Here is a 288358-nt window from a genome sequence, read left to right as displayed (position 1 = left end):
CATTGCTTTCAAGTTAGAGCATTGTCAATTCCTTGTACCAAACATCAGGAACGGATTTCCTCCTATATACAGTTAAAATTTTGTCATCTTGATTTACAGTTATTTTTCAAATATTAATAAGATATTTGAAAACCTTCTTTTGTCATTAAGTATGTTGAACTTTATGTCATCTGCAAACCAATATGTATTTTGTTAATGTATTTATCAAGCCTGTTTATATAGTAGACTTGACTGGACAGATAACCAGAGATCTCTCTCTATGGTGTCTATTCCAGGAATCAATATCCATTGGGTCTGATTGTTCAACCAGTATAAATCCAACTTAACTGTATTTTCATCCAAACTGCATTCCTTCATCTTGCTTATAACAATAACATGAAAAATATTATCCAATACCAGGCTAGAATTAGGTAAGTGATGTCCATGATGTACTCCATATTTCCAGGCTAATGGCCCATATTGATTTATGGTTAATCAGATAAAGTGTTTTTAAATGACAGGAAATACATTACAATTATCACCATTGCTATAAAATCAGAGAAGAATGCTTATGAAATATTCAACTCCCTATATAAAATGCGTTTTATGATAGAAATTATGTTTTAATTGTTACAGACTATAATCCAAATTCAGTGAAAATCCTGTTATTATAATTTTAACCATGTTTAGAAATTATAGGTGTAGGAGGTAATAACAATTTTCACTTTGTGACATTTTCATAATGATACTAAAAATATTTTCAAAAAGTTAACAGCATTAAAAAGATGTGAAAATTCATGCAATTATGAAAAAACCATGCTACTAAAATGATTAAATATTTTACTGAATAAAAATGTTGTATAGGTTTAAATTAAATATAACAGATCTCTTATCTTTCAGGATTTGGACTCATTTTGTTTGGATTAATCTATCCCTCTCTTGGTCATTCATTCATTCATTCTTACAACTAGCAAACAAATTATATTTGCAAATAGCGTCCTTGCACTTAGGAGGTCTCATAATGTATTAGAACGATTTCTGTCTCTATTAAGTCATAGGAATATCCCATAATTCAGTAAGGGAGAGAAGTATATAAATTATTTAAAGGAGATTGTGATAAATTCTATATATATATAATTCAGACTGAACAGAGAAAGATGAGTTTTGGCCAAGATAATCAGCAATATTTCATGGAATAGGTAGAATGTAAGCAGGGCCTGGAAGTTTAGAGATACTTCAGTATTTCAAGGTGTGATGGATGGGGTCTAAGGCTGAGGATAGGGTATTCCCATTCCAGTCCATTTTAATTTTGATTGTGTTTATTTAAGCCCTTAAAGTAGCAGAGGAGAAATGTGAACCTTTTCGTTGTCAAGAATAAAACAATGTCTTAGTGAAGTACAGGGAACACCAAGACAATATCTTTTTGAACCTCTAGTTAAGTCCAAGATACTGTACTGTAAACTGGGTTTACAAAACAAAATAAGAAGTAATCCTTGCCCTGTAAGAATTTATAGTATAGTGGTAACTAAGGGCAATCCGGAAAGATGCCAAATGAGAGTAATACATATTCCCATACCTTCACCCAGAGTAGATATTATCCATCATTTTAATCTTAGCCAATCTGATATGGCCCTCTAGGGATAGCTAGGTAGGTCATTCCCATAAAGTCAACAAGTAGCCAAATTGGAAAACAGAGCAACATACCATGTGAAAATATGTTGCCACAAATTAAAACAGACCCAAAGAGTATAAGGTTTGATTTGTTTCTAGTTTGAATTGAAACTCTACTACGAAATGGCAATGAATGTTGTGGAAAGTTCATTTAAGATGGTGAAGGATCATGAACTACGGTAATTTGCTGCATGGTTGAAAAAGAATTCATTTTATTACTCTGTGGTTTTTCCATAAAATGTGGAGTTTCCTCAGACTCTCATTTTTTGGAAGAAAAATTAAAAAATTTCCCCTTTCTCCCTGGTTACTTTGTCAAACAAACAAATGGAAAACAATGTTTTCCCTCTTCTCTACCTGGTTACCTGTCAGGTAGGTTCCAGTCTGAAAAGAGAAACCACTCTAGATATTTTAAATAGGGGACATTTTCTGCAGGACTTTATGAAAGTCACTGACAAACTGAGGATCCAAAGTGGAGGCATAAGGCAATGCAGACATCAGCAGAAGCAGTGCTTCTGAAGGGATAAAGGGAGAGGGCAGCATTACCGAAGACGAGGAGATTCAGGTGCAAGTTGGAACTATACTAAGTCAGCCCGGTAGGACATGGGGCCACATAGAAATCTTGCTAGTGAGAGGGTTTCAGAGGAGTTACTCCTGTTGGAGACACAACCCAAAGCAGAGAGTAAGAGGAGATAAGACCCTGGCTTTTCCCCTCCTCCCAACCTTTAGTCTTCCAAAGCTGCCTCCCTATACTTAAGCTTACCTTGAAGACAAAGGGAAAGGTAAATGTAGTTCCTTGTGATGCAGAAAAGGAGAGAGACAGGTGGGGAGGGATCTGAGAGCAAAACCCCAGCATAGGACTCAGAGATAACCAATGATAACATCATTTCAGATATCTTGTTTGCATAAAATAAAATACTCGCACTAAATGAATTATATATAAACATATTTGAATTCTACAAGGTTATTTCACAATTTACATACCATAATACAATTTTCTTTTCTTCACACATATTATGAACATCATTCTAAGTTGTCACATGCAGATAAGTATTTTTTTACAACCACTTAATATTTCATTGTATAGATGCGCCGTAATGTATTTGACCAGTTCCTCTTGAGGGCAGTTTTGATTATTTTTAATTTCTTATGATTTCAAATAATACCAGATTGGTGGTATTTGTACTTGCAAAATTGCTCAATTCTGCAATTATTGTATAGGACAGTTTTGTAAAAGTGGATTTCTTGATGAAGTATGTGTACTCTTAAATTTTTGATAGACCTTTCCACATACCCTTCCTAATTTTGGTAGTAATTTGCATTCATATTAAGATTGTATGAAAGAGCTTGTTAACTAACCATTTCCTCTAATATTTCGTATTATCAATCTTTGTCAGTCTGGTATACATATGTGTATGTATGATGTCTGAGTCTGTATGTGTTAGTGTCTATGCTTATGGCTATATCTATATATCTGTGTTTATGTGTGTGAATGTCTAAATCTGTATCTGTAAATGTCTGTGACTATGTCTATGCCTATATATCTACATAAATACAGTGAATCTTCATTATTCATGGATTCTGTATATGCAAATTCTTTTACTTCCTAAATTTATTTGTGACCCCAAAATCAATACTTGTGGTGTTTTTATGGACATGCACAGAATGGTGAAAAATTTGAGTCACCCTATACATATATTCTCAACTGAGGTCAAACAAGGTGATGTCTTGTTTACTTGTTTCAGCTATCACAGTGTAAATAAGTGTCCTTTTCATGGTTTCTTAATGCCATGTTTGTTTGTGTGTTTTGCATTTTTGTGCTTTTCCTTGGTGAGTTTGCTGCTTAAACTGGCCTCCAAGGAAACAGCTAAAGTAGTGTCTAACGTTCTAAAGTGCAAGAAAGTTTTGATATATCTTATGAAAAAAATTTGTGTGTTAGATAAGCATTATTTAGGTATAAATTATAATGTTGGCCAATGTTAATAAATCAGCAAAATATACTCAGTAGGTTGTCTTTAGACAGAAACACACATAAATCAGGGTTATTTATTGATTGGTTGATGAAAAACCAGAGGTTTGCAAGAACTTAGCCATATGTTTCCCCTAAGAGGAATCTTTCAGTATTTAATAATTTGATGTTTGTGGAGATTTTATAGACTGTAACTACTGAAAATAATGAGAATCAATTATATCTATATCTATGACTCTATCTATATTCTTGTGTCCTTGATTTAATAAATATTTATCAAGTGCTTCCTATGAATTAGACCTTGGAAATAAAATGTTGAGCAAAGACACTCAAATCAAACAACAAAATTAAAAAATAGGTAAATTGGACTACGCCAAAAATAAACTTTTATGTTTCAAAGGCTATTATCAACACAGTGATAAGAAGACCCACAGAAAAGGAGAAAATAATTGAAAATCATATATCTAATAATAGATTAATATCCAGTATATATAAAGAATTCCTATCTGACAACAATAACAAATCCAATCAAGAAATGTACAAATGAAAAAAAAAAAAAAGAAATGTGCAAATGACTTGAATAGACATTTCTCCAAAGAAGGTATACAAATGGCCAATCAGCATATGAAAAGCTGTTCCACATCATTAATCATTAGGGAAATGGAAATCAAAACCACAATTACATCCCATTTCATACCCTTCAGGATGGCTTTTATTAAAAAAAAATGACAAGTTCTGTGAAGATGTGCAGAAATTGGAACATGTGCATTGCTGGTAGGAGTATAAAATGGTGGAGCCTCTGTGGCAAACAGTATGGCAGTTCTTTAAAAAAATTAGACATAGGGGACACCTGGATAGCTCAGTCGGTTAAGCGTCTAACTCTTGGTTTCGTCTCAGGTCATGAACTCACTGTTGGTGAGTTTGAGCCCTGCATAGGCTCTGTGCTGACAGTGCATAGCCTGCTTGGAATTCTCTCTCACCCCCTCTCTCTCTGCCCCACCCCCTGCTCACTCTCTCTGTCTCTTTCAAAATAAATAAATAAACTTAAAAAAATTTTAAACATTAAGCATAGAATAACTATATGATACAGCAACTGTACTTCTGGGTATATATCCAAAAGAGTTGAGAGCAGGCACTCAAATAGCTATTTGTACACTCATGTTTGTATTAGCCTTATCCACAGCAGCCAAAAGGTAGAAGCAACCCCACGTGTCCACTGTCAGATGAATGGATAAGCAAAATGTGGTGTATACATGCAATAAACTATTACTCAATCTGAAAAAAGGAAAGAAATTCAGCACATGTTGCAACATAGACGAACCTTGGAGACATTATGCTAAGTGAAATCAATCATTCACTAAAAGACAAATATTGTATGATTGTACTTACTTGAGGTACCTAGTGTAGTCAAATTCATAGAGACAGAAAGAAGAATGATGAGTGAAGGGCTGAGGGTAGGGGGATTGGCAAGTTACTGTTTAATGGGTATAGAGTTTCACTTGGGAAATATGAAAAAGTTCTGGGGATAGATGGTGGAGATGGTTGCACGACAATGTGAATGTACTTAATGCCAGCGAACTATAAATTTAAAAATGGCTAAATGGTAAATTTTATGTATATTTATCCACAATAAAAAATGTTGTGCTAAATGAGTACTGTAGGATTTTGTAGTTCTGATGATTAAAGTCCAGTACTAAAAATGGACTAATAAAATAACAGAGATAAACATATAACATATATAATTACAAATTGCAATGATTTCTATACTGGAAATGTATGAGATAGCACGAGGACATCAAACATGGGGAATTCACTTTGTGTGGGGGTGTCAGAAAAGGCTAATTTTTGGTGAGCCTTACTTTTGAAAACTGCATCTCATATGTGTATTAGTTATTTTCACATGAAAATTATTTTTTCTTCATTTTTGTTTTGGTCCAGTTTTAAATATTACTTGGTAGGAACTACTTGAATTTTTTATAAAAATGTTTATTTATTTTGAAGAGAGAGAGACCACAAGTGGGGTAGGGACAGAGAGAGAGGGGAATGGAGGACCCAAAGCAGGCTCTGCACTGACAGCAGAGAGCTGCATGTGGTGCGCAAACTTGCAAACCGCAAGATCATGACCTGAGACAAAGTTGGACACTTAACCGACTGTTAGGATTACAATGAATGTACAGATTAGCGTAGGGAATATTGATGGGGTGAGAGTGATATTTCACATCATTGAATTTTTGCTATTCAAAAACAGAACAAATCTCTATTTTCTTCTAACTTCTTTTTAGGTTCTTTGGTATAGTTTTGTAGTTTTCTTCATAGAAGTTCTACACATTTCTTACTAAATGTATTCTCAGATATTTTACTTTACTTTGGTGGTGTTAATGGAACAATTTTTTTTTCCTATTTTATCATCTATTGCTCACAGAAAAGAATGGTATTGAATTCTGCTGAGTTATTTGTAGTTCCAGTTTTACTAAGTTGTCATGTTTTTTTCTTTTCTTTTTTCTAGTTGATCTTCTTGGACTTTACAGATAGGAAATAATAGCATCTTAAAATCATGAATTTATATATATAACCAATATTTTACCATTACTTCATTCTTTTATTTGACTACTTTGGCTAGTAATTCTGAAACAATGCTTAAATAACAGAGATGAAGCATATTTGTCTTATTTCTGATATTAATGACAAAGTGTCTTTTTAGATTAAGAATGTTTTTGAGTTATGCATATAGCTTTATCATGCAAAGGAACCATCCTATTCCTAATTAGTAAGTATTTTTAAAAATCAGGAATTGATATTTAATTTTATCATAAAACTTTTTCATATCTACTGATCTGATCATGTGGCTTTTCTTCTTCAACCTACATATATGGTGTCTAAAATGAATATTTTTGCTAACTGAATCATTCTTACTTTTCTGGAATAAGCTATCATGCCATACTAGGTTTTTAGACTGGTGGAGTCTATTTGTTAAAGTTTTATCTATAATTATGAGTCAATTTTTAGCACTATTTTCGTGGGATCGTTTTTTATGGTACTGTATTTGTCAGCGATGGTATTCAGATTTTAGATTAGTGCCTGAAGGTAATAGATGTATTCTGAAACTACAGGACAATTCTAGGTTTTTGTTTAGTGACCTCAATGCCAATGATTAGTGTTGATATATAACATGTGCATGATTGCATTGATGTATCACATTAGATTAACAAGGTAATTTCCAAGGTACTTGCACATAGAATTTTTAAATTTGCATTTTACATTTATCACCATCATTGTTATCTTCAGCATCATAGCTCTCATGGAATTTAGTACAATATTGTGCTAAACACTTGACATATAAGGCTCCTGAGTCTTATAACAGATCTTTTCATTTCCATTTCAAAGCTGAGGAAATTGAGGTTTATTAAATTTAAGTAAATTGCTTAAAATAACACATTTAATTTCATTAGCCTAGGTTTCTCTGAAAGTACAGACTGAGGCAAGTTTCTCGCATGCATGTGTTAGGTGATTCCCAGGCTTAGTTGGAGGGAGGAGCAAAATAGGAAAGGATGAGAAGAATGAAAAGCCAATAGAAGTGTGTTTTATCAAGGTCACTGCTCTGGGCAACCAGAACTCCATTCTACCAGGATCCAAGAGACATACAGAATGCTGCCCCAGTTGTGTACCTGAAGGGTGGCAGGTGGGAGTATTTATCTACTAGTTTCCATCCACTACTGGTTGACTGTTGCCTCTAGGAGCCTTGACCATGCACTTGTGGCCTGGACTTGCAGTTAGATTGAGTGGATTCCTGCAGCATTAGACAACTTCTGGAAATGATACACAACAGGGGGGAGACTGAACTTGTTCACAACAGCTATGGCTAAAATTAGTTGTGAGTCTAGGAATGTAATGTGAGAAAACAAAAGCAACTGAGAGTTAATAATTTATCCACTTTATATGTAAGTCGTTTGAGTTCAGAGTCCAGGACTCAGTTTCCTTGAATACTCAGAGTTTTGTCAGTAGTGGAAAGATGAATTCCATAAACCATTTTTGCAAATGGCAGAAAGCTGGCCCAAGAAAGACCAATGTATTTAGGACTATGAATCTCAAGGGGGTTGGTCCCAGATTCCTAAAGAGCAAGAGCTCACCCACGTGCCATATAGCATCCTGACATGGCGCTGAATATGCTAGTAGAAGAATCCCCATATTATAAGCAAAGTTACATGAGAGATGTGGAGATTACCAGCCACTTATTAACAGAATGGGACTAGAGTCCATTCTCTTGTTGCCTTTGAAATTATTTTTCCAACGGATGTATTTCTTTCAGGTGCTGTTTTTATTCAGTTTCCGTCTCTCCATGCCTAGCTGAGTCAGAGATATTTTTGTTCCCTATGGCCTGATTACTTGATCCAGCCTATTTCATTCACACCTTGATAACTTCATTAGGCCTCAGGCTACTCATCTTTAAGAAGAGGGAATCTGTTTTTTTCCCAATTTTTGTCTAGCCCAATACAATTTGCTCTTTTGTTTACATGTGCTATACATATTTTGCATGCCCTGACAACAGGAACTTTGTACTTTTGAAGCAACAAATTAAGCACATGTTAGTTATTTGCCATAATTGGTACCTTGTTTTCTCAGGGAGATCACAGTTTTCGAAGTAAATTTTGAGTTGTCAAATCTGGAAATACAGATTTACAGAGTTTGTAGAAAGACATTTTAGAGATTTGTGAAAGTGAAAAATCTTAGTTTTGGGGCAAACTAAACTTTTGTCATATTCATTTTAGCTGAGAAAATCAAAATAAGCACTAATATAAAAATATATAAAGAATGTTTGGTATAACTTTTTAACTTGAAGATATAAAGCAGAAGACAATAGACATTTGAGTATGTGTATCTATATATGTATCATATAAGTAATATATATGAATTAACTATATAAAACTTAAGTTTATAAATCATATATACTTCTTACTTTTTCCATTTGTAGTTCAAAAAATATGAGTGCCATTCAGTCTAAGCAACTGAGGAGGGTAAACACAGATTATGCCCAGAACATAGATATTGTAAAATTTATATTAAATCAGAGTTACCTGGTTTACTTGAATAAAAATCTTTGAAACAAAATTAGTTATGAAATAATTTGATGTCTCAGTCTCTCACCTTGTAACAATAGCGGTACCTTCTCCTACTCCTTCTCTCTGAGGAGTGTTTTGCTGATAAAGTAGATAATTATCTCTGAAAAAGCTTTGAGTACATCAACAGAAGGATGTTATTAACATGCAATGTAGTGTTATTATGCTATTAGATCATGGACAAAAAAATGGTCACTTCCTAACACCTCCTGTGGATTTGACACACAAGAAAGTCTGTAGTTTTATGAACAGAAGTCCAAGCAAAGCCTTGATTCTCAAAAAATAGCTCCTTAGAACTGTCAGTCGGAAATTACTTCCTTTTGGTTGCTTAATTGCAAGACTATTGCTAAAGTGAGCCCTGGGATCTCTTTCACTCAGTGATACATTGCCTTTTCCTCTAGGAAGATATGGTTTATACCAATGTATTTTTGTTAAATGCCTAGGAGTACTGTGCCTAGTCCTATATGCTTGGATAACATAAGACCTGCGAAAAATGGTTTTTAACTGTGCAGAACTTATGGACTCATTGAGGGATTCTCTTCTTTCAATTGGAAAAAAAATAGGTGTATAACGTGAAAGAGAAACTGGGATCAACTGTGGTATAGATAAGGATACAAGAGAATCATATACTTGGGATAGTTCACAATCTGCATCAAACCTTGCTAGAATTAACCGACACTAAAATGTGGTTTTGATGAGTTAGCATGAATCAAGTCACCAGATGTTATTATTGCTGCATGAACCTAATACAGTGAGTTTTTGAAAATGCAAACCTGATGACCTAACACTGGAGCAGAGAGAGAATATCCAGCAAATGAGAGTCAGCCTAATCAAGGTGACATTTGTGTCTATGACAGTGCAAGGGTAACAATTTCCCTCTTCCCTTATCTATGGAGGACAATGGTAATCAATCATGAAGACTAAAATATAACTTCAAAATCCTCCTAAACACAGTGATCTAGAGCAGTGAACATTGTATAAATGGTCAGATAGTGCATATTTTATGATGGTGGGCAACACGGTGCCTATTCCAACTACTCTGCAGCTGGAGTACAATTTGTAGCACAAAAGCAGACGCACACACTATGTAAACAAATGAACATGGCTGTGTTCCACTAAAATATTATTTACAAAACCAAGTGTCTAATCTGTAGGCCATAGTTTGATGACCTCTGGTCTACAGAGCCATTATGGTTCAATCAGAGTTGGCACCTACGAATTAACCTGCTTATTACCCTTGATTTTGAGGCTGCTTTAATATGCCTGGCCTTTTTTATGAGCAATTTACCCCCACAACTCAAGCAAAATGCACCCTCCACTTTCCATTTTCAGTTGAACACCTTGTTAATTTTGTTACTTCTGTCAAAGACTTTTTTTTTCCATTCTGGGCCTCAGTTTCTCATTTGACAAAGGAATCTAAGGACAATACAGGGTTGCTGCAAGGATCAGATGAGAAAATGTGGACGAAAGCATTTGAAACCTATGAGACACTGGAGTATTTGAATAATATATATTGTACTTCTTAAGTGAACGTATCTCATAAAAATGACTTTGAAAACCATTTTTTACCAGATAAAATTCACAATACATCTTGTGAAAATCCACTTTTCTGTCCTTCCTTTGTTTAAAATGTTTTTTATTGCATCGAAAAAGCAAGGAATCTATCTAAAATTGCGCAGGCAGCATTTTTGACCTCTTAATTACAGCTTTTTGGTATTTCTTCCCCTAGGATTCTTGATCCAAAGCGAGTTTGCGTTGGGGGGGGAAAAACAGTGTGCCAAAAAAAAAATCCCCAGGTAGAATCCATGCATTTGAGATCTAAAAAGATTATTAAGTTAGGCAAAACAGTGTCTTACCAATGAGGCAAGTAGCTATGTTTTCTCTAGACTGCAATCCAGGTTAGTAAAATAGAAACACAACCCAAGTGCATACAAAATGCATTAAGAAAATTTGGTAAGAAAGCCAAAAAGAAAAAAAAAAGATAGGAGGAATGACCTGATTTATTGAGAGAATGCATATATACTTCGGAATGTCAAAGTATTCATTAATCATTAGTTTCCAATCTTTTGTTGATATGAATAATGAACAAAGTAAACAATTCATTGAAGATACTTGATATGGTTAGTAAATGAGATCCTCTCAAATGATAATACTTTTTTCTGGATGATGAAAGGACAACCTTTTATATAGCATTTTAAATTAAATTCTTTGAGGGGCACCTGGATGGCTCAGTCAGTTAAGCTTTGGACTCTTTATCTTGGCTCAGGTCATGATCTCACAGTTTTATCAGTTCAAGCCCCACATTGGGTTATGTGCTGGCAGCATGGAGCCTGCTTAGGATTCTGTTTCTCCCTCTTTCTGCCCCTCCCCCCTCAAATTTATAAATAAACATTAAAAAATTAATTAAATTCTTTGAGTGGAAAATATTTCAATGAAGATCAACTTCCCCTTAATGAACACTACTCCTTTAATGAATACAATTTGAGATTTTATTAATCAGTTGCAAATATGTGATTTATTTGCTTGAATCTCTGTAGGCCATAAGAGACATATAGAAACTATATTCTTGTGGCGCCTGGTTGGCTCAGTTGGTTAAGTGACCAACTATTGATTTCAGCTCAGGTCATGATCTAATGGTTCATGGGATCGATGCCCGTGTTGGGCTCTGTGCTAACAGTGCAGAGCCTGCTTGGGATTCTCTCTCTCTCCCTTTCTCTCTGCCCCTCTTCCTAAAAATAAATAAATAAACATTAAAAAAAGAAACTATATTCTTGAATGCCTAACTGATTTACTTAACTTTATAAGTGTCTTTTAAAAAAACAGTTGAGGGGCACCTGGGTGGCTCATTTGGTTGAATGTCTGACTTCGGTTCAGGTCATGATCTCCTAGTTCATGGGTTCAAGCTCCTTACTGGGTTCTGTGCGGACAGCTCAGAGCCTGGAGCTTGCTTTGGATTCTGTGTCTCCCTCTCTCTCTGCCCCTGCCCCACTCGTGCTTTGTCTCTCCTCTCTCAAAAATAAACATTAATTAAAAAAAAAGAGAGAAAGAAAGCAGTTTAATCCCTATACTCTTTGGAGAGTATAATTGCATTATTGAACCAAATTATAAAATATTTTCCTTCAAAGTTATTTTTTCTTACTTAAAAATGATATTGTCTTGTCTTTATTCTTTCAAATTTTTAGTAATATTTGAATATTGTCATTACAACAGCAATATCTCTTTGCTTCCTTTTTGGTTTTAACTCAGTTTCTGTTTTGTATTGATTGTTTTGGGGAATATATACTGAGGCTTCTTTGCACAGTATCGTGTCTTTTCTAAGGGGAAAACTTATCATGAGCAAAACTAAAGATACTGTCACGTACAACTGAAAAGTTGTGTTCTTGCAAATAAGAAGAAACAATTAGATTTTGTGTCTTCAGCTTTTCTTGGAGCCTGGTCTTTGAAGTTTTCTCTTCTGACTTCTGATTTCATCATAGTTTTGGTGGATAAAAGGTTCTAAACTTTTGAAATTCTGTTGAGCTTATCTTTAGTCTCTAGAGTGAGTTTTGCAGTGCTCTAAATTATGGTGGAAAGACCTGAACACAGGTTAGGTCTCTAATTTTAGACATGGGAAGATTCCTGAATGTCTCAGAACCTCAATTTTATTATCTTTTGAATAACAGCACTACCAACCTTTTCTACCACATAAAGTTGTTATGTATGTGAAAATACTTTGCAAGCTGTGAAACCGTACATATTTGCAGTATTTTAATTATTAATAAAGTAAAGCTGTGGGAATCGACAAAAATAACTTACACATAAAGGTATTTTCTATTCTTTAAAAGAGTCTATTTAACTCTGATAATGAAAGAGATAATTTAGTCAGTATGCAGTATATAGAAGAGAACAAACTATTTGACTAGTTGAGAATAAGGCAAGCAGATTCATTTCTGTAGATCACCTACTTTGCTGCCGTGCCCTGTGCTTTCTAAAGTGTTCTGCTGTGGTTCAGTTTTGTAGAGGCGATGCAGTATTTGCAAGAATAGGGGACCAAGAAGAGGCAAAAGCACAATGGGATGAGTTATGGAAAGATGAGGACCTTGAGAGAAAACTTTGAAGAAAGCCCGGTCTATTTCAGCCCATCACTGAAATCTTCACAGTGTATGAGTCTGTGTTCGTACTCTTATCCAGTGAACTGTGGTTGGCTGCCTGTTTTATAAATGCAATTTGTTGGAGCATGGCCATGCCCATTCATTTCCATTTTGTCTTTGGTTGCTTTTGCACTCTAAGGGCACAGTGGAGTTGTTGCAACAGAAGCCATTTGACCCACAAAGCCTAAAATATTTACTCCCTGAACCTTTACAGAAAAGTTTGTCAAGCCCTATTCTAAGACAAACTAGCTTAAGAGTGTGTAAGTGCTAGGCTGGGCATGTAGGAAGCAATCCACATCATTGTTGAATGAATGAATGTCTTAACCTAGGTTTGTTTGTTTGGTTTTTTTTTTTTTTTTTTGGTTTGTTTTTAACCACTTCCTCCCCCCAGCTCCAGAAATGTGTGTGTGTGTGTGTGTGTGTGTGTGTGTGTGTGTGTGTGTGTGAGACAGAGAGAGACAGACAGACCGAAAGAGAGAGAGAGAACTCAAGATGGGTGGCTGGTAGTTAGCAATGTTACACAGGCCAATAGTCTTTTGTAAGAAGAGATGAAATTATAAAGTCAACATTCTAAAAAGCCATTTGTTTGAGTTATTAGTCAGAGAATGATCCTTTTATTAGCTGTTGAACAAACTCCATGCCTCCTTATGAGTGAACTTTGTATATATATAGTAATATTTGTTCTGAGACTTGATTTCACTGTTATACTACATGGCATGGAAATAGTAGAGAAGGTAATAAATAGCTATCAAAGTTAAAGAGAGCTCCCCAATGTTTGCTGAATGATCAAATTGATTTTGGTCTGCTTTTTACATCTGAGAAAGAGCTGAGAATTATGAGTAACTGTCCAATCATTAAGATTAGATACACAGGAAAGAAATAAAGGACTAGCTTTTAGAGTGGAAGGAAAGACATGAAAATAAGTTAATCACAACTCAGGTAAATTACCGTGGTAGGCCTGGTACAGTAATCCCAGTGCTGTGTCCCCCTGGTGGAAAAAAGAGTAGTACAGCTCTCCTGTTCACCTGATCACAGATAGATATTTTGTCTAGTGAATAGTTTCACTGTGTCATTTTGGGTTCTAATAATCTATTTCACCTCTTTAGAATCCACAGGATAGCAATGATTTGAGAAAAGGACTCTATTATTAGAGGATCTTAAGGTTGGAGACTGGAAAAGACTTAGTTAGCTTAATAAGGTTCAGGAGCTCTACTGGCAGAAGGTTAACTGCTGTGAAACAGCTTTTATGTCGTAATTTTTATTATTACTTCACATTTTAATTTTTAAATTTTGAAATAATTTCAAACTATTTAAAAGTGGTAAAAGTAATGCAAATAATTTATAACCATAGTTAATCTTTTTTTTCCTATCTTTCCACTAACTGTTAATAGTTTGCCACTCATGCTTTTTCTCTCTGTTTCAATAGGTGGGTAGATATATGATGTCATATATAGAGAGAGAGTGAGAGGGAAAAGTCAGATAAATTTTTCATCTATATCTACCTTTCCGTTTAAGTTTTCTCTGAACTGCTTGTAATTTATAGGCATCATTTCTCATTTCCCCTAAACATTTCACATTTCATTGTACAGTTTTTATGAACAAAAATGTCATCTTATATAATTACAGAAAAATTATCAAAACCAGGATACTTAACATACATACTGTAGTATCATCTAAACTGCATGTGTATTCAAATTACTCTTTTGTTCCAAAAATGTTTTTGACAGCAACTTTTTTTTCCTGTGCAGGATCCAATCCAGGATTAGATTTATATTCAGTTTTCATATTTCTTTGGCTCCTTTACTTTTCACAGTTCCTAAGGCTTTCTTTATCTTACATGACATTGACATTTTGCAAAGTTAAGACCAGTTATTTTATTGAACATCCTTCAATTTTGGATTATCTAAAATGTCCTCCTGATTACATTCAGGTTATGTATTTTTGGCAGGAATACTACATTTCAGATGCTGTGTTTTTATTAGTACGTTGTACAGGAGCCATGTGATGTTGATTTATCTAATTATTGGTGATGTTCATTTTGATTGTGTGGATATGCTGATTCCTATCAGGTTTCTCCATGGTACGGTTGTTATTTTCTCACTTGTAATAAAAATATCAAGGAGATGCTTTGAAGACGTATGAGTATCCTATTCCCTCTTAAATTTTCATGCATTAGTTTTAGCATTCAATGATATTTTTACTTAAATCAATTAAAATTGTTATTAATAAAAAACATTGACTTTTACTCTATCACTCTTTCTATTTTTATTAGTGGATATTCTACAGTAAGGAGGCACTGTGTCTTTCTCTCTTTCTCTCTCTCTCTTTGCTATCATTATGGACCCATAACTTCTTATTTTATTTAATGAGTTAAAATCCATGAATGTTGTTGTTACCATCTTTATTATTATTAATACCAGATTTGGCCATTGGAAGTTTATTCAAGCTAGCTGCTGTTTCCTTTTGATTTGTTCTTATCTTTCTTTGAGAATTTCTGCACTTTCTGAACTAGAAAAATGTTCTAGATGTGTTTTTCTTTGACAGCCTTGGAATAAGATATGTCTTCAAGGAGCCCTCCTCTATAAAATGTTTTGATTATAATTTAGTTATGTAGATTTATTCCTTCTAAAATTTCTCTTTCCTACTCTGACCACTGCCTTGTTCTTGTTAATCCCTCATTCCATTTCTCTATAGTCAAGATTACTACTTTGTTTACACTTACACATGGTCTTGAGAGACGAGAAAGAAAAACTCACTATTGTATATAACTTCTTTAGCATTTGATTTGCCTGCCATGTTAGGTGTGTTATTGGTGTGTTTTCTTTTCTTTTTTTCTTCAGATTTCAGATTATTCCAGGGCCAATAAAATTGCATTCACTTCAGCAATTATATAGAAGGTGAAGAGTGTAGAGAAAAGAACATGCAACTAGAATTCAGGAAATCTATTTCATAACATCGACTGATGTAAATCTTTGGCAAGTTAGTATGATTCTCTGATCCTCAGTTTTTTCAACTTTCAAATGGTAGTGACTTTTCTTTCTGTTGTCTCAGAGAAGTACTATACATAGGGAATTAATAATTTGAGACTGTGAAATGTTATCTCTTTGCCTTGCATTTATTTTTTGCCCCTTAAGAAATGAAAGTATTTTATAATAGAAAATAAATAAAAATATTACATCAGTATATTGTTACATGAGGACAAGTTAAGTGCTAAGATATTTGTAGGTGTTAAAGCAAACTCAAAGCAAGATTGATGAATTGTTATTTTTTCATAAATTTATATTTTTTAATTAAATGGACAAATTATTGTTGTCAGGTTTTTATTTCCTTCAACAAGCATATTGTAAACTATTTTGCCATACTGCTGACATTTCATTGATTCAGATATGAGGAAGGTTTAGTGATTGGATTCTACCTTTCATGTAATAGGGGCTTATAACTGTGAAACATATTGGATGAAAGAAGAAATTATATCATGATGAAGGTATCACCATATTTTTCACCCAAGTAAGGGCTTATTTATAACATTAAGTCCCAATAATTTGAAACCCATGGTTGAGAGACTGAATACATAAAAGAACACTGGCCAGACCATACAAATAAATAAATAAAATAGATCTCTGACACACAACCTATGGAGCAACCAATCCAAGAAGCCAAACCATAACCCCTTCAGCAGTCGGTCCCAAATAGTCAAGACTTGCTCAATAACTGCCAGATGCCCTTATTTTTCTTCCTACTTACAACTTAGGACCAAGCAGAGAATGCCAAATATGCTTCTTCACCTATCATATAATATTCCCTACTTACAGTTAGCCCACCTGCAGCTTCCCCTTGTCCACATCCTCCAGTCAGAGCACATCTGAAGCCTCGCATTTTTTCCACTGTAAGCTTTCACACTTCCTTGCCTGACTTTGAGTGTCTTCCAAATGCAAGTGATGGTGGCTGAGTCCCAGCTATAGCAAGCACTAAGTAAATAATGTTTGCTTGTTCTCATCTGAGTGGTCTTTGTTTATTTCCACATGACTATCTCTTTTTTTTGACAGATCTTTTGATGACCTCTTACATGACCTACGTTAAAAATGTCTACAAGAAATTTGAGTTCATAATTATATTGTCAGGTTCTTTTTATCTAAGTCTTTTATTGTATTCACTAATGAAAGGTTTGCCAAGCACTTGCCCTGTTTAAAAATATAATTAAGAGTAAATAGGAAGATAATTCACATTTCTGCTCATTTAAAATCTACACTGTGTTTTACTACAAACACAAAATATTTCTCTTTAAATGGTTGTACAGGGATGAAGGTCAGAATATGTGGATATAATCAAACATAAAGCCACCTTTCTTTTCTGCAACCTTGAAAATTAACTATGTCCTAAAATCATATGGTGCACCTTAACTCAACTTAGTTGGTGTATTCTGAAAGATGAAGTCTTTCAAGATGAATTCTGAAAGATTAAAGTGATAAGTCCTCTGATGAGGAGTCGTCTCTGGAGTCAGATATTGGCTCACATAGGTAGTTTTCTTTTATGGATACTTAGATGTGTCTGAATGCAGGTGATCATGGCAATGATGGACAGTTACTACTCCTTGGCTGATGGAATCTGGCTGCTAGAAAACAAGACAAAATAAAACAAAACATCCCATGGTTCACACTTTTTTATCAAATCACTAAACATTTCCACCAAATCTTTCTGTAAAGAGTTGTCAGCAATAGGGGCGCCTGGGTGGCGCAGTCGGTTAAGCGTCCGACTTCAGCCAGGTCACGATCTCGCGGTCCGGGAGTTCGAGCCCCGCGTCAGGCTCTGGGCTGATGGCTCGGAGCCTGGAGCCTGTTTCCGATTCTGTGTCTCCCTCTCTCTCTGCCCCTCCCCCGTTCATGCTCTGTCTCTCTCTGTCCGAAAAATAAATAAACGTTGAAAAAAAAAATTAAAAAAAAAAAAAAGAGTTGTCAGCAATTATGAAGTTTCCATGAGATTTATTTTCTTGTTCACTTTCCCATGGTAACTAACCCATTACCATGCCTTATCTACTTCATCCATTCAAATGCTACCATCTTTTAAAATACAACTAAATTCCCATTTGCTTAATGAAATATGACAAAATCCCATTTGGGCTCAGTGATAGCTTTCTCTTTTCAAAATCTATAGCACTTACAACCTATGCTAAATAGCATTCATATAATTCATTATAGGGGCAGGTACTTCTTGAGGGCGAAGGCAATGTTTTGGTTTGTCTTTGGATGTCTCATGGAATATTTTATCACTGTCTCCTTGCATGTGTGTTGGTTTGGATGGAATTTTGTTGGGTTTATTTCCCTACATTAAACTCTGGCTTATACTTCACTATGCCTCACAGTGCTTAGGGTGATTATTAATGAAGGGAAGTATTCACTAAAAAGGTCTTTTGCCTAATTATTAATTAATGCCTCACTTTCTTAATCACAGCCTAGGAAGTAAGAAAATTTGATAGGTAAAAGTTATCACAAAGTGGCATTTGTAATAATTATGTACATTGATTTTTAAGTACGTATTTTAATTCTGAGGCCCAGTTCCTGGTATTTATTCCTCATATTCCATGGTGGAACAAAGGAGAAGGAATCAAGTCAAATGAGCTAAGTACCTATCTTCTACCTCTAAGGATATCGTCTTACAGGTTGTTCCCTTGGTTCTGCTCCTTTTAAATACTATTGTTCTCAGCTGTTTCCTAGAGACATCATTAGTGACTTCTAGATTTTTAAGTATAGTTGTGTTTGCATGGAAAATTACTGTTGAAGGTCATGCGTGAGTTTATCAATTTGTTTCCTTATTCTTTGTTTTCCTAAGCGGGGAGTAATTGTTTATTTACAATTTTCACCATGATTTTTTTGTCTCAGTGTGAGAGATTTATAAACATTTTTTTGGTTGGGAGAAACCAAGGAATCAGCACTTATTGAATGCCCAATACATGCCAGTTACTGTTTTCTTATCTCATGGAATTCTTGTGAAAGTCTTGTGTGGTGTGGTTTAACATCTGCTTTTTAAAGTTGAGAAAATTGACACTCAGAGAAAGGTTAAAATATGTGAAATTCAGTGTTTTCTTTCATTAATTAGCTTGGTTACATTGCACACATCTTTTAATTAAGAAGATAATCCATTGCTATAAGTATGTTTATGTCTCAATAACTGTGTGTACATGAAGATTTAGAAATAAATGTACTATGCGGAATTTCCTTTTTATGAGCTTAATGTTCAATTCAAACAAACAGCCGTTTCTTCTAAATCTCCCAGGCTTCATGAAAAATCAAAAAACTATTTCCCTGCTTTTCCTTGAGGGCACTAGTTACCCCTTCTTCAGCGATAACTAACTCAATTTAAACAGCTCCACACAGTTTGTTGTCCCACACACACAAGCACACACATTATCACACCTTACAAAATCAGGCATTTAAATAACATGACAGGTTATAACTTCGCTAACATACTAAACACAATCTCTCACCAAGTCTCTTTAACAGGTCACCAAAAAGAATTTTAGCATTAAGTGGCCACTGCCCACTCACTCAAGAGATATACTGCTTACACATGCTAGACAGGGAAAAAACATGTATTTTTGTGGAGATTTGGGTGACAAAAGAAGAATAAAATGAAAAGCCCTCAGACTCTAATTTTTAAATAGTTTCATTATTAAGTGTTGCTATTTCAGTATTCTTTATTGTAATTACGTGCTGCTATTTACGTATTCTTTATTGTATACATTATCTCTCTTTTTTAAGTTTATTAATTTATTTTGAGAGAGAGAGAGAGAGAGAGAGAGAGAGAGAGAGAGAGAGAGAACAAGTGGGGGAGAAGCAGAGAGACTCAAACCCACAAGCTATGAGATCATGACCCAAGCTGAAATCAAGAGTCGGACTCTTAACCGACTGAGGCACCCAGGTGCCCCCACTATTTTTGTTTTCTCTTGTCTCAAAGTCAAGGTCTGCTTATTAATTTTTTTGCTTTTCATGAAGGGAAGTACATGAACTGTGGAACAAAGCATCACTGAAGGAGAATCCATAGCGCCTTTCCTTTAGGAGGTGTTAACCATTATGGGGAAATCAAGCTTACTATGTAGAAGCTTTGCAAAGTGAAGCATTGAATAAAAACTCATTGCTACAGAAATCCAGAAGTGGGAAAACATAATGTGAAGCAGAAGGTGAGGAAGAGACTTAATAGAAAGCCTTAGAAGTGAAGTATCATGTACAGGTATGATCATGCACTCTTCAACCAGGGAGACCTATGCATAGCTGACTCCTGAGTCTGTTGTATATTAGTTGTGCTGCTGTGGTCTAGTTCCTCAGGTCACATAATGTTCACTCTGTTCATGTAAAATGAGAATTCTAACAGTATTTATGACCTCTTGTTGAAAAGATGAAATAAGTTAGTGTGTTAGAAATGCTTGGGGTGCCTGTGTGGCTCAGTCGGTTAAGCGTTGGACTTTGGCTCAGGCCATGATCTCATGGTTCATGGGTTTGAGTCCCACATTGGGCTCTGTGCTGACCGTTTGGAGCCTGGAGCCTGCTTCGGATTCAGTGCCTCCCTCTCTCTCTCTGCTCTTCCCCTGCTCACACAGTGTCTCTCTCAAAAATAAATAAACATTAACAAAAATTAAAAAAAAGAAATGCTTTATTTATGGCACATAGTAAACTTTCAGTAGGGGTTATCTATTATTATTATTGTGAATGTTGAGGGAATAGTACTTGAAATTAATTTTGAAGTTGTTATTAGACTTATACTAGATTACATTAGATTTTGTGGGAAGAAAAGAACAGGCAATCATGGTTCCAAAATAGTTGAAGTCGGTGTTAGGGAACACCTAGGGTGAAAGGTAATTTAACATAATAACATCTCTTGATAAGGGTTTTTGTAGTTCATAAAATAATTTCATTGACATCATGGTATTGCAGTCTTTCAAAAATGTTGTGAATGAACTATTGCCTCGAGTTTTAGAATCTGGGATACTGTATCTCAACGAAGCTTAGTCCTGTGTCCAGAGCAAGAATGAGAATCCATACCAATGCCTGGCACTTTCAACCAAATTACAGTTTGCTTAGTGAACGGTCTGGAGTTTAGCGTTTGGAGACAAGAATGAATAAGCCCATGATTGTTTGATTTTCAAGGATGAAGTGTTTACATTTGCTTTAAGAAGCACTATAGAGTTAAACTAAGTGGAAAAGTGATGTAAGGAAGCTGGATGAAAACTACGGTCATGTTTGCAAGGATGAGAATTGTGACCGACTATAGGAACAGAGTCCTTCCTGCTGCGCGTTCTTTGCTGCAGGATCTCTAGAGCAGGAGCCCAGAAATGTTTGTTGAGTGAAAGGGCATTTGATGTCAGGGAAATGGGTAGTGGGCCCTTAAAGTAATCTGATATGAAGTGGATAGGAGGGTACTGCTGGGAACAAAAACGGAATCCAGTTGAAAATTGCGAAGATGAATAGGAGAAGAGACACTGAGAAGGCAGGGGTTATTAGATGATAAATATTAACTGAGTACTTCTTAGAGTTATGTTTGCATTTTCCAAATAGTAAGCGGAGTGCCTTTTTATTTATTTATTTATTTATTTATTTATTTATTTATTTATTTGTTTAGCTTAAAAGGGACTAGATCATTGAGTTGAGAAATATATGTTCTGGAATGTGTTTATGTTTATGTGTTTTTTTCCTTGTCTCTGACTCTTTAGGGAGTGGAAGTGTGTGGAAGAGGTGAATCTCAAGCTGAATATCCTCGGGTAAAGTGTGGGAATCCTCCCTTCTACATCACTAGCAACTCAGTGGGTGCTCAGGAACGCATTTGTCCCCACTTTCCATCACCTTCCATTTGTGGTCATGGCCTAAATGGGTAAGGCACGTGGGCAACGAGCCCAGAGTCAGGTAAGCAGATTAAGAGTCACAGGAAGAGAAGAAAATCCCTATGCTTCCTACTCAAACAGAGACCAGGTGAGCCTGAAGGTTTATTGGCTTAACTGGTGGTCACTTACTCAACTCCCGTGTGACCCTTAGATGCTAGTGTGAATGGCATCCATTTGACAGGAGGCCTAGTGGTCAGCCAGCTCTGGCTCTGGCCTTGGGTCTCTCAAATCCAGTGTCGTCTGTAGGGCCCGTGTAATCCTTCTGAAATCCTTTCTCTTCCCATCCTCTCTTTCCTTCCAACCTGCTCCTGCAAGGACACCTTGAAAAATTTCTCTAATCTGGGAGGAAATTCTGACTCTCATTCATCATGATTTTTATTATTTTAGGTCATTTATAATAGTCTGAATTAAATGTATTCTCTAGGAGTTCTCATTTAAAATTTTCTGAAAGGAGAATGCCTTTACGTGGAAAAAAATGTCAGACTTATGATTATATAGGGGATATTATAATGTTTCCCACAAATGTTGGGGAAATATATAATCATAGGGGCTACAGCGCTTTATTATGAGAAATATAATTAAAATTATCTAGTGCAATCGTTGCCCTTTTTCTGTGTGGAAAGGGGTTGCTGATTTGAAAATAAAATAGACATCAAGCATTTCCCCATGCTTGCTTTATATAACACTGAGGTTTTAAATAATACATCACTTTATTTAAAATCTATTTACATGGTAATTGCCACTGTATAATGTATGAAAGATCATTTCACTGAGTTTAAATCTGGTTTGCAATGTGGGCTTGACATATATTTTATTATTTAAAAAAAGCCTCTTAAATTACCCTTTGTGTATTTCTAAAATACAAGTAGCTATTTTTAGAAAAATAATCATGAACTCTAGCTGTTGCTAACCTGTTTTGTGATCCTTTGCTTTCTAGCTTCAGTTGCCTCTCTGAAATGCCATTTTGCTTCTTTAAAAAGGTGGGCAGCAACAGAAGATTTAAATACCACCTAAGAGAATGTTATTTTTTAAATCCTATTTCAAATTTCTTACATGATAAAGCAGACTTTTAAAAGTCCCCTTTTATATATTTTATTATAAATACCAAAAAAAAAAAAAAACCAACACATTTGCTGTCGAGAATTTTTTAAAGCATCATTAATTAATTCCTCATTAGTAGGCCCTGGGCACCCCCAGAAGGATAGACAACTGATGGCTACTCAGCAGTTTAATGCATTTATCTGTCTCCCCACACTGCTTTCTGTCTGTCTTCTTCTCCTCTCCCTTGCTCCTTTAGAAATGTCAGCACTCTTTAAAGTATAGGGTTCTTTTTGTCTGTTGCTATCACTGGCGTTGTCAAAGGTCCTATGAACTTCTTAAAGACCTGGCACGTAGTAAGGACTAAATCAATATCTGTTCAGTAATTTCACCCCTATGATTGGCAGTCAGGGAGAGAAGATTATGCTCTCATTGCATTCAGAGTAAATTTGAAAATGTATCTGTTGTGGGGAGGACCCAGAGGTTAACTCAACTCAACTAATGATGATGTCACTTTTTGTGATGGGGTTTCCAGATTGCCTTATTTTACTCTGGAAGATGCAGTCCATGGACGTCTTCTAATTCCTTTCTGTCCTCACATCTTAGGTCATCTCATCTGAACTCCTGCCTTTAAATGCCATCTATATACAGACGATTCCTAAATTTATGTATCTTCCCAAAGCACTTTCTAAACTTTGCTCTCTCCTCTGCCCAATAGTTTTCCCAGCAGCTTCACACGGATATCTAAAAGGTATCATGATGAAATTCATGGCACAGTAAAAAAGATATTAATATAAAGGCTATAATCTTTTTTTTTAAATTGAGACATAGTTGACATAAAAGATCATATTAGTTTCAGGTATACAGTGTAATGACTTGATGTTTGTATATATTGTGACATGATTACCAAAATAAGTCTAGTTAATATCAGTCACCATGTGTAGTTACAAATTTTTTTCTTGTGATGGGAACATTTAGGATTTACTCTCTAAGCAGCTTTCAAGTGTGCATTACAGTATTATTACCTACAGCCAACATGCTGTATATTACATCTCCATGGCTTACTTATTTTATAAGTGGAACTTTGTATCTTTTAACCACTTTTACCCATTCACCCACTCCCACCCCTTGCTTCTGGCAACCATCAGTCTGTTCTTTGTATCTATGAGCTTGCTTTTTTTTTTATTCCACACATAAGTGAGATCATAAGTCTTTCTCTTTCTGACTTACTTTGCTTAGCATAATGCCCTCAAGGTCCATCCATGTTGTTGCAGTAGCAGGATTTAATACATTTTTTGATATGTATTTATTTATTTTGAGAGAAAGAGAGCATGAGCTGGGGAGAGGCAGAGAGAGAGGAGAGAGAGTCTAAAGCAGGCTCCATGTTGTCAGTGCAGGGCCCATTTTGGGACTCAATCTCATGAAGATCATGACCTGAGCCAAGATCAACAATGGGACGCTTAATGGACTGAGTGTTAAACCAGGTGCCTCTCATATTTTTTATGGCTGAATAATATTCCATTGTGTGTGTGTGTGGTGAGGGGAGGGTGGGTGAGTGTGTGTATTACAATTTCTTTATTCATCCATCAATAAACATAGGTTATTTCCATATCTCAGCTATTATAAATAATACTGCAATGAGCATAGGGTCGCAGATATTTTTGTCAAGTCAGTGTTTTAATTTTCTTTTAATAAATACCCAGGAGTGGAATTGCAGAGTCACATGGTAGTACTATTTTCAAGTTTTTAAGGAAACTCTGCTGTTTTCCATAGTGGCTGCACCAATTTACTTTCCCATAATAGTGCATAAGGGTTTCCTTTTCTCCACATCTTCACCAACAGTTATTATTTCTTGTCTTTTGATAATAGCCATTCTGATAGGTATGAGGTGATATCTTATTGTGGTTTTGATTTGCATAAAAAAATTTATATTGGGCCACATAACTGAAAGTATAGACGTTGAGTGGATTTAGTACAGAAAACAGCAGAGCTCTAGGACTGTTTGTGTGCATGTGTGCATGCGTGCGTGTGTGTGTGTGTGTGTGGTTTTAAACTGTGCCTTTTAGTATAGGTGAGTTTTTGCTTGGTTTAGCTTACTTCATGATGGCAGAATAGCTGCTAGCAGTCACTAAGGTAAGGTAGTTCCATGTTCATACCTATCAGATGAGAAAAAGAGAGACAGAGAGAGACAGATTGACTGAGAAATGTTCCTTCCAGGAACATCTGGGCAAGGATTTTCTCATATGTCATTGGCCCACACTAGCTGAGACCAGTCCACATTTGCATTTTGCTCAGGTGTCAACCCCCTCCTATGTAGCCAATGTCCTACTGGGTAAGCCAACTCCAACCTCATCATGTCCTCCTACGTAATCCACATCTCACTAGGTGAGACAACTCCAACTCCATTTCTAGATGTGGGTTCATATTTGTTTGAGCCTATTGGGAAACATCCTTTTCTCTTCCAGTAAGTTGGTTATGAAATCCAGGCTAAGTCGGTTGGCATGTGACATCATCCTAGAAACTAGGGATATAGTTCATCATTACAAAAGGAAGAACATATTCCCTACTTTGTCTGAAGTACACAATGCATGGAAGTGAATGCCTCCAAGTTAATAAGAAGTCATGTTACCAGATTAGCTGTTGGAAGCCATTTTGTAATCCAGAAACAAGCTGTCCAGTGAACAAAGCCGGCCCCATCAGGAATACACTGCTAGAAGACTTGCTGGGAAATTATGTCAGAATTAGGCATTGATCCAGGTTTTCTGGGGCCTATAGATTTAACATTTTATGGGGGAGTGGGGTCTCATTAAGAAAATTAATTTAATAATATGTGTACAAAATTAGGTGAAGGGCTGTAAAAGGGGTCCATGCCAGTGATTTCCTCTAAAGCTTAAGCTTTTTTAACTTCTCAATGAGTCCACCTCTCATGGTTACATTACTGAAAGTGTTACCTTCTTCCTTACCAACTCTGGACGCCTAGCTAATTGAGTAAATAAATTCTGTATTGTTGATTACAGATAAAATATCCTAACAGATGTAGGGATATGCATGAGACTACAGTGTTCAGAAATAACTCTTATACACATTGTTTATTATTATTGGTATATAGTAGTATACTATTATTCTTAATTTTCTAAGAAATTCATAATTATAAATTTCAGTATCTTGGAAGTAATTGCCTTTTAGTAGTAATACCTCACAGTATTTAAAAGTAGTTTAACTGAGTACCAATATAATATATTGGACAAGTGAAAGTTGGTCTACTTGAAGTCTTATTCTTGCAGTTTTGAATTCCCATGCTCTCTCCCTTTGATGTTTTAGGGAAATTCTTTGTTACCCCAAATAGTCTTTGAGCACAAATTGCTAACAACCAACCTTGTCCAATGCTTTCATTGTACAGACAAGGAACCAGAAGTTTACAGATGTGAGTAGATTTGTCTCATAACTATTCAGCAGCAGATCAATGATAAAATCAAACTTTGTAACTCTTCAATTATCCTTTCACGATTCACCATTGCCTCTTTGATGTAGTTAATTTCCTATGGACTTTTTTTTCATACAGAGACCAGATGTTGAATTTTTCACAAAGAATCATTTGGAAGTGAGTGATCTAGGGCTATCCAGGAGGTTCTGTCATCCTTAGTTGTTATATCCAAGTACGCTCTGGCCATTGCCGTCTTCCTGACAATGGGATTGTGGAGAATAAATCTAGAAGCAATTTCACTTTTTATCCCATTATTTATTCTTTCAATATTTAACAATTCCATGCAATAATTCCTTACAGCTTATTTTTTTATTGTGGCAAGAATGCTTAGCATGGTATCTACCCTCTTAATAAATTTTTAGGTGTAAAATACACTATTGTTAACTCTAGGCACAATGTTGTACAGCAGATCTCTGGTAACTCATTCATCTTGTATAATTGAAACTTTAAACCCATTGAACAACTCCCCTTTATCTTCTCAGACCATGGCCCCTGGCTACCATCATTCTACTCTCTGCTTTTATGACTTTGGTTTTTTTAGATATCGCATATAAGTGGAATCATGCAGTATTTGTCCTTCTTGCTTATTTCACTTAGCACAGCATCTTTCTAGTTCATCTATATTCTCTCCTATGGCAGGATTTTCTTCTTTTTTTAAAGGTTGAATAATATTCTACTATCTATGTATCTATTTATCTGACTATACTATGTATATACATTTATACATATAGAATTGAATATATATATTCTTTTGGGCATATATACTCAGAAGTACGATTGCTGGATCATATGGCATTTCTATTTTTAATTTTTTTGAAATCAGGAAAACGATTGATTGGCTTTATTATCACAATCAATCCAACACAAAGGCTGTAAATGACTTTCTTTTGTGTGTTGTTTGAATGAGAATCCAAAAGTGTGCACCTTGTGATTAGTGGCTATTTCTAGGTTCTTTCACCTTCTCTCTTTTTCCATGCATTTTATTTTCTAAAAGAGAATTTGAAATGTCCTTTTTCCCCTTTCAACTTTATTGAGATGTAATTGGCATACACCATTATAAAAGATTAAGGTGTACAGCATAGTGACTTGACTTCCATATGTTGTGAAATGGTTATCTGTATTTGATTTTTTAATGAATCTCCATACTGTCTTCTATACAGGCTGCATCACTTTACATTCCCACCAACAGTATACAAAGGTTCCAGTTTCTCCACAACCTCGCCAACACTTACCTTTTTTTTTTAATAATAGCAGTACTAATAACAGATGTAATGTGATGTCTTGTTGTAGTTATAATTTTAAATTTCTTTTCTTAAATGAAAGCTTATTTCCATTACATTAAAAATCTTTTCTTCCCCATTTATAAAAAGCTCAAATTGAAAAAAAAAAAGCTCAGTGTGACATGTTCTAGAATGGTGTTTGTTACTGTTTGTAAAATAATAACGGCAAAAACTAAATAAAAAATTCATTAGTACTCAATATAATAATTTTCCTCAGGGTAGGATGATGATACTGTGGGCTCTCTCTGTATCTATAATCTAGATTCAACATAGGTTATATTAAATCTGAACTACAGCAAGTAATGCTTTTTCAAAGGTTATGTCGGTCATATCCAAGAACTAAAATGAAATATACAACTAAATAAACAAGGTAGCTTGTTTGTTATGTTCCATCTTTATTTTTGTGTTTTGGAGTCAGATTTTGTATTTCTGAATTAATTCCTAAATTTGCTTTCTGGTTTGATATCCAGCATTCAGTGAATAAAGAAGATGCGTGATGGGATGGTCTATAAGAATGCTCGAAGTATACCTTTTTATAGATGAGTAATTTGAGGCAAAAAGAAGCAAAATGACTTACTTGCCTGCCATAAAACAATGACTCAGGTTCATAGCAGGAATAGACTAGGAGTTCTGGATTTAAGGCTGCTCAATTTTACTCCAAGAAATTATTCTTTTCTCAGTTCTTTCTTTAGTAATGTGCAATATACATTGACAGTTGAAAGAATTTATTTTTGATTTTATTCCTCTTCCGTATGTATTTCACTGCCTAATTATCATGTAAAGATTGCTCTTCAAGATTTTACCAACCTTCACTTGTCTTACAGCTGCTGATTTCCTAAGTTTGCTTTGACATGTGAGAAGTTTTCTCTGCATTTTTGCTGCTGTAATCACTTTTCTTTGTCAATCTTATGATCCTATATATAAATGAACATAAATATGGGCCATAAATGCAGATTGAGGGCTTTACATCCCCTCTGTTTTGTTATTCATTCCTGTGTTTAAAAAGAATGAATTTTTTTCCTATTTCATAAATTTCTATTTACATTTGTGGGGATATTGACAATGACAGTTATACGTTTAGGAGCACAAAATGATGTTTAGCAGTTCTATCCTTGTCATTTTCAAAGTGTTTTAAAACTTCTGTTTTTGGGGACATGAATATACATTATTGTGACTCAATGGAAACAATACTGTCACATTAAGAAAACTGCCAAGTAGGAAACAAAAACTCTAAAGGTATCACCATCACAATAATTGTTTCTAAAAAAAAAAAAAAAACTTTAAAAAAATTATCCAAAATTAGGCCATTTTAATTTTGTGGGTAAAAGGCAAAATACATAACTCGGGTCAAAAGCCTACAAAATCCCAAGTATAGGAAATGACAGCAATGTTGCTTAACAGTAACTGTTTCACAATCTTCATGTGATGATCAAAGGATGTAAAATTTCAAAGGATTTGGTATGTACAGAGCACATAACATATTGTAGCTCCCCAATAAATAATGCTTATTTATCCCTTTCCCTTTTTTCGTCTTGTTCAGGAAGGTTGTAGAGAAACTTTCTTTTGCTCTTATAAAAGAGATATATGTTCATTGTGTAAACTTTGAAATACAGAAAAGCTTAAGAAAATATGAAAATCCATACACTCATACCAACTAAAGATAAAAACTTATAATAATTTTGTGCCTCCTTTCTGTCTTCTATGCTTCCATAAATATTTTCTATTTTCACAATATTAAGATCATTTTTTTCAGTTCTAATTTGCACGATGTAAATTTTTAAAGGATCAAGAACTGATGTCAAACCTCGCAAGAGAAATATTAGGTGAAAGGAGACAATAAAAGAGTTCAAGAAAAGACTTGAGCTTAGAATTTCACTTCTACTAACATATCATATAAATATGAAAATGTAAAAAAGAATCTTAGGAATAAAATGCTCATAACACTTACTCAGACACAGGATTTCAAAGTGCTGCTGAAGGAAGCATTTCCATGAAAAAAGAAATGACCAGTGTGATTGGAAGTGAGTAACTTGGTTTGGCTTATTGCTATTTGCAAGAATAATTTTAAATTTTTAAAAAATGTTTATTTATTTTGAGGGAGAGAATGACAGAGTGCAAGCGGGGGAGGGGCAGACAGGGAGATACAGAATCTGAAGAAGGCTCCAGGCTCCCAGCCCTACGCAGAGCTCGAACTCAGGAACCACGAGATCATGACCTGAGCCGAAGTCGGAGGCTTAACCGACTGAGCCTCCCAGGCGCCCCTGCAAGGATAATTTTTAAACTGTATTTCTCAAACACCTAGAAATGAAATTCTAACCCAGCAGTTCTCAACTATTTTGACCACAGTACTCATTTACATTCTTAAAAAATGCTAAGCATGCCAAAGATTTTTTGTTTATGTGGGTTATGTCCATCAATATTTAACATGTTAAAAATGGAAACAAAAATGTAAACTATTTAATTATTAAAATGAACAATAATAAATTCATTGCACATTAACATAAATGGCAGATCTTTTATGAAAAAATTCTAAAACAAAACTAATTTGGGATTGGCATTGTTTTATGTTTTTGCAAATCTCTTTAACGTGTACATTTTTAGGAAACAGCTAGATTCTCATCTGTGCTTCTGCATTTAGTCTGTTGTGATACAACAGACGTGAGTTCTGTAAAAATCCACTGTGTACTCATGAAAGAAGCAGAGTGGAAAAAGCAAATGAATACTTAGTGTTATTGTGAAAATAATTTTGATCTTGCGGATGTTTTCAAAGTGTATTGGGAAGCCCCAAAAAGACTGTAGGAAGGGTGCTAAGGTAGGAGGAGAGCAGAGGGAGGAGAGAGTATGCTTAGCTACTTATTTTATCTAGAAGAGGGAAACCCTAGATATGAAGCAACTTCGGAAATGGATGGGCAGGGCACCTGGGTGGCTCAGTTGGTTAAGCATCCAACTCTTGATTTTGGCTCAGGTCCTGATCTCATGGTTCCTGAGATCCAGCCCTGCGTCAGGCTCTGTCCTACAGTGTGGAGCCTGCTTGGGATTCCCCCCTCCCTCTCTCTCTCCCCGTCTTGGCTCATGCTCTCTCTCTTTCTAAAAATAAATAAATAAACTTTAAGAAAAAAAAAACAGTGAGCAACAAAAGGCCAATTGACAAACATCATTATTAAGCTTGAACTGATACACACACACACACACACACACACATATACACACTATACACACACACACACACACAATTTTACAGCCTTTAAATGTGTCATCTTTTAGAGAAACTGCATAACCCCTTTAGTAAAGAAATATATATATCGATTTATTTAAATATATGTATCAGAAAACAAAAGAATTTTAATGAATGAGCTAAGCATTTAACTCAAGAAGCTAGAAAATAAAAATTAAAAAAAGAAATGAAATAAAAAATTAAGGCAGAAGTGAATGAATTTCAGAAACAAAAAGCAGTGAAAATGAGAGCAAAAACCAAAAGGCTGGCTCTCTGAAAAGATTAAGAAGATAGACAAGTCTTAAATGATATCAATAAAAATAAGCAAATATGTAAATAAGCACATATAGAATAAAACTGGAAAATAACTGAAGCTATATAAGACATTGAAATCATTGAAAAATGTTATAAACAATCATAAGCAAATATATTTGAAGATCTGATGAAATGTGGAAAATAGGCATGGAGCAGAAGTCAATAAAAAATGGAAATATTTATCTACTTCTGCCCTTATGTTCACTTATGATCCCTTTTCCCTAAAACCTCCAATCTAGATGAATTTACTTGTGAGTTCTAGCAAAATTTCAGGAATTACATAATCTTATTTCATATAATACAAAGAAAGAAAAAACACTGCTCAATTCAAAGAAAAAACAGGGTACAAAAAACCGTTATTGGCTGATTTTAATTATGAACACATTTGGAAAAATCCTACACGATATTGGCATTTGAATCTAACAATGGTTCAAAAACGTATGTCATAAATAAGTAGAGATTGTATTGTATTCAGTCAGAAGAACTCGCTTAGGTATTAAACACCTTTTGAACTAAAGGGGGAAAATGGCATGAAATTTTCGATATATGGAGGCAAAGCATTTGATAAATCCAATACATTTTTATAAAAAAAGAAAATGAGAACGTGAAGGTTATTGCTTAACTAGATAATAGCTAATGGGTAGTAACCCCTCAAATCAACAGCAACTATTACATTTAATGAATTATGGTAAGATGCATCCCCTCTATTGTTGTCATTAAGTCAGGGATGCCACTTATATATGACCTCTTGCCAACTGAGTAAGACCAAAAATACATTTATAAAGATTTGAAAGAGATAAGTTTGTCACGTTTTTCAAATAATATGGGTAAAGCATTCCTGTAAAACACCAACATCCACCTATAAAATATAATCAAAACTAGGATACATGAGCAATAGGATTCAAAATGTAACTATCAATTAATCTAACAAAGAATTCACAGCACATTTATAGAGAAAATATTAGACCTCTCCTAAATAGAATATAAGAGCAGGTATGAATAAACAGAAAAATATACTAGGTTAATGAATGATAAAGCAACATCGTAAAAGCCGAATGAATATTTACATTTTATGGAATGCCGTTCAAACTTCAAGTAGAAAATTTGGGGGGATATGACAAATTGATTCTAATCCTTTGTGCACTTATAAAAGTTCATGGAAAGTTTGGTAATTTTGAAAAAAGAATAGCAGGGAAATGAGATTTACCTTTCCAGAAATTAAATCATATTATAAAGATAAATAATTACCAGATTACTGGAACAACCCTACGTGATCATAACATATTATTCTTTTTACACACTCATTTTTTAAATGTTATTCTTTTCTTCAGAGTTGTAGCATTTGTGTTCTATATTTTTGCACCATCTTTAAAAGATACTGCTATCAAACTTATATGGGTCAAATAAATTAAATTTGAGATTTCCCTCCCTAAATACTGGATTTTTTAAAAGTAATCTCTACGCCCAATGTGGGGCCTTAACTCATGACCCAGAGAACAAAAGTCACAGGCTCTACCTACCGAGCCAGCCAGGTGTCCCAAATATCAGAATATCTTTAAAAACTTTGAAATGATCTATTCTTCAGAAGTTTAGAATCAGGTGTAAAATCAACTTGCCTGAATGTCCTTTTTAATGATAGATTTTAAGTCATATTTCCAATTATGTTGGTAGCAATAAGTTTATTTAGATGTTTGACCTTAAATTTTGTTAGGTATCCTGTAATTCCCCTAGATTTTCAAATTTGGTGACATAGAATTACATGTGTAATAAAGTTATAATTGTTGAAATCACTTATCTCTGTTAGTTATTTCACAATTGTCATTTCTAATTTTACATATAATGGCTTTGTATTTTTTCTGACTCAGACTTGTAAGACTTTTAAAAATCTTTGCAAATAATCTGCTTTTTTGAATCTCTTTATTCATAACTTTTGAGTTTTTAAATTAATTTAAGCTCTTAACTACATTTTACCCATATTAATTCATTTTTTCTCGTTTCTTGTGTTTCCTCTTGCCTTTAATTTTCTCCATGAGTATTAATAGTTCATTCAAAAATTCTTTCTTCAATAATAGCGAAAGCATTTAAGGATATAAATAGTTGTAATCTATATATCTGTATCTTTATCTAATCTCCTGTACAACTTTTGATGTCTCCCATTTATTTTCATAAGGAGTGTTTTCCTTTTGTTTGCCTTTTAGATAGCTTTTTAATTTCAGTTTTTGCTTTCCTTTAAAAAAACTGAGTAAATATTTCAGTTACCTTATGATTTATTTCTAATTTTATTAGATCAGAGTGATCATTTATACTATAAGGCATTCTATGTAAGTCTCAAATATTTTGGTAGAATTTATTCATTTACATATTCAACAAATAATATGAAGAAATGACACTTAAAGTAAGATTTGGGGCACCTGGGTGGCTCAGTTAAACTTCCGACTCTTGATTTTGGTTCAGGTCATAATCTCATGTTTCCTGAGATCAAGCCCTGCGTCAGGCTTTGTGCTGGTAGCGCGGAGCCTCCTTAGGATTCTTTCCCTCTTTCTATGCCCCTCTGGTGCTCAAGCACATGTTCTCTCTCACTCCCTCCCTCCCCCTAAAAGTAAATAAATAAACTTAAAAATAAAAGACTATTTGAGGGCAGGATTGTGGAAGGGAGACCCAGGTGAGTGCAGAGGAAGAGCATTTCACTTAAACGTTATCAATATCACAAAAGTGGAAACTACGAAGGAACACCACATGTTCAGGACCCAGAGGTAAAGAGGAATTTTTGAAGCATAAAGTGAGAGAGCAGAAGAGTTAGGCAAGGTGAGACCACCTAGAAAATAATGATTTTTGGAAAATAACTTCCCTAAATTTTTCATTGTCTTAGCGGCTCACATTGTGTGGACAATCTGGAAGACGTGCTAAGGTGCTTAGAGTGGGGTCTTCAAAGACCTCTTCTCCTGCAGCCTAGGAGGGTGCATTAGTTTCCCAGGCCTGCCATAACAGAGTACCACACACTGGCTTAGAATACCATAAATTGAGTTTCTCACAGTTCTGGAGACTACAAGTCTGAAATCCAGGTGTTGACAGGGCCATGCTTCCTCTGAACCTGCAGAGGGTAATCCTTGCTTGCCTCTCCCTACCTCCTGCTGGCTGCTTGCAGTCCTTGGCATTCTTTGGCTTGCAAAACTCCAGTCTCTGCCTTTGTTGTCACATGGGATTCTCCCTGTGTATCTATCTGTCTTCACATAGCTGTCTTTTTTAAATTTTATTTTTGTTTCAGTATAATTAACAGTGTTATACTTGTTTCAGGTTTACAATATAGCGATTCAAGAATTTTATACACTACTCAGTGCTCATCACAATAAATGTGCTCTTCATTATCTTTACCAGTTTCACACATCACCTCCCCACTTCCCCTCTGGCAACTACCAGTTTTCTATATTTAAAGAGTCTGGTTTTGCGTTTGTCTCTTTTTTCTTTGTTCGTTTGTCTTGTTTTTTAAATTCTACATATAAGTGAAACAACATGGTATTTGTCTTTCTCTGGCTGGCTAATTCACTTAGCATTATACCCTCTAGATCCATCCATGTTGTTGCAAATGGAAAGATTTCATTCTTTTTCATGGCTTAGTAATATTCCATTATATAGATTGATTCCATTATATAGATAGATAGATAGATAGATAGATAGATAGATATAGATACATATATGACTCTATTTTATATATATATATATATATAAACATCTTCTTTATCCGTTTATCTATTGATGGACATTTGGGTTATTTCCACAGTGCTTTATTCTTTAAAGGACATCAATCATATTGGATTAGGGCCCTGCCCTACTCCATTGTGACCTCATCTTAACTAATTATATCAATGACCCTATTTCCAAATAAGGTCACATTCTGTGATATTGGAAGTTAGGACTTCAACATATCTTTTTGTAGGAAGACACAATTCAACTCATGACAAAGGCACAATTCAATTTTTTAGGTACTTGTAAGCAAATACACTGATTTTATTATAGGTACTATTGCATCTTTGGGCCATTAACTCAATTTTAATGAATACCTACAATAACAATCTAGCCCACTATGCATCCACAGGCACATCAACCCAGCCTTTGTGTTTGCCATGTTCCTTTAGAAATTCCTGACCTGGGATCCTAAGAAAAAAATCATTTGGTATCATGTCCTTGATATGTTTCACTTTCATGCTTGGATTTTGAGAATAGGACTTCAGAGTTACAAAAAAAAGATCATGTTTTTGAGCTCAGAATCCTATCTAGTGATTGATTGTCCACCATAGAAGTTGTTTCTGAACTTTTTGATTGTGCATACTTTTGTTCATATTGAATTTGTTCATGGCTCCCCAGTTAACATAGTGGAGATTTTAGGATTCAGTCATTAAAGAAATAACTCAAGGCCATCCAGGAGTCCACAGTCTAAATGTTGGAAACCACTATTTTATTTTATTCTATTTTTTTATTAAATATAATTTTTTGTCAAATTGGTTTCCATACAACAGATTCCCATACCAACAGGTGCCCTCCTCAATGCCCATCACCCACTTTCCCCTCTACCCCCCACCCTCCATCAACCTTCAGTTTGTTCTCAGTATTTAAGAGTCTCTTATGGTTTGCCTCCCTCTCTCTCTGTAACTTTTTTCCCCCTTCCCTTCCCCCATGGTCTTCTGTTAAGTTTCTCAGGATCCACATATGAGTGAATACATATGGTATCTGTCTTTCTCTGCCTGACTTATTTCACTTAGCATAATACCCTCCAGTTCCATCCACGTTGCTACAAATGGCCAGATTTCATTCTTTCTCATCGCCACATAGTATTCCATTGTATATATAAACCACATCTTCTTTATCTATTCGTCAGTTGATGGACATTTAGGCTCTTTTCATAATTCGGCTATTGTTGAAAGTGCTGCTATAAACATTGCGGTTCATGTGCCTCTATGCATCTGCACTCCTGTATCCCTTAAGTAAATTGCTAGCAGTGCTATTGCTGGGTCATAGGGTAGATCTATTTTTAATTTTTTTGAGGAACCTCCACACTATTTTCCAGAGCGGCTGCACCAGTTTGCATTCCCTCTAACAATGCAAGAGGGTTCCTGTTTCTCCACAACCTCGCCAGCATCTATAGTCTCCTGATTTGTTCATTTTAGCCACTCTAACAAGCGTGGAAACCACTATTTTAGAATAACCTTCAAAACTCTCTGAATAGCTTTATCTGTCTAAAAAGTCGTCTCATTGGCAGTAGATGCATGCCCAAGTATCAAAAAGTAGGGTTGTTGAAATTCACTGTCATTGCAATTCCTAGTGAAACATCTCTTCTCTAGACTCTTTCAGATTTTTATTTCTTTTTATTCCCTTCCCTTGCAGAAGCTTTTCCCCCATATTGTTTTTTTTATGTTTATGTTTGAGAGAGACAGAGAAAGTGCAGGCAAGGAGCAAAGAGAGAGGGAGACAGAGGATCTGAAGTGGGCTCCTTGCTGACAGCAGAGAGCCCAACGTGGGACTCAAACTCAAGAGCCATGAGATCATGACCTGAGCTGAAGTAGGATGTCCAACTGACTGAGCCACCCAGGCGTCCCTCCCTGTGAGTTGTGTGTTTTCTCCTTCATATACTTGCATTTTGTTTCCACGACTTATCTGCTAACTGACTTCTCCAATAAGGTCACAGAAATGACTCTTGTAAACCTGTCCAATAGATACTAGCATGGCCTGAAATATTCCATTCTGCTTTCTTTTTTGAAACTAAACTTAATATCTGAACCTTCCTACATGCAATGCATGGGAACTTCTCTTTTGGTAACACACATTTTGGATTAGTTCCCTGGATTTTCAAATTATCTACTCTGAGAAATGTACCTTTGTTAAAGTAGTGATGAGTCGTGTTCTTGATTCCAAGGGGCAATAGGTGGATAAAACCAAGTTCTCCTGGGTAAGGTGATCAATTAGTTAGTTGACAAGTAATTTATGCCTCAGATGAGGTAAAATAGGAGATATCTCTGGAGGCAGAATGTGTCTTTTGGCATCTTTCCATCTAGTCTACTAACATGTAAAACCTCCTATGTATTGACATTGTGATATTTAATATGGATTTTCAAGTATACATTTACTAAATAGTACATGGACAAAATGGAGTTAGATGGGTGAGGAACTTGATGACTTATTTAGAATCAGATGATTGACACATTCCCCTGTAAATATTTTTATATAAATTATAATTTTGTAAGCTATAAGTGTTTTTATTTTTTAAGTTTTAATTTAAATTCCATTTAGTTAACATACAGTGCAATATTAGTTTCAGGTGTAGAATTCAGTGATTCAGCACTTTCATACACCACCCAGGGCTCATCACAAGCGCGCTCCTTAATCCCCATCATCTATTTCACCCATCACCTCAAACAGTTCCCTTCTAGTAGCCATCAGTTTGTTCTCTATAGTGAAGAGTCTGTTTCTTGGTTTGCTTCTCTCTTTTTTCACCCGATGATTATTTGTTTTGTTTCTTAAATTTCACATATGAGTGAACTCATATGACATTTGTCTTTCTCTGGCTTATTTCACTTAGCATAATATTCTCTAGCTCCATCTATGTTGTTGCAAATGGCAAGATTTCGTTCATTTTTATGACTGAGTAATATTCCATTGTGGGAAAATATATATATATATATATATATATATATATATATATATATATATATCAGACTATCTTTATCCATTCATCTGTTGATGGACATTTGGGCTCTTATATTATAAAATTTTTAATTATTATTATTTTTAAAGAGCTGTTTTTTCTTCTCAAAACAGTGCTTTAAAAAGTAACCCACCTATAAAGTTATTCTAATATATGAATTCTTCTAAAGTAACATTTAGTTGTTAACCATTGGACAGTTAATACCCAAATCTGTGTGAACCAGTCTCTTCCGAATTGTCATCAGTGTAGTACATTAGAATCTGGTGCTTTAAAAGTTTTTGAAAACAACTTTGATATAAAAGAATCACTTCATACATGTACAAGTATGGATAATTCACATTTCATGGATCATTAGAAATACAGAACTAATGTTTAGGTAGATCTGCATGGTTTTTAGTGAGATGACAAGTCCTTGAAATGATATTAAGTCTGCAATATTATTCAAATTCATTTTGGGATTTCCTCTTGGCAGAAATTACCAGATGACGGCAAATCTAAGAAAACAGTATGGGAACAGAAAATTCATACATTAACCTATCTTTATTTGGGTTTTTCTTAGACAACCATTGTGATTCAAGTAAATGAGCAGTCAAGACTACTGGGCCATTCCACATTATTACACCAAGAGTACAATGAGGAGAGCAGAGATCCATTAGTCTCAATGCTGACATGTGGTGACAATCTATAAGCCTAGGTTTTGAAAGATTAGTGTCACAACAAAGAAATTTTATTCTGTTTCACTTCACTTTTTCAAGTTCAATAAAAATATAGAATGATGATTTGGAAAGAACCTATAGGGTTTTTACAAGGTAATAAAAAAGACATTTGTTCTTGAAATCCCCATCTGATTTTTCAGAATGTACTCAAACTAAATGATGAGGATATGATGAAGAATATGGTGTCTTTTGAAAACTCATTTGTGAAAATGTGAGCCCCCTTCAGTGTGACTGCTTCTCTATTCATTTGAGTTTTTGTTGCCTTATGCTGTTCATATCCTTTTCTAAGCTGGTAAAATATGGTTGCTGTGGATGAAGTAATAATAACAGAAATTTACACTATTTTAAAAAATTAGTTATAAAGTAATTTAAAGATTATATTTGTCTTGATATTATGAAAAAGAAAAGCTGTAAGGTATTCTCTTCCAATGAGATCATTATGGATTTGTTGAACATGTAGTTAATTTGTATTAAAAATGAATTGATTTCATAACTTTCAGATGAAAATATTACCTTAAAATACTTCATTTTGACAACCAGAAGTTGGATTTATTTTGATATGGTGCCTTTACTTTCTAAATTTTTTGAGAGAGAGAAAGAGAAAGCAGAGGAGGGGAAGAGGGAAAAGGAGGGAGAGAATTTTAAGCAGGCTCCATGGTCCGCGCAGAGCCTGATGAGAGGCTCAGTCTCACAACTGTGAGATCATGATCTGAGCCGAAATCAAGAGTCAGACACTTAACCAACTGAACCATCCAGGCGTCCCTATTTTGGATCTCTATTTGGGGTAATCTGCCATATTCCACTTCTGAGTAATTGAAAGTCTTGATTTAGAAATGGGTATATAGTCTGGTTTACTCCCAAAGAATTGCACCCAAAGAAAAAGTATGGGAACTGTCTGTACTCACTGAAATATGCTCTATTTATGCCAATCACCATTAATTTAACAATTATTTACTGAGTGCATGCTCTGTGCCAGGTTCTTTTCTACATTCTGTGTAATCAGTACTGACCAAGACAGGTAAGATCCCTGACTTCATGGAATTTAAATTCTAGAAGGGCCTGGGTTGTGGTGGTGAGTGTGGTTTGGGAAGACATAAAATAAAAATTAATAAACATAAAATTACTTAAAGAATTAATCAAGAAAAGGAGATAAGTGTTTTGAAGGCAAAAAAACAAGGTGATTGACTAGATACCCTATTTTCTATAGGATAGAGAATTATAATGATAGTTAACATTTGTTGGACATTTACATTGTACCATGTAGCTCTCTGTTGACTGTTTACATAAAGTAGGCTATTTCAGCAATATTTCATTGGGTTGTTTTGTCCCTACCTCGCCATTCCCCTTGCTCAACTGGATGTCACCTTTCTTTATTCCCCTGCTGCTACCATCTTTGATTGTACCTGGATGTACAATAGAAAAAGAGCAAGCAGAAGGATTTTCTTTCTAGGTGCAATATGTAGAACTTGGCATGTGTGTATATATAAGTACATTATATATATATATATGTATATATATAATGTATATATATAATGTGTGTATATATATAATGTGTGTGTGTGTGTGTGTGTATATATATATATATATATATATATAATACTGACTAAAAAAAATCAAATTACCCTGACATACATTTTTTTACTCTGTGCCAAAAATGTTTTCAGAGAAAATCTCATTTACATACTCAGACTTTGTTTTGTCACTCATTTGTATAAGTGTACTTTCTTACAGCATGGGCCCCTGTGTTTTGGAAGACTGTACAAAAAGACTGTTTTTCCCTTTTCTGTTACTTTGACCTCTGCCCCATCTTTCTAATGCTTACTAACTTATGAATCTGGCTTCCTCAGTGCAGTTTTGTTTTGTGTGTCCAATGAATTACAAACTTTACTAAAAAATACAAAACAAAACAAAAGAAACAATGAAGATGGGGTTTGAACCTATGTAAGTTGAACAGAGGCAGTGTTACCACTATTCTATATTTGATACAATTACATGTTCCCTCACAGATAGATGAGGTATAGAGTATGGAAGGGGATAAACTATAGACAGAGGGAACAAAGACCTTAAGTCAAGAAGGATAATGATGTGTTTGCAGAATGTAAAGTAATTTGGACTGGATTACAGTGAGTAATTGAAAATATCATATGACAATTACTTTGAGAAGCACATTGGGATAGATCATATAGGGCATTATGAATCCTGGTAGGAGGTTTGTATTTTATTGTAAGAGCAATGCAAGTAAATTAAAGGACATTAAAATAAAGGAGATAAATGATTTGACTTACATTAACAAAGTCTATTTACTGTATGGAGAATGAAGGGGAGTGGGGTATGGAAGTAAGAACAGTTGAAAAGTTATTGTGGTAGTGAAGGAATCAAATCAAGGCTGCTTGAATTAGGGAAGTGGTAGTGAAAATGGAGAGAAAGGGATCATTCAAGATATATTTTGGATAGGAGCTCAATAATTATTGACAGGTTGCTTGTGTAAGAATGAAGAAAACAGGACATCAAATTCCATTTTGAATATATTGCTTTTGAGATGTATGATGTTTGAACGGAGATATCATATAGGTAGATGGAGTCTAAGGCTTGGGGAAAGAGGTCTGAGCTGGTGATATCTGTTTGGAATCAGCAGCATACAGTTAGTACTTAAAGCTATGGGCCTCAGTATTTTCTAGAGCAGTGTTCCACAATCCTGATTGTACCTTGGAATCATCTGGGAAACTTTTAAAAAATACAGACACCATGTTCTGCCTGAGGCCAATTAAATTAGAATCTTTGGAGGGGTATCCCCTGTATCATATTTTTAAAGAGCTTTATAAGTGAATTGAGAGGACAGTCAGGCTTGAAAAACACTGGTCTAGGAAGAGAGAATAGATAGGACTGTACTATCTGAACAACTCCATGATGTGGAGGTGGAGAAGAGGTGAAAACAGAAAAGGAGGCTAAAGAGTAAACAATGAGATAAAGCTAGACTGTAGAATCCACAGAGTGAAGTGTTTTGAGAAGAATAGACCTATTTCAAGAAAGTCAGCAGAGTCCAGGGATACAAAGATGAGGACCTTTGAGGAAAGCAGTATGGAAGCTGTTAGAAGCCTTGACAAATGTAGTTTTGATGAGCTGGTGAGATGGGTGATGATCAAGTGGAAGCATCCAAAACCACAGAGCATGTGAAAAGTTTTTATGTGAAGAACAGAGGAAAAGCCATTGGAGGAGGATGTAGGGAAGGAAATCCTTTCTTTTTCCTTAGAGAGATTGACCTTGAGAAGACAGAAGAGATGCCACTCAGTGCTCAAATGCAAGTGATGGCTTTTGATGGGAGGAGGGATATTACTACCTTGTAAAAAGAGTGGAGACACTGAGATATTGGTCAACTCACAGGATGAAAGAGTTACTGTCTGATTGCTTCTCTTTCATTCATGAAGTAAGAGGCAACTTGAGCAGCTAAAAGTGGGATGGCATGTGAGAGTAGGGGTTTGAAGAGAGAGAAGGAGCTGTAAACTGGCCACTTCGGAAAGTGAGAAAATACACTTCCTTTCAGTGCCCTTTCTCAGGTTGTTGTTATGAATTTTAAGTGGGAATGGTCAGCAAGGCTGTGTAGATTTTATTTTTCCCAGAAATATTAAGCTGCTTGGGTGAAAATAGTTGAATGTTTGAGACTTGCCAAGTGGGAGTAATTATAGGAGTGAGGGAGTGTAAGGGAGTTGGGAGTATTTTTTTAAGGAAGTGATTATAATAACGAACTGTAGAAAATGTTCTGCGTAAGGAGCAATGTTTGGATGGGACTTGGCTTTCCTTTTATTCTTTCTGAAGTAGCAATTACATTTTATCCTGGTTGGAGTACAGAAAAGGTCATATTAAGGTTTATTACAAAATACTTTCTCATTTCTTGGAATGGGGTTGAAAAGGAAGAAACCAGCACTAGACTGTGTCCATGATTCGTAAGGATAAGAGACAGATTATACCCTCTGTGAAGAGCGGCTACTCAAGATCTAAGGAAATCTAAGGAAGAATGTACCCAGGGGTAGCTGATCCAGAAGTGAAGGCCAGAAGCGCCCCAGCATGTCATAATCATGTGATGTGTAATTCTTTCACTTTTTCTGAGCTCTCTTTCTGCTGTAGAGGAAGAAATTTTTTTTTTCCTCTACCCATATTAGGTTCATTGGCTGTGGCTTGAAAGTTAGATTGAAAAGAGACAGATTAACAAGACAAGAACAAACAAAAGTTTTTTAAAGCTCACATCACAGATACACATGGGAATACTCAGTGATGAGTAACTCAAAGGGCTTGCTAGAACTTGAGTTTATATAACAGCTCAGCAAAGAACAATAATTTTGTATTGAGGTGACAAGACAAATGAAAATGACTTTGAGCTTCCAAGAGTGGCAAATTGTAGCAAGGCAAATATATGAGAAAACTCTTGGTAAGATACGGGCTAATTTACACAAGGTTTGTGATGCCCATCCCTCAGTGGTGTCTCTGGGATGACAATGGTCTAGAGTTGTCTCTGATAATTAACTTCTGTCCTTCCTGATAGAGAGAGGAGAAGGAACACATTTACAAATTTATGTCCTGCTTTTAGGCATATATGAGGAAAGCAGGGAGGTTTTCTTAAATGTGCTTCTTCTCAGGTGTCTTTAGCTCAAGATCATCAATATGCCAAAGTGGCGTAATTTGGAATGGCATATTCTGCCACCCTTCACTGCCAAGTTTCCATCAACTGCTGTCCCTGACAGTAATAAGTTCAAGAGACATATTGGTGCTTACTTTTAGGAAAGAAAAAAGGGCCCCAAATAACCCAAGATATATTAAGATATGAGCTTTTACAGCATTGGAGCAACTTTTGATCCTATTAATTATTGAGATTTTGGTAGTTCTGCAGAGAAAACAAATGAATTTTGATTTTAAAATTTGATAGATATCAATTTTATTTCAAATTATATCATGGTATCCTATTTTAATGTATGAAATCATTACGGTGCCACCACTTATGTGTTTTGTTATAAATACCATGTGAAATTTTCATATAACTGTATCACATGGGTGAGAATATGGGGTGGCCCCACCACGTCACCTGTAATCTTGCTGTTTCTTTCCCAACCGATGAGCCACAGAGGTCTCTTCTCTCCTGTGTGTCTAGGAGCCTTTCTCCCCGGGACCCATGAAAGTGTGATAATTGAATAAATGGATAAATATGAAAAGCCAGTCCTACCAGTGTTTATGACCCTAGAAGAATTTTACTGCACAGTGAGCACGGGAGAATTATGAGCCAAAACCCTGGAAGTCTGTAATGGTGAAGTCTGAGTTGGGTTTCATGGCAGCAGTACAGAAATTGAACAGGTAAGTGATGTTTTCAGAGACAAATGATAACCGTGAAGCGCTTATTCCTCAAATGGCCTAACTCTAGATGACTTAATAGTAGCAACCGTATTGAAACCCTTAAAGTGCATTACCTATTCTTCTCATTCGATCCTTGCAAGAACTGTGTAAACGGGTTGAACATGTACAGTTATCTTTAACGATGGCAAGGCCCAGAGATGTCAAGGGGATTGGGTAGAGTCAAACCATCCAGAGTGTATTAAATAAAAGGAAGAGGAAGACAAGTGACAATGGCAGAAATTCTGAGCACAACACCGACATCCCTGAAGTTGATTCGTTTCAGCTGCAGATGAACACTCTATGATGTTATAAATGACACTATAAATTGCAGACCAGCTCGGGCTTCCATGAGACCCAGTTAGCAGAAACTGTCAGCTGACAATTCAGGAACATAACTGTGAATGAGAAAGATACCCTTGCCTACTTAATCTCCCCTAGTAAAGAGTAACGGGAGTAGAATGGACCAGAAATTGAAAGGCCACAAGCAGCTTGAGTGAAGGTAAAGCACATTTTAAAGTAATAAAGTATTATGCTTAATGGGCAGGTGATATCTGCAACAGTTAATCCCATAAAAAAACTGTTAAAAATTTTACCAGTAGGTTCGAGAGCTCAGACTTCAGCCCAATGCTTTATTTGACAATCTGTACGCCTTCCACTATGCTACTGCCAAGTGTTGAGCTTTCCCTGAGCCCTGCACTCCAAGAAAACACTGACAGTTAAGATGTCCCTCACTCTTCTGTGTTCTGGGAAAGAGCTTAGTACAAAGAACCACCCTTCTGCATACGACCTAGATAAGACTCCCAGGTGCCCCCCTTGTTTACCTCTGGCAAGACCAGACACAGAGGATCGAAATTTCCATTCTTCATGTCCTAAATGATTAGCTGAACTGTTTGAAATTGCTGACAGATGGATAAATGCCTGCTAACTTGACATGAGCAAACTTCTTAGGCTTTTCTCCTTTGCCCAGACCACTGAACTTTGGCCTGTCCTTAAGCTTCAGCAAACACTGAATGCATAAGCCACTCACCTAGTGATTCCTCCCAGAGAATATACTGACCTCAAAGAAAAATATTTCCTGCTTAACTGCCCTATCATTCCACCTGCTTATCCCAAGTCCCCATGCTCAGTTCTTTCTAGACTCGTTCACTCCTCCCAGTAAAAGAAAAGCCATGTGCCTGACCTTTGAGGTGCTTACTGACCATGGAGTCAGTGTTCTCCCTATTGCAATAATTCCCCTCCTCCTTTTGCAATCATCTTTTTCTTTGAATAAAGTCTCTCTTTACCTACATCTCTACTTGTTTGTTATTTAACACCACATTGGTTTTCTGTTCTTAATTCAATTACTTCTTATAAATAGCATTTCTGGGGGTGCCTGGAGGGCTCAGTCAGTTAACCTGCGGATTCTTGATTTCAACTCAGGTCATGATCTCATGGTTTGTGAGTTCGAGCATCGTGTGGGGCTCTGCACTCTCCCTGTCTCTCTGCCCTCCCCAGCTCACACGTGCATTGTCTCTCTCTCTCTCAAAGTAAATGAATAAACTTGAAAAAAATCTTTAAAAAAAGATACTCTCTTTCCCTCTCCATCTGCCCTTCTCCTGCTTGCATGCACTCTTTCTCCCTGTCTCTCTTTGTCTCTCCAAAAAAAAAAAAAAAAACACACACATTTATGATCACACCTTTCCTTCCCTTACATCTACATTTTTGCACCACTACATGAAGTGAAGAGTATAATAAAGGATATAATCTGGGTTGACATGAAGAAGGATATTCTATGTATCAGGACAGGAACCAGATATATAGAATAAAAATGTTTTTCTTAGAAAAGCTAGTACACACATTTTAGTACCATGTTGCAGCCAAGTTTATATCTCCATATTGAACATTATGGAGCTATCTTGGCCTTGTCTTACTCAGACCCTGATATCTTAGGTAAGCCTTTAATTTACTTTTAGCCTAAACTTTAACCTAACATAATCTTACTTAAGTTAACCTGAATCTCTTGATGAAGATTTATTGTTTTTTAAGTGCGTTCTTTGTTTCTCTCTTACCACGGCATCGAGAATACTAAAGATCTGACATTATTTGGTTCAGTGAAATACTGGTTGGGAGACCTGACAATGAATTGAGGAATATGTTCCATCCTAAAGAAATACTACTCCTTAGCATGTTTCTGCACAAGCAGTATGATACATGCAGAGCTAGCTTATAAGTACATACAACCGTGATAAGATTTGAGGCATGAAAAAAATTATACAAGGTTCTTCAGAGTCTGAAATCCTATTTAGTAATTTTGTTAAGTTCTGAAATTTGTGTTAATAGATTTTAATTTGAGACACGACTTCACATGTCTGTCCAGACAAGGCCTGGATACATTTATTGGGCAAAAGTTCGATGAAATAACTTGCATAGAAAAATCCTAGGACTTTTATAAAATATTTCTCCAGGCCACTCCACAAAGTAGAGAACTGATTTACTGTAAAGAATATATTTAAAAGAAATCTTTCTCGAAATGTTGAAAAGTATGCTTATCTTCCCTGGAAAATTTAAAGTTATAGTTTTTTTGTAAAAAGTCACCATTCAGGGGTGCCTGCGTGGCTCAGTCGGTTAAGCGTCTGACTTCGGCTCAGGTCATGATCTCACGGTTCATGAGTTTGAGCCCTGCGTTGGGCTCTGTGCTGACAGCTCAGAGCCTGGAGCCTGCTTTGGATTCTGTGTCTCCCCCTCTCTTGGTCCCTCCCATGCTCATGCTCTGTCTCTCTCTGTCTCTCAATAAAAAATAAACGTTAAAAAAATTATTAAAAAAAAACCTTGGAAAAGTCACCATTCAGGTAGCCGCTTACATAATGCTGTGTAATATTATATACATTAACATCACGTTTTCTTAAAATTTCAAATTGGTAGCAGCATTTTTAAATTGTGATAAAATACACATAACATAAATGTTACTATCTTTACCATTTTTAAGTGTAAACCTCAATAGTGTTAAGTATATTCCATATTATCATGTAACCATTCTCCAGACCTTTTTCCTCTTGCAAAACTGAAATGATATATCCATTAAGCAACAGCTCTTCATTTCTCCCTCCCCCTAGCTCCTGACAGCCATTATCCGACTTTTGGTTTCTGTGAGTTTGACTACTCTAGATAATTCATATAAGTAGAATCACAGTATTCGTCTTTTTGTGACTGGCTTCTTTCACTTAGCTTAATGTCCTCAAAGTTCATCCATGTGGTAGCCTGTATATGAATTTCCTTCCTTTTAAAGGATGAATAATATTCCATTGTATGTATATAGCATGTTTTGTTTATCCATCCGTCTGTCTATGGACATTTGGGTTGCTTCCATCTCTTGGCTATTGTGAATAATCCTATCGTGTAGATGGTATTATTTTCAACCAGACATGGTACGTTTCCCCAGGGCAATTGGTAACGTGTAGGAAGTTTTGGGATGTGACAATGACTTGAGCGCTACTGGCATTTACTACCCAACTGCCAAGGATGCTAAATATCATGCAATATTTAGATCACAGGTGATTCCTATTAAAGAACTGTCCTTCTCACAATGCCAATAGCACCCCCATTGAGAAATTCTAAATAACTCAAGTTTGTTAACATATTGGACTCAATTCTCCCAAGAATTTAATGAATTTCAAAGCCAGTATGTAGATGGCTTTCACTTAACATTCCTGGTAGGACCCTTACCTATATACCTGGATCTAAGCTTCTACTCCTTGTGGAGGAAAACTCTGTAGCAGAATGTTTTAGGGCCAGGCTTGAGTGCTTCTGTGTCTATATGATTTCTGTTACACTAGTAGCAGATAATATGTGAGGAAAGGGAGAGCCATTAGAATACTTCCTGATTGGGTAAAATAACTTCTGCTCTATCCCTACCCAAAAATACTGCAGCTTCAGACATGTGCAGGATCTGAAATAGTGCAAAAACATTAAAAAAAACAATAGTACTTGGGTATAGGACTGGGCAGTGGTGTATTTGTGCTGTTCATATGCCACTCTATTTTGATGTAGTATTTTAAAAAAATAATTTATCAGCAGGAACATTTTTTCAAATAAGAACTCTTATGTGTAAATCTTATGACACTTATATCCGTAGTTGTCTTTTTTAGTTTATTGGTTTATTTTTGAGAGAGAGAGAGAGAGAGAGAGAGAGAGAGAGAGAGATTGAGAGAGGAGAGGAGACAGAGTGTGAGCCGGGTAGGGGCAGAGAGAAAGGGAAAGAGAATTCCAAGCAGGCTCCATCCTGTCAGCATGGAGCCTGATGCAGGGCTTGAGCTCACAAACAGGGAGATTATGACTCAATATGAAATCAAGAGTTGCGTGCTTAACCAGCTGAGTTACCCAGGTGCTCCTCTTTAGTTTTCTTTATAGTTAAATTCCATATATGTAAATTTATAAACAAAAGAGTTTAGTTCTACCTGTTTTTAGAACTACTAAAATAAAATAATGTTCAGTGTATTAAGTCATGCTTCCTTCACTCAATATTATTTTCCTAAGATTAATCCTTCTTTTTTTAGATTTGTCAAGGAATTTTCATAATCTCTGAAAGCAGCCCTCCTTTTTATGATAGGTTTAATAAGTAGCACAGGGGATTAGGACCCAGTAGTGAATATATAATTCTTCTTTTTCACTCTAACTCCAATAAGTGGAGCATGATATATAAATCCAGTAAGGAAATTATCAAAAGCAAACAGGATTAGGAAGTTGCTGTAGAAAAAATATTGTTTCCATAGAAAACTATACATCTAGGCTCTTGGATTCTAGCTTTGTTCCTTACCTTTGAGCCATTTTACAACTTTTTGAGCTGTAGATAACTGACACACATGTAAATTTGTGTCATTAAACCTCTCTGATAGAGGTTTAATGAACAGCCCTTCCTTACCACACACACACACACACACACACACACTCATGCTCACACACACTTTCACTCTTCTACTCCTGGAAAAAGTTGCTTTGCCTCATTTTGCAAATTCTATTACACCGTACGGATTTGTGCTTTTTGGCTTTTCTTTTGAGCTACATAGGACATCTGCCTGATTCCCTCATGTGAATAAGAGAAATCTTTACCACATGTTCATTTTTATATCTGTATGAGAGTCATGATTTTACCTTTTTCTGAACAGTAGCTTTTAACGTTATCAAGCAAATACAAAGAATTAACTTTAATATTATGAGGAGAGGATAATTTTATAAAGCACTCTCACCTTTGACAAAACTTGAGAAAATCCTCATCCTTGTTAAGGACTACCACTGCAGGGAAGATCATACATTTCTAAGGAACAGAGACTTAGCAGGTGTTCAAATCTCATGCTTTGTAGAGCTGTATCTTCCATTTGAATAGAATAAATGGAACACTGTTAACAACCACATTCGTGAATTGTTGAATGCTAACAGACTTTTCTTAGCAAAGCTATAACTCAACCAATTAACGTAGATAAAATACTGTCCTATAACTTCCTAGTAAGGTTCTCCTTCATCATCCTGAGCCAGAACTGCCTCACAGTATTATTCAATAGGTTTAATGGTGTATTAGGAAAGGTGTTCCATGACATGCTTTTATAATCTTTACGTATAGACCTATGATATCCAATGACAGGAAAAAGACATACATATACAACTCCAACATTTCAATATGACAAAAAAGAATGGAATTCTAAGTCTTCTGACCTTAGAAAGACTCAGCATGTTGTGCTGAAGTCACTTCAGTGAAGGGAGGCTTTACAAAGTTGTTAATTAATCTAGGGCTGGCACCCTTTGGGAAGAATACCAAAAAATTGGAACAAAAAGGAGGTGCAGCTTACCTCACAGCAGGAAAGAAGGGACCTTTTAATTGGATTAAATCACATCACCACAAAATTTATGGATCCTGGCCACTATGACAAAGAGGTGAGAAAATTTTAAATTAATTCATTAAGCTGGTTGGGAGGGGTAAAACTCATCATTCACTCAGAAATTTCAAAGACAAAGGTTATGAATGCAAAGACATAAGTAGGAGCCATGAAAATAAAAGTTCTGGAAGTTTTGTGACCTCCCCTATGTTGTCCACTGCATCCTGAAGCCATATGTTTATGTTGGTAAGAATCTCTGAGAACAGTTGTAGGGAAAAATTTCTAATAGAAGTACACAAAAAAATACCAGTCTATTGTATATTTTTCCTAAAAAAGCAATTTTAATATGGGAACAAAATATGTATTATTCATATGCATTAAAAAAAGATAGTCTGCAGGTGAGTCTTACATTTCAGTCATCACTCAAAATATTGAAAAGATTTTTGAAAGAAAAACCATGGGGCTTTACTATGAATGTTTTTAATCATATGAAACTTATAAAAAGCATTCATATTACAGATGATATATATTGTAAATTCCTAATATATCTATCCAGAGGATGTCTCAGGAAATTGTGAAGATGATAAATTGTTGTTAAACTGATTTTTCTGCAATTAAAAAAAATCACAAATTGAATTAATTAATTTATGTAGAGTCAATGTAAGGAGTTGTAACTTAAAAAAAGATTTTCATAAATCTAACTCTTTGAAGAGTTGAAAAATAAGAGTTTTGATTATGTATATACTTATTTCTTCAAGGACTGACAATGAATGTTTTGGATTTCCTTGACCCTCTACTTGCTTACCTTTCAACATCCAACCTTAATATACCTTATAAAAGAAATTTGTCAAATAAACAGTGTTTAAAATAAAATTAATTCAGTTAATTTTAATGATTCCATATGGGTAGAAAACATGTGGTCCCTCCAGCATTTTCTTTTCCTATACTGAATGATGTCCCATAATAGGAACCAGAGTAAATTGTAAATTTTGAAAAGACTGAAACCTGGGTTCTTAGGGCAGAATTTAAACTTAGGTGATCTGTAGTGTCCATGGAGTGGACAAAAATGTTCTTCTTCTTTGGTAGTAAGCAAATTATAAAGTAATTTGGTTGAAAAAGGTATTTGTGAGAGGAAAATGGCGGCAGAGTAGGAGGACTCTAGACTAGTCTCATCCCTTGGACGCAACTAGATAACTATCAAATCATTCTGAATACCTCGGAAATCAACCTGAGGACTGACTGAACAAACTCCACAACTATAGGGAGAGAAGGGGCCACATCAAAGAAGGCACGAAGTGCAGAGACATGGTTTTGGGGAGAAGTGGATCTCAGGCGCTGTGTAGGGGAGAGAGCCATGGTCGCAGAGAAAGGTAAGGGAGAGAGGAGCACACAGGGGAACAGAAAGGGAGAACATTTCCCAAAGTTGTGGGCTTGGAAAATGAGTGGGGCTGAATCTCTGGAGTTCTTGCTACCAGAAAGGCTTGAAGACAGAAGTTTGAAAGGTCTGCAAGCTTGGCTGGGATAGGGCCGTGAGGGCGTAGCCCTACTCCTAGAGAAAAGGCAGGCAAACAACCCTGGGGGTAGATGGTGTGGCAACAGCTATCTGAGGAACACCCAGGGCACACAGGGGAAAGAATATTCTCTCAAAGTACATCCTTGAAAGGTAGCATTTATGGAGATGCTTCTCCAGGGACAAAGGAGCCAGCTGGTGCCATTTCCCTCCCCTACACCTCAGCATAAATGCTGAGCCACCTGCATAGGGCAGCCGGGCCCTGACACTGAATGCCTAGCCTGCTTGTACCAAGTCCTACACCTCTGGCTCTGGTAGTACTTCCCTGATTTGTAAAGCTTGCCTCAGTGTCAGCGTGGCAGGCCTCTTCCCCAGAAGATCAGCAGAAACCCCTGCCCACACATCTCCTGACCAGAGTTTTCTGCAGAACCTCAGTTCTGGTTGAAGTAGTATCAGGTCTCATTTCACAAGCAGACCAGATAATACCTAGTTAAAACTCACCGCATTCTGGCCAAGGACCAAACACTGCCCACCTCAGACAAGGAGAACCTCTGCAGATGACTGGACTGATAAAATAGCCAAAATACAACAGCGAAGTGAAAGCAGAACGTACTGGAGACACTACCTGAAGCTCCAGGCTATGGCACTACATGACCTCTTTGTAAGGTCATTGGTTTCAGGAGCAGGAGACCTAACTGTCTTTTCATTCACAGAGAAGAAGACAGACTTAGACAAATTGCAGAATAGCCAGAGCAACTTTGAAAAAGAAAGGGAAAGCTGAAGGCATCACCATTCTGGACTTCAAGTTATATTACAAAGCTGTAGTGATCAAAACAGTATGGTATTGCCACAAAAACAGACACATAGATAATTGGAACAGAATAGAAAATGCAGGAATGAACTCATCACTATATGGCCAATTAGTCCTCGAGAAAAAAGGAAAGAATATCCAATGTGAAAAAGACAGTCTCTTCAATAAATGGTGTTGGGAAAATTGGACAGCAAATGCAAAAAGAAAGAAACTGGATCATTTTCTTACACCATACACAAAAATAATGAACGAACGACCTAAATGTGAGACCTGAAACCTTAAAAATGCTAGGAGAGAACACAGGCAGTAACTTCTTTGATATCAGCAATAGCAACTTCTTTCTAGATATGTCTCCTGAGGCAAGGGAAACAAAAGCAAAACTAAACTATGGGGACTACATCAAAATAAAAAGCTTCTGCACAGCAAAAGAAATAATTGATAAAACTGAAAGGCAACCTACAGAATGGGAGATTTTTGCCAATGACATATCTGATAAATGGTTAGTATCCAAAATACATAATGAAATTATAAAACTCAACACCCCCCAAAATAAATAATCCAATTTAAAAATGGGCAGAAGGCATGACTGACATTTCTTCAAAGATGACATCCAGATGGTAAACAGGCACATGAAAACATGCTCAGCAACACTGATCATCAGGGAAATGCAAATCAAAACTACGATGAGATATCACCTTCCACTAGTCAGAATGGCTAAAATCAACAACATGAGAAACAACAGGTGTTGACAAGGATGTGGAGAAAGGGGAATCCTCTTGCACTGTTGGTGTAGCCACTGTGGAAACTAGTATGAGTTTTCTTAAAAATTATAAATAGAACTACCTTAATATCTAGCAATTGCACTACTAGGTATTTACCCAAAGAATACAAAGATACTAATTCAAAGGGATACATGCACCTTGATGTTTATAGCATCATTACCTACAATAGCCAAATTATGGAAAGAGCCCAAAGGTCCAATGATTGATGAATGGATGAGGAAGATGTGGTATATAAATATACAATGGAATATTACCTAGCCATAAAGTAGTATGAAATCTGGCCATTTGCAATGACATGGATGGAGCTTGAGAGTATTATGCTAAGTGAAATAAGTCAGTCAGAGAAAGACAAATACCATAAGAATACATACATATGTGGAATTTAAGAAACAAAACAAACGAGCAAAGGAAAAAAGAGAGAGAGAAAGGCAAACCAAGAAACAGACTCAACTATAGAGAACAAACTGATGGTTACCAGAAGGGAGGTGGGTGGGGGTATGGGTTAAATAGGTGATGGGGATTAAGGAGTGCACTTGTCCTGATGAGCATTGGGTGTGGTATGGAGGTGTTGAATCACTATATTGTACCCCTGAAATTAATACTACCCTGTATGTTAACTAACTGGAATTTAAATAAAAACTTTAAAAAAATAGAAAAAGATATTTGCTTGTAGTTTAGTATAATATTAGTATTGTTCAAGGAAGAAGAAAGTACATATACATCTCTGACGTGCCAACTAATTTTTTTACTTTCTGTGGAATAACTCCCTGATATTATATACTTGGATTTTCTTTGCTATAAAATCAAAATAGGAGTTTTCTAGCATTATATTTACATGCATGAATTAAAGTATTGTTTTTTTTATTAACAAGAAAATAACCAACCATGTAACTTGCAGAATTGTAAATCTGAAAATTGGTCAAAGTAGATCAGAATTTGTGATTGGAGAAATGAGAAGAAATTGAAAAGTTTAGCCCATAGGTAAGGTAATAGTATTTATTAAATTTATACCATGTACACAGTATTATATTAAGGGAGCACCTTCCCCTTCTGACAGAATAACATATGAACATTTAATGATAATTATAAATCAAATTCCAAGTCCAAAGTATTTTATACTTATATGACAATTTTAATAGATTAAAGACATTTAATGTCACAATGCTGAACTTCAAAAGCATGGGTGGTTGAAAAATATCCTCACCCTTTTGTTTTCTGAAAAACCTCTAAACTCAAAGGACCACTCTGTCTTGAATATCTGAGATAAGATCTACTTTTACCCTTTCTTAGTGATTCGGATAAGACCCATCCATCTCCTTTCTTCCTCATGGCTTCTCTAAGACTCACTAATGACTTCTTTACTTGCCTCCCCATAAACTCCAGGTTTCCTTTAAGATGTTCCTCAATAACAAATGTGCTCCCTATTGCAATACCCTGAATAAAATAATCTCCTTAATTGTCCACTACATTTTATCTTTCCTAGTTTGAGACCATGGAATTGGACTTTGCCTCTAGATCCTCATTTACTCCACCCAAATAAAAGGTCATCTTAGAGCCTTTCTAGTCATCCCTGGCTAGAGATCTGCCACCCAGTGATGAGTGTGACTTGTATCCTAGGGCTTCAGACTCTTGTCCACTGTAAGTATTTGATTTTTTATTTCTTTTGTTCCTTTTGTTCTGATTTGATTTCTGCTGCCAGCTTCCTTTGGTTTCATGGTCTGACAATTTGATATCTATGGAAACTAACTAATTTATAGAGATCTTTGTTGGGTGAAAGATGGCAGAAATCTGGTCTGTTAGTCTTTTCCGTTTGTCTATTTGCCTATTTTAGGTCCAAATCAGTGAAGAATTTCATGTTCACCAGGAAGTAGATACCTAGACTGGTAAGGATTTATGTGTTTATGCTTAACCTATGACTGAAATTTTAGAATTGAAGCTATATGCTTTCTCTTTGTTTGTATCTTTCTATATGTTTGTATGTCTGTAAGTCATAGAATTTACCCTTAATCGTGTGACTGTGTAATATATTCCTACCTCCACATGGTATTAATAAATAAATAAGTAAATAAAACTATAAAACCTTTTAAAGGAGCTCTATTCTGATTGGCTTCTAAAGATTAAAAGGAAACAATTTATGGAAATAGAATATTCTTAAAAGTCTCAGAATATGAGTTGATTTAAATTTCACAACTTTCAGTTTGTTTGATTTAAAATGTATTCTTATAGAAATATGTTAAGAAATCAAATTTACCTACTTTAGTTAAGTCTTTGGTAAATGACCCTAGCTTGATATCTTTGGTTTAATAAAAATTTTTACCTTTTCTAACTTATGAATGTTAGATATAGGGATATATTTATCTTCTCTAATTTATGAGTGGTAAGTATAGGGATATACTTATAAACTATTACTATACTTGTGTATATTCTTCCTATAATTATACCTGTTTACTAATTGAATAGGTTAGTATTTCTTGTACTAAATGTTTAAGATTATGAAAAATATAAATTTGTATTTAACCAAGTCATATCACTATTTGGCAAGCTTTGTTTGTATTATGTTAGCTTGAACATAATTTCCAAGATCTCTAGGTAATTTAAAGTCCTGTAGTAATACAACAAAAAGTCTTGTACTGATACTAAATTGGGTTAATTAATGGATACTAAATGTATAATTAGTTCATTCCTAGGTAAAATAGAATACTTAAATATTGATTAGTAAACATAACTTTATATACTTTTGTTATTATGTATATATACTACTGAGGGGTTATAGATACTTGAATCTGCAAATGAACACATTCATTGTCCCCACCTTGAGAAGATATAGACATAAATATAGAATATGTATGGATATAGACATCTGTAGGAGATTTTAAGAAAGGGAATTTTATCTCGTGTTCAAAGCTGGCCAAGATTTAATGGGTTTTTAAGATAATATATTTTAAAAAAAGAGGTTTGGTGTTAAATATTATACTGATAGAAAACTGGAGTTTGGTTTCTTTCTATTAAAATGAAAAAAAATTCTTAGATTATTGATTTCCTCTTACTCAAAGATTGTAAAATATTATTCCTTTTAAATATTTTTTTAAATTGAGGTATAAATGACATACAACATTGTATTAGTTTCAGGTGTACAACATAATGATTTGATGTTTGTATATATTGTGAAATGATTACCCAGTAACCCTAGTTATAGTTAACATCTGTCACAATACATAGTTACAATTTTTTTTCTTGTGGTAGGGACTTCATCTTAGCAACTTTCAAATATGCAATAAGGTGTTATTAACTACAGTTACCCTGCTGCACCTTATGTCCCCATGAAGTTAATTATTTTATAACTGGAAGCTTATACATTTTGAACCCTTCACCCATGACTCCTATCGCCCACCCCCAATCTCTATCAATAACCAATCTGTTCTCTGTACCTATGAGCTTGGTGTTTTACCTGCTATGTTATCTATTTAGCAAAGATTCTGTGTCTTTTTGTTTTCTGCTGGTTTATTTATGTATTTTTTATGAATATATTTTATTGTCAAATTGGCTTACATCCCACCAAGTGCCCCCCTCAATATGCATCACCCATTTTCCCTCTCTCCTATCCCCCCCCATCCACTCTTAGTTTGTTCTCTGTATTTAATAGTCTCATGTGGTTTGCCTCCTTCCCTCTCTGTTTGTATCTATTTTTTTCCCTTCTTTCCCCCCATGGTCTTCTGTTCAGTTTCTCAAGATCCACATATGAGTGAAAACATATGATATCTGTCCTTCTCTGACTGACTTATTTCACTCAGCATAATACTTCCCAGTTCACTCCACATTGCTGCAAATGACATGATTTCATTCTTTCTCATTGCCAAGTAGTATCCATTGAATATATTATTCACATCTTCTTTATCCATTCATCATCAGTTGATGGACATTTAGGCTCTTTCCATAATCTGGCTATTGTTGAAAGCGCTGCTATAAACATTGGGGTACACGTACCCCTATGCATCAGCACTCCTGTATCCCTTAGCTAAATTCCCAGTAGTGCTATTGCTGAGTCATAGGGTAGCTCTATTTTTAATTTTTTGAGGAGCCTCCACACTATTTTCCAGACTGACTGCACCAGTTTGCATTCCCACCAACAATGCAAGACGTTTCCTGTTTGTCCACATCCTCTCCAGCATCTATAGTCTCCCGATTTGTTCATTTTAGCCACTCTGACAGGTGTGAGGTGGTATCTCAGTGTGGCTTTGATTTTTATTTCCCTGATGATGAGTGATGTTGAGTATCTTTTCATGGGTCTGTTGGCCATCTGGATGTCTTCTTTGGAAAAGTGTCTCTTCATGCCTTCTGCCCATTTCTTCACTGGATTATTTGTTTTTCAGCTGTTGAGTTTGTGAAGTTCTTTATAGAAGTTGGATACTAACCCTTTATCTGATATGTCATTTGCAAAATGTTTTCCCATTCTGTCGGTTGCCTTTTAGTTTTGTTGATTGTTTCCTTTGCAGTGCAGAAGACTTTCATCTTGATGAGGTGCCAATAGTTCATTTTTGCTTTTAATTCCCTTGCCTTTGGAGATGTGTCACGTAAGAAATTGCTGTGGCTGAGGTCAAAAAGGTTGTTGCCTGCTTTCTCCTCTGGGGTTTGGATAGTTTCCTGTCTCACATTGAGGTCTTTCATCCATTTTGAGTTTATTTTTGTGTATGGTGTAAGAAGGTGGTCTAGTTTCATTCTTCTGCATGTTGCTTTCCAGTTCTCCCAGCACCATTTGCGGAAGAGACTGTCTTTTTTCCAGTGGATGCTCTTTCCTGCTTTGTCAAAGATTAGTTGGCCATACATTTGTGAGTCCAATTCTGGGTTCTCTATTCTATTCCATTGGTCTATGTGTCTGTTTTTATGCCAATACCATACTGTCTTGATTACAGCTTTGTAGTAGAGGCTAAAATCTGGGATTGTGATGCCTCCCACTTTGGTTTTCTTCTTCAATATTACTTTGGCTATTTGGGGTCTTTTGTGGTTCCATACACATTTTAGGACTGTTTGTTCTAGCTTTGAGAAGAATGCTGGTGCAATTTTGATTGGGATTGCATTGAATGTATAGATTGCTTTGGGTAGTATTGACATTTTAGCAATATTTATTCTTCCAATCCGTAAGCATGGAATGCTTTTCCATTTATTTGGTCTTCTTCAATTTCCTTCATAAGCTTTCTATAGTTTTCAGCATACAGGAAAGATTCAGTGTCTTAACAGAATAACCATTTATGGTTTGTGTTGACTTTATCAAATCCTTACTTATTTAGGAAAACAACGGTTTCTCACTTAGGAAAAAGCTAAGGGTCTTTATCTCCTATGTTTACTTTTAAAAAATATATTATTGTACCTTCAGCTGAAATAGGTATCCATGTATTTTTTTTGTAGTAACCTATGATCCTATCTTAATCAAGTGTTCACATCTCCTGACACCATTTGATATTTTGTCTTCCCTAAATAAAATCCTAATTGATATCTTTTACTCATACCATTGTCTTCCTATAGGTCCTTAGAAAATCACAAAGGATTTGTTCTTTCACATTGCAAAAAGGTACTCAAAATAATTAGGTTTATTTGATTTGATTGTATGATTATTGATTTATTTGATTGATAAGTTTCATGGGAAGCATTGTCAAATCAGAAGAGTTGCTTAGCCTTTTCTAGGTTAAATATATATGGGTAAAACATTATAAACATACTTTAGACAGTGTATACAGTATGAGAAATTTCTAGAGAATTCTAAGGAATTGGCAATGCCCCACCCGTCCTTAATATTTATCAGAGTCCCGGTATTGCTTTGATTGATATTAGACAACAACAGGACATATATGGAAATATTGGTTATACCATCAAGGCCTTGTGGGGACTGTGATATTCAAGAATGGTACTCATATAATTAAGTGTTACCAGATGCTTTTGATGAACTAAAGGTTCACTTTATGGACACAACATTTACAAAGTCCTAGTGGGGAAAACTGGTTTGGTGCCTGGCTTATAGGCTTCAGGTGAGTGAGGGGTGGGGGGGGGGCACTTCCAGGCGGACACAGAAAACTTAGGATATTTTGGGGACTTCAAGAAGAAAGGAATTTGCTCAAATCTATATTACTGCAGATGGAATTGTATGGTGAGTTCTTGGCTTGACTTCTCTACCTCAGGGGCTCTTAAAAGTCCAATCAGAGGGGCGCCTGGGTGGCGCAGTCGGTTAAGCGTCCGACTTCAGCCAGGTCACGATCTCGCGGTCCGTGAGTTCGAGCCCCGCGTCGGGCTCTGGGCTGATGGCTCAGAGCCTGGAGCCTGTTTCCGATTCTGTGTCTCCCTCTCTCTCTGCCCCTCCCCCGTTCAAGCTCTGTCTCTCTCTGTCCCAAAAATAAATAAACGTTGAAAAAAAAAAAAAAGTCCAATCAGAGTTTCCTTATGAAAATTTCCAGGAAAAGAAAATAAATAAGAAGCCTATATAGTCAATTACTAATTTCGCTTCACCTATGTAAATAATTAGTTTAATGAGACCAGTCTTATTCTGTGATCAAGAATTATCTTTCTTTGATATTATTTTTGATGAAAAAGGTAGAGATTATACAGAGGAATTTTGATTTTCAATGGAAAACTATGCAGTGTCTTTAGTATAATCTTCTGGTTATCAGATTTTAATAATATTCATTGTCTTTGAGCTATTTTGCACCATTTTGTAAATTATGGGTAATGGATAGATACCCAACTCTGTTGCCTGGTGAAGATTGCATGGACTTCTCCTACTCTGCAAAACCCAGTTTTGGTATCTAGCTGAAAATTGGAATGGATTCTGTTATCTTGCTCAAATTGTCAAACCTTATCAGATTTTTAATTTTTCACACTTCCTCCAATATCTGGTTATAATTCTTCTCCAAACTAATATTTCTGATTTTTGTCCCCACCACCTGATTTGGAGTCACTAAGAATTAAAATCTCCCCATCCAGGTTATCACTGGAACTCTAGGTTGCCTTGTAGCTGACTTTTTCCTCCAAGATCTGAAGAAGACTTGCCAGCAGAAGGTCAGTGAATTGCTGTAAACTTTGAAAATCTCTTCACCATAACAGATTATGCATGGGCTGGAATTCTCCCTAGGAAAACCACTATCTGAACCACTGAGGAATTCTAGCAAGATGCTTGTTCATGCATGTACTTATATGAGTAGTAACCAGGATGGTGGGCAACCTCACTAAGAGCATTGACATCCTAGTTGAGAGTTTCAAGAAATTCAGTGCTACATAACTGAAAGATTTTCTGCCAGCCTCTTGGAATCTGCTACTCTGAGTTCAGTCTCTGCATCTTTACTTAAATGCAACCATTTGTGTATTTCTTCTTTTTTATTTAGGCAATCTTCTTTTAAGATGCCTGTTCTCCAGTGCTCTGAAACAACTGACCTTTGCCACTAACTCTCAGGTGTTACAGGAAAAATGTCAATAAAATCCTGAGGAATGTATTATGTTAAACACTGACTTGCCCCACTCAGGTTTATGAATGCCTCTGAGTTATTCAACAGCAATGATACTCACCCATCACAAACAAAAAAGAGGACTAGCAATGTTAACATATATCTGAGCCCTATGATCCTGGGAAGCAGTGAATATTGAAAAATCTTCCACACTTTTGTGTTCTGAGAGTATGCTAACCACGAAGGACTCCCCTGCTCTCCCATATTCTGAGATAAGACCACCTCTACCCTTTCTCGTTGACGCAGTTAAGAGTCATTCCTCTCCATCCTTTCTATGACTCTCATAAAACTTACTAATGACTCTCTTGTTTACCTGCATCTCTAAAACCCCAGACTTCCTTTTTTTCTTTGTGATGTTTCTTACTAATGAACATGCTCCCTCTTGTAATAGGCTGATTAGAATAAGTTGTTTAATTGTCCAGTGCATTCTATCTTTCACAAATGTCAAGATCCAATAAAGTGACACATCCTATTTCATAGGCAAGAGCAAAGACTCTTAGGTAGAAAATAACACCTTTACTCTCATGATTCATGACATTTACCAGAAAAAATTAATATCACTCTATACTAATCCAATTAATCTTACACTATAAATATTGTGAAATAATTCACTAAAAAGGAGATAAGTTATTTTAAAATTTTGGCTCAAAGGACTTTAGCTGTCATTTAATCGTCCCCATAGGCAAAAAGAAAGTGACCATTGCCATGGAGAGCTGAAAATATGCGAGTCACCATAGAGAAATAACCCCTGTGTGTACAGGAATGTTTGTGTAGTGTTTGCTGTCTTCTCTAACTAGTTTTGCCGTTTTGTTTATTCTGAAAGCAGTCCTACAAGGGTCTTTTGAGTAAAATATTTTGCTAAAGGCTTGGGAAAATTGGAGGGAGAGTAAAACAGGAAGTGGAAGACAATTTAAATTTAAAATATGTAATAAAATCATTGTCACAAAATGTCTCTGTGAACCCCACTCTGGAAAGCCCCTCATTGGTTGTACTTCTCTTGTTGTCCAATGTTCCTTGCCCTAGGATAACTCTGCTTCCTCCTTCTTCTGCTTCTAGATCACTCACTTAATTTTTACAAGTTGTGAAATGTTATAAACACAGTGTTAAAAGTGTTAAAGTGTTAAAAGTGTTAAAATAGTGTTAAAAGATGATTTGCAGAAATAGTAAAAGCATGACTCTTATACAGATATATAAGTGGACACAGGTTAAATAATTTATTGTATTTATATGCTATGAGTGAACCAGAAAGATGTTATAACCAGTTCATTAGTTCATGGCATAGATTGTATTGATGATTTCATGGCTGTATACTTATCTTCAAACTCATCATGTTTTATACATTAAATATTTGCAGCTTTTTGTATGTCATTATGCTTCAATAAAATGGGTAAAAAAGGAAAACTCAAAGTATCACACATTTATACAGAGTAAAGTAGAGATTGATTTTAAATGGAGAGAGGGTTGTGGTTTTTATTTTTGGCTGTGGGAGAGGAAATCAATTAAATCTCTACCAGTTTAATAGACTGCCAAAATTTAATGTGACAAAGTTGAACTTTATTTGACCATTGTACCTGTAAGTTATCTACGGATTATAAAGAGGTGCAAAATAGCTCAGACAGTGAACAGAGCTATAATCTGATAACTCAGAAATGTAGTGTAGAACATGTATAGTTTTCCACTGAGATGTATGTAATTTTCCCTACAATAGAGATGTGTATGACCTATAAAAAAGGATAAAGATGTTTTAATTATTTCAGATCTCCTTTTTAAAAGAAATAAATTACAATACACACAGCTAAAGTGCTAAACCCCTCCTTTCTTGCCCCTTTCTGTCGAAAACTTACCACTGCCCTAAAGTCATTATAATATTTTGTCCTAAACATTTTTTTGTTCTTTTACTACAAATGTAAGTGCCCACAAAAGTACATCCTTTTTTGTTCTACATTTAGTAATTTAGAAAATTATATCATTATATTTATTTTCATGAGCAAATTTTTGACTTGACCATATATTTTTGAGATAAGAATGTGAAGTATAATCAAAATTCCAATTTTAAACCATCATTGTATTTCTCATATAAAACAGTTGTTAAAAACTTTTGTTTATTTTAAAATATATAGCTGAACTTGATTTTCTCATTTTTTGGTATATTTTCATAAGCAAGATTTGTCTGTATTTTTTTCTTTCTCATATTGCCATAGCTGATTTTTGTATGAAGGTTATATTCACTTGATAAAATTATTTGGGTGGTTTATCTATTTTCCATTCTTTGGAACTGTGTTTCTAAAATAAGAATGAACTGATCCCTGAAAATTTGCTAGGCTGCCATGTGAAAACTTCTGGACTGGTTCAGGTTTTTAAATTTTTCTTATCGAATGGATTTTAATGCATTACGTTTTTTTCCAGGAAATTGTTCACTTTATCACATTTTGACATAAAGATGTGCATGATATTCTCTATTTTGATTATTATTTTTACTGGTGTAAAAAACACAAAACATAAAGCATACCATCGTAATTTGTTTTAACTGTACATTTAAGTAGTGTTAACTATACTCATATTGTCATACAGCCAATCCCCAGAACTTTAAAATTAAACTTTAAAATTAAAGCTCAATGTCATTAAAAAATAATTCCGCATTCACCCTCTCCCCTAGCCTCTGGCAACCACCCTTGTACTTTTGTCTCTATGAATTGTACTAATCAATACAGCTCAAGTAAACGGAATTATAAAATGTTTGTTTTTTGTGACTGGCTTATTTAATAGAATAATGTCTTCAAGGTTCATTTGTGTTGTAGTATATATCAGAAGTTCCTACCTTTTTAATGCTGAATAATATTCCGTTGCATATATATACCACATTTTGCTTATTCATTTACCTGCCAAGAGACACTTGGGTTGCTCCCATCACTTGATTTCTATGAATAATGCTGCTGTGAGCTTGGGTGTATAAATACCTGTTCAAGTTCCTGCTTTCTAATCTTTTGGATATATCTCCACAGGTGGAAATGCTAGATCATATGGCAATTCCATTTTGGGGTTTTTGACAAACTACCATACAGTTTTCCATAGAGGGTGCATCATCTGACATTCCTACCAACTGCGCAGAAAGATTCCAATTTGTCCATATCTTTACTAACACTTGGGCATTGTTTTCTTTGTTTATTTTGTGTTTTTTTTTTCCTGATTCTAGTCTTCCCAATGGATGTAAGCTATTATCTCATTGTAGTTTTGGTTTGCATTTCCCTAATAATTAGTGATGTTGAGCATCTTTTCATGAACTTGCTGGCCATTTGTAAATCATATTTGGAAAAATGTCTATTCAAGCCCTTTACCCATTTTTTTTTAACTTGGCTGTTTTTTTGAGGTCGAGATGAGAGTGTATTATTTGTATGTTTTGCATTTTAACCCCTTATCAGATATATGATTTGCAAATATTTTTACCTAAAACTTTTTGCCATAAGTACTGCACTCATGTGTTCTTTTTACTTTTAATATTGAATATGCACCATCTCTCCCTCCCTCCCTCATCCTCTCTCTCTCTCTCTCCCTCTCTCTCTCTCGCGCACACACACACATACACACACACACACACACACACACACACACGCACACACCACACCCTTCTCCCAAATGGAACAAACTTTTCAGAGTTTTTTCTATTTTTAGTCTATTTTGATACATAACATTTTTGACTGATTTTTTTATTGGTTTTCTCTTTCATTAATGATTATTTTATTTACTTCTTTCTGTTTCTGTTTGTTTTTTCCTTTTTTGAACTCTTGACTTGGTTGCTCTGTTTATTTGACATTTCTTCTTCTCTAATATATATGTTTAATTTTTAAAATGTCCTTCCATGTGCTTTCTAGCTTCATTCTTCAAGTATTGATATACAGATTTGGTGATAGGTATTTCATTCATTCAGGTCTATAAATCCATATTATTCATATAACTGTGGACTAATTTTTGCTTTTTCTGCTCAGGACTATGGTTTTCTTTTTTAAGCATCAATATCTTCAATCAATACTAGAAGACTGTCAGCCATTTTCCCTTCTAACATTGCCTAATGCACATTCTCTCTACTCTTCTTTCCTTCAGGAACATGTACTAAAAATATATTGTACTTCCATTTTATCCCCAATTGCTCTTAAACTTTCTTACCTGTTTTCCATCTCTATTTCTCTATATGGTGTTTGGAGCAATTATTTCTCACACCTATTATTCAGATCACCACTTTTCAGCTGGGTCTAACTTACTTTTGAACACAAATACGTGCATTTAATTGATCATATTTTTATATGAAAAGTTGTAAATTTAAGTTTTATTTTTCCAAGTCAACACTGACCCAAGGAACAGGTTTTGATTTTTTAGAGGAGATACTTTGTAACACCCAGTAGACAGCCAAAGTTTCCTTGCTGGCTAGTGATTTTTTTTTCCAAAAAGTACTTTAATCAAGGATGCAAATTTTGGGGTGTCCTTAATATTTCCTGGGGCCTAGCTTCCAACTTCCTGTCTCATACAGGTCATCTCCCATCTGAGGTAAGAAACAAAGACCTTTGTTTTTGTATCCAACCACACTCTTTCAGAGTAGAAGTAGCAATAACAGCTGAACCAATTAGCAATTTCCTTTCTCTCTTTATTTCTGACAATTCCAATGTGGAATTGCTCTGTCTTATGAGATCAGCTATGCATTAACTTTTTTGTTGTTATAGCCAGGATTCCCAGGTGATTTTAGGATTTTGTTTTTGCTATTGTTTTTATTCAACTTTCGTTGTTATCTTTTCACAATGGACTTAACGATCTCCCTCTCTAACTGCCAAAGGACTAGCTCTAAATTTCTGCTCCTTGTTTATGCAGATCAATTTGTTATATTTCCTATCTTCCAAATGAATCTTTTCTATAAGCCTTAATGAAGGTAATCTTCCAAAGCAAAGACCAGAACATCTAACTGCAATTCTCGTATTTTTAGAGCTTCCAGCTTAAATCATAACCATTCTTTTTTTTAAAAAACTTGTAATGTTTATTTATTTTTGAGAGAGAAAGAGAGACAGAGCATGAGCAGGGGAGGGACAGAGACAGAGAGAGACACAGAATCCGAAGCAGGCTCCAGGCTCAGAGCTGTCAGCACAGAGCCCGATGTGGGGCTCGAACCCACGAGCTGTTGAGATCATGACCTGAGCTGAAGTCGGACGCCTAACCGACTGAGCCACCCAGGTGCCCCAACTATTCTTTTTTAAAAATTTATTATTTTTTTAAATTTACATCAAAATTAGTTAGCATATAGTGCAACAATGATTTCAGGAGTAGATTCCTTAATGCCCCTTACCCATTTAGCCCACCCCCCCGTCCCACAACCCCTCCAGTATTCCTCTGTTTGTTCTCCATCTGTAAGAGTCTCTTATGTTTTGTGCCCCTCCCTTTTTTATATAATTTTTGTTTCCCTTCCCTTATGTTCATCTGTTTTGTTTCTTAAAGTCCTCTTATGAGTGAAGTCATATGATATTTGTCTTTCTCTGACTGACTAATTTCGCTTAGCATAATACCCTCCAGTTCCATCCACGTAGTTGCAAATGGCAAGATTTCATTATTTTTGATTGCTGAGTAATACTCCATTGTATATATATATACACCACATTTTCTTTATCCATTCATCCATCGATAGACATTTGGGCTCTTTCCATACTTTGGCTATTGTGGATAGTGGGGCTATAAACATGGGGTGCATGGGTCCCTTCGAAACAGCATACCTGTATCCCGTGGATAAATGCCTAGTAGTGCAATTGCTGGGTTGTACAGTAGTTCTATTTTTAGTTTCTTGAGAAAACTCCATACTGTTTTCCAGAGTGGCTGCACCAGTTTGCATTCCCACCAGCAGTGCAAAAGAGATCGTCTTTCTACACAGTCTCGCCAACATCTATTGTTGCCTGAGTTGTTCATGTTAGCCATTCTGACAGGTGTGAGGTGATACCTCAGTGTGGTTTTGATTTGTATTTCCCAGATGATGAGTGATGTTGAACATTTTTTCATGTGTCAGTTGGCCATCTGGATGTCTTCTTTGGAGAAGTGTCTATTCATGTCTTTTGCCCATTTCTTCACTGGATTATTTGTTTTTTGGGTGTTGAGTTTGAGCAGTTCTTTCTAGATTTTGGATACTAACCCTTTATCTGATATTTCATTTGCAAATATCTTCTCCCATTCTGTCGGTTGCCTTTTGGTTTTGCTGATTGTTTCCTTCGCTGGGCAGAAGCTTTTTATTTTGATGAGGTCCCGGTAGTTCATTTTTGCTTTTGTTTCCTTTGCCTCTGGAGACGTGTTGAGTAAGAAGTTGCTGCGGCCAAGATCAAAGAGGTTTTTGCCTGATTTCTCCTCAAGGATTTTGATGGCTTCCTGTCTTACATTGAGATCTTTCATCCATTTTGAGTTTATTTTTGTGTATGGTGCAAGAAAGTGGTCCAGGTTCATTCTTCTGCATGTCGCTGTCCAGTTTTCCCAGCACCACTTGCTGAAGAGACTGTCTTTATTCCATTGGATATTCCTTCCTGCTTTGTCAAAGATTAGTTGGCCATACGTTTGTGGGTCCATTTCTGGGTTCCCTATCTGTTCCATTGATCTGAGTGTCTGTTTTTGTGCCAGTGCCATACTGTCTTGATGATTACTGCTTTGTAATACAGCTTGAAGTATGGGATTGTGATGCCTCCTGCTTTGGTTTTCTTTTTCAAGATCGCTGTGGCTATTCAGGGTCTTTTCTGGTTCCATAACCATTCTTTTAGTTGACTTTTATTTTCTCTAGTATATGTTAGATTAAGCCAAGAATATGATCTAGTATATATAATAGCTATTTCAATCTTGGTGTGCACTTAGAAGAGTAAACTATCAGTAGTAGAGACAGTCCAACTGTATGCTGCATTAGGGAGATCCTCCTGGAACATTATCAAATGGAACATTTTATGAAAGGAAGGGGTGAAGATACTTAACTCCAGAAGAGAAACCTTATAGGCACATGCCAAATGTTTTCAAATGTTTTATGAGCTGCTGTATGGAACATTAATTAACTGACTCTAGCTTGTTATAGAGTGCAGTAGAAGTTCCAATAGGCACACTTATAAAGATGTAGATTTTTGCTAAGTAGAATAAGAACTGTCACAAATAAAATGGCTTGTCTTTGGCAGGAATCAGTTTTGTAAGAACTTTAGCAGACATAGCTGACTGTCTCGGGGCTGTAAGGAGATTTTCATAAGTGGAGGAAGTTTGAACTACAATGTTTTTCATGTTTCTTTCAAATCAAAGATTATTTTCTTCTACGAAGCTCACACATCTTGAAGCTTTCCTATTATTGCATTTAGTATTATGAATTGGTGAGAGATTTATTAATGATTAAAATAGACAGGTAACTATAGATTTTTGAGGAAATAGAAGTTGAGGGCTCAAGAGTAGAAATAGAGGAGCCAATCATTCTAATATTACTTAATGTCTGCCACTGCCCTGTTCTTTATTACTCATTCTCATCTTTGGTTAGATGGATATACTTGAAACCTTGCAACATAAAATTTATAAATATATGTGCCTGTTATGTAATGAAAATGTTTGGGAAGTTAGCTTCAAACTTCTTTGGTTCTTTCTGTGCCCAAATTAAAACTTTTGTTTCTGAAAGTCCCTTCCCTTTGCAACAGCAGCAGGTTTTTTCCTCATCATTATGGTAGGTCTTTGTTTATTGCTGGTCTTATTTTCAAAGCTACGCTCAAGTTTCAGCCTTGCAACTCACTTATTACCAAGTATTAGGGGGTGAATTTTATACCGTCCCCCCAACAAATTCATATGTTGAAGTCCCAGCACTTCAAAATGTGACCTTATTTGGATGTAGGACAAGGTAACTAGTTGGGATAAGATCATATTGGACTAGGGTGGGTTCCTAATCCAATATGACTCCTGTCATTATAAGAAGGAGAAATTTGGACATACATGTCCACAGAGAAAATTTTATAGGAACATAAAAGCAGAGGTTGAGATGATGTGTCAAGGAATGCCAAAGATTGCTAGCATTCTTTGGTGACCTTAGACTTTTAGCTTCCAGAACTGTGAGACAATAAATTTATGGTGTTTAAGCCACCTAGTTTGTGGTACTTTGTTATGGTAGGCCCTAACAAATGAATACACCAAAAGATGTGAAGAATCCTGCCTCTACCACAAAATAAATCAGTGGCCTGGGGCACCTGGGTGGCTCAGTTGGTTGAGTGTCTGACTTTGGTTCACGTCATGATCTCGTGGTTCATGAGTTTGAGCCATGTATCAGGCTCTGTGCTCACAGCTCAGAGCCTGGAAACTGCTTCGGATTCTGTGTCTCCCTCTCTGTCCTTCCCCACTCATACTCTCTCACTCTCAAAAATAAATGAATAAACATTAAAAAAAAATAATCAGTGGCCTTTAGTTTGGAATTTAACAGAGGATACATTCTCCCCTTATAATGATTTTGTAAATTCCAAAATAGCTTAAAGTCTTTAAAAATACACTGAAGTCAGGTATTTGGTAACAATCGTGCATGAATATTTTATTAACAAATATTTCAAATAAGGGTGCATTTAGTATGCACATATTTAAATTGTTTTCATTTAACCATGCATTTGCAGTTTGTGTTCCTTGCCAGTGACACATACCCAGTCAGAAAAGCTTTTAACTTTTCAGTTACAAATGAAATGTTTTTCAGCAAAGCAGCAGTTTTTCCTCATTATCAGAAAGACTCTTCATATTTACTTCTCAAAGTAAAAAATTCAGAGAAATTGTAAAGTAACCCAAACTTAGAGGTTTGTTGCCTGAACAAAAATTAGGCCAAAGTGAAAGTAAATTAAGCTGAGTGCAATCTTATAATAATACTACATATGATTAATAGGATAATTAAAACAATTTATGCCATGGATAAAAATTTGAAAGTTTGCTTAAAAATATCAGAAAAGCTTTTAGTTACTGATAGTTTATTAGGCTAAAATCCAGTAACATTAAAAAATGACTAAAGATGCCTTTGACTTCTAGTTAAATTAAGCTATGGTAGAACCCTCACTAACCCTGAAATTTGAGAATGTTCCTTATCATTGCCTTGAGAGATTTCTATTGTGTAAATCTTACCTGTAGATGTTATATTTGAAAGTTGAGGGACCAGTATCAAGGAGTAAGGGAGATTTTAATTAAGCAATGTGGATAATATACTTTGGAGGCAGAAAGATCTGGGATCACATCCCAATTTAGGCACTTAGAAGCTGCAGACAAGTTTTACTTAAATTTCCCAGTCTCGGCCTCAGGTAGGCAAGGAACCACTTTGAAAGACCTTAATAATTATGAAAATTAAAGGAAATATGCCCAGCAGAGTTTCCAATTCATAGTAGGAGGTAAGTAGTAGTTAGTGTTATTATGAAGTTGACTTTTCTTCCAACTAAATCTGATGTTATATTCTTCCTTTCCCCCATCTTGATGTAATTGAACTTGGTATTCGTGTCTCTTCCCATATGTGAACTTTCTACTGCTAATTTAAAAGAGGAAAAGGAAGGGCCCTTGGGTTTCTCAGTTGGTTAAGCATCCGACTTCGTCGTTGGAGCCCTGCATGGGGCTCTGTGCTGACACCTCAGAGCCTGGAGCCTGCTTTGGATTCTGTGTCTTCCTCTCTCCTTGCCCCATCCCCGCTCATACTCTGTCTCTGTCTCTCTCAAAAATAAATAAACATTAAAAAAACTTTTTAAGAGGAAAACGAACTGTCATAGCTTTAAGGAAAAGGTAGTGTGAAACCTGAATAATGGTCTTAGAATACATCCTGTTCTAATCTCCAGAGTCTGAATAAGTTGTCTTATATGGCTAAAGTGACTTTACAGATCTGTTTACATGAAGTACTTTTTGCTGAGAGATGATACTGGAATATCCAGCTGGGCCTGATGTACTCATGTAAGTACTTACCAGAAGGACACAGGAAGGGTTAGATTCAGAGGACAAGATGGTGTAATGCCAGAAGCAGAGATTGGAGTGATGTGCTTTGAAGATGGAGAAAGGGGCCACAAGCCAATGAATATAGGCAGCCACCAGAAGCTGGGAGAGACAAGGAAATAGATTCTCTCCTAAAACCTCCACAAGAGATCAGTCCTGCCAACACCTTGACTTTAGCTCAGGAAGACTAATTTAAGAATTCTGACCTACAAAACTATAAGAGAATAAAGTTGTGTATCTTAAAACCACCGAGTTTATAGTAGTTTTTTGCAGTGGCAACAAGAAACTAATGCAGGTAGAGATGAAGTCTTATGAGGTCTGTATCTGTTAGTTTATGTAATAAAGCACCCTAAATCACAGCAACTTAAAATAACAAGCATTTATTTAGCCTATAAGATTGCAAGCTGTAGGGCTCTGGTGATCTGGTCTGGGATTGGCTGATCTCAGAGGGCTTGTTCATACGTGTCAGGTCACATTGCCAGATATGCTGTGTGCTGGCTGGTCTAAGGAGGCCTTAGCTGGGGAGGGAAGACTCATCTCTGTTTGCTCTCCAGAAGAGCTAGCTTAAGCTTGTTCAAATAGTGGGTTGGCCAGATTTCCAAGAGAGAAAACAGGAAGGCTGCTTGATCTCCTGAGGCTTAAGCTCACAAGTGACACAGTATCATGTACACCACATGCTATTGACCAAGGCAGGTCACAAGGCAAGCCCATGTTTTAGTAGTTAGGGAAATAGACTTCACTTTTTAGTGGGAGATGCTGTTGTCATATGGTAAACGGTGTGGATACAGAGAGGTGAAGAATTGGAGTTATTTTTGTAATCAGTGCACACTCTTGGAAAAACATTTATCTTGAGTTTCACCTGATTTGTCAGCTCCTACATTTGGCCATCCCCTAAACCATCTCCTAATTTCCTCTCTCTGTAGAATACCCATATGCTGATAAGTTTTTCATAACCCACTGTTGGCTATTAGTTTTTGAAAATCTCTAATGAATCAATTCACTTGAATTCATAGCTATTTACCTAGTGAAAATTTGCTCCCCTCCAACCCTCACTTATATTGACTTTTTAATGGCAAAATGTCTAACAATTTTGACAAATTGCTTTTTCAATATTTGATTCCAGGTTTAACAAGCCTCAGCCATGTGGAATTACTAACGGGGTGTTATCTCAACTCTTTTCTGAACTCTTTCTAACACAGCTTAGCTGAGGACAAAAGACACCATATGCTGCAGGCTGCTTTTTCGACATAAGATTTTTCCTTTCTGTTTCTTTATCCAGGTGTTACTTGTTTTTAAAGCAACAATTGTATGGGCACATATGCGTATGCGTATTAGAGTCAAAGAAGTTATTGGGCCTGTGTCATGCAAGCTCCAGAGTCCAGATGGGTTGGTGTGGCAGCTGTGACTCGATCAACTGTGAAGGTGTTTCTCCCAGGAAGCCTTGACAACAGAAATACCAACTCCCTAAGAGCCTTCTGGGTTAGTTCTTATTTATTTTTTTTGTTGTTCTTCTTAAAATCTCATCAAATGCAGAGAACAAATGATGAAGCTCACTAATGTCCCTGCAATTGCTGAAATCTACTTCCTTGAAATGTCTGTATTCTAGTAAAACTAAATCTGTTGAATCCAGCTTGGAATTATTTAAAATCTTTCAAGAAAAGGGAAAAACAGAGAGGCAAATTGAGAAACAGACTCTTAACTATAAGAACAAACTGACGGCTACCAGAGGGGAGGTGGGTGCCTGGATGGGTGAATTAGGTGATGAGGATTAAGGGGTGCACTTGTGATGAGCATCAGGTGACGCATGGAAGTGTTGAATCACTATATTGTACACCTGAAATTAATATTACACTATGTGTTAACTAACTGGAATTTAAATAAAAATTTAAGGGGCACCTGGATGGCTCAGTCGTTTAGGCATTCAACTCTTGATTTCAGCTCGTGTCATGATCTCCCGGTTCTTGAGATCCAGCCTTACATTCGGCTCTGTGCAGAGCCTGCTTGAGATTCTCCCCCACCACCCTCTCTCTCTTTCTCTCTCTGCCCCTCCCCCACTCACACACATGCTGTCTCTCAAAATAAACTTAAAAAATAAACAAAAATGAATAAAAATTTAAAAATAAGTAAAATCTTCTTTAGTCTCATTGCCACTTAGTTAACTTCATTATCAATTAAACATGTATTTTTTAAATTAACATATAGTAAAATTAACATTATGGTACATAGTTCTACTAATTTTAACTCATGTATAGATTTGTGTACCTCCCACTGTAATCAGAAAACAAACGGCTCCATCTGTGCATGAATGTTTACAGCAGCTCTATGCACAATATGCAAAAACTAGAAGCAACCCAAATGCCCTTAAATGGGTAAATGGATAAACAAATTGTGGTACATCCATGTAATGGAATACTACCCTGTAATGAAAAGGATGTACCTACTGCTACAACAACTCGAATGAATCTTACAATCATTATGATGAGTAAAAGAGTCTAGTTTCAAAAGGTTGCATGTTGTAAGATTCTATCTATATATCATTATTATGCTTTGCTTGAACATTCCAATTCTTTGTTCTTTGGTTCAAGTTCAATCCTGCTCCAGTTTCCAAAATAGCTTCTGGCCTATGTGAAGCAAATGGTCTTTTTGTTTGTTTGTTTGTTTGTTTAATTTTTGTAATTTTTATTTATTTCTGAGAGAGAGAGAGAGTGAGTGAGCACCAGCAGGGAAGGGGCAGAGAGAGAGGAGGACACAGAATCCGAGGCAAGCTCCAAGCCCTGAACTGTCAGCACAGAGCCTGACACAGGGCTCAAACTCATAAGCTGTGAGATCATGACCTGAGCTGAAGTCGGATGCTTAACTGACTGAGCCACCAAAGCACCCCAAAGCAAATGGTCTTTAAAAATAAAAACAAAGATCATACCAGAAAATTGCTTAAACCATTTCAATGATTCTACAAGTTCTTACATATGACTTTTTTTTTGCTTCTAATTTTTATTTAAATTCTAGTTAGTTAACACATAGTGTAATATTGGTTTCAGGAGTAGAATTTAGTAATTCATCACTTACATAAAACACCAGTGCTCATCACAACAAGTGCCCTCCTTAATCCCTGTCACCTATTTAACCCATCCCCCATCCACCTCCCCTCCAGCAACCTTCAGTTTGTTCTGTATAGCTAATAGTCTCTTATGATTTGCCTCACTTTCTCTTTTTTCTCCTATATTCATTTGTTTTGTTTCCAAATTCCATAGTGAGTGAAATCATAGGGTACTTGTCTTTCTCTGAATGATTTATTTCGCTTAGCATAATACACTCTAGCTCCATCCACGTCATTGCAAGATTTTATTCCTTTTTTATGGCTGAGTAATATTCCATCTATCTATCTATCTATCTATCTATCTGCCACAGCCTCTTTATCCATCCATCAGTTGATGGAAATTTGGGCTCTTTTCATAATTTGGCTATTATTGATAATGCTGCTATAAACATTAGGGTACATGTACCCCTTCAAATCAGAATTTTGTATCCTTTGGGTAAATACCTAGTATTGCTATTGCTGGGCCACATCCAGCATCCCACATCCTTGTCAAAACCTGTTGTTTCTCATGTTGTTAATGTTAGCCATTCCGACAGGTAAGGTGATATCTCATTGTAGTTTTCACTTGTATTTCCCTGGTGATGAGCAATGTTGAGCATCTTTGTATGTGTCTGTTAGCTATCTGGATGTTTTCTTTGGATAAATATCTATTCATGTCTTTTGCCCATTTCTTAACTGGATTATTTGTTTTTTTGGGTGTTGAGTTTGATACTTTCTTCATTGATTTTGGATACTAACCCTTTATCAGATATGTCATTTGCAGAAGTCTTTTCCCATTCCATAGCATGATTTTTACTTCTATTGATTGTTACCTTTGTTGTGTAGAGGCTTTTTATCTTGATGAAGTCCTAATAGGTCATTTTTGCTTTTTTTTTCCCCTTGCCTCCAGAGACATGTTTAGTAAGAAGTTGCTTTGGCCAATGTAAAAGAGGATGCTGCCTGTGTTCTCCTCTAGGATTTTTGATGGTTTCCTGTCTCACATTTTAGGTCTTTAATCCATTTTGAATTTATTTTTGTGTATGGTATAGAAAGTGGTACAATTTCATTCTTCTGCATGTTGCATTTTCCCGGCATCGTTTTTTGAAGAGACATTTTTTCCATTTCATATTCATTCTTTTTTGTCAAAAATTAGTTAACCATATGGCTGTGGGTCCATTTCTGGGTTTTCTATTCCATTCCACTGATCTATGTGCCTGTTTTTTGTGCTAGTACCATACTCTCTTGCTGACAGCTTTGTAATATAGCTTGAAGTCTTGTGTTGTGATGCCTCCTGATTTGCTTTTCTTTTTCAAGGTTGCTTTGGCTATTTAGGGTCTTTTGTGGTTCCATACACATTTTAGGATTCTTTGTGTTAGCTAGTGAAATTGCTGGTGGTATGTCTTGCATAAAGTTCTTTAGGATGTAGGTCTTGCCTGCTTCTCCAGATTAATCCCCTACTTCATCCGTCTGATGACCAGTGTTCTAATAGTCATCATCTATTATTATTGTTCCTTGCGTGCATCATCCTCTCCAGTTCTTCTGTGTCTTTTCCCTCTTATGTGGAAACCCCCACATCTCTCCATCCACCTCATTGTCTTTTTTAGCCCTTAATGGTCTATGTCAAGCATTCAAGAAACATCTCTTCTGAAACAAATACTCTGATTTCTTTCATGGAGATCATGGGGAGCCTCAAATTTCTCAGTTTGTGCCTGTGATTATAGAGGTGGTTAAAAACAAAGCCTGCTTGTGAATCCATTAACATGATCTAGAAAGGGTAGGATTGGCAGGTGCAAAGCCTCTTTAAGGCAAAGTGAATTTCAGCTTCTTCATTTAAAGCTTCTAGAGATCACAGTTTAGGTCCCTGCCCACATTTACAAATGGAATACACTGAGGAGGCATAAACACTTACTGAAACCCTTGTAGGAGCACATTTTGCCTGCCAGCAACTCTTTGCCAAGCAAACATTTTGAAAACACTTGGACGATCCTGGCTGCCCCAGTGTTTTCATAAATATTTCCATCCGGCAGTCACAGAAGCCTTGCAGAAGAGAGTGGTCAACAGGAAAACTTGAAATGGAAGAGGTTCAGTGAGCAGCTGCTGAGTTGTGAAAATGTATGCAAAAGCATATGGCTGTCTTTGGGGCCTTAAGGCAACATTTTAATTTTTAAAATTTTTTTACCCTGCAAAGATCAAAACATATGATTCCATTTCAGTAGGTTTTCTTGTAAACAAACTCTTCACTTTCTCAAAGAGTGCATGAATGTTTAACATGACATAAATATTTTTTTATCTAAAAATGTGCCTTATTGTGAAGCAACGATTTTAATATAATGTAACCTATTGGTCATCATGGATTTTTGATTGTCTCTTTGGCATTCTTGGTTTCTTCTGCGTCCACCCTTATTTGGGAATATGTAACGTTTAGTTTTCAACCATTTAAGCTGAATTGCAGAAGCATATCCAGGTGAAAAGTGTTCAGAATTTGATGCTGGTGCAGAATGCTGCAATTTGCTTACTTGATTGTAAATGCTGAGCTTTCAAAGCTTCTATATAGTCAGCTATGTTTTACACTTAATTCAAGTATTGAATTATATCTACAAATACTTCCACTGTTAAGTTCCCAAATCCGTAGGTCATTCTTCTTATGTATTGGAATGGTGTTGGTTTAGCCACTAAGGATAAATCCTCTGCAGTGTGTCTCTTTATGTAGGCAAGAAATTCCCCATGGTGATCCTTTTCTTCATGCTGGGAAAGGTCAGTTTTTCTGACTTGGGCAAGAAATCTCCAGGCATAAAGTAGATTTAAATTATGATAGCTTTTTCCTCGTTTCGTTAGGTGACCCACTTGAAAAACTTGGTATATATAAGGGTCCAGCTTCCACTTCGAGTTTAGCACTGCCCTTTGACTACTAGTCCCTTGGAATATTTCACCCCAGAAGTATTCCATTGGCCAAATAAATGTAGGGGATTTTGTAACTGTACCATACTTAAAATCTCATTAACATGTTAAAGCTCTAATTGCCAGTGCATAAAGATAGCACTTTTTCATTTGTTTAACCCAATATTTCCCAACTTTTTTGACAGTGGAATCAATTTTTTACACACAGCATTTATTGTTTTATGCAAAGCTTCCTGGGAAATGTGGTTTTAAAACTTTGATGGAATTTTTAATAACATGAAGTCTTCATCCTTTTCCATAATGCTAACTTAGGGGCAGTTGCTCGTTGTCCCAAATTTTTTAAAAATGAGCAAAGCAACCAAAAAAATTGCTAATGCTTATTCTTTTATGTATAATGCACATAATCATATTTAAGTCTTGTAAGCCATTGGAAACATTTTTACAGCAGGCTGGGGTGGGAAATGTCTCCTAAGTTAGTTTACCTTCTTCAGACACAGATGGGAAAACAGTAGACTTGACGAGGTCAGACAGTCAGTGAGCAACAAAGGTGGAATAGGAATTGAAATGTCTGCATTTCCAATCCATCACCTTTTCATTCACATGATAAACACCCAATTTAAATGTTTAGAAATCATAGTGATACTTAGTAACTGAGCTCCATTCCTGAAACTTTCCCAGCACAATCTGTAACTGTATCTTAAATCTCTGAACAAGGATATACTAACATCTTTTCCGTTTTACCATCATAGTTCATTTCAAGAAATGCTTATTAATTACCTACTTAGTACAAAAATATGTATTTTCTTCTCTGTAGAGATGTCTTAAGCTTTACGAAACTTAGGCATGTATTTATTCTAACATGTTTTTAAGTAAAAAATGATTAAACAATTCATAATAATTTCTGGTTGAAATTGGATTTTTGTACATTCAAATATATAGCTTGATAAGTGATTTTTTTAAATGAAGAAGATACCCTAAAAGACATCAGGAAGTTCACTTACAAGGGCTTTTTCAAGATTAACACTTCCAGCCTTATGCCCCAGACACATTTCTCCCCACTGGTTGAAGACCACAACTTTTACTACCTATGTTTCAAAGTGATTGAGGTAATTGATTAGACGCCAGTAAAAACTGGAAATTGTGTCTTCTTTCCTTCCCTCATGTGAGGCTGTGTTTCTTGGTGTGTCAGCTCTGAAATTTTCCTTAAAACTATTATCCAAAAGTCTGAATTGGAGAAGAGTGAGTTAGAAGCAGGACCGGGAGACTTAAGCCCACTTAGCCCTCACACTTCAGTCTCTTTGGTCAAAGACTTGATAGGGCCTTGCAGAATATTGCCACAATCTAAGTCTTAAATGTATAGAACCAAAACTTCTCAGAGCTAAAAGTTCTTTAAATATCTTCTGGTCTAAGGACCATTTTGCCAAATGATATCATCACAAGTTGAACACACTTTTGAGACCAGTCCTGCTCCAAGTGTACCGTGGGTTTGGACCACTTGGGAATTTTGCTAAAATGCAGTTTCTGGTTTAGAGATCACAGGTTAGGCCAGTTCTAAAATGCTCCCAGGTGATATCAATGCTGTTGGACAACACTTTAAATAGCAAGGGCCTAGAGAACAGGCGGTCTCAATGAGGAGCATAAAAGAACGTGATTAGCTCTCGAATCTTCCAAGCTCTTAAAGTAAAGTTACTCTTGGTGATTTTTTCAGGCCTTGGTGTTTTGCAAGTCTTCTGGCTCGAGTTGCCGCATGTAAGTAGAACCACAAGAATATATCCTGTCTCATATTGTACACCCGAAACTAATACAAAACTGTATGCTAACTGGCATTTAAACAAAAACTTTAAAGACTTAAAAAAAAAAAAAGAATGTATCCTGTCTGAGCGAGGGAGATTTTCTCAATTTTCTGTGAATTGAGGGGTTGGAAAGAAAACAAAAAGCTAGTCTCCTGGGGCGGGATCTGGGCCGTTTGTTTCCCAGACCACAGGGTTGACCTTCGTCTAGGCCGGTAACTCGCCGTTTTTGATGTTGCTTTTTCTTCTGTTCAAGAAAGTAGATCTTTTCATTAAGTTAAAAGTATTTTATTTATACACAGGGAGAATAGGCAATAGGTTAACTGGTTCCTTGAAATCCCGGAAGGTTTTATATGGAAAGCTCTGTGAAGGTACATCTCAGGATAAGGTTTTGAAATTTTGGGAACATAGGGATGGAAAAAGGGGGTAAGAAGGAAACAATATCTACAAAGAAATTTTTTAAGAGGCAAAATGTACCTAGTGGGTTGACGATTAAGATAAGAATATAGGTTTTAGGTCGCATGTAAGTTTTCAGTGGAAAATGGCATATTTGCTTAGTCTTGGTGGCAGGGAATCAGAAATACTCTTGGCAATGATTTTGATATTATGAATTGCACATAAACTCCTTAAACAATTTTCTGCCGGTTTATTTTATTCTCTATCAGAAGCAGTATGCAAATAGATGGAATTTTAATTTCCTTTAATGCTCTGGGATATTGGGATAAAAAGGCATCATCAAGTATTTTTATGATTATAAGTTCACATTCGTTGCTCTATGGTAGAATAGCATTAGAATAGAATGCTCTCAATAACTCACCTCCAAAATAGTTTTTTTCCCCCCTTGGAAATTGCTTGTTTTCAGTTTGGAACTGAAAATAGGAAACATTTAAAAAGGCTCTCCAGCTTTCAAATGAAGGAGAATGTGGTTGTATGCCTTCCCTTTGGCAGATAGCGTTGTTAGAGACTGAATGACAGAGAAAACATGCAGTGGTATTATGTAAGGAGCAACTCCAATACCTCCCCCAAGCAGTTTCAAGTTCATCTTAAGCTAAGAAGTAGAGGGGTGATGGCCAGGGTGAGAGTCATTTACAAAAAAGACCCCTCCTCATGTGTATTTACATACATTCTTTGTTTTTTAGCATCCTTCATTTTTTATGCAGATGCAATTTCCAAAGCATGTTTACCAACTGAAAGCCCGGATTCTGTTTAACAATGTCAATTTAATATAACTTAGAGCAGCAGTGTTTTGTCCCCTTCCATTTATGTTGTGCAGAAAAACAGACTTCTGTGTGGTGAAAGTGTGTTCAGATGAAAGCTTTAAATTGGTGGCTAGTAGCCCAGTTAAGAGAAACTTGGCTGCCTGCTGCTTCTTAGTAATGTGTTGTGCAGGCTGTTGTTTTCTCCTGATCGCCTATTTACAGTGATTTACTCCAAATACGTGGGCGTCTTAAGTATATGGGTGTTGTCCCCCCCAAAAAAAGTCAGTTTATTTTAAAGGATAAAATGAGAGGCACTATACAATAGTTTCTGTTGATCCCCTACTAATTCTCAAATTGAAAAAACCTGTCTTAGAGGCTTAGCGGCCAGCAGAGGTATCAGTTAAGAGGGAGGGAACCAGTAACAAGAAAATGATCATGCGAAAAGGGCACACTCACTGTGGGCATAGCTCTGAAGTTGGTGATACGGGCAGAGGGAAAGAAGTAGATAAAGCGTGAGCTTTTGAGAAATTTATCCATCTAGTTCATGTATTTGAACACCACCCACACAAAATGATGAGCTCAATTGAGAAGCAAAATAAAAGTCCTACTGTACCAATTTAATATATTCTGATCCAGTGTTGCAAGACAAGGTGACACTTCTTTCTAGGGTTAAAAAAGTTGCTCAGAATGAAAAATCCCAGGGTGATTCTAATTGAGCATGATCTTCATTTTGTATAGACCCATTAATCGGCGCATTTGCGGTTAATATTAGTCAATTAAGTTTACCTAGCCATGTCATAATACAACATTAGTTATTCAATTTTATTGAGCACATCTGCAGTATGACAAGCATTGTGATAGGTCTTAGGGCTCTATGGAAAAATGCGTTTATTGACATTCAGACCTCCAAATTCAGCGGGATGAGGGACAGCCATGTTAAAATGTAACTGTAAACTGATGGGATAATTATCATATAAGAATAAACAAAATGATATGGGAGCATAGAAGATATCAGGTGTACTTGAGTGGTCAGGGCAGGGTTCTCAGAGGAAGTTACAGGAGGGAATTTTGTTCAATGTTTGCTGAGTTGCAAGTACACTATGAGTATGGGATTGGACTGATTTTGTGGTGTAAAGTCTCTGTTAAGAAACAATGTTAGCCTGCCATGACATGCATTTAGTAATTGAATGCCAGCTTTGCATGATCACTGTTGTTCCACTTGAACATGATCGCCTCTTGTTGATTTAGTTGTTGTGGAATTTTGCCATGGCTCAAGATTCTAGCTGTAGGTCGATAATACAAAAACCTAACAGTTTCCAATTCTGATCTCTTTAAAACTTTGTGTATCTTTCTAGGTTCAGTCCAGTGAGCTGACAATTCTATGTATTTGAAGGAGAAAGGGATTTAATACAGAGATTTAGGTGTTTAAAAATGGAGGAGTACTGGTGAGCAGCCTCACAGTGGACTCAACGTAGCTGAGATCCTAACATGAGGAAGACGTTTTTGGCAGGATGTCTGCTGTGTCACATCTGTCTCTCATACCTATGAGTTACTGACTTGTCACAGAGACTGTGTCAGGCCACAAACAGGCATGTCTTTATGAATGTTTTACAAATATTGACAGCAGCCGTAGTAAAAAAATGACTTCTGCGCCATTTTGATCCTTAGAGTGGGTCTCACTGGTGGAGCCTTATTCCCATTCAGAGACCTAGTTCGAAGAGAGTATGAGAACATCATTTTAGCTCTCTGCATTGTGGCATATGAAGGCATATAAAAGGGAATAAATTACAGCTATTAATCAACTGTATTTATCTCACTTTTATTCTTAAAATGTTACTAACACCTTTTTCAGAATTCTGTCACCTTTGACGATAAGTTATTTCACGATATTTAACCTAAATACTCAACAGGTTTTACTAGCAAGTGGCTTCCCTTACTCACCAGACCTATTTACTGGGAACTAACACTGTGCAAGGCAAGTTCCCAGCTGTTGAGGATGCAGCTATGTATTGAGTACACTGTAGTCCCTGTCCTCAAGGGAAGACGGGCTATAAGAAATGATCATCCTAAAATGTTTATTTCAGGTTATTGTAGGAAAAAAATAGGAGGTAAGATAAAGCATCAAAACAAAACAAGGGAGTATAATTTGGGTTTGGAGGGTCAAAACAGTTTTTTTATCCTAAAAGAGTAACCTCTGAAAGTTTTGGAGATCGTCAAGGAAGGAGAAGGGGAGGAGGGGGCAGGGAGGAAGAAGGTTGCAGGCCAAGAGAACAAAAGCAGGGGCTGGAGATGAGAAAGATCCTGGAGCCTTCATGGGATCATAAAAAGGTCTGTGGCTAAGGGAGGGTGGAAAGCCTTGCTAATACATGATGAGCTCTGTTTGTTTAACTGTGATAAAATGCACATAACATGGAAATTACTGTGTTAATTGTTTATGTGAGATAGATATATTTTTTTGTAAAATACACATACAATTTTCTCTTAACCACTTTTAAGTGTATAGTTTCGCAGTGTTAAATACACATTGGTGTGCAACCGGTGTCCAGAACTTGTTCATCTTCGATCTTCCCCAACTGAAAATTTATACCCATTTAAAAAGAACTCCGTATTTCCCTCTCCCCTATTGCCTAGCAACTACCATTTTACTTTGTTCAGGTTTTTTGTTTTTTGTTTTTTGTTTTTTTATTATTAGCTAGAAAGACTTATCAGTATGCAAGTGTATCTCTTCCAAGAATTCCCCCAGGGTGATCTCAAGAGTCCATGTTAACTCCTTTTCTGGAAACTTGCTTGTCTTAGTTGTTCTCAAAGAGCCTGGGCCATGAAGATTTTGCCCAAGTTTTGGGCAGTGAACTCCTTGATGTTCTGGCTTTAAGTGTTTCTATGAATTTGACTTTACTACATACCTCATGTAAGTGGAATCATGCAGTATTTGCCCTTTGGTAACTGGCTTATTTCACTTAGTGCAATGTTCTTAAGGTTCATCTATGTTGTACGATGTGTTATAATTTCCTTCCATTTTAAGGCTGAGTAATATTTGGTTGTATGCATATACCATATTTTGCTTACATATTCATCAGTGAACGGATACTTGGGTTGCTTTCACTTCTTGGCTATTGGGAATGCTGCTATGAACATGGGTGTAGAAATACCTTTTTGAGAGCCTGTTTTCAGTTAATTTGGTTGTATATCTAGAAGTGGAATTGTTAGACCAGATGGGAATTAGGTTTGTAATTGTACAAGGAAGCTTCCTGCTGTTTTCCATAATACCTCCACCATTTTATAGTCCTACCTGCATTGCATAAGAGTGTGAATTTCTCCATATCCTCACCCACACATTTTTGTTTTGTTTTTTGATTGCTTTTTTTTACACTAGCCATTTTAATGGATGTGACGTGGTTTTCATTGTGGCTTGATTTACATTTTCTTAATCATTATTAATGTTAAGCTTCATTTCATGTGCTTATTGGCAATTTGTATATCTTTGGAGAAATGTCTATTCAAGTCATTTGTCCATTTTGTTTTGGTTTTGAGGTATAGTTCTTCATATATTCTGGATATTCCTTATCAGGCAGATGATTACAAATACATTTTTTTATTCCTCCACTTGCCTTTTCACTATGTTGCCTGTGTCCTTTCAAAGAAAAAGTTTTAAACGGTGATATTTGTCTATTTTTTAAATTACCTGTGCTTTAGTACAATACACAAATCATTACTAAATTTACTGTCAAGAAGCTTTTCTCCTGTTTTCTCAAAAGAGTTTTATATTTTTTGGCCCTTACTTTTAAGTCTTTGGTCCATTTCAAGGTAATTTGTGTATATAATGTAAGGTCCAACTTCATTTTTTTGAATATGGATATCCATTTTTTCCCAACAACATGTTTAGAACCCCTTCCTTTCCCCATAATTGTTTTATTTAACAAAAAGTGTAAAGGTTCTTAAAATGGCCTTTTATTTCTTTGCTTTCTTAATATTTGGTTTATGTAAACATTTGAAAATTGCTTAAAGTTTTTGGTGTTGATAGTAGTTTTTTTTTTTTTTTTTTGAGAGTATTTAAAAAAAAAAATCTCCTTTCATACTTGGAGCTGTCCAACATTGTTCTTAGGGAGACTGGTCGCCCTGCGTTTAATCATATTTATTCTTAGGGTAGTCTTCTGTCCTTTATTTCCTCCTCTATGATTGCTTGTGTCTTTTCACTACCAAAACTGCTGAGATGCTTGGGTAACACTCTTGCCACCATTTTATTTGGAGCATGGCATTTGTATACATGCATTCTACTGAATGGCCATTCCTGAGGTTGCTTTTTAAGGGCTTCTCTTAAGAGCTTTCCTTACTTAGTCTTCATTCTTGTACATTTCACCATGACTCATTCTACCTTAACAATTTTCTACACCCTCTCCCCACTCTGACATCCTGATATTACATTGTTCTGAATCACTGGATTTCAATTTGAAATGATCTAGTAGTCATCTCATTATGTGCATGAGATATAAAGGAAAAAAACTATAGTACTCCTGATCAATGACTTCTGTACACCTCAGGATTTTTTTTTCTGCCTCTCTACTGTAGTCCTTAGTTCCCTGTTCTTTTCTTTGCCCCCTTTCCCCATATTTGAATTACACACATTCATTAATGGGCAGTGGGCCTTTATGCTTCAGAGACTCTAGCACAAAGTTTTGTGTAGAGTGGGTACTAATACACATGATTTAAATTATGGAATGTCTCTAAAGAACAGGATTAGATTGATGATAGAATAAAAAGGTCAAATAAAGAAACCGACTACACACTGTCTGTTGGAGCAGGAAGAAAATGAACCATAATAGCAGGCATAAGAAGTTAAAATAGACTAGGGTGACGATAAGTAAGATATTAAATAATACCCCTACAGATAAGGGAATTTTTAGATAATTATTTCGGAAGCCAGGAAAGGATCAAGTTGGAAAGTTGAAGGTTTTGGGAATGAAGAACTTAAGATAGAAAAGCACTACCACATTTTGAAAAGGCAACTTACTCTTGGTTCCTATGGCCTCCAAACTGAGTTCTCCAAGATTCTACAAGATAACTCAGCTGCAATATCCACATACTTTTTAGAGAAAGGTGAAATGAAACAAAGTGGGTAATGGGAGTGTTTTAGTACTTGGAAGTCACTGACATTACTAAGCATTATTCACAAGATTCTTACAGAAGGCAGGATTGAAACAGGAGCAAGAATAGCTCATGGAATGATACATGAGATAGAAAGGATGTTTTTGAAGATTTTTATAAACAAACACCGGTAGGGTTATATTAGCCTTTAGGCAGGAGACTGGATCAAGTGATTTAAAATCTAAAACAAAACTTACTTTAATGTTTTTCTTAGAGGCAGATTATAGAAACGCTTAATATAAAAAAATTGAACCATTAATGAGAACAACATAAAAAGATGTTTGTTACAGACTCCATTATGGAGTCCATAATTTTATCACAGACCAGTAACCCTCAGTGTCCTCCAGGTTTCCAACTCCCTTTTGAAGTAAGCAAGAAGTGACTCTACTGTCCCAGACAAAAGTGATGGGATCATGATCAATTGTGAAAGCAAAGATAACTAAAGCCTGGACCAGGAGCTAAATAGGTAGCCTACCATAAGAACTCTACCCAGTGTGGGCACGGAACACCTTCCTGGGTCTAAATACCAGGCTCAGCAGGATCGTCTCACTTAGCGAGTTGTGGTACACAAACCAAAGTGGTAACAACGACAGAAGCAGAGTACATAGGAAAAGAAAGAAATAATGGGTAAAAATTAGACAAATAGAAATAAAAAGTGAAAGTGAAGGCAAGAAAAGGAGACTCCTTGGAGAAGACAATAGGTACCTCTTTATGGAGGGGTATTGAAACAAATGATTGTCAGAACTGCTTTCCTATCCTGAGTTGTGAAGGACTGTTGTCTTCTTTATTCATGAGTCCTGAATAGGAATGTGTTGACCAGGGTTTTCCATGGCTCCTCCTCTTGCTGGGCATATACTATCATAAAATCTTATTACCTCTGTAAATTTAAGCAATTTTTATGGCTAACAGATTCTAACACGGAATCAGGATTTGCATTCTTTGAAAGTTTTTTTTCCCCCCATACAACCGTGAGCTATGAACATGTTATTTAATCAGTAAACATATTTTCAGAGTATCTTGATCGTGGCTGCATAGTAATTCTTCTCTTGGGTGTACCGTAATTTATTCAAATCATACCCTTTCCTTAGATACTTAGATTATTTTTTTTCTTGATCACGTCATACTTTATTTTTATTTATTTTTTAATTTACATCCGAGTTAACATCTATTGCAACAATGATGTCAGGAGTAGATTCCTTAATGCCCCTTAACCACTTAGCTCTTCCCCCCTCCCAAAACCCCTCCCTTAACCCTCTGTTCTCCATATTTAAGAGTCTATTATGTTTTGTCCCCCTCCCTGTTTTTGGGTGAAGGGATACTTTGATTATTTCTGATGGTGGATTTTAAATAATGCTACAATGGACATATTGTGGCTATAGGCATTTCCTTAGGATAAATTCCTTGATTTTTTTTTTTTTGTCAAAAGCTAATACCATTTTAAAGACAAATTGCTCCCTAAAAAATTGTATGAATTTATATACTTAATAGAAGTATATAAAACTACCTTTCCTTTTTATTCACATGACGGTCAATGCTGGATAGTAACAGTGCATTAAAAGATGAACCATGTATTGCTTGTTCTAGTTTCGAGAAGAATGCTGGTGCAATTTTGATTGGGATTGCATTGAATGTGGAGATAGCTTTGGGTAGTATTGACATTTTGACAATATTTATTCTTCCAATCCATGAGCAGGGAATGTCTTTCCATTTCTTTAAATCTTCATCAATTACCTTCATAAGCTTTCTATAGTTTTCAGCATACAGATCCTTTACATCTTTGGTTAGATTTATTCCTAGGTATTTTATGCTTCTTGGTGCAATTGTGAATGGGATCAGTTTCTTTATTTGTCTTTCTGTTGCTTCATTGTTAGTGTATAGGAATGCAACTGATTTCTGTACATTGATTTTGTATCCTGCAACTTTGCTGAATTCATGTATCAGTTCTAGCAGACTTTTGGTGGAGTCTATCGGATTTTCCATGTATAATATCATGTCATCTGCAAAAAGCGAAAGCTTGACTTCATCTTTGCCAATTTTGATGCCTTTGATTTCCTTTTGTTGTCTGATTGCTGATGCTAGAACTTCCAGCACTATGTTAAACAACAACGGTGAGAGTGGGCATCCCTGTCGTGTTCCTGATCTCAGGGAAAAAGCTCTCAATTTTTCCCCGTTGAGGATGATGTTAGCTGTGGGCTTTTCATAAATGGCTTTTATGATCTTTAAGTATGTTCCTTCTATCCCGACTTTCTCAAGGGTTTTTATTAAGAAAGGGTGCTGGATTTTGTCAAAGGCCTTTTCTGCATCGATTGACAGGATCATATGGTTCTTCTCTTTTTTTTTGTTAATGTGATGTATCACGTTGATTGATTTGCGAATGTTGAACCAGCCCTGCATCCCAGGAATGAATCCCACTTGATCATGGTGAATAATTCTTTTTATATGCCGTTGAATTCGATTTGCTAGTATCTTATTGAGAATTTTTGCATCCATATTCATCAGGGATATTGGCCTGTAGTTCTCTTTTTTTACTGGGTCTCTGGTTTAGGAATCAAAGTAATACTGGCTTCATAGAATGAGTCTGGAAGTTTTCCTTCCCTTTCTATTTCTTGGAATAGCTTGAGAAGGATAGGTATTATCTCTGCTTTAAACGTCTGGTAGAACTCCCCTGGGAAGCCATCTGGTCCTGGACTCTTATTTGTTGGGAGATTTTTGATAACCGATTCAATTTCTTCGCTGGTTATGGGTCTGTTCAAGCTTTCTATTTCCTCCTGATTGAGTTTTGGAAGAGTGTGGGTGTTCAGGAATTTGTCCATTTCTTCCAGGTTGTCCAATTTGTTGGCATATAATTTTTCATAGTATTCCCTGATAATTGTTTGTATCTCTGAGGGATTGGTTGTAATAATTCCATTTTCATTCCTAAAATTCATCTGGAACCACAAAAGGCCCCGAATAGCCAAAGTAATTTTGAAGAAGAAGACCAAAGCAGGAGGCATCACAATCCCAGACTTTAGCCTCTACTACAAAGCTGTCATCATCAAGACAGCATGGTATTGGCACAAAAACAGACACATAGACCAATGGAATAGAATAGAAACCCCAGAACTAGACCCACAAACGTATGGCCAACTCATCTTTGACAAAGCAGGAAAGAACATCCAATGGAAAAAAGACAGCCTCTTTAACAAATGGTGCTGGGAGAACTGGACAGCAACATGCAGAAGGTTGAAACTAGACCACTTTCTCACACCATTTACAAAAATAAACTCAAAATGGATAAAGGACCTGTATGTGAGACAGGAAACCATCAAAACCTTAGAGGAGAAAGCAGGAAAAGACCTGTCTGACCTAAGCCGTAGCAATCTCTTACTCGACACATCCCCAAAGGCAAGGTAATTCAAAGCAAAAGTGAACTACTGGGACCTTATGAAGATAAAAAGCTTCTGCATAGCAAAGGAAACAACCAACAAAACTAAAAGGCAACCAACGGAATGGGAAAAGATATTTGCAAATGACATATCGGACAAAGGGCTAGTATCCAAAATCTATAAAGAGCTCACCAAACTCCACACCCAAAAAACAAATAACCCAGTGAAGAAATGGGCAGAAGACATGAATAGACACTTCTCTAAAGAAGACATCCGGATGGCCAACAGGCACATGAAAAGATGTTCAGCGTCGCTCCTTATCAGGGAAATACAAATCAAAACCACACTCAGGTATCACCTCACGCCAGTCAGAGTGGCCAAAATGAACAAATCAGGAGACTATAGATGCTGGAGAGGATGTGGAAAACGGGAACCCTCTTGCACTGTTGGTGGGAATGCAAATTGGTGCAGCCACTCTGGAAAGCAGTGTGGAGGTTCCTCAGAAAATTAAAAATAGACCTCCCCTATGACCCAGCAATAGCACTGCTAGGTATTTATCCAAAGGATACAGGAGTACTGATGCATAGGGGCACTTGTACCCCAATGTTCATAGCAGCACTCTCAACAATAGCCAAATTATGGAAAGAGCCTAAATGTCCATCAACTGATGAATGGATAAAGAAATTGTGGTTTATATACACAATGGAATACTACGTGGCAATGAGAAAAAATGAAATATGGCCTTTTGTAGCAACGTGGATGGAACTGGAGAGTGTGATGCTAAGTGAAATAAGCCATACAGAGAAAGACAGATACCATATGGTTTCACTCTTATGTGGATCCTGAGAAACTTAACAGGAACCCATGGGGGAGGGGAAGAAAAAAAAAAAAAGAGGTTAGAGTGGGAGAGAGCCAAAGCATAAGAGACTGTTAAAAACTGAGAACAAACTGAGGGTTGATGGGGGGTGGGAGGGAGGGGAGGGTGGGTGATGGGTATTGAGGAGGGCACCTTTTGGGATGAGCACTGGGTGTTGTATGGAAACCAATTTGACAATAAATCTCATATATAAAAAAAAATAAAATAAAAATAAAATAAAACAGTAACAGGTAAAAAAAAAAAAAAGATGAACCATGTAAACGGTAAATACTGTGATTGCTTCAATTGTAATTACTTACTAAGTGGTAAACCTAACATTTTTTACATGATTGGCCATCTTTGCTTTTTTTAAATTACCTATTCCTATCTTACAATATTTCTTATACAAAGGTAATTTTTGCCATTTTGTTGGTGAGAACATTCATGTATTAAAATAGTAATGCTTTGTCCTAATGCTAAATTTTTTCTGTTAGATTATAATTCGCATTTCATTTCAAAATGTTCATGGCATACAGGCTTCTTACAAATTAATAATGAAACCTGTCACTTTATATTTTGAGATGGTTTCTTGATTGTGATTCTGTAGTGCAAGCTAACTCTTGAGGGGGTAATATTTTAATTTATTTCACTTGGTTATAAATGCCATTTAAAGATAAAAATCAGATAGCTTCAGACATTTTCACGTAATACTGTACATCTTTGTGAGTTGAATGACGTACTTGACATAAACTAGGAGCTAAATATGAGAACCAATCCTTCTTAAATTTTGGAACAAAGGATTCTCTCAGAATTGCAAATAGGTTACTAAACTCTCAAGAGTCCAGCATTGTGTTGTTTTCGAAATGGTATCGATGCTGTATTCCTTTGTAATGTGTGTAATCTAATGGATAAAGTATATATTCAGAAGGCAAATTACTTAGATAAGGTAAGTGATGGGAAGTAGGCAAAATGACTAAACTAAATCACATGGAGTCAGGCTATCAAGGAAATCTGTATATGCCCTTGATGTCGGAAAAGCCTTTTACAGTAGATCTGATAAAAGTTATTTTTTACTTGTTTTTCCTTTCACCCATTATTTCCTCTGGGAATAGCTTGAATGATGCAAGAGCCTTATTGCAGACAGGATGGCTCTGCTTACTATAATGTTGAATTTCTCTGAAGTTTTAAAAACACAGCTTCAAAAAATTCTGAAGGAAACATTTGTTGTGGGAGCTCCAGTGGAAGAATTAATCACCACGTTGTTGACAATTATTTCAAATATATTTGTATATGTTTTCCTTAGAGTTCTACATCACTCTGATGAATTTATATTTGTAACCCTGGTAAATAGGAATGCTCTAGAGTGTGCATATTGCACCTTCCAAGGTACAAAATGAATGAAAAAATTTTTTGTAGAGGAAAAGAGTAAAAATACACGCATGCACGCAGACACACAAACACACACACACACACACACACATTGATGGGTACACTATCTTCAGTTTTATATGTTCGTTCCAAGTACTGCCTTTTCACTACCTAAATTGCAAAGAAAAGTATGCAGTACTTTGCTGTGCCATAATTTTATGAGTTGATAATAAACTAGAGCATTCTATTTGCTCCTCACTTTAAAATTCCAGTCTTGTGTTTCCATCTGAACTACAGATACTGATATTTCATTATATAATCCGCATAAACTAGCATATTTCCAAAAGTGTGTGTATCAGGTGCCATACAATTCTCTTCCTGGAACAACCCACTTATCCAAATGTAGCTGGTGACAGATAAGACACATTTTGCTCTTAGTTTTCTTATTGTGCGTTTACCTGAAAATAGACTTTGAAAGCATCTTTGGAGAGTCTATTTGGGGAGCCAAGCTACTCGTATTCCCTTCATTAAATAATGTGCATCCTTTATGTGAGATGTTCCTTTCTTTCCGTTTAGTGTGTAGGTGACAACCTGTAAAATGAGCCAACTGGATATGAGTGGTCAGGGGGATGACAAATGTGGAGGTGGATTTCCCTTGCATGAGTATCTGTTTATGTCCTAATGATAAAGTTCTTGGTTTGGTATTTTCACAATTCTAAGAAGGAACTTGGATTCAAAGAGGTTAATTGGCCCAAGGATACGCCACTAGTAAGGTAGAGTGCTATTTTAAAGCAATGTCTTTCTGACTCTGAATCCCACGTATGTTGTTTCCACAAAACCATATTGGTAGGTCACTGATGCTTGAAAGGATGAGCCAGCCTCTTCATGAAGGAAGACCCGTTGAACTGGGGCTTACAGGATGAAGATTTCTGGGCCTGAGTGTGAATGAGGAAAGGGCACTTCTGGTGAAGGACGTAGTGACTATATGGCATATTTAAAGATCCACACAACACTTGCATTCTCTTGGTGAAATCTGCATCTTTAGTTCATCTAGAGCATGGTTTCTGAACCTCTGCACTATTGACATTTGGGAATGGATAATCATTTGTTGTGGGGGCCTGTCCTGTCCATTGGAGGATGTTTAGCAATACCTATGGCCTCTATCCACTGTATGCCAGTAGCATTGCCACCCCTAATCGTGACAACCAAAAATGCCCTCAGACACTTCTCAATGTTCCCTGGGAACCAAAATTCCCCAAATTGGAAACCACTCATTTAATGTGTAGAATATGATGGGGGGCAGAGATAGAGTTGAGATGGTAGAAACAGGTCATTAGGGCCACCTGAATAAGAAGTAGAATGCAAGTGGAAATGGCTAAACAAGAGAGTTACATGATTGGATTTCCATTCTGCAGTGCTGAGTAGCAGTTAGGAAACAATGGAACAGTTTAAGAATGAATTAATGAGGGCCTAAACTAAAATAGTAGCTGTAGAAAGGGAATGAATGGGTGAAATCTGAGAGAAGTCTTAACTGTTCAGAGTTGGGGATTGCCATTAGGGATTGAAAAAAGAAGTTGCTTTGGCAAAAGAACTAAGGAATCTCATTTTGAGAATGTAAATTTAGAGCAGCTGGTATTGTAATAAGGAAAAAAAACCTGGTAAATTCCTAGATATTTGGAAAGAAGTCCATAAATAATCAACGTTTATGTGGTAGTGGATCGTGTGGGAAAAGGTGAGCTCATGTACAGTGAGGGGGAGAAAGGAAGGGTCACAGGTACTGGTGATACAGGAAACACCAGTGCCAACTGTTGATGAATATTCCTTTATGATAGGTACTCGGTTTTTGGTCTTTGGTGGCATGTAGGTCTTTAGTACTTTAATAAGAACTCTTGTAATGGAGTGCAAAAGACAGAATCTAGTTGGCTTTGGGCTACTCAGAAGCCCAGGGAATCTAAAGCGTGAAGGGAGTGAAGCGGTTCAGCCTCTGAGCTCACAACAACACCTGACTATGGGAAACTCAAGCTGTCCCTGTTACTTTGGCTGTGAGATATAAATGGACTGCTACAAACAGGCATGACATATTAGGGTCTAGAGGTAATTCATCCACCACACTTTGTGTTAATAGGACCCATGGAAGGACATTTTGTCCAGGTTTGCTCACATCACCTTCAAAAGGACTCGTAGTCACTTGTTAAAAGTGATCAAAGGTGCAGAAAATAACTCCTATGGAGGAAGGCTAAGTTTTGCAGGTATTTTTAGCCTAGAAATGAGGAACCTGTAGCATGACTTAATTACTGTTTTCAAAAATATGAGCTTTGTAGGAAAAAGGTGCATGTCAGACACTTCCACGCTCACATAAGAGCAATGGGCTTAAATAAAATTAAATCTGTTCTGGAAATGGCTATCAAAGGAAATTCTCAAATGTGTATTTTTCAGAAGATAGTGCCTATTACGTATTCCATTAAAGAAATTTACCAAGTAAAATACATTTCCTTGATTTATTAATATTAACTTTCAGAATTCTGATTTACATGCATTAACATCCAAGAATCAGGTGCAGTGCTCTGATTTATATATCATGCATATAAAAGTTCTTATTAATGAATCCTAAATTTTAAAGTTGTGATTTAGTATGTTAGTTGATAAATCTTACCTTTTAAACTTCCAATTTAGTGCTGTGATTTATGGGTGCCAAGTTTTATGATGTTTATGAATCATAATGTTAAAGTTTTGATTTAATATGATAGTTACTGTAAGAAGCATTAGTACAATAAAATGTGCAATTCTTAAGGGACCAAGATAAAATTGATCAATATTCTTCTCTGCAGCCTGGTGTACATAGGCTCAGTTACAGAGCTATCCTCGGTGTGTTTTGAAAAGAATGCTAAGATAAGGCTAGGTGAGAATACAATAGAGTTTTAATAAACCATTTTGAGGAACTGTATTCCTTTTTTATTAGACCCTTCATGGTAAAAGTGAGTAGTCTGAAGCTGTTGTAGCTCTTAAAATTTATTAAGTAGGCAACAAAAGATATTCTCAACTGCTAAAACTGACTAATGTCGTCTTAATATAGATGGTCAAGGGGCTCCTGGGTGGCTCAGTCAGTGAAGCGTCCGACTTCGGCTCAGGTCATGATCTCGCGGTCCGTGAGTTCGAGCCCCGCGTCAGGCTCTGGGCTGATGGCTCAGAGCCTGGAGCCTGTTTCCGATTCTGTGTCTCCCTCTCTCTCTGACCCTCCCCCGTTCATGCTCTGTCTCTCTGTCTCAAAAATAAATAAATGTTAAAAAAAAGTTTTTTAAAAAAAATAGATGGTCAAGTGATGTTAGTACACAGACCCACATCTTTGGTTAATGTGGCTTATTGCAGCCTTGAAAATGATTGTCTGATCTCATTCAGCTTTCAGTTGAAGCATTTAGTCACAAAATGGATGTGAATGCCACGTCATAGCCTCCTAACCTGCTTCACCTTCTCAATTCTTCTCCCTCATCCTCCCCATTCTCCACACCTTCCCTGTTTAGTATGGTAGCCATTAACCATATCTGGCTATTGAGCGCTTTGCAATGTGTCGGGCTGGTCAGAAGGGAGATGTACGGTAGGTAGAAAATACATACCAGATTATGGAGAGGAGAAAAATGTAAAATACAGCAACAATTGTTATGAGTTACAACATTTTAGATAAATCAGAATGAATAAAATAAAAATAAACTTCACCTGTTTTTACCTTACTAATGTGGCTACTAAAATATTTAAAATGTAGTGTGAGCCTACATGGCTCACACTGCAGTTCTGTCAAAAGGCATGCCTCTCGTCCTTTCACTGTTTCTCAGGATGGAGGAATCTAAAAGCTACAATTCCTTCCATACAGCTCAGTCATGTTACCAATAGCATATTTAAAAGGAGGGGTGGTCAACCCAGGTTATGATTTTTTCGTGTCCTTCAAAATGACCACCTGGATTCTCATTAAAGTAAAATCTCTAAGTGGAGACCAACGTTTTTGCTGGTTAGTGTGTTTTGTTTTTCCTTCCTGGATGTCTTGTAATTTCACCTAACAATATTTATAAATTATCATTTATTGTCTACTTTGAATTGAATGCTATATGAAATGCTTTATATATCCTTTCATTGGATCCTAGGAATACTCTGAATACATTGCTTCTATTAACATGGACTCAGAAGCACAGATAAGTAATATGATAAAGATCACACATAGGCAGAGTTCACAGTCAAACTTAGAATCTGTTTTCTACAGCCCATACGTTAAACAGCCGTTGGAAACAGACATTTGGATTCTGCAGCTGTGAGCCATGAGCCAACTTGTTTATCAAAAAGGGATATGTAAAGTGGAAATGTCAGGATCTCAGCCCAAACCCCTTTATGCTTTATGTTCTTGCCTTTCTCTTGGACTAGAAATATGTGAGGAAGATCGTCCGAGGCAGTCTGAGCAAGGGGTAGGTTTGTCAGGCCGGCTATCTGGTCATGCAGAACTTCAAAATGGTGGGGTTCCAAATAAATTTAGAGGGACACAAAGTCGGCATTCTGAAGGTAGGACAGAGCGTTTGTGTTACTGTTTTTCTAACAAAAACGGCCTATGTGGCCTTGTGGGGCTTCTGCCTTAATTAGAAGAAACCACTCAGGTGATGGTAGCTTATCTAATCCTGCTGCACATGTTTGAGAAAAGGAGAACAGGAGGTTGGCGGCTTCACAATTTTAATTTGGTGGCATTCCATGTATCTTTTAAAACCATAGTTATTCTGCTTTGCTTTACTACAGATCCAAGACCAAACTCCAACTTTGCTTTGCATGTTTTGTTCTCAAGAGACAAATATCTAGAGTTCAGAGAAATTCACTGAAATATTTAATAATAACATACTTGGAATTGGAAGATGAATGGAATTTTGAAGTTACATCTGAGCCAGGATATCTCTTTCAAACTCACTGAAGGAAAAAAGTAGTGCCTAACATGGAGTGGCTGTAACAACATCAAACAAAAAAACAATAAAACCTCCACAAAACACAACAAAAAACCAACCCTACCCCAAACCCAACGAAACTAATAAGTGAAAGCTTCAATTATTAAAAACTAAAAGCTGCATGATGACCAAAAGTAAAATTTAATAACGTCATCTTGTTGAAGTAAAAATCTTTTAAAATTCAAACAAAATAGAAATCATGCACAGTATTGTTTCTTTCCTACAGATGGAAAACACAGAACGAAGTGCTAGATGGAATCCTCTGCATTAAAACACAAAATATACATTGTCAGAAAACTCGGCTCTACAGATACTTTAGGGTCTTAGTTAAATTCCTTGAGGCAATTATTTTTTTTTATTTTTTTTCCAACGTTTTTATTTATATTTGGGACAGAGAGGGACAGAGAGAGACAGAGCATGAACGGGGGAGGGGCAGAGAGAGAGGGAGACACAGAATCGGAAACCGTCTCCAGGCTCCGAGCCATCAGCCCAGAGCCTGACGCGGGGCTCGAACTCACGGACCGCGAGATCGTGACCTGGCTGAAGTCGGACGCTTAACCGACTGCGCCACCCAGGCGCCCCATCCTTGAGGCAATTATTAAATAAAAGTTTAATTGTCCTGTGCAACTATTCTTTTTGTACTAAGCTAGTTCAAAAGCACCATATAACAATGAGCTTAAGTGTTGCGGTTTTTTTTTTTTTTTTAAATACACTGTCAAGGATCATTCTAGGACCAATAATTTCACCATCAATGAAAGCTTTAATTAAAGCAGGAAAAAATAAAAATGGCACTTAACAGCATACTAAACTTCAGCTCTGTGCGCACATCCTATCAACTGACATACTTCTGAGGAAGATGCCTGGCACAAAAATATCACCTTTTGAGGGAATGTCCATGTTAATTTTAGCTTTCAGAGAGCATGATAAAGGGTGAACACATGTATTTTTTAAAATATTTATTTTGGGAGAGTTCGTGCATGTGTGCATGCAAGCAGGGGAAGGCAGAGAGAGGGGGAGAGAGAGAATTCCAAGCAGGCTCTGCATCATCAGCCTAGAGTCCGCAGCAGGGCTCGGTCTTGCAAACTGGGGGATCATGACCTAACCCAGAATCAAGAGTTAGACACCAAACAGGCTGAGCCACCCAGGAGCCCCAGAGCACGTGTTAATTTTTATTTAAAATTCAACTTTAAAAATATATTTAGTTTTGGGACACCTGGATGGCTCAGTTGGTTAAGCGACCGACTTTAGAAGCTCAGGTCATGATCTTGCAGTTTGTGAGTTTCAGCCCTGCGTCGGGCTCTGTGCTGACAGCTCAGAACCTGGAGCCTGCTTCAGATTCTGTGTCTCCCTCTCTCTCTGCCCCTCCCCTGCTCATGCTCTGCGTCTGTCTCTCAATAATAAATAAATGTTAAAAAAATTAAAAAATATATATTCAGTTTATTCCTTAGAGTATATTAGATATCTTTGATACATGCTGAATAAACTAATAAATTGAGAGCTGATAATAATAGATCAAGATACCAAAATGAGGCTAGATTTTAACGATTTACACATAGGCTGATCGCTTGGACGTTGACCATTTCAAAATCTTACCGAAGTTCATGCAGCTTCTCCAACCCTCTCATTTTCCTTTACTTAAAAGTGTCCTGGGCCCCTGGGTGCCTTAGTCCGTTAAGCAACCAAATTCGACTCAGATTATGATCTCACAGCTCCTGAGTTCGAGCCCCATTTCAGGCTCCGTGCTGACAGCTCAGAGCCAGGAGCCTACTTCCAATTCTGTGTCTCCTCCTCTATCTCCCCCCTACCCCAGCTTATGCTTAGTCCATCTGTCTGTCTGTCTCTGGCTCAAAAATAAAAACTTAAAAAAAATTTTAAAGTGTCTTTTCAAATCTGCCACTTCTCTGTCGTTCCTTGTCCTTGCGTGAAAATTGAGTAGGATATTAAGTTTCTGGAGGGTCTTGGGCAGAAAATATGTAATAGATTACGGTATTGTTGAGACAATCTTCATTCCTCTCCCTCACCCCATCATAAAATGAATATCCCTCCCCATCCCATTAATGATGGGCATACCATGTCATTACTTTGAACAGTGGAATGGGAGGCGGAGTGACAGTGTGCCAGTTTTAAGTTACAGCAGTCATGAAAGGAAGCCTGAAGAGGTATCTGAGTTTCTGTAAGCCCTATTAAACTCCCACCTCTTCATGAGAACACTCCCTGGAGAAGTTTGTTCACCCTGGGTCCCAGAATGAGAAGTAATTTGAACTTCGACCTGGAACTGGGTTATCGCAGCTAACCTATGGATCCATGGTCAGGAAATGTTTTTTGTGAAACACTGAGATTTTGGAGTTGAATATTCTACAGAACTGTAATTGATGCTTTTACAGAATATAAGGAGAGTAAGGGATGTCAGTCTAAGAACGATCCTGGAATTATCACAGTTGAACCGGCAATTGCATAAGATGGTTAGAGTTCAGACTTGGACTTGTTGCCTAAGTAATGTTTCCTCGCAAGGTTAGAAAAGCAAAAGTAGTTATTATGTGGTAAAAGATAGGAAAATGGCCTTCTTATGTCCTGTTCCTGTGATTTTGTTCAAGTATTTAAATATTTACATACCTTGATAAAACTGTCTATGATTTATCTAGTCTCAAAGCCCGTAAAAGCAAATCACAGGGGAAGCAAAATCTTCAGAGAGGGCTCTGGTAGCTTCCCTAATAGAATGGTGGATGTAGCAATGGAGTCTGTATCTTTCTGGTTGTGAAAACAAGTCCGTGCTGGAGACACAGCAGTGCCTGTAACTCATAGACAGTGTATCTGCTCTTGACTCACAACCCTCATGTTCTTCACAGAGCATTGTGCATGTTGGGTCATGTAAAAATATATTTGGACAAGTAACTCCCATGATATTACATGCCCTTGAATTTTAACTGAGGGTATTTGTTAAGTTTTAAGGAAGCCTTTATAATTTAGATTCAATTTCACAGGCCCGAGAAGTTACATGCTGGGGAGTTCTCTTGCTTCAGCAACAATCATGATTAAAAACCTGAAGTAAGGCTGTTTCTCTCTGCTTGAGTTTCCTTGTATGTAATTACTTACTTGGGACCATATTAACCAGCCTGGTCAGGATTAATTTAGGAATTTTGGTTACGGGTTTTGAAAATATGAAGCAATATAAAAATGTATTGTGAAGTCCTAATATTACAAAGTAGATGGATTTTTTCTTCTAAAAATTGCTATTACAAAATATTTAAAATAAATTTTGATTCGCTCTCCAGAAATGAATGACTACTCTTACAAGTTGAGGTCAAACCCCCAAAGAGAACCCGAGCAAAATGTTTGATACTCTTGGAAATCCTTGCAATTTAGTGACGTGTGCTAAAATTTACACATTTGCTCGACCCAAATCGCATCATGTGGTATATTTGTCATTTTATTATTTGAAATTACACAGTCCACAGCTTTGCCACAAACTGTTCTTAGCATCAGTGATACAGAGTGAGTTGAATTCGGTCTGTCTTGGTTGACCGTAACTCCGGCTAGCATCACCAGTAGAAGATGATTCATCAGCAGCATGCAAGAAGAGCTTAGAGGGAAACCAAGGAGCCCAGTGGACCTCTGCAGAAAGAGCTTGAGGAGGTAATCAATATGAGTAATTCAAATAGCATACCTCAACTGACTCTTGCCTTCTTCCTTTCTTGAAATTACCAGGGGAAAAATAGCTGATGGGCCTAGTTTTGGTCCTCATTCCACCCAAAGATCATTCAGGTATAACTGAAGATCTGGGGTCACAAAATACAAGTGAATTTCCCAGAAAGCAGGCAAGTTTTAGACAATGGGAAGTCCTTGGAAGCAGGACCAGGCAATTAGCACAGGAGGTACCCATTTCAAATGCTTCCATGCAAGTTCTATTTTGATTGGAGGCTGTTTCTTGTTTGAAGTTAAATAAAAATGTAATAGGTCAGTAATGTCAGAAACACATTTTAAATATAATTAATTGCTTGGAATAGTAAAATATGCTTTTGAATGTGAATAAGGGGCATAATTGTTTTCTCCCTCCTTCGTTCCTTTCCTTTCCCTTCCTCCTTATATTCCTTATCATTGTTCTTTTTCTATTTTAAACATAGGGCCTGGAGATGGATAGACTTCTACACATGTGCGACATAGACACACAACAGTTTTCCAAGCTCTTTTGTACTTCCATATATATATACATATACATATATATATATATATGCGTGTGTGTATATATATGTACATATATATACATATATACATATACATATATATATTAATTTTTGTTTAATTTTGAGAGAGACAGAGATAGTGTGCAAGTGGGTTGGGGCAGAGAGAGAGAGAGACAAAGAATCCGAAGTAGGCTCCAGGCTCTGAGGTGTCAGCACAGAGCCTGACGCAGGGCTTGAACTCACGAGCTGTGAGATCATGACCTGAGCCAAAGTCAGATACTCAACCGACTGAGCCACCCAGGTGCCCCACGTACTTCCCCTTTTATAATATCAACACAATTTCAGCTCTTAATAATGAGTCAGTATCTGCACACAGGTCATTTTCCTCACCCCCACTATTCTGTTTAGCCTGAAACCTGCTCTTTCCCAAATAGTCACATTGCTGGAATCTCAGTGTGCATTGTTTATTCCAAATGCCTCCATTACTATACTATTTTAAAATTTGTAAAGCTTTGGAGAGATGATTTGCTTGGCATGTATCTTCTTTTTAAGCTATCATGGAAAGTTTGGACAAATGCCTTATGCTCTCCATGAATATATTTCTAGCAAGCTGATTCATCCAAATTCTTTCCATTGACCTTAGTGGTCCATCCATGATAGTTGGGGCAATAAATGTTGGTTGCTGTTACTGATGCTGGTTTAGTATTTCTTTATCTGAACAGCATTATAAAAGACCAAATACAACTTTTGTTCTTTCCTACAGTTTTAGTCAAGGATACAGTTGGTTAGGAAGAATATGAAGTAAGTTGTGGAAGGAAACATTTCCAAAAAGCGGATCACTTTTTATTCTCTTGACACTGTTGTGGAGAGGTGATGCACTGTATATACCTATCCAAGTCCTTCTCAGTTTGGTAGAAATTTATAAAAATAACAATTGACCCTTACCCTAATTTTTATATGAAAATTTTTATTGAATTATAATTGACATAGAATATTATTTCAGATATACAACATATTGATGGGATATTTTTATAGATTAAGTGTTCACCTTAATAGATCTAGATACCATCTGTTGGCTATGCAGAATTATTACAATATTATTGACAATGTTCCCTGTATTGAATATAACATACCGTGACTTGAATATTTTATAACCAGAGGTTTGTACTTCTGAATCCTTCTTACCTATTGAGCCTGATCTCCCTACCTCCCTCCTTTCTGGCAACTAGCAGTTTGGTTCTTCTGTCTATAAGTCTGATTCTGTATGTTCATTCATTTGTTTTTTTTGGATTCCACATGTAAGTGAAATCATATAGTGTCTGTCCTTCTCAGTCTGACTTCTTTCATTTAGCCTAATACCCTTTAGGTCTACTCATGTTGTCATAAATAGCAAGATTCCATTCTTTTTTCTAGTTGTGTAATATTCCATTATATGTATATGGACCGTATCTTCTTTAACCATTCATCTGTTGATGGATGCTTGAATTGTTTCCATATCTTGGCTGTCATACATAATGTTGCAATTACATACAGGTATGTATATCTTTTTGAATTAGTGTTTTGGGGAGTTTTTTTTGATAAATATGCAGAAATGAAATTACTTGATCATGTAGTTCTAGCTTTCAATTTTTTGAAGAACATCCATATTGTTTTCTGTAGGAACTGTACCAATTTACATCCCTCCCAACAAAGCACAAGGGTTACTTGGCATCATATGTATAGTTGAATTTGGTTTGCTAATACTTTGTCAAGAAATTTTCCATTTATCTTCATCAAGGATATTGGTCTGTTTGTGTGTGTGTGTGTGTGTGTGTGTGTGTGTTTCATGTCTTTGTCTGGTTATAGTATTAGAGTAATGCTGGCACCATAGAATGAATTTGGAAGCATTAATTCCTCTTGTATTTTTTTTTTTTTGAATAGAAGGAGAACAGGTTTTAACTCTTCTTTAAATGTTTGGTAGAAATCACCTTTGAAGCTGACTGGTCCTGTACTCTTTTTTGGGAGGTTTGGTTACAGATTCCATTTCTTTACTAGTATTCATGTGTTCAGATTTTCTATTTCTTCATGATTTCTTGGAAGATGGTATGTTTCTAGGAATTGATCTATTCTAGATTGTCTAATTTGTTGGCAAATAATTGGTTTTAGTATTAACTTATGAGTATTTTTGTGGTATTGATTGTAATTTTTCCTCTTTGATATGATTTTATTTATTGGGCTCTTGCTATTTTTTTTCTTGGTGAGTCTGGCTAAGAGATTGTCTGTTTTATTTCTTTACAAAGAACCAGTGAACCAGCTCTTCGTTCCACTGATGTCTTCTATTATTTTTTAGTCTCTATTTTATTTATTTCTTCTGTGATCTTTAAGTTTCCTTCCTTCTATTAACATTGGACTTTGTTCTTTGTTTTCTAGTTCCTTTAGATGTTAAGTTAGGTTGTTTTATTTGATATTTCTCTTGTTTGTTGAGATGGGCCTGTACTGCTATGAACTTTTCTTACAACTGCATTTGCTCTCTCCCCCAAAGTTTGTACCATCGTGCTTCCATTTTCATTTGTCTCAAGTGCTTTTGATTTCCTTTTTGATTTCTTCATTGATTAATTGGTTGTTAAGTGGCATGTTGTTTAGTTTCCACATGTTTTTGTTTTTTCCAGTCTTCTTGTAATTAGTTTCTAGCTTCACACCATTGTGATCATAAAAGATGCTTAATGTGATTTTATTCTTCTTAAATTTATTGAGGCTTGTCTTGTGGCCTAACATGTGATATATCTGGAGAATGTTTCACGTGCACTTTAATAGAATGTGTATTCCACTGTTTTTGGATGGAATACTCTGTAAATGTCTTTTCAGTCCATGCAGTCCAATGTGTCATTCATAGGTGATGGACACCTCATTCACAGAAGCACTTGTGGCAACGCAGACAATGTCATTGTCAGGCTTCTACAGGAAATATGACTCAAGTACTCAGCCTCATGTTCAGCTACTCACTCTGGCAGACATGTATGCGTAAAAGGAAGTGAAAGACACTGTCCCTGTGTGGTAGTTACTTCCACTTTTCTAAAGGCCATTAGAGCATTGGCCAAATATAGGGCACCCAAGCTAAGACTTGATAAGGCAGGAGGCAAAGTTTTGCCTGAAAGAGTTGGCAAGAGGGGAATCTTGATCCCAAGAAGGTTCAGGGAATCTCACCGAATGGTATCTACATAGGAAGTGCTGAAAATTAACTGTACGACAAAGTAATAATCTATGTTACATTGCTGTCAGTCACACTTGAGCAAAATAAAAACAAAATATGAACTTTATTCTTCTTTGTCTAATACTATAACATTTGAATATATAAACACAAGAGTTTTGTAAAATCTATCTTTAATTTGGAGGATGAACAAGGAGAAAAAGGAGACTGGGGCAATTTTTAGCCTTAAAATGAACCATGTAATTTTAACGTGGAAAGGAATCAATCAGAAATCCAAAATGATTATCCTCAAAGTAATTGACAAAACCGCAGTCAGAGTGAAATTTTAACATGTCTCTTTGAGCCTTTACAGATCAGTAGACATGCTGATCAGATTTAAAAATACAATAGACAGTAAGCAACAGACTCCATATGGCAAAAGTTCATATAATGAATTTAAAAGATTGACCTGAGACATTTTCTCAGAAGTCAGAGGAAAAAGTTAACAAAATGAAGGTGATGAGTAAAAAGATGAGAGACCTGGAGGACAGATACAGGAAATTCAATATATATATAATAAGAATTCCATAAAGAGAGAACAAAGAAAACCAAAGGTAAGCAAAAAAAAAAAAATTAAAAAGTTCCACAAACATAAAGAATTGAACTTGAAATAGAAAAGGTCTTCTGAGAATAGGAAAAAGTAAACTATAGTAGCTACAGTTTCTTTAGCCCTTACTTAAGATAATGGAACTGTATTTTTTAAGCCACTAAATTTGTGGTGATTTGTTAGAGCTGTAATGGAAAACTAATACAGAAATAGAAGATAAACTGAAGAAAATGACAGTCATGGCAAAATATTTAAAGCATGGCACTAAGTTTTGAAAGACCAAGTTATAAGGAAATACAGGAAATAACATAATAAATCGTTTATATAACAGGATATTAAATTGAACTATTTAATCTCTGTGCCATTTATGCTCAGGGTGAGTCACAAAATGACCATACAGAGTTAAGAAAGAAGAAACTTAAAAATAATGAGTTATATTACTTGGAATTTCTCATCCACATGTAGTAAACAAGAAATATATCGAGTACCGAGAGGATTATTTTTTTTAAAAAAAGATGTACTTGTTATGCTTTTTAAGTGATGTGCATTATTAGAGGAACAGATAAGGGAAACCTAAGGGGGAGAGAATTTCTGAATTTACAGAGCTTTATGGGCAAGCAAGAAAACCTCTGCAGAAATAAGGTTTAGGACAATGGGAAGGATATTGAGTTGACAACTGTGGAGAAGCCCTCACAAGCTTCAAGGGAATTATTAGTAGGTAATCTCCTTAGAGGACAACTACGAAAAAATACCTTTTAGATAGAGTGAGTACTTCACACAGCCATAGAAAGCTAGTGACACATGAAGACCAGTCAAGTGAACCCTTTCTGGACCCCTAATCACTCTGTTCCCTCCTTCCTTATTACCAGAGGAGCCAGAGACAGCGTAGATATGGGGAGGGATAGCAAAAATGCCTGGAGAAATTTGGTATAAAAGAAGTGAAAACAGTGTTTTGATAACTGGGTAATTTTATAAGGGAAGAAATAACTCTCTATGTCATACTGTACACCATTTTACAAAAGAAGAAAGACTTAGTTGTACAAAATATAACAAAACAAAATTGGCAGACCTTTGAAAGAATTCTTATACAATCAGGAACCTCCTACTTTGGCCACAATGTAGAAGCCACCTACGAAAGTCTGGTAATTCAAGGACATATCATTTAAAAATCTCTGCAGCAAAAAATACCATAAGCAAAGTTAAAAGACAAAAGACTCATACGCCAAGTGAAAAGATATTTTCCCTAATAAGTGAATACCAACCATCCCCCCAAAATGGTTAATGGACAAAAACAGGGAATGCAAATAAATCTTAAATATATAGAGTGATTCTGTTTCACTCCTAAAAGTAGATGTAAATTAAAACATACTGAGATATTTTTCACCAATTGGCTTTGAACACAGCCCTGGCAAGGCTACAGGGTAATATGCACTTAGTTTGAATTGGAATTAAATTTTCTACAAGCGTCTGGCAATAACTAAGAATTATACCCTCTGGTCCAGCAGTTTCACTCTTGGGGATTTATCCTGTAGGAATGTTCACTATGTAAAAAGGCTTTATTCATCCATTGTTTAAAAAAATACTAAAATCAAAAATGAAAAAGATGAATATGTCTGTCAGTAACATAATAAGTTTATCATGGTAAATACATCAATAAAATGAAGCTGATTAAAAGAATACAAAAGCTCTTTATAAGTTGTTAGAGAAAGATACCCAAAAATAGTAAGTGAAACAAAAGTGGTGCATGGAAGTTATTTTAATAGAACAGGAAGAGGTTAATACATCTTCATATTTGCTCGCATTTGCTTTTGAATCTTTGAAAGGATACGCAAGGATTACTAATAGTGACTACTCAGGTAGGAGGAAGTTGGTTGTTACCCAGATGGGAAGGAGGGAGATTTTTCACCCTACGACTTGTTCTATAGATTACCTTTAATTTTTGACTCATGTAAAAAATTATGATTTACAAAAATGTTAAAAATAGAATAAAATAAACATTACTAAGAATAGTAAAATTTTTATAAAGAGCAGAGGATGAAATGATACAGTTAAAATAAATTGGAAAATGCTAAATTAATAGAATTTAGAACTTGAACAATGAATTCAATAAAACTTGGCCAATGCTGACCTAGAAGAAAGAACTAAAGATGAAACGTGAGATAACCAGAGTGAAAGATACATAGCTACATGAACAAAGGAGTTTGTAAATAAAAAAGGAATTGCATGGCAAATAATCCCTATACTTTTTCCTGGCAAAAATCTTATCAGTTTTATTCCCACATTCAATAAACATCTATATGTTTTCATACCATTGTGGCTCCCCTTACAAACATTATGACAGCATCCTCACTAGAAACTTCTATTCATAGAAGTTAACTGCCCTAGGAAATAGATTACAGGAAGCACAGGCTTTCTTCATGCGTTGTGAAATTGTCTCCGTTAAAGTGAATTTTTTTCTGAGCACACAGATAAACTGTGACATTGCCTTCTCCTTGTCTTCATAAAAGTCTTGAGTTTCATTTGGGAACTAGGTTTTTATGTTGTAATTACAAAGTGGAGTAGTTAAGACCTGTATACTTTTAATTAATCCAAATTAACACAGTGCAAAATAAAGTTTACTGATACAGTCCTTGAAAATTAGTATATTTATTATTTTCCAGGCTTACCTAAAAAAGTTTGAAATATATATACCATAACTATAGAAACATAAATCTTTCATTCAATTAAAAATATAATAGGGAAAATAATATGTTCTTTATACTAAGAATGGACAAAGAAGAAAAAAATCAGTCATAATTTATATACACTAGAAATACTTGAACTTACACAAGTTAGGCTGTATGTATTTCTGAAGTGTCTGCTCGTTTGTGACAAGTGATTTGATGATGTTGAATAAACACACAGAATACATGAAAGAGATAAAATTCTGTCAGTAATTAGTTGGAGCTTTGCTGTTGGGCATTATCTAATTTGTAATATGGAGTAACATTGTAGATTCTCTTTTATAAGCCAAAATTTCAAGATTTTCATGTGTTGTGGTTCTAAGGTTTAATGTCATTAGTCACCAATATTTTGCAATTTAAAAAATCCCCAAACACAGCAATGAGCAAGTGGAATTTGAAATAAAAACACAATATCCATTTGTATTACCCCCAAAAAGTGAAATATTTACATACAAATATAACACAGTATGTACAAGATCTATTTGAGGAAACTACCAAACTGATGAAAAAAAAAAAAAACAGCTAAAGAAAGAGCATGTACTCCATGTTTATGAATAAGAAGTCTCAATATTTTCACAAGTCTGTTTTTCCCAGTCAATGGAATTCCAATAAAAATCCCAAAAAGTTATTTTCTGAATATCAATAAAGTGTTTCTAAAGTTTATATGGAGAGGAGAAAGACTGAGAATAGTTAAAACAATGTTGAAAGAGAAGAGCAAAGTTGGAGGATTGACATTAACGGACTTAAAAACTTATTCTAAAGTTTCAGTAATTATCATGGTGTGGTATTGGTAAAAGAATGGAAAAACACATCAGTGGTACAGGATAGGTAGTTCAGAAATAGATTGACATAAATATAGTCACTAATCTTTGATAAAGGAGTAAAGACAATAAAATGGAACAAAGATCATCTTTTCAAAAAATGGTGCAGCAACAAATGGACATTTACATGGGAGAAAAATGAATCTAGGCACAGATCTTAGACCTTTCACAAAAAATTAAGTTAAATCACAGACCTACCAAAATGCAAAATGGAAAACTATGAAACACGTAGATAGAGCATAAGAGACAACCCAAATGACCTTGGACATGGTAATGATCTTTTAGATACAACACTAAAGACCCAATTCATGACAAAAAGAGTATGTTGGACTCTTGTAAAATTAAAAATATCTGTTCTCTGAAAGACCACATCAAGATGATAAAAAGACAAGCTACAGACTGGGAGAAAAATATTTGCAAAAGTTGTCCCTGATAAAGGACTGTTACCTTAATTATACCAGGAACTTTTAAAACTCAACAATAAGAAAACGTGATTCAAAAATGTGCTAAAGACTTTGACAGACCCCTCACCAAATATGATAAACAGATGGTAAATAAACATATGAAAGGATGCTCCACATGTTCTGTCTTGAAGGCAGTGCAACCTAAAAAAATGAGGTACTAGTGCATTCCTGTTAGAATGCCCCAGATCTGGAACACTGACAATACCAAATGCTGTTGAGGATGTGGAGGAACAGGAATTCTTACGCATTGTTGATAGAAATGGAATATAGTACAACTACTTTGGAAGAGAGGTTAGCAGTTTCTTACAAAACTAAACCTCTTACTGTATGATCCAGCAGTAATTCTGTCTCGTATTTATCCAGAGGAATTGAAAACCTGTCCACACAAAAACCTGCGTGTGGGTATTTATAGCAGCATTATTATTAATTGCTAAAACTTGGAAGCAATCAAGATATACTTCAGTGGGCAAATGTATGAATAAACTGTTGTACTTCCAGACAGTGGAATATCATTCAGCACTGTAAAGAAATGAGTTATCAAGCCATGAAAAGACATGGAGGAATCTTCAAAGTGGAAGGAAGCAATCTGACACGGTAACATGTTTTCCAACTGTGACGTTTTGGAAGAAAGCAAAACTCTGGAAACCAACAAAAAATGCATGGTTGCAGTGGGTGATAGGGTGGAGAGATGAATGGAACACATGGGATTTTGGGGGGGAATTGGAAATAGTCTGTATGATACAGTGATGAATATGTTAATATACATTTGTCCAAATCCTTATACTATAAAAAACCAAGAGTGTGCTCTAATGTAGCTTATAGACTGTGGGTGATAATGATATGTAAATGTAGGTTAATCACTTATAACACATTTTTAATCTGGGAAATGTTGATAATGAGGTTAGATATGTCTCAGGGCGGGGAGTGCATCAAAAATTTCTATCTTACCCTTCAATTTTTCTGTGATACTAATAGTGCTTTATAAAAATCAAAGTCTTTAAAAAATCATAAAATACATCAAAGTATAAGTGGAGGTAAGGTTTAGATACTCCTCTGAGTAATCTAGATATTATCCTTACTCAATTTTCACTGTTTATTCTGATTTAAATAGGTTTTGTTTTTCTTTGGAATGTTCGGACTGTAATTCTTATTTTCCATAGGCCGATCCAATTTTTCAACCTCATCTCCCGCTACATTTCACACAAATTTCTTCAGACAAAAACTCCTCCCTCCCCCCACCCCCAGATATATAATCTTATTCCAAAGTTTCTTTCCTTCCAAATACTTTATACCTAGAACACAATTTTCCACATTCATTTCTCAAAATATTACAATTCTGGCAGCACTGTCTAGTTCTGTGATGTGTTCTCAAGAGCTTAATAACGTGATTTTCTCATATATATTTTTTGACACATACACAAAGTTAAGTATATGGCCCTAGTTTCTTAATATTCTGTGTATTAGACTTGTCCCTGAAAATAATGGAAATTTACTGAGGGCAGTAGCCTTTGCAAACACAGTTTTGTTTTTCAATTTTTTTCTGTTTTGAGAGGGACAGAGTGTCAACGGGGAAGGACCGAGACAGAGGGAGACACGGAATCTGAAGCAGGCTCCAGGCCCTGAGCCGTCAGCACTGAGCCTGATGTGGGGCCTGAATCCAGGAACCCCACGGTCATGACTTGAGCCGAAGTTGGATGTTTAACCTCCTGAGCCTCCCAGGTGCCCCACAAATACACTTCTCTACTCATCACAGCCCTTAACATGCTAGTTCTCAAAGTGTGTTTGAAACCATGGCATCAGCATCACCTGATGTTGGGACTGAACCGTGTTTCCCAGAAATTCGCATCTTGAAGCCCTAATCCCCAATGTGACTGTATTTGGAGATAGAGTCTTGAGAGTGATTATCAAGATAAAAAAACATAAGGATGGGAACTAATGTGATAGAATTTATGTCCTTACAAGATGAAGAACAGACATGTGAGATCTCTTGCACACAGCAAGATGCCTGCTACCTATAAGCCCAAAGAAGAGGCATCAGAATGAAACCTACCCTGCTAGTACCTTGATTTTTGACTTGGAAGTTTTCAGACCTGCGAGAAATAAATTGCTGCTGTTTAAGCCACCGGGTCAGTGGTATTTTGTTATGGCATCCCTACCAGACCAATAAAACTGAGAACTTGATAGAAATTCAAATTCTTGGGCTCCATCCCAGACCACAAGCTCTGGAGTTGAAGCTAAGGAGTCTGTGTTGTAACAAACCCTCCAGAGGATTCTGATGCAATAAGGAGTTTGAGAACTCCTGACCTGACATTAGTATATTTGTGTGTGTTGAGGGATTAGAGGAATACACTTGATACTTTGACTAAAAAAATATATATTGCTCATAGAGGTTTTACTTTTTAAGACTTTGATATTATATATTCATAAGCCAATTTTGCAAGGCAAGTGAATCACATTTTAACAACTACACCCTAGATACCTACTTTTGAACACTCTTGAATTTTACCATTACATCCTCATTCGGACCTCTAAAACTATCTCCTTCAAACTGGGTTTCGGTTTTGTCACTGCTCATTTGTCCCTCCCATTGTTATTCTTCGTTTCTTTTCTACATTTTTATAGTGTGGAAATGGCTGCAAGAGATTAGGATAATTCATTTCCCAAATAAATAGCTTCTGGCTTTAGTCTTCACATCCAATATTTAAAAAGCTTGAAGACTTTTTAGAGACTCCATGTAACTATGAAGAAAAGGTTTCACTGGAAATCAAAATGAGTTAGTGAGAAAATCTGCACCCTATTGATAGTGGCACTTTTGTTCTGAGGGCTTGGTAATATGAGAAATTGAAGAATGCCATTAGAGTTACTGACTTGAAACATATCCAGCATTACTTTGTTAAGGCATTCTGCACTGCAGAAAAAATATATTTTTAATAGACACTTTGCCATCTTCACTGCATAAATATGATTTTAAATGTTATGGAAAAGACCCCATGTAAACATGTGCCATTATGCACACTTGAAAAGAAAGAATTTACCACTTGGCCTTCTTTAGCAATATCTTCTCTTAATTATAGAATACAAAAGTTGTATTTCAAAATTTGTCATTGTGTGAAAGGAACTCAAGTAAAATGCAGTCCTCCAAAACATTTAAAGATTTATAATTAAAGAGCTGTCTGCTGAACAATTGAGTTTATTCATGATGCAAGTCTTTCACCTTCACATGCCTTTTACTATGATAGGGGAAAAAACCTAAGAATCAAGTATTTCTATGCAATTCAGATTCCAAAATATACTAAATACTTGGACCAACTCATACTTTGAAAGCATTTGAATAACTTATTTAAAAAAAATTGTGACACAATGTTCATGAAGCCCAAAAGATTTCCAAAAGTAAAAGTTTTCTGTTTTTAAAATCCTCTTGAAACAGTTTCTAGTGCATTGTGACCTCAATTCCAATTAAGATGAATTCACTAGATTTAAGTGGGTTATGACTCCTTGTTGGCAGCCCCCCTACCTTCTTTTTCTTTGTCTCCCATAATAGCCTGGGGCTTGAAAGATAGCTGTTTTAAGTGATGATTATGAATATGATTATTAAGTAGGCTTCACACCCAAAGTGGGGCTCACTACTGGGCTTGAACCGACGACCCTGAGATCAAGACCTGAGCTGAGATCGAGAGTCAGGGGCTTAACCAACTGAGCCCCCCAGGTACCACTAAATATTACTGAATATGTTTGAATTAATAGAGATGCAAAGAAAGCGTAGAATCCCTTTAAGTTGATTGAGAAAAGCTTGTTTCCTAGATGTACATAAACTAGGATTAACTGAAGAAGTGTACATAATTAAATTGAAACAATGACTTGTAGAGGGGTTTCATTATCAAAAATCATGACATGGTTCTTTGAATTTTCAGAACAGTCAATCGTATACTCCTCACTACTGCTATCAGCGATGGATCAATTTCAAAGCTACCTACTGGTGTGTGTGCGTGCGTGTGTGTGCGTGCATGCACACGCAAGCATGCATGCGTGTATATGCCTATACCTCAAGTAGGACATTGTGTTTAATTTAGAACAGATGACTCAGACTATTCATCACTAATAATTATTTTGTCTTATGAGCTGAAAGGTAGGAGTCAATTTGAATGATTCTGCTCATGAGTTTCTCGTGGATTACAATGCATTTGATGCTATTTTCTGGATTTGACTTTTTTCTGACTGATAAATTTTTAAAAATGTGTTTGAGAGAAGACTGCCTTTTCTGACTTTGAATATGAACTCTTTCTTTTGTCTAGAAATGTTTTCATTTCGTTCTTGTAAGTCTGTATTTCTGTCTCCTGTGAACTCATTTTGGCACACCATATTTTCTCACTCATGACTCTCATTTGAAGTTTTGGACTGTTTTGTGGTAATTGAATTTAAAAATGTAAGGTTTCTGTAAATGATAGCTTTATTTTAAAAATGTTTTTGAATGTTTAAATGTAAAAAATTCCAACACGTCATCAAGATTTTACAATAATTCCTTTCTCTGTGAAACTAATCAGTTAAAAGTGGTCCCCAGGGTGGCTGTGTCAATACAGAGACATAATGGAATACAGAAACATCTTCAGATGATCTCTGCTATTCAAGTGTATTTTTCTGAAGAGATAAATGTTATGTAAAATTACAGCGGAGGATTGAGGGTGGGACAGAGACAAATGTAGTAGATTCACAATAGGCAGTTGGAAAATTGACAAAAAACATGACCATCAAAATAATTGCAATCCACTAGTCTACTTTGGGGCTGAACTTTTACAAAATTTCCCCTATCTTTCTTTCCTTGCCAACCATCAAGACTCTCTGTGGAAGGAGGCATAAAGCCACAGACCCTCCCTAAGCAACTTTTATAGGTAGCATTTTTCTCTTCACTCCCTCTAGCATTCTCCCACACCCCAAGATAACATAATATTTGGAAAAATAATTTCTTACTGGAAAAGTCAGCAAATTGTTTATCTGAAGTAAAGTAACATGATTATACTAGGAAAGATACTGTTAGTAAGGAAGGTCTCCAGATCAAGAGAAAAAATAATCCTACAATTTTCACGATTTAGTATTTACTTACTGGATTTATGCCCCCCCAAAAAGGTGTATGTGGTGGGGGAGGAGGGGTGGAATCTGAGTTCAAACAAGCTTGAAGGCACCAGGATAAAGCAGATGAAAGAGGTTCCACGACCACGGGGTTTGTCAGAGCTAAGTTACGTAGAGAAGAACCAAGAGAGGGGTAGGCCACTTCTAATAGGCTGTGGAACATTCTGTCACGTGGGGGTTATGCTTTTTGTGTGCATTTCTTTTCCCTAGAGCATCTTTTCACATACAAATTAAAAGTATGACACCTCATGAAAGCTTGGTAGTACAAAACTGCAAAAATCACTTTTAAATGTTGTAGCGTATTATGGCTTACAAAAAAGAACTTAAGCTTTGAAGTAAGACCTAGTTTTAAACTAGATTGTTTGAGATACAATCTCATGTAACTTTGGAAGAATTGTTTAGCCTCTTTGAGCTTTGTTTATGAGACAGGGTAATAAAATCACCTTGTCTACAATACTTGTACCCCATTCTCTTGTTTTCCTTGGGTTGTAGGAATATTAGATCTTTAAAAATCATGTCCCGTAAGTTTCATGTTCTTTTCCATATTTACATAATATTCTTCACTTTGTGGCCTTCTGAAGTATCATTTGTCTTCTGTTCACTTATATTTTTTCTAGACGTTCTATTCCATGGTTAAAACCACCTATTTCTCAATTTTGATTATGGTATATTTCTGTTCAAAATTTGGTATTTGATGTATTTGTATATATATTTTAGCTTCTTAGAAAAATTCTCTACATTGTCGTTTATTTTATTGAATATATTAATCATCATTATCTTAAAATCTGTGTGCTAAAACCAGTATTGGTTTTATCTTTTCCATTTGTATATGATTTTTTTCTGTTTGTATTTGGTTATTTTTGTCTTCCTGAAATGAGCTATAATTTTCCATGAAATGCCTGCCACTAATAGAATTTAATTTTCTTCTGATATATAATTAGTTCAAAGCAGATCATTATGATTTCTTAACATATTGATATGACTCAAGGCTGTAGATTTTTTGTATTGAGATATAATTGACATGCAGCATTGTTTCAAGTGAACAACATATAGTGATTTGATACTTGTATACAGTGTGAAATGATCACCACAATGTGTAGTTACCAATCATTAACAGACAAAATTAACTTTTTTTCCTGTGATGAGAACTTTTAGGATTTACTCCCCTTGGACTTTGAAGTATGCAATACAATATTACTGAATATAGTCACCATGCTGTACATCACTTCTGCATCAGTTACTTATTTAAAATTAGAAGTTTGTACATCTTCACCCCCTTCAACCATTTTACCCACCCGCCAAACTACTCTTTCACTTAGCTTGGCTCCCTCAAGGTCCATCTGTGTTCTTACAAATGGAAAGATTTCTTTTTTTTTAATATTTGAGTAGTATTCTATTGTACATCTTCATTTAAAAAAAATTTAGTTGATGTATAGTTGACATGCAATATTAGTATGAGGTGTACAACATAGTGACTTGACATATATATATGTATGTATATATACATGTATATAATGTGTATGTGTATGTATGTGTGTGTATATACACACACAGACATGCATTGCAAAACGCTCACCATAAGTGTAGTTAACATCTGCCACCATGCAATATTATTACAATATTATTACAATATTATTGACTATATTCCCTAAGCTGTACTTTTAATCCCTGTGACTTATTTATTTAATAACTGAAAGTTTGTACTTCTTCATCCCCTTTATCCTTTAATCCCCATTTTTCCCATCCCCCCCAACACTCTCCGCTGGCAAATATCAATTCTCTGTATTTGTGAGTTCCATTTTTTCAATTCCACATGTGAGATTATTCATATTTGTCTTTCTCTTAATTGACTATTTCATCTAGTATTGTATCTGCTAGGTCCATGTATGTTTTCCTGATGGCAAGATTTCATTCTTCGTTATGGCTGATATTTCAATAGCTATAATACTTCATTTCATCTTCCTCATTCGTGTATCAGAGGACACTTAGGTTGCTTCCCTTTCTTAACTAGTTTAAATAATACTGCAGTAAACATAGGGGTGCATGTATCTTTTTAAATTAGTGTTTTCATTTACTTTGGGTAAATACCCAGCAGTGGAAGTATTGGTTCATAGGGCGTTTCTATTTTTAATTTTTTGAAGAAACTTCATACTGTTTCCCACAGTGGCTGCACCAGTTTTCGTTTGTGTCAGCAGCACATCTAGGTTGCTTTTCACACAGACACCTGTTGTATCTTCTCGATAATAGCCATTCTGACTAGTGTAAGATGATACCTTACTGTGGTTTTGATTTGCATTTCCTTGATGATTAATGTTGAGCCTCTTTTCATGTGTCTGTTGGCCATCTGTCTTTGGAAAGGTGTCTATTCAGGTCCTCTATGCATTTTTTAAGCATATTTTTTTTGGCGTTGAGTTGTATGTTTTATTTACATAATTTGGATATTAACGAATGCACATCAGATACATAATTTGCAAATATTTATTACCATTCAGTAGGTTGCCTTTCCATTTTATTGATGGCTCCCTTTGCTTTGTAAAAGCTTTTTAGTTCAATGTAGCCCCATTTGCTTACTTTTGCTTTTATTACTCTTAAAGAAAATCTCCCCAAATATTCCTATGACCTTGCCAAACAGCTTACTGCATATGTTTTCTTTTAGGAGTTTTATGGTTTCAGGTCTTAAATTTAAGTCTTAATCCATTTTAATGTTTATTTATTTTGGGGACAGAGAGAGACAGAGCATGAATGGGAGGGGCAGAGAGAGAGGGAGACACAGAATCGGAAGCAGGCTCCAGGCTCTGAGCCATCAGCCCAGAGCCTGACGCGGGGCTCGAACTCACGGACCGCGAGATCGTGACCTGGCTGAAGTCGGACGCTTAACCGACTGCGCCACCCAGGCGCCCCAAGTCTTAATCCATTTTAAGTTTATTTTGCATATGATGTAGGAAAGCGATCCACTTTAATGCTTTTGCATACAGCTGTCCAGTTTTCCCAACACCATTTATTGAGGAGACATTTTCCCATTGTATACTCTTGCTTCCTTTGGCATAGATTAATTGACCATTTAAGCATGACTTTATTTCTGGACTTTGTTTTTTGTTCCATTGCTCTCTGTGTTCATTTCTGTGCCAGTACCTTAAGGTTTTTATTACCATAGCTTTGTAGTATAATTTGAAATCTGGGATTGTGATACCTCCAGCTTTGTTCTTTTTCAAGATTATTTTGACTGTTTTGGAGTCATTTGTGATTCCATACACATATTAGGATTATTTGTTAAAGTTCTGTGAAAAATGTCCATATTTTGATAGAGATTGGGTTGAATTTGTAGGTTGCTTTGGGTTGTGCATTTGTCCAAATAAAATGGGTTAGTCATTGTAACAATATTAATTCTTTCAATCCATGAGGTGGGTATATCATTTTATTTATTTGTGTAATCTTCAGTTTCTTTAGTCAATATCTCACAGTTTTCAAATTACAGTTCTTTCACCTCCTTGGTCAGATTTATTCCTAGGTAATTTATTCTTTTCGATGCAATTGTATAATGGATTGTTTCCTTAATGTATCTTTTGGATACTTCATTATTACTGTTTAGACATGTAACAGATTTCTGCATGTTAACTTTGTGTCCTGAAACTTTACTTAATTCATTTATTCAAATAGATTTATGGTGAATTCTATGTATAGTGTCATTTTATCTGCAAATAGTGACAATTTTACATTTTCCTTTCCAACTTAGAAGATGTCCTTGAAGTTTTGATTGCTGTGGCTAGGACTTCCAGTAGTATGTTGAATAAAAGTGGCAGGAATAGGCATCCTTATCTTCATGATCTTAGAGGAAAAGTTTCCAGCTTTTCACCATTGAGTATGATGTTAACTGTGTTTGTCACATAAGGCCTTTACCATGTTGAGGTTTATTCTCTCTGTACCCACTTTGTTTAGAGTTTGTAAAATGACGTTAAATTGTGTCAAATGCTTTTTCTGCATCCCTTAAGACACAGGATTTTTATACTTCATTTGGTTATTGTGGCATATTACATTGATTTACAGATAATGAATCATCCTTGCATCCCTGGAGTAAATCCCACTTAGTTCAACTTTTAATGTATTGAATTTTAATTTTAATATTTTTTGGAATATTTTACATCTATGTTCATCAGGGATATTATACTTTAATTTTCTTTTTTTGTAGTGTCTTTGATTTTGATATTAGGGTAATGCTGGCCTCATAGAATGAATTTGGAAACATTTATTCCTCTCAAATTTTTTGGAACACCTGAGAAGGATATATATCAACTCTTTAAACATTTGGTAGAATACACCTATGAATCCATTTGGTTCTTGACACTTCATAGAGGAGGTTTTTTTGTCTTTATTTATTAATTTATTCTTATTTTTGTTAATGCTTTTTAATTTGGGGGAAGGGGGCAGAGAGACGGGAAGAGAGGATCTGGCATAGGCTCTGTGCTGATGGCAGTGAGCCCAATGTGGGGCTGGAACCCATGAACCATGAGATCATGACCTGAATCAAAGTCTGATGCTCAACCAACTGAGCCACTCAGGAGCCCTGTTGGAGGTTTTTTGATTACTGACTCAGTTTTATTCCTAGTAATCAGTCTGTTTAGAATTTCTAGTTCCTCCTGATTCAGTCTTGGAAGATTGTAGTTTCTAGAAATTTATCCATTTTTCCTAGGTTGTCCAATTTGTAGGTATATAATTTTTCTTAGTAGTCTCTTATAATCCTTTGTATTTCTGCAGTATCAGTTGTAATTCCCCTCTTTTATTTCTGATTTTTGAGTCCTCTTTTTCTCTTGAGTCTATCAAAAAGTTTATCAATTTTATCTTACCAAAGAATCAGGTTATAGTTTCATTTTTCTGGGGTTTTTTTTGTCTCTATTTCATTTATTTCTACTCTGGTCTTTATTTCCTTCCTTCTGTGAACTCTGTGTTTTGTTGTCCTTTTTCTAGTTTATTGAGGTGTAAAGTTAGATTGTTAGAGACTTCTGTTTCTTGAAGTAGGTCTGATCACCATAAATTTCCCTCTTAAAATAGTTTCTGCTGTTTTGAATCACTGTGTTTCCATTTGCATTTGCCTCCAGGTAATTTTTCCTTCTCTCCTTTCTTTGTTGACTCATTGATGGTTTAGTAGCATTTGCTTAACTGCATGTATTTTTTTGCCAATTTTTTTTCATAGTTGATTTTTAGTTTCATACCTTTATGGTTGGAAATGATGGTTGATATGATTTTAATCTTTTTCAATTTACTGAGACTTGTTTTGTGGTCTAACATGTGATCTATCCTGAAAAGTGTTCCATGTGCACTTGAAAATAATTTGTTTTCTACTGTCTTTGGAATATATCTATTAAGTATAGATCTACACTTACTATTTGTATGTATTTATTAAGTCCATATGATATAATGTGTCATTCAAAGCCACTTTTTCCTTGCTGCTTTTCTCTATGGATAATCTACTCATTGATAGAAGTGGGGTATTAAAATCCACTACTATCATTGGGGTACCTGGATGCCTCAGTCAGTTGAGTGATCCTTGATTTTGGTTCAGGTCTTGATCCCATGGTCATGGGATCAAGCTCTGCTTTGGGCTCTATGCGGAGCATGGAGTGTGCTTAAGATATTCTCTCTCTCCCTCTGCCCTCTCCCCCCACTCATGTGTACTCTCTTGCTTGTTTCCTCTCTCTAAAATAATCATAATCATAATATCCCCTCCTCTCATTATATTATTGTCAATTTCTCCCTTTAGGTCTGTTAATATATGCCTTATATATTTAGGTGCTTCTTTGTTGGGTTCCTAGGTATTTGCAATCGTTAAATCCTCTTGTTGGTTTGATGCCTTTATTGTTATATAATGCTCTTCTTTGTCTCTTATTACAGTCTTTGTAATAAAGTATATTACAGTTCTATTAAAGTCTTTTAAAGTCTGTTTTTTCTGTTAAAAGTATTGCTATGCAAGCTTTATTTTTTGCTTCCATTTGCATATGATATCTTTTGCTATCTTTTCACTTTTAATCTGTCTTTAATTTTGAAGTGAATCTCTTATAGGCAGCACATAGATTTTTTATTTTAAGCATTTACTCACCTTAAGTGTTTTGATTGGAACATTTAGACAATTTACATTTAAAGTAATTATTGATAGTTATGAACTTATTGCCATTGTGTTAATTGTTTTCTGATTGTTTTGTAGTTCTCTTTGTTTTCCTCTCTTAGCTTGTGATTGATGACTTTCTTCAATGTTATACTTAGGGGTGCCTGGGTGGCTCAGTTGGTTAAGCTTCCAACTTTGGCTCACGTCATGATCTCAAGGTCCCTGGGTTTGAGCCCCACATTGGGCTCTGTGCTGACAGCTCAGAGCCTGGAGCCTGCTTCAGTTTCTGTGTGTCCCTCTCTGCCCCTCTCTTGCTTGTGCTCACTTTTTTGCTGTTTTTCTGTGTCTTGTTCTCTCCAAAATAAAAAGTTTTTTTTTTTAATGTTAGATTTTTTCTGGTTACTTTTTATGTGTTTATTATTTTTTTTGATTTGTGGTTATCATGAGATTCATATATAATATCCTAACTATATAGCTGTTGTATATTAAGTGATGGTTGCTTAAGTTTAAATATATTCTAAAACACTGTCATTTTTACTCTCCACAATGTTTATGTTCTTGTATTTGACATATTTTTTATTTTGTGAGTCCTTGAACAAATTTTTTTATATAATTGATTTTACTAGTTTTGGCTTTTAACATTCATACTTGCTTTATAAGTGATTGTTCCTAGTATCTTTACTGTATGCTTTTTCTGATTATGCCTTTCTTTTCTGCTTGTAGAAGTTCCTTTAATGTTTCTTGAACGACTCATCTAGTGGTGATGAACTCCTTTAACATTGGTTTGTCTGAGAAACACTTTCTCCTTCAATTATGAATGGTGACCTTGCCAGCCAGAGTAAGCTTGGTTTTTTAGGTTTTTTCCTCTCAGCACTTTGAATATGTCATGCCACTCCCTTTTGGCCTGTGAGGGTTCTGTTGAAAATGAGCTGATAGCTTAGTGGGATTTCCTTTGTGTGTAACTTGTTGCTTCTCCCTTGCTTTTTTTTTTGTCAATATATGTCAATATATGAATATATATGTATATATATGTCAATATATGTCAATATATGAATATATATATGTCAGTATATGAAGATTATTGTCAAATTTGTTTCCATACAACACCCAGTGCTCATCCCAAAAGGAGCCCTCCTCAATATCCATCACCCACTCTCCCCTCCCTCCCACCCCCCATCAACCCTCAGTTCTCAGTTTTTTTTCTTTTTACTTTTATTTAATTTTTTTCAATATATGAAATTTATTGTCAAATTGGTTTCCATACAACACCCAGTGCTCATCCCAAAAGGTGCCCTCCTCAATACCCATCACCCACCCTCCCCTCCCTCCCACCCCCCATCAACCCTCAGTTTGTTCTCAGTTTTTAACAGTCTCTTATGCTTTGGCTCTCTCCCACTCTAACCTCTTTTTTTTTTCTTCCCCTCCCCCATGGGTGTCTGTTAAGTTTCTTAGGATCCACATAAGAGTCAAACCATATGGTATCTGTCTTTCTCTGTATGGCTTATTTCACTTAGCATAACACTCTCCATTTCCATCCATGTTGCTACAAAGGGCCATATTTCATTGTTTCTCATTGCCACGTAGTACTCCATTGTGTATATAAACCACAATTTCTTTATCCATTCATCAGTTGATGGACATTTAGGCTCTTTCCATAATTTGGCTATTGTTGAGAGTGCTGCTATAAACATTGGGGTACAAGTGCCCCTATGCATCAGTACTCCTGTATCCCTTGGGTAAATTCCTAGCAGTGCTATTGCTGGGTCATAGGGGAGGTCTATTTTTAATTTTCTGAGGAACCTCCACACTGCTTTCCATAGTGGCTGCACCAGTTTGCATTCCCACCAACAGTGCAAGAGGGTTCCCATTTCTCCACATCCTCTCCAACATCTATAGTCTCCTGATTTGTTCATTTTGGCCACTCTGACTGGCATGAGGTGATATCTGAATGTGGTTTTGATTTGTATTTCCCTGATGAGGAGCGACGTTGAGCATCTTTTCATGTGCCTGTTGGCCATCCGGATGTCTTCTTTAGAGAAGTGTCTATTCATGTTTTCTGCCCATTTCTTCACTGGGTTATTTGTTTTTCGGGTGTGGAGTTTGGTGAGCTCTTTATAGATTTTGGATACTAGCCCTTTGTCCGATATGTCATTTGCAAATATCTTTTCCCATTCCGTTGGTTGCCTTTTAGTTTTGTTGGTTGTTTCCTTTGCTGTGCAGAAGCTTTTTATCTTCATGAGGTCCCAGTAGTTCATTTTTGCTTTTTTTTTTTTTTATGAAATTTATTGACAAATTGGTTTCCATACAACACCCAGTGCTCATCCCAAAAGGTGCCCTCCTCAATACCCATCACCCACCCTCCCCTCCCTCCCACCCCCCATCAACCCTCAGTTTGTTCTCAGTTTTTAACAGTCTCTTATGCTTTGGCTCTCTCCCACTCTAACCTCTCTTTTTTTTTTTTTTCCTTCCCCTCCCCCCTGGGTTCCTGTTAATATGGCCCTTTGTAGCAACGTGGATGGAACTGGAGAGTGTAATGCTAAGTGAAATAAGCCATACAGACAAAGACAGATACCATATGGTTTCACTCTTATGTGGATCCTGAGAAACTTAACATTTTTGCTTTTAATTCCCTTGCCTTTGGGGATGTGTCTAGTAAGAAATTGCTACAGCTGAGGTCAGAGAGGTCTTTTCCTGCTTTCTCCTCTAGGGTTTGGATGGTTTCCTGTCTCACATTCAGGTCCTTTATCCATTTTGAGTTTATTTTTGTGAATGGTGTGAGAAAGTGGTCTAGTTTCATCCTTCTGCATGTTGCTGTCCAGTTCTCCCAGCACCATTTGTTAAAGAGACTGTCTTTTTTCCATTGGATGTTCTTTCCTGCTTTGTCAAAGATGAGTTGGCCATACGTTTGTGGGTCTAGTTCTGGGGTTTCTATTCTATTCCATTGGTCTATGCGTCTGTTTTTGTGCCAATACCATGCTGTCTTGATGATGACAGCTTTGTAGTAGAGGCTAAAGTCTGGGAGTGTGATGCCTCCTGCTTTGGTCTTCTTCTTCAAAATTACTTTGGCTATTCGGGGCCTTTTGTGGTTCCATATGAATTTTAGGATTGCTTGTTCTAGTTTCGAGAAGAATGCTGGTGCAATTTTGATTGGGATTGCATTGAATGTGTAGATAGCTTTGGGTAGTATTGACATTTTGACAATATTTATTCTTCCAATCCATGAGCAGGGAATGTCTTTCCATTTCTTTAAATCTTCATCAATTACCTTCATAAGCTTTCTATAGTTTTCAGCATACAGATCTTTTACATCTTTGGTTAGATTTATTCCTAGGTATTTTATGCTTCTTGGTGCAATTGTGAATGGGATCAGTTTCTTTATTTGTCTTTCTGTTGCTTCATTATTAGTGTATAAGAATGCAACTGATTTCTGTACATTGATTTTGTATCCTGCGACTTTGCTAAATTCATGTTATCAGTTCTAGCAGACTTCTGGTGGAGTCTATCGGATTTTCCATGTATAATATCATGTCATCTGCAAAAAGTGAAAGTTTAACTCCCTTGCTGCTTTTAAGGTTCTTGCTCTATATTTAATATCTGACATTTTAATAATTATGTGTTTTGGTATGGACCTCCTTGAGCTCATCTTATTTGGGCCTCTCCTTGATTCCTAGACCTGGATTTCTCTTTTCTTCTCCAGGTTAGGGAATTTTTCAGTTATTTCCTCAAATAAGCTTTCTGCACTTTTCTGTTTCTCTTATCTTGGGACCCTTATACTGTGAATATTCGTGTGATTGATGTTGTTCCAGAGGTCTCTTCACCTATCCTGTCTTTAAATGTTTTCTCTTTTTGCTGTTCACCTTTTATGATTTCTGCTCTCTATATTCCAGATCACTGATCTGTGTTCTCTCATCTGCTGTTGATTCCTTCCAGTGTGTTTTTCATTTCAATTATTGTATTCTGCATCTCTGATTGGTATTTTAAATAATATTTTCTGTCTCTCTGTTGCAAGTTCTGACTATGTTCATCCATTATTTTCCTGGATTCAGCGAGCGTCTTTATGACCATTACTTTGAACTCTTAATCAGGTAGAGTGCTTAGCTCCATTTAATTCAGTTCTTTTTCTGAAGGTTTGTCTTGTTCTTTGATTTGTAACATACTCCTCTGTCGCCTCATTTTGTGTTACTCTTTGTGTTTGTTTTTGGTAGGTTAGCTTTGTCTCCTGGCGTTGACAATTGTGGCCTTGTTTAAGTGTCCCGTAGGGGCTAGCACAGTCCCCCTGGTCACCAGAACCAGTAACTTCTGTGTGGGCTGCATATACTCTCCTCTTTTCACTGAGGCATGACTTTTTTGAAAGGGATGACCCCCAGCCCAGATGACTGCAGTGACTGGCTGTGCCTACTGTGGGTGCACTGTGGGCGCACTGTGGGCATAGCCAGTCCTGACACATCTGGCTGAAAGGCCTAGCTGTAGCAGACATGCTAGGTTTGGCTGAGATGCCTGGCTGCAGCTTCTGTGTATGTGATGGTGGATGGGGCTGACCCCCCTCCCTACCTGGGTCACGAGTCATTTTGGTGAAGTGTTGGTTCTGACTGCATTGCCCACCACATGCGTTAGGGCAGTAGTCACTTTGGAAGGATGGATGCTGGCCCTGACTAAGTCTGCCTACCTGGGATGGTAGAGCGGGAGCCACTTTGAAGGGGTGCCTGCCAAGATGGGCAGTTTGGGAGGGATGGGGATGCGAGAGAATGCTGGGGTGGGTTGAGTAGTGCTAACAAGTTAATGGGGAGTGGCAGAACAGATTCCCATTGGCAGTGGGCCAGCTAGACTGAAGGAAGGCCACAAAATGTCACTTACCAGCATTTCCATTTCCAGAGAAAGTTCCTATAGATCCTTGCACCTCTGGCACACAGTCTAAAATTAGGCAATATCTCTTTCATGTTTAGCCCAGGTTCTTTTTCTTTTTAAATATTTTTTTGATTCTTAGAGTTTATTTATTTTGAGAGAGAGATGAAGAGGGCAAGCGGGGGAGGGTCAGAGAGAGAGAGAGAAAGGGAGAGAATCCCAAGCAGACTCCTTGCTGACAGCATGGAGTGTGATGCAGGGAGGGCTTGAACCCATGAACTGTAAGATCTTGATCTGAGTGAAAATCAGGAGCTAGATGCTTAACTGACAGAGTCAACCAGGTGCCCCTAGCCCAGATTCTTTTTAAACTGCTGCATCTAAGGGACACCTGGGTGGTTCAGTCAGTTAAGCCTCGAACTTCAGCTCAGGTCATGACCTCATAGTTGGTGAGTTCGAACTCTGCATCAGGCTCCATGTTGACAGCTCAGAGCTTGGAGCCTGCTTCAGATTCTCTCTCTCTCTCTCTCTCTCTCTCTCTCTCTCTCTCTCTGCCCCTCCCCTGCTCATTCTCATCCTCTCTGTCTCTCAAAAATAAACATTAAAAAAATTTTAAAAAGCTTTAAATGGCTGCCTCTTGGCTAGTTCTTGGAGTGAGTGATAAAGCGTATGAGCCCTTTAAGAGCAGAGTCTCCATTTCCTATAACTCTCCAGCTTTCCTAGAGTTAAACCTAGCTGGTTTTCAAAGCCACACGTTTCTGTTGAACCAAAATTGACAATTCTACTGGCGTTTGGACAAGGGGATCTGGAAGTGTCCCTTGAGTGATAGTTAGATAAATCGTTGCTCCAGACAAGTGTATATGCTCCTTTATTGGAGGTACAAGGAAGCTGTAGTGGGGCCTGGGGAGAGAACAAAGACTGTGTTCCCCAGCCTGTGTTCCCTGAGAGCACCTCTGTATTCTCTAGATATGTAGCACACCTGAAGCCTGCCCCCTTAGGATGAAGCTCCAGGACAAGTAAGTGAGCCTTTTAAATAGGAAGAGTGGGGGTGTATTTCATTCATTTGCCTGTGCAGTGCCCTGGGCATGGTAACTTGCCAAGAACTGTCTCACTGATTGTTACAATTCTGAGAGACTCACCAGTGCACCAGAACCAGGCTATAAATAGAGTCCTGGTATCGTTTATGAGATACCATACCATATGAGATACAGAGAGTCCTTTGTATCGTTTATCCATGTCCCCTGACTTTCATGGGCACCTGAAGAATGTAGAGTCAGGGCATGCCTATCAGCTTTAGCAGGGCAGTGTACGAGTGCAGGAACTGTGCACCCCTGCTGGGTTCAGTACGGCAGCTGGGGAGTCCAGGGGCAGGTGCAACTGCTGACTTGAGCAGGGCAGTGGAAGTTTGCGTGTACTTCATGCTGTGACATGAGCAGAGCAGCAGGTGATTTAATGATCTGTGTATATACTTTGGCACTAGCAAGCCAGAGAGAGAGGGCACTGATGGCACCTGCCAGTACCTCTGTCTCAGACTGAGTTTCAAGAGGCTCCTACCTTTTCAGCAGATAGTTTAAGATTGGCAAATTGATCTCCTTCAGGAATAGTTAGACACTTTTTAAAACTTCTGCTTTTGCACCAGCCCCTGGAGCAAGTGGATCTCTTGTGAGCCATTTGAGAGCAGTATCTCAGTTCCTACAGCCTTTGGATCTCCTTAGGTAAAGCCTACTGTCTTTTCAAAGCCAAATGCTTTGGGGGCTCATCTATCTTGTACAGGTCCCAAAGATGGGGGTCTGACGTGGCACATGAACCCTTCACTCCTCAGGGAGAAATTCCTGCCTTGTGAGATACCTCCATATTCAGGGTCACTGAGCTAGGGGTCAAGTTTCTGGTTGGACTGCATCTCTGCCTTTCCTACCCATCTTGATGTGGTTCTTTTATCCTTTCTTGTGGAAGAGCTGTGCAGCTAGTCTTCAGAGAGAATTGCTCTCTATGTACTTGGAGATTTGCTGTCTCCATGGGAGGAGGTAAGTCCAAGATCTTCCTATCCTGCCATTTTGGACTGCCCTCATAAAGTTATGTTTGAAGCTTAAAAAAGAAGAGCAAAGTTGGACTCACACTTCTCTTTTCTCCATTTCAAAACTCAACTACAAAGTTTCAGCAATCAGAAACTATGCCAACTGGCATTGGCATAGTGTAGTTACATAGACCTTTGGAATGTAATTGAGAGTCTAGGAATAAACCCTTACATTTATGGCCAACTGAATTTCATTGACTATATCAAGACAATTCACAGGGGAAAGAATAATAATTTGAACAAATGAGGCTGATAGAATTGAATATCCACGTGCATAAAATGAATAGACACTGTTACACCATGCATAAAAATTCATTCAAGGTGAAACAGATTTAAATTTCAGAACTAGAGTTATTAAACTTTTAGAAGAAAACATAAGAGAACAATTTTGTGACCTTCAGTTAGGCTGAGTTCTTAGTTATCCCAAAATCATGATAAAAGAAAAAAAAACTCATTAAGTAGACTTAATAAAACTCTAAACTTTGATGCTTCAAAACACACCTTTGAGACAATTAAAAGACAAGTTTCAGACTGGGAGAAAATATTTTCAAATCCTGTATATCATGAGGGATGTAAATCCAGATATCTAGTGTTGCAACTCAGTAATTAGACGAATAACCCACGTGAAAATGAACAAAAAAATGTGTATAGACATTTCACCAAAGACACAGGAGTAGCTAATAGCCAAATGAAAAGTTGTTTATCATCATTGCTTAGTGGGGAAATAAAAATTAAAACCACAATGAAATACCACTTTATACCTCTGAGAATGCCTACAGGGCAAAAGACAGACATACTCCTTGCAAGGGTGTATAAAAACTAGAACCCTCATGTATTGGTGGTTTCTACTTTTTAGAAATAAGATGAGTTTCTTTAAAATTTATTTATTGAGGGGGAGAGAGGGAGAGAGAGAGAGAGAGACACTAGGCACAAGCTAGGGAGGGGTGGATGGAGAGAATCTTAACCAAACCCTTAACTGTCTGGGCCATCTAGGCATCCCAAAAGCAATTGGATTTATTTAAAAAAAAATTAAACATAAACTTACTATGCATCTCAGCAATTGCACTCCTTGAATCTACCCAAGAAAAATGAACACATGTCTATAAAAAGACCCGTACATAGGTGTTCATAGCAACATTATTCATAATACCAAAAACTGGAAATAATCCAATTGTGCATCAAGTCTTGAGTAGAAAAAGAAAATGTATTATATTCATGTAACAAAATATTACACAGCAATCAAAAGTAAACTCCTGATATATGATACATCACATCACACTAAGTGAATGAACACAGATGCAAAGTATTACATATTGTATGATTCTCTTTGAAAATGTTTGGAAAAGAAAATTCATAGAGACAGAAACGAGATTAATGGTAACCTAGGGCCGGTCATGGGAGTAAAGATTAACCATAAATGGGGATGGGGAAAACTTTTGGAGTGGTGGAAATTTCTAACATTGGTTTATGGAGATGTTTATACAGCACTGTTAATTAACTAAAGTCACTGAATCATACCAGTTAAATGGGTGAATTTTGTAGTATGTAAGTACAACTCCCTTAAGCTATTAAAACATATTGGAAACCATTTTAGGCAGCAGTATTTTAAGTGGCCATGAATTTTTCTGTTGCCTTAAGTTCATTAGTTTGCATAGCTTTAAACAAAGGCCAAAGCACTTGAGGATTTCCTAAGAGTAGTTGGAAGGTTTTAGTTAGTTCATATTTGTATAGAATTTATATTCCTGGAAGGCAAGTCCTATTAAAGGATGATAATCATAGCCCGTATTATATCCTCAATCACTTTGGGATATAAACTCTTTTATCCATTTAATGTTCTCTCTGTAAGCCCTTGTCTGGAGAGTTCTTCTCACAACTTTTGTGAGAATTGGAACTAATGAATAGAGTTACATCTCATTCTTGCTCCTTTAAGAGATAATACCTTCTCTGAGGAAGAACAAATTGCATTACAAATGTCCTCATTAATTCTTACAACAGGCTTATTCAGAGAAAAATAAAGTATGTCCTTAAAAACAAATGCACAGTTATTTCAAAATGTTGCTTGCTTCTTAGACTTCAGGAGTTAATATTGGTATCAGCGTAGAAATGACAAGGAGTTAGTCAACTGTTTTAACTTGGCAAGTGTTACATTTGTAAATTTTTTAAAATAACATTTACTATTCATAAAATATGTAAAATTAACCAAGAAGGGAAAGATTTTAAATCTGCAGGTTATAAGTACTCTACTTCAAGAAAAGCCGTAATTAGAAATGCATTATGCTTAATATAAGTGGCCAGCCTTACTTTCTTTGACTAAAAACAAACAAGTCGCCTACTTTTTCTTATCTTCAAACATTTTTTCATTCATTATAATTTTTTCTAGCTTTATAAAAAATGATCTTAAAATAGCACTTTCAGAAGGAAAAAAAGAATATGTTGAATAGAGAGAGCCAGATTGAATAGAATCCTCTATCACATTCTTGGCTATCTGGATACTCTCATACAAACACAGATTTTTCTGTCATTTTATAAAAGTTTTACATGGCTAAAATTAGATTTTGGCTGTAAGCTTTAAATCATCATTAAGGATAGATACTCACTACATATCATTTTTAGTTTTCAGAATTGTATACTTTTAATTGGACTTACGGGGTTACAAAATACTACTCTAACTTAAATGTGTAATCATCCCAATATTTTGTATTTGACTCAAACAAGATTTGTCGCAGATAAAGAGACAGATGGTAAGTACAAAAGATGTAGTCATGCAACAAACACTCATTTAGTGCCTACTGTGTATTAGATAAAAAGAGTAAATGAGAAGGGGATTTTTAGAAATTATTTGTTGGATATAGTTGACAAACAATGTTACATTAGTTTCAAGTATACAATTTAGTGATTCAACAAGTTTATACATTATGCTGTCCTCACAAGTGTAGCTACCATCTGTCATCATGCAACGCTGTGATACTGTCATTGACTGTATTCCCTATGTTGTACCTTTTATCCCAGTAACTTATGCATTCCATAACTGGAAGCCTGTATCTCCCACTCCCTTTGCACTTTTTGTCTGCCCCCCTACCTTTCCCCTCTGGCAACCATCAGTTCTTTGTATAATTGGTTTATTTTTTGCTTTTAATTTATTTGTTTTTGGATTCCACACGAGTGAAATCATACAGTGTTTGCCTTTCTGTGACTGACTTATTTCATTTAGCATAATAACCTCTAGATCCATCAATATTGTCACAAATGGCAAGAATTCATTCCTTTCTATGGCTGCATAATATTCCATTCTGCATGTATACCACATTTCCTTTATCCATTCATCAGTCAGTGGACACACGGGTTGCTTCCACAGCTTACTATTGTAAATAGTGCTGCAGTAGACATATGGGTGCCTATATCTTTTTGAATTAGTGTTTTCATTTTCTTTTGGTAGATACACTATACAGGAATTGCTGAATCCTATGATATTTCAGTTTAAAATTTTTTTGAGGAACTTTCGTGCTGTTTCCCATAGTGGTTGTACCAATTTACCACAAAAAGTGCACAAGCGTTCCTTGTGATGAAAAGGGGATTTCAGTTGTGGGGAAAAGTCACTATTTTATATACGGTGGAAGGAACTATCTTTTTAAAGTAGTAACATTTGAGCATAGGAATTGGAGAGTATTTATGTAGTTATTTAGAGGAAGAGCATTCCGGTACTGGAAACAGCAAGTGAAAAGTCTCTGATAGGGAAGAGAGTAGATGTATGTGAATCACACGTTTTTTTTCCAAGAGATGTAGGAGAAAAACTTCTTTGGTTATATAGAGTGCTTTTAAGTAAACCCTGTAATCCTAGAAAAACAGCAGTGTTTAAAAAGTCCTTCAGTGTTTTGTATCCTGGACAATGGCTTAATGAAAAGAAACACTCTTCCTCATGTCTTAGATAAAAACTCACAGATATCCTGCCTTGTTTACCTATGATAAGGCCAGACACAGAGCCCCAAGATTTCTCATTCTTCACCTCAGAAATCATTAATTGAACACTTACCTGTTACCAGTCAGAACTGAATACCTGTTAACCAGAATGAAGTTCAGTTTCTCTACTCCCAAATCCCTGAATTCTGACCCACCCTCAACCTGAACAAGCATACAACCCCTCCTTACTTGCCCCCTCCAAGTATAGGCTGACTTCAGGATAAATCATACTCTGATCCCATCATGCCACCCTCATTCATGCTTGCACTACCTGGTTCATTCCAGGCTTATTGACTTGTCCCTGTTTTTTTATAAAGCCTTTTTCTGCCTAACTTTGGAGATACTTGAAGATCTCTGTCCTGCTTTCCCTGCTGAAGTAATGCTTTTAAATAAAGTCTTTGCTTACCAAAGTCTGTACTGAGAATATCTAGCCAAAGAGCGTTCCGGGAATGTTTGTCTTAGTCTCTTTGGTCTGCTATAACAAAAATGGTATAGACTGAGTCGCTTAAACAAAAACGTGTGTTTCTCAAAGTTCTGGAGAGTGGGAAGTTGGTGATCAAGTTGCCAGCAGATATTGTGTCTGGTGAGAGCCTCATAGTTCATAATCTTTTCTCTGTGTACTCAAGTCATGTAAAGGCTAAGAAAGCTCTTTGGGGTCTCTGCTACAAGGCGTTAATCCCATCATGAAGGCCCCACCTGCATGACCTAATCATTCCCCAAAGGCCCTGCCTCCTAATATCACCTTGGAGATCAGGATTTCTATACAAGAATGGGAGGGGCACATTTAGTCCATAACAAAGTACAGAGTGAGGTAGTAATGTGCTTGTAATATTTTAGAAATCACCAATGCGTCAATGTAGTAGGGGCAGGATGCTCTGCAAGGAGAGGAGATAGATGGATATACATACATTCCCTAATACAGAAATAAAGTCTTCTTTGGTAATCATCATTGGTATCTCGCTAGGTCCTTGGGTCCCTCCATTTTTGAGACTCATTCTGTTAAATCAATGTATTTTTATTTCGAACAACTGAATGCTTGAGTAGCTCATGGATCGCAAGACTTAGGTACATTTTAGTAGCATGTGGTCCAGGCTAATAGTTTGGGTTGCCTAGCTAGTTTGCGTTATCCTCAAATGTTCTTTGCCAACATAAAGATTTAGAACACATCCTTAAATGCTCCGGGAGGATTTTCATTTTCAACTGGTAGAAGAATACCTTATCATGTAATCTCCCTCCCAATGTCTAAGGAAATAAACAAAAGGTTTAAAAGTCACAAGTTGGGGCGCCTGGGTGGCGCAGTCGGTTAAGCGTCCGACTTCAGCCAGGTCACGATCTCGCGGTCCGTGAGTTCGAGCCCCGCGTCAGGCTCTGGGCTGATGGCTCGGAGCCTGGAGCCTGTTTCCGATTCTGTGTCTCCCTCTCTCTCTGCCCCTCCCCCGTTCATGCTCTGTCTCTCTCTGTCCCAAAAATAAATAAATGTTGGAAAAAAAATTAAAAAAAAAGTCACAAGTAGTACTCCATATAAGGTAAGGGATATGAAAGACATAATGTACTAATACAGTGATTATATTCAGGCTACTACAGTAGGGAGAACACTTATTAGAGAAGAACTTCTCAAAAAAAGTAGAAGAAAACTTTGGGTTTTATAAAGCAGGAGAGTTACTGTGGAATGTGGAGGTGGGAGTTACCTTGGAGGATGCAAGGGCGGGTTGATCCTTTGCATTTAGCCGTTTCTGGGGAGACAAAAGGTGGGAGGTTTCCTTTTTTTTAAAGTTTATTTATTTATTTTGAGAGAGATGGAGACAGCATGAATGCAGGAGGGGTAGAGGGAGAGAGAGAGAATCCCAAGCAGGATCCGTCCTGCCAGCTCAGAGCCCAACGTGGGGCTTGAACTCATGAATCATGAGATGATGACCTGAGCCTAAACCCAGAGTCAGACCCTTAATCAACTGAGCCTCCCAGGCACCCCAAGGTGGGAGGTTTCTTAATCATTATTTTTTGAGAGCTCAGGAATCAGGTGAAGTTCAGTATTGTCAAGAGCATAATCCAAGATAGTGGCCAAAGAAAGAAGAAAAGAATTCTAGGTTGGCTTTGAGGTGTACAACTTTGACTCCACTCCACTATCCCACTCCCAAGGAGCTATATATATTGGTAAATTAAAAAACATTGTGAGAATTCTTAAACACTCAAATTTGGAAATAGGAATGTGGGTGTTTTTATCTTCTGCATCTTCTGACTGTGGACTTAGGCAGAAGATCACTGGGAAGAAAGGGAACGACAGAGTTGACAGTTCTTAATGGGAATCAAATTTCCAGGATTTACCAAATTGAAAGCAACTTGAATTCTGAGGTTTGAGAACTGCAAAAGCTTGGAGTGTAACCACTGCATCCAAAATGTGCACTAAGAGACTTGACCAACTCTACTAAGGCTTTGTAGGTGCCTAAGGTGATCCTTGGCATGGCCCAATCCCCTTTTGAGTTCCTGTCTCAGAAAACTTAGGGTTGTCAAAAGAATTCGCTGTTCATTCTAGACAACAACTAAAGATAGTCCACTGACCTACTTTTCTTAGAGCATTTACTAAAAATGTCTTGGAATTGTGAATCCTTCCTTTATCTCTTTTTTTAAAATATTTAAAGAATAGTTGACAATAGTGTTTCTGTTGTTTCAGGCATAAAACATAGTCACTCCGCTTCTCTATACGTTATGCTCACCACACGTGTAGCTACCATCTGTTACCCTCCAAAGCTATTACAATGTTATTGACTATATTCTCTCTGCTGTGCTTTTTATTCCAGTAACTCCTTCATTCCATGACTGGAAGTCTGTATTTCTCACTTCCCTCACCCATTTTGCCCATCTCTTTACTTCCCTTCTCTTCTGGAAGACATCAGTTTGTTTTTTGTATCTTTAGGTCCAATTCTGCCATATAAGTGAAATGATAGAGTATTTGTCTTTTTCTCACCGACCTATTTCACTTAGCATAGTATCCTCCAGGTCTATCCATGTGGTCACACATGGCATGATCTCATCCTTTCTTATGGCTAATACCGTGTTATATATATATATATATATATATATATATATATATATATATATATATATACACACATACACATACACACACACACATACACACATACACACATACATACATACATACATATACACACACCATTTCCTTATCCATTCATTTTTAAGTAGACACTTGGGTTGCTCCTATATGTTAGCTCTTGTAAATAATGCTGCAATAGGGGCGCCTGGGTGGCGCAGTCGGTTAAGCGTCCGACTTCAGCCAGGTCACGATCTCGCGGTCCGTGAGTTCGAGCCCCGCGTCGGGCTCTGTGCTGACTGCTCAGAGCCTGGAGCCTGTTTCCGATTCTGTGTCTCCCTCTCTCTCTGCCCCTCCCCCGTTCATGCTCTGTCTCTCTCTGTCCCAAAAATAAATAAACGTTGAAAAAAAAAAAAAAAAATTTAAAAAAAAAAAAAATAATGCTGCAATAAACATAGCGATGCCTGCATCTTTTTGAATTTTTGTTTTCATTTTCTCTGGTAAAAACCCAGAAGTGGAATTACTGGATCCTATGGTGTTTATGTCTTAAATTTTCTGAGGAACCTCTGTATTGTTTCCCACAGTGTCTGAACCAGTTTGCATGCCCACCAAGTACATGAGGGTCCTTTTTTCTCCACATCTCCACCAACACTTGTTACTTCTTAACTTTTTGATTTTACAAATTGTAACAGGTATAGAGTGGTAACTCATTGTGATTTTGATGTGCATTTTCCTAACGATTAGTGATATTCACCATCTTTTCATGTATCTGTAGCCCATATGTCTGTTTTGGAAAAATGTGTCCTCAGGTCCTCTGCCCATTTTTTAATCAGATTGTTTTTATCTTGTCAAGTTATATATCTTATTTATATATTTTGAATATTAACTCCTTATCAGACATATAATTTGCAAATATCTCCTCCCATTCAGTAGGTTGCCTTTTAGTTGTGTTTATGGTTACTTCCTTGTACAAAAGCTTTTTATTTTGATATGGTTCCAATAGTTTATTTTTTTCTGGTTTCTCTTATCTTAGGAGATATACCTAGAAAAATAATGCTACAACTGATGACAGAAATTATTGCCTGCATTCTCTTCAGGGATTTCAATGGTTTCAGGTCTCACATTTAGGTTTTTAATGTGCTTGGAGTTTATTTTTGTGTGTGGTACAAGAAAGTGGCCCCATTTTCATTCTTGTGTATGTAGCTGTACAGTTTTCCCATTACCATTTTTTAAAGAGACCACCTTTTCCCCACTGTGTATTCTTGCCTTCTTTGTTATAGATTAATCATTTAAGCGTGGATTTATTTCTGGATTCTCTATTCTGTTCCATTGATCTGTATGTGTTTTTGTGCTGGTGCCATACACTGCACCAGCATTTTGTATCACTGCAGCCTTGTAGTATATCTTGAGACCTGGAATGGTGATACCTCCAGCTTCATTGTTCTCTATGTAGAGTGCTTTATCTGTTTCAGGTTTTTTGTGTTTCCATATAAATGTCAGTATTTTTTTTTTTTTAGTTCTTTGGAAAATGCTATTGGTGTTTTGATAGGTATTGCATTGAATGTTAAGATTGCTTTGGATGTTAGGAACATTTTAACAGTACTAATTCTTAAAATCCATGAGCATGGAATATCTTTCCATTTGTTTGTGTCTTCAATTTTTTTGGTCAACATTTTATAGTTTTCAGAGTAGGGGCCTTTCATATCTTTGGGTAACTTTATTCCTAGATATTTTATTATTTTTGATGTAATTAATATTCATTTGAGAGAGAGAGAGAGAGAGAGAGAGAGAGAGGGAGAGAGAGAACATGTATGCGTGAGCAGAGCAGGGGCAGAGAGAGAGGGAGAAACAGAATCCCAAGCAGGGTCCAGGCTCCAGGCTGTCATCACAGAGCCCGACACGGCTCAAACCCACAAACCGCGGGATCATGACCTGAGCTGAAGTCAGACGCTTAACTGACTGAGCCACCCAGGCGCCTCTATTTTTGGTGCAGTTATAAATGGAATAGGTTTCTTCATCCATCTTTCTTTTAGTTCGTTATTAGTGTATGGAAATGGTACTGATTTCTGGGTATTAATTTTATATCCTGCACCTTTACTGAATTCATTTATTAGTTGTAATATTTGGGGGGGGGGAGTCCTTAGGGTTTTCTACGTATAGTATTATGTCATCTCCATATAATGACAGTTTAACTTCTTTTTTTTTTTTACCAATACGGATGTCTCTTATTTCTTTGTTTTGTTTGATTGCTGTGGCTAGGACTTGGAGTACTGTGTTGGATAAAAGTGGTGAGAGTGTATATCCTTGTTTTGTTCGTGATTGTAGAGGAAAAGTTATGAGTATTTCACTGTTGAGTATGATGTTAGCTAGAAGTTTTTCAGATAACAGCTTTTATTATGTTGAGTTATGGGCCCTCTAAACCTACTTTGTTGAGAATTTTATCATGAACAGGTGGTGAATTTTGTCAAATGTTATCCTTTGTTTTGTTGATTCAGTGTATTACATTCATTGATCTGTGAATATTGAACCACCTTGCGTGTCCAGAATAAATCCCCCTTGACGGTGGTGAATGATCCTTTTCATGTATTGTTAAATGTAGTTTGCTAATATTTTGTTGAACATCTTTGTGACTGTGTTCATCAGGGATATTGGCTTTGGTTTTCTTTTACTTTTTTGTGGTTGTCTGGTTTTGGTACCAGGCTAATGCTGGCCTCATATAATGTACATGGAAGCTCTCATTCCTCTTCTTTTTTTCAAAATAGTTTCAGAATTAATTCTTTTTAAAATTTTCAGTAGAATTCATCCATGAATCCATTTGGTCATGGAGTTTAAAAAAACTTTTTTTAGTTTTTTTTTTTTTTTTTTTTTTTTTTTTTTATTTTTTATTTATTTTTTATTTTTTTTTATTTTTTTATATGAAGTTTATTGACAAATTGGTTTCCATACAACACCCAGTGCTCATCCCAAAAGGTGCCCTCCTCAATACCCATCACCCACCCGCCCCTCCCTCCCACCCCCCATCAACCCTCAGTTTGTTCTCAGTTTTTAACAGTCTCTTATGCTTTGGCTCTCTCCCACTCTAACGTCCTTTTTTTTTTTTTTTTTTTTTTCCTTCCCCTCCCCCATGGGTTCCTGTTAAGTTTCTCAGGATCCACATAAGAGTGAAACCATATGGTATCTGTCTTTCTCTGTATGGCTTATTTCACTTAGCATCACACTCTCCAGTTCCATCCACGTTGCTACAAAAGGCCATATTTCATTTTTTCTCATTGCCACGTAGTATTCCATTGTGTATATAAACCACAATTTCTTTATCCATTCATCAGTTGATGGACATTTAGGCTCTTTCCATAATTTGGCTATTGTTGAGAGTGCTGCTATGAACATTGGGGTACAAGTGCCCCTATGCATCAGTACTCCTGTATCCCTTGGGTAGATTCCTAGCAGTGCTATTGCTGGGTCATAGGGTAGGTCTATTTTTAATTTTCTGAGGAACCTCCACACTGCTTTCCAGAGCGGCTGCACCAATTTGCATTCCCACCAACAGTGCAAGAGGGTTCCCGTTTCTCCACATCCTCTCCAGCATCTATAGTCTCCTGATTTGTTCATTTTGGCCACTCTGACTGGCGTGAGGTGATACCTGAGTGTGGTTTTGATTTGTATTTCCCTGATAAGGAGCGACGCTGAACATCTTTTCATGTGCCTGTTGGCCATCTGGATGTCTTCTTTAGAGAAGTGTCTATTCATGTTTTCTGCCCATTTCTTCACTGGGTTATTTGTTTTTCGGGTGTGGAGTTTGGTGAGCTCTTTATAGATTTTAGATACTAGCCCTTTGTCCGATATGTCATTTGCAAATATCTTTTCCCATTCCGTTGGTTGCCTTTTAGTTTTGTTGGTTGTTTCCTTTGCTGTGCAGAAGCTTTTTATCTTCATAAGGTCCCAGTAATTCACTTTTGCTTTTAATTCCCTTGCCTTTGGGGATGTGTCGAGTAAGAGATTGCTACGGCTGAGGTCAGAGAGGTCTTTTCCTGCTTTCTCCTCTAAGGTTCTGATGGTTTCCTGTCTCACATTTAGGTCCTTTATCCATTTTGAGTTTATTTTTGTAAATGGTGTGAGAAAGTGGTCTAGTTTCAACCTTCTGCATGTTGCTGTCCAGTTCTCCCAGCACCATTTGTTAAAGAGGCTGTCTTTTTTCCATTGGATGTTCTTTCCTGCTTTGTCAAAGATGAGTTGGCCATATGTTTGTGGGTCTAGTTCTGGGGTTTCTATTCTATTCCATTGGTCTGTGTGTCTGTTTTTGTGCCAATACCATGCTGTCTTGATGATGACAGCTTTGTAGTAGAGGCTAAAGTCTGGGATTGTGATGCCTCCTGCTTTGGTCTTCTTCTTCAAAATTCCTTTGGCTATTCGGGGCCTTTTGTGGTTCCATATGAATTTTAGGATTGCTTGTTCTAGTTTCGAGAAGAATGCTGGTGCAATTTTGATTGGGATTGCATTGAATGTGTAGATAGCTTTGGGTAGTATTGACATTTTGACAATATTTATTTTTCCAATCCATGAGCAGGGAATGTCTTTCCATTTCTTTAAATCTTCTTCAATTGCCTTCATAAGCTTTCTATAGTTTTCAGCATACAGATCCTTTACATCTTTGGTTAGATTTATTCCTAGGTATTTTATGCTTCTTGGTGCAATTGTAAATGGGATCAGTTTCTTTATTTGTCTTTCTGTTGCTTCATTTTTAGTGTATAAGAATGCAACTGATTTCTGGACATTGATTTTGTATCCTGCAACTTTGCTGAATTCATGTATCAGTTCTAGCAGACTTTTGGTGGAGTCTATCGGATTTTCCATGTATAATATCATGTCATCTGCAAAAAGCGAAAGCTTGACTTCATCTTTGCCAATTTTGATGCCTTTGATTTCCTTTTGTTGTCTGATTGCTGATGCTAGAACTTCCAGCACTATGTTAAACAACAACGGTGAGAGTGGGCATCCCTGTCGTGTTCCTGATCTCAGGGAAAAAGCTCTCAGTTTTTCCCCGTTGAGGATGATGTTAGCTGTGGGCTTTTCATAAATGGCTTTTATGATCTTTAAGTATGTTCCTTCTATCCCGACTTTCTCAAGGGTTTTTATTAAGAAAGGGTGCTGGATTTTGTCAAAGGCCTTTTCTGCATCGATTGACAGGATCATATGGTTCTTCTCTTTTTTTTTGTTAATGTGATGTATCACGTTGATTGATTTGCGAATGTTGAACCAGCCCTGCATCCCAGGAATGAATCCCACTTGATCATGGTGAATAATTCTTTTTATATGCTGTTGAATTCGATTTGCTAGTATCTTATTGAGAATTTTTGCATCCATATTCATCAGGGATATTGGCCTGTAGTTCTCTTTTTTTACTGGGTCTCTGTCTGGTTTAGGAATCAAAGTAATACTGGCTTCATAGAATGAGTCTGGAAGTTTTCCTTCCCTTTCTATTTCTTGGAATAGCTTGAGAAGGATAGGTATTATCTCTGCTTTAAACGTCTGGTAGAACTCCCCTGGGAAGCCATCTGGTCCTGGACTCTTATTTGTTGGGAGATTTTTGATAACCGATTCAATTTCTTCGCTGGTTATGGGTCTGTTCAAGCTTTCTCTTTCCTCCTGATTGAGTTTTGGAAGAGTGTGGGTGTTTAGGAATTTGTCCATTTCTTCCAGGTTGTCCAATTTGTTGGCATATAATTTTTCATAGTATTCCCTGATAATTGTTTGTATCTCTGAGGGATTGGTTGTAATAATTCCATTTTCATTCATGATTTTATCTATTTGGGTCATCTCCCTTTTCTTTTGGAGAAGCCTGGCTAGAGGTTTGTCAATTTTGTTTATTTTTTCAAAAAACCAACTCTTGGTTTCGTTGATCTGCTCTACAGTTTTTTTAGATTCTATATTGTTTATTTCTGCTCTGATCTTTATTATTTCTCTTCTTCTGCTGGGTTTAGGCTGCCTTTGCTGTTCTGCTTCTATTTCCTTTAGGTGTGCTGTTAGATTTTGTATTTGGGATTTTTCTTGTTTCTTGAGATAGGCCTGGATTGCAATGTATTTTCCTCTCAGGACTGCCTTCGCTGCGTCCCAAAGCGTTTGGATTGTTGTATTTTCATTTTCATTTGTTTCCATATATTTTTTGATTTCTTCTCTAATTGCCTGGTTGACCCACTCATTCGTTAGTAGGGTGTTCTTTAACCTCCATGCTTTTGGAGGTTTTCCAGACTTTTTCCTGTGGTTGATTTCAAGCTTCATAGCATTGTGGTCTGAAAGTATGCATGGTATAATTTCAATTCTTGTAAACTTATGAAGGGCTGTTTTGTGACCCAGTATATGATCTATCTTGGAGAATGTTCCATGTGCACTCGAGAAGAAAGTATATTCTGTTGCTTTGGGATGCAGAGTTCTAAATATATCTGTCAAGTCCATCTGATCCAGTGTCTCATTCAGGGCCCTTGTTTCTTTATTGACTGTGTGTCTAGATGATCTATCCATTTCTGTAAGTGGGGTGTTAAAGTCCCCTGCAATTACCACATTCTTATCAATAAGGTTGCTTCTGTTTATGAGTAATTGTTTTATATATTTGGGGGCTCCGGTATTCGGCGCATAGACATTTATAATTGTTAGCTCTTCCTGATGGATAGACCCTGTAACTATTATATAATGTCCTTCTTCATCTCTTGTTACAGCCTTTAATTTAAAGTCTAGTTTGTCTGATATAAGTATGGCTACTCCAGCTTTCTTCTGGCTTCCAGTAGCATGATAAATAGTTCTCCATCCCCTCACTCTGAATCTAAAGGTGTCCTCAGGTCTAAAATGAGTCTCTTGTAGACAGCAAATAGATGGGTCTTGTTTTTTTATCCATTCTGATACCCTATGTCTTTTGGTTGGCGCATTTAATCCGTTTACATTCAGTGTTATTATAGAAAGATACGGGTTTAGAGTCATTGTGATGTCTGTATGTTTTATGCTTGTAGTGATGTCTCTGGTACTTTGTCTCACAGGGTCCCCCTTAGGATCTCTTGTAGGGCTGGTTTAGTGGTGACAAATTCCTTCAGTTTTTGTTTGTTTGGGAAGACCTTTATCTCTCCTTCTATTCTAAATGACAGACTTGCTGGATAAAGGATTCTCGGCTGCATATTTTTGCTATCTAGCACCCTGAAAATCTCGTGCCAATTCTTTCTGGCCTGCCAAGTTTCAAAAGAGAGATCAGTCACGAGTCTTATAGGTCTCCCTTTATATGTGAGGGCACGTTTACCCCTTGCTGCTTTCAGAATTTTCTCTTTATCCTTGTATTTTGCCAGTTTCACTATGATATGTCGTGCAGAAGATCGATTCAAGTTACGTCTGAAGGGAGTTCTCTGTGCCTCTTGGATTTCAATGCCTTTTTCCTTCCCCAGTTCAGGGAAGTTCTCAGCTATTATTTCTTCAAGTACCCCTTCAGCACCTTTCCCTCTCTCTTCCTCCTCTGGGATACCAATTATGCGTATATTATTTCTTTTTAGTGTATCACTTATTTCTCTAATTTTCCCCTCATACTCCTGGATTTTTTTATCTCTCTTTTTCTCAGCTTCCTCTTTTTCCATAACTTTATCTTCTAGTTCACCTATTCTCTCCTCTGCCTCTTCCATCCGAGCCGTGGTGGTTTGCATTTTGTTTTCCATTTCCTTTAAAGCGTTTTTCAGCTCCTCATGACTGTTCCTTAGTCCCCTGATGTCTGTAGCAAGAGATTCTCTGCTGTCCTGTATGCTGTTTTCCAGCCCAGCGATTAATTTTATGACTATTATTCTAAATTCACTTTCTGTTATATTATTTAAATCCTTTTTGATCAGCTCATTAGCTGTTGTTATTTCCTGGAGATTCTTCTGAGGGGAATTCTTCCGCTTGGTCATTTTGGATAGTCCCTGGTGTGGTGAGGGCCTGCAGGGCACTTCCCCTGTGCTGTGGTGTATAACTGGAGTTGGTGGGCGGGGCCGCAGTCCGACCTGATGTCTGCCCCCAGCCCACCGCTGGGGCCACAGTCAGACTGGTGTGTGCCTTCTCTTCCCCTCTCCTAGGGGCGGGATTCACTGTGGGGTGGCGTGGCCCGTCTGGGCTACTTGCACACTGCCAGGCTTGTGATGCTGGGGATCTGGCGTATTAGCTGGGGTGGGAAGGCAAGGTGCACGGCGGGAGGGGGGGCAGGCTTAGCTCGCTTCTCCTTAGGTGATCCACTTCAGGAGGGGCCCTGTGGCAGCCGGAGGGAGTCAAATCGCTGCCGGAGGTTTGGCTCCGCAGAAGCACAGAGTTGGGTGTTCGCGCGGAGCGAGCAATTTCCCTGGCCGGAGCCGGTTCCCTTTGGGATTTTGGCTGGGGGATGGGCGGGGGAGATGGCGCTGGCTAGCGCCTTTGTTCCCCGCCAAACTGAGCTCTGTCGTCCGGGGGCTCCGCAGCTCACCCTCCCTTTGTCCTCCAGCCTTCCCGCTTTCCGAGCAGAGCTGTTAACTTATGACCTCCCAGACGCTAAGTCGCGCTTGCTAAGTCGCGCTTGCTGTCTGAACACAGTCCGTCAGGCCCCTCCGCTTTTGCAAGCCGGACTCGGGGGCTCTGCTTGGCCGGCGAGCCGCCCCTCCGCCCCGGCTCCCTCCCGCCAGTCCGTGGAGCGCGCACCGCCTCGCCGCCCTTCCTACCCTCTTCCGTGGGCCTCTCGTCTGCACTTGGGTCCGGTGACTCTGTTCTGCTAATCCTCTGGCGGTTTTCTGGGTTATTTAGGCAGGTGTAGGTGGAATCTAAGTGATCAGCAGGACGCGCGGTGAGCCCAGCGTCCTCCTACGCCGCCATCTTCCAAAATCCTAGTTTTCTGATTACTGATTTGGTTTTGTTATTAGTAATAGGTTCAGATTTTATGATTTTTCCTGGTTCAGTTTTCGAAGATTGTATGTTTCTAGGAATTTATCCATTTCTTCTAGATTGTCCGTTTTGTTGGTACATAATTTTTCATAGCATTCTCTTATAATCCACTGTGTTTCTTTGGTGTCTCTTGTTAATTCTTCTGTTTTGTTTCTGACTTTAATTATTTGGGTCGTTGGTCTTTTTTCTTGATGAGTCTGGCTAAAGGTTTATCACTCTTATCTTTTTAAGGAACCAGCTCTTGGTTTTATTGCTTTTAATATAATATAATATTATATATATATATATATATGTATACACACACACACACATATATACTTATACAATATACAACTAAATTTATATTTATACAATATATATGTATATATATATTGGTTTTAATATGTAAATGTTTTAAATATGTTTATATATAGTCTCTGTGTCACTTATTTCTGCTCTGATCTTTATTATTTCCTTCCTTCTTCATACCTTGGGCTTTCGTTATTCCTCTTTTTCTGACCTGCATTTCTTTATATTTTCCTCTTAAAACTGCTTTTACTGAATCCCCCACATTGTGGATCATTGTGTTTTCAATTTAATTTGTCTCCATGTATGTTTTCATTTCCTCTTTGATTTCTTTGTTGACTCATTCATTGTTTAGTGGCAGGTAATTTAGTCTGTGTATTTGTGTGTTTTTCCAGATTTTTTCTTGAGATTAATTTCTAGTTTCATACCATTGTAGTTGGAAAAGATACATGGTATGATTTTATTCTTTTTGAATTTATAGAGAATTGTTTGGTGGCCTAAAATTTAATCTTTTCTGGAGAATGTTCTATGTCTACTTGAATGTGTATTCCACTGTTTGTGGATAGTATGTTTTTTTTTTTTTTCAACGTTTATTTATTTTTGGGACAGAGAGAGACAGAGCATGAATGGGGAAGGGGCAGAGAGAGAGGGAGACACAGAATCGGAAACAGGCTCCAGGCTCCGAGCCATCAGCCCAGAGCCCGACGCGGGGCTCGAACTCACGGACCGCGAGATCGTGACCTGGCTGAAGTCGGACGCTTAACCAACTGCGCCACCCAGGCGCCCCAATGTGGATAGTATGTTCTGAATATATCTCTCGTTCACTTGGTCTAAAGTGTCATTCAAAGCCATTGTTTCCTTATTGATTTTGTGTTTTAATGATCTATCCATTTGTGTAAATCGTATGTTCAATTCCCGTAATATTATTGTATTATTTTCAATTTCTTCCTCTTTTTTTGTTAATAATTGCTTTATGTATTTCCATGCTTCTGTGTTTGGTGTATAAATATTTACAATTGTTGTATCATCTTGTTGGATTAATCCCTTTATCATTATGTAATGCCCTTCTTTGTCTCTTACTATAGGTTTTGTTTTAATGTCTATTTTGACTCGGTATTGCTACCCTGGCTTTTTTTGGCTACCATTTGCAAGGTAAATGTTTTACCATCCCTTCACTTTCATTCTGTATGTGTCTTAATATCAGAGGTGAGTCTCTTATAGCCATTATATAGATGGGTCTTAATATTTCACAGCTTCATGTGTTTTGAAGGGATCATTTAAGCTATTAATATTTAAAATAAATAGTGATAGGTATGTAGTTACTAATCTTTTTCTCGCTTTTTTGGTACTTCTCTGCTCCTTTGTTCTTCTCTTTCTTTCTTTCTCATGAGTTCCAGAATTCTTCTTGAATTACTTTCTCTGCTTGTTTTGTGTATCTATCAAACATTTGGGTTTGTGGGTTAATATGACTTTCATAAATAACATCCTAAGTATTTAGTAGTCTTTACAAAGTTGATGATTGTTTAAATTCTAACACATTTAAAACAAACTTTTTTACTCCCTTGTCCATGTTTTATGTATATGCTTTCATCTTTTTATTTGTAATGTTTTTGTGCCTAATTATGGCCATTTTTTCCACTTACATGTTATGTCCTTGATAACATTTCTTGTAAGACTGGTTTAGTGGTGATCAATTATTTTACTTATGTCTATCTGGGAAACACTTTATCCTTCCTTCTATTCTGAAAGATACTTATTTTCTTTATTGATTCTACTTTTAATTTTTTAAGTTTTTATTTAAATTCCAGTTAATATAGTGTAATATTAGTTTCATGTGTACATTATTCAACACTTCCCTCCATGACCCAGTGCTCATCACAAGTCCCCTCCTTAATCTCTATCACCTGCTTAACCCATCCCCCCCACACACACACACCTCCCTTCTGGTAACCATCAGTTTATTCCTCCCAGACCTCACCTGGGAGGTCCTTGGAGTGCTCTGCACCTGGGTCACTCTAGCAAGCCATCTGAAGTCAAGGCAGTGTGGGCGCTTGTGTGCTTTGCTTCTGTATCACCTTGGGAAGAAAGCTAGAGCTCTAGTGAGTGCTTACCAGGGTTATCCCAGTATACGTTGCCCTGTTGCCACCTTGGTGGGATGGCTGGGGCCAGTGTGGGCTAGTGGCCTGGGGTTCACTGAGGTGTCAGGTTCATTAGGGTATTAACACCACACACTGATCTGTGCTTTCAAGGTAAAGGGAACATTGACCCTGTCCATCAGTACCTCCCACAAGGAGAGAGTTCCAGTAGTTTTCTCCTTGTTGGGCAGAGTTGCAGGGCTGGTCTTTTATATGCCAGTTCTTCTTTTCAAATGAGGCTGTTTTTTTCTGTATTCTAGGGCTTCTGGGGCTAATGTGTATAGGCTAGGGGACTTGGTGCTAGCTGAGGTAGCAGGTGGGTTAGGGCATGGAGGCTCTGCTCTCATTCATGTTATTAAGGTGTAGGGGGAGGTAGATGGTATCCACCATCCCCTCACATTGGAGAGTGTTTTATCAGCTCTTTCCCCTCCACTAGTTTGTAAGAGTTCTAGAGCTGATGTCTTCATAGGCTAGTTGAACTTTCAAAGCCAAGTCTTCTTTTCTGTGCCCCATTGTGTCTGGGGCTGGTGTGGGCTAGGGAAGCTGGGGCTCCCTGAAGGAGCAAGCTGGCTGTGACATCTGCATCCTGCTATTGTTTGGAGTTTCACGGTGAAGGGAAAGTGTAAATCCTGTCACTCTTGGGTCCCTCTGACCCAGAGAGAACTCTGGTTCATCTTCCACCATTGGTGAAGTTCTAGGGCTGGCTCCTTTGTGTACTAGTTGCTCTCTTAAATCACGGCTCTTCTTTTTTGTGTCCAAGGACAGAGGAACTTTCTCCCAGTCCCTCAGCACAATCCCTCCCCATTGCAGTGTGCAGGATCAGGGGTGGGCACTCTCTTTGTTGCTGTGTCTCTGTTTCTTTTGCTGTTCTCTTTTGTTGTTCTACCTTTTGTTGTGCAGAATCTGTTCAGTCAGTCCTCAGTTCTTCAAGAGGAAGCACTCTATAAATAGGTGTAATTTGTTGTATTCCATGGAGAAGGTCAAATCAGGGTCCTTCTGCATTGACATCTTGGACTGGAACACTTCCTCTATCTCTTTGTAATGTGTATGTGTCTTCTATAAGTCAGAAAATTTTTTTTTCTAGGACCTGAAAGCCATTTCTTTGAAATGCAACCATCAGCAAGGATAGGGCCTCTGTCTCCCAGCCTCTGCAGGAGGATAGATTCCTAACTTTGATATTCAGCCAGCTTGCAGACACAGCTGGTCTAATCACATTTACACTGACCAAGCCTTTGTAAATTTTCCCTTCCTTGACTCTACTTGAGCCATCCCTCACAACCTCTATCCCATGTCCTTCCCTTCCACCTCCCTCCCCTTACCTTTAAAATGCCCAGTGACCTCTGTGAAAATTAGAACTGAGCCCTGCTCTCTCCATTACTGTGAGAAGTTACTAAATAAGTTTTCACTGCTTGAACAAAGGTCTGGGTTTGTTTGTCTTTGACAGGCTTATTCCTCCATGTCAGTGGATTATACTACTCTCCAACTAAAAGGAGTGAACCCTAACAAGGCATTTAACACACTTTCACAGGCGTGAACCTGAGTCTAAGAAAGTTTTACAAAGATAAATCCCTATCTAAGCTGTCTCCTCCCCTTCTCTGATCTCAAGTTATGGGAGAAGGAGGTGGTGAGGGGTCAGATAACATATCTTCAAAGTGCAGCTAAGAGTGAAACACACATGTCTCTGGTAGGGTGGGAAGGAAGTTAAACAATCATCTACACAATACCTGAAAAAAACATATCTAAAGGATCCTAAAGCACCAACAATTTGAAAAGAAACAGCATGGTAATTATTGAAGAAAGAAGGAAAGAAAAGTAGGAAAGGCAGGAAGGCAGGCAGGCAACGCAAAATATAAATTGCTCAGTTTAGAATCAAACATAACCCAAGGGAGAGAAGATAATTCTCCCCATGTTCTTTGCACTATAATACAACATATGTACTCAATAAGACTAGAGCTCAAAGATGAGACAAATAATAGGAGATTAAAATGGGGATTGCAGATCATAAGAAATAACATATTGAGGACAAAACAAATACCATTCAGAACAAATAAATTTAGAATAAATAAGCTGAAGGGAACAGAATAAAAATGACAGAAAATGGAATTACTAACCTAGAGAAATAGCTGATACAATCACGGTCAATGCAGATAAAACTAAAAACAAAGGAATTAAAACCATTAGAAAAAAACTATGAGATGTGGAATGTGGATAACTAAGATTCAAAGTAAAAAATAACTTGATAGAGTATCCAAATTAACAAGGATTTAAACATATAAAAATTTCTCTGAAATCAAAAAGCAATCTAAAGTGGTTGGAAAAAGCACTATATTCCAAGAAACACTGAGACATGTCATGGTTAAATTACTGAAGTGGAAGTATTACAAAAAAATCTTTAGTCATCCAGACAGAAAAATCACTTTGAAGAAGAAAAATCCAGACTAAGCGCCAGATATTTTTGAAGGAAATTTTAACTGAAAAATAGATTGCCAGACCTGGGACCCTTGCAGTAGCAAGCAACCATTTTAATTATAAAAGAAGTGAGGGAGAATAGCCATAAGCCTTTGTCTTTTGTGTTGTGTTTAGGGTAAAATTAATTTACATTTCATTACATTATTAAAATCTAGGCTTTGAAAAAAATTGAAATTCCTGAAAGGAATGAATAAAACCTACAAAAAGGATTGAATGACATTATAATAGAATTAATACCAAACAGTTATTGGGGTCATAGAATAAAATGTAAAAGTAACAAATCTTGGTCAGATAATAGCATAGAATGTGTGGGAAAATGTGAGCACTAGTATTCTGATCTTTCAAAGCAGGGAGTTGATCATTGTTATTTTGATTGAACCATGGTTTAAAAAATAAGTAATGATTTTAGCCTCTTACTGTGTTCTACAATGTATTAAGTTTAGAGGAGTATTTTAGGGTATGATAACTCACAGAGAAGAATCATTTATTTGATGTAAAGTAGATTTTCTTTAGTATTCAATTTGCTTTTCATAAAAGTAAATAATTGTATTTAAAAATAAAAATAGGGTGGAGGGAGTTAAGATGACAGAGCAGCATGGGGACCTTGAGATTGTCTCATCCCTGAAACACATCAGCACCAAACTATTTTGAACACTTAGGAAATTGATGTGAGGATTAACACAGCAATATGCATAACTTGAGCCACAGAAATCAGCAGTTACATGGTGCAGAGAGGGGAACTGAGGGAGAGAAAAGCCGTGGAGGGTAGGAGCTATTTTTGGGGAGAGAGGACAGAGAAAGAGAAAGGAAGAGAGTGTGGCACATTGAGATCATGCCAAAAAAAAAAGCACTCCCCCAAAAGTAGCTAGAGAGAGAAAGAGTGAAAAGTCATGGGGATTGAAAAAGAAATCTGTTCCCCAAAACTATTGATGGGAAGAAAGGAGAGTATTCATTACCACTAGAATTCTGTAAACATTGGAGTACAGAGTTTGCAGTTTCAGAGCTCGGTGCCTGGTTATCCTCTTGTAAGGAGGCAGGGCGAATCCCCAGGAGAAGGCAACCTGGTCTGAGGGGTCCATGTGCCACATGGGGAGAAGCTGCTCCCCTGCTTGGAATGCATTTGGTACAGGCCATATGGCCTCCCCACAGGCAAAGGTGCCAGAGGACCCCAGGGAGCAGCCATGTTTGCTGGTATTAGGACAAAGATGCCAGAGTGTGGCAAAACCTGGTGCTGGCTCTGTGTTTGGATTTGCCCTAATCTCTGAATATATGCTGCTGTGCGGTCACACACACGTTTTCTGGGGTAGGCTGGCACCCAGCCATTGCTCAGCAAGACCCTCCCGTAGAGAGTAGGCAAGCTTTGGGCATCTCTAAAGTGTGGGGTTTTGAGACCCAACCCCATCTGAGATGAAACTCTGGAGGGAAGTGCTACCTGGCAAGCGCACAGCTTGGACATGAACAGGGTAGAGGTGGGAAGTGGACAGAAGCCTGAGACAAAGGAGGGGTACTTGATCGTGAGAGCATGAAGGTCCTGTGCCAGAGACTAGGGTGCTGGGTTAAGCCATTTCCACCTTTTCTGTGGAATGCGCATGTGATGCGCATGTGCATCAGCTACTTAGCACCCCAGTAAGCTAAGCAGCGCTGGTGGAGAATGGAGCCACTAAACCAAGTCCTGCCCAACTGCACCCTCCAAGCACATCCCCTAGAAGACTAGGACAAGTCACTCCACTTGCTTAGTGACTTAGTATAGAAGTCTTCATAGTTTCTTCATTCTAGGGGAAACTGGATGTAACTTCCTTTGGGTTCCATTTTGTTTACCGGTTTATTTGTTCATTTTCTTTGTTTCTGTTTTTGTGTAAATTGTTGTCTTTTCTTTCTTTTCTTCCTCTTTCTTGGATATACAAAGAGAAAAATTTTTTGTATTTTTTTTACTTTAATTTTTCTTTTTTAATTTTTTTTATTTCATTTTCTTCTATTTTATTATATAATTTTTAATTTTTCTTCTTTGTATTTCCTTTCCCTTTTTTTTTCTATTCTATGAAGCTTCTTTCAACAAGCAGACCAAAACACATGTAGGACATAGTTTCCTTTATTTGATTTCTTTGTTTTGTTTTGAATTTCTGAATTTGAATTTTTTATTAATCTTTTTTTCTTCATCAAAATGACAAAATGAAAGATTTCACCCCAAAAGAAAAAACAGGAAGAAATGGCAGCCAGGGGCTTAATCAACACAGATATATAAGAAAGATGTCTGAACTAGAATTTAGAATCACAATAATGAGAATACTACCTGGGATTGAAAAAGCATGGAATCCCCTTCCGTGGAGATAAATAAAATCTAGTCAAACCAAAATTAAAAATGCTATAACTGAGATGTAGTCTCAAATGGATCCCACGATGGCAAGGATGGACAAAGGGGAGCAGCAAATCAGTGATGTAGAAGATAAAATTATGGAGAAAAATGAGGCAGAAAAAGGGAAACAAAGGCAAAAGATCGCAATACAAGATTTAGAGAACTCAGTGACTTATTAAAAAGGAATAACATACGAATCATAAGAGTCCCAGAAGATGAAAAGAGAGAAAAAGGGGGAGAAGGTTTCTGTGAGAAAATTATAGCAGAAAACTTTTTTTTAATCTGGGGAATGACGTGCACATCAAAATCCAGGAAGCACAGAGAACACCCATTAGCAAAATTAGCACACAGAACGCCATTCAGCAAAAACCGACCATTGCTAAGGCATATCACAGTTAAATTCACAAAATACACAGATAAGGAAAAGATTATGAAAGCAAGAGGGGAAAAAGTCCTTAAACTATCAGGGAAGACTGATCAAGCATGCCGCAGACCTATCCACAGAAACTTGGCAGGCCCAAAAGGAGTGGCAGGATAGATTTAACGTGCAAAATTGGAAAAATATGCAGCCAAGAATTCTTTATCCAACAAGGCTGTTACTCGAAATAGGAGACATAAATTTTCCCAGACAAAAACTAAAGGAGTGCCTGACCACTAAACCAGCCCTGCAAGAAATATTAAGGGGGTCCTTTTGAGGGGAGAAAAGGCAAAACAAAACAAAAAAAGACCAAAAGCAACAAAGACTAGGAAGGACCAGAGAACGTTACCAATAATACCAACTCAATAGGCATCAGGATGACACTAAATCCATAGGTTTGAGTACTCTTGCTAAATGTCAACGTAGTAAACACTCTAATCAAAAGACATATAGTATCAGAATGGATAAGAAAACCCATCTATATGCTGCTTACAAGAGACTCATTTTAGACCTAAAGACACCTGTAGATTGAAAGTAAGGGGATGGAGAACTACCTATCATGCTAGTGGTAATCAAAAGAGAGCTGGAGGAGCCATATTTCTGTCATACAAATTAGATTTTAAAATAAAGACTGTAATGAGATGAAGAATGGAATTATATTTTAATAAAGATCTAACCACCAAAAAGATCTAACAGTTGTAAATATCTTTCCAATGTGAAAGTACCCAAATATATAAATCAATTAATCAGAAACTTAAACTCATTGATAATAATACCACAATACTGGTGACTTGAACACCCCACTTAGAGCAATGGACATACCATGTAAGCCGAAAATCAACAAGGAAACAATGGTTTTGAATGACACACTGGACTTGGATGGACTTTACTGATATATTCAGAATATTTCATCCTAAAGCAGCAGAATACACATTCTTCTGAAGTGAAGTGCATATGGAACATTCTCCAGAATAGATGAAATACTGGGTCACAAATCAGCCCTCAGCAAGTACAAGAAGATTGTGATCATGCCATGCATATTTCCAGACCACAATGCTATGAAACTCAAAATCAATTACAAGAAAAAATTGGGAAAGACCATGAATTCTTGGAGGTTAAAGAAGATCCTACTAAATAATGAATGGGTTAACCAAGAAATTAAAGAGAAAAAGTACATGGAAGCCAATGAAAATGAAAGTGTAATAGCCCAAAACCTCTGCGATGCAGCAAATGTGGCCCTAAAAGGGAAGTATATAGAAATCAGGCTTTCCTAAAGAAGGAAGAAAGGTCTGAAATACACAACCTCACCCTACACCTAAAAGAGCTGGAAAAAGAAGAGCAAATAAAGCCCAAAACTAGCAGAAAAAGGGAAATAATAAAGATTAGAACAGAAATAAATGACCTCAAAATAAAATACAGAACAAAGAAACCAGGATGTGGTTATTTGGAAGAATTAACGAACTGATTAACCCCTGGCCAGATTGATCAAAAAGATAAATCTCTGGCCAGATTGATCAAAAGGAAAGGACCCAAATAAATAAAATCATGAATAAAAGAGGAGAGATGCAAAAATTCTCAACAAGATACTAGCCAGCTGGATCCAACAACACATTAAAAGAATTAGTCACCAAGACTGGGTGGGATTTCTTCCTGGGATGCAGGAGTGGTTTAATATCCACAAATCAATCCATGTGATACATTACATTAATAAAAGAAAGATAAGAACCACATGATCCTCTCAATAGTTGCTGAAAAACCATTTGACAAAATACAGCATCATTTCTTGATAAAAACCATCAAGAAAACAGGGATAGAAGGATCATACCTCAAGAACATAAAAGCCATATATGAAAGACCCAGCTCTAATATCATCCTCAGTGGGGAAAAACTGAGAGCTTTCCCCGTAAGGTCAGAACAGGACAGGGGTGTCTGCTCTCATCACTGTTACTCAACATAGTATTGGAAGTCTCAGCCTCTGCCATCAGACAACACACAGAAATAAAAGGCATCCAAATCAGCCAGGAGGAGGTCAAACTTTCACTCTTCACAGATGGCATGATCCTCTATATGGGAAACCCAAAAGATTCCAGCAAAAACTGCTAGAACCTATTCATGAATTCAGCAAAGTTGCAGGATATAAAATGAACGCACAGAAATTGGTTGCATTTCTACACACCAATAATGAAGCAGCAGAAAGAGAAATCAAGGCATCAATCTCATTTACAATTGCACCCAAAACCATAAAACACCTAAGAATAAACCTATACAGTGAAATCTGTAGAAAGCTTATGAAATCAGTTGAAGAAGTCACTAAAAGATGGAAAAACATTCCATGCTAATGGATTGGAAGAAAAAATATTGTTAAAATGTTACCACTACCCGAAGCAATCCACATATTCAATGCAATCCCTATCAAAATAACTCCAGCATTCTTTACAGAGGTAGAACAAACAATCCTAAAATTTGCATGGAACCAGAAAAGACCCTGAATAGCCAAAGCAATCCTGAAAAAGAAAACAAAAGCAGGAGGCATCACATTTCCGGACTTCAAGCTGGATTCCAAAGCTGTAATCATCAAGATACTATGGTACTGGCACAAGAACAGACACAGATAAATGGGACAGAATAGAGAACCCAGAAATGGACCCCCAAACATATGGCCAGCTAAGTTTTGACAAAGCAGGAAAGAACATCCAATGATAAAAAAGACGGTCTCTTCATAAATGGTGCTGGGAAAACTGGACAGCGACATGCAGAAGAATGAACCTGGACCACTTTCTTACACCATACACAAAAATAAACTCAAAATGGATAAAAGACATAAATGTGAAACAGGAAGCCATCAAAATCCTAGAGGAGAAAACAGGCAACAACCCCTTTGACCTCAGTCACAGCAACTTCTTAATTGACAGGTCTCCAGAGGCAAGGGAAACAAAAGCAAGATGAACTATTGGGACCTCATCAAGATAAAAAGCTTCTGCACAGCAATGGAAACAATCAGCAAAACTAAAAGGCAGTTGACAGAATGGGAAAGGATATTTGGGAATGACCTATCAGATAAAGAGTTAGTATCCAAAATCTATGAAGAACATAACAAACTCAACATCCACAAAATAATTAATACAGTGAAGAAAGGGGCAAAGGATATGAATAGACACTTCTCCAAAGAAGACATCCAGATGGCAAACTGAAACAGGAAAACATGCTCAACATCACTCATTATCAGGGAAGTACAAATCAAAACCTCAATGAGATACCACCTCACACCTGTCAGAATGGCTAAAGTGAACAACTCAGGCAACAACAGATGTTGGCGAAAATGTGGAGAAAGAGGATCTCTTTTGCATTGTTGGTGGCAATGCAAGCTGGTGCAGCCACTCTGGAAAACAGTATGGAGGTTCCTCAAAAAAACAGAACTACCCTATGATCCAGCAATTGTACTGCTAGTTACTTATCCAAAGGATATTGGAGTGCTACTTCGAAGGGGCACATGCACCTCATTGTTTATAGCACTGCTGTCAACAATAGCCAAAGTATGGAAAGAGCCCAAATGTTCATTGACTAATGAATGGATAAAGAATATAAGGTATATATATCCAATGGGATATTACTCAGTGGTCAAAAAGAATGAAATCTTCAATTTGCAATAATATGAATGGAACTAGAGTGTATTATGCTAAGTGAAATAAGAGAAAGACAAATACCATATGATTTCACGTATATGTGGAATTCAAGAAACAAAACAGATGAACATAAGGGAATGGAAACAAAAAAAAATATGAAAACCTACTGAGACAAACCATAAGAGACTCTTAAATAGAACAAACTGAGCATTGCTGGTGGGTTGTTGGGTTGGGGGAAAGGCTAAAGGGATGAGGGGCATTAAGGAGGAAACCTGGTGGGATGAACACTGGGTGTTGTATGTAAGTGATGAGTCACTAAATTCTATTACTGAAACTATTATTACACTAGATGTTAACTAACTTGGATTTAACTTTTTAAAAAAATAAAAATAGAAAAGACATAGTATTGTGTTAATATAATTAGGATATTACTAAGCTGTTTTTATTAACTATTTTCACTGTTTTAATATTTTTAAATCTTTTTATTCTACTTTTAAGTAGTGGTGACTAGGTCAAAGTACACATGGGAATTCATGTGCAAGTGTCGAGGATCAACAAGAAATGTCAAATAAAGGAGGAAATACAACAAGTGGTGTATGAGAGATTTAAGGAAGAGGGAAGTTGATACATGAGTAATGAATATGTTTGGGGAATGGAAGAAGTGCTGGAAAAAAACCTGAAAACAAGATAAAAAAAAAATCTTACTCCTAAAGTTAGGTGTTTGATACGGAATGTATGTTCATGTGTGCACGTCCCTTCACAAAATTTAATACCTAAATAAGTTTCATACTTACCTACTCTTGAAAAATCAACTCCATTGTATTTCAAATTGAAAGCTTGCCCTCTCTTATTACCAACAGTAACAGAGGTCTTCACCGTATTCAGTAATAATGCAGGTATAATTGAGTTAAGTGTAAGTTAATGGGATGATTCTTAACAAGATTATTTGACAGCCTCCTGCCACCTAATTTGGTTAAGAAGTGCATGAGAACCTTGAAGGTAAATTAAAAAAAAAAATCCTTACAGATCTCAATGTCCTCATGATTCTCTTGTCAGTATTAATGTTTATTTATTGTTTGGTTAATAAACTCTTTTACAAACAATGAGTTGATACAAGTGATTAGGCATTTAAAAGGCAATTCTAATGGAGAAATACTCTTCAATATTTTCTTTGTGTTTGTAATTCTAAATTATACTTCAGTGAGAACACACAAATCACGTGTGCTTTCTAGAAACAGGAAAACGATATTATAGGATTATAAGTTTTGTGGTATCTATTTTTGTTCTAGCAAATAAATAGTGACTACCTCCTCTGACAGATGTTCTATTAAAGGAGGCAATGAATATGACCATCCCTGCCCTAAAAGACCATGGTATGATTATGCTCAAGTCTAAACCAAAGATGTTGTAAGCATTTTCCCAAAGTTATATAATAATGATTTACTTTTGCATAGCCCTTTGCAAAAGTAAATAACATTTACAAATAGCATCCCGTTTATTATCACCATCACCCATGGATACATAGAAACACAAAGTAAAAAAAAATAAAATGAATACTTTGTTTTACTGTAAAACCTGCTTCTATCTTCATTTTATTCCTAATCTAGTTCTTATACTTGCTTTCTCCTAATTCCCACCACCATCTCAAATACAAGTTAATCCCTATTTAGAAATGAAGTAACAAAAGATCAGTAGCTTATCTTAAATAAAGCTCAGTCTAGAAAGGAATCCTGCATGTAAATCATTCCCCCATTTTTTCCAACAGGAATATGTCTTAGGTTTGTAAAATTGTGAATATATAGTAATTTGTAGATGAAATTGCCAAGTTTCTGACATATTTACACAATTCAATTATATATTTAAATAGATGTTGTATAAATATTGATTTAGATATATTGGAGGTTTTTTCTTCATATTTTATGAAAGAAATTTATTTCAACTATTCACATACATCTTAGCCATCATTAGCAGTGGTAGACTGTTAGATTTGTGATCCCTGACATACCATGCCATTTGCCTTTATATATCATTTAGTATCATTTTCCTCTAGGCTTGGCCTTGTCACTTGCCTTGGCTAATGGAGCTTTAGCAAGTGTGATGGAGGTGAAGGCTTAATGAATACTTGAATATTTAGGCTTTTCCTGTTGGACAGCTCACTCTTTGAAGCCAAATGCCCTGCTGCAATAATGCGTGCCCCAGACTATTGAATGATAAAGCTGAGAGATTATCTTGGATGGTAGAACCACAGCCAAGCTTCCAGGTGCTTGGCAACTCCAGGAAATGCCACATGGAGCAAGAGACAAGCCATCCCCAACAAACTGGCACCAACTGCAGAATCCTGAGCAAATAACAAGAGTTGTGTTTCATCCTACTAAATTTAGAGATGGTTTGGTTTTCCATAAGTAACTGAAAGGCCATCTACAGCTTTATTACAATCGTTTTTTGAGTCATCCATTTTCCATTTCTTGCCATCTTTGCCTACTTCGGAGATTTTGAATGGTCACCAAAATTTTTATTCCTTAGCCTAAGTATCCATTCTCACAACTTTAATAGAGAGTTTCAATTTATTTATCCTATAAGTCTATGCTTGTGATCTTCACAACACAAACACTTTTGTAGGACTTTAAAAAGTGAGTTATAAAATGCTTATTTACAAACATACCCAATAATTGTTCTTGTGAGGTTATACACTAATAAATACTAAATCTGTTCACAAATATTAATGTCCTGAAGGAGTTGTGACCACGGTAGTTTCAGGCTAATTTGTCTTCTTTCATCATGACTATGTTGTATAAGAGAAAGTAATCCCAAAATACAAGAGGCTTTATAAAGTATAGTTTTACTACTCAAATAACAGTATTTCAGACTAGCAATGTCCAGCATGAGATGGGACCAGAATTTAGAGCCTCAACTCAGATCTAGTGAATAAAAATATGCATTGGAACAAGATCCCCAAGGAGATTAGTATACTTATTAAAAATTGAGAACCAAGGGCTCTAGAATAAAAATCGGCAAACTACTGGCCTACAGGTCATATTTGGTGCACTATTTTTGTAAATAAGATTTCATAGGTATACAGCCATGCCCATTAATTTACATGTTGTGTATGGCTGTTTGCACATCACAATGGTAGAGGTGAACAGTTGTGACAGAGATCACACGGGCCACAAAGTGTAAAATATTTACTGTCTAACCCTTTATAGAAAAAAAAATTGCTGCTCCCTTATCTACAGTATAAGACTATCCCATAGTTTTAAAAGGTCATTTTGAGAAAAATTTCCACGTTTTTAAATCCATTATTAGCTATGACCTTGAGCTATCATTTAATCTGAGACTTTGTTTTCCTCATGTGAGGAATGGTGACAGCATTGGCCACCAGGTGTGTGTGTGTGTGTGTGTGTGTGACATGGAGTAACAATTCGATATTTGGATACCTTGTTCAGTACTCTGTTGAATGGTCTTTATTCAGGATATAAAGATGAAAGAAAATACATAGAATCTTGTTTTAAAACACGTGGCACCCCTTACTAGTATGTAATGGTTTATGGAAGTGGAAGTCTGCAATAGGAAGTAAAATGCATTAACCTAGTGAATCTATACATACTTGATTTTGAGCTCTGTTAAAAAATAAACATGCCTAAATTGGAGAGGTATGACTCTATTAATTTGCTGCTTCAAGAGGCTGTTTGTCCTCAATTTCACACTCATAAATTGTTAGTATGATCAAATCATTCCGGGAAAAGTAAAATCGATGCCTGTATAATGTTAAAGCTGGTAATTCAATGAGAATATGTGGACCTCTCAGGATGCAGCACATTGTAGACTGAAATCAAGAAGCAAAACCTGATAAAAAGAATTTACTGCTTGGAGCTGGAGTGGGCAGCCTGGCAGAGGTTCAGAAAATGGTAACATCATTTCAGACCTACTGTTCAGCTATTAGGAATATGGTGAGAAGTAAGATAAAAGTAACCTTTGCAATGCAATGCAGTTCCGAGCTATTTCTCATAGAAAAATGGCACATGAACTTGCCTTGAATAAATAGGCAATAGGGAGGAAAATCAGATGGATCCACTGTGTGCATATGCCATTTATTTAGACACGTGAGTGAATGTATGGCATATGGATAATATAAAGGTTCTAGAAGGAAAATTAGAGACTGGTTCTTACAGTTATAAAAAGCAAATAATACTAGTAATTAAGGATGGGGATGGTCTCTACTAAGGAAACCGAAACAAAATAAACTCTAATAGAAATCCGCCTAGTCAGCAAAACGTCAGGTTGAATGCAGATTGTAGATTAGTAACAGCTTTTCAGAGTTAAATAAATTTGGAAGTCAGGACAACAGACCAGGACTAATTAAGTTGTCTAATATCAGAGTTCCTCAAACTTGAAGGAACATCAGAATCCCCTGGAGGGCTTGTTAAAATACAGGTTGCTGGGCCCCATCCCTCAGAGTTGCCAATTCAGTAAGTTTGAGACAGCGGTCAGAAAATTTCCATTTCTAACAAGTTTCTAGGAAATGCTGATGATGCTGTCTGGGGACCACACTTTGAAAACCACTGGCTTAGATCATACTGTGCTGCAAAGAACTGAGGAAGCCTGACTTCACGTCTCTCATTCTTATAAATGCTTTCAACTCTCACAGGGAGATCAGAATGGCTACAATCCTTTAAAATAAGGCTAGAAGTTGTACACAGCCTTTGGTCTAGGTACACACTAGAAGATAATTCTTTAAAATAGGATGTGGATCTTGAGCTTAGCATTTCAAATAGCTGATACAACCTTACTTGATGACAACTGTGCTACCAAAATTCACTTTAGAACAATTGGGCCAAGTATTAGCTTTGTTGAAGTGTCAAAAACAGAAAATAGTTTGAAGGTTGCTGTTTATAGAATCACCGTCGAAATACTCAGAGTTTAAGTTACCAATGCATACTTTTCTTCATAAATAACTTGGTATCAGTTTTAAATGCTTTTTGAATGCTTAGTATGAAAAAATGTTTTATTTACTTGCAAGGTGTTAGTAGTAGGTAGGTGGTGTTATTTTGCTTTAAAAGTTATGCAATTATCTGGCATGACACTGCTATTTGCATAATAAGCCACATATTTCTACCTTGTTTGCCCAATGCAGAGAATTACATGTTTATAAAATGCTGTGAAAACTTAGAAAAAACTTCTCAACCCACAACTAAAATCCTTCTTTGAAGGATCTGTCATTGTTTCATATGTTTATGAAGAAAAATGACGAGGTTAGTGACCCATAAAAAGGATGCAGATTTTTATAATCCTTTAATTAAATGTATGGTGAGTTTCTATTGCTAACTAGGATGTTGCAGTGAGGAGTCTCTACACCAAAATGAGTATCACTGAATATGACTAAAATATATAACAAAATCCAGTAAGAAAATGTCTGCCAGAAATCAAAATAAAAATTTAAAAAGCATTAAAACTACATAGATCTTACAGGAGTTTCTTATTTTTTAAGGTTTACTAGTAGAATGATAAAACATTGTAAAATACTGTGGTATTGCAAAGAATGAAGGTTGATGAAAAATGAGAATATTGAAAGCAAAATGTCAATGTGGCATTATAGAGACTGGAGCATAGATAGAAGATGGAATGGAAGTAGGCAGTGTGGTGTCCATAGTAAGCAAAGGATGCTTTCTATACACCAGGAAATTGAGGCATGTAAAGAAAAAAACAAAATTATTCTCCTCAGTAACCCTGACTAGATGCCCAAGCCACAAGTATATTTTCAGCTCTGCAAAGATGATGAAGGAATGCAGGGAAGTATGCGCAAGGAAATCTAGAAAGAGTAATTCTCTTCAGCTGTACATGATAAAAACCTTGCAGTGAATGCAAATAAATACAATAAACAAATTTATGATCTCACCTAAGGCGAAGGTCATAGACAGGGGCAGACTAAAGGCTTGCTATGCCTGGGTTCCACATCAGTGGCTCAGAGATTCTCTTGACTTGTTTCTCATAATACCCTCAGAACGCACTGATGCTGAAGTGTAGTGTAGAGATTAAGTTCATCTATAAAATAACTCTTTGGTGCCTATGTTTGGACCCTGACCCTCAGTAGATAAGTTGCTTCTCTGCAATTCATATTTTTCTTTTTAAAATGAATATAGTGTTCTTTTCAGCTTTAGGATAGGTAGTGTGTAAAGTACTTAAAACCGTTAATGTCACATGAGTCTACCACAAAGTTTAGCGAGAATGATGATGGTTATGGTGATGATGATTCCTTTGTCACTCAGAGGATTTAGATATGTTTCTATTCTGTGGGAAGCATAGATGTGAACAGAGAAATGGTATTCAATATGTGTCAACACTGGAAAGCTGCATAATTATTTCTGAAGGTTAATTAGTACCCTACCACACTGACCCCTAAGTACACATTGCTGTCTAAACACTCTCTTAGTGATGTTTGGTGCTTGGTGTCTCGGATTTAAGTACAATAGTTGCAGCTTCTCCATCTATTGTCCAAAGTAGGCACTGAAGCTCTGGGCAGTAACCAGGCAAGCATGGCAGTAACATTTCTTCTTTCATATAGAACCCATGTTCCTTTCTTTCCATTATCTCCTTGAGTTTCACCCAGTTTGACCCATATGTGGTTTGTCTGACCTTTAAAAAAATCCATTTTATCTTTGCCTAAGATAGTTTTACACTTTGTTTTCTGAGCTATCTTTACCACTGTTTTCTGTTGGGGATTCTTCCCCCGAATCTATCAATGACTTTTTCCTCCCAACACTTATTTTAAAGTTACATTTGTCTTAGATATTTTTCTTAGCCAAGCGAACGACTTTTAAACTACATGTGATGGGCAAGAGAATTTTTTCAAAGGTAGCAATAATAGTAAAAGTAACAATACTAAACTAACCATATTAATATGGTTTAAAATTCTGAATATATAAAACACATTGTAGAATTAAAGACAAATGTGTTTTGGAGTTAGCAATCTGATGCAAGGAAGAAAATACTATAGTAAAGCATATATTCTCACTAATCAACTTGAAAAATGATCAATAGATTTCCAAAAATCTTTTGAATGATTCAAATTACAGATCACAACTGTGGAAACTGGGTCAAGGGACAATGTTTAGGCTAAAGCAATTGTTTGAGTTCTTTTTATTGGAAAAATATTTCAAACTACTGAAATGTAACTAAGAACTTGAAAAATGATTCACTTAGACAAATTGTTTGCCCAGTTGACTGCCACAGTCGGATCTAAACTCTCATACGTGTAAGTTTTGGGAATGCTGGAGTTTGTAATTTTGTCACAATTAAATTTCTAACACAGAAGTAGATGTGGCACAGAATATGTGCTAAATACATATTCGTTGAAAAATTAATTAAAAAGATCACTATCTTTTAGGGTTAGAATAGAATACATCTTGATTATCTCTAAATTTATGTTATCCTATGTATTTTTATAATCAGCTAATACATCTAAAACTTAAAAATATTTTGACATATATGGAGACATATGAACAAGTTGTGACAGAATGTTGCAAATAATTCTTGTATACTCTTCAAATTCTCCAAATATTGAGAATGCATGAACTCTGTGCATTCATGTAATACATATAAATACTGAAACATTTAGAAGTGTACTCATAACCATAGTGTAATTATCAAAAAGGAAATTACCATTTATACAGTAATATTAGCTTCTCTGAAGACCTTATTTAAATTTAACCAATTGTTTCTATAATGTCCTTTATGGGTAAAAAAACAAACAAACCTGGATCATGTATTGCACAATGTTATAAGGTTTCTTTACCTATTTTAATTTAGATGTTTCAGTCTTTTGTTGTCTTTTATGATCTTGATTGTTTTCGACAAGTACAGGTCAACTATTTTATGGAAAATCCATCGATTTGAGTTTGTCTTATTTTTTCTTGTGATGAGATTCAGGTTATGCATTTTATGTTAGAAGTACAATAGGCATGATATTATCACTCCAGACTTCATATGCTGTTGATTTTCTCCATGACTTCTTTTGTTAACTTTAGTCACTTGGTTATTGCGTTAGTTTCCTCTTGCTGCTTTAACAAATTACCACAAATTCAGTGGCTTAAAACAACACAAATCTATTATGGTACAGCTCTATATGTCAGAAGTCAGACATTGACAAAAATCAAAGTGTTGGTAGGGCTGTGTTTCTGCTGCACACTCTAGCGAAGCATTCATTTCTTTGTCTTTTCAAGCTTCTAGAGGCTGGGAAACATTACTTGGCTCATGGCACCTTCTTTCATCTTCAAATCCAGCAACGCTGCATCTCTCTGACCTTTTTTCTGTGTTCATCATCTCCCTTTGACCACAGCTGGGACAGATTCTCTACTTTTAAGGATTTGTATGATGATATTGGGTGTACCTGAGTAATCCAAGATAATCTCCAATCTCTCGATCTTCAACCTTAATCTTAACTCTAAATCCCTTTTTTCATGTAAGGAACAGATACAGGTCTGGAGATTAGAATATGGATATTCTTGGTGAATGGGGCATGATTGTGCCTACTATTGTTAAGGTGGTGTCTGCCATGTTTCTTTACTGTAAAGTTACCATTTTCCCCTGTGTATTTGAACATGGTATTGCAGTATATAGTTGAGACTGTGTGAATATTTTGTTGCTCATTAAACATTCACACCCTAGGTTTAGAAGCCATTGATGATTCTTGCCTTGTATCTAAAGCATTACTTTTTTTACACATTGCATAACATTTAAGAATTCAGGGCTTCCCTTCAGACCATGTATTTTAGATAGGTTTGTTCCCAGAGCACATCCTGGGATGAAGACAAGGTGATCCCAGGAAATTCAGAGAGGGAGTAGCGAAAGGAGAAGAGCAAAAGAGGAAATCCATTGAAGGATTTATTATCAAACTGTGTAGTTTTGTGGGACAGTAGTGCTTAAATTTCCTGGGGACTATCTAAGTGCCTATATAGAACACATTTCAGAATTGTCTGACCAATGAGTGAAGATGTTTGGGTATTCATTCTCCATCTCTGTTGTCTGAAGGTATTAATTATCACTTCTGGCAGCCATGCTTCACTGTTTGGAGAAACTTCTTGGCCAGAGAGACCCAAGTATTTGAGGTAAGAAGCCCTAAGTATATATAGGAACTGTCAACGAAAGATGGAGGCAGCCTCTGGGTTGGTAGAGAGCGTGTGGGTAGAAGAATTGAGTGTCTTTTATACTTAAATTTGTTTTTACTTTTAAAAATTAAAATAAATCTTTAATAATATCATCCTTACCCTTACAGAGGCCTCATCAACTTAGTCTAACCTCACATACTGGTGATTTTTATCTTCAAGATTACTTCAGTGGCTCTCTTACAGGAGCTAGAAACATTGACCTTTAGAGATGGACAGAATCCAGAAAGTATGAAGATAATCTTGTGTTTAAAAAGGAGAAACTTGAAGTCTAGGAATTCTCACAGATGCCTGCCATGCCACAGCTGTTTAGTAGGAGTGTTACATATGAATATGTGGGCTCATAACTTTCTTATTTAATTACACACATGAACAAAAAATGCAATAAAAGAAAGCTATAAAGGCATATTTTACTAATAAGACAGGGAATGTTTTTCTGACCGTTTTCTACTCTTTAATCAGTATATTATTTCTGAGTAGCCATCAAAAATAAAAAGTTAATTTATTTTATAAAAAGCCACAGTACGATTGTCTTGAGGCTTTTTATTTTGAAGGGCCTAGAGATCTTGAAAGCATTTTCAGTTATATCATTTGGACATAACAGCAAGACATATTTCATTCCATTATGGCTTGCCTCCCTCTCTGTTTTTATCTTATTTTTCCTTCCCTTCCCCTCTGTTAATCTTTTTTTTTTTTACCTCAAATTCTACATATGAGTAAAATCATACGGCATTTTTCTTTCTCTGCCTAACTTACTTTGCTTAGGATAATGCACTCTAGTTCCATCCATGCCGTTGCAAATGGCAAGATTGCTTTGTTTTTGAGGGCTAATATTCCATTGTGTGTGAGTGTGTGTGTGTATTATAATGGAATATTACTCATCCCTCAAAAATAATACACACACACACACACATATCACATCTTCTTTATCCATTCATCAGTCAATGGACATTTGGGCTCTTTCTATAATTACTGTCTACAGTCTTCCTCCTAAAATGTAGTCTTTATGAGAGCAGGGTTTTTTTTTTAAATTTATTTGCTTATTGCTTTATCCTAAGTAACTAGGTACTCACTATTTGTTAAATCATTTGTAAAATTGAATGTTTGGATTTATGTAAAATTTATAGTTGAAAATAAGGTTTTTTCCCAATATTTCTGATGATATATACATTTTTTAGATAGTATTTTTGAGAAGCCCTTTTCCACTCTGATTGCCATTCTGCTATTTTTTTAATCTTAAATTTTAATTTTTAGGGGCACCTGCGTGGCTCAGTTGGTTAAGTGTCTGACTCTATTTCAACTCAGGTCATGATCTCAAAGTTTGTGGATTCAAACCCTGCATAGGGCTCTACACCGAGCATGAGCCTGCTTGGGATTCTTTCTGTTCATCTCTTTCTGTGTCTCCCTTGCTTGTGCTCTCTCTCTCTCAAAATAAATATTTTTAATTACCTTTTATTTTATCTTTTTTGTGGTATTATGAAAATTTTTCATTTATTATGCTGTGCACTCAAAGAATGATTTCATTTGAAGACCATATACTTCTGTTGGGAATGTTCCCTGGTTCATTTCTTAAATTTCATTCCCATTTCCCCTATTTCTTTGTCATACACTTTTTCCACAGGTATTAAACTGCTTATATTGATGCTCTAATTTTCTTACCTCTTTTTTCCTCCTCTATTCCATCCCATGATATTTTTCTTTTGGTTTTTGGGAGATGGCTTATTTTCTAGCCTGTTCCTGTCATTTAGGAATCCATGTTTGCATTCTCTTGCAAATAACAATTGTATACTAGCTTCAATAAACATTATTTTTCTTTGCCTTTTCCCTCTCTGACAAGACGTCTGGGTCCAGGCAGTCCAAAATGGAAACAAGTGCAATGATGTCATCAGGTACAGAGGCTTTTTTCATCTTTTCGGGTACAATTCTTAAGGATCTTGATCGATGTTGCAGATAGGATAAAGGAAAAGTAAACAGAAGGGTAGGGAATAAAGGTCAAGAGGATAATAACAGAGGAGTTATGTCCTCTCGAGCCATTCCCTGTATGTAAGTAGCCAAAGAAAAAATACAGGAAAAAAAGAGAATTAAAAAAAAGTGTCTAGCACAAGTTCTATTGCTTTATATTTATCAGGTTTGAAACTTCTTGAAACTCTTGTTTTCTGATAATCCTTTTGCTCAATTTCCTGTTGTCATTCAACCCATGAAATGCCACCTCTTGTGCATATAGTTATATTGAGAGAATTTTTATTTTCATTTTCTTCTTGTATCTCTTATTTTTTTGCAACTTTTTATTTTTCATTGGGCAATTTTTTATTTAAGTTTATTTATTTATTTTGAGAGAAGCTCAGGAGAGGCAGATAGCAGGAATCCCAAGCAGGTTTGAGTCTGATGAGGGGCTTGAACTCACTGGGATCATGACCTGGGCCAAAATCAAGAGTCAGATGCTTAACTGACTGAGCCACCCAGGTGCCCCAGATAGTTTGCTTTTAATCTGTGTTAGAAAATGGTCTCCAATACATGGTGATCCTTGCTCATCTCTCTCTCTCTCATTTAAGGCACTAAAAAAAACCAATTGCTATCTCAATATACATGGGAATTGTTGGTACAGGTTTTCTCTAGAGCATTTGGCAAACTTTTTCTGAGAAGGGCCAGAAAGTAATAGTTTAGGCCTCATGGGGTACATATTCTCTGTTATAAGCACTCTACTCTGCTGTTGAAATGGGAGAATAGCCATAGACAATTGCAAATGAATGAGTATGGCAGATTTCCAGTAAACGTTTATATACAAAAACAGGCTGCCAGCCAGATTTGGCCTACAGGGTACAGTTCTATGGTAATTAGAGGATGAACGGTGTCTTCCTTATGGGTAAGCATTTTCTCTGTGGATATTCAGTTTTTTCCAGGCAAGAAATCCTCTAATTTCCTGTCTGAGGGTATTTGAATCATATGTTGAGACACTGGTAGTGGTAGCTATATTTCTTAATATTTAGTCTGTAGGCAACTGCCACTTTTAGGTTATGTATCTCTCTCATCCTTCCAGAATCTAAATTCTCTGATGTTTGTTTTCTTCCTGGAAAAGCCTCTACCACCTGAAAGTTGAATGATTGGGATATTCACCTGACTGCTTTACTGCAGTCCTTCACATGAGCTGTTACCATGAAGGTCCTATGTCCTCCAGCCTTCTGCATATATACTTATCACTCAACACTGTGTGTGTGTGTGTGTGTGTGTGTGTGTGTGTGTGTGTGTGTGTGTGTCTGTCTCAAGCTTAGGTTTTAGCTTCCTCAGCTTCCCTTAATGAGGTGTAACTCTTCCATCTGCCTTTGCTCTTTCAAAGATTGGGTGACATATCTTGTCCATTGTTATCCCTTCTTCCATTCTCAATTTCTGGGCTTATAAAATTTTCATTTGTATCACTGTCATTTTAGTGGAGTTTCAGGCAGGAACCAGAGATAAATGCACTTACTCAGAAATATTTACCTAGAGGTATGTGGATTCTTTGTATAAAATAGCAGGGCTCACATAGTATTGGGAGGGAAATGGAAAAATAGAGAACACCTAAGTTGAGAGCCAGAGGGAATATTTAATTGCAGTAAATAAGAAGTATCGTAACATTTATGTTTTTGCTTGTCAGTGTATCTGTTCTTAGCCAGGATTCAATCGACAGTTTAAATTTCATCCCCAAATTTAATTATAATAAAAATGCTTCCATCAAGGCATCTTGATTAGAACACACAAAACAGATTATTATATAAGGAGATGAGAATCCAATAGAGAGTATAGCATCTACACTATGATATTTGTAGGGTGAGTTCATTCCACGGTCATGAAGAAATAGAGGAAGGACTGTGCAGAGCATATAAAAGCAAAGCCTCATTAATAATTTAATTGATTATCATTTTATTTTAAAAGTCAACACGAAAAATTACATTTGTAGAAGTTGCACTATGTTGTATGTTTTAATATTCATGAAAATAAATATCCCATTGCAAAGCATTTTTGAAACCAGAACAGAGGAGCGATAGAACTTAGGTAGACAAAGCAAAAAATAATTGCTGAAAAATGGAGACAGTTAGCTCAAGTATACCTGTTTCAAGATACTCAATAATTCCTCATTAATTATGTGACATATATTTATTAAGCATTGTATACAGTTATAAAAATACTATAGTATATTGGAAAAAGCAGTGACTGTAAGAAACCACTGTCCAGAGTTCACACACAAGGTTAAGTGTATACTATCATCTATTACATGGACAAGTTATTTAAAAGTCATTCATGTTGATGCTCACACTTTTTTAAAACAATGGGAAAATATTTATTTTATAAAAATTAGTAATGTGAACTGTGGTATGTGCCAGCAGTGTCTTGTAAGTCCTACAGGTGTGCAGTATAGTTGAGTTGGTGTGGAGGTAGGCACACTTTGGATGTTAGATCTGGACCTCCAGACCCCACTTGGCTAATGCAGTTGTTAATCTGAGGCCTGAAAGAGCAAACTTAAGTAACACCTTTTGCAGAATATTGATTGCTTTAACACAACTCGTTACTGTCCGAATGTCCTACTCGGTAGAAGTTACTAATGCTTCGTACAGTGTCTGGTACATAATGAACACTCAAGAAATATTTGCTGATTTAATTGACTTTTGTCCCTTCCTTATACTAATTTAATAACATCTGAGAAACAACCAGGAGCTCAGTTTGACCAAGTCATTCACACTCTTTGTCTATTGGTTCCTTTTGAGGCATTTGCAAACTGATTTGCAAATACAGGCTTTTATAAAGAAATGTTATTAATATTGAAAACTTGCTTTTCAATTATTTCAAAAGCACTAATGAATCTAAGTCTCAGGAAGAAACATTTTAGTTCTCTCATAATTAACTTGTATAATGTCCATTTGACTGAAGAGTCAAGTTATAGGATTCATTAAAATATATACAAGCCCTAATGACAAAACACACAAAAAAAATCAAGACCTACATTATACTAAGAATAATGCAAAGAAAGAAAAATCCTACTTTCAGGTAATTTGAGGCAGCACTTTTAACATTTAACAGATGCATTTTTTTTCTTCTACTTGTAGCTGACACTGTGGCCTCAATATTGTCTCTTTCCAGGCAACCTTGGAAGCCTCGTAAGTTTTTCCATATTTTCTGAATTCTAGTCTAAAAGTGCTCCCTCTTTTGTCTGTATGATTTCTAATACTTGTCACTTTTTGGTCTTCCAGACGAGACAGGCAAGGGCTTGATCGTGTGCGGCTCTTGTTGACCTCTCTACTTTTCACTAATTAAGTAAAAAAATTGCTTCTAAAATCACTTTCCCCAACACTTTATTCTCCTAACTCTAATCAAAATCCTTAACTGTGCAGAACATTTTCCCCATCATTGTCAGATTAGACTTAAATAGGTTCAATTGTTGGATTTCCACATACCCAACTAGATAACATCAGTTTAATCAATGGACTGTGGAATATGCTATTTGCTAATCCTGTCTCATATAAATAAGTCATTTGAGTTTTTACTGAGACAAGCCCAGCTTTATATGAATCCGTGTATTAGTATTTTTTTGCATTTGTAAGTTACGGTTGCATGTGGTTTTTCTTATGCAAGTTAATTATATTCATTCATACAACCGTTTTTCTTTACTTATTCCGATTCCAACCTCTGGCCTGAATCAGGACACACAGATAGAATTATAAAGGGAAACATTTTATTGTAACCCAGCTCTGCTGTAATTAATTATTCAAAGCTCTTTGTTTATGCAGATTTACATACTTAAGCATCTCTTCCCTCACGCTGTCTACCTCACTGACGATGCTCCAAAAACATTTTGAAACTTAGTCATTAAAACATTTTTTCCTAAACGTTCCTCCATATGAACTGATGCAGGAGTTTCTAATCTCAGGTACTTGTATCCCTGGGTGAAGATAGAGCAAAAATGGTGACCCTTGTGTTATGCTTAGTTATTTGAAAAGCCAAATCTCAAGTGAAACCTGACATTTCTTTTTCTTTTTTTTTTTTTCCCTGAATGTCTTTCCATACTGCCTGTTAACTGGTTATCTCAGCTTACTTGAAACTCTGGCTTTTCTATTTGAGTGTTAGAAAATTTAGAAAACAAGTTATTACCAAGCACTTCATTGGGAGGAAAAACTTTCAAAACATGAAGACTCGGGATTGAAGTAGGAAAAATTGAAGGTATACTGTTAAAACCTTGGGAAAATCTGACATAACCTATTTCAGGATGTGCTACAGATAAAGTCTCAGGGCTGGTTTATGACATCCAGAGATAATTGATCCTTAATGTAGTTACATAGCATACAAAATTCAGGAATGTTCTTGGACATGGCTGTAATTATTTGCTGGACCTAAGGGTAGCAGAAATGTTTACTCCTATAATGTAATGGCCACGGTGAACTTGCTGTATATTATATAACTGAGTTTGATGAGGAACTCCTGATCCAAATGAATTTATATTCCTTACATATGCAGACATAACTACATGCAGGTTTAGTTAGTTTTATAAAACTGGTCATAAAATAGGGTATTTTGACTTACATAATCTCTAAAGGGACCTTCTCACTTATATTCTCATCCTTAGGGTACATCTGCCTGGTATGGATTTTGGGTTCAGGTGACTTGGCCATTTACTCTGTGACTACACAGATTTCCTTTTGTGACAAGTAAGCCCCATCTGATTTTTTTTAAGTTTGTTTATTTATTTTGAGAGAGACAGAGACAGCATAAGTGGGGGAGAGGCAGCAAGAGAAGGAAAGAGAGAATCCCAAGCAGGTTCTGCGTTGCCAGCACAGAGCCCAATGCAGGGCTCGAGCCCATGAAGCCATGAGATCATGACCTGAGCCCAAACCAAGAGTCCCAAGTTAAATGGACTCAGTTAACCAGGTGCCCCAGCCCTCTCTGATTTACCCAATCAGTGTAAGTGCCCAATTGTTAGATCAGTAAAGGCATACTATTGACTCATGTCAATGCAATTATCAAAGAAGTGTTAGGAAAAAAAAAGTGTTAGGAATATTTGACCGCAAAACTGATACTTTATAAAATGATGTTAAAGAACCAAAACCAAAACCAAAATATCATCATAAAGAGTGAACTAGATAAAGAATAAAGTCACCTTTAGACAGTAGCTACACTTGTGGTGAGCACAGCATAATGTATAAGCTTGTGAAATCACTGTTGTGCGTCTGAAAGTAATGTAATGTGTGTTGACCATACTCAAAAATTTTAAGTAGAATAAAGTCACTTATAAACTATAAGATACTTCTTTCTTTATCTCTAATGTACATTTATTTGGCAAAATTATAGTGATAAAGTAATATAAATGATGTTAACTACAATACACTGAACCTGAGCACTCTTTTAAATTTTTCTTTGTACATAACTATAGTGAAAATTCACAGTTTAAATATTTAAATACTATTTTAACCAATGATGGTAGTATAAATTGTTTTTTCTTTTTTTGTCTTTAATTTTTCTGTTTTACAGAGGATATAACATTAAAACTCCCTTCAGCTTACAATTACATATTTTTCAGTTGACAAGTAACAGGTCTTTTATTGAAGTATTATTGACGTATAAGATTATATTATTTTCAGGTGTACAACGTAATGGTTGGATGTTTGTATACACTGCAAGATGATCTCAGGTCTAATTTTTCCTGTCACTATATAAAGTTACATAATATACAATACAACAATGTTGACTGTAATCATGCTGTACATTATCTCCAATGATTTGTTTATTTTATGACTGGAGTTTACACCTCTTGACCCCTTCTCCCATTTTGCCCATCCCCAACCCCCCTGCCTTGTGGCAATCTTTTCTCTGCATCTGTGAGTTGGTTTGTTTATCTGTCTTGTGTTTTAGATTCCACATGTGAGTGAAACCATACAATATTTATCTTTCTTAAGTATTTCACTTAGCTTAATACCCTTAGGGTTCATTTACGTTGTCACAAATGGGAAGAGTTAATTCTTTTTCATGGCTGAATAATACTGTGTGTGTGTGTGTGTGTGTGTGTGTGTGTGTGTGTGTGTTTAATCTTCTTTATCCACTCATCAATTGATGGGTACTTTGACTGTTTCCATATCTTGGGTACTGTGAATAATGCTGCAGTGAGTATGAGAGCGCATCTATCTTTTTGACATAGTGTTTTCATTTTCTTTGGACAAATACTCAAAGGGAATTACTGGATCATGCAGTACGATTTTTAATATTTTGATGAAACTTAGTGCTATTTTCTGTAGTGGCTGCACCAGTTTACATTCCTACCAACAGTGCATGAGAGTTCCCATTTTCCTCCTTGAAAATACTTGCTATTTCTTCTCTTTTTGATTTTAGCCACTCTGACAAGTGTGAGGTGATAACTCATTGTGGTTTTCATTTGCATTTCCCTGATGATGAGTGAGGCTGAGCATCTTTTTATGTGCCTGTTAGCCATCTGGATGTCTTCTTTGGAAAAATGTTTATTCAGATCCTCTACCCATTTTTAAAAATCAGATTGTTTTTGCTTTTGTTTTGTCTGATATTGAGGTGTATGATTTCTTAATATATTTTAGATATTACTCTCTTAGCAGAGGGCATTTGCAAATATTTTCTCTCATTCAGCATATTGCCTTTTTATTTTGTCTATAGCTTCCTTCAGTGTTCAGAAGCTTATTAGTGTGATTGGGCCCATATGTTAATTTTTCCTTTTGTTGTCATTTCCTCTGGAGTCAGATCCAAAAATTATACCTAAGAGTGAATGATGTCAAGTATCTTATCGCCCATGTTTTCTTCTAGGAGCTTTACGGTTTCTGGTCTTATGTTCCAGTCTTTAATCCATATTGGGTTTCTTTTTTTCTTCCAAAATTTTATTTAAATTTAAATTAGTTAACATATAGTGTAGTATTGGTTTCAGGAGTAGAATTTAGTGATTCATCACTTATGACACCCAGTGCTCATTGCCACAAGTGCCCTCCTTAATCCCCTTTACCCATTTAGCCCATCCCCCATGCAACACCCCTCCAGCAGCCCTCAGTTTGTTCTCTGTATTTAAGAGAATACCTTTTGAATGGCTCCTTCTCTATTTTTATCTTATTTTTCCTTCTCTTCCCTTCTGTTAATGTGTTTGTTTCTTAAATTCCATATATGAGTGAAATCATAGGGTATTTGTCTTTCTCTGCCTGACTTATTTCACTGAGCATAATACCCTCCACCTCCATCCACTTTGTTGGAAATTGCAAGATTTCATTCCTTTTGATGGCCAAGTAATATTCCATTTTATATCCATACTACATCTTCTTTATCCATTCATTAGTTGATGGACATTTGGGCTCTTTCCATAGTTTGGCTATTGTTGATAATGATGCTATAAACATTGGGAAACATGTACCCCCTTTAGATCTGTATTTTTGTATCTTTTGAATAAATACTTAGTGCGATTGCTGGATCTATTTTTAATTTTTTGAGGAACCTCCATACTGTTCTCCAGAGTGGCTGCACCAGCTTGCATTCCCACCAACAGTGCAAGAGGGTTCTGCTTTTTCCGCATCCTCACCAACACTTACTGTTTCTTGTGTTGTTAATGTTATCCATTTTGACAGGTATGAGTTGGTATCTCATTGTGGTTTTGATTTGTATTTCCCTGATGATGAGTGATGTCAAGCATCTTTTCATGTGTCTTTTAGCCATTTGGATGTCTTCTTTGGGAAAATGTCTCTTCATGTCTTTTGCTCATTTCTTCCCTGGATTACTTGTGTTTTGGGTGTTGCGTTTGATATGTTCTTTATAGATTTTGGATACTAACCCTTTATCTGATATGTCATTTGCAAATATCTTCTCCAATTCCATCCATTGCCTTTTAGTTTTGTTGATTGTTTCCTTTGCTATGCAGAAGCTTTTTATTCTGACGTCCCAATAGTTCATTTTTGCTTTTGTTTCCCTTGTATGGTACATTTTTATACCATATGTGAGGTATTAACCAATGAAGAATTAAAAAGCACGTGAATACAAAGATGTAATCTTAAATGTTCAAATCACTCTTGTGTAAAATACAATAAAATTGGAAACACCCCACTTGTCCATCAATAGGTAAATGGTTAAACAAATTCCACTCCATCCATACCATAAAATAATATTCACATAGAAGGGTTGATACATGGAAAAACATGGAGGACTCTCAAAAGCGTTATGTGTAGTGAAAGAAACCAGACATAAAAGCCTACCTGTTTTCTCACTCAATTCATATAAAATCTAAAAAAGGAAAAAATCAGAGTAACAGAAAGATCAGTGATTGCTGGGGGCTGAGGTGGGAGATGGAATGCAAAGGGGCTGGAGGAAATTTTAGAGGAGATGGTATGTTACATATTTACTGTGGTGGTAGTTAGATGATTGTATGCATTTGTCAACAATGTATACATTTTATCAGAACTAGACACTTGCAATGGGTGGATTTGAATATAGGAAAATAATACCTCAATAAAACTGATTAAGAAATAGCATAGTGTCATGGTGGAGGCCACAGAAGTCTGCCTCATGTAGGCACAAAGGAGTTTGTGTTCTCCAACCTGACTGTTCAAATAGGCATCCCTGAGGGCACAAGCTTATTTTATAAGCCTTGAAAGATGAATATGGTTGTTGATAATAATGTTGATAGTTAAAAAGAATGGTATTTCAGCCAAAAGATTCCTGCAAATCACTGAAAAATAAATAATGCACTTAATCTTGGATTTAGTGATTGGGTTATAACAGAAGAATGGTTAGTGTCTCTGGGTTCTTGATAGAATAAAGAAGATTTAGACTCTTCTCTTTGGGATACCCACTTGTAATAAGTAAATCTCTTTATACATGTATACTTTATCTTGTCATTAAGCAAGCTTTTAAAATAGCACATAGTAACAATCATTCCTGTTTCAGTTGCAAGTAGCAGAAATTCATTTTAAACCCCATTACAAAATGAGTTATTTATTTATTACACATAACCGAAAACTCCAAGGGTAGACCTGGTTGCAGGTGATAACTAGATTGGGATTGCTTTTCATCTCTCAGGTTTCCTTTTTTCCGTTTAAAATTTATTCCTAGGAAGGTTTCCTTGAAAGAATAAAGTTAGTATATAATTGATTGTTCGAACCAAGACAGTGTCTTATTACTAATGTTAGTGAGACTGCAAGTGTAAGCTCATACTGTCCTGGGTAACTGAGATGTCTGGAGGCCATAACAAGATGAACACCAGTAACTCGAGGCTTACCGATTTCCACTTTGAAGCCCCACTGGAAATATTTCTGACTTAATGTTCCAAAAAAACAATGTAGTTGATTCTCATTTTGGGTTACTTGAGCATTCTTGAACCAAAATCTGTGGCAGGAAAGATGTTGTACACTGGTAGGCCAGCACAGGACATTTGCTCTTTTCTAGAACTAATGTAAGGTTAAAAATTCGAGAAACACTTAAGTGGGCAGCTTTGGTTGTCTAAAGGAACAGGAATACCCTACTTTCAAAAGGAGAAGGAATGGATAATAGGTTAAGAAACAAATATGTCTGCAGTATACAATGTATATATTATTTCATTTATCACATACTGTTTTGATTATTTTTTTAGAAATGGTACTTTTTTTTTTTATCTTCATAACATGTTGAATTATTATGTCCCAATGTGAACAGAATTAAAATAGCATTTAATGTATTTGTCATCAAGCAGTTAAAAACATATGGTTGAGGTTTTGGACTACAGTGAGGAGTACATATTATATTGTTATTTCTCAAAAAAGTTTTAATTTTAGTTGTAAGTGATAAACTTTTCTGATAATGTCACACATTCTTCCTACGTTTGTCACTCTTTATATTTCATGAAATTTCTATTAACTTAGCTCTGCTTTTTTCTAATGAATCCAGTGAAATTATGGTTGTGTGCTTTCTGGAGTGTTTGATTTTCCCTGTCAATCAAGATCATAACCATGGCTTGTAATATGAGCATGTAATGGTTTACCCAAGGTATCTTAGTCATTTTATGTTATTTAAAATGGAGAGCCACAGGAAACTATTCCCTTTGCCTTCGACTGATACCACTTTTCAAATTTTCCCCCTCTTTTCATTTCAAAAATAGGGTGTTCTACAGTTTGGGATACATTCATTTAAATCTATTTTGGAGAAACATATAGATAAATGGGAAAATTAAGGGAAGTAGAACCATGAAATCAATGCTTTTGGTTTTATTCTATTTGATTTCCTTCCAACGGGTGCCAAAGCAAGTTGGTTCTGTCCAGGGCTCATCTTTTTTCTTCTCTCTGCATTCTTGTTGGGTGGTTTTAATCCACTTAGTGTGTTAAAATAATACTGATAACACTGTGGTCTCCCAATTATCTTCTTGTCTCTAGTCAAGGTTTCTTTTCTGAATTGTTAATTCATTGGTACTTAGTCATCTCCACCTAAATATCCTAATGGCATTTAACACAGTAACTCTGTATCACTGCATGGCGTGAAATACTCTTTTTCTCAGTGAAAGACCTTACCCTTTACCCCAGTATTTGTTCAAGAATCCTACAAAGCTCCCCAATACTTCGTTCTTACTTATACCCATACCAAACACTGCAAAGTACATGCCCTAATAATTCATTAAATATTTGTAACATTTTTCTAGCCCTGATGGTTTAATTTTAGCTCTGTCCATCATCATTTCTCATGCAGATTATTTCCTATTACTCCAGGTTGGTCTCCCTCCAATCCATTCTCTGTATTAACACTAGAGAGATCTTGAAAAATGCAGTATGAGCTTCCACTTTCATTTCTGATGAAATAATTGTGGGAGGCCAGTGTTGGTATTGATAACAACCAGAAAAAAAATCTGAAACATAAATAAATATCCACTTAAACAGTTAAGATCCCTGTGCAAAGGGAAGTGCAGACAGGTACTTTAGGTATTTTATAAGCTCCTTTCCCTCTTGTGGCACCTGCTATTTCTTGGCACTGGGCAAAGGGTTGAGAATTCTGTCAGAAGGCCACAATGAACAAGTAGAGCAAAACGTATACAACTTTATTTCTCAATTATGCCTCAGTAAAGGTGGGAAGAAAGAAAAACAGATGTCCCGGGGTCAGGGCTGCAACCTCCCCCTCCCATCCCCTGGAAAACAGAAGCAGAGAAGCCAACAGAGTTTGGCAACCTTCTGGGGCGTGAGAAACAAAGATTGGGTTCTGGAAGCAGGATTTATGGGGCTGAGATCCTGGTGAAAATGGAGGCACACTAGTGACTTGTAGCACTTGACAGTCTTCTTCAGGCATTTGTTCATATTGTATCAGCAGCTAAAAAAACTAAACAGAAAGGTGCATGTTGAGATGATTTATTTTTGAGTACCAAGCCACCTCAAAACTAAGTGGCTTAAAACAACAGCAATGTTTAATTTGTCCATGATGCTGCTATTGAGGCAAGGCTTGGAAGGGACAGATTGTCTCTGCCGTATTCATTGTCAGCTGGGCCGGCTTGACACTGGAGGCTGAAATAATACAAAAGCTCATTTCCTCGCCACCTAAGTGTCTGCCAGTTGATTCTGGCTATTGTCTGGAATCTCTACTGGAGCTGTGACCCAAACACTTTCTTACGGCCTTTGTAGGTGACTTTTTGGCTCCTTCACAGCATGGTGGCTGGGTTCCAAGGAAGAATATCCCCAAAGGGCCAGGTGGAAGGAAGTCATGTTGCCTTTTATGACTTAGTTACAGAAGTGATAAAGTATCACTTCCCCTGTAGAAGCAGGCTCGCCCAGATTCAAACAACATGGATTTTACCTCTTGCTGTCAGCCTTGAATTGCAAGCACATCATATGGGATAGGATACATTGGTGTGCTCATCTTTGAAAAATACTTTGTCTCACTGAAGAAGAGAAGATCAGAGTTTATATCTGTTTCACAGTGCTGAGAGGAGAGAATTGGAATTGGAATTCAGGACTGAGCAAAGGGGACTCCTTAGTGAACCCACTCACCTCTAAATTGGGATCTGTGCCAGGCTACACTCCCAAAAGTGAACATAGAGCAGCGAGAGATGGAACTTCATGAAAACTGCAACCTGTTCTTAGTATATTCAGTCTCTGGTTAGAATAGGGTGGTCTGCCTAGAAATAATATAGAAGCCACATTGAAAGCAAATATTAACATGGTAGATTCAAATTCAGCCATAGCAACAATTAAATGAATTATTAATGCTCTAAAAATTCAGAAAATTGATTTGCAACCTGATTTAAAAAAAAACAAGATAAATCTACATGGAATTTGGAAACAAACATTTTAAATTTGAAGACAAAAGCTGGTTGATATGAAAGAATTGAAAAAAGGTAATACCATGCAGTCATTAAGTAGGAAAAAGATGCCGTGGCTAGACTAATGAAGTAGACCTCCAAACAAGAACTATGATAAAAGAGATAAAAGAGTTCAGTTTATAATCATAAAAGGGCCAATTCAACAATAAGTATATATATGACAGTAGAGCTTTAAAACACATGAAGCAAACTTTCATAACAGAAAATATCTGTATGAATGCAGATTTAAAGAATATTGGTGGATGCAAAGGAATAAAGGTGGGTTCCTTATTCTCTTTAAGGAAGAATTTGTTCCCTCACTTGTTTGTTCACTCAGATTTTGCCTCAGTTGCAGAGAGCCACAGAGTATGCCTGTTAATGTGGGCAACCCACAACCAAGTGTTAATTATGGTAAGGTTCTATATTTCATGCCTGATCAAAGCGTTTGAGTCCCAGGGGACAATCCGTATGGACTGTGCACTTTCCAGGCATTGGGGTGGGATTGTCTGAAGCTTTGCTGGTACTACTCTGGTACAGAGACTCCAAAGTGGGCTCTGTGCGACAACAGAGAGCCCCATGTGGGGCTCGAACTCAGGAACCATGAGATCATCACCTGAGCCAAATCAGACGCTTAACCAACTGAGCCAACCAAGAGCCCCAGGACATACCTTTTTAAAAAGCGCATGTGGAACATGCCCTTGGACACATTCTGGGCCATACTACAAGTTTTAGTAAATTTCAAATGACTAAAATACAAGTTATATTTTATGATTGCAACGTAATCAAATACGAAATCAGTAGCAATAGGTATTTATAAAATCAAATATTTAGATGTTAAGGGCGATATTTTGTAAGTTATATATACATATATGTATAACTTAGATATGTATGCATATATATGTGTATATATAATATTATATATATATATATATATATATATATATATATATAGGAAATTTCTTGAAAATCACTTCATAAAGGAGGATATCCAAATTAAATAGCCAATAAAGTATGAAAATATGCCCAAACTTACACATTTGGGAAACACACACTAAAACTATCATGAGATATAACCAAAGACCTGTCATGTGGCTAAAATGCAAAAAACAGGAAAAAAAGGAATGCTGTGAGTATTGGCAAGTATGTGGGGTAAATAGAGCTCTCACAACATTGGTGTGAATGTGAATTAGGACAAGCCTTTTGTTAGCATATACTGAAGGTGAACATACATGTGTACAAGTATATTTAAGCATAAGTTTATATAGTAGGACTACTTAAAAGCTACAAACTGGAAAAAAATGTCCATCAATAATAGAATACAAATAGTTTGTGTAATATTTATACAGTGGAAAGCTACATAGCCATGAGAACGAACAAATCTATACAAAACATGGATCAATCCCATAAGTAATGTTGATCCAAAGAAGCTAGAAACAAGGAGTTCCACACTGTTTCATTAACTTCTATAAAATTTAAAAAATATCCCAAACTAACCCATGGTATTAGGTCAAGATAACAGTTTCCTTTGATGGGGACAGTGAGTGGGTAGGTGTAGGTGAGGTCTTTTGAATGTACTGATAAAGTTTGATTTCTCTTTCTGGGTGTTTGTTACATTGGTGTGTTTGGTTTCTAAAAATCTGAGCCTTATATTTATTATCTGTATGCTTCTCTGTTAATATGTTGTACTTGATTAAAAAGTTGCATTGAGAAAACAAGTATGTTGGTATGCCAAACTTCTCAGCAAGACAGCGGTCTCTTTATGATATGGCTCCTGTCCACATTTCTGTCCTCATCTTTAGCAAGGCCTTATTGCCTGTAACCTATGTGGAATGATTTTCAGTTTCCTCAGTGGCCATACTTTTGCACACCTCCTGGCTTGGACATACATGGTCCTTTCTTCCTAAAATTGCTTCTACTTTTGCGTGATGACTTTCTGGTCAGACTTCTAAAAGAAGTCTTCAGTGGTCTCTTTTATTATCTCATGTGTCTTCTATATTGCTATTACGATTTCTTTTGCTTTTGTCAGCAACTTAATATTACCACATGTTAGCCTTTCTGGTATTGCCTCCATCATTAACCTGGATGTAACTTATGTGAGAGCAGATTTCACCTCTCATTAAGCATGGTGTCTCAGAAAACGTTGGTATTCCGTTTAGGTTTTATTGAACACGTGACTCCTTGTATCAACTAACAATATGTGGGCTCTACAAGGGCTATGTGATCTGGAATTTGCTTCCCCCAAGATATTAGGTGTTTGTGCCCAGAGTTAACTCTGAGATGTTTAACGTGAGTGGTAAGGGTTTTATCAGTCAGGGGCCAGAGTGCAAAAGTCCACCAGTTATTTTAAAAGAAAGCACTTAAAGTAATCAATATTTTTAAATTATCAGAGAACTGAAAAAGCCAAAAGGGGACTCAGAGGGATAGTAGCTACAGAAAGTAGTTGCTATCCTTACTCCTGGGGGACAAAAGAAAGAGGTTATTATATTCAGATACAGAGGCTGGAAGGTGGGTTCCCACAGAAGAGTTTCTTCCGCCTCGCCTCGTCTAGCTGCATTTCTCCCTCCCATGTTGAGCCCTGCGATCTCCTGAGGGAACTCTTTCTTGGTAGAGCCTGACACTGAGCAGCTGGAATTGGAGCAGTGGGGTCTCCAGTCTCAGCCAGAGCTCCACAAAGCAGAATACAGACGGGTATGCTTGAGGTTGAGAGGCAACAGCTTAACAGGCAGCACGGTGGGAATTGGGAAGCGGTATCTGAACTAGAATTCAGAAGCATAACCCTTTTCATCTCTTCTAAAGGGATTAAGGGTCAGTGTTTAAACTGCTCTCTTGAGTATTATTTTAGTCTTCAGAGAGACCAAATGGCAAAGTCGAATGTTCTGTAAGTTCTGAGATGAAATTGGAGCTTCCTGGACATCCTCAGGAGCAGACCTGGGTAAGGGAGTGTATTTTGATAGTTGACATGGAGGAGATTTCACAAACATTGGCTAACCTGAGCAGAATAGAGGACCTTGTGATTCAGGGATTATAATAGTAACCATGGTGACTATAATGTTTATGAGGCAAACTGTGGGATCCAGTATGTTTCCATACATTTTCTACTGCTGTTGAAAACTATCTCCATTTGTAGATAATATTTCATTTAATAATATCTAGAAGATGTAAAGTACTTCTTTTAAATGAGTAATTAGGGTTCATTTTAGCCTATCAAGTCGAGAAGGACAAGAAAGTTGATCATACACTGGTATTTTCAGCTGTTTTGACTGGAAAATGCAATTTATACTAATCCCTTTGCATCTCGGGCCAATTTAACCAAGATTCCAATAAAAATCTGTTTCTAAGTTTTATAGAAAAATCGATCTTACCTAAAAAAGCGCAGTCTCCTTTTGCCATAATATGATAGAGTACTGAAAAACTTCAGAGTATTAAAAAATTCCATAATAAAAACAATTGTTTCAAGTGGAAAAGCAGTTTACAGTCCAAAAAGTTCGAGAGCAGCAATAATGAAATTTCCTTACCTGTAGCAAATTCAATAATGACAGTATGTTTATGTGTTGGTGTATGTGTAATATCACAACAAGAACAATATGTTTGTGTTAATTTTGGTTTTATAATAGCCGGTTTTATTTTTTAAATCTCATTAGCAGACATTGCTCCTGCAGCTGTATCAACCTTTATCAATTTCATCACCTATTTATGCAAAAGTCCACAGTTACTCAGTTTGGATTATGAAAACTGTATTTAAAGAACACATGAGGAATGAATCTGGATGGCATCTTGTGTGGAAGAACCATTGTGTATCGGTCTCTTGTGTTGCTGTGAACCTTGCCAGTGAAACACCAACTGCCCTTTGTTTCAGAGAATCTTTTCAAGGGTATTTGTAGAGCAAACAGCCTTCAGAGACAGGCATAGTGTCTCCCTGTGGAGTGAAAGGCTTGCTTACTTCTCATTACAAAGAATCCAGGTTCCTTAAACTCTGGATTCTTCTCCTGTAAGGAATCCACTGTGTGTGCGAGTATCACCTGGCTTTCTCTGTGTTGCCCTTGGAGAACTGGAGCTTTGGAGACTTGGCACAAAATTGCTGAGACTCTGGCTCCTGCTTGTATAAATTTTCAATCATTGCTGTTAAAAAATTACCTCAAGGTTAGTGGCTTAAACCAACACATATTTATTATCTTACAGTTCAGGGGTCAGAAGACCGGCACAGGTCTCCCTGGGCTAAAATCAACAGGGAATGTTCCTTCTGGACACTGCAGGGAAGAATTCATTTAATTCCCTCTTCCAGCTTCTAAAGGCTGACACTTCCATTCCTTGGATCATGGCCCCCTTCCTCCATCTTGAGAGCCAGCAAGTTAGTAGCCCTCTGGCCCTGATTCCATCCTCACATCTTTCTCTGACATAGCCAGGAAAGTTTCTCAAGGATTCATGTGATTAGACCAGGCCCACCTGAACATCCAGGAGAGCCCGCCCACCCTCCCACCCCACACCCCCCTCCCACCCCACACCCCCCACCCCCACCCCAGTCTCCCAAGGTCGCTGAGCCAGTAGTCACCTGTCTACCCGTATCCCTGAAACTGGCTGACTAACTTGTTAGCTTGCAAGTAGAGTGAAGCCTCATTCTTGAAATATGACTCTTATTTTGGAAATTGAATTCAAACATTTTAGTGAACATGCCTAAATATAACATAAACAGAGCTAAACATGAATCTCATTTTAGATACCATGGCCTCTTTAATATTTTCATGTTAGAAAGCAGGTGTCCAAACTTCTCAGGCCACAAGAACTAAATAAAACTATTAAATGAACTAGAAAACGATTCTCTAAGTCACTGGTTCTCAAGATGTAGCATGTGCTGGACTGTCCTGGGAGTTTGTCTAATAATCACATGTCTGCCACAGCTCCATCCACCTGAGATTTTATTCTGGCTTTGATTGCACCAGTCTGAATGTGTAACCAATGTCCCAAGTGGTCTTTGCTTCGAGGTCCAATTTTTTATTACCAGTTATTTTTGTTGCTTTAGTAATTAAATTTCTCTCTACTGGTATTGAAAAGTATCTGCTTTAAATGGAATTCTAGAGTCATAATAGCAGTTGGTACATTCATAATTTTTTCACTAAAGAAAGTCCTGCATTCAAAATGTTCAGGTCCTGTAACTGGTCAGCCATATTAAAATGTCTCTTTGGGGCACCTGGGTGGCTCAGTCAGTTAAGCATCTGACTTCGGCTCAGGTCATGATCTCATAGTCTGTGAGTTCGAGCCCCACGTCGGACTCTGTGCTGACAGCTCAGAGCCTGGAACCTGTTTCAGATTCCGTGTCTCCCTCTTTCTCTCTCCTCCCCCACTCATGTTCTGTCTCTGTCTTCTCAAAAATAAATAAACGTTAAAAATTTTTTTTAAATGTTTCTTCAATGACATCAATTATAGACCATTGAGGACACCACATTCAAAAGCTCCCTATGTCAGGTTGTTCTAACAGGCATGGTGTTGGTGAATAAAATAACTTCAGTTTATTTTAATTGCAAGGGTTTAAGTTACCTTTTATAGTCACAGTTGAGAAAGGATCATGAGTGTTCATTTTGAGATGATCTAAACATTGATGGACAGCGTGACTGGATACAAACTAATAGTCTACATCTGACTACTGTTTTAAACACACACACACACACATACATCTATGCTCACAGTGTACACAAACTGGAGACTCATCAAAAGAGCAAGAAATCATAGGTAAAAATTAAGAAAGACATCAAAATTTGCAAAAGTTCTTGCACAAATCGAATTGATGGAGCTTTCAGTCACCTCACCTAGGCTTATTGTTTGTTAAATTACACATGGACACTCATCACTTGGGTTTGATTGCTAATTTGTATCTGTTACAGGGAACCTGAAGATCGTTAGGGAGAAAAAAATATATTACCTTTATAACCTGTATGATGTGGAAAAAAATGGTGGCTATGTTATCAAAGCATATCTAACTCTTAAGATTACTTGGTGGGGATGTTTCAAGGAGGCCGCATTCCATTAAAATAAAAAATCTCCTCAGACTTTTTGCTCACCCAGGTAACTGAATCTTCTAGTTTGCTAATTTAACTATATTCAAAGTTCCAATTTTTAAAATCATCCATTTCATAGGAAACTGGAATCTATTTATTCTCAAACTAGAAGTCTGTTTTTTGTGTGTGTTTTTGTTCTGTCACTTCATTAAGTAATCAACACAAATTTTCAAAGCTATCTCTTTTAGTCTAAGATTAAAATAGAAATCCATTTCATTTATTATACAATGCCATTGTGCTTGCCACGTACACTTAAGTGTGTCACAAGTTGGCATATTTATTTGACATCTGACAACAAATCGTAAGCAGTAAAAACGTTTTCATTAATAAACACTGATGAGGTCCAGGGCAACCATAAATGCTTGTGAAGTTGTGCACTGTGTGACATCAGGGATGCCATTTACATCCTATTCGTATGTGTGGTGCCCCTGGAGTTGTGCAGTGCACAAGCTGCACAACTATATAAGGTGGCCCTGCCTAATAGGAAATGAAGCGTTGTGATGGGTTGCAGGAATGAATATAAGGATAATGACCTCAAGGTAGTTTTTCTTTAAGAACTTACAGTTTAGAAAGAGAGACTGACAATTAAAGGAATGTCTAATAAATCCCATGGCAAAGAAACTGTAGAGCCTTTCTGTCTATATAGCGAGCTACTCAATTAAAATGGAAGAACAAATAAAGGTGAACAGTTAAAGCTAGAACTCGCTCTGGGAACATTTCAAAGTATGGGATCATAAGCCAGGACTTTTTTTTTTTTTCTGTAGCTGCTTGGTATTAACATAAAACTTAATCTTAAATATTGTATAAATGAGATAGGTGCTCTTAATAACATCCTCCGTGCTCATGGTAAAGCCATAGTTGTTAAATAAAACATGGATTTTTGTATATGTTCTCTCAGTCTCCATCCTGGCTCTGCCTTCTGATCTCACTAATCCCACCTTGTGTGTCTTCACTGTGTAGTCACTTTTGATCTTATTCTTATCTTTCGGTCCATCCCTTAATACTTGATGCTTCTGAACGTTCTTGGTACTCTAACCTACTTCCAAACCCTGGTTTTTGAACCTCATCCCTGTAATCCACTGCTTACTTCCAGTATGAGTGTTTTTTCTTAAAACCAAGTTTCTAGGTTCAAAGAATTTTTTTTCTTATAAACGGAAGCTTCATGAGAAGAGAAATTTTGATAGATTTTGTTCAGACACATCTCCGGTGCCTAGAATAATCCTTAGCATTTGGTGCTCATTTTTTGCTTAGTGATGAGATATATGTGGGACGATAAAGAACGATTCCAAGGGCCTTTTGCTAGGACCTGCCTTCTAGCTGTTGATGATTTTTGTTTATGTGAGGTGCAGCTTGCTCATTGTACTGTGGTACTCCCTGGGCTCCCAACACAGAACTTAGGTTCACACACCAGCATCCTTGAAAGGCGGAGTCCAAGGAGATCTGACAGCTCAACAGTGCCTCCCCATGGTAATGAATCCAGCTACAACTGACCGACTCCAGTCTCAAAAACTAGAGCACCAAATTCCCTTAAATCTCATCATGGAAGGAAAACTGCTCAGGGAAGTAGCAACCAATAACTTAGGATCTTAATCCTCTGTTTCTTGCCCTTGCACTTACAAGAGAGTACATTATGCTTGAGATTCTCAGTAGGGGCAATATAATTTCCTTAGGTTTTCGTGCTTGGCTAACAAAACAAATCACAGTGCGACTCTGGTAAGATTTCTGGGAAAATGAATATGTTATTTTGGGAAAGTTTTCCTTGCTCTGTGCCATTTTCACTCCACCTGTAATATGGAATTCATAGCTGAGGTCTTGCAGCCCATTAAGCTGGTACGCTTCCTGTTCTGAACGTGAAGCCTGAGTCCAACTCAAGTGCAACAGCAACACAGTGCAGTTGGGACCTTGATCCCAAATGGAGTCCCAGGGCTTTGTACATAAAATAGTTCTAATGTTACCCAACCTGACAAAAGAAAGGACTTGGTGTGGTCTGTAGAAAACATCTACAGATGGCCATCTTTTTGATATTGGCTGCAATGCTAAATTCCTCCCTAATCCACCTCCATCCTCCCCTTCTTAACTGATGGAAAGAGTGGAGCCTCTTTGACCTCGGCCACACCAGAGTCTCAGACCTGTGTCCTGTGCCTACTTCCTTCACTTGCTGGTCCCACAAAATAGTACTTACCTGTTTGGAACCAGAACTACTGTGCATCACAGCTACCTTAAAAGCTTGCTTATGTTACCATAAAAGGCTCTGGAGTCTGGGACTCAAGCCAGTACAGCTGGAGCAAATTTGGGAAACTTGGAAACTCTTCATGTAAAAGACAGTGTCACCTTCTTTTTGGTGTCTTGTGTTTGTCATAGATTACATCCAGAAAGTAATGGCTCCTAGATAGACCTACTTTAAAAAGCATAGATTTCTGTAGGAGATCTTGTATTGGGCTATAATTCATTAACAAACTATGTCTACAACTGACTGAATGAATTTCTGTTCCAGGGATGTTTTAAGAGAATCCTAGGAGGAAGTGTAACTCCTAAAGGCTTATGGTACCTGTGTGTATCCCTGCATTTTCTGACCAGGAAAGCACTCCTAACATAGACCTCCAGATTACACTAGAAGATGAATTACCATTACATATGGTTATTTAAGTTGACTGTTATGGCCTGAATATTCTGTCCTGCCAAATTCACATGCTGAAGCCCTAACCCCCAGTGTGGCTGTATTAGGAGATGGGGCCCTAAAGAAGTAATTCAAATTAAATGAGATATAATGGTAAGGTCCTGATCTTACAGGATTAGCATCCTTATAAGAAGAGACATTAGAAAATTTCTCTCTTGCTCGCTCACGCGCGCTCGCCCGCGCTCTCGCTCTCTCGCTCTCTTGCGCTCTCTCTCTCTTTGCATGCACATACCAAGGAGAGGCCATGTGAGGAAATAGTGAAGAGGCAGCCATCTGTAAGCCGGGAAGTGCACTCTCACCGGAAACTAATCCTGCCATAATTTTGGGTTTCTAGCCTCCAGAAATGTGAGGATATTAATTTCTGTTGTTGAGGCCACCCAGACTGTGGTATTTTGTTATGGCAGCCCAAGCAGCCTACCATGACCCACATTGTAAACAACAGAACTTGGGACACGTGTTGCCATACAAATATATATACATTTATTTTTGTCTTCTGTTAATAATTTAGTAAAGCATGAACAACAGTTAAATACAAACTCTAGAAATGTAATTTTTCAAAAGTTAAGTGTATATTTAAGTTCTGATCTTTGCAATTATTTGAATTATGTGAAATTCAGATGAAGAAGTTCATGATCAAGAAGCAAATGATTGTCAAATGGGAATTTTAAGTCAACTTCAAACCAAGATTTTTATTTGAGAGCTGATAAAATTTTAAATGTGAGACAAATGTATAAAAAGGCATTTAAAAATGCTAATCAAGGAATTGGGGATATCAGACATTTCAAATTTAGGATTATGCTAATTAATAGTTTTTTTATGTAGAAATTCAGGGTGTAATTAATTAGAGACAAGTCTCTAGTAATTAGAGATGTGATTCATAATCTGAAAAATCATAGACTATGTGAAAAAAGCTTTAGATAAAGTGCATTTGATTGTAACTCCGAAATGAGATGGGTTCTTAAGTGTTATTCCAATGATTATTTTTTAAAATCTTAAATTTTAGTGACTTATGTAGTAAGTGCGCAATTAACATTTATTGAATGAATGCATAAGTCAGTAAGGATTAAAGGCACTCCCAAAATGTAGTTTTTAAAGCAGTTGGGAAATTCCTAAACCCTTCCATACACTGACAGTTTGGTATACTAAGTGGAAAGTAGTTTCTCTGTTAAAATAAGGTAATTTTTGACATTAAAGGAAAGCAGTACTGAAGATGGAAGAAAGGGTAGGCTACTTTGAGTTCTTTCTAAAGAATTAAACAAATGCACATTATCGTCTTAATGGAAGTTTAGAGTACATATGTTGTCAAAAGCTTAGTTAACTTTGGTAGATGATATTAGGCGTTGTAATGAAGAGGGAAGGAGGGGGCCAGGAAAGAAGAGATGGATAGGAAGATGGATAGACAAGTTGTTCTCATTTAAGAAAGGATTATGTTGGCCATTTCTGCATATAGTACCGCCTTTTGCCAAAGCACTGTCAAATGACCAAAGATCTAGCACATTTTGTATGACCTTAACTGTTATTGACTAAACTGCAATCCCAGATCTATTAGCAACTCTTCTTTGGGTTTAGAAATCAGTCTCTCTGTACCTCAGTTGTCTTATAAGTGATGTGAAATAGTTATATTAGCCAGAACCGCCCCACTTTTAAAAATAGAGAAATACCTTCAAGAATGTGATGGTCTGAAAAATTCAGTCCAGTAATTGTTTTGGTTGTAGTATTTCAAGTTTAACAACAACAGAAAACAATGTTTAATTTTTTAATGTTTATTTATATTTTATTATGAGTGAGAGACAGAGCACTAATTGGGGGAGGGCACAGAGGGAGACACAGAATCTGAAGCAGGCTCCAGGCTCTGAGCTGTCAACACAGCCCAACGTGGGGCTGGAACTCATGAGCCATGAGGTCATGACCTGAGGCGAAGTCAGATGCTTAACCAACTGAGCCACCCAGGCACCCCCCCCAAAAAGAAAAAACAATACTTGTAATACTTCCAGTTCACGTGTAGAAAAATAAAAACAAGTTTTCATGTGTTATAAATGTAGGAAATTAATCAATGCTTAACTGAGAAAGTCTCAAATGATAATGTGGCAGTTACCTTTTAAATCAACTTGCTGGTACTGTAAAGAACTTACTCTGTTTGAGAACAACACATGTATCTCTGTCTATATTAGGGGTGCCTTCATGGCTCAGTCTGTTAAGCCTACGACTCTTGATTTCAGCTCAGTTCACGATCTCATGGTTTGTGGGATCCAGCCCCGTGTCAGACTCTGCGCCGACAGCATGGAACCTGCTTGGTGTTCTCTGTCCCCTTCTCTCTCTGCCCCTGCTCCCGCATGAGTGTTCACTTGCTCTCTCTCTCAAAAATAAAGAAAAATATTAAAAAAATCTTTTATCAGAATTTGATGATAATGAAGGAATAATATATATTGCTAGAGTTTCACTGTATTTTTACAAAATATCTACCTATTTAGTTGCATTTTATATATGACTTGAAGCTGGAAAAGAAAATTACTAAATGTACTTACCATATTGTCAAAGTAAATGTGTAAAGCCCCACTGGTTGAGTAGTAATGAAATTTGACATTGCACTTTACATCAATTTTGAATATGAACTTCAAGTTGTGGCTTTAGGTGAGCTTAAAAGAAACCTGATAACATAAAAATGTGTTTCAAAACTTAAATAAATAATACAATCGGTAGTCAGAATAACCACCATCCCAGAGACCCCTACTTCCTAATCCCCCAGCGTCAGACTATGAATATGTTATGATACGTGGTAAAGGGGAATAAAAGTTACAGGTTATCTTAAACACATTCTCTTGCATTGTCCAGGTGGACCCAATGTAATCAGATTTGATCCTTTTTTTAAACATTGTTATTTATTTGTGGCAAATAATTTTTTTTTTTAATTTTCAAGTTAACATGCAGTCTAGTCTTGGCTTCAGGAGTAGAACCCAGTGATTTCATCCTTGTAAGTGTAAGGGGCTGGCAGAAGAGGTCTGAGGAGACATGGCCATGGAAGGGGCCAAAGGGATGCACTGAGAGGATGTGAAACCCCCTGCTGGCTAAAACACCTACTTACTTTGTGATTTCATGCCATGTATGAAACTAAATTTTGTTTGCTTTTCTCTTTTCTTGTGTGTGTGTGTGTGTGTGTGTGTGTGTGTGTGTGTGTGTGTGAGAGAGAGAGAGAGAGAGAGAGAGAGACAGACAGACAGACAGACAGACAGACAGACAATGAATGGTAGAGGGAGATAGAATCTCAGGCAGGCTCTATACCCAGCATGTAGCCCACTTCAGGGACCAATCCCATGACTGTGACACCATGACCTAAGCTGAAATCAAGAGTCAGATGTTCAGAGGACTGAGCCACCCAGGCACCCCAAAATGTTCGTGTTTTTTTTTTTATTTTTTATCTCATCATTTTGTATGATTTGCAGGTCTCATTTCTAACATTTAGCCTTGTGTTTATAAGATCCTTAATTGTTGAGGCTTAAAGTAGAAATCTGTCTTTATTGTTTTGTAGTATTCACTGAATGCATATGCTACAATTTACTTATGCACAATTTATTTAAGCATTCTACTTTTTTGTTTTTTTCTAAAAAAAGATCTTACTTTCCGTTTGGTCCACAGCTTGGGAAAGGGCTCCAGGGTGGTTACAAAGCTGCCTGGTGGCTGCTGGGAGAGGCTGAGGCACAAGCCTTGGCACCAGGGTGATGCCAGAGCGTCCCTTCAAAGGCTGCTGGGCTTCAGAGGCTCATAGTTGTGCTTGAGGATGAGCCTTTCTTTATTTTTTAAAGTTTATTTATTTATTTTGAGAGATACAGATATAGTACAAGTGTGGGTAGGGGCAGAGAGAGAAGAGAGAGAGAGACTATGAAGTAGGCTCCATGCTGTCAGCACAGGGTCCAAACTCATGAAACCGTGAGATGATGACCTGAGCTGAAACCATGAGTCAGGGGCTTAACTAACTGAGCCACCCCGACACCCAGCGGATGAGCCTTTCTAATAGATAGTCACCCAGCCCAGCCTGGAGGCCAGCCAGCCTGCAGAAGTGAGCCAGGTGGTCGCCATCTTCTTCGTGCTTTTCACCTCCTCATCTAGGAAGTGGGCAGGAAGTCACAAAGATAGGGGTCTCGGTAGAGAGAACCAAAGCATACAGATCCAAAAGGGCCTGGTTCAGGTTATTCTCCAGAACTAGGATGATTTCCACAGCCTCCAGGGTTTTACCTACTTCTCTTGGGAAGGCTTATGCACATCCTGGAAGAGGACGCTGCCAGGCTGGTTTTGCATCTTCGGGAGATGCTCTGTGCCCTCCTGCTTCTGCATAGCCAACTTGTGGAAGAAGTGGCCCACGGCCTCCAGAGCCACGTTGTCCCTGTCGAAATACAAGCCCAAAGAAAGGTAAGTGTAGGAAGACTGCAGCTGCATGTGGACTAGGCAGTTGTGGGTGGCCTCCAACTTTCATGGAATAATATGAGTGAGGGAGCTCGTGGTTGATCAGTATTGAGGAGCTAAGCTCAAAATTGGGTGTTGGCTGATCCTGGAGTCAGAGGGTGGCAGCAAAGATGGCTTTGAAGGTTGCACCTGGAAAAAGTTTTGGAGTGTGATCAGAGACTGGTAGAAGGGGCTTCCCCGAGTCTCTTCCGTCCTGCTGAAGCAAGACACAGATCCAGGGGACTGCTGGGTGCACTGCCTATGCATTCTACTTTTGGTGGACATTTGTGGTGTTTTCTGTTTGAGTGTGTTACAGTGTTTCTGTGAATATTTGTGGATGTGAATTTTTTTTCTTCAAATTTTTATTTAAATATCAGTTAACATATAGTGTAACATTAGTGTCAGGTGTAAGATTCGGTGATTCCTCACCTATATACAATTCCCAGTGTTCATCACAAGTGCTCTCTTTCACACCCATCACCCATTTAACTTATCTCCCCACTGGAGGATACGTATTTCACTGTGGATTAGGGTCTTGCATAAGGTTTGGCTATTTGCCATTATGTCCCAAAAGTTTCTCTTCTCCATTTTTTTCTCTCCTCTCATTCTGGGACATCAACTAAATGTAAGGTAGGCCTTGTCATTGTAACTCTGTGCCTTTTCTGTATTTTCCTTCCTTTTTTTTCTATTTTTGGATGAATTATGGATATTTTTCTAGTAATTAATTCTGTCTTAAGTTGTATGTATCTACCATTAAAAGTATACATTGAGTTTTTATTTCATTCATTACATTTAATGTTTTTGCAATATCTACTTAGTTCTTTTCCAAAATTACTCCAACACTTTTTAGAATTCCCTGTCCATATTTTGCAACTTGGATTTCATTTCTACTGTAAATACGGAGTTCCAATTAATTTCAGTAGCTCAAATTTCTGTGGTTTGGTTTGTGCTGTTGATTTATTAATTCAGATCATTCTCACTTATGTGATATTTTCCTGTATATGTGTATGATCTAGACATTGATTTTTATAAGAAGCTATTTGTCATCCTTGTTTCTAAAGACTACAATAAAAAAGAATAAGTAAATTTAACAAAATATAGCATATTTCTTGACTATATCTACAAAAATAAATTCCTATGGACAATTTTTTATGTGAATACATTTTATTGATTGATTTTGGGGAGTCACTTGCTATCTGGCTATATCCATACTCCTCCCCACAGAAAAAAGTCAGCCTTAAAAATATTTATTCTCATATATTCTTTTTGATCAAATAATACTTTTCATTAATAAACTTTATTTTTTAGAAAAGTTTTAGGTTCCCAGCAAAATTGAGCAAAAAGTGCAGAGAATTCCCATATACTCTCTATTCCCAAAGATGCACATCCGCCCCACACCCCATATCATCATCTCATTTGTTACAGTAGATGAACCTACACTGCTACAGCATTATCACCCTGAAGTCCCCATTTTACATCAGGGTTCATTCTTGGTATTGTACACTCTAAGAATTTTAACAAATATATAATAACACTATCCACCATCCTGGTATTCTACAGAATACTTTAATTGCCATAAAAACCCTCTGTAAACATCCATGTGCAGGTTTTCATATGAACATCAGTTTTCAAATCATTTGGGTAAATACCAAGGAGCATGATTACTGATTGCATGTTAAAAGTATGTTTAATTTTAAAGAAACTGTAAAACAATCTTTCATGGGGCGCCTGGGTGGCGCAGTCGGTTAAACGTCCGACTTCAGCCAGGTCACGATCTCGCGGTCCGTGAGTTCGAGCCCCGCGTCAGGCTCTGGGCTGATGGCTCCGAGCCTGGAGCCTGTTTCCGATTCTGTGTCTCCCTCTCTCTCTGCCCCTCCCCCGTTCATGCTGTATCTCTCTCTGTCCCAAAAATAAATAAAAAACGTTGAAAAAAAATTAAAAAAAAAAAAACAATTTTTCAAAGCAGCCATATAATTTTGCATTCCCACCAGCACTGCATGAGCTGTTGGTCCACATCCTCACCAGAGTTGGGTATTGTCGGTGATCTGGATTTCGGCCATTCTAATAGGTGTTTTGTGGTATCTTGTTTTAATTTGCATTTCCCGGATAATGTGTGATGTGGAGCGTGTCTTCATATGCTTATTTGCCATCTGTATACCTTCTTCAGGGAGGTGTCTGTTAAGATCTTTGTCCCATTTTTAATATGGGTTTTCTAAGTGTTGAGTTTTGAAAGTTCTTTCTATATTTTGGATAAATGCCATATATCAAAAGTGTTTTTTGCAAATATTTTTCTCAGTCTGGATTGTCTTCTCATTCTCTTGACGTTGTCTTTTGCAGAGCAGAACTTTGTAAGTTTAATGAAGTCCAGTTTACTAATTCATTCTTTCATGGATCATAGCTTTGGTGATAAAAATCCTCACCACACTTAGTGCTGTCTAGGTTTTCTCCTTAATTTTTGCAAACTATCTGAGGTCTTTGTTTAGATTCTTTTTTTTTTTTTTTCTGCATGTGGATATCCAACATCATTTGTTGATGTATTGCCTCATACAAAGAATTAGGAAATATTTCCTCTGCCAGTATCTTCTGGAAAAGACTCTAGAGAATAGATATAACTTCATCCTTAAATATTTCATAGAAATCACCAGTGAACCCATCTAGGCTTGATGCATTCTGTTTTTGATCCAATTCATTTAACAAATGTGGTCCTGTTCAGATTGTCTTTTCCCTCTTGTGTGAATAAAATAACTTCAATTCTATGTCTTAAGTGAATTTTGGAATATTGTTTGTTTCGAAGAAGTGATCAATTTCATTTAGATAATCAAATTTGAGGGTATAGAGTACTTGATAGTATTTCTTTAAATTTTTTTTTTTAACATTTATTCATTCATGAGAGAGAGCATGAGCAGGGTAGGGGTAGAGAGAGAGGGAGACAGAATTCAAAGCAGGCTCCAGGCTCTGAACTGGCAGCAGAGTCCAAAGTGGGGCTCAAACTCACGGACCGCGAGATCATGACCTGAGCCAAAGTTGGACACTGAACAAACTGAGGCACCCAGATGCTCCGTTATTTCTTGATTATCTTTTTAGTGTCCATGAAATCTCTGGTGAGGTCTGTATTTCATGCCTCATATTAGTAATTTGTGTTCCCCCCCTTTTATTATTAGCATGGCATAGGTATATCAATTTTATATACTTTTCAAAGAACAAGCTTTTGGTTTTATTATTTGCCTCTATTGGATTCTTTTGTTTAATTTGATTGGTTTCTTCTCTGATTCTTTTTACTGCTCTTCCTTTAAATCCAGTTAACATACAGTGTGATAGTACTTTCAAATGTACAATTTAGTGATTCAACACTTCCATACAACACCCCGTGTTCATCACAACAAGTACACTCCTTAGCCCCCATCACCTATTTCACCCATCTCCCTACCTCCCTTCTGGTAACCATCAGTTCTCTAAAATTAAGAGTCTATTTCTTGGCTTTCCGCTCTGTTTCCCCTTGTGATTGTTTTGCCTCTTAAATTCCACATATGAGTGAACTCATATGGTATCTATCTTTCTCATTTTAACTTATTTTGCTTACCATAATACGCTCTAGTTCCATCCTTGTTGTTAGAAATGGCAAGATTTCCTTCTTTTTACAGCTGAGTAATATTCCATTGTATATGTATCACAATTTCTGTATCCTTCATCAGTTGATGGACTTTTGGGTTCTTTCTATTATTTGGCTACAGTTTATAATGCTGCTATGAACATCAGAGTGCATGTATCCCTTTGAATTAGTATTTTTGTATTTTGGGGGTAACTACCTAGTAGTACAATTACTGGGTCATAGGGTAGTTTTATCTCTAACTTTCTGAGGAACATCCATAATATTTTCCAGAGTGGCTGCCCCAGTTTGCATTCCCCCCAATTAGTTCCCCTCTCTTCATCTCCCCGCTCCCTTCTTTGCCACCGGGGCTCCCTCTCCTAGAAATGGAGCACTAGTGATCCATTTCTCTCCCAAACCACATCTCTGTACTTCCTACCTTCTTCAATATGGCTTCTTGTCTCCCTTTAGTTGTGGAGTTTGTTCTGTCAGTCTTCAGGTTAATTTCTGGGGTATTGAGAATGATTTGATATTTATCTTGTGTTCAAGGGCCAAGAAGAGGCTAGGGTCCTCTTACTATGCAACATCTAAGCTCCCCTCTTATTACTGATTTTCTTCTGCTTACTGGTGTCTCATTTGCCCTTCATTTTCTAGTTTCTTAAAGAGAAGCTTAGATGATTGATTTTAGATCTTTATTCTCATCTAACCTATGCATTCCATGCTATAAATTTCCCTCTAATCACTGCTTTCACCGCATCCTACAAATTTTGGTAAGTTGTTTCTCCTTTTCCTTTAGTTTGAAATATTTTAAAATTTCTTTTGAGATTTCTTTGTCCCATATGTTATTTAGAAATGTTGTTTAAGCTCCAGTGATATTGGATTTTGCAGCTACCTTTCTGCTGTTCTAGTTTAATTCTCTTGTGATCTATGGATTGAGATTGTATGATTTCCATTCTTATACAGTTGTTGGGTTTAATGGTCCAGAATGTGGTCTGTCTTGGTGAATGTGCTATGTGAACTTTAGAAGAATTTGTATTCTGTTGTTGGACTAAGTAATGTATAGGTATCCACCACATTCTGTTGATTGATTTTGTTATTGAGTTCAAGTATATCTTAGACTTTTGCCTGCTGAATCTGTCCATTTTTTAGAAATGGCTGTTAAAATCTTCAACTCTAATAGTGGATTTGTGTGTTAATTCTTGCAGTTCTATCAGGTTTTGTTTCATGTTCTCTTGTTAATTGCATACATTTTAAGATTGTTACCTCTTATTAGAGAATTGACCCCATCGTTATGTAATGTCCCTCATAATGGGTGATAACTTTTCTTGCTCTGAAGTATGTTATGTCTGAAATTAATATATCTACTTCTGCTTTCATTTCAATAGTGTTAGCCTGATAAATTTTTCTCCATCCACTTACTTTTACACTGTATTTATGTTTATATTTAAAGTGGATTTCTGGTACACAATATAAAGTGTTTTTTTAATCCTCTCTGGCATTGTGTCTTAATTGATCCATTTGGACCATTGACATTCAAAGTATTTATTCATATAGTTGGATTAGTATCTATTTGTTACTGTTTGCTATTTGTTTCCTTTGTTGTTCCTAGTTTTGTCTTCCACCCTTCTGCCTTGTTTAGTGTTATTAAGAATATTATATAAGTCCCTTTTCTTTCCTCTCTTAGCATATCATATCAATTATACTTTTTTGGCTTTTTAAAGTTGTTACTCTAGAGTTTGCAGTATACATTTATAACTAGACTACTTTGAAGTAACAGTAGACACCTTCAGGGGTGTGTGAGTGTGTTACTGTAAGAAAATGATCCAAATTTTCTCCTCCTGTTCCTTGTAATATTGTTATCATTCATTTTGCTTTTACATAAGCATACCTAAACATACATATGTATACATTTATTCTCAATGAGTGGATTGTCAGAGTCCTACATTAGGAAGGTCCTGGGCTTTTCCTTTTGCCCTGTGATGTTAACAAAATTGCAGCTTAATTTTTCAGATATTTATTCTAGATGAGACAATGGAGCTTTGAAAGCTCCGTTAACTCTTCTGGGTTTTCACATCTGTATATTCTTCACTATCATATTGTCTCCTTGATGTTGAGAGCTATTTAAAACCTTTGTTAAGTTGTTTTCTAAGGGAGAATTGGTATCTTTTACCTAGTTTTCGATTTCAAGAGGTGAAAATCTAAACAGCATTGGTTTTAAAGTTATATTTTCACTGATCATTTCTTTGCAATAGAAAGACAATTTTATGGTCAGCCCTCACCACAGATACGTGAGACACTGTCATGGGTCAGGTTTCAGATGCTGGCCTGTATCTCTTCATGATTTACAAGGAATAAGAGTGTATCTCAGGAACCATCCTCTCGAATTGAGGCATAAAAATACTGGCCCTGAAAGAGAATCTTATGGGAAAGAAGAGAAATTTTTCATAGGAAATTAGAGCCTAAAACTTTCAAACCACTTATGTCCTGATATCTACTTGGATTTGGGTGGTATAGATGTAACTGATTTTTTTTTTTTTGAAATGAACTTGATTGCAGCAGAGAACATTGATGGTCTTAGAAGATCTCTTCCCTTGTGCATGACATAGAATATGCTCTCGTGGTTTTTTTCCAGAAATTTAGAGAAAGAAAATTAACCTGGACATTCCTCCATCAAATGGATTCTTTAATTTGATCTCTGGAGTTTTCAAGTAAAGACAATATACTTAAGCTAGTCAGTGTTTTATTTGATAGGAATTAATCCTGTTAATATGGTTTTGCAGCAAAGGTGCGGTTTATTTTAACCCTCATTCTTAAAACCTAGAAATTTCAAGAATGTTAGAAAATACCACAGGAAATTATTGAAATTGAACTCAGAAAATGTTCATTGACCTGTATAATAAGCAATCAGAAATAAACAGGATTTTAATTTCTTCTCAATGTTCAAGCATGTAATTTTTAAATGCCATTTTAAAATCTTAGCTATTTGATAGCAATTGAGTTCTAATTGCTCAAAAATGTTCCAACACAGTTAATAAAGAAATTGGTGATTGCCTGAGGTAGATAGATATAATTTAAATCTATACAAATTAGTTATCATTGATCCAGTTGACATTTAGTGCATTTTTATTTTAATTCTCCTTGTTTATTAGCCAAAGGCAGTTTGCATAAATTTACATTCATGACTCATGATGTGCACCAATTGTTTTTTTTTTAAACAAATGACATTGATTAATATTGTCTAGGAATCTTTTCTGTTTTACATTTGTATATGCACATGTACTGGTATTTTTAAGGCAAAAATAGTATCTTGACAGTTAATCTTTCCAAAGATTATAAAGAAGTTGCTCTAAAAGCCGAACTCTGTATTTCGTGTAACATATGATTTTTAAAGAAATGTTCCTATCATTTGACATAATTGAGTTTTTTTGGTGTTCAATTTTAATTTCTTTATTCAGGAAGGTGCCTTTCTGTTGTTGATTTTGTTGTTGTTTTAACATTTATTCATCTTTGAGAGACAGAGAGAGACAGAGCATGAGCTGGAAAGGGGCAGAGAGAGGGAGACACAGAATCTGAAGCAGGTTCCAGGCTCTGAGCTGTCAGCACGGAGCCCGATGTGGGGCTCGAACTCACGAACTGCGAGATACTGACCTGAGCCGAGGTCGGTGGCTGAACGGACTGAGCCACCCACGTGCCCCGGTGCCTTTCTGTTTGTAATTCATTTGTCATACACTCATCACAAGTACATCTTGAAAAGTAGTTTAAAGCAACTTTTTCAATTGATGATAATTGAAGAGATGATGGGGGCGCCTGGGTGGCACAGTCGGTTAAACGTCCGACTTCAGCCAGGTCACGATCTCGCGGTCCGTGAGTTCGAGCCCCGCGTCAGGCTCTGGGCTGATGGCTCCGAGCCTGGAGCCTGTTTCCAATTCTGTGTCTCCCTCTCTCTCTGCCCCTCCCCCGTTCATGCTCTGTCTCTCTCTGTCCCAAAAATAAATAAAAAAAAAAAAAAAAACGTTGAAAAAAAAATTAAAAAAAAAAAAAAGAGATGATGAAGCCTAGTTTCTGTAGGTTGCATAATACAGTTTTCTAACTTTCCCCCTGCATCTCGTATAAAACACTGCAGGATTGATTTATCTCTGAAACTTAGGATAACACCTAAATGATGACCTCTAGACCCACAGGTTGAGGGTGTTAAGGGACTTTTAAAGCAAATGTAAGTCCCTCCTTCCGTCTGGGTAAGAGTTCTGACCACAAGGACTACTAGGTATAGAAGAGTGAATACAAAATGGCTTTGGAGTTTGAGAGAATAGACTTATATTCCTGTTTGTTCTTGACAGCTAGATGAAGTAGCCTTGATTTCTTAATATATAGCATGGGATCACAGTTGTTTCTGAGTAGGATGTTGTGACGATTGAGATAAAATGTAATGGCCAAAATTTTTCGTCTGAATGGAAAAACAGGCATATGAACTAGTAACTATAATGAAATAAGTAAACAATAGAATTAGAATTAAAACCAATGTACCATAGGAATAACTGTTATGACAATGGTCAATTTTTATACGGGGATAATTATTTTTATTTTACTGCAAAAATCACACAATGTGAGATGAGCAAATTTTTAAGTGTTCAATGCTGTATTTTTGACTATAGGCACGATGTTGTACAGTAGATCGCTAGAGCTTATTCATCTTGCTTAAACTGAAACTTGATACCCATTGATTACAAACTCCCCATTCTTACCCATTGATTACAAACTCCCCATTCTCCTGCCTCCCAGCCACTGGAAACCTCCATTATACTCTTTGATTCTGTGAATTTGACTACTTTCATTACCTCCTATAAGTGGAATCATGCAGCATTTGTCCTTCTAGATCTTGCTTCACTTAGCATATTGCCCCCAAGTTTCATTCATATTGTAACATGTGTCAGAATTTCTTCCTTGTTAAAGCCAAATAATATTACATTGTATGTATATACCACACTTAAAAACAAAATCTATTCATCTGTTTCCGCAAGTTGGCTATTATGAGTAGTATGACAATGAATGTGGGAGTGCTAACATCTTGTGGAGATACAGGCTTCAATTATTTTGGATAAATAACCTGAAGTGGGATTGTTGTATTACATGTAATTAACTTTCAAGAAGTTGGAAAGTGAATGAGGTGAGAAATGATGTTTTACTGGTAGAACTTGGTTATTTCTGATAATCACAAGTTCAGTATAACTGTGCCCCAGTTTGAATTTTATCTGAGATAGTTGGTTTGCATGTAGGAGTCAGGAATGTTCAGGTTTGATGTTAATTTGATGGAATTTTCACTTATTCTAGTATCTTCCCTCTGTATGTTCAAGATAATGTGCAAATATTACCTACATAAAACTAACTTTTCAGCCTGATGCATGCCTTAAGGACATTCTAAGCCTTAGGGTTGCCAAGACCTTTTTGTTTTTTTGTTTGTTTGTTTTATGCGAGATAGAGACAGAGAGAGAGAGAGAACACATGCGAGAGCATGCATGCAGGGGAGGAGCAGAGAGAGGGAAAGAGAATCCCAAACAGTGGAGCCAATGTGGGGCTCGAACTCACGAACCGTGAGGTCATGACCTGAGCCCAGATAGAGAGTCACACACTTAACCAACTGAGCCCTCCTGGTGCCCCAGTTTGGCCAAGGGATTTTAACAAGTTTTTTTCTTTGTAAAAAGATTAACTAGAAATTAGAAGAAAAACAAACTCATTTGTTGAACTTGCATTTCTCCAATGACAAATGTCATAATGACCCTCTGCTAAGAATGCACATACTAGAAGAGTTCGATGGTGGTTATTTTCCCCAGTAGTTTTCTATCACTTTCTGACAAACAATATTTAAACTTTGCTGATAGCTAACATGGTTTTAAAAATATGTTTAGAGACACGATTGGGCACTGATGTTTGAAATAAAAGGGGCTAAGATGGTATCTAAAGAAACATGAAGAAGAGAATGGTATTTGAGGAAGGAGAGTAGAAGTGATACAAATTAGTTAGCACAGATCAGTTTGATGCTCAAAACATTTTACTTTATTCCTGCTTGTTGATTAGCCAATGGCCATTTCCATACAATTAGAATCATGACTCATGATGTACGATTGCTTTTAAAAATGACATTGATTAATACTGATTTGAACATATTTCTTTTTTACAATGTAATCAGCATTTTTAGGATAAAACAGTATTTTGACTGTTATTTTTATAGGTTACTTCAAAAATCTGAACTTTATATTTTACCATAGTGCCGAATACATGGATTAGTATGAATAATATAGAGGCCAGACTCTTTCTGTAATGTACTTAAAGCTATGACATAATTTAAAGAACACATCATGTAAATAATAGCCAATTCACTTGGCTACTTGATCATTTCAACGTAAGTCTCAACCATTCTGGTGTTTTTCTTTTTTTTTTTTAAATTTTTTTTACATTTATTTATTTTTGAGAAACAGAGTGAGACAAAGCATGAGCGGGGGAGGGGCAGAGAGAGAAGGAGACACAGAATCTGAAGCAGGCTGCAGGCTCTGAGCAAGCAGTCAGCACAGAGCCTGACACGGGGCTTGAACCCACGAATGGTGAGATCATGACCTGAGCCGAAGTCGGGAGCTCAACCCACAGAGCCACCCAGGCGCCCCTGTTTTTCTTTTCTTAATACTGTTTGTGTAATGGGTTTAATACTGTGGCGCTGTGGTGACAGGAGAGGAGGTTATGTATGCAAAAGCGAGGGGAGACACATGAAGCATGGGTAGCATCACCATGACTACACAGAGGGACCCAAGAGGAAAATAGTGTAGGTTTTGCAGAGACCAGCACCTTGACCTCCATGATCAACTGAGTGGCTTTGCTTGCCTCTCTTTTACTTTTGTCAAGATCCTTTTTTTCTTTACAGAAAATAAACCAGATTCCATGTCTTCTACTTAAATTTTCATCATGCTTACCCTTAATCCAAACTCGGTTTTCATTTCCACCATCCTAAATTATCTGCTCCTACCTATCCCTTTGACCTCATCCCCACTTTGCCTTCTTGCTCACTGTGCATTAGCAAAACTGGCCTCTTTTTTTGTTCCTACAAAGATCCCAGGTTCGTTACCACCTTTCAGCTTTTATGTTAATGCACACCTCTGGGGTCCTTTTCCTTGGTTGTACATGGCTTGCTTCTTCTCATTTAGAGCTGTCAGGTTCTTAGAAGAGCTTTTCATGACCATCTCTTCAGACATAGCTACCCAGTAACTGTGAAATCTTCCTGTTTAATTACATGGACAGCAAATAGGGCTAATGGATATTTTCTTGATTCTTTGTTTATTAATAGATTGGATTTTTCTTTATTCACTAAAATGTGAGCTCTGTGAGAAGAATTTTGTTTCTGTCTTGTTCATCAATGTGACCCAGAACCTTAAATGGTATTTGGTACATAGGAGATACTCACTTTATATTTATTAAATGAATGAATTAATATTGGATGTATGAAAATATTTCTTTAAAGATTCATCACTTGGATCAGCCAAATTTAGAGAATAAGCCTATTAAGCCAAAGGTTACTACAATAATCCTAGTATAAGGTGATGAGAATCTGAAACATTGGTTCTTAATCCTTTAATAAACTAATAAAAACTAATGGTATTTCTTTATAAATTCACATAGATATATACAAAATAATGCATTCTTCCTGTGGATTCAGAGATTGTCATTTCCCCATAACTCCATGGACCATTGAATAAAAACTCTAGCTCACACACTCTACTTCATGTAGTGTGTGTGGAAAGTAAAAAAAAAAAATGATGTTAAAAAAATAGCATTAAGATTTTCAGATTACAATCTTGAGGGACAATGAGAAAGAAGAATGATGGCATTAAAATACTGAATTGAGAAATGTAAGTGATGTAACAGTTTTGGGTTTTGTGACCCACTGGCGATTAGAATTAGCTGTAATTTTGGTAGAAATCTGAACTTTGAATGCAGGTTTAGGTAGTAGAAAAATAATTGACAGAATTCTGGCCTTGTTGCTATTCAAAGGAGTTGGTATGTAGAGAAATGTACATTTAAGGTATGAGAAAAGAAAGAAACACAATTGAGGGAGTAAAAAGAACTCTGAAATGCAAGATGGAACTAGGACAATATATTACCACCAAAATGTCAGACTAGGGACGGAAACACTGTAAGTGTCTTTGTCGTGTCAGAACATGGGCATGTCAAGAGTGAAGTGAATGAGCTGGTTTCACGGACCAGTAGAACTGAAGGCAGTGTCCTAGAAGGGCTAGAAGACAAAAATATTTGGAATGTTTGAGAAGCAAGATGGTTCCAAGATGTTTGTGGATAATTGAGGGAAGGAAAAAATTGAAGATCTGTGTTGAGGGGGCCCAATTTAAAGCCAAGTAGAGTGAGTTTATTTGACAAATAAACCTGACAAGAATCAGGCATAGAGAAGGGAAAACAACTGGCCCAGAGAACAGAAATATTGATAGAAGCTTGATTCTAGTAACCTTTCTACTTTGAGCTTCTTTTCTCCTTTTGGTTGGCTTTAGTAGATGTCACGTATTGAATGAAAAATCAGCAGCTGGGAAGCTCCATGATACTGAGTACAGAAATATAGGAGCTTCAAACTGGGGAAAACAGGATGGCCTTAAATAAAGTAGATTTAGTATGGTACAAGATGGAAAATGATGTATGATCCTACAAGTTCTTTATATTGATATTGCTATGTAACAAATGAGGCAACAGTCTTCTAGAAACGATGGAGTAGGTAATTAAAATTAATTTGTGCTTAACAGTTTATGGAATCAAGCCCTTGGTCAGGCTCTGCCCTGACAACACTGAGCCTGCTTGGGATTCTCTCTCTCCTTCTCTATCTGCCCCTCTCCTCCCCCCACAGCTCTCTGTCTCTCTGTCTGTCTGTCTCTCTCTCTCAAAACAAATAAACTTTAAAAAATAAACTTTACCTAACTTAAAATAACATACAGAGCAAAATTATTGAACGAACCTTCTTGAAGGCCAAAGATATCTGATTGAAGTGAAGGACAGAGACCAACAGGCATGAATTTTGGGGTCTTTGATTCCCCCTTTGGACAGCAGTAAACAATTAGAAAATCATTTTAATTAGAGAATAGGTTTTTAAAAATGTGTTTGAAAGATGATATCCAGATGGCCAATAAACATTTAGCCTGGGATTCAAACTCCTCAGTCATCAGGGAAATTCAAATTTACATATGAAATGCTGATGTACTCCAGGAATAGCTAATATTAAAATTATAGTGTAATATCTTAGCAAAGTGACAGAAAAAACAGAATTCTCATTTTTGGTCTTTGTGACTGGGAGAAATATTTTATCTTTATTACTCAGTAGTTCTACTCTAGAAACACACCTAACAAAAATGTACACACATGACTACCATTACACATGAACATGAATGTTCATACACATTATTCATCGTATCAGTAAATGGATACAGTCATCCATAGTAGAATGGATGCAACCTGAATTTCTGCATGTTTATTCAATGGAATACTATGAAGTAATGAAAAGGGGAGTTGTAGACACATGAAACATAGATGGAACACAAATATAATATTGAATTAAAGAAGGCAGATCCAGAAATACATGATATATAATTACATGAATATAAATTTTGAAGTACAGGAAAATGTAGGGATGCATTTAGATTTGATAAAGTGTAAAGAAAAATATGAATGTAATTGTTATGAAAATCAGGAGGGTGGTTACCTGTGAGCAAGGTAGAGTAACATGTGGCCCAAGAGGAAGCATCTGGGTAGCAATACTGTTCTAAATTTGGACTGGAGAGTGGTTTCATAGGCACTTGCTTTATGGCACATAATTGATCTGTGACTTTTCATGCAGTTTTTACATGTGTGTTGCATTTATGATTAAGTTTTTTTAAAGAAAAGCTAGTTGAAAATGTAGCATCACATGTAAGAAAAATTAATAAAAGTTAACCTTTTTAAAAATATTTATTTTCACAGAGAGCATGAGCACAGGAGGGGCAGAGAGAAAGGGGAGAGAGAATCCCAAGCAGACTCTGTGCTGTCAGCATAGAGCCCAGTGCAGGGCTCAATGCCACAAACCGCGAGATTACGACCTGAGCTGAAATCAAGAGTTAGATGCTTAACCACTGAGCCACCCAGGCGCCCCAAAGAGAAGTTATCTTGAGGCACCAGCATCCTTTTGTCTTATGTTTAGTGAAAGCTTGATCTATTTCCAGAACTATTGAATAGAACCCGAGAAAAAGCAGAAATCATAGGGGTTATGAATGTCTCCATTTTACAGGTGAGAAAATGAGGTTTAACAGGTTTGAATATAAGCTCAATGTCACATAACTAGGTAGAACTCAGAATCAGATCTGCTGACTAGGAGTATGGATGTTTTTTAAGTCCGTTCATATATTTTTTGTTAAATTCCCCTTTGAACTATGAATTGACTTGAGTATTAAAAAACTTTAAAGCTATAAATAAACTTCCCCATCCTTGAAAGAATATTTATAACTCAAATTCATTCCCTGTTATAAATAAATTTATGTCTTAATAATGACTTTTAAAGATATACTCTGGGGGTAATTTTTCTCTGGAACTTTTTCCCATTAGAAGTTAATACATATTATGAAATATCTTCACCTGGTAAATCTCTTCAGAATGAATGGATGTGCAAACTGTCAAATGATGCACATGCATTAAATATGGGCTTTTAATTAAGTGGATGAGTTAATATTTTTGTCCACATGAAAGGACAATATTTTACATCTAACATTCATGAATGTATTACTTCTTGCAGTAATTAGCACTGATTTATTATATGATGGGAGGGTGTGTGCATGGCATGTGTGCATACATGGCATTTATTTTATAATTAAAGGATTTTCTACAGTACACATCGAAAGGCACATGAGTTAGAGATGGTTTTATAATTGTTCACATGTGAAACCAACAGAGAAGAATGAATCTATTAATACGTCTAATTCATTCAAAAATATTTATCCAGTGTCCAGTAATGCAAGTTTAAAAGCATTGTATTAGCAGTGTTTACAAGCTAATGATGTGATATTTGCATTCTGGAAATGAAGGTTCTGTAATAGTGCCAGTCTGTGATTTCATCCTGGTTCTCTGCACAAATCCTTGTTTCTTATTATTCCAAAGTCATCTTTATTGCATGTGTATTCATCTGTTAAGTAATAATCACAAACGCCAAAGCCATGGATAGGGGTAGAAATACACATCCAGTGGTGGTATTAATACTCTTGCTTTAAAGAACTATTTTCATCTGCCAAGTTTTGATTGTTCTGAATACTTGGATGTATTACTGCCTTTCATCATGCCAGAAAATGTAGAATTCTTCATTTCTTTGTTTTCCTTGGCTTTCACAACAACCCTTGAGATTCATTGTCAATCTGACTGGCATCTTTCATATATTATGGCACCTAGAATTAAGCATAATGCTTTCAGAATAGTATGTTTATTCAGTTTAGAATTTCACCTCATTCTAAATGGAGATCTCATAATTACATTGTTCAATAGTTTGTCACACTGTTCGGAGGAATACCTTAGCAAATTAAAGGGAAGACAAAAACCTTTTTCATTATTTAATGACACATTCTCTACTAATTCATCCTCATTATGAAATAAGAGAAAATTTTTCTTGTGAGATTTGTGATCAAAATCAAATCAACAGATATTGAACATTGGCTCATGCAAAAAACTGTGAGAAATGGAGAAGTACAAGATACATTGCCTTTAAAAGATTTATAGTTCGGTTAGATAAGGAGAAACATTAAGTAATATATGACACAGTATTTAATAATTCATGTTTATCCTAACATAGTTGTGAAAGCCTCATATTTCAGTATTTTTTTAAAATGCTCATGCACTCCAAATTATAAATAAATACAGATAGAAAGAAATAGGAAGTAAGCCAAGTTTCATGTTTTCTTAGTACGTCTATTGAACTGTCAGTTACTAAAATTATACCTACTTGATTAGTACTTTGAGATATAGAAACTGCCATTTTAGGGGTGCCTGGGTGGCGCAGTCGGTTAAGCGTCCGACTTCAGCCCAGGTCACGATCTCGCGGTCTGTGAGTTCAAGCCCCGCGTCGGGCTCTGGGCTGATGGCTCAGAGCCTGGAGCCTGCTTCCGATTCTGTGTCTCCCTCTCTCTCTGCCCCTCCCCCGTTCATGCTCTGTCTCTCTCTGTCTCAAAAATAAATAAACGTTAAAAAAAATTGAAGAAACTGCCATTTTATAATTTTTGTCTCTTCTGAGGGCCTTTCTGACTTATACAAATCTTAGACAAAGATTAAAGATTGTTTTCATTTCAAAAAAGGGAAAAGAGGGGTGCTTGGGTGGCTCAGTCGCCTAACGGTTCGACTTTGGCCTAGATCCCAGTCTCCAGGTTCATGGGTTTCAGCCCCGCATCAGGCCGTCTGCTGTCAGTTTGAAGCCCCTTCAGATCCTCTGTCTCCTTCTCTCTACCCCTCTACCCCTCCCTCAAAAATAAATATTTAAAAAAAAATGTTTAGGGGCGCCTGGGTGGCGCAGTCGGTTAAGCGTCCGACTTCAGCCAGGTCACGATCTCGCGGTCCGTGAGTTCGAGCCCCGCGTCGGGCTCTGGGCTGATGGCTCAGAGCGTGGAGCCTGTTTCCGATTCTGTGTCTCCCTCTCTCTCTGCCCCTCCCCCGTTCATGCTCTGTCTCTCTCTGTCCCAAAAATAAATAAACGTTGAAAAAAAAAATTAAAAAAAAAAAATGTTTAAAGCGAAAAGGTATTTCATATGTTCTCATAAATACATGTTAAATATTTCAAAAGGCAGACTATTGAATTTGAAACAACGGCTTGTTCACATAATTTTTAATTAAAATTTAATAAAAAGTTCATCTACTTCTAAGGGGTAGAAATCATTGATTTTCTTATTGATGATATATTCAATTTGTGATAATATACTGAATTTCATGCTTTTATAAATAGGAGATACTTAAAGTATACCAATAATTTTAAAACATAAGTATTTCTGGGGCACCTTGGTGGCTCAGTCGATTAAGCGTCTGACTTCGTCTTGGGTCATGATCTCATGGTTTGTGAGTTTGAGCCCCGCATCAGGCTCTGTGCTGACAGCTCAGAGCCTGGAGCCTGCTTCGGATTCTGTGTGTCCCTCTCTCTCTGCCCCTCCCCCCAACTCGAACTCTGTCTCTTTCTCAAAAAGTAAACAGTAAAAAATATTTTTAAAAACATAAGTACTTCTACTAGAATATTTATAAGTCCTTATTAAATGTACTTACATAAATATGTATTTATGAACAAAAATGACTACTCATCTTTCAAACTCTAGAAAGCAAGAAACTTGAAGTAAGCAATTATTGAAAACATAATTTCTAGAGCTCACATTCATGAATACTTTGAAATTAGACAATGTAAAACAAAACAATTCACAAATTAAGGTCCTAATTGGTTACAAATGACATTTCCTTCTGGGTAAAACATTTGATTCCATCATTTCCATGATAGAGAAATGAACGAGTTTTAATGTGCATTAAAGTCTGAAAGTAGGTCTCAAGAAAACAGAGAAGTCACGTCTCTAATTTGGCTTGAAATGTATTAGAATTTTTAGTTTTTCTCATATTAGTGTGTGAGAAATACATTTTTTTTTCAAATCGGCAAATATCTAAAGTAAATTTCTTTGATTTTAAACAAGAAAAACATCAGAGTAAAGCAAAACAAAAAACAAGAATGTACTTTTCTCTTGAACATGCAACTAGGAATGGAAGATATGTCTTAGTATAAAAGGGCTGCAGCATCAGTTTACCCTGTCTCAGGCAATTGAACAGGAATGCTCAGCCCAGAAACTTCCCTGCAGTCATTCAGCAAATAGTATTGATGGCCTGCCAAGTGTGTAGCACCTGATTTTGAGGCAGTAGAGGACCCTCAGAAATATAATACCCAGTCCCTTTCAATAGGAAGTGTCAATCTAGACTGGGCCTAAGTCATGACAGTGGATGAGAAATCACTGTACAAGAACCAATAATAAAACTAGACAGGAATATAAAGAATGTCTGCAAAGACTAGATGATAAGTGATACAGGAGGTATGTACTCTAGAAACTCCAAGAAGGAAAATATCATTCTTGGCTGGTTATGTATTATGATCTTATGCCAGCCGATTCTGGAACATTGGGCTAACACATATAAAGTTACTTGAAAGAATAGATGTCATTTATTTTTTTGTAGGCATAGAAGAATTTGATTAAAAACACAAATAGCTGATTTGATGTAATAATTAACAGGACTTAATCTTTGTGTTTTGTCAAATTACTGGGTTTCATTAAACGTGTAGAGTCACCCCTCTTATTGACACAGGTGAAATACAAGGAAGTTTTGTTTCTTAACCTTATCTTTACCACCTTGTTTGGATTACTCAATTACCTAGAATTCTGGAAATACCACTTTATTTTGTTGATCTCAGTTATCTCTTTGTTTTGGTATTAGCTTTTCAAATGTACTTAAAAAATAGTTGAGATGAGCTTATTAAGGTAGAAAAATCCACATGGGGCTAGATTTCTAAATAAAGATTGTAATTCTCATTTTGGGAGATTTCCCTAATAGAAGGGTAGATTGTAAATTGTTACATTAATCCTTACTTTCTTTCACATCCAAACTATATAGTTTTTCTTCTTTTAAAAGCCCAATTTTATATATCTACAGAGATAAGAGGGTTTTTTTAATTCCAAGTGATGTAAATACTCACCATCCATACCCTAGAGCTGAAATGTCTATATTTCATTATACATTTATTCTTACCCTTCCACAGAAGTTTACTCTCTTAAGCAAAGCTGCCAAAAATTCTGGCTAATTTCCTTAAAAATTCCTAAACCATTTTAACATTTGTTTAAAAAAGCACTAAAGAAATCTGCATCAGCATTTTCAGGACGTGAATGCTTTATAATTCTCTTTTTATCTCTTTTAGAACTTGTGTCACTTTGCCTTTAGTTTGGATGTTGAAGGATGCTGACCTTGGCTCATGATCAGACATAGACTAATAAAGCCTCTGTCAGACTTAGGAAATTAAAGAAATAGTACTGCTTGTAATAGACAAGTGGCTTCTGCATTTCAGGGAAGGTTAAAGTCAAACTGAACAGCCTTCAGAAGTTTAGACTAAATTAGGGATATGTGTCTTTCCTGCAGAGTATGTCAATCCTGGGCTGGAAAAAAGATACACTTAAGGCTTTTGTTCAGATACACTCTAGACACAATCATCATTCTTAGGACAAATTCTGCCTGCAAATATTTACACATTACATAATCTGATACTGTTTAGTTCACCTGCCCAGCCTTTATTTTTCCATGTGCAACATGAAGAAAAATCACTCAGGGCTTATTGAAAGTATTAAGTATATAGAACCATAAGAAAAGTAACCCTTTGAGGCTCCTGGGTGGCTCGATCAGTTGAGCGTCCAACTCTTGATTGGAGCTCAGGTCATGATCCCAGGGTTGGGGGATCAAGCCCCCACATTGGGCTCCACATTGAGCACGGAGCCTGCTTAAGATTGTGTGTGTGTGTGTGTGTGTGTGTGTGTGTGTGTGTCTGTGTGTCTCTCAAATTAAAAAAAAAAAAAAGAACCCCCTTTGTTCATTTATTAAACAGATGTTTGCAAAGTGCCTAGTGGAAATACAATGATTAAAAAAGGCATGGTATCAGTCATCAAGGATAGGACTATTAGATGAGGAAGTAAAGTCAATTGACGGATCAATGGATAAAGAAAATGTTGCATACACATAGAATGGAATATTATTTGGTCTTAAAAAGGGGAAATTCTGCCATATATAATACCATGAATAAACCTGGAAGACACATAGAGCTTTTACTTATAGGAACTATCTTAAATAAGTCAAATTTAAAGAAGCAGAGAATAGAATGTTTGTTACAAGGGCCTAGGAGGAGGGTTATCTGGGGAGTTGCTGTTCTGTGATTTTAAAACTGCAGTTGTACAAGTAGAGTAAGTTCTAGAGGTCTGCTGTACAATATAGTGCCTATAGTTAACATAATGAACACTTAAAAAATTAAAGAGGCTAGATCTGCTTTTAAGTTTTCTTACCGCATACACTACACAAAGGGCAGGAGAAAACTTTTGGAGGTGATATGTTTATTACCTTAACTCTGGTGATAGTTTCACAGGTGTATGCGTATGTTCGAATTCATCAAATTGTATGTGTTAAGTATGCAGTTTTTATGTATTATACCTCAGTAAAACTGTTAAAAATGAAACAAAAAAAAAAGATAGATAAGGAAGTAGCCTAGATAGAATGAGGAAACAAAAGAGAATTGCTTAAGGGCATTCAAGTATTTAATTATGGGTGCTCACAGAGGAAAAGAGAGACCTAGGTTACTTCCATATTCTTTAATAGCTTTATTGGAATATAAAAAATACATACCATAAAATACACTAAATACCACAATAAAATTAGGTTGTAGTACAATGTGCCACATTTCCATCATTTACAAAAGAAACTTCCTGCCCATTTCCATTCACTCTCATTCCCACCTCCAGTCACAGGCAGTTGCTAATCTACTTCCTGTCCCCATAGATTTTCCTTTTATGGATATTTCATATAAATGGAATCATACAATATGTGGTCTTTGTGTCTGGCTGCTTTGATTCAGTATGATGTTTGTGAGGTTCATCCTTGTAGCATGGATCAGCACTTTATTCCTTTCTGTTGCCAAATCATATTTCATTGTCTGGGTCTTCATTTTTTAATGTATCTTACAAATTTAAAGAAATGAAGAAATGTGGGGCACCTGGATGGCTCAGTCAATTCAGCGTCCAACTCTTGGTTTTGGCTCAGATGATGATATCACAGTCCTGAGCCTGAGCCCCACATCAGGATCTGGATTGGGCATGGAGCCTTCAAAGATCCTCTTTCCCTTTCCCTCTGCCCCTCATCTGCTTGTGCTTTCTCTCTCTCTTAAAAAAAAAAAAAAGTCATAAAATGGTTACCAAAACCATTGTATAATTTAAATTCTTAGTTATAAGAAATTAATATCTTTGCAAAGAAAGATGAAAATTTAGGGGTGCCTGGGTGGCTCAATCTATTGAGTGTCCAACTGTTGATTTTGGCTCAGGTCATGATCTAGCAATTTTGAGGTTCAAGCCTGGCATCTGGTTCTGTGCTGACAGCACAGAGCCTGCTTGAGATTCTCTCTGTCTGCCCCTCCCCCACTCATTTTTCTCATGAAATCATAAAAAACACATGAAAGATGTAAACTTATATGCCTATATTAATAAATATACTTTCTTACATCAAAAGTCTAAACTTAAGGCCTAACCCTCCCATCTCTTGAACGCATATTATTATACTTGATTAGTAGTTAACATTTATCCAGTGATTACTGAAAAACTATAACTCATATAAATGCTTTAAAGAGTTGATGTCTCTTAATCTTCACAGCAATCCTGTAGGAAAGCTTACGCTGACTCTGAAATCAGACTCCCTCAGTATCAGTGCCAGTCACTGACCTAGTGTGTGATTTGAGCAAGAAACTTTAGTATCAGTGCTTTGGTATCCACTATTAAAAAAATGGGAATAAAAATAGGATATAAGAATGGGTTTATTATGAAGGTCAAATTCCATAAGAATCAAGGTCAAAATCCATAAGAATTCTTGGCACATTGTATAACTATAGTGTCAGCTACTATTAATAGAAAAGGAAATCACAGCTCAAGAGTGTTCAGGAACTTTTGTTGGGTAAACACTATGGCTGGGATTCAAACAGGCAGTAGCCCCCCAGACACCAACAACCTCCCGTGTGAAGGAGGAAAACCTAGAGCCCAGATGGTGGATATGGGATTTAAATCCATTACTTCTTTTTCCTGAAGCTGGAAAATAAGCCATTTTTAAACTATTGAATATGTACAGCATAATGAGCATTGAGTCCAAGAGGTTACTGACAGAATAATCTTATGTCCTTAAATTTGGTGGGGCCTGGGTTAACAGTATTAGATTTTGGTTATTCTGTTGAGGTTATTTAAAGCTGCTGCATACTAAGAGAACTTTAATCTGTGGAAGTAATTTAACAGAGTTTTACTTAAGGAATGATAAATGTTGAAGGGCGCCTGGGTGGCTCGGTCGGTTAAGCGTCCGACTTCAGCTCAGGTCATGATCTCACGGTCCGTGAGTTTGAGCCCCGCGTCGGGCTCTGTGCTAACAGCTCAGAGCCTGGAGCCTGCTTCTGATTCTGTGTCTCCCTCTCTCTCTGACCCTCCCCCACTCATGCTCTGTCTCTCTCTGTCTCAAAAATAAATAAACGTTAAAAAAAATAAAAAAAAAAAAGAAATGATAAATGTTGAAATACCTAGTGGTACTGAATGCTTCTGCACTAGATTGTTACCTACAACTTTAACTGATTCCAGGTATCTTTTATGACCATTACAGTTTGCTCTGAATCCCCAGAGTAATGTCACATAATTATTATTATGAAATATTTTATGAATGAGCATATAGTCATTAATCTGTGCATACTGAACAAAGGAAGATTCATGTCTATACTAGTAATCCCTCTTCCAAGGAAGAGTACTCTACTGTGTACAGATCAGTGAAGGAGTTATTAAATGGCTTTGTCCTATTGTGTTTCTTTGCAAAGTGGATAGTGCAATTATTTTAAGGATATTTTTAGGTCCAGTTTTAGTGGAGATATTTGGCATGATGATGCCAGTCACTAATTTAGTTTTTAAAAGTTAATAACCTTTATTCTTTAAATAAATTTTAAGTGCACAGAAAAATTGATCAGAAAATAAAGTTCTCATCTACACCCTGTTGCCTCACATACATATTTTATTATTCAACTATGTCTCTGAAACTGATAAAAAATAGATATATTCTAAATTACTCTTTTTAAAAGTGTAATTATATCCGTGGACTTCTTGTGATTTTGCTGTATCTGTACACATTCCTGAATTTTAAAGGTTGATTATTTCTTGAACAATATGATTATTTCAGGATCCTGAATTGGTAACTTATAAGCCCTTAGTTGATGCCTACTTCAATTTACCTACTTCAGTTAAAACTCCGATTAAAACAAATTCTGCCACATCTTCAAATTGAAGTTAAACTTTCAGTTCGTCTTCTGTTGAAAGTTCTGACGTCATTCTAAAATAAAAGGTTCTTGCAATTTTTTAAGTTTTGCAAAAGGATGCTGAATTCATCTGTTGAAAAGGAAGACCTAAAATTTATGACTTTTCAGAGAGAGTTTAACCCTTTATTATATCAAGATACATCCTTCCCTTGTACAGTAAGAAATTGTGGAAACAAAAAAGGATTTTATTTTTTTGTCTTCTGTACTATATTTTGCTTGCAAGGGCAAGTCTTTTTTAGGACATTTTGACCAAATTGCCATGGTAATTATGAGTGAAATGCAAAAACTGGTTTCAAATGCTTTTTTATAATTAAACAAATTTGGGAGAAAGTGAAAAAATGTATGTTAATCATGGGCAAATCAATATCTGGTAAAAATGAGTTGTATCTAAGAAAAATTCTAGAAGAATTAAAAGAAAGGCCTGGAGGCTGCTTTGCATTCTCTGTCTCCCCCTCTCTCTCTCTGCCCCTCCCTGCTTGTGCTCCAAATAAACATTAAAAATTTAAATATCAGTAGGGCTAAATAAATATGCCGTGCATCTTAATCGAAGGGCAAACATGTAAGGGCAAAACAGAATGCTTCAATTTTATTTATTTCTTTAATATATTTGACCTGTAACCTTGAATTTCAGGTGCACAGTGTGTTACTTGATACATTTATATTTATAATATTACCTTTGTAGCCATATGTATCACATTACAAAGTTGTAGTGCAATATTGTTTGTTGTCTTTATTTATCACACAGTACATTAGATTACTGTGGTTTATTTACCACTTGTTTCCAATTTGTACCCTTAAACAAATGTCTTCCCTCCCCATTTCCCATTCTCTGTTAACCCTGGCAACTACCAGCTTGTTCTGTTTTTTATGGGTTCGTCTTTTTTTTTTTTTTTTTAGATGCCACATGTAAGTGATGTCCTACAGTACTTTTCTCTTTCTGACTTAGCTCGCTCAGCATAATGTACTCAGGATCCTTCCATGTTGTTGCAAATGGCAGGATATCCTCCTTTCTTATGGATGCATAATACTCTATTGTGTATAGATATCCCATTTTTATTATCCATTAAGGGACATTTAGATTGTTTCCATATCTTGGCTGTTGTGAAAACTGTTGCAGTAAAAATGAGGGTATAGATATCTCTTCACAGTAGCATATTTAAATTTTAAACCAAGAAGAGAAATATTGATCTACCCAACAGAAAGACAAATACCATCTGATTTCACTCATTTATGGAATATAACAAACAGAACAGATGAACATAGGGAAAGGAAGAAAAAAACGGAGATAAATGATAAAAGACTATTGATTATAGAGAACAAACTGAGGGTTGCTGGAGGGGAAGTAGGCAGGGGATGGGCTAAATGGGTGATGGGTATTAAAGAGGGCACCTGTGATGAGCACTGGGTGTTACATGTTACTGATGAATCACTAAATTTGACTCCTGAAACCAATGTTACACTACATGTTAAGTAACTAGAATTTGAATAAAAACTTGAAACAAACCCAGAAAACACAAAGAGCAATATAAAAATGAAAGAAAGTGTAAAAGTAAAGGACAAAGTCAAACAAAAAAAAAAGGAATAGTATAAATAAATATGTTCTAAAATTTGTAATATAAATGTAAATCCTTTAAAGCCATTGATTCAAAGGCAGAATCAATAGAATAAATACTTAATGTAAAAAAATCACAGAAAACTTGCACATTTTTTAAAATGAGAAAAGGTCATGGGTTACTTCCATAGCTTGGCTATTATAGACACTGCTGGGTGAAACAGATAAAGGAAATTAAGAGTAAACTTAATGTGATCAGCACTGAGCAATGTATAGAATTGTTGAATCACTGTATTATAAAATAATATACTGCATATTAATTATACTTCAATATATAAAAGAAAATATAAGGGTAGAAATCAAATAATGACTAACATTAATACAGAAAATTACCATAATCAGACATTATACTTTTAAAAGGTTAATAAAATAGACCATTGGTAACATAGTCAAAACAAAAAGAGGATGTAAATAAAATGCAAAGTGAGATAAAGAATTTGTATGCAACAAATAATTGAGAAAATAACATAACTGCATGTGCAAATACAGTTGAAGATGTGAAGTATATCATCTAGAAAAATATAAAATGTTTAAATTGGTGCAAAGAGAAACAGAGAAGAACTTCACTAGGTAAATAAAAATCAAACCAATTGATTCTTTGGGAAGTTGATAAACCCACTTCTTTGAAAACGCTCCAGGATTAGATGGTTTTACATGTGAGTCCTACCAAATGGTCAAGGATCTTTTATTTTTTTTCCTTTCTCATGGACGAGAATACAAAAACAGGAGCACTTGTGCCTATGTTGTTTTATGAAGATAATATAATGTTGATTACAAAATCACGTAGAAGAATTTCCCTTTCTCTTAAATAGATGACAATATCCAAAATATTAAATCTAATACCTTATTAAAATAATACAACATGGGACACCTGGGTGCCTGAGTCAGTTGAGCATCTGACTCTTGATTATGGTTCAGGTCATGATCCCAAGGTTATGGGATCAAGCCCCAAGTGGGGTTCCATGCTGTGTGTGGAGCCTGCTTAAGATTCTGTTTCCCCCCACCTGCCCTTCTCCTCTACTCACGCTCTCTATCTAAAATACATAATAATCATTATCATCATCATCAAGTAAGGTTATCCAAGAAATGCAAAAATGTCCCCAATTCAGAAAATCTATCAATATTGTTTTCCACATAAGTCGATTAAAGAAGGATTTATACAATTATCTTAAACAGTATAGAATAAATATTTGATACAGCTCTTTATCAATTTAAAATAGAAAATTCTATTAAGCCAAGAATATAAAGGAACTTCCTTATCTTGGTAAATTTGTGTTCTAACCCTACAGCAAATATAACACTTATTGTAGTAACTGAAATGTGTTCTTTTTATGATTTGGAACAAACCAAGTATATTTATTATCACTACTGCATTTTAATCTAGGATAGGAAGACCTAGCCAGTATTAGAGAAGGAAACCAGAAATAGGATTGGAATACAGAACAATAAAATAGACACTTTTTTTGTAGATAAATGACTTACCTAGAAAAACTGGCAGACTCCACACAAACTATCAGAATTAAGAATTTTTAAAATGTTCACCTGCTATGTTGCTGATAACAAGATTATTCCATAAAAATGATGAGAAATAACCAATTAGAATATTTAATAAAAGAATATATTGTCATTTTTTTTAAACATTTATTTATTTTTGAGACAGAGACAAACATGAACGGGGGAGGGTCAGAGAGGGAGACACAGGATCCGAAACAGGCTTCAGGCTCTGAGCTATCAGCACAGAGCCCGACGCAGGGCTCCAACTCACCGCGAGATCATGACCTGAGCCGAAGTCGGATGTTTAACCGACTGAGCCACCCAGGTGCCCCAGAACACATTGTCATTAATAATACAGGGATTAGTTTAAGAAAAATAGCTCTTTATAGCTGAAGTTTAAAACTAACAGAACACAAAATATTCCATGCTCTTGATTGAGATGAAAAAATATTGTAAAGATACCCATTTTCCCCAAATTCATTCAAAAATTTAATAATATACCCATCAAAATTATAGTATAATGTTTAAGGAAGTTGCTGAACTCATTTTTTTACCTTAAAAAAGTGTATGGATAAGTGAAAATTCAGGAATAACTAGGCCAATCTTTAAAAATAAGAGTAAAGATGGAGGACTAACCATGCCAGATATTAAGATAAAAAACAAAGTCATAGAAATAGAGTGCGCTGTCAAAGCAAGAAAAAATTCAAATGAAACACCAAAGTATGTTCAGAAACAGACGTGGATAGGAGTTTCATACATGTGTCACACACATCGATGGGGAAAATGGATTGTTTCAAAGATGGTGGTGGGCCAAAGAGATCCCTATATGGAGTAAATAAAACTGGATTAGGCTCTTTCCATAATTTGGCTATTGTTGAGAAAGCATAAGAGACTGTTAAAAACTGAGAACAAACTGAGGGTTGATGGGGGGTGGGAGGGAGGGGCGGGTGGGTGATGGGTATTGAGGAGGGCACCTTTTGGGATGAGCACTGGGTGTTGTATGGAAACCAATTTGTCAATAAACTTCATATAAAAAAAAAAAAAAAAAAAAAAAAAAAAAAATAAAACTGGATTATTATCTACCACCACAGCGAGAGGTGTATTCTAACTAGAGTACAGGCCAAAATTTGAATGGTACAACAATAATGTTAATAGAAAAGGCATCAGGGTATGATTGAGAGGTAAGGACTCCTTAAAATTTCAAGACTACAGGGCACCTGGGTGGCTCAGTCAGTTGTGACTGAGAACCTGCCTTCAGCTCAGGTTCTGATCTCACAGTTTGTGAGCTCAAGCCCCACATCACGCTCTGTGCTGACAGCTCAGAGCCTGGAGCCTGCTTCGGATTCTGTCTCCCTGTCTCTGCCCCTCCCCTGCTTGTCCTCTTTTTCTTTCAAAAATAAATAACCAAACATTTTTAAAATTTCAAAAATACCAACCATAAGGCAAAATTTAATGAGTTTGTATAAAAGTTAAGGATTTCTGTTCTTTTTCAGTGAAGAACGTTAGACAAATTTAATTCAAAGTTAAAAAATGGAAAAATAGATTTGTAATGTCTAAAATCAAAACGTGTTTTATGTTTTATATAAAATGATCTCCTGCAAATAATGCAGGAAAATAGAACTCCAGCTCCAGAAAATAATGGATCAAAGATTTTTACAAGCACTTTACTAAAGAGACAACCCAAGAAAATAACAAGCTTGTGGTGAGATTGTCTAAATTATTGTTTGAGAAATACAAATGGAAAGAAAACGGGATCACTCTACAGCTGTTAGACGGGCAATAACTAGAAAGCTGGATTGTGCCAAGTGCAGTCAGAGATTTGGGGACCTAGAAATCCTCATCATTACTTTTGAAGCTGTAGCCCAGTGCAGCCATTCAGGGAAGCACTATGCACTGCTTAGTAAAATTAAATATATATGTGTTTGTGTGTATACATATACATATTTATATATGCATATGCATATGTATATATGTATAAATATAAATATATGTATATAAATATACGTATGTACATATATACCTAAGGTTTAGCAATTTTGTGACTGTGTTTCTACTGCAGTGAAATTTTCATCAAGGCACATGAGAGTGTATGTGCGGGATGTTTATTGAAGTGTCGATTGTATGCCTGGGAGACACAGGCAATCTGCGTGTGTATCTCAGAGAGTGTTCAGGTAAAGCACTGCAGATACACAACTGAAAACGTTATGAGTGTTTCGAAGCAACATGAGATGTACAAGAAGCAACTTACATAGATCTTAAGAGCATGGATGGAGTTTAGTGATAAAAATTAAGCAGAATGATGGGGTGCCTGGGTGGCTCAGTGGGTTAAGCGGCCGACTTCGGCTCAGATCATGATCTCACAGCCCGTGAGTTCGAGCCCCACGTCGGGCTCTGTGCTGACAGCTCAGAGCCTGGAGCCTGTTTCGGATTCTGTGTCTCCCTCTCTCTGACCCTCCCCCGTTCATGCTCTGTTTCTGTCTGTCTCAAAAGTAATGCTCTGTCTCTGTCTCAAAAATAAACGTTAAAAAAAAATGAAGCAGAATGATAACTAAAACTTACTACCTTTACATGCACTAAAAAGTGTGTTTACATAAAGCAATGTACATTTTGCAAGAAACATGTAAAACAATTTAAATGGTGACTGAAGGCAAGAGGAGAAAAGTGAGTAGGGTGTAGAGAAAAGGGAGTATTACTCAATTATTCAACCAATTAAGACACAAAACTGGGTCCTTGTGTGGGACAGTATACCACAAACTGAGTAAAACGATCAACTCACTAAACTCAAGGTATCTCTCTCTCTGTCTCTCCACTGCTAGAATAATGGCTCTTTCAAGCAGTGACAGAAATAATCAATGTAGTTGTATGATTTTAGGACTAGTGAAACAATCTGAGTCTCCGTTAAAGGGAAAGCAGACTGCCACCTTAAATTACTAAATTAATTACTATCAAATTACTGTTCCTGGGAGTATGCCAGCCATCCTCCAGTGCTTTTTTTCTTAAGCATTCTAGAGAGGTTTTTATATTATGGTGAAAAGAGAATTCCCAGGCCGAATCCTCACTCTGAAGTCATAGGAGACAAGATCCTTAACACATACTTAGCCTCTGTGCTGGATGTCTGCTTGTTTGTGCTCAGATCTCTTCTCAGCCCTTTACTGCATACTGCTTTTCCCAGGCATACTACATTTCCTGGAGGTGGGGCGGGGGCGGGGGGGGAGCTTCCTTTTGGTTAGGTTTAGCCAATGGATACCACTGTCAGGACCTGGAGGACAGGAGTGAGTAGTCATTACATCAGAATATTTTCTTTTCTCTAGTCCCATTTCCACTGGGGCCCTCCTTTCTAGGGTCGCCCCCTCCTCCATGTTTCCTGTCCTTGCTTGGATAGCCTCTCAGACATCACCTGTTCCAAGTTTCCAAGCTCTATTGGTAATTGTATCTTCTGAGATCAACTAAAATAACTGAGCCTTTTTATTCCTCCAGCTTTAGAACTGTCAGCAGTTGACTAATTTTTATTCTTTGGGTTACCTCACCTTGCCCTTTTGTCACTCTCTCTATTACTTCTGCATCTAGGTCTTTGTTTTCAGTGACCTGTTTTGAAATACAATTAATACCTTGGATTGTGAGTAACTTGTTCTGTAAGTGTTCCGCAAGATGAGCAAATATTTCTAATAAATTTTAATTTGGTAAACAAGCGATGTCATGCAATATGAGTAGTATGTGACACTGAACATCACATGATCACAACTGAGCCAATGGTTCTTGAAATTTGCTTTGATATGCAAGTCTTTGTATTTCAAGCATGTTTCTGGAACGAATTATGCTTGCAAACCAAGGTTTTACTGTATTTGTTTTCATAACTGGCACAACCTGGTGCAAGAGAGTCTGTTGTGGGGATTAAATGAGATAGTAATAATAATATTAACACAACAAGAATGGTATTGTTAAAGAGAATTAATATGCTTATTATGTACCAAGTACAATTCTGAACACTTTACATGCTTTTTATTATTTTCTGTTACACTCCTTTAAGAGCCCTATTATGTCACCATTTCATGAATGAGGAAATTGAAGTCCAAAGGATGAGTTGCCCAGTATCATGTAGACATCCAAGGGTTCCTCTTAATGTGCCATATAAAGTACATGGAACTTAGTGGCCACTATCATCCTTAAAAATATCTGTGACAGTGAAAATTAAAACCCGGATTGGGGTTCTTAAGGCAAACACTGAATGGTGACACACCATAATTAGCACTTTTTAAGGGAGGCTGCATTCGCTGTTACATTTTCTCTACCCACTGGTATGACCATTTTTAAAATAAAGCATATAATAAATTAACTCACAACAAATTCAACAGCATCTTACAAAGATCCCACAAAAAAATTAACTCCAAACAGATAGTAGACCTAAATGTAAGAGCTAAAACCATAAAACCCTTAGAAGAAAACATAAGAGTAAATCTTCATGAACTTGGGGTAAATAATGATTTCATGGATATATCAAAAACACATGACAAAAGAAAATATAAATTGCACTATATCAAAATTAACTTTTCTGCTTCGAAGGACATCACCAAAGAAGTAAGAAAAATATTCACGGAATGGGAGAAAATATTTGTAAATCATATAGCTGATAAGTGACTAGTATATGGAATATATAAACAACTCTCACAACTTGATTAGAAAGGCAAATAACCCAATTTAAAATTGAGAAAGAACTTGAATAGATAATTCTCCAAAGAAGGTGTACCCAAACCAATGAGAACATGAAAAGATGCTCAACATCCTTAGTCATTAGGGAAATACAGATCAAAACCGCTTAACTCCTTTATGATCACTATAAGGAAAAAGAGAGGAACAAGATTTGGCATGGATGTATAGGAATTGGCATCTTTGTACATTGCTGGTGGGAATGTAAATGGTGCACATACTTTGGAATGTTGTTGGTGGTTTCTCAAATGGTTAAATGTAGTTACCATATGATTTAGCAACATACCCTAGGCCTATACTGAAGAGAAATGAAAACGTGTCTGCACACAAGCCTGTACGTGAATGTTTATAGCACCATTGTTTATATGAGCCAAAAGTGGAAACCAAAATTTCCATCAATTAATGAATGGATAACGTGTGGTATAACCGTATAGTAGATTATCTGTAAAAACGAAGTACCAATACCTGTTAAAACTTGGAGGAATCTTGAAAATATGTTAAGTAAAAGAACTCAGTTGCAAAAGACCATTTATCGTATGACTTATTTACATGAAATGTCCACAGTAGGCAAATTAATGGAGATGGGAAGAAAATTAATATTGCTTAGGGCTAGGGTAGGGGAGGGAGGTTTTGGATTGACTGTTTATGGGTATGAGGTCTCTTTTAGGATTGAATTGTGTACTTTAAATGAATTATGGTATATGAGTTACATTTCAGTAAGACTATGAAAATAATGAGTTAAAGCTGTTTCAGTATGTTAACTCATCCATTCCAACTTGTTCAATAATGTCAGATTAAGATGTTTTGACTTTGTAGGTCAGACAAGTGACACAATGAGATTTATTTGGAGATGCCAGAGAATACATTTAAAGGGGGAAAATGGGATAGGGTACTTTTTTTATTTAAATAGCTAATGAAAACAGGAATGAGCTAGATGTTATGTGAAATGATTAGAAAGAAATGAGAGCTATAGTCTTGTCTAAAATTACTGGGGCAGTGGTGGTAGCCCTGAGAAAGCAAAAGATGGAGGGAGAATATCTTCATTCATTTACTTGTTGGTCATTTATTATGCTGCATTCTAATTGGGTTTTCAAGAGCATAACAACATAATGAGGAGAATGTCTACTGAAGACTTGAATAGCTTAAGTAGATTGAGATGACATTGTAGGAAGATATTTCTGGCAGATGAAATTGTGTTATAGCTGCCTCAACCTGTTGATTCATCCAGAATTAATTTAGCTCATCTGGCTGGCCAGGTGTGTGGCCCCTTTCTATATTTACCACTCCCCTTGTTTTCTTTCAGAAGCTGCATGCTTCATTTAAGATGATGACTGACTTTAAGTGGTTTTGATAAGCATATAGCTACATCTCACCTCCAGGTAGAACTTCCAAAAAGTTCTGAAGGTCAATTTAAAGGAGAATTTATCCCTTCTTAAATCATTAATAAAAAGTCTTCTCTATTTCTCCTAGAATGGGATTATTAGTTAGATCTCACTGAGAGGAGAGTTTAACAATTTAAGCCTTGGATGCCAAGTGTCTTGTACACAGTCTAAAAGTAGAGGACGGCACCGTAGCTCACAGGGATCTGATTTTGCTAACAGGCTGTAATAGTGTTTGAAGTGTCATTAGTAACAGGTTGTTTAGTAATGGTGTGCACAGAAACAAAATTTTAAAAATGCTTCATGAGTGCTCTAAGTGTGTTTTACTATTTCTTTTTTGAGACAGCACAAACCATAACAGTGAAGAGTGATAAAATAAGTATACTAAATCCTGCTCCATGATTATGAAAAATTAGGTGGGAAATCAAGTCGTTGAATTTTTAAACAAGAAAGTTTTCACAAAGTTTTGTGAAATGATGCTCCACTCTGTGATAAGTCCATAATTTGACAAAAAGAAAACATTTCATTTCAGAGGTGGAATGACTGCGCTGTATTTCTCACCTTGAGGACATGAATATGGATTAGGCTCATCAATCAGGATATATTCTAAATTAGTGTTTTTCAACTCAATTGGACCTAACAGTCTCTTTTAATATTAATATTTTAATGCCTCATTTAATATCTTGAAATAAAATTAATAGGTAATAGGACCTACTGACATAAATTTTCAAAAGTGCTATAATATAAAGGAGACATTAAATACCAAACACTTTATTTTTTAAGAAAGATATTTTTATTATGTAAATTCTTAGGTATGACTATTCTAGAAGACATGATGAAGTATTCACATACTTGTATGTCATCTCCATAGAGTCTATGGACTTGTGACAGCTGTTCATACCAATAGACATAGATGTGTAATGTGGGCTACTCAAATACTATAAGCAGCAATGACTTCACTGGCATAATTTTTGGGAATACTGAGAAATTCTTGGTAACATTCTGGAGAGCAAAGCACACCCTTCCTTAATAAACCTAGAAGTTGGATTTCCAGAAAATTCAGGTTATTTTAAAACTTTCCAAAAGTGCTTTGTGTTTATAAAATGAGATGAGGTTATCTGTCCTCACAGATAAAGAGGCTTTTCGTGTTCATGAACATTCATGGGGATGTTTGAAAGTCACAGAGGGGCAGGATATTTCTTTACATTTGGTATAATCTGGAGCATTTATGGACCTCTGTGTACTTGATTCTGGTAGCTTTCCACCCCTATCACTTTGATAACCTAAAATGTTCCCCTGGAGTGAGTGATACAGGCCCCCTTAGAATACTACTGATCTAAATGAACTGTGTCAGCAAGAGATCTCCTTGATACTTCTTAAATTTATTGTTCATATATATTTTTAAAATAGCCTAGAGTTATGTGAATGAGTAATTTTTAGCTGGAAGATCCCTTGAATTGCCTGAAGTGAGAGAGATTATCATAGAACCACTCTGCTTTAAGTGCAGTTAATTATCATTCATCAATAGATATGTGGAGTTCTTTAATTCTGCCTCTGAAATTCATATCATAGTCAACATGTATAAGCATTCAATACCATTCTGAAAGATGATATTCTCAGTGGAGTGTACTAAAATCAATCTATTTCTGACAAGTTAAATCAGTTTTTAAAGAGAATCAGCCTGAGGCCAGAAACCAGAGTCCTCAGTGGTTTCTTTGTTTGGAAAGCAAAGTGGTTATTATTATTATTTTTTTACTTAGTTGTCATCATTTTAAAATTGTTATGTTTTGAACAAAATAAGAGGCTAACATAGTTTTAAAACTTGTAATTATAATCTACTGGGCCTATAGCTAATGCCGTTTGTTGATGCAGTATGCATTCTCCAGTTCACCATAGTTTTTCTCATTTCTTACTGATTTTCCAAAATGGCTGACCTCAAGTATTTATTCATTTGTCTTCAAATCAGGGTGCATGGAGCCCTAGAGATAAATGGAATCTCCAGTTCACTTAAAGGGATTTTTGATGCTTTTGTCACTGAATGTAACTTTTTGTTTAACATAAGTAATACAGTTCTTTACAGAATGCTTGAAAATAGAGTCTCATGTAAAGAAAAAATGATGAAAGACACGATAAGATAATAGCATTTTACAGTATGTGCATCCAATTTAACAAAAGGCCTCTGAATTTTTTTATATCTAAATATCAGTGGGATTGCAGTTACTGAAAAATTTATAGATGCAGAAAAATGCAGAGAACCAAAATAAAGCATGCCAGTATCCTCTGCTATATTAGCTTAGTCTGGGTTCTCCAAAGAAACTGAACCAGTAAGATGTGTGTATATATTTATATTCATATCTCTGTCTAGATGGAGTGACAAGGGAGGAAAAGCAAAGCAGTTCAAGTCTGAAGGCTTCTGGCAGAATTCCCTCCTAGCGGGAGGTAAGTCTTGTGCTGTTAAGTCCTCCAACTGATTAGATGAGGCCCACCCACATTATGGATGGTAGTCTTTATTCACAGTCTGCTGATTTAAATTTTAATTTCCCATAAAAAAGTGTCTTTACAAAAACTTGTAGAATTATGTGTGATCAAATATCTGAATGCGATAGTCCAGCCAAGTTGACATGTAAAAATAACTACCACATCAACCTAATATTATTAAAAGCCATGTGAGATCTTCTGTAGTCTGTATTTGTGAAAGTGCCATGGGGTGCTTATGAGACATTTAATTTTAACTTACTGAGAGGGTTGTGAGTGAGAAGTTGATATTGTACTTGTAGCTTAAAAGGCAGATAAGAATTTTGCAGAAACCGGGAAATTGGGAGGTTGTAATTGATGAAGGAATTATAGGTTGAGGGGGTCAAAATAGCACAATTTACTAGATGTGAAAGTATAAGGGATATATAATGCTCAGAAACTATGGTAGAATAAAAAGAAAGATGTCCTGATGTGGAGGCTGGAATGGTCATGGAGTTAAGGGATACTTCTGAGTTTTAGAAAACATTGGTGAAAACTTTTACAAACAGTAAAGTTTTATAATGAAATAATAAATTATTGTGTATCTGAGGCATTTCAATGGACTGTGTCTGTGTTTAGCTTTTTATTGTTTGCTTTTAGTTATTGGTCTTTTGACGGTCCTTATCAACGAGGAGTTTAGATGACCATATCTCTGGTTTTAAAAGTAAGGGCAGTTAAGGGCTTTGCACTGTACAGCATATTGTAAAATGGAGTATTTCCCCCAGTGACAAATCATGGAAGTATTTAAAATCCTCTTTCATCAATGCTCACATTATATGGGGTATCAAATTTATAGTGAACAAATCTGAGGATTATTTTAAGAAAAGATTTTCATCCCCAAGGGTGAATCAGGAAAAATCAACTTATTCTTATAATATATAAGAATATGTAAGCTTCTTATTTAATATTCTCCTTTTATGTTGCTTGGATGATAATTAATTTGATCAATTATGCTATATTTCTCCCAAAAAGCTATCCCTTAGAAACCATCAGGGCTTAAGGCTTAGTCTAGCATTAAAAACATCAAAATAATATGAAAGTGGAAATTTTTAATTTTTCCAATTTTAAAAGTAGAAGTATAGAGGGTTGGGAGTGTGAATGTGCCTCTTTTAATCTGAGGATCCATATATTCCTGGAAACAGTATGTCATGGGTTAGTTTGAGGTCATAGAGAGAGAGTTTCAAGAACTTGAGAGTTGCAATGTGGTAGAAAGCACATGCAGGTAAGTATAGTGACAGAGTCTAACTCACCAAGGGATCAGAGTCCATTACATCCTGGGCTTCCAAGATGCTCAGGACTGGCTAAGAAGTGACCAGTAATGCTGGGGATTAGAGCTGACAAGGTTGAGAACTGACAGGCATATTGTGTTGATTGACTATCATCAGACCTACCTTTCTCATGTGACCTACAGAAGCCAAGCCAACTTCTAGATATAAGAGGGTTTCAAACCACACATATGGCTTATAGAGTAATAATCGTCCCAAACCAGATTTTCCCTAAAGCGAATATAGGAAACATCATTTCCAATATTTTATTCATGTTTTCTAAAATGCTAATGCATGCCCAATCCTTCAAAAATGAACAAACTGGCTCTTGGCATCCAGTGAATCCATGTGTAATTTAATAGAGGGTAAAAGCATGTAAAATTGGTTTTGTAAAAACAGTGGATTTGGATATATTTTTTTCTGAAATATTTGAGATTTATAAAAATACCATTTCTTTACCTCTAATTATTTCCTTAAAGACAACCTCTTAAATCACCACAGCACAATTATTTAAATCAAGAAATTTGTTCTGAAGTAATACTATCAGCTAACCCATAGATCTGATTCAAATTTTTGCCAGTTGACCCAAAATCTTCTTTAGAAAAAAAAAATTACCCTAGTTCATGTTCCAGTCCAGAATCGCATGTTACATTAAGTTGTCATATCTCTTAAGTCTTCTTTAATCTAGAACACTTACTTCCTCAGATTCCTTTGCCTTTCATGATTGTGATATTTTGGAAGACTACTGGGCAGTTATTTTGTAGAATGCCCTTCTATTTAAGTTAGTCTGATGGTTCCTTCTGATTAAGTTTCAGGTTATGCATTTTTGGCAGGAATATCACAGAAGGGATTTTGTGTGATAGACGTTTTAGGAGAAGCAAGTACTAGATAAACCATTGTTTGGGATTTTCAGGAAATGTTACCAAATTGTAGCCCCTTCCTGTTTTTGAAAAAGTGAAATGAGCTTAAGTAATATTGTGAGAATGCATTTTTTTGCAGTCTACTTGTCTTTTCATTGTCTAATTATTTGGGGTTTCCCCCCTTTAAGTAGGAGAGGTTTTTACTGTGTGGCTGTATTTAACAGCACAGAGTTCTCTATCTAAAAGGGTACTGCACTCACACGTTGAGGGAACTTAGGTCCACATAACCTAACATGAGGCTCCAGTGAATGGATATTTTTAAAATTCGTAACGTGTACCACATTCCTAAGAAAGTAACTCAATACAAATGAAAAATAGAATCAAGTTTGAAGAATTGGAAGGATTTATGCTCCTGCATTGTGATAAAGGATAAGATGATTATAGTATTTCTATGCACAAGTCATTTTAAGTACCTCTCTTACTTTGCAAAAGCAGTAGAGTGCAGGAATTAAACACATTGGCTTTAGAGTCAGACTGCCTGGGGAGAATCCCAAATCTTCAATATCCTAGCTAGGAGACTCTAGATCTCACTAATCTCAGTTTGCCTATCTGTAAAGAGGATCATAATACTACTGAATTAATGGAGTTATAGAGGATTAAATGGAACCATGTAAGCAAATTCCTTACCATGGTTCCTGCCACACAGCCATCGCGTACAGCAATGATCTGATTCTAAATGAATTAGTTCAAATCCAGGCTTCTCCATTTTTGTGACTTGTGGGCAAATACTTTAATCTCCGTAAAACCCAAGCTCCTATTTTGAAATGGAGATAAGAATAGTACCTACCTCATAGGGTTCTTGTGAGGGTTAGTAGTTGTTTAATATATTATTAGTATCTTTCTTATAAATATCTTTATAATATTGTTAATATATTACTATCTTTCTTAGAAACTCAGTGAAAAATTCAATGTTTTTGTGACAGTTTGTAAATTGTAAAGTGGTATTTAAAACTAAATAGAATGTATATCTCTAGATAATATTTGCTTTTCCTCTGAAATATAATTGCTGAAAATTTTTCTTCTTCAATTAATGTAAATATCTTATACTTAACCTCGGATCTGTTTCATGGTTTGGATTATGCACAGATGTGGGAATTTAAATGTGACTTTTTATTTAAAAAAACCATTGACATTGAAATGTATACAATTTGATGTTTGAAATAGGGTGAAACAGGAGATTACCCTGACATAACATGTGTTGTATGTTTGTGTGTATGTATACGTGTTATGTTAACCTTAAGACTGCCATTAGTGCATCTAACCAGAATTTTTCCAGACTTGTGCAAGCCTCTCCTTCCTCTGTTTCCCACATTTTGCTCAAATCTTGCTTTTGCCAGCACATCAAGGCCAAACCCCATTATGTAGGAGAATCACTAGGCCCTAGGAGTCTTTAGCATTTTTTGAGACTTGGCCCTATTTGGCAGGAATAATCCTTTTTATAATATTTACAGAAATGGAACTTATTCCTTTAGCAGATAGTTTGTTCCATTTTCTGGGCACCTTAAATTGTTGGGAGATATCTTTCTTACACAGAAGATAGGTTGATGACTATATTATGAATTAAGTTTTGAACTTGGACAATCCCTTTTTCAGTTTCTCTTTTAGAAAATTACCTATTTTCCTTACATAATTCAAAAGGTGGTTTAAATAATAAAATAATGGTAAAATAATGAAGTGGTAAAATAATAAAAATAAGTGATACATCTCAAATTTATCAAATATTAGGCACTATAATCTTTAAAATACTTAGAATAATTCACGAATAATTTCCCCTGGTTATTGCCCCTTTTCTCTTTCTATTCTATTTACTATTTTTAAATACTTTATAGAATTTGTATAATTTGATCCATATAAAAGGTCTCTGAGATAGCCAGGGCAGGAATGATTTCCCCTGTGTATAAACAAGGAAATTGAGCCAGGAGATGCTGAGCAACTTCTCAGGGCTCCCATAACTGTTACTATCGTAACAAAGACTGGTCTCCTGCTTTCCGAACCATTATTCTCAGTACACAACCATATCGGTCACTCTGACTTCAAACTTTTTAGCCTGCCAAGTCAATTCCATAAGTCAATTAGGATATATATTCCAGTGTCGAGAACAATCATTTCTTTAACTAGAAATTGACTTGCACTTGGTTAACATGAGTTTTACTTTTCCCCAGGAAATAGCTCTGGACTTTCTGGTAGTTCTTTGAGATGGGCAGAGCACCAGGACACAAGATAACAGTTCCCTGATGTGTTACAAGTTTAAAAAGAAAAATTAAGAACTTAGACAAGGCTGGAATTCACAGAAATATATAACCTTAAAACCATACAATTTATTAATTAGTCTTCATAAGATCATTTGAAATTCTTTTGTTTTATCTCCTCTGTATCTCTAGTTGCTTTAGCAGCTGCTAAAATGCATTTGAACAATTTATCCTGCCTGGTTGAGGGTATATCTTTGATCTGCCATTTGTTGCTTAGTCTTGAAACAGGTTTTCCTCATCTCCTTCTAGGTCTACCTAGCAATGTATAAATTTAAAAGCGAACACTTTTTAAAATATTTAATTGGACTTTCAATTTTTTTTTTTTGGACTCACCAGCAAAACTCCCGTGGAGTTGTTGTAAGATCTTTATTTTATTCAGTAGTTCATAAACTTTTGTAAAAAATGTGGTTACTGATATAAAAACTTAGAATTCCACTTTTATAAGAGATTTGATGACAGTAACAGCCATATTTTATACCATTCATAAATATCATCAAAGGCATTATCCATGAGTTTTCATATAGTTAGATAATTTTCAGTAGTGGAAAACTTGCTGAGAAGCCAGACTTCTAATAACATACAAGAATTAAAAATCTTCTAGTCTAAATCCCTTACCACACATCTGAGGAAAATAAAGGTCACAAAAGAAAAAGGATAGTGACCAGAATTCAAATTTGAGTTAGTAATTGACCACATTTTGTTATTCTTCAGGGATATAGTATTCAAAGCAGCCTCTTATTCACCCTAAAGAATATTCTGTTATGAAATCTACTTGTTCGCGTATTAATTTAACTGCTCTAGACTTTTGATTAGTTTTAGTGTAATATATCTTTTGTTGTTACTTTGAACCTACTTTTATCTTCATATTCAAAGTGGATTTCTTGGTTTGGCTTATGGTTTACTCTACCTTTTTACACTATTCAGTCTATTTCTATCTTTTATTGTGATATTTAGACCACTTAATGTAATGTGATTATTGATACTGTTGATGGTTTAAATTTACCATCTTTCTATTTGTGTTTACATGCATCAATTATTTGCTTATTTTTCTCCTTTCCTTTTTTGGGGGGGAATGAGTTTATGATTTTATTTCCTTTGTTGGCTATTTAGCTATGTTTCTTCTTTTTATGTGATTGCTTCAGGGTTTATAGGGTGTATATATGTGTGTGTGTGTGTGTGTGTGTGTGTGTGTGTGTGTGTCTATATATATATCTCCATATAATTTATCCTAGTCATTAAGTTAACACTATAGTATTTGATCTATGGTATAAGAACCTTCCAAAAATTTACCCGTCTCAGTCATTATGCTATGGTGTTTATGGATTTTATTTCTATATATGCTGTAAATGACACCCTACATTATTATTATTATTATTATTATTATTATTATTATTATCATTATCATTAATGCCTTTAATTGACAATTATATTTTAAAGACTATTAAAAATAATTTTTCGCATCTTTGTATTTGCCGCTTCTAGTCCTCTTCATTCCTTTGGGGAAATAGAGATTTTTATTTAGTATTATTTTCATCCTACCTGATAAATTCTTTTAACATTTTTTTTGCAATGCGAGTCTGGATGGGGACTTACTTCATTCAGATTTTATAAGTATGAAAGTCTTTATTTCAGATTTGTTTTTGAAAGATATTTTGGCTAGGTGTATAATTCAGGGTTTATGCCCTACTTTCCTCCCCTCCGTCCTTCTTTCCATTCATTGCTTTAAAGATGCTGCTCCAGTGTCTTCTCATTTGCATTGAATCCCGTGCAAATTCTGCTGTAATTATTACTTTTGTTCCCCTGTATGCAATGTCTTTTTTTGTCTCTAGCTCCTTTTAAGATTTTTCTCCTTATCATTGGTTTTATACAATTTGACTGTGTTGTACCATGGTATATTTTTCTTGATGTTTCTTTTGCCTGTGGGTTGTTGCGCTTTGTGGATTTGGGGTTTATACTTCTTCTCAAAGTTAGAAAAATTTTGGCCATTGTTTCTTCAAATATATCTTTTTCTGTTCACCCTACTCCTCCTCACTTTTGACGACTCCATTTACATATAGATAACTTGATATTGTACCACAGCTCAGTGATACTCTGCTCATTTTTTTTCAGTCTTTTTCTGTGTTATTTGGGACACTTCCTACAGGATGTCTTCACGTTCACTATTGTTTTTGTTTTTTCTGCAGTGGCTAATCTCTTAATATTATGTAATGTATTTTTTTGCATCAGATATTGTATTTTTAATTTCTGTAAGCGTGTCTCTATTTAATATGCTAAATTTTTCTTCAGTCTTCTTGAACATTTGGCATTAGTTATGATAACTGTTTTAGAGTCCTTATCTCATAATTCTAACATTTTGTATAATTTCTGGATGTGTTCCATTGATCTATTTTTTTCCTTTTGTGGCTAATATTTTCCTGTTTCTTTGCAAGCCTACTCATATTTTTCTTGAATGTCAGAAATGCCAAATATTACCTTGTCAGGCTCTGGATTTTCTTGTAAATTTCTTCTGACTTGCACTTAAATTACTTTGAAATTCTTTGATCCTTTCAAGGCTTGCTTTTAAGCATTGTTAGTTGGGACTAGAGCAGTCTTTCATTTAAGGCTAAATTTTCTCCATTATTGTATCCATGTTATTCTGAGTCCTCTCCCCTTAACCCTACAGATTTCCATTTTGACTGGTAGGACCATAAACTATTTCTGGCCCTGTGGGAGATATGGCGATTGTTCTAATTCTCTTTGGTAGTTCTTTTGAAGATGTGTGAAGAATCTGAGCGTTTGTTCTACTTCAAGCCGATGACTTCGCTGCCAGAGTATCATAAATGTTGTCAGGAGCTGTAAGATCCTGAACACAGTTAACCTCTCTGAGCCCCAATTCTCACAGTGTACAGAGAAACAGGTGACTACGGCACATGCACTAGGTTACATTACAGGAGGCGAACTCTAAGTTTGGTGAATTTAGATATTCTGTACTGGACAATAAGTATACCTTTCCTTTACTTCCAAGGGAGACATTATTTCTGTGTTACAAGACAGTTCACTCTTTAAACCTCCTCAAAATGCCTAACAGAGGCAGTTAGTGAATCTGCTTGGAAGACCTGAAGAGACTGTTACGGACTTAATGATGAACCCCCAACATTTATATATTGAAGCCCTTATACCTAATGTGACTATATTTGGACTCTATCTATTTAAAGAGATAATAGAGATTAAATGATGTCCTAAGAGTAAGGCTCTAATCCAGTATCACTTATGTGTTTAAAAGAAGAGAAAGAGATACCAGGAATATACATGCACAGAGAAAAGACCATGGGAGGATGCAGCAAGAAGGGGGCCATGTGCAAATCAAGAGAGAGGCCTTAGGAGAAACCAAGCCTGCTAGCACCTTGATCTCTGACTTTTAGCTGCCAGAAGTGTGAGAAAATAAATTTCTGTTGTTTAAATCACCCAGTTTGGGTATTTTGTTATGCAAACCTTGGTAGACTAATGAAGAGACCCATAGAGAATTGTCTCTGAACAGGTCTTTGCCTGACCTCAGATAATTCCTCATGTATGTGCATTGATCTCTACTTAGAAGATGACTTGGGGACCTTCTGCATGTCTCTGAATTTCTTTGTGAAGTTCTTCCCTTCTGGTATACTGTCTGAAGACTCTCGCTGCCCTAGTATCACCAGATTCTAGCTTCATCTCCTCAAATCATGGTGGCCTTTGCATTCTGCAAGTGCTCTCAGTCCCTGTGGTATAGCCAGGAAACTTTCTCTTGGTAGGAAGCTGGTACACTCAGGGTATTATCCCATTGGTTTTCCTTATCTTAGGGATCATTGTTCTCTGATACTGCTGTACAGTGTCTAAACCATTTTTTAAATACACACTTTGCCTTGTTTTTAGTTGTTTGACACAGGAAGCTATATCCAGTCATGGAAAGAAGAGTAAGTTTCTCACCCTCTAAAGAGTAAATGTTAACTTTTAACCTAGGAAAGAATCAAAGCTGATTTGATAATTGGTTTGGAACTTAAGTGATGCATCATAGCTTTGATTCAACAACTTTGCAGGCTGTCAGATATCCTTAGTCTTTAGGTCTCATTTTCTCACTTGTAGCACTGGGGAAAAATAAATAACTAAGATTTCTGAGTAGAATGTTGTCATGGTTAGACAAAATGTTATGGAAGAGATTTGAACTCTTCAGAAAGAAGTTTATGTACAAATATGAGGTTCCTGCATGATTAACAAGGCCTGGGAAATTCAAATTATGTTATACAGTTAGGTGAAATATCAAGAAAGATCGTAGTAAATATCACACTTCTCTCCTGCTACTCTGGGTGTTACAGTAAAACTCCAGGACACTGTTTATTTTCTTTATTTTAAATTGTTGCACACTTAAAGCACATCCATTTTTAATCTTAATATCTCTATATCCAACCATGTGGATTTGTGCTTTTTGTGTTTCTTTTAAAAAAGAAGGAAAACAGAAATGGTTGAGTTAATTAGAATGTTCAATGGAATTGAACCCAGAAAAAAAATGAGTTTTATTACCTAGAATATTTTTCTTTATAATTTCTTTTTAAAATTTTTTTGATGTTTATTTTTGAGAGAGAAAGCACAAGCAAGTACAGGCAGAACATGAGACAAAGATTCATAAGCAAGCTCTGTTAACACAGAGCCCAATGCAGGGCTTGAACCCACAAACCATTGAGATCATGCTTACCCAACGGAGCCCCCCAGGCCCCTATTTTTCTTTATAATTTCAAAATGGATGGCAACATAGAATAAAATATTTCATTTCATCCAGCCCACCTAATAAAATATTGGGAAATTGTATCAGTGGTGTTGAAAGACTTGGGAAAAATGGAGGGTGAAAAGGGGCTGGAAGCTGAAAAGACATGAGAATGAGGCATTTTTGCCTTGGGGAGAGCAACTGTTTAAAAACATACTTTTTAAGAAAGTCATTCCTCTACATCAAGAGAAAGATGTCATCCAGGAGAGTACACTAGGAAACTGCTTTTAAATGCTTTTTAAAATCTGTAGCTAGAAAAAATTATCATTTAGAAGCCTTTTAGAAAAACAGCTCCTCTTCCCACACACTCACATTGGCGAAAGAAATGCTAGGGAAGAAACTGATTGTTAAGGGATGTAAAGTTCCTCTTTAAATAGGACTTTTTAAGTTTTTTAAGACTTTATTTTTTAGAGTAGTTTTAGGTTTACAATAAAATCGAGTAAAATGGAGATTTCCCATATACCCCCTGACCATACACATGCATACCATCCCTAATTAACATTACTACTCACCAGGGTAGTACATTTTTTACCAAGCATAAACCTACATTGATACATCATAATCACTCAAAGGCCATAGTTTACCTTAGGGTCCACTCTTGGTGTTGTACATTCAATGAGTTTGGACAAATGTATAATGACATAGACTCATCATTATAATATCATACGGAGTATTTTCACCACCCTAAACATTCACTGTGCTCTGCCTATTTATCTCTCCCCTCTCCCTAGCAACCAGTGATCCTTTTATTGTCTCCACAGTTTGACCTTTTCCAGAATGTCCTAGAGTTGGAATCCTACAGTATATAGTCTCAGATTGCCTTCTTTCACTCAGTAATAGGAATATAACATTCCTCCATGTCTTTTCACAGATGGAAAGCTCATTTCTTTTTAATATTGAAAACATTCTGGGCTTACCACAGTTTATTCATTCACATACTGAAGGACCTCTTGACTGTTTCCAATTTTGTCAGTTAGGAATGAAGCTGCTCTAAACATCCATGTGCAGGTTTTTGTCTGGACATAGGTTTTCACCTCCTTTGGGTAAATACCAAGGAGTGCAATTGCTAGGTTGTATGGTAAAACAATGTTTAATTTTGTAATAAACTGCCAAACTGTCAAAGTAGCTGTACAATTCTGCATTACCAACAGCAATGTATGAGAATTCCTGATATTCCACTTCTTCATCAGTACTTAGTGTCATCAGTGCTTTGGATTTTGGCCATTCCTGGGTGTGCTTCATGCTCTCTCATTGTTTTAATTCACATTGCCCTGATGACATATGACGTGGAGCATCTTTTTTTTTTTTAAGTTTTTTTGTAAGTTCATTTATTTTGAGAGAGAGAGAGAGAGAGCAAGCAGGGGAAGGGGTGAGACAGAGGGAAAGAGAGAGAAGTCCGAGAGGCTCTGCACTGTCAGCACAGAGCCTAATGCGAGGCTCGAACTCAGGAACCATGAGATCATGACCTGAGCCCAAGCCAAGAGTCTGACACTTAACCAACTGAGCCACCCATGCGCTCCAGATGTGGAGCATCTTTTTATATCTTTATCTGCCATTTGTATATCTTCTTTGGTAAGGGGTCTGTTGAGGTCTCTGGCACATTTTAAGGTTGTTTGCTTATTGTTTTAAAAGTTCTTTGTGCATTTTTGATAACAGTCCTGTATCAGATGTGTCTTTTGCAAATATTTGCTCCCAGTCTGTGGCTTGTTTTCATATTCTCTTGATGTTACTTTTCACAGAGAAAAATTTTTAATTTTACTGAAGTCTAGCTTATCATTTATTTTTTCATGGATTGTGTCATTGGTGTTATATCTAAAAAGTCATCACCAAACCCAAAGTCATCTAGGGTTTATCCTATGTTTCTTATTAGAAGTTACATGCTTTGAATTTTACATTTAACTCTATGATCTATTTCGAGTTAATTTTTGTGATAGGTGTGAGATCTGTGTCCAGATTAATTTTTTTATGCATGTAGATGTCCCATTGTTCCAGCACCAATTATTAAACAGCCTGTCTTTGCTTCATTGTATGGCTTTTGCTCCTTTGTTAAATACTGGTTAACTATATTTATGGGGGTCTGTTTTGGACTCTCAATTTTGTCTCATTAATTTGTTCTTTCATCAATACTACACTATCTTGATTACTGTAGCTTTATATTGAGTCTTAAAGCAAGGTGGCATTAGTCCTCCAGTTTTGTTGTTCTCTGTCAATAGTGTTTTAGCTTTTTTTTCTTTTTTGTCTTTTGCTCTCCATATAAATTTTAGAATCAGTTTGTTGATATACATAAAATAACTTTTTGGGATTTTGATTGTATTGAATCCATAGATCAAATTGGGAAGAAAACACACCTTGACAGTTTTGAGTCTTCCTATCCATGAACACAGATTATCTCTCCATTTATTTAATTATATTTTGATTTTTTTCAGAGTTTAGTAGTTTTCCTCATATAGATTTTGTGTGTTTTTTAAGATTTGTATCTAATTATTTCATTTTTAAGTGCTAATAATCCACGAAAATCTCAATGTTTTAAGGCTAGCTGATTCAAAGTCTTAAATCTATCTGCAACCTTAACTTCCCTTTGTGATGTAACATAACATATTCAAAGTTTCTGTGGATTAGAACATGGACCTCTTGGGGGGGGTCATTAATATGCCTAGCACAATACCTGACATGTGAAATGCTTTCCAATAATAGTTGCTGCATGGAAGACTGCACGGATGAATGAATGAAGAAATAAGCATTAGGTTAAAAGTGTGGTAATGTTGGAAAGACTCAGGTTGATGAGGAAATAGACCTGTTTACCAGCCTCAAGAAAAATAAACAAAACCTTGAACACACTTGTTAACAGAAACTTTTCAAAGTCCAAGTTCAGGGTTATCTTTGGGGTCCATAGGACGTACAATTTCTAATCGAAACAGTACCTAAAGCTGAATCATAGACATCATCTCTTTCTTTTCACTGATAAAAGGAAATAGACTGTGGGATAGAGATTCTCAAGCTTCAGCATGCACCACATTCATCTGAAGGACTTGTGAAAATGCAGATTTCTGGGCCTACATATGGCAGTGTCTAGACCAGTAGGTCTGGAATATGGTACAAGAACTTGTACTTCCACCAAATTCTGAGGTGATGCTGTTGGTCCAGGGAGTGCACTTTGGGAACAGCTGGTACAATAGGGCACAGATTTTTAAAGAGGCCAGTCTTTGGGCTCCAATATCTGTCCAGTCATTTCTTCTTTGGGAGACATCTGGCAAGTTATTTATCTTCTTTTAACTTGAGGTTTTTGACTTTCAGATGAGGATACAATTTATAGGGTTATTTTAAAAGATAATGGATGTGAAACGTTACTGCTTGGTGAAAACATATATACATTTCCTATGTTCTAAAAGACACTCAACAAATATTGATGCCCTCCACTTTCCCCTTGCAATGAAATTACTACTGTTTTCAAGAATGTGTGGAAGTGAGTACAGTAGAATGGAGCAGTGCTTAGGGTGTCGTCAGAAATAGCGGAAGTGCAAATCTCCCAGACCTTAACTTAGGTGTGTGGAAAGATGACCACACTCATTTACATGAGGCAGGAGGAAGGGAAAACTGCTGAGTCAAGTTCCTTGCAGTAAGACTGGGTAGCACCTGTAGCCTTAGCTGCAGCCAAAGATTGTTGCTTGGCTTTAAGTTGACGTATAATAATTAGTGCTTTCTTTTGCTCATATATGATTACAAAACTTATCAATAGTAGGTGGTTTTAAAACTATATGTGATTTGGGATCGTTGATAAATGTTGATTTTAGACTTTTTTTTTGAGAGAAAAGATACATGTTTCTATTCAGAGTTCTCAGAGGAAATACCTCTCTTCCTGAAGTTTTCCCCTTTTTTGGTCAGATAAATTTGATTTACTTGTGTTTTATAAATAAAATATTTCAGAAATTATACAAGAATCTTAAACTGTTGCAAATCCTCATTATTCTGTCAACTCTTTCAAAATGTTGCAATTTGTATTGGTACAGTCTCTTCCACTTGGCAATCGTCAGTGATTCAGTTTACAAGTATTGTTACTCAGTGCAATCTTACTAGAAGTTATGCCCTAAAAGTGTAGATTCTATCTGATTTTAAACTGAAGTTATTCTAAAAATCTAGTCTTTTTTGTTCTTATAAATTGAAATATGCTTGTGAAGTATCAAGCAATATATTGTACAGAATTCAAACTTGGCCACTTTTATTATACCAATTCCATGGTCCAGTAAACAGTGAAAGTGTTTCTAGAAAATTTCTTTCTGCTTCTAGTAGAACTTCGTGGCACCATATCAACATCCTCTTTGTCTGGCTATTGCTCCTATCCTTCAGCTGCTGTTACTTTTGGCTGCTAACATTTATAGCTGGCCTGTCTCTGAAGATTTGCCTTCATCTTGTTGGAGAGATGAACCTACTCTCCTAAACTTAGTGCCACCCTCATACCCAGAAGCAGCCTGATATGGGCATACAAATGGCAGTACCTACTCTGTGGTGCAGTTCCTGTTCCAGGACTCCCTGTAAGTTTCATGCTCAATGTAGACTCCAGCTTAAACCACATTCTTGCTTTTTTTAATTTTTATTTTACTTGCTGTGTCTGCTTCCTTAACTTCCTTTCACCTGAGAACACTCCTCCCTAGATTACTTGTTCAAGAATTCCCACCTCAGTCTCTGCCTTTGGGGAAATTAACTCAACACTCCTGAAAAATTAAATATTAAATTATTTTTTACTTAAATTTGGCTTTTATCTTCCAGTGTTTTATTGCAGAGATGAAGATATTGAATTACTATATCTATACTGTCTACCTAGGATAAGGATAATAGTAAATTAGACTTGATACATCATGGTGTCTGGTACAGGATTTTATATAATTTGATCTGACCATCATCACTTTACAAAAATGGTCCAGAATGGCGAATTCGAAGATCACCTCTTTGGTCTGGACCCAGGAATGAGAGAGATAATGACGAGGTTAGAGAAACCAACTGCTTTCACAATGATGAAGGTCAAAGATGGTTGTAGGTGCAAAGCAATGAAGTATGGCCTGGTAATCTAGTTGCCAGCAGCTGAGAAATAGAGTTAGAGATTCCTTAGAATGTAAGGTTACAAAGATCCCTGTGTCCTAGTATAAAGAATCAAATTGACCTGAATGTCCAATTATTGATACTTGATTAAAAGTCATAAAAGAGGTGTCTGACTCTTGATTTTGGTTCAGGTCATGATCTCAACGTTCGTGAGTTTGAGCCCCACTTCATGCTTTGTACTGACAGTGCGGAGCCTGCTTGGGATTCTCCCTCTCTCTGCCCCTCCCTAGTGTGTTCGTTCTCTCTCTCTCTCTCTCTCTCTCTCTCTCTCTCAATAAATAAATAAATAAATAAACAAACAAATACATACTTTAAAAAAAAGTCATAAAGGAGAAAGCAGATATTTTACTGCAATGGTCCATGTTCCATTGTTTAAATATAATCTCCATGTTACTATGTTATTCTAGTGCCTCCCCTCTGCTACTGATCATGTAATCAGTTTCTCAAAAATGGAGAGGTAATTGGAAATTAATTTTCAATTTGTAATGCTGGTGAAAATCCTTCCCCTTACCCACCCCAACCTCTCAAATGGATTTAGTTGATTTTATTTATATAGAGTCATGTAAGATGTGTAGTGTTGTTCTGCCAATATAAAGAAAAACGCCCAACAGAAATAAGACGAGCTTACTCAGACTTTGAGCTTCCTCTTTCAGTATATTTCGACAAAAGCATACAGGGTGTTTGAGATTACCTTCTTCACATGTTACACATCAACTCCTCTCTGTCCTCTCAGCACTCTTGTTCTATTCAGCTTTGGACTTAGATTTTCTCTCCTGACAAGACACTTCCTCGAGATGGTTTTCTAATGATTAGCATTTCTTGGTAAAATCTTGTGACGAGTTACATTTTTAACCCACCTTGGCCAGTATTCTGCATGGGCATAACCTTGCACTGTAGACTCTTCCTCCATCTGCAGACAAAAGATCCCACTAAAAAGAGGGTTCAGTGAAAAATTACATAAATGATATCACTGAACTTCTGATAATACATCCTGAATTCTTCTTTAATGAATCTGTTTTTATTATGATTAACAATTTGTTCTTAGAGGATCTTTTTTTCAGTTTGCGTGAAAGGGACAGTACAAATCACTCTTCTATGAAAACCCTTAATTTTATAGACAAAGAGTCTGAGGCCCAGAAATGTTAGTATTGATATTCACCATCATGATTTGTAACTATAATTCATAAATTTTGTCGTATTTGTATAGTATTTAATTGTATAGTATTTGTATATTGTAATTCATATATTATTTTAATTATGTATTTTACTATTGCGTTTGAGTTCTTTCTAAGTTTTGCTCTGAAACCAGTGCTGCTAAGAACAATTTATATGAATACATCATGGTTAGTGAAGCAAGAATTTACTTGCCTATTACTTGTTATTTACCTAAAAGTAGAAAAGTTGGAACATAGAATATGTGCATTTCCAGTTGCACTTTATAAAGTTGGTTCATTTTCCAAAGTGGTTATACCAAGTTACATTCTCACCACAGTACATAATGGTTCTAGTTAATTCATATCCCCACATATGCTTAATATTTTTCCCTACTATGTTGGGTATGAAATGGCATCTCATGTTTTTAATTTGTATTTTATTGGTTAGTAATGAGACTGATCATCTGATTATTTATAGGTTTATTCATTACTTGAGTTTCTTCTTTTGCAAAGTCCCTCTCCAGGTATGTTGCCCATTTCTTCAGTTGAATTATTTATCCTTTTCTTATTGATACCGTGACAAAAGAGGTAAAACATGAAAGAATTTGTTAATATGATTATATTTGCATAAAGAGGAAAACCAGGCAAACTAATTTATATTGTCTACACATACCTACATATATGTTAAAACTAGTGAAAATAAGAGAATTATTTTAATTACCTTTTTGATTATTTTTTAATTTTAAAAAACATTTTTAAAATGTTTAATTATTTTAGTTATATTTGTATACATAATTTATATATTTTATATTATAATTATTTTAATTCTATTTTTAATTATTTTATTATCCTGGCTCCACACCAGGACAGTGTTGACACTTAGGGGGAAGGAAGTAGTTATGATTAAGGAGGGGTATGTAAGGGGTTGCTTCACTGCTGACAGTATTCTACTTTGTGACTAAATGTTAGTTATATGGTTCTCCACTCTGTTAATATTTGTTTAACTGTGGATAGAAGTGTATGCTCTACTTTGAATATATATGTGAAAATGGAAAAAGTTCCACTTTGTATCTGCTTACTCTTATTGTTTAAAAATGCAACTGATTTTTCTATTTTTATCAAGCAGGATTTTAGAAACTTTCTTATGTGTAATTAAAAAATCTGTAGATGGTGATCTTTATAAACAGAGTGCTATTATCAGAGAAAAAGAGTAATCTTGTTTTTCCCTTTCTAATAATTTATTTTACTTCGCTAATTATTCTGGCTTTTAACTTCAGTATAACGTGTAAATAAGAGTCATATCATGTTCCTGAATCTAAAGGCAACAGTCTTCATGTTTTTCCATTTATTGTGATTTTTACTATAGGATTTGTGGAGTTCTCTTTTATTGAAGTAAGGAAGTTTCCTTCTATTCTTTCTTTGAGATCACTTTTAAATTAAAAATTGATGTTAAATTTTATCAAGCATGTTTTTCTCATCTATTGAACTCTTAATATTCAATATTATATTTTTTAAATCTTCACATTAAATACAGATATTTTTAGATCTGTTCATTTTTATATTTCCTCATTTACCTCATTTAATCACTTATTTTTTAAATCTACGATCATACTTATTTTTGTTCTCTTTGTAATAATTCAAGTGTATGGAGTATCAACAGGTCCGACTCCACTGTCTGATGCCTTCTTTGTTTCATTTTGCGTTTTGTGATTTTTGAATTTGAGCTCATAATTCTAGAAATTTTACCTCTGGAAATCCTCTGAAACTTGGGTTTTAGGTGAGCTTATCCAAAAAGCATTTTCATTTTCTTTTGCAGACTACCTAGGAGGTTTTACCAGCTCTGGACCCCTTAAATTCTTGGTTAGAGATTTTTCAGACTACTCATATAGGGGAATTCAGGTTACAAATGCACATAAGGGCTGGATTTTGGCTACAAATTTTCAAGGAGGATTTATTTTTCTTTCCCTGCATTCAATGCCAGAGCTCAGTGGGACATTTTTCTTTCATTCTTGAGGCAGGGAGTGGGGAGGGAGGCTGGCTTCCTGCCAGCATAGTCTTATTTTGAAAGTATAGTTCCTTGAGCCCTAGCTCTATATGGGGGTTATTTCCTATTAGATACCCCAACTTGGCTGTCTCCTAGGATTTGCCTATTCTCCTTTGGGTCTTGACAGGATCTGAAAACCAAAGTTCAAGATGACCTTTTGGTCAAGTGTTAAGAAGTTGAAAGCCATCCCTCAACTTATTTTTCTTCTCAGTTCTAGCTTACATTTATTTTATTGGCCTCTGGATATTTGTTGGCCAGTTTTTCAATTCTTGGATGTATTTAAAAATATTTTTAAATATTGTCTCCAGTGCCTTTGTTTTTGCGTTTTTTTTTTTCTATTGAAAGGTTTTGTTCAGGTTACTTAGTCTGCTAGAATGCCAGAAGCAATAACTTAAGCTTTATGATTTCTGACCTCTCTTTCAACTTTGTGGTTGATGTTGTGTTCACTATATTAAAGATTTGTGGTTGGTAAGTGCTATATTTCTAAAAAGAAATAACTTGCGAGAGCAAGCAATATAATTGTCCACTCATGAGAGAGTTTTGGGCCACATGCTCCCATAGCTTTGCATCAGTGTCCTTGCCTTAGGCTGTTCTATTTAACACACAGGGGATTCTTAGTTAAATGGTAATTAAGTTTAACTAAAACCCCATTCTCTAACCATTTCCTAGAATGTAATAACAATGCCTTGATAATTGTTGGAGATTTCTTTGTTTTAGTAGAAAATAGCCTTCTAAAAATAATGTCATAATTCATATGGTATAATATTAATTAAACTTTTAATGATATAAACCTCTTAGAAATTAAAAACTTCTTTTTCTGTTAAATATACATTATTTTCTTGATAAGCGTGTGGTATACTCAATTTCATATATGTCTATTCTTAAATCACATTCTTGGTTATCTATAATTCTTGCAATGACAATAGTACCAACTCCACAGAGTTGTGAGAATTTCACGAATGTATGTGAAAGTTTTTTGCACATCATAAAGCAATAAAGGTTACCAGATACATTTTATGAAATTAAATGTTACATCATCTGAATTCTCATCGCACTTTGAAAAATCATAAGGGGATAGAAGTCTATTTTTCTCTCTAAATTCTGAGCTAAATGAAAGAAGAAATTCTGATTTAATCACACGAAATCTCTAGAATTTAGCACTGTGCCTGGCCCAGAGTAAACATTCAGTAACAAAGAATGTTGAATTCATTATAAATGAGAAATACTTTTAATGAGATGTTTTTGATGCGTACTATATCACAAAAACCTTTTGAAGGGGTATTTATTTAGACTAAGGTTTTTTCATGTCTGTTGCTATCTTCATGTTTTATATCTGCTAAAAAATGTCTGTAACAACTAGCAATAATGGTCTTTGTTGGGATAAGGGCAATGTGAAGATAATTTTTCCATGTGTAGAATGGGAGAATGTGATTGAATAATGTGAAATGTTTTTCCCAGATGTAATATCCTGTAAGGTTTGATATTAAATCAAATGTAAAGTTTATTTACTACACTTTAGTGCTAACACAGTCACCTTTTAGCCTAGAAAATACATACTAGAGGACGTGTGGTAAATGTATACAAATATGCAAAATTTGCAAGCATATGCAAATTTGTTCTGTAATACTTATCCAGTTTTCAAAACAGGACTATTCATGGCCCTACCTCTATAAAAAATCATACTTTGATTGCTTTTCAGAGGCATAGCCTATTGCTTCATTTTTTTTCTCTTACCATCAAAAACTCTTTGCTTTGGGTGTGATCAGTTTGGGGTCATTTTCTCTAATTTCCAAGGTCACAGCTAGATAGGCCAATAAAACAAGCCATGAGATTGTGTTAATGTATTTATGGAGGCATATTTATAGCTAGGTTCAGTCTAGTATATTATCCTGGATTATTTCAATATAATTAAATACCATATCCTTGTGATTGTTGTTTCGGCAGAAATAGCAAATTTATTAATAGGAATTTCACATTTTATTGTAATGAGGGTAGTGCCTTAGACCTCAGAGTAAACAGAAGTCTTGAGGTCAGCAGATTGTAAACATGTTCAGTTTGTAAATTTCCATCAGGCTTCTGGGTATGTGGAGGATGTTTAGGTGAGAACCAGTTATAAATACAGCTACTTTTTACATTGTTTATACATTTTTAATTGGTTTAAACATCTATTAACTATATAGAATAGTACTATGAACAATACTGGTACTTCATAAATGGTTACTAAATACTATATGATTGAGAATTGAGTGGATTTTAAAATTAATATTTTACTTGAAGAAATGACAAAGAAGAAGCCTCACTTAATCTTTCCATTATAAATATTTCTTCACTTAGAGGCCGTATCCTTTTAATATTTAGTCCAAATTTATGAATGTTGTCAAGTACCCTTCCATTCACTTTTTGATAACTAAAAACAATGCTTTTGAAGATTTTCTCCATTTTCTGTAGTTGTACTTAAAAAAGCAAGAAAGAAAAGCAAATGTTAAATGGAAGGACACATTCTAAATATTCCTGAAGAGATAACATTTTGTTGTCAACTTAGATTGTGAAGTAAGTGGATGGAAATCGAAACACACTCGCAAGAGGTAGTCTTTTGAGACTTCCATTGAAGTCCATATTACCCATAAGGAGTGCACAGGTTATCTGTGCGAACTATTGCATGGCCGTAGATCCAGGGATTTTACTATTTTGCTATCATATTCCCTTTAGTCAGTGAATCAAGGGAATATAAACTGAAAAACCTATAGATAAGGGATTTTGAGTATTTATAAATAATTCATCCTTATGGCATTTAAATGACTATAAAAAGTTGCTAATCTATGGGCATGTCATGCTTTTTCTTATGTCATTTTCTTGGTTTCTACTTGGTTTCTTTTTCCTACTTGTACTTTTGAAAAGAATGTTAGGAATTTTTATTTTAATAAACCTTCTGTTTTCACAAACCATCACTTGGTAACAAATCATTTAGAATTTTATGATGTTAGATCAATCACATAAGAACAGAAATGACTATAGCACAATTTGATTGTAAAATGTGTATTCTGTGCGTGTTTTCCAACATATGCATAGTTTACATGTTAGAAAAATTCAATTTAAACATATTTTTGATCAGAAATTCTTAGCTGTATTTCTCTCTTCTGTCTCTTGGATTTGGCATCTGTAAAAACACAAATACAACATAAAAGAAATTGATATGACAAATCTAGGAAAACAAGACTGGTAATAGCAAATTGTTTGCAAAATTCCAACTATCAAACTCCTCATATCCATAACATCACTGATTAAACAGAGTACTTTTCACCTTCTCATCAAGATGTGGCACCTTCAAGCATACTCTAGAAAGAAACTAGCTGTCCAACAGAGGTAGTAGAAAACCAACATCATTTGCAATCACTGATTGAAATGTATGTTTGCAAAATATTCAGTTCAGTTCCACAGTTTACCTGTATGGTTGTACTAAATAAGACATGGATATTCAAAATGATGCCTGAGACAATGTATGGACTAATCAATTAATTATCAAGTCCTGAATTAAACATTAAACTATATCCTGAATACGCAAAGATAAATTAAGACAAGACCCTTGCCCTCAATCTATTAGGAGTGTCATACAAATAAATCATTTCAGTACCAAGTAATAAGCCATAAAAACAATGTGGAGAATGCTATAGGAGCGCAGTGAAAAAGAGAACAACTGTTGGTTACTGCCTAGGGTGCCTGAAGAAGACTTTTACTGAGGAAGTAATAACATTTGAATAAGTCTTGAAAGCTAAGTAGGAAAATGGGTTAGGGAGATGGGCAAGAACAGTACCACTCCAGGAAGAAATAATGATAGGGAAAAGGTTTACCTTGATGAGAGAAAAATCAGTCATTTGGTGAGACTGGATGTCAGGAAAGGAGAAAAATTTGATGATTTCAGGCTATAAGGGGCCTTGTATATCATGTTAAATAGTTTGACTATCTGGAACGAATGTGGCAAACAGGGAACCCTTGTGCACTGTGGTGGGAATATAAATTGGTCCAGCCATTGTGGAAAACAGTATGGAGGTTCTTCAAAAAAATTAAAAAATAGAGCTAATAGGATCCAGCAATCCCACTTCTGGGAATATTTGTGAAGAAAATGTGAACACTAATCTGAAAAGATAACTGCATCCCCTTGTTCACAGCAGTATTAAATAGTCAAGACATGAGTAACATAGACATTTACCAGTATTTGTTCTTTGATTCCATGAGCATGGAATGTCTTTCCATTTCTTAGTGTCATCTTCAATTTCCTTCATCAATGTTTCATAGTTTACAGAGTATAGGTCTTTTACTTCTTTGGTTAGATTTGTTCCTAGGTATCTTACTGTTTTTGGTGCAATTACAAATGGGCTTGATTCCTTAATTTCTATTTCTGTTGTTTCATTATTGGTGTATAGAAATGCAGCAGATTTCTGGACATTAATTTTGTATCCTGTGACTTAATTGAGTTTGTGTATTAGTTCTAGCATTTTTTTTGGTGGAGACTTGAAGGTGTTCTGTATAGAGTATCATGTCATCTGCAAATAGTGGTAAGTTTTACTTCTTCCATGAAAACAACTTAGGTGTCTATTGATGACTGGCTAAATAAATAGATAGTATATATTGTGGTATATATAAATAGAATATTACTCACCTGTGAAAAAAAAACAATAAGGAAGTCTTGCCATTTGTGACAACATGGATGGACCGTGAGGGTATTATGCTAAGTGAAATAAATTAGAGACAAATACTGTTTGATCTAACTTATATGTGGAACCTAAAAACAAACTAACAACTAATAAAAAGAAAAGATTAGATTTGTGGTTACCACAGGTGGGGTGGGGTAAAGGGGAATTAGAGGAAAGTGATCAAAAGGCACAAACTTCCAGTTAAAAGATTAATAAGTACTAATAATGTACAACATGACGACTATAGCTACTTCCGTAATATATAGCAAAGTTGTTAAGACAGTAGATCCTCAGAGTTCTCATCATAAGGAGAAAAGTTTTCTCTTTTCATTTTATCTATATCAAATGAAGGATAACTAAACCTATTGTAGTAATCATTTCACAATATATGTAAATCAAACCATCATGCTGTGCACAGCCTTAAACTTATAGACCTTATATACCTTTTACTATCTTTGCAGGACGAAAATTTCATCAGGATAATTCTTTGCCTTTTTAAAATTAAAGCTTTTTTTTAAAGATAACTGTAGATTCATATGTAAGTGTAAGAAATTAAATACAGAGAGATCCCTTGCAGTCTTGACACAGTTTGTCCCAATTATGACATCTTGCAAATCTGGAGTGCAATATCATCATCAGGTTATTGACATTGATAAAGTCAAGATACAGTTTCCGTTATTACAAGGATCCCTCATACTGTCTTTTTGTTACCATTCATACTTCCTTCCTCTCAACCCCACCTATACTTATTCTCTGGCAACAAGTCTGTTCTCCATTTCAGTAATTTTGTCACTTCAAGATTGTTATCTAAATGGACTGTTATATTATGCAAATTTAGCCATTGACTTTTTTCATTTAGCTAAATCCATGGAGATCTATCCAAAGTGTTGTGCATATCAATAATTTGTTCCTTTTCATTAGAGAGTGGTAGTGCATGGTATAGACTGATCACAGTCTAATTGTTCACTCATTGAAAGTTATCTGGGTTGTTTCAATTTTTGGTTTTATGAATAAAGATTTGATGGACATTTGTGTAGCAATTTTTGTGTGACTGTAAGGTTTTACTTCTCTAGGGTAAAAATGCTCATGAATGTAATTGCTGAGTTCTATGATTGTTGCATGTTTAATTTTATAAAAAAATTACCAAACTGTTTTTCAGAGTTGCTGTGCTATTTTATATTCCCACCAGCAGTGGTAATGTGTAAGTGATCCATTAATGTATGAGTAATCCAATTTCTCAGTATATTTGTCAATATTTGGTGCTGTCATTGTTTATTTTTTGTTTTATGCTTTTCGGGGCTTTTTTTCTCACTATTCAGATAAGTATATGGTGAAATTTCATTGTGGTTTTAATTTGCATTTCCTTAATGACACATAGTATTAAGTTTTTTGCCATATGCATATCCTCTTTGGTGAAATGTCTTTTTGTGTCTCCCCCAGTTTCTAATTGGCTTGTTTTTAACTGGTAAGTTTGAAGAGTTCCTCATGTAGTCTCAATACCAGTTCTTTGTCAGATGTGTGGTTTACAAATATTTTCTTCCCATGTATATCTGTTTCCTGTAATTCTTAGCAACTTTGAAGTGAAGACATATACTCCTAGATAACTATTTTATCAAAAAGTAAATATAAGGAGGGAAATTACTAAGTACCTGTAAAATAATGTAGAACACTTCATACCAGAATATACTGAAAACAGCAAAAGCTGCACTTAAACTTTAAATGCCTTTATTGTTAATCAAGAATACTCAAAAATAAAGAATAAATGACCATGTTAAGAAAGTAAAAATCATAAGAAATTAGAAAAACAATGTATTTTAAATACAATATTGATAAAGCTTTTACTAGTGATAAGGTGAAATTAAAATGTAGAATTTTATTAACTGAAAAACCAAAACAGAGGAAATGAAATGAATAAGTAGAATGGGGAAAATTTGATTACATGTAATAGCACATGCAATTGAATACACTGTTGCTATTATAATTTCGAAGAAACTATTTTCTGTTAGATCAATTAAGAATAAAAAAAGTGCAACAGCTGGGTGGCTCAATTGGATGAGCCTCTGACTGTTGATTTCAGTTCAGGTAGTGATATCATGGTTTGTGGGATTGAGCCCCACTGTGGGGCTCCTGAGCTGTCAGAGCGGAGCCTGCTTGGGATTCTCTCTCCCTATCTCTTTGCCCCTCCCCCTCTCGTGTGTGCACTCTTTGTCTCTCTCTCAAAAATAAATATTAGAAAAAGAATAAAAAACAAAAAAAACAACATAAAACAAAGGGTAACAGTGGGAAAGACTGCTAGTTTTCTCCCAGTGCTCATTGATGCTCCCATTTTTAAAAAATAATAGAATCTTCAATGGCTTTCTAACTTCAAGGTTACATTTTCAGCAAAGTTGTCTCTTCTGGCTGGGATGCAGATGTGATGGCTAAAGCTCAGTAGTTATTTTAGACCATGAGTTGGAAACCACACATGGAGTTTAAAGTGTTATAAGATAGAAAGTGCTGGAATACCTGAAGATTAGAAAGCCCTAAGTTATTTATTTCCAGAATTTGTTTACATATTAGAAAAATAAAATTATGTATAAGGGGTAGTACCAAAGGGTAGCTTTAGAAGCATATACTGACACAAGGGCAGTGAACCTTTAAACAAGGAGGAGATTAAGGATATTTCCTTCTTATCAAAGTCTGGGGTTTCACATAGCCACTCTGTTAATAGCCATACTGTTAATTAGAGTGACAGGGGTTGAGAATAATTTGGAGGCCAGTAAATAAGAGACTAGAATCTTAAGGCTTAAATACATGTCTAGATTTGGAGCTGGCCTATAGCAAATAGGCCAGAAATCATACAGTTTTGAAATGTTTTTTTACTATAAAATGTTAAAAGAAAACAAACACAAAATACAAGCTAGGACTGAAAACATCCTGTAACTGTTTAACCCATAAAGCAATCCCCAGGCCAGTGAAGCTGCACCAGCATGAAGCTAGCTGCAAAAACTCTCCTACTATGCTTCAAATTTGGCCATGGAAGATAATAGAAAAGAAAATAAAGAGCCCCCAAAGGGAAAAGACAGATGCCATAGAGGAAAATAGAGAAAAAAAGTGCTCTGAGAAGACACCCAAGGGGACTTGGAGCCACTGCACTGTTGTGATATGCAATTTTTGCAGTCCCTGCCCTGCAGATTTTGATAATGGCTAAGAATCAATGACTAGTTTGTGTTTCTTATTTTCCTATTGTTGAATGGGAACTTCATTTTAGTTCTATTAACACTGCATCCATTTATAGTAAATAATCAGAGGTCATGAAACATGTCTAGAAAGTAAATACCAGATATGAATCTGAGGGAAAAGGTGATGATCACTGACTGAGCTTGGATTTTGAGATGTAGTAACTATATGGTACTTTTGAGTATGTTCTCTTGGAAATAGGTTGATATGATTTTATAGAAAGAAAGTTCATGGATAGTTGGGTTGCAGGTCTGCCAGGTGTTCCCCCAGATCAGCCTATTATCAATTTCTAACTTGGTACTAGATGCCCTGGTGTTTAGTGAGGCACATGGCTGTCCGGTATAAAGACTACATTTCTCACCTTCCTTATGGCCGAATGTGTCTTTATAACCAAGTTCTGGTCAATGGGACATAGATAAAAATTGTTTGTTCTAGTTAGGACAGGTTAATGCTCTGTTCCAGTTAGTACAAGGGAGAAGTAATTTTTTCATCCCTCATTTATCTTGGAAAGAACATGGGTGTGATGAATGGATTAATTCATTCATTTTAATGTTTGCGAAATGTTGGTTGTCATGGGGCAGAAAGATAGAGTGGGATCCATGGAATTGCCTACCAGCCTTGCAGTTCTTACCCCATATGCACTTTTGTGATGCAACAAAGAAATACACTTCTGTCTTTTGAAAACACTGATGTTAATTCAAATGTCCCTTTATATTCTCTGGAGCACTTTATTCCTTTATGCATTACTGAACTTCCATCCATATGGAATCGTTTTTCTTCTGCTTAAATAATTCCATTTAGTAATATTTGAATGAACATTTTCTAACCCCATACTCCCCTAAGTCTTGGATTGCTTTAAAACATAAATGTCATTCATTTTGTTCTTTTGGAGGAAATTTTTTTAGATGTTTGCTTATTTTTTAGAGAAAGAGACAGAGCATGACTGGAAGAGGGGTAGAGAGACAGGGAGACACAGAATCCAAAGCGGGTTGCAGGCTCTGAGCTATCAGCAAAGAGCCTGAGGTGGGGCTCGAACCCACGAACTGTGAGATCATGACCCGAGCCAAAGTTGGATGCTTAACCGACCGAGCCACCCAGGTGCCCCTGGAGAAAATTTTTTAAAGTCACACAATTGTAGCATTTACCCACTTTCAGGACTTTAAGTAGCTCACTCAAGTTTGTCTTCACTACATTTTTCTGTTTCTGTTTAACAGTAAGCTGTCAGTCTTGCCGATACTCTAAAAATTAAGGTAATGTATCATGTTTATTGTTTTGCAGATATAGAACCATCCTGGTATCTCAGGAATAAATACCACATTTTTGTGGTGAATGATCATTTTAATGTATATTGAATTTGATTTGCTAATATTTTGTTGAGGATATTTGCAACTGTGTTCATTCAGGATATATGCCTGGAGTTTTCTTTTTTGGCAGTTTCTTTGTCTAGTTTTGCTGTCAGGATAATGATGGCATCATAGTGTGAACATAGAAAATTTCCTTCCTCTTCTATTTTTTAGAAGAGTTAGAGAAGGATTGATATTAACTCTTCTTTAAATGTTTGGTAGAATTCACATATGAAGTCATCTGGTCCTGGAATTTTATTTGTTGGGAGCTTTTTGATTAGCTATTCAATTTTATTATAAGAAATTAGAAATTCGTCTGTTCAGATTTTTATTTCTTCCTGATTCAATCTCAGAAAATTGTATGTTTCTTAGAATTTATCCATTCCTTCCAGGTTGTCCAACTTTTTGGCATATAATTTTTTCATTTTGGTCTCTTATAATCTTTTGTATTTCTGTGGTGTTGGTTGCAACTTCTCTTTGATTTCTGATTTTTTAAATTTAAGTCCTCTTTCCTTTTTTTTCCTTTATGAATCTGGCTAAAGGTTTATTAATATTATCCTTTCAAAGAACCAGCTCTTAGTTTCATTAATATTTTTTTATTTTTTTAGTCTCTATTTCATTTATTTTTCTCTGATCTTTCTTATTTCCTTCCTGCTACTAAGTTTAGACCTTGTTTCTTCTTCTAGTTTTTTTAGATGTGGAGTTAGATTTTTCATTTAATATTTTTCTTATTTTTTCAGGTAAGCCAGTGTCATTATAACTTCATGCTTAGAACTACTTTTGGTGTGTCCCAAAGATTTTGAACTGTTGTGTTTCCATTTTCATTTGTGTCCGGATATTTTTGACTCCCTCTTTAATATCTTCATTGGTTGTTGAGTGGCATGTTGTTTAGCTTCCTCGTTTGTATTTTTTCTAGTTTTTTTCCCTCCTAATTGATTTCCAGATTCATGCCATTGTGGTCAGAAAAGGTGCTTGATATGATTTCATTCTTCTTCAATTTATTGAGACTTGTTTTGTGTCCTATTATGTGATCTATCCTGGAGAATGTTCCATGTGCCCTGATGTGTGTATTCTGTTGTGCTCTTTTTACATGGTATATTCTGTACATTATCTTTTAAGTCCACCTGATCTAATGCATTGTTCAAAGCCACTGTTTTCTTATTGATTTTCTGTCTGAATGATCTATCCATTGATATAAGTGGGGTGTCAAAGTCCTCTACTCTTATTTTATTACTGTCAATTTCCCTCTTTATGTCTGTTAATATTTGCTTTATATATTTAAGTGCTTCTTTGTTGGGTTCATAGATATTTACCATCTATCATCTTGGATTGATCCCTGTATCATTCTTAATACCCTCCAGTGTCTCCTGTTACAGTCTTTGTTTTGAAGTCAGTTTTGTCTGATACAAGTATTGCTACCCAGCTTTTTATTTTCGCTTCAATTTGCATGGAATATTTTCCATCTCTTCACTTTCAGTCTGTATGTCTTTAGGCCTGAAATGACTCTCATGTAGGCAGCATACAGATACATTTTATTTTTTAGCCATTCAGTCACCCTGTGTCTTTTGACTGGCGTATTTAGACAATTTAAATTTAAAATACTTACCATTAGGTATGTATGTATTGCCACTTTATTCATTGTTTTCTGTTTTTTGTAATTCTTCTTTGTTCCTTTCTTCATTGTTCTTTGTCCTTGTGATTGAGGACACTCCTTAGGGTTATGCTTGGACTCATTTCTCTTTATTTATTGTGTCTACATTAGAGGTTTTAGTTTTGTTGTTATCATGAGGCCCATATATAACATTATAAGTATATAAGTCTACATTAAGTTGATGTTTGCTTAAGTTCAAACACATTCTAAAAGCACTGCATTTTTACTTCCCCCTCCACATTTTATGTATATGTTGTCATATTTCCTATCTTTTCATTTTGTGAATCCCTTAACTAATGTTTTAGATAGAATTTATTGTACTACTTTTGTCTGTTAACCTTCCTACTAGCTTTATAAGTGATATGCTGCATTTGTTATATGTGTGTCTTTACCAGTGAAATTTTTTTCTTGCACAATTTTCTTCTAATTATGGTCTTTTGTTTTTCACTTAAGGAAGTCCCTTTGACATTTATTGTTAGCCTGGTTTAGTGGTGAAGACATCCTTTAACTTTTCTTTGTCTGGGAAACTCGTTTACTCTCCTCTAATTCTGAATCATCACGTTGCTGGGTAGAAAATTCTTAGTTGTGTTTTTTTTGTTTTTTTTTTTTTGTTTGTTTGTTTTCTTTCACTACTTTGACCATGCTATCCCTTCTGATCTGCAAAGTTTCTGTTCACAAAAATCCACTGATAGCCTTATGACGTTTCCTTTGTACATAACTAATTGATTTTCTCTTGCTGCTTTTAAGATTCTCTATCTTTAATGTTTGGTATATTAATTATTATGTGTCTTGGGGAGTATCTCCCTACGTTAATCTTATTTGGGGCTTTCTGTGCTTCCTGGATCTGTATGTCTTTTTCCTTCTCCAGTTAAGGGAAGTTTTCAGGTATTATTTCCTGAAATAAGTTTTCCACCCCTTTGTCTTGCTCTTCTCCTTCTGAGACCCTTATAATATATTGCTGGTATCCTTGATGTTGTGACAGAGGTCTCTTAACCTACCTTATTATTTTTTTCTTTTTTCTTTTTGCTGCTCCATTTGGGTGCTTTCCTTCCTCCTGTCTTCCAGATTGCTGATATGTTCTTCTGTATTCTCTAATCTGCTATTGATTCCTTCTAGTATATTCTTCATTTGTTGTACTATTCAATTTCGATTACCTCTTTTTGTGTGTGTTTTGTAACTCTTTGTTAAAGTTCTCCTTAAGTTCACCCACTCTTCTCTCAATTCTAGTAACCATCTTTATGACCATTACTTTGTATTCCGCCTCATTTTGTTTGACTTTTTGTGATTGGGTGAAACATCTACGTCTCCCAGCCTTGAATGAGTGGCCTTGTGTAGACTGCATGTGCCTGGCAGCTTTGGCTGGCTGGCTGGAGTTGTAGCAGGTATGGGCTGGGAGTTCTAAGGTGCTCCACACAGGGGCCACCCTGGTGAAATGGTTGGAGGTAAAGTGGGTATTAGGCATGGGACTTTTGGGTGCTCTGCACAGGGGGCATCCTGGTAGGACACCTGGAGATGAAGTAGGAAAGGGCTAGGGGATTATGAGGTGTTCTGTGCAAGGGTCATCCCAGTGGGACCACGGGAGCCGAAGAGGGCCAAGCTGGGTGATCTCATGGCACTCTGTGCCGAGGCTACCCTAGTGGGACAGTGGGGTCTGAAGCAGGCATGGGTTGGGGGTCCTCTAGTGCTTTGTGCTCAGCATGCTCTGGTAGGATGACTGGAACTGAAGTGGCTGTGGGCCAGGGATGTCCTAGTGTGTTATACTGGGGCTGCCTTGGGGGTACAGCTGGAGCTAGTGTTGAATGCAAACTGGTGCAGCCACTGTGGTTCTTCAAAGTGTTCTGTAGGTTCTTCAAAGTGTTAAAAATAGAACTACCCTGTGATCCAGCAATTGCACTACTAAGTATTTACCCAAAGGATACAAAAATACTGATTCAAAGGGATACATGCACCCTGATGTTCATGGCAGCATTATCACCAATAGCCAAATTATGGAAAGAGCCCAAATGTCAATTGACTGATGAATGGATAAGGAAGATGTGGTGTATGTATGTATATATACATACATACATATATGTATGGGGAAAAAGATAGAAGCAGACCAGGAAACAGACTCTGGAGAACAAACTGAGGGTTACTGCAGGGGAGGAGGGGCAGGGCTAGGGGGAAACCAGTTACATGAGTGATTGGTATTAAGGAGGGCAGGTGTTGTGATAAGAACAAGGTGTTGTATGTAAGTGATGAGTCACTAGACTCTATACCTGAAATTAATGTTACATTGTATGTTAACTAACTGGAAGTTAAATAAAAACGTGGAAGGAAAAAAAACCCACAAAGTTCCCCCATTTCTTTTAATGGGTCTATAGCTTTTTTAGTGATAAATAGTGCTCCACTGCATGGGTAGACATATCTGATAATTTTGATCAAATTCAAGATATAATGTGTAACAAATCTTATAATCCCTAGATGATGTTATCTTACTACTGGAATAATTTAATTTTCTTCTTGCAAGAAAGAAGATATTTATTACCATGATCCAGAATATCTCAGATTATTTGAGACTGGATTTCTTACTTTGGACAAGTTAGTCTTCTTCTCCTTTGCTTTTACTTCCAGAATGTAGTCCTTCAGAGGTCTCATCTAAAAGCCTGGGGCATTTACCCAGGCTTTAGCAAGATGAATTCCAATTTGTGCTTTTGCCACATAGAGTAGAATAATATGTCATGAGCCTAATAAAAAAAAAAAATATATATATACACACACATGAAAGAAAATTTAGCTGTATGCAGAGCTTAAAATAATTATAGAATAATGTTACATAAAACTAAGAAATTTGACAAACCAAATGAAGTGTATTTTATTTATTTATTTATTTATTTATTGTAATTTTTTTTTCAACGTTTATTTATTTTTGGGACAGAGAGAGACAGAGCATGAATGGGGGAGGGGCAGAGAGAGAGAGGGAGACACAGAATCGGAAACAGGCTCCAGGCTCCGAGCCATCAGCCCAGAGCCCGACGCGGGGCTCGAACTCCCGGACCGCGAGATCGTGACCTGGCTGAAGTCGGACGCTTAACCGACTGCGCCACCCAGGCGCCCCTATTTATTTATTTATTATTTGAGAGAGAGAGAGTGAATGAACACGTGCACAAGCAGGGGAGGGGCAGAGAGAGAGAGAGAGAGAGAGAGAGAGAGAGAGAGAGTGTCCCAAGTAGGCTCTATGCTACCAGTACACAGCCCGATGTTGGGCTCAAAGTCATGAACCATGAGATCATGACCTGAGCTGAATTCAAGAGGCAGATGCTTAACCAAGCCATCCAGGCACCCTGAAGTGGATTATTTTTTAACAGTACATAAATTATCAAAATTGTTTAAAAAATTGTCATGGAAGACATTGAAAACTTATTAATGTATTATTTGAAATAACAGTATTGGATCAGTTAACACTTCACCTTGAAAAAAGATGATTCAGATGTCATTTAAAATTTGTAGACCGTAGAATAGTTTGAAGTTGCCTGGTTTTGTGAAGCAAGGCTAATATTTAAACAAAAATATAATAAAACAGTACCAATAAAAATCGTAGTAGACTAGTTTCCTTTATACATTTGGATGCAGATATTATATTTACAGGTTTAGAAGATAGTGGACAGCTCTTTAAAAATTCTGCAGGAAAATGTCTTAAAATATCTTAAGTCTCAGGAAAAACATAATTTAAACTTAAGAAAAATTGAAATCATTTTTCAATATGGAAGGAGACATCAAGTTTACCATTGATAATTTCTTACAAAAAGTCAATAATATATTATCATAATGACCAGAAATAAAATTGATGGAAAATTTAGATTTAAAGAAATTGTGTGGTGAATCATGACATGACTTACTAAAAGGTAAATGTAAACAGCTGCCTTTTAATACAGAGATAATTACATCTAATACTGTTTCATCAGTGTGGGTTTTCTGAGAGTGAAGAAGCTACCTGTTTGCGTCTGCATTCTGATAAAAGTCGATGATCTTAATTTAGCAATTGAGAAGCTCATGGTCTGGGTTCATTCCAGTTAATATGTCCTTGGGGCACTGATTCAGCAGTTGAAATAATTGTGGTATTTAAATTGGTAATGATTTGACCTTCAATACAGGTGTTTCCCATGAAGCGCTTCCATTTATGGAATTCATTTTTCCCCATGAATTGATGAAAGCCAGACCTATTTTAAAGCTTGTATCTTCCCATTCCATCTTTTTAATCACTTATGTAAGTGTGTGATGGATCAGGTTGTTAAAGGATACTATTTTATAATATCAAGATGATGTGGTAGCCTGAATAACAGCTCTTAAAGATACTAAGTCTTAATCTTTGGAAGCTGTAAATATGGAAAAGGAATCTTTGCATATGTGATTAAGTTAAGGATGTTGAGATGGGAAGATTATGCTTGTTTATACACGTGGTACCTAAGCGCCATAGTATCCTTTTGAGGGAAGGCAGAGGGAACTTTGACATAGAAGAGAAGGTAGCATTGTGACTCTGGAATCCAAGATTGCAGTGATGTAGCTGCAAGCCTAGAAGTGCCCAAGGAATTCCAGCAGCCAGGGGAAACTTTAAGAGGCAAGGAACAGATTCTCTCCTAGAGCTACCAGAAAGTGTGACCCCCTCAAGACCTTGATTTCTTCCTACTGGTAGTACTTTCAGACTTCTAGCCTCCAGAACTCTGAACAAATGTATGTTGTTTTAAGCCACCAAATATGTGGCAATTTATTATGGCAGCCATAGAAAATTAATACAGTTGATGTTATAAATTTTCATGCATCCCACACAGAAGCTCAGCAGGACTTTAGAAAACTGATGACGACCCCAGAAAAAATTAAAGTATGTTTAATATAGGTTATTTTGGAAATGAAAATAAGTTTTAAGATTTATTTTTTTTACATGTATATTTTTAAGGTGTACAACGTGCTTTGGTATACATAGTGAAATGATTACTAGAGTCAAGCTAATTAACATGTCTTTTCCTCACAGTTAGAATTCTTTTGTGTGAAAACACCTGAAATCTATTCTCAGAAGAATTGAAGTGTTCAGTACAATAGTAATTGTCATCATACTGTACATTAGGTCTCTAGATTTATTCATCTTACATAACTACAACTTTGTAGCCTTTCACCTATCTCTCTCCATTTCCCCACCGCCCCACCTCTAGTAGCCACCATTCTACTGTGTACTTCTCTGTATTTGATTCTTTTTAGATTCCATCTGTAAGTGAAATAATGCAGCTTTTTTTTTTCTTTGAGTCTGGTTTATTTCACTTACCATAAGGTACTCTAGGTTCATTTACATTGTTGCAGATTGCAGGCAGGATCTCTCTTTTTTTCTGAGGTTGGAAAATATTTCTCACAATTTTCTTTGTCCATTCATCCACTCATGTGCACAGGTTGTTTCCATGTCTTGGCCTAGCATTTGTGAATAATGTACAATGATGAGTTTGGGAAACTGAAGTCAATTACTAATGATTGTTCCAAACTAGGGCATGAGGGAGAAAGGATGACAAGAGGCTAGTGTTTAAATGAAAGTAGCAGTTGGGTCTTCTATTATTTGGAAAATATCATAGGTCAGAAGAAGACATAAGTGAATACAGAGGATGAATAAATCATAGTATGAATGGCAAATCCCATGTTTACCTTGTATGAGAGATTGTCTGTATTTTGTGCAAAAGCCCAATTTGTTTCCCTGGTAACAGGCATAGGCTGCAAGGCAGGTTAAGAATCTTGGAAATAAGAATGCAAAAACGCTATTTGTCTAAAATAGTGGGCACTGTGTGAATATTAAAGTAGCCAATACTACTATAGCTTTCATGGTCACTTTTGTGGTGTGTGTCAGGAAAAATCTTTCCACATCCTCTGTCTTCAACAGTCTGTAAGCGTATATATACTATTCTATCATTCCTCTTTGCTTTTTCAACACCACAATATTATTTCAGTGTGTCCACTTCAAAATGAATTTTCCTATAGATTTTATAGAATATATTATTATAGAATTATAATTTTAGAATATATTAATTTACTATTATAAATTATTAGTTATTATTTTTGACCTCACAAGGTGAAAAGTCTACCAATTCATCTCTCTTCCTGTGCTAATCTCCCCTTCTTTACTGAAATTTTAGGAAGCATTTAATAAAAAATGACAAAAATCGTACAGTTTAATAGTTTAAACTTTGTAACTTAACATTCCAATTTTGATTGGGTCATTTAGTGGGAGCTACAGGCTCCGAATTACTGATTCATGTAACAAATTCTAAGCTAGGCTTAACTTGCTTTTAACCAGTGATCTTTTGAATCACTGTAATAGCCAATAGAAATACTGTATTAAATTTCCAGGTGTAAGAAATTAGATATTGCCTTAGAAATATCAGAAAATAGTGAGGTCTCATTTATTGCTCCCTAACAAATGATCCCCAAAACATAGTGACCTAAGAACATTTATTATCTCCTTTTTCTATGGGTTAGGAATCTGAGCATGATTTAGCTGAATCCTCCAATTCAGCCTCTCACGGCTGTGATCAAGTTGTCACCTGGGGCCTTAGTCATCCCAGGGCAAAACTAGGGCATTAATTATCCACTTCCAGGCTGTCTCCATGTTGTTGGCAGGGCTGACTGACTTGAAGGTTTTTGAGCTGAGGGCCTCACTTGCTTTCTGGATTTGGTTTAATTAATTTCTACACTCAACGTGGGGCTCAAACTCACAACCCTGAGATCTAGAGTCACATGCTCTACTGACTGGGCCAGCCAGGTGCTCCTCTTTCTGGATTTTGAATGGAAGCTATGGTCAGTTCCTCACCACATGGGTCTTTCCGTAGGATAGCTCATAACATTACTTTATCAAAATGAGCAAGTGAGATTAAAAGAGTACCAGGAAGACTCAAGTCAGTTTTGTAACCTAATCTCAGAAGTGATATGCCATTTCTTCTGCTATACTCTGTTAAAAGGTAATCACTTTGTTCAACCCCACACACAAAGGGCAAGTGTTATACAAGGACATAAACACTGGGAGGTGGAAGAGGGAGCATTAGGCACCATTTTAGAAGGCAGTTTAACAGATATGTACTTCATGTTTTTCAGTTTAATAACAATGTAGGTAGGTCCATTTAGGAATTTTATTTGAACAAAATTACTTCTTTTTTCAAAATATTCAGTTGTAATATAGTTGTTATTTGAGGATGTATGTGTTGACATTGGTCTGATTTATAAAAGAGATGCTTTCATGCTGTCTCTGCATACATCATCACAAAAAAGCAGTGAACTTATCTAACAAACAATACTTCTCTACCTCCATTCCAAAAATGTTCCTTTAACTTTATTCTCATATGATTTTACTGGCAAATCATATACCAAACTTGATCTGACTCATGATACAGACTTTATGTTGTAATTTCAGGTGACACTGTATTTTCTGATAACGTTTACAAGCACTTATGCATATGTATTATGGATATATATATATATCACTTTTGTCTGTCTTTTTAATTGAATAATTGACATATAACTGTATATTAGTTTCAGGTGTACAATGTAATGATTCAGTATATGTGAAATGATCATTATAGTAAACTAACATCCATCACTGTATATACAGATGTTCTTCTGATGAGGACTTTGAAGATTTATATACATGGCAAGTGTATCTTGACGTCATTTAAATTTGCAAAACCACATCACCATGTCCCTAAACCTCTTTCTTCCTTTATTTTTCTAGATAGCACTTTGCAACATCTGATATATTTACTTGCAGAGTTACTCATTGACTGTTTCCCCCCTAAAGCATGGAAATTCCACGATGAAAAAATCTTTTTTCTTGTATCTTTAATGCTAGAGAAAGGTTGGGCACACAGCTGGAACAGAAGAAATAACCGTTGACTAAATGAACTCATACACTTTGACCCCTTATCTTTTGATTCCTGAAATAATACTTTATAAGCTTCTGTTTTATACCAGCCTTTGAGAACATGCTGGAAAATTATTTATTTCTATAGTTTATAACCAGTATTGTAGTGTTCTTTCCAGGTATTCTATTTTTATTTTTTAAAACTATTTTAATGTTTATTTATTTTGGAGAGAGAGATACATAGTATGACTGGGGGAAGGGCAGAAAGAGAGGGAGACAGAATCCGAGGCAGGGTCCAGGCTCTGAGCTGTCAGCACAGAGCCCGACATGGGGCTTGAACTCACGAACCGTAAGATCATGACCTGAGCTGAAGTTGGATGCTTAAGTGACTGAGCCACCCAGGCGCCCATCCAAGTATTTTAATACTTTTCATTAAAGGATCATATCTCTCAGCTTCCCCACATTCAGAGTAAAAATAGAATCTGCAAATGTTTTAACCAACTGCTAAACTTTTTGGAACAAGGCCAGATAGAAATATAAATAAATCACAAACAAAATAACAAGTAAATAATTTTATTAGGCTAAGGGGAAGATACTCTTAATATTCACACTATCCATATTTTAAGATTATGTTTATGCAGATTTTTTCTCGCTAAATATATATATATATATACACACACACATATATATATATATGAATGACAAAAGTAAAGAGATTGTCAGCAGCATAAAAATTTAGAAAATTAAAAGATTTAAGCCTTTTTTATTTTCAGACTAGTTATGAAACTATTTTTCATTTAGGCACAGTTTTATCAGTTTAAATTTTTTGCCCTATTGTCTTTTTTACTGAGGAAAAAATTATGTATAACTTTATATTAGTTTCATTTGTACAATGTAATGATTCAGTATTTGCATTTATTGTGAAATGATCACAGTAAGTCTAGGTAACATCTGTCACTGTTTTCTTCTAATGAGGACTTTCAAGATCTCTCTTAGCAACTTTCAAATACATAGTTCAGTATTATTAACTATCATCCTCATGCTGTACATTAGATCCCTATGACTTATTTATTTTATAACTGGAAGTTTGTACCTTTTGTCCCCCTCATCCATTTCATGTACCTCCACTCCTGCCTCTGGGAACTACCAATCTATTTTTGTATCCATGAGCTTCTTTGGTCTTTCTTTTTGATTCCACATGTGAGATCATATGGTATTTGTCTTTCTCTGACTTATTTCACTTAGCATAATGCCCTCATGGTCCATCCATGTCGTCACAAATGGTATGACGTCCTCAATTTTTATGGATAAGTAATATTCCATTGTGTGTATATACCACATTGTCTTTATCCATTGATGAACATGTTTGCTTCCACACCTTGGATATTGTAAACCATGCTGCAATGAAATTGGGGGTACAGATATCTTTTGAGTTAGTGTTTTCATTTTGTATTGGATAAATACCCAGAAGTGGAAGTGCTGGACCACATGGTAGTTCTGTTCTTAAGGAATATTTTGTTTTCCATAGTGGCTGTACCAGTTTACATTCCCACCAATGGTGCACACGGATTTCCTTTTCTCCACATGCTTGCCAACACTTGTTAGTTCTCTTTTTCTTTTTTAAGTTTATTTATTTTGAGGGAGAGAGAGAGTGTGAGTGGACAAAAGATGGAGAGAGAAGGAAAGAGACAATCCCAAGTAGGCCCTGCTCTGTCAGCACAGAGCCTGACTCAGGGCTTAAACCCACGAACTGAGAGATTGTGACTTGAGCCAAAACCAAGACTTGTATGCTCACCTGACTGAACCACCCATGTGCACATTGTTTTTTTTTTTTTTATAATATCCATTTTAACAAGTGTGAGGTGATAGCTCATCATGGTTTGATGTGCATTTCCCTTATGTTAGTGATGCTGAGTACCTTTTCATGTTACCTGTTGGCCATCTGCAGGTCTGGAAATAATCATGATCTCAACTACCTTGACCAAAGACTCTCTTTTACTTACCATTGACATTAATCACTAAAGGAATAATGTATTTTCCCATAAAATTATTTTCTGAATGTTTTATTGAGTTAAATCAGGGGTGCCTGGTTGGCTCATTTAAGCATCCAACTCTTGAATTGGCTCAGGTCATGATCTCATGGTTTGTGGGATCGAGCCCTGCATTGGGCTCTGCACTGACAGCATGGAGCCTGCTTGGGATCTTTCTTTTCCACTTTCCCTCTGTTTCTTCCCGACTCATACTTTGTCTCTCAAAATAAACATACATTAAAAAAGAGTTAAACCAAAGTATCAGAAAACATAATTGATATTATTCTCAGTAATTATTAATTGCTGACTCCTGGTTCTACCACACATTTATATATTTTTAAAATATATGCCATTATATCTTCATTGATTTCCCAGAATATAATGATATTTTCAGGGGCTATTTATAAGTTCATAATGACTTATCATCAATCAACTTTGTAGTTATTTAAAGCTCTGGCTACTTAGGGAACTGTGTCAGGGGTGTCTGAGACCACCCTCATGCTCAATGATTCACTAGAAGGAATGACAGGACTAAGAAGTTGCTGTATTCACAATTACGACTTACTATAGTAAAAGTAATATAGATGATAATCAACAAAGGGTAAAGGCTTAGGAGGTGAAGTTCAGCAGAAAGCTGGGGCAAGCTTCCGAATCCCTCCCTACTTCACCCCTGGCATGGGATATTCTTAATTCTCCTGAAAAGATGTGACCACACATGCATAGTGTTGTCAACCAAGGAAGCTCACTGGAGGCTCGATGTCTAGTGTTTTTATCAGGGGTCAGTCATGTGGGCATGCAGTACCTGAATAACTGACCTCAGCTATTTAGACTCCACACTCCCAGAGCAAAAAAAGTGTTTACTATAAATCACATTGTTTGTATAAACTTGGGTCAAAATGATCCAAGCAGAATATTCCAAGAGCTCACAGCTCAGCTGCCAGGAGCAGCCATGGGCCATTCCTAAAAACAGGCCTTTCTTGAGAATGTGTAGAGTTCAAGCAGTCCACATCTACTTAATCCTTTCTTACACATGAACACATCCTGTGACCACTGGTTTATTTATTTATTTTTAATTTTTAATGTTTACTAGAGAGAGACAGAGCATGAGTGGGGAAGGGGCAGAGAGAGATGGGGAGACAATCTGAAGCAGGATCCAGGCTCTGAGCTGTCAGCACAGAGCCCAATATCCCTATTGGGGATAGTTAAATCTCACAAACTGAGAGATCATGACCTGAGCCGAAGTGAGTCGTTCAACCAACTGAGCCACCCAGGTGCCCCAAGAGTAAATATTTTAAAAAGTAAAAATAGTGCCTCTGCCCACTTTCCAGAGTTAACACTTGAATCTGTTTGTCATGCCCCTTCACCGCCACCACTACTGCCAGCCAAAAAAACTTCTGTTTGTTGGCTGGTGTTGTCTGAAGATGCCATAAGAGACTCAAAAACTCACAAGAGAGCTCAAACTCACAGACTGCGAGATCATGACCTGAACAGGTTGGACACTTAACAGACTGAGCCACCCAGTTGCCCCCTGTGACCTCTGCTTTAAAAAACTGCTTCATGAAGACCAATCCACTAAATACTTCTCGTTTTTTCTGAGTTTTGTTTTCTTCTTTCTCTAAACATCAAAAAGCGACAAAAACAAAAAGGTGAAGGGCATTATCAATCATTCAACCCTGTCACTATCATTTTGTATAAATAGGGATAGTTAACTAATTTTCTTTAAAACAAGAGAAATTATCTCCTCTCTCTCTGAGATGAGTAACTATTTGTCACCTAAATCATGTGATCACTAATGTAATTATATTTGTCCTTTTAGCAACCACTCTGTTATAGGATGACATATTAAATTGTTTCTGTTATTATCCATCCAATATAAGTACCAAAAACAATTTTGTGAAAAAACAGTTCTCTTTTAAGCCTGGGCTTGAAAGAACTATGCATAAAACTCACTGACTTTAATTACATTTTAAAATCAGTTTATGTTTGTTTGTGGGTCATTTCTTTGACTCCAGAACTCAGACATCACAAAAGAGTAAATTTAAAAAAAAAAAAAAATTAAATCTCACAAACTGAGAGATCATGACCTGAGCCGAAGTGAGTCGTTCAACCAACTGAGCCACCCAGGTGCCCCAAGAGTAAATATTTTAAAAAGTAAAAATAGTGCCTCTGCCCACTTTCCAGAGTTAACACTTGAATCTGTTTGTCATGCCCCTTCACCGCCACCACTACTGCCAGCCAAAAAAACTTCTGTTTGTTGGCTGGTGTTGTCTGAAGATGCCATAAGAGACTCAAAAATATTTTTCTTTGTGGTGTTGGGTTTGGTCCTCCTGCTTGTTGTCTCATGGTCGCCAAATGGCTGCTGCACCTCCAGGCTTCACAGTAGTATTCCAGGCAGGGTAAAAGAAAAGGAAGAGGCAGCAATGGGAGATTTTTGAATACAGATCATTAGCCGTAGCAGTTTCACATGCTCAACCTTAGCTGCAAGGGAGTAACCTAAGCTGCAAGGAAGTCTGGGAAATTGATTTTATCTTTTGCAACCTCCACAGAAGAGGCAGGTAGGATGGAAGAGAACTGAAAATGAGGTTAGGTAAGCCACGATACGATGATTATATAGCTTCTGTGTACATACACACAAAACACATACATGCAGACATATGCATTTAATGCATGGCATTCACATGACAGCATGCAATATAAAATTTTATAACTTGGTTGGGATCCTTAATTATTAGATATCCTTCCTTATTGGCCATATGCACATTTTCTTCATACTTTGTAAAGGCACAGATTATATGGATATATAATTATTTTAACCAGTTCCTGATTGATTAGCATTTAAATATTTAGATGTCAGTACTATGAACAATCTGTTACAGTGATCATCAAGAACATATATCCTTTTGCACTTAGGTGAGTATATGTTCAGGATGAATTCCTTGAAGTATAACTGCTGGATTAAAAGGTATGCGTGTTTTAAATCTTCTTCATGGGGATTTATAAAGAGATAAAAGGTGGTTTTGTAATTATAATGGGAGGTAATATGTTCAATTTTATATTAGATACAAAGGGAAGTTTCTAGTGAAAAATCCAACAGCTTCCAGTGTGACCTTGTATAGTGAAAACAGAAATGCAAGTTCTGTTTCACAAGGCTTGATTGTAAAATTCTGGAAGACATTGGGTGATCTAAAGGGGTAAGGGGAATACAGGTTGTAGGAGGAGGTTACATATTTATGACAGATTTAGAGGATGCTAGTATATCTGTCTCCAGCATTGGTCCTTTAGTGAAGACTTTAAAATGAACACAAATCACCTGTTAAAATCTGGGTTCTGAGCCCACAGTTTCAGAATAGGTCCTGAGATTCTGCATTTCTAACAAGATCCCAGGTGAGGCTGGTGCTTCCGGTGGGCGGGGGGTGGCTTTACTCAAACTTCACAGATCAGAAGTTCAGGTCTCTGGCAAGAGAAACGTTAAGCACTAACTGAGGTCTGCATAAGATGTTTGCAAAGTGCTAAGCACTCCTTGGGGAACACCATGCCAGGGAGGAACTCAAGGTACATATAAATCATTGTGTAGTTGACACAGTGCCAGTTCTAGAACACACTGATTTGTATGAGCACCAGCACTGGGAGGTAACAATAGTAACTATGGCTTATGTGTGTTCAAATAACAGTAGGGTTCTTGGGCCTAGGGTGAGATGCCATTGAAGCAAGAGAGGAAGGACTTGGAAGCTACTCTTTGGTTGACAGGGTATTTTGCATGATCTGCCATTAAACAGCTATATGGAACTCCCATATATAACTTGCAGTAGGGGAAGATAGTGAAATTTGTAGTAGACTGGATGGCTATAATAGCAGCTTGTGGCAAGGGTTATAGAAGCACAAGTAGTTACTGTTACTCTAATACCATTTAAGCCCTGAGCAAATAAGACTTCAAGAAGCATAGGTTATCCTCTCCTTATAAACTGCTGTCTGGGGGCGCCTGGGTGGCGCAGTCGGTTAAGCGTCCGACTTCAGCCAGGTCACGATCTCGCGGTCCGTGAGTTCGAGCCCCGCGTCAGGCTCTGGGCTGATGGCTCGGAGCCTGGAGCCTGCTTCCGATTCTGTGTCTCCCTCTCTCTCTGCCCCTCCCATTCATGCTCTGTCTCTCTCTGTCCCCAAAATGAATAAACATTAAACTGCTGTCTGAAATCCATTAATATGGAGTTCCATATAGTATAAAAATTTATTAGAAAAGGAGAGTCAGGTGTAGACCATCACTTTCCAGAACTGAATAAGGAATTTTAAAGAATGTAATTTATCTTTCTTCTCATTGCTCCTACTAATTCCCTCTCACTTCCCTGCATTTACAGTCACCAGAATACTAAATTGAGAATGGACAAATTTTGTCAGACACAAACTTGATTTACCCATGCATTCCAATGGAAATAAAACACAAATGGGAATAACAAAAGGCAAAGAATATTGTATCTTTCATTAAAATATCAGTAAAAGCCCATGTGGACCTTCTGTAGTCCAGTGACATGTTCATTAGTACTAAGGAAATTAGACATGTATGCTCCATGATTATTGCATAGAAGTTATTAATTTTAATTGAAGTCACAAATGGATAGCCAGTACAGTTGTTTATTTTTAAAATTTGCATTTTGTAAGCACCTTTTAAAAATATAGAGATACCACATGAGCATCTAAATTTTTACCTTCTTTTTGAAAAACTAGCATATCTGGAGAAATTGGGTTCACATAGGGCTAAGGGCTAATAGTTGCTTGTTTGGGCTGGGACATTTTCACCACAGTCTCCACCACTATTTATTCTTTATTCCATGGCCAGATTCACTTATGTAGTAAAATGCTGGGCCTTGGTAGGAAATGAAATTTGTGACATAATTTATGTCCTCAGTATTACTGAGTACCTTTATATAAGGTGCCATATACCCATGTATACCTGTGCTGAAAGAGCCTCTTTGCTTTCACTCCATCAATATATATTCCCTTAAGCAATTAAGGCACTTTCAGAAAAACCTCATGTTTTCATGGCATATATTTTGGTTGAAAAAGGTACCTAATATGCATACATTCATCTGTACAACATACATGTGCATATTAAATATTTTGGTTAATGCTCTAATCAGTCAAGATAGAGTTAACCAACTTGAACCTACGAAAGGATAAGAAAATGACCAAAAGTTTCTCTGTACATACAAAATGAATGGCTTAGAGCACCTATGTTTATCTATTACTGAATGCATTACCACAAATCAGCAACCTCAACTAGCACCCATTTATTATCTTACAGTTTCAGTGGGACAGCACTCTCGTTGAGGAAAGATCTGCTTCTAAGCTCCTTTAAGTTGTTGGAAAAACTCATTTTTCCACAGTTCTCAGACTGACAGTCTCAGCAGTTTTGCGGGTTGTCAGCTACCCTCCGATCCCAGAGGTTACTTGCAGTTTCTTGTCACATGGTCTTCACCATAGCCCTTCTCACAACATGGCAGCATGTGTCTTCAAAGCCAGCATCTGAGAGTCTCTGACGTCAGAGAAGGTCCAGTTCCTCTTGAAAGGGATCTCACCTGATTAAGCCAGGCCCATCCTGGACAACCCTCCTTTTGATAGCTCAAAATCAACCAATTTACCAGCATTATTTACGTCTACAAAATCCCTTCACAGTCCTACTAATGTAACCTAATCAAAGGAGTGGCATCCTCTCTACTTTGCCATATTCAGTTGTTGAGAAGCAAGTCAGAGGTTGTGGTCACACTCAAGAGAGAGGGAATACACAAAGGCTTTAATACGAAGGGGAAGGGACCAGAGTCTGTCCACTGCAGCATGAATTTAAGTTATATATTTTATTTATAAGAAAGTCTCACTCAGAGACACTTTTACATAACTTTGTAATGAATCTGGGTATCTAATTTCCAAAGTCACGTAAGATTAGAAGCACACGCTTACAGTTAGAGGGAGGCACAGTGGCAGGATCAAGATCTCACAATCTGTTATTAAGACACATAAGGGAAAAATCTACAGAAAAAAATCTACAAAGTCCCAAAGGGAAACATCCTAAGAACATACAGTACAGGGACAAATTTTTCTACCAACTTGCATAAACCCTGAAGGTATCACATATGAAAACAGAACACAACAATTTCTTTTAATAATGGTGATCACTTACAACCATTGAGCAAAATATAAATTATGTTCAGAATACTCTATTTAAGAGCCTGAATTTCTATTTTATATAAAAATACTTTCTTAAAGTTGAATAAACATAGTATTGATTCCAAATTACTCCCTGATGCTAAACATATGAGATGTTAATGCACAAGCTTCTGTTTGTATAAATATATCTACTTGAGAATGTAATATAGAGGATGAAAATAATCCTTTGATGTGCAAGATACTACCAAAGAGTAGAAGTTACAGGAAAGATAATTACTGCTCAGCATAAACTAGAGTCTTCTAGTAACTGAAGGTATGTAACAATGAAATGAGGAACTGAACTTGTCCTCTCTGTAAAAGTACAACTAGTAAAACTAGTTGTAAAACTAACTAGTGGGTTTATCATCTTCCTGAAATCTGTAAATGGAGGTGCTGGTTTTGTTCAGTAGTTAGTCTAGATGAGCTCTCTATTACCCTTCTGACTTTTAATCCCTTTGTCAGGTTTACCTTGGCGCAGTCCTCAGAGATTGCAAACTTCCTTGGGACATAGGCCTGACTCTTGTACGCTTCAGGCTCCCTGTCTAGGTAAAAAAGTTTTAGAGACCACAGATGGTAAAAGCTAAAGCTGCACTTGAGAATGTCCAAGGTGCTATTAAAAAATGGTTTTACATGGTCCAGGAGCAAATAAGGACTAGAGTAGAATTCCATTAGCAGAGAAGGCATATCAGTCTTTCAACTGATTTCAGAGTCCTGGAAGACAAGGAAATAAGCAGAATACAGGCCTCAATTGAATAGCCAATTTTAACCCAAATTTCCATGCTGCCTCCTTTCTCTGTTAAGCTGCTAAGAGGGCAGCCTCAGCATATGGAAAGGCAATATAGTATTTCCAACAAATCTTCTTACTAATTTGGAGCAATCTGGACACATTTTACAATATTTCTGGCAAGAGTTAAGAATTCACTTTCCAAACTTTCTTTGTAATTTATCTATATTATAATGAATAAGTCTGGCTTTTCAATTTATTTGTTGTCAACATCCAAAATATATACATATAAGCTTCCTCTGCACTCTGCCTTCCTTCTCTCTGCCACCCAAGTGTTGTTACACACATGGCAATTTTTGGTAACACATTTAAAAACAGCACATGCTTATAAACAATATTTCCCTTTGTAGTATTCCCATTGTATTTATATCTCAGAGTTCAGAATATTAACTCTGTAAATTTTTAATTTTTCTTTTATTTCTGTTGTTTTTGATTACATGGAGCAAATTACTTAATAAGAGTTAAATTGCACTTAACAATGTCTTTATGAACCTATATAGCTTCATGCATATATTGTTTACATTACCATGTGCTGAAAGCTTGTCATTGCTGCTGCTTTACAATGATTGTCATTGTGAAATAAATGTTAAACTCTGTGCTTTCTGACTTAAAGACTATAAAGGGACAATCAAGCTTAACCCTTCAATCATTCTTGCTTTTAATATTATTAAGATTAATAGAACTGAGGCCTGGATAATTAGAATATTACCAACATTTGGAAAATTTTCAAGAAATAGAAAGGGAAGGAAAACTTCCAGACTCATTCTATGAAGCCAGTATTACTTTGATTCCTAAACCAGACAGAGACCCAGTAAAAAAAGAGAACTACAGGCCAATATCCCTGATGAATATGGATGCAAAAATTCTCAATAAGATACTAGCAAATCGAATTCAACAGCATATAAAAAGAATTATTCACCATGATCAAGTGGGATTCATTCCTGGGATGCAGGGCTGGTTCAACATTCGCAAATCAATCAACGTGATACATCACATTAACAAAAAAAAGAGAAGAACCATATGATCCTGTCAATCGATGCAGAAAAGGCCTTTGACAAAATCCAGCACCCTTTCTTAATAAAAACCCTTGAGAAAGTCGGGATAGAAGGAACATACTTAAAGATCATAAAAGCCATTTATGAAAAGCCCACAGCTAACATCATCCTCAACGGGGAAAAACTGAGAGCTTTTTCCCTGAGATCAGGAACACGACAGGGATGCCCACTCTCACCGTTGTTGTTTAACATAGTGCTGGAAGTTCTAGCATCAGCAATCAGACAACAAAAGGAAATCAAAGGCATCCAAATTGGCAAAGATGAAGTCAAGCTTTCGCTTTTTGCAGATGACATGATATTATACATGGAAAATCCGATAGACTCCACCAAAAGTCTGCTAGAACTGATACATGAATTCAGCAAAGTTGCAGGATACAAAATCAATGTCCAGAAATCAGTTGCATTCTTATACACTAACAATGAAGCAACAGAAAGACAAATAAAGAAACTGATCCCATTTACAATTGCACCAAGAAGCATAAAATACCTAGGAATAAATCTAACCAAAGATGTAAAGGATCTGTATGCTGAAAACTATAGAAAGCTTATGAAGGCAATTGAAGAAGATTTAAAGAAATGGAAAGACATTCCCTGCTCATGGATTGGAAAAATAAATATTGTCAAAATGTCAATACTACCCAAAGCTATCTACACATTCAATGCAATCCCAATCAAAATTGCACCAGCATTCTTCTCGAAACTAGAACAAGCAATCCTAAAATTCATATGGAACCACAAAAGGCCCCGAATAGCCAAAGGAATTTTGAAGAAGAAGACCAAAGCAGGAGGCATCACAATCCCAGACTTCAGCCTCTACTACAAAGCTGTCATCATCAAGACAGCATGGTATTGGCACAAAAACAGACACACAGACCAATGGAATAGAATAGAAACCCCAGAACTAGACCCACAAACATATGGCCAACTCATCTTTGACAAAGCAGGAAAGAACATCCAATGGAAAAAAGACAGCCTCTTTAACAAATGGTGCTGGGAGAACTGGACAGCAACATGCAGAAGGTTGAAACTAGACCACTTTCTCACACCATTTACAAAAATAAACTCAAAATGGATAAAGGACCTAAATGTGAGACAGGAAACCATCAGAACCTTAGAGGAGAAAGCAGGAAAAGACCTCTCTGACCTCAGCCGTAGCAATCTCTTACTTGACACATCCCCAAAGGCAAGGGAATTAAAAGCAAAAGTGAATTACTGGGACCTTATGAAGATAAAAGCTTCTGCACAGCAAAGGAAACAACCAACAAAACTAAAAGGCAACCAACGGAATGGGAAAAGATATTTGCAAATGACATATCGGACAAAGGGCTAGTATCTAAAATCTATAAAGAGCTCACCAAACTCCACACCCGAAAAACAAATAACCCAGTGAAGAAATGGGCAGAAAACATGAATAGACACTTCTCTAAAGAAGACATCCAGATGGCCAACAGGCACATGAAAAGATGTTCAGCGTCGCTCCTTATCAGGGAAATACAAATCAAAACCACACTCAGGTATCACCTCACGCCAGTCAGAGTGGCCAAAATGAACAAATCAGGAGACTATAGATGCTGGAGAGGATGTGGAGAAACGGGAACCCTCTTGCACTGTTGGTGGGAATGCAAATTGGTGCAGCCGCTCTGGAAAGCAGTGTGGAGGTTCCTCAGAAAATTAAAAATAGACCTACCCTATGACCCAGCAATAGCACTGCTAGGAATTTATCCAAGGGATACAGGAGTACTGATGCATAGGGGCACTTGTACCCCAATGTTCATAGCAGCACTCTCAACAATAGCCAAATTATGGAAAGAGCCTAAATGTCCATCAACTGATGAATGGATAAAGAAATTGTGGTTTATATACACAATGGAATACTACGTGGCAATGAGAAAAAATGAAATATGGCCTTTTGTAGCAACGTGGATGGAACTGGAGAGTGTGATGCTAAGTGAAATAAGCCATACAGAGAAAGACAGATACCATATGGTTTCACTCTTATGTGGATCCTGAGAAACTTAACAGGAACCCATGGGGGAGGGGAAGGAAAAAAAAAAAAAAAAAAAAAAAAAAAAAAAGGACGTTAGAGTGGGAGAGAGCCAAAGCATAAGAGACTGTTAAAAACTGAGAACAAACTGAGGGTTGATGGGGGGTGGGAGGGAGGGGCGGGTGGGTGATGGGTATTGAGGAGGGCACCTTTTGGGATGAGCACTGGGTGTTGTATGGAAACCAATTTGTCAATAAACCTCATATAAAAAAAAAAAAAAAAAAAAAAAAAAAAAAAAAAAAAAAAAAAAAAAAAAAAAAAAAAAAGAAAAGACCTATCCTTCATAACTAGAAATCTGCCTGTCCCTGAAAACAATTTATTTCTGATGTATCTTTATCATTTCTTAGTGTCTAGCATAGTGCTAGTACATAGAGTTTATTTTCATAAATTCCTTTTGGGGAATTTCTCAGTATTTATATCTGAATTGCATGGGCCATGACTGCCTACCTGAATGAAAGAAAAGTGAGTAGGCCTATGTACTTCAATGTAAAGTTTGTTGTGAGGGGAAAAATGTTTAAAGTTAGATTCTGGCTGGTTGGTACAACTTTATTAAGAATCCCCTGTAGAGTAAGGAGTTTCAGCAAAAAAATGGATCACTGAGGAGGACTAGAGGCAAGGAGACCAGATGGAAGGCTCTTGCAAAGTAAGAAGAGGATGTACAGCAATTTATGAGTTCCAGAATATAGGCCTGGCTCTATACTAAAATATTACTTTATACTTTATACTTTAAAATATTCCAGTAAGCTCTATCTCAATTTTGCAGAAAAACAAATGAACAAATAAACAAACAAACTAATAGGCCCGGAAGCTTAGAGAGAGGATATGACTTGATCAAAGTCACACATCTTCTAAGTGCCAGAATGAGACTATAACATTGGTCCATTTGACTCTTCAGCCTGTGCTTTTCCTACCTCACTTGGCTCCCTCCTTTGTACTGTGTGTGAGTTTGCAGAGATGCACGGGAGAAATTTTGTGAGCTGATAACTACAGTAGTTTGGAAAAACTATTTGGCTTTTCATTAGTTTTTATTATATTCACCAATTTTAGATACATTGTAGTGTCGTCTCTATAGACAGAAAGCTAATATTTGACCCTAGAGTCAGGGTCATTATGAAAGCCTACGACTACAATGCTAAAGAAACAAAACAAAGTTTACTTTATTCAAAAGTTATAATAAGTTTGTACATTACAATATCAAAAGTGCGATTTCATGGCTGAATAAGAATAAAGTAAAAATATGAGTACTTTATCACTACCTACTGTTTTAGGAACACAAAATCTGTGTTCCTAAAACTAAATTTATCTAGATGTTCTGTAATCGCAGAGAGTACTTGGTAATATTAAAGTGATTCAAATAGGATGCTCACAGAGTTATCACCTTTGATACACAAATGGGTATTCTATTCTACCACTCCTGTTTAAAATCACATATAAAATTTGGAATCAGAAACAAATAAGAGAGATAAAATAAAACCATATAAAGCCGAACTATGGTTTTCAAATAATAAAAACACTTTTCTATTAGTTTATGTCACTGGACTATATTATAATTTTCAAAATTCTATTCTGATATTATTTTTACTTCTAAGAAACTTCAACCTAATTTTCCTAATGCATGGCAGCTACTAATAAAACTCTTGGAAAATCTATTAAAAGGCCTTCTCACTCAATAAAAGATCCTTTTTTAATTGGGGAAAATAAGAGCAGTAACTGCAGTAAGGGGTTATTTTATACACACACACAAATTTATATACACACACACAAACATGTAATATATCATAAATGTGTAATACAATGTACATGACTTATTAACTTACAAGTGATAAAAAAATTATATTAACAAAATCACATACTACAGAGTGAATATATATTCATGAATAGTATATATTTAGTATATAACAGTATATTGTATGGAATACGTTTTATATAATGTATGTGTCATATAGAATGTAATGAATAAAATAGTATATTTATGGGAATGAAAACTGGTACAGCCACTCTGGAAAAAACAGTGTGGAGGTTCCTCAAAAAATTAAAAATAGAACTACCCTATGACCCAGCAATAGCACTGCTAGGAATTTACCCAAGGGATACAGGAGTGCTGAGGCATAGGGGCACTTGTACCCCAATGTTTATATCAGCACTCTCAACAATAGCCACATTATGGAAAGAGCCTAAATGTCCATCAACTGATGAATGGATAAAGAAATTGTCATTTATATACACAACGGAATACTACTTGGCAATGAGAAAGAATGAAATATGGCCTTTGTAGCAACGTGGATGGAACTGGAGAGTGTTATGCTAAGTGAAATAAGTCATACAGAGAAAGACAGATACCATATGTTTTCACTCTTATGTGGATCCTGAGAAACTTAACAAAAGACCATAAGGGAGGGGAAGGAAAAACAAAAGTTACAGAGAGGGAAGGAGGCAAAACATATGAGACTCTTAAAAACTGAGAATAAACTGAGGGTTGATAGGGGGTAGGGGAGAGGGGAAAGTGGGTGCTGGGCATGGAGGAGGGCACCTGTTGGGATGAGCACTGGGTGTTGTATGGAAACCAATTTGACAATAAATTTCATATAAAAAAAAGAAAAAAGTATATATAATGTATTTCTGTTTTTGTGTTCATAAACAGATGAGATATAATATATATTTTTCTATATAAATATCATTTGAAGATGATATGTTCTCTCTCACTTGAACTGACATCGTATGAAGGATTCCTAATCACAATTCACTTTGAACTTTTTAGACTGCCCCTGCATTTCAAAAAGTAGTCTTGAATTCTAAATTATTGTGGCTATTAAATACCACACACACATTTACCCTTTCAAACAATCCACACACTGCTACTGATGAGATTGAAAAAGAACAAGGTATCTGAGCACCATTACCTGCTTCGTGATTTATGTAGGTAGTCCCACTAAATCCTCACATCAGTACTGTGAGAGACCTATCATTATAACCTTTACAAATTGGTTATAATTACTTGAATAATGACCTTTTCTAAAATCTTACCATGATTTGAACCCAAATGTGTTTACTTCAAATGTGATTCTCTTTGCATTGCACTATATTGCTATCCTAGCATGTTTTAAGTAACATTTACTTTTATATATGAAGAATAACTGGTAGTATACCTTTCCCCAAATAGGGATACATAATTATGTAGATAAGATGAAGTAAACCATTTTTACAATACAGTCAAAATTTTGAAGCCATACTCTATCTTCGACAAGCTTACTTATATACCCATGACAGTAATTAAGCTGAGGGCTGAACTATTTGTCCATGAAGAGTTTGCCTAATTTGTGAGTTACATATTTTATCTGTAGTTTGACGAAATCAATAGTAAGCTATGGATTCTTCCATTATTTTGAGTCATTATCATCCCATATTGTTATGAAGAAGAATCTCAGAGATTCATATTAAACCTAAACTTTCTAACCTTGTGTTTTCATCATTACATAAGATTGATATTGAAGGCAGTTTTGAAAACTATCCAACCTTGTAATAGAAGGTTATTTTAGGAAGGTACGGTGTATTAATCCCAGCATGGGTTATTGATGTTAACATCAGGGAATGGGAAAATTTAGGTAGGCATGACCTTAAGATAAAATGACCCTTCTGCTGCAAAGGGAATACCCTAGTGGAGCTCTTGGTTTAGGAATAATTACTGTGTGAGATGAATGACCTCGTTTTGTCCATACCTTATACTCAGTTTCCATGCACTGTACTACCCTTTATCTAGAAAATCAGAATAGCAAATATCACAATTTAGAACCTGGCAATTATGTGAACATTTTCAATAAACTCTATAGAAATGACATTCACTGCTTCATACTTTTCATCTTGATAAAAATAAGGGGTTTTTAGAAACTTTTCTCCATTTCACTGTTTCCTTTTTGTTGTCTCAGTATTTTTCTGACCGCTAACTTTATATTCTAGCAATTTGATACAATAAACTGAAATATCCTAACAGCTTTTTTAACCCTAAATCTATGTATTTACATGGATTAATTAATAAATGTTCATTAAATATTTATAGGTTTCTTTTAGAAATTCAAAGGTAGAAGTTCTTTCAGTTTATAGTTGATTTATGAAATTGGTTCTTTTGCTTTCTCTTGCTCCTTTAATTCTGAGATTTTAAGCTCAGTTCTCCCATCATTTTCTGTGTGCTTTCATTATTTTTGTGGAAAAGGATGAACGAACAATGAATGGAGGCAAGTAGTAGATAGGTTTGTAGAATCATTATCACACACTCTAGCATTATAAGATAAAGCTTAATTCTAAGAAGTTATCTTAGAAATCTTAATTCTTTTTCTTAGTGTATTTTAGATTGTTTTAGAACAAAATTTGAATGCAAAGGAATTTTGACATCTTTTTAAAGAAACCTTTAAAAATGACATTGAAGGGCACCTGGGTGCCTCAGTTGGTTAAGCGTCTGATGTCGGCTCAGGTCTGATCTTACTCTTTACGAGTTCGAGCCTCACGTGGGGCTTTGGGCTGACAGCTCAGAGCCCGGAGCCTGTTTCTGATTCTATGTCCCCCGTCTCTCTGACCCTCTCCCACTTGCACTGTCTCTGTCTCTTTGGAAAATAAATAAACATTAAACAAATAAAAATCACTTTGGAAGAGGCCAGAAAACCTGAAGAAGTCAAAATTTTTAATTTTACTCGAGAAGTTTTTTAAGTTATATTGAGAAATAATTGAAATACATCACTGTATAAATTTAACGTATATAGCATGATGGTTTGATTTCCATACATTGTAAAATGATTACCATAGTTGATTTAGTTAGCATCCATCATCTCATATCGATAAAATACAAAGTACACAGAAAATGAGAGCATAAGAAGATCCTGAATTCATCTCCAGTAGACACACTGAATGTACAGTTACATATGCAAAATTCCCTCTGAAAAAGGCCTGAAAACAAGCTGAACAGCTGCTTCACAACAAATGATAACAGGGTCACATCAAGACAGAAGATGCAGAGAAAGGGTCTTATCACAAACCATACCCCTGGCATAGTGACACACACTCAGGAGGGATCTCACAAACCTGGAGCTTCTCCCTGAGGAGAAAGGGTACCATGTCCTATATCAGGCACCTCAACTTTTAGGACCTGCACTAAAGAGATGAGCCCCCCAAAATGTCTGGCTTTGAAAACCGGATTTATGTACAGGAGACCCAAAGGGCTGTATGAAACTGAGATACCGTTCTTAAAAAGTGTGCATGAAGATTCACTTGCCCTGGGGCCCAGCACAGAAGGAGCAATTTGAAAAGTGCTTAGACTTTTAAAAATTATTTTCTCTATTTTGTATTGTTAAGAATGCCATTCGTTAATAGCATTTTTTACAAGCTATTATTGAAGTATAGTTGACATACAATGTCATGTTAGTTTCAGGTTGTACAACATAGTGTTTTGAAATTTTGTACATTACTCTGTGCTCACCATGATAAGAATGGTCACCATCCGTCACAATATGATGTTATTAGGATATTATTGTGTATATTCCCTATGCTGTACTTTTCATCTCTCTGACTTATTTTATAAATGAATGTAATCTGACTCCCCTTGACCTGTTTTGTCCACTCCTTCCCACCTCTTCTCCAGCAACCACCAGTTTGTTCTTTGTATTTATAAGTCTGTTTCTGTTTTGCTAGTTTTGTTTTTTACATTCTGTATATAAGTGAAATCATACGGTATTTGTCATTCTCTGAATTATTTCATTTAGCACAGTATTCTGTGGGTCCATTCATGTTACAGTGGCAAGATATTATTCTTTTCTATGGATGAGTAATATCCCATTGTGTAGATGTATTATATATGTCACTTCTTTATCCATTTATCAATCAATAAGACACATAGGTTACTTTTATAACTTGGCTACTATAAATAATGTTGCAATAAGGGATAAATATATCTTTTTGAATTTTTATTTTCTTTGGTTAAATAGCCAGCAGTAGAATTACTGGGTCATATGGTATTTATGTTTTTAATTTTTTGACAAATCTCCATACTGTTTCCTCACAATGCACCAGTTTAAATTCCCGCTTACACTGCATGCAGGTTCCCTTCCCTCCACATCCTCACCCACCCTTGTTGTTTCTTGTCTTTTTGATACTAGTCATTCCAACAGGTATGAGGTGATACCTCCTTATGGTTTGGGTTACTCTGTTAATTCATGATGTTGAACATATTTTCATGTGTCTCTTGGCCATGTGCATGTTTTCTGTGGACAAATATCTTTTCAGGTCTTTTATTTTTTAATCGATTCTTTGTTTTTCCAGTGTTGAATTGTATGGGTTTCTTCTGTTTTATTGACTTACATTTTCCATTGTAGTTTTATTTTTATGCTTTATTTTTCAAGTTTTATTTAAATTCTAATTTATTTATACTATAATATTAGTATTGGGTATAAAATGTAGTGATTCATCACTTACAGATAATACCCAATGCTCATCACCACATGTGCTGTTCTTAATACCCATCACCATTTTATTCCATCTCCCCACCCACCTCCCCTCCAGTAACCCTCAGTTTTTTCTTTACAGTTAAGTGTCTTTTTTTCTGGTTTGCCCCTGCTTTTTCTTTTTTACCCTACGTTCATCTCTTGTTTCTTCAATTCTACATTAGTGAAATCCTATGGTATTTGTCTTTCTCCATCTTAGTTGGCTTAGCATAATACTCTCTAGCTCCATCCATGTCATTGCAAATGGCAAGATTTCATTCTTCTTGATGGCTGAGTAATATTCCATTGTATGTATATGTATGCATGTATGTGTTTATACAGACACACATACAAACCACTTGTCTGTCCATCAGTGGACATCTGGGCTCTTTCTGTGATTTGGTTATTGTTGATAATGCTGCTATAAACATTAGGGTGCATGTATCCCTTCAAATCAGTATTTTTGTATCCTTTGGGTAAATACTTTGTAGTGCAGTTGCTGGATATTAGGGTAGTTGTATTTTTAACACTTTGAGGAACCTCCATACTGTCTTCTAGAGTGGCTACACCAGTTTGCAATCCCACCAAAAGTTTAAAAGGTTTCCCCTTTCTCTGCATCATTGCAATATCTGTTGTTTCCTGTGTTGCTCATTTTAACCATTCTGACAGTTGTGAGGTGATATCTCATTGTAGTTTTGATTTTCATCTCCCTGATGATGAGTGATGTTGAGAATCTTTTCAGGTGTCTGTTGGCCATCTGGATGTCTTCTTTGGAAAAGTGTCTATTTGTGTCTTCTGCCTATTTTTTAAATGGATTATTTGTTTTTTGGGTGTTGAGTTTGGTAAGTTCTTTATAGTTTAGGATACTAACCCTTTATCAGGTATGTCATTTGCAAATATCTTCTCCCATTCCATAGGCTGCCTTTTAGTTTTGTTTATGGTTTCCTTCACTATGTAGAATCTTTTTATCTTAATGAAGTCCCAAGCCTTGTTTTGCTTTTGTTTCCTTTGCCACTGGCGATTTGTCTAGTAAGAAGTTGCTGTAGCTGAGGTCAAAGAGATTGCTTCCTGTTTTCTCCTCTAGGATTTTGATGTTTCCTGTCTAACATTTAGGTCTTTCATCCATTTTGAATTTATTTTTGTGTTTGTTTTAAGAAAGTGGTCCAGTTTCATTCTTCTGCATGTTGCTGTCTAGTTTTCCCAACACCATTTGTTGAAGAAACTGTTTTTTCCACTGGGTACTTTTTCCTGCTTTGTCAAAGGTTAGTTGACCATATAGTTGTGGGTCTATTTCCGGGTTTTTGTATTCTGTTCTATTGATCTATGTGTCTGTTTTTGTGCCAGTACCATGCTGTCTTCATCGCTGTATCATTGTCATATAATTTGAAGACCAGAGTTATGATGCTTCCAGGTTTGCTTTTCTTTTTCAAGATCGTTTTTGTTATGCAGGGTCTTTGGAGTTCCATACAAATTTTAGGATTGTTTGTTCTAACTCGGTGAAAAATGCTGGTAGTCTTTTGATAGGGATTGCATTAATGTGTCGATTGCTTTGGGTAGTATAAACATTTTAACAAAATTTCTTCTTCTAATCCATAAGCATGGATGTTTGTCTATTTGTGTTGCCTTTTATTTCTTTTATCAGTGTTTTCTAATTTTCAGAGTACAGATGGTTTACCTCTTTGGTTAGGTTTATTCCTCGGTATCTTACGGTTTTTGCTACATTTGAAAATGGGATCGATTCCTTGATTTCCCTTTCTTTTTCATTATTGGTGTTTAGAAACAACAGATTTCTGTGCATTGATTTTATATCCTGAGACTACTGAATTCATGTATAAGTTATAGCAATTTTTCGGTGCAGTGTTTTGGATTTTCTATTTAGAATATTATGCCATCTGTGAAAAGCAAAAGTTTGAATTCTTCCTTGCCAATTTGTATGCTTTTTCTTTCTGTTGTCTGCTGAGGCTAGGACTTTCACAACTATGTTAAGTAACAGTGGTGAGAGTGGACACACCTGTGTTGTTCTCCTGACTATTAAGGAAAAGCTCTGTTCCCACCATTTAGGATGATATAAGCTGTGTGTTTTTTTCCCATATGGACTTTATTATGTTATGTACCCCTATACTTTTCGAGGGTTTTTATTATATATGGATATTGTACTTGGTCAAATGCTTTTTCTCCATGTATTGAATCATATGGTTCTTATCCTTTATCTTATTAAGGTGGTGTATCAAGTTGATTGGCGAATACTGAACCACCTTTGCAGCCTAGGAATAAATACCACTTGAACATCATTAATGATTGTTTTAATGTGTTATTGGATTCATTTTGCTCATATTTTGTTGAGAATTTTTTGCATCCATGTTCATCAGAGATAGTGCCCTTAGTTCTCTTTTTTAGTGGAGTGTTTGGTTTTGGAATCAGGGTAATACTGGCCTCAAAGAATGATTTTGGAAGTTTTCCTTACATTTGTATTTCTTGGAATAGTTTGAGAAGAATAAGTATTAACTCTTATTTAGTTATTTTTTGAAACTTAAAAAAATTTTTAATGTTTATTTTTTAGATATAGATACATAGCATGAGCGGGGTATAGGCAGAGAGAGAGGGAAACCGAGAATCCGAAGCAGGCTCCAGGTTCTGAGCTGTCAGCACAGAGACTGACACAGGGATTGAGCCCAAGGACTCCAGGAGCATGACCTGAGCTGAAGTCAGATGCTTAACTGACTGAACCACCTATGTGCCCTGAAACATTTTTTTTTAAAGTTTATTTTGAGAGTGAGAGAGAGCATGAGCATGTGTGCATGTTCATGATAGAGGCAGAGAGAGAATTCCAAGCAGGCTCCGTGATGTCAGCCCAGAGCCCATTGTGGGGCTGGAACCCACGAACTGCGAGATTATGGTCTGAGACAAAATCAGGAGTCGGAGGCTTAGTCAACTGAGCCACCCAGGTACCCCTTAGCTCTTGTTAAATGTTTTCTAGAATTCCCGTGAGGACTTCTGGCCCTGGACTTTGGTTTATTGGGAGATTTTTTTTATCACAGATTCAGTTTCTTTCCTGGTTTTCTGTTCAAGTTTTCTCTTTCTTCCTGTTTCAGTTTTGGTAGTTTATATATTTCTAGGAATTCATCCATTTCTTCCAGATTGTCCAATTTGTGGGCATACAATTTTCCATCATATTCTCATATAATTGTTTGTCTTTCTGTGGTGTTAGTTGTGATTTCTCCTCTCTCATTTGTAATTTTATTTACTAATTTAACTTTGTTTTATTTTTTATTTTATTTCTTCTTCCCCATGTACCTTAGGAATTCCTCAGGTTGCACAGTCTGCTCTGGTGGTTGTTTGCCTGCCTTCTCTCCAGGAGTAGGCAGCACCCTCAGGGCTCTATCCTGGCCAAGCCTGCTGACATTTAAAACTCGTTCTGGGGTTTCTGGGCAGCTTACTTGGTTGAGTGTCTGGCTCTTGATTTCAGCTCAGGTCATGATCCCACGGTCTTGTGTTTGTGCTGAGCATGGAGCCTGTTTAAGATTCTCTCTCTCTCTGCCCTGCTCACATGCTCAGTCTCTCTCTAAAGAAACAAAACTCCAGTTCTTGAGCCCTGCTGGTTGCAAAATCTCACAAAAATCAGTCCCTCTGGTTTCCTAAGCCACTGGCTTTGGGGAAGTGTGCTCCTCTCTGTCTCACCTTTCTCCCTTCCCTCTGCAGCACCCATGATCCCTCTCTCCCCTGAAACATGTCTCTGCACTTTCTATCTTCCTTGATATGGCCTGTCTTTCCCTCTAGTTGTGCAGTTTGGTCTTTCAGTCCTCAGGTCGATTTTTTGGTGATTTAGAATGATTTGATAGTTACCATGTTGTGTTTGAAGGACAAGACAAGCCTAGGGTCTTCCTAATATGCCACCATCATAGCTCCTCAAAGACTCTAATTATTGTAGTTTTAATTAATGTTATAATTTTTGTCTTTTATCCTTCATACTTGGAAGTTGTTGATCTACTACGTTTACTATTTAACTTTTATAGTGAGATTTTTACTTTGGTATGTTTTCTTCATATTAATAAGTGTCTTTTCTTTTTGGTTCAGTAAAGTCCCTGTAATACTTCTTGTAAAGCTTGTTTGGTGGTGATGAGCTCTTTTAGCTTTTGATTATCTGGAAAATGCTTAATCTATTTTACATTTCTGAATGATAATCTTGCCTGGTAGAGAATGACTGGTTATAGGTTTTTCCTTCCAGATCATGCCACTCCCTGTTTGCATTTATAGTTTCTGCCAAACAATCTCACAGCCTTGTGGGGTTTACCTTGTACATACTACATTGCTTTTCTCTTGATGCTTTTAATAATTATAATGTGTCTTGGTATGTTTCTCTTTGGGTTCTCCTTATTTGGAACTCTCTGGGCTTTTTGGACTTTAATATCTATTTCCTTTCCCAGATTAGGGAATTTTTCATGTATTATTCCTTCAAATAATTTTTCTGGCCCTTTTTCTTTCTCTTTTCCTTCTCAGATGCCTATAATGTGGATGTTACATTCCTTGATGTTGTCCCAGAGGTACCCTGAGCTATCCTCACTTCCTATAATTCTTTTTTCCTTTTCCTGCTCTGTCTGGATGTTTTCCATTGCTTTGTATTGCAAGCTTACTGATTCATGCTTCTTTTTTTTTATACATTGTGCTACTGAACCACTCTAGTATATTTTTCAGTGCAGTGATAACATCTACTTAGTGCTTTGTATTTTCTGTATCTTTTCTTAAAATTATTTCTCACTGTATTCATCCAATCTTCTATGATCAGTGAGCCTCCTTATGACCATTACTTTGAAATCTTTATCAGGTAGGTTGCTTATCTCCATTTTATCAAGATAGTTTTCTTTGTATTTGCTTGTTGTTGGCTTTAAAATGTATTACTCTATGTCCTCATTTTGTCTCTCTGTGCCTATCCATATATAGTAGGTAAAACAGCTACCTCCCTGAATCTTGAAGGAGTGATCTTGATTAGGAACTGTTCCCATGTCACCCAGAATTAGTCTCTCCTGGACACCAAGGCCAGGTTCTTTGTGGGTATCCCTTCTGTATGCTGCATTTGCTCACTTGCTTTAATTGGACCATAGATGCTCCTGAGGTTATCAAGGTGTGGGTACTCACCTGGTAGTATCAGCCACTGTGTGGGCAAAGTGGATTTTGAGATGCTTCCCTGTTCCAGTTGCGGTTCATTCTCTGGGATGGATGTGTCTCAGAGCACTTGCTGGGCCTAGTTTGGACTTGAGTGCTACCCAGCATAATGGGGTGTAGGGTGCTTGCTCAGCCTGATTACAGTGTAGGGTGGCCACAGCCTCTAGTGCTAGCAGGCTTGAGAGAGGACATCAAAAATAACATCCATCAACACATCTATTCATAGACAGTCACTGCAGGTTCCTGTCTCTCTGGCAGCCATTTTAAAATTAGTAAGTGGGTCTGAGTCACTTATGGTCTAAGCCCTTTTCAATCTCTTGCTTTTGTGATTGATCTCAGGGCCAGTGGCTTTGCATGTGAGCCCCTTAAAAAGAGTAGGATTTTAGTTCCCTATTGTTCTGTGATTCTTCTGTCTTAATCTTCATGTGATCAAGAATACCAGATGTTTTGGGGGCTCCTATTTCTAGTGCTGGCCCTCAAGGTCTTGGTGCCTGATGTGCAGCATAATCCCTTCACTCCTTTAAGGACAGTTTCATGTTTTGGGGATCCCTCCCAATTGTGAACTCACCATGCCTGGGTGGGGTCTCATTATCCATAACTGTCTCCTTTTTAGTCATAATAATGTTTGTCCCATCTCTTCTGATAATCCATCTTGTTAGATGTCTGTTGATTTTATTTTTTATTTGAAGAACTAACATCAAGTTTTAAAAAATAATTTCTGATTTTTACTTTCATTTAATTTTTCTATTATAATTCCTTCTATTTTTGAAGATATTCTGTTCATTTTCTACCTTCTCAATTTGGTCACTTATTAATTTTAAGCCTTTTTTTATTTACACTTTTTTGAAAAAAAAGTTAATGTTTATTTATTTTTGAGAGACAGAGTGTAAGCAAGGGAGGGGCAGAGAGAGAGGGAGACAGAGAATCTGAAGTAGGCTCCAGGCTCTGAGCTGTCAGCACAGAGCCTGACACAAGGCTTGAACTCACAAACCACCAGATTATGACCTGAGCAGAAGTTGGACGCTTAATCCACTGAGCCATCCAGGTGCTCCAAGCCTGTTTTCTGAGTCTCAAAGTGTTTACATTTTCTTCAGTACAGTACTTTTCATGACCTTATATGCTTTTGTTAATGTGGTATTTTCATTGACACCTCTGTTATTTAAAATTTACATTATGATTTTGATTATTTAAAATTGTCTTCCTAGATTTCCAAAGTTCAGTGATTTTATGTCCTTTTGTTATTGGCTTCCAAATTATACCGAGGTTGCAATGCAGAGAATATGATGTGTAATCTTTTAACTTTGCTGAGCCTTGTTTCTGACATAGTAAGTCACCAGCTTAGGACTCTTCATTGTGTTTTTTAAAAAGGTGTACTTTCATGGGGTGCGTGGGTAGTTCAGTTGGTTAAGCGTCTGACTCTCGATTTCACCTCAGGTCATGATCTTGTGGTTGTGAGACTGAGCCCAGCATTGGTTGCATGTTGTGTGTGGAGCTGGTTTGGGATTCTCTCTCTCCCTTTCTCTGCCCCTCCCCCCTGCATGTGTGTGCTCACTCTCTCTCTCTCTCAAAATAAATAAATAAACACTTAAAAAATAAAAAAAAAGATGTACTTTACCTTGTTGTTGGATGGTGAATTCTGTGTTTGCTCAGTTGATCAAATTTGTTAGCACTTTTCCAGGTGTTTCATATTACTGCTTTTTTTGTGCACTTGTATTAAGAAGAATAAAGTTAAAATCTATGTTCCCATTGACAACAGCATCAGATAGAAAAAAACACTTTGGAAAACTTTAACCAGGAAAGTGAAAACTATGGAACACTGAAGAAAATACAGAAGACACAAATGAATGGAAATATATCCTGTGTTCGTGGACTGAAATCATTGTTAAAATGTTCACACTAACCCAAAGTAATGTGCAGATTTAATGTAACCCGTATCAAAATTCCAATGGACTTTTTCACAGAAATTTGTATAGAACCACAAAAGATCCAAAATAGCCATATAAATCTTGAGAAAGAATAACAAAGTGGGAGGCATTACAGTACCTGTTTTAACATGACATTACTTCACTAAATCGTTCTGGGAAAACTGGATATTCAGATGCAAAAGAATGAGATTGGATCCCTATTTTAGCCACCCACAAAGATTAACTCAAAATGCATTAATGGAATAAATGTAAGACCTAAAACCATAAAACTTCTGGAAGAAAGCATAGAGAAAAAGCTTCCTGACGCTGGTTTTGACAATATATTTTGGATATGACACCAAAAGGACATGCAACAAAAGCAAAAATCAACAAATGAGACTCTATCAATCTAAAAAGTTGGTGCACAGTGGGGCGCCTGGGTGGCGCAGTCGGTTAAGCGTCCGACTTCAGCCGGGTCATGATCTCGCGGTCCGTGAGTTCGAGCCCCGCGTCGGGCTCTGGGCTGATGGCTCAGATCCTGGAGCCTGTTTCCGATTCTGTGTCTCCCTCTCTCTCTGCCCCTCCCCCGTTCATGCTCTGTCTCTCTCTGTCCCAAAAATAAATAAACGTTGAAAAAAAAAATTAAAAAAAAAAAAAAAGTTGGTGCACAGCAAAGGACACAACAAACAAAATGAAAAGATAACTTACGGAATCAGACAAAATGTGTTGAAACCATATAGCTGATCGGTGGCTAAAATGAAAATATATGAAAAAGTGCTCAACATCACTAATCATCAAGGAAATGCAGTCAAAATCACACTGACAAATCATACCTGTTAGAATAGCTATTATCAAAAAGTCAAAATATAACAAGTGTTGGCAAGGTTGTGGAGAAAAGCGAATCCTTGCACTCTATTAATTGGCATGGAAATTAGTAGAACCATTATAGAAAATGATACAGAGATTCCTCAAAAAACTAAAAGTAGAACTACCGTATGATAACAATACCAATTTGCAATAAACATCCGAAGGAAATGAAACCAGTATCTCTCAGAGATAGCTCCATTCCCATGCAGCATTATTCACAATAGCCAAGATGTGGAACCTAAGTGAAAGGACAAAGAAAATGTGGTGTTTGTACTATATAATACTATTCAGGTGAAAAAATAAAAAGAGAAATTCTGCCATTCGTGACAACAGTGATGAACTTAGGGCATTTTCCTAAGTGAAATAAGCCAGACACAGAAAGATGAATACTGCTTCAGTCCACTTATATGTGCAATCTCAAAAGGTGAAATCATAGAAACAAAGAGTACATTGGTAGTTGCCAGGAGCTGGGGTGGGGGAAATGGGGAGCTATTGGTCAAAGGGTACAAACTTTCTTTGTAATAGGAACAGGCTCTGGATGTCTAATGTACAGCATGGTGTGCCTATAGTTAATGCATCATGTGCTTGAAATTTGAAGAAAAGCAGGGAAATTATGCAAAATCTTTAGTTAAGAGCCTGCATAATAGTAAATGCCTCATAAATTTCAAATATTATTAAAGAGTTATAATTATTGTCATTATACTAATTTCCTCAAATTCTGGTCTTTTCTGTCAGTATCTTATTTACCCACTTTCATATGTTAGCACAGGTATTCAAGGAAGATTTTAAAAGTTCTCATTTGAGAATTGCTTTAAATCAAATGAACTCAAATAGAAAAATGATGAAATTATGTTTTGCAGAAGTATTTGACATGGGAAAATGGTGACTATGCATTTTGCCGCTAAAGAATTAATATTTCACAATATATGCTGTAAAAAAATGGAAATCAATGCACTGATATTCACTGACTTTATTTCTGAGGAATATAACAAGTGATTCTTAAACTACTTCCCATCACAATCCAAAAATGTTTCTTTTACTGTATATTACTTGTGTACCTAAAAATTAGTTTTAAAATAATTTGAATATTCTACAATAATACATTATTGGGGCACCTGGGTGGCCCAGTCAGTTAAGCATCCAACTCTTGATCTCTGCTCAGGGCATGATCTCACAATTCCTGAGTTCGAGCTCCACATCAGGCTCTGTACTGATGGTGTGGAGCCTGCTTGGGATTATGCCCTTACTTCTCTCTGCCCCTCCTCCTGCCTGTGCATGCTCTTAAAAAAATGAACTAAAAAAATGAACTTAAAAAGGGATTCTGTTCTTACTTCTCTCTGCCCCTCCTCCTGCTTGTGCATGCTCTCAAAAAAATGAACTTAAAAAAATAATACATAATAACATTATTTGCAGGAGCTTGCATAAATCTGGAGTTTGTCAAATATATCATGTTTTGATCACAATTTCTTTAAGATTTTTTATTTCTAATTTTTAGACATCACTGTCTCACCTAAGAAAATTTCCATCTGAAATAAAAGTATTAAGCATGTCATCACCACATGCTGTAAAAAAAAAATGTTAATTGAAACTATGGAAGTTAAACACTAATTATATTACCTACCTACAATTTATTTGGGGAGGAGGAGTGCAGTGTTCTAAAGCTTTTGGGATGATTTTTAATAGAAAAAGATGAGAAACAACCTAAATATCCCTCATTTTCAGAAGGGATAAAATGTATATTTGTACAAAGTGGTAATTAAAAGAATATATATATGTATATACACACACATACATATATACACACGTGTTAGCAAAAATATGTTAGGATACAGGTGAAAGGTGAATTTCTCATCAGTTGTGTCATGTCTTAAGGAATATATCTTAGGTGCATACATAAGTAGAATTTTTATCTTTTTCATGAGTTATAACTATTAGTATCAATGTGGTTAGCCACTCTATCTTTTTTTATAGTAATGTAGATGGGTCAGCTTTTTGTTGTTAGGAAGCCATATCTGCCAAATACTAAATTTTTCTTTACATATTTGCTTTTCTATTGTATATATATACCATATCTTCTTTATCCATTCATCCATCGATGGACATTTGGGTTCTTTCCATACTTTGGCTATTGTTGATAGTGCGGCTATAAACATGGGGGTGCATGTGTCCCTCTGAAACAGCACACCTGTATCCCTTGACTTCACTCATATGAGGGCTTAAGAGACAAAACAGATGAACATAGGGAAGGGAAACAAAAGTAATGTAAAAACAAGGAGGGAGACAAAACATAAGAGACTCATAAATATGGAGAACAAACAGACGGTTACTGGAGAGGATGTGGGAGGGGGGATGGGCT

The 288358-nt window shown here is 36.3% G+C and overlaps 1 pseudogene; it reads right to left on the bottom strand.

The window, feature by feature from the left end:
* Positions 1-188331: 188331 nt before the first annotated feature.
* Positions 188332-189068, bottom strand: LOC115506736 (annotated as a pseudogene).
* Positions 189069-288358: the final 99290 nt, after the last annotated feature.

The sequence above is a fragment of the Lynx canadensis genome, chromosome X (assembly GCF_007474595.2).
Source record: "Lynx canadensis isolate LIC74 chromosome X, mLynCan4.pri.v2, whole genome shotgun sequence".
In the NCBI taxonomy this organism is placed as follows: Eukaryota; Metazoa; Chordata; class Mammalia; order Carnivora; family Felidae; genus Lynx; species Lynx canadensis.
This window is presented reverse-complemented; position numbering and strand designations above follow the sequence as displayed.